Source organism: Molothrus aeneus, chromosome Z (genome assembly GCF_037042795.1).
Source record: "Molothrus aeneus isolate 106 chromosome Z, BPBGC_Maene_1.0, whole genome shotgun sequence".
In the NCBI taxonomy this organism is placed as follows: Eukaryota; Metazoa; Chordata; class Aves; order Passeriformes; family Icteridae; genus Molothrus; species Molothrus aeneus.
In genome coordinates, this window is record NC_089680.1 from 40231105 (window position 1) to 40519462 (window position 288358).

The 288358-nt window shown below is 37.2% G+C and overlaps 1 protein-coding gene across 1 annotated transcript; it reads left to right on the forward strand.

Moving 5' to 3' along the window:
• Positions 1-33003: 33003 nt before the first annotated feature.
• Positions 33004-227749, forward strand: HCN1 (hyperpolarization activated cyclic nucleotide gated potassium channel 1). The gene is made up of 8 exons (XM_066569615.1): positions 33004-33441; positions 56718-57141; positions 135350-135511; positions 158831-159049; positions 183551-183697; positions 204557-204797; positions 221846-222010; positions 223659-227749. Exons 1-8 carry the CDS (start codon positions 33068-33070, stop codon positions 224489-224491), a joined length of 2565 nt encoding a protein of 854 aa, XP_066425712.1. The 5' UTR covers positions 33004-33067; the 3' UTR covers positions 224492-227749.
• Positions 227750-288358: the final 60609 nt, after the last annotated feature.

Here is a 288358-nt window from a genome sequence, read left to right on the forward strand (position 1 = left end):
AACTTTGGTCTCAATTTTACACCTTAATCCCCTTTGCTGAGGAACATGCCATTAGCTACAGTACACTGAAAATATTCCTTATCATATGTTAGCTTACATAATACATGATTGCTGTGAATAAAATAAATGAAAAACCAACCTGTAATGAAAGTCAAAATTTAAGGAATAATATTTCTCTATTTTTAGCTGTAGTTACATAACAATTAATTTTAGTTCCATGAAACAAAGGAATGTCTATATGGTGTTGCAGATATCCCTTTGAACAAAAATCTCATCAATGTAGTTATCTTTAAAAATAATGAAGCATCTTTGCACACTTATAATTTTTTTTTTCTTTCTGCAATTCTCATTGGATGTGAGATTACATATAACTCTTTAGGATTTTGGTTTATTGTAAATTATACAGTTTCCTGAATCTACTTTAAAGATACTTGCAAAGATGTCAGAGACAATGTCTTGATAATGCCAGATGAGCTAAAAGAGGATGATGGGCACAAACTGTTGCTTGGAAAGCTCAGCTTGGGTATCAGAAAAACAAGTTTTTCACTAGGATGATAGCCTAAAAGGTAGAAAAGTGTACTCGAAGATTTCTGTAATTTCTGTCCCTTGGAGATTATCAAATCTCCCATGGGCAAGGCTTCAAGCAAGGTGATCCAGCTCTGAAGATAGTTCTGCTTGGATAAGTAAGGTCCAATATGCCCACATGTAATTTTCAATCAAATTTTATTTTATTTTAGGGATCCCTACATAAACAAAAATGCTGTATCTTCAATTTTCATTAGCAAGTGTCAAACAGGCACAGTGGTCTGGTTAATACCTCAAACCAATCCTTTTGGCTTAAATTGCAAGTGCTTCTCAGTGCATGGACCAGAAGATTGAAAAAGTTGTGAAGAAGATATTACTGCTATAATGCAAAAGAAATTGAGATTTGCAATTCAAAAGTGAAGAGTATGAAGGCCATGCCTGGAGGTCTGCAACCAAGACAGACAACCTGTTGTGAGTCGTATGGGAGGTGTAGGAGGTGTTCTTTGTACAGGTTATCTATCTTGGTTAGCATGACTGACTTTTTCTCTACCTGAATTCCAGGTCACCAGAAGCTGCATTGACTAGATATGTTGGGGATAATACTGATTATACTTTGGACCATGAGCAGCATTTATCTGCATAGTAGCAAAAGAAGAATTTCTCTTGCTTTCTGCAAGATGTAAATGGACTTCCTTGAAACTATTTTAAAAAGCCTGTTGTCATAGTGTAAGAGGGAGAGAAATGCAAAAGCTCTGCCAGCTTTTGGTAGTCAGTTTGATACTGTTGCTCATTTGAAAACAGCATCAAAAAGAAGTTGCACTAAATAATGTGTTTTGCCAGAAGCCATGGAACTGTCAGTTACTTTAAACCACTGAATCCAGAAACAAATTTAGCAAAATTATGACTTCTGTCTCTTGCCTGTACAGTGGCTGATGCTCCTTTAATAACACCTCTGGTGATGCTCATCCAGGATTTTCCTTCAAACACAGTTCTTATGCCAAAAAACTGAAAAGAAGATTTTTCTTTTTTTTTTTCCTCCCATGTTATTTAAGTAATCTGAGGAGCTTTTAAACTCCTTCATTACAGCAAGAATTGTCTACATCCACATGTTCACTTTGGAAAGAGAGGAAGCTTTTACCTTTTTTTTCCCCTTGCTGTTTTTCAAAGCCAAACATTGCATACATCACATGAACAAAACATTTTCTCCCTCATTTCTTATGTGCTGTTTAGAAGTTATCTAACACAGGAATCCAATAGGTTGATTTTATTTATACAGTATTTCTATAGCAGCTGATTTAAAGAACTTACTGTGAAGCAGTTCCTTATCTACTGTTTGTCTCTTTAAAACTGTTTTCTATGAAAAAATTGTAATTAGTACATTAAACTGTATCAAGAATTTCAATTCTGCTTTTCATGGATTTATGAGTTTACAGTCTGGGCAGAGTTTGTACTCTGTACTGGTCAGCAGCTTGATGCCGTCCTAAATATAATTTTGAAGCAGGCCAGCATTTTGGAAAAAGGAAAACCACCAGAAGCTAAGCTATTCTCTTCCACAGTAGCTGTGGGACTCCACCACAGGTCATTCTGTAGGTCATATTAACTAAGCATAGGATTATGGGATAGCTAGACATTGTGACTTTAACTCAAGTGGTCTTTTATTCACATGGTAACAGGTTTACATTATAATTTATCTTCTTAGTAGAGGTGGACTGTTACAGTCTCACAGCAGAGCAAAAGCTGTTAAACTGTATTGGGGTACTTCCAACTGTCTCACTTATCTCATTCACATTGCAACAAGGTCTGTAAGCCTTAGAAAAAAGCCTTCAGAAAAAGGTGGATTTGGAAGCTTTCATGTGGATTCTGAGTAATCACCACGCAAAACAGACTACTATACCTCCTTAATATAAAAATCCAGAAAAGTAACACTGTGAACCAGCAGAGAGAAATGTTCAAAATCAAAGTATTTATCCATTGGAAAGGACATTTAGCTATAAATTTGAAGTGGGGACTTTGTCTCTCCTTTCCTTTGTTGTCTACACAGTAGAGATGTAGTGTAAGCTGATTACCCAGACTCTCTTTGGAATGCGAACCAGAACATATCTAAGAGAACCTAGACAAACCAGAGATCCACTTAAAGGGTAAAAGAAGTGAAGAAAAATTCCATGAAGTGAAAAGGAGAAAGAAAACGAGGAGGATTGGAGATGATGATAAAGATCAGAGTTGTGCTTTGCAGGCGCTCTCCTAAGAAGAGATTTCACAGGCGCAATAATTTGTTAAGTTGTATAGACAGCTGGCAAGTATAACACCATGAATAATTATGAATACAATAATTTGCAAGTGCAACATGCCATCCATGGAAAGAATTCGTTTTTCAAAGTCAGACCTCTTCAGACAGCCTTGTACAACCTGCTGCAAGCAGAAGTGAACCAACCTCGAGGCTGTCATGGAAGGGCAGTTAATGTGATGCCAAGCTGGCTTGGCAGAAGGCATAAGTTGAAAGGTAAAATGAGCCAAGTACAAGTTGAATTAAGGGCATTCTGACCACAGCCTTACTGACCTACATCCCAACTACAGCAAAGCATAAAACTCTGGGGGAAAAATAGCCAACAGAACACATGAAAAAAAAAACAACAAAAAACAACGGATCAGAGTTCAAGCTATTGGTTCAAGCTATCTTGACTAGGGACCTGGAGGAGGAGTATTTCAGCATCTGCTTTTGTTTTTCTAGAAAGATGTAAAGATAATTCTAGATGTATCAAACTAAACTTCCCATTTGTATTTCTCCTTTTAGCAATACATAGTTTCCATGTATATGCGATATTTAAGTGACTTTTCCTTTTGGAATATTTAGAGTCTATTCATTAACTTTTGTTTCACAGTGAGGCTTTAAGTACACAATTAATTTTTTAACAAAGTAGCAAAGATACCCTTCTACCAGTCATACAGGCACCTCAAGGAATCAAGTACACAAATTATCTGTCCATTTTGTTATTAATGAGAAACGCCTTCAGCAAGCAAGCAAACAAACAAAAAGTACTAAAGCTCTAAAGTTCACATTAGGTTTTTTGTGGGTTTTTTGTTTGGTTTGGGTTTCTTTTTTTTTTTTTAAGATACTGGGATACTATATTTGAGTCACTAATAAATATTTGTGACTTGGTATAATTTTCTAAATTCACAGAAAAATGAAGATTTTCTTACAAGTCAGTTAAGAAATAGGAGTCTAATTCAGCTGCCTTGAAATAGAGTTCAAAGATTTACTATTAAGAAATTTAATTGCACTCCCAAGAATCAATGTAGAAACATAGTAACATTACTTTGGGAAGTGTCTTGCAGCTGCTTTCAATATCCTTGGTTTGCCAGAATTTTTAATGATACTGCAAACAGCTGCTCCTCTGGTACACAGCATGCCTGTCATCTGTCTATCAAATTATTTCATTTCATCATAAACAAGGAACAGTTTGGTTTCAAAAATAGGACATACAGCAGTCAGTAAAAGAGGATTCATGAAGCCTCTTCTCTGTAAAGAAGGATTTATTATTTCTGGCTCCTTTATCTGTAAATTTCTTTCCTGCAATAACTGTGTTTTGTGTTTACATCTGGAGTTACCTGTTCTCCATTGCAATTTGCAGCTGCAAATCATTGATACCAAGCGTTACATAAAGGTGGGGCTTTGGGCTGGTATGGGAGGAAAGGAGGAAATCTTCTCCCTCTAATCATGACTGACAGGCAGTTACTTGCTAAGGGATCATCAGAGAGCAGTACTGATTAAGGAAAAGGTTCTGAGCGTCACTGATCAATATCCAATTTACCATGATTGTACCATTTTCCCTGCCATTACTCTTTTAAGGGGTGGAGCTCTAACAGTCTCCCTGTTACAGCATGGCAAGGTAGTCCATTTAGTAAATAAGTGTATCACCAGGGACACAGTTTTTAAAAATTTATGTGTGTGCCATGGCAATGGCAAGCTAGGGTATGACCCAGTGATAGTTTATTAGATTGCTAAAACCACTCAGAAAATAATTTTTTGAATAATTAAAGGCTTACTAAAGAAAGTAATTTTATGAAGAGTTCATAAAGAAATCAGCTCAGTGTGCAGCAGAAGCGTAAAAGCAAAAAAAACCCGTTATGACTAATCAAGGAAGGAATAAAAAATAGAACAGAAAACATCATTATGGTATGATATAAATCTGCATAGCACCCGCAAACAGTGCCTGTGGATTGGTTCTTCTGTCTGAAGAATATTACAATAGAACAGAAAAACTTAGACAGAGAGGCAAAAAGGATGGTCAAAGAGAAGAAAAACCTTCCATAACAGGACTGGCTAAACAAAATAGGTCTCCATGACCTAAACTAACAAGAAGAAGTAAAGACAAGAGGTCTACCAAATCATCAGTGGCAAAAGTGAAGGACAAAACAAATTTAGGGGAGTGAGCATCTCTCTTAAAAGGAAAGGCTGAGAGAGTCCAGCCTGTTCAGCCTTGACAAGAGACAACTGAGAGGGGACCTCATCAGTGTCTACAAATAAGTAGTGCTGAGCAATAGGACAAGAGGCAACAGGCAGGAAGTGATGGACAGGCTGTTTCACCTGAATGTGAGGAAGAACTTTATTGTGCATTGACTGAGCTCTGGAACAGTTTGTCCAGTAAGGTTTGGAGTTTCCCTCATGAAGGATATTCAAGAACTGTCTGGACACAACCCTGTGCCATGTGCTCTGGGATGAGCAGGGAGGTTGGACAAGATGACCCACGGTGGTCCCTTCCAACCTTACCCATTGTGTGATTCTGTGAATTCAGCCTGACTCAGTGAGAGCACTGCATGGACGTCCCTGCTGGCCACCATCACCACAGTGCTTGACTGGAGACTCCGAACAAGAATCCCAGTGGTCACCTAAATGTAGAAGTCCAACACACCAGAAAGGAAAATACAATAAAACACAAAAGAAGGATTGCACTGAGGGCATGATCCTATTGTAGGCTGTATCTCTACGCATGGTATAAATGGTTTACATCTTCTGCCAATTTCTGCCTCAGCAAAAAATAATCCCATCAGGCTTAACACCTTTCATCTTTGTTGTTATGGTGTACTTCAGGGAAAGGTTGCCTCCAACTATAACTTAATGCATTTCTTAAGAGGTGTTTGCCATTTAATACTATTCACTTTTACTTTTTGGCATTTCAATATATACATCAGGTTGAAAGAAAAATGTTTTAATTATTTAAAGTTATGATCATAGATGTGATGGGAAGACATTGATTTGAAAATAAAAAATTAAACACAATGTATTACTTCAGGTAATTCATGTGCTTTTACCAGTTTTATGAGTTGTATTTTCACATTTTTACATTTATATTGTTATGACAGTCAGCATGGTAGGTACACTGAAATAGAGATGAGGGTTGAATAGGTATAAAATTGTTGGGAAGGATGAAAGTTTGAGAAGTCTCACAGATATGTATGCTTAGCAGAAAGACTTTTAAACGTAGAGTCTGATGAAGGAATAGAGATGGAAGCAAGTTTTGATATAGAAGAAAAGAATTGATGAGCCAGTCTTACTGGCTAACCAAGGAGGCAAAGGGTGTGTTAGTTAGAAGAGGTGTTTATGACTTAGAGCAAAGGCTAACCCCACCTCAAACAAGAAGATGTTTTTACCAAGCAGAAAGATAACACAGGCAAACAAGTCAGCAAATGTTGCAAGTAGAAAAAAGGTCTCAGAATTTTCCACTACAAGAAAACTGAAAAACAACTTCTGGCTTAAACTGTAATGTACTAACTTTTAGTGATTGGAGAATAGTATCATGAATATGGTAATTATAGTAGTTATGATAGGCTGTAGATAACAGTTAGGGTATAGATTGGTTCTACTGTATTAAGATGCTGAGCAAAGAAAAATATAATGCATTGTAACCAAAACCAAAGGGTCTCCAGGCCTGCCTGCAGCTGGAGCTGACAGCGGTAGGCACAGGCTCTGTCGCCCATGACCCTGGACTGCTGTAACCTCTTGGATGGAATAAACTGCATTTTGGAGAGCCACCTGGAGTCCTGCTTCCCTCATTTTGGCTCTTACATAAAATATATCTTTGTACAATATTAACAATGTAAGAACAGGATGATAACAATCAATCACTTGCATCTGTTTCCTCCACTCTAAAATAAAAAAGAAAAAAATCAGGTAGAAAAGGTTTGTATTTTAACTTCATTTATTTTAACTAGTTTCATTAGGCAACAATGATTGGGACAATTACACCAGAGTATGAGGAATTTCTAGCCTTATGTTTCAGGGCAGAATAGAAATGGGGAGATGTACTTGGGGAAATAGAAATGGCTTAAAAGTTATAGAAGTACTGAAGATACAAACTTCTTGCTCTACATTCACAAAGTATAAGAACTTAAAACTTACAATGATTTTACATAATTGGTATTTCAATTGAGTAGCAAAATATACTACTAATAGTAAATGAATTAATCCTCTATTTAAATGCATGAATCCCAGCTGCATGTCTATACTCTGATTTAGAATTACAGATCTAGAAATCAATACAGATACATTTAAATTAAGTTCCCAGCATCTAGAAGACAAAAAAAGTCTTAAGTTTTATCAAATATCCCCATTTGGGCACTGACCTCTAAGTCGTATTTGCAACTTTGAATTTTTTTGAATTTCACTGCTTTACACTTATTCTCACAAGGTCCGCATAAGGACCACGCTCAACAGTTTCATTCTGACAGCACAGTGAAATGCTAGAATTAAAGGCAGAACTTGTTTGTGTTTTCAAAGGATAATGCACTCCCACAGACTGCTCCATGACTACAGAGGAGAGGACCATGGGAACTACTGACTGTCACAAACCTCTCAATTTCCTTTTCCAACTGCAAAAATGTGCTCCCACAATCTGGCTTCCTATCAAATGAAATGACATATAGATCAATCAGATTGATATCTCTGTTTGTGCACATCAAGCATACATGAAAATACAGAAGACAGTTTCTAACTGCATGAGCTTCCTTCTCGGGGAAAAAAATGAAAGGATAAGCATGTAAGAGATGGTAATCAATTTCCTTAATGCATTACTTGAAGGCACTCAAGCTAAAGTGGTAAGAATAGCAAGAATGCATGAAGTCTGGATTAGCAGAGAAAGACATCAAAGCAAAAATTTTTAGGGATATTACTGTCTCACTGACACCTTCTCATAAGAATATTAATTTCTCTGAAATTGCCATTCTGTGTTCATGCAGTAAAAAAGTCTGTCCGTTGGTTTGTTCTTCCATAAGTTAATTTGGTTTTTTGTGCATTATTTCACTAATAGCATTTGTTTGATTCAGTGAAGTTTTGGATAAATGTTATACAAACAATCAAACATTCTCCTCAGTTCTAATGTTCAATGCTCAAGACCTTAATTTGCTTATTATTTTAGTCTACCATAATAGTTTCTGTGATTTGGATATGTTTTTATCCTCAAACTGTGAAATGTTGACTTGTCAGATGCTATTCCTGCATGTTTCAAGATATTTTTCATTGTTAATTAACGATCTTTTAAGAATATTAATGTCATGCACAATACGTTCCAAGCACAGAAGGCAGACAAGATTTTCCCTCTGGAAATTAGTATAAGCAAGTTCACAAATTATAAAAATCTGTGTGTTAGAAAGGGAAGAGGTATTATAACACAAATACTCAGCTCATGATATTATGTTGCATTTGAAGAATAATTATTCAATTAAAAGAGGCTGGTATTTACATATCTCATATACAGCTTCTAGTACAGAGAAAAGTGGCAGAAGGTGAACATACCATAATTCTCAAATGTTTTCAAGACTGCAACCTGGGCCTGAAAAAAATCAGGAAATACTATAGTTTTTTTCTCATTTATGTAATGTTCTACTTCTCATGTTTATTTTTTGAGTATCAGGCAGACACCCACCACAAAATTATTTACTGCAAGCACTGTAACTGCAATAGTAAGCACAAGCAGAAATAATTTAGTTTTTATTAGTTTTTAAGTTACTTTTATTAATTTATTATTTACTGAGCCTAAAAAACTATGTTCAGATATCTTGCTTTTATAGAGGCACCAAACTGAACCTGCCTGTGACAGTTTTAAATTGTATCTTTTAATCTGCCTTTGTAGCTTTCTGGACAAAAATCTTCAGACAAATAAAACCCCTCAAAAGCACAAAAAGAGGAAAAGAAAACAGAACAAACTGGGGTGGGGGGTGGGGATGGGCCCCAAATAAATCCAAGTTGGGCCCAAACAGAAGTTAGCTAACCATAGCTAAACAGGCCCAAACCTTAACTCAAGGCCACACTGGAAGTTGTCATGTAATCACTTTCTCATTCCAAAGGTGGAAATTAAAGGGACATTCAGAAAGAAGCATGGTACTAGAAGTAGTGCACAATAGAAGTAATTTATTGCTGTATCTCAAAGACTCATTTCAACTAAGCTAAATCCTGTATGTTTAGTATTCATAAAGTTGACAAAAAAAGCAAAGTGGAATTTTGTTTATCCACAGTAACAATTGATGCATTATTCCTGTGCTAAAATGATCAGCTGTGTGAGACAGGCTCGCTTATGCAACATTACATGTTAATACCAGGAATTGACTTGAGGCTAGGGAAATTTCTTGAGCATCCAGAAATTGCATTTCAACATCTCCTGAACACCGAAGTTTCAATAGTGTAATGAAAACGTTATTATGGCCACATCTGGATCTTTATGATCTAAAATAATTTTACATTGAACATGGACATTTCTGTTTATTTACAAATCACTAACACTTTTTCCTTCTGCATCTGGACATTCAGTTTCCACTGTGACAATGCAAATGGCAAGCACACTTTGATAAACATCCCAGTCCTTCTCCTAACATATTCTTTGCCTCTGTCTTCAACATGAATGATGGAACAGGGGGGGTCTCAGTGCCCTGAGGTGGAGGATCATGCCTGTGAGAATGATCAACTCCCAGTTGATACTGAAATTATGGAGAATCAGCTGCTGCAGCTGCTGCATCCCTACAAATCTATGGGTCCTGATATATGGGTCCTGATACAGCAGCTGCAGCTGTATCCCTGCAAATCTATGGGTCCCATCCTGATGGGATGCATCCAAGAATCCTCAAAGAACTGGCTGATGTCACTGCAAAACTTCTCTCAATGATTTTTGAAAGGAACTGTTGACTCCCTCAAGGGTAGAGAGGCCCTGCAGAGAAACCTCAACAAATTAGAGGAGTGGGGATTCACCAACTGTATGAAGTTCAACAAGGGCAATGGCTGGATTCTGCACCTGGCATGGGGCAGCCCTGGATGTACAGACAGACTGGGGGATGAGAGGCTGCACAGCAGTGCCATGGAAAGGGCTCTGGGGTCCATGGCAAGATGAACATGAGCCAGCAGTGCCCTGGCAGCCAGGAGGGCCAAGCGTGTCCTGGGGGCATCAGGGACAGCATCACCAGCCAGGCAAGGGAGGGGATTGTCCTGCTCTGCTCTACACTGGGGCAGCCTCACCTTGAATGAGGTGCTGGGGGCACTTCTGGGTGCCACAGTATAAAAAACGTATAAAGCTGTTAGAGATTGTCCAAAGGAGGGCAACAAAGAAGGTGAAGGGCCTTGAGAGGAAGCAATATGACAACAGCTGAGGTCTGTTCAGCCTGGAGAAGATTGAGGGGAGACTGTTGCAGTTACAACTTGGGAGAGGAAGAGGAGGGGCAGACACTGATCTCTTCTCTCTGGTGCCCAGTGACAGGACCCAAAGGAAGGGCCTGAAGCTGAGTTGGGGGAGGTTTAGGCTGGGCATCAGGAAAAGTCTTCCCCCAGAGGGTGTTTGGGCACTGGAACAGGCTCTCCAGGGCAGTGGTCACAGCACCAGCCTGACAGAGCTCAAGAAGTGTTTGTACAACACTCAGGCACCACATGTGACCCTTGGGGATGGTCCCTTTGAAGGAGCAGGAGTTGGATTTGGTGATCCCCTTGGGTCCCCAGAAACTCAGCTTATTCTGTGATTCTTTGAGTCAGTGAATACCTCCCAAGAATTTCTGAGAAGAAAAAAAGAATGGTGGGTGATCAAGTAGCTCCAAGTAATTAAAAGAGTCACTGGTTTCAACACTTCTAATTGCTTTCATGACCCTGAAGTCATTAAAATTTTCCAGTTTTCATGAGAGGTTGAAAGGCAGGTGAGGACTGGAGATGGAGAGCAAAATATAATTGCTGAATTTGAAGGCAATTTCCATTAAGCAAGTGGAAATAGACAGATTGCCTTTAGTTATTTGCATTTAAACAGATTGATATATTAATTTTTTAGTAATAGATCTTGCAATAAAGAAGTATTCCCACCTCCTTATCTTCAAGTCCTATCAACTACAGTAAAAATAAAAGTAGTGCTTTTATAAATATTATCAAATTAAAATAATTTGTTAGCCTTTGATTCTGAAGCATACCTTCATGTCAATGCTCATAAGTGAGACACTTCCCATTCCTAACCACTGGGAGGTAGCAGATGTACTATGCATTCATCATTTAGTGGTTTCTAGAACTGTACTTGGTACATCACCTAGTGTACCAATATATCCCTCTTGATTCATGCGGCTTAAGAATGTTTCTGTTTCTCTTTAGGTTTACTTAGTTTTGTTAAAAATGGTGCATCAGATGCAGCACAATTACAAAACCCAACCCCCCCCCCCAAAAAAAAATCTTAGATGTGGCAGTCAATATTCCTACAAGAAAGCTTTGAATAGCTACTCTGAAAATGTTAGTAAACAGTTGATTTTGAAATTTATTTACAACAATTTCTTTTTCAAAATGATTCAGTGGTGAGGATTCAACATAGGTTTATTTCTGCAATGTAGTAGCTGCTTTCTTTTCTTGCTTTTGTTTTGTATGAACTTCACTTTTTAGATGGGAAAGAATTCCTGGACAATGCATACCTTGTCATTTTCCCCGGTGAAATGTACAAAAACAATTAAAAATTATCTCCAATTCAAATGGTAGCCTGATAAAATATTTTTATTCATATTTTGGTTTTCTAGACAATAAAAAAAACCCCAAGACTGCTGTAACATTAAATAATTGTGTTCACTGGGTGACTAAACACCTTAATCAGAGAAATCAGCCTAAACTTATCACAAGAAAGGGCTACTGTACACATTTCAACACTTCTTTGTTGTTGTGCAAATGCCATGAGAATAGCTCTTTCTTTCATGTTGTTTATTAGAATGTAAAAAAAGCCCACTTGCACAAATGAATTATGGATAAGAATGGAAAAAATGTGTCATACCAAAAATGTAGCTGTATTTTGCTGTCCCTTGAATAAAATCCTGTGAGCAGCTCCATTGACTTAATCTACTCTATTTGGTAAGCATGGCAAGATGAACAAAAGATGCTACAACCAGACAGTATTTTAGGGTTATACCTGAGGTGGTAATGCCCAAGACTTGAATTGCACATTAATGTATGGGAATAAAGGGGAGTAACAAAAAAATAAAAGTGCAAGTGTCCTTCAACATGCTAATTTTTAGTAACTTAAAACAGAAACATAGTCTCTTTACAAATTCTCCTTTCCCCTTACAAAATCTGTAATTAGTTTCCATACTCAGTGCGTTTATTAAATAAATCTAAAGTTAATCACATGGTATATGTTACTATCCCTAACCAGTTCACATTATGTATTGCTTCCTAAAAACAAGGCTAAAGTGAAAGCAGCAAAATTTTAGAAGGATATTTCTTCCAGCTCAATTTTTATTCATATTCTATGATTTCAAACTGAGCTTAAACCAAAGTGGGTTCTACTTTAAAAACATGCTTTGAACTTCTGTTATCCTCATTCTTCTGAGCCTTTAGTGTGCTTCACATTGGACTCTGAACTATCACTTACATGTCAACAGTATAAGTGATATCACGATATGAAACTATAATTTTATTGTCTATAACTTTGATTTACAACAAAGTAATGATTCTTAGTTAAAATCTCTCTAGGAGTATGTTGATATTCAGCAATAAAGACCACAGTTCTCTGGATTCGCTCCAGCACCTCAATGTCACCTGAATGTCTGCAGTGAGGGCCCAGAGCTGGACCCAGCACTGGAGGTGTGGCCTCAGCAGGGCCCAGCACAGGGGGACAATCCCTGCCCTGGCCCTGCTGGCCACAGCATTGCTGATCCAGGCCAGGATGCCATTGGCCTTCTTGGCCACCTGGGCACAGGGATTCCCTACTCTCCAGCAGAATCAACAATGCTGCCCAACTTGGAGGTCACTCATGGATTTGCTAATAGTAAATTCAATACCCACGTCCATACAATCAATAAAGATATTGAACAGAATTGGCCCCAGCACAGACCCCTGAGGGACACCACTGTGACTGGCCACCAGCTGGGTGCAGCACCATTTACCACCACTCTCTGAGCCTGACCATCCAGCCAGTTCCTAACCCAGCAAAGAGTGCTCCTGCCCAAGCCGTGGGCTGCAGCTTTTCCAGGGGAATGCTGTGGGAGACAGTGTCAAAGGCCTTGCTGAAGTGCAGGTAGACAACATCCACAGCCTTTCCTGCATCCACCAGGTGGGTGACCTGATCCCCCCAGTGCCCTGCATCTGCTGTGTGATTGCACTCAAGGTGATCTGTTTCATAACCTTCCCCAGCACTGAGGTCAAGCTGTTCCCTGGATCCTACTTCTGGCCCTTTTTGTGGATGGATGTCACACCGGCCAACCTTCAGTCAATTGGGACCTCCTAGGTTAGCCAGGACTCATGACAAATTACAGACAGTGGCTTGGTAAGTTATTGTGCCAGCTCCCTCATTACCCTAGCATAAATCCTGTCTGGTCCCATAGGCTTGTGAGCACCTAAGGAGTTCAGAAGGTCACTAGCTTCCTTCTGGATTACAGAGGGTCCATTCTGCTCCTTGCCCCTGTCTACCAGCTCAAGAGGCCAATTGTCCTAAGGATCATCAGTCTTACAGCTGGAGACTGATGAAAAGGATTTAAGTACCTCAGCCTTTTACTTCATCTTCGGTATATATTTCCCCCCACATCCAACAATGAATAAAGTTTCCTTGCCCCCCTCAGTTTGTTATTAATGTATTTATAAAAACACATTACTTTTTACAGAAGTGGCCAGATTAAGTTGTAAGCTTTCGCTTCTCTAATTTTCTTTTTGCATGGCCACATCCTGAAATACTTCCCATACTGCCAGCTACTTTTTCCAAAGGAGATACACCCTTGTTTTTTACCTGTGTTCCTGTGCAGGGTTCCTGCTCAGCCAGGCTGGTCTTCCTCACTGGCTCATTTTCTGGCACGTAGGGACAGCCTGCTTCTGCACTATCAAGATTTCTTTCTTGAAATATGTCCAGCATTCAGTGGCCCTTTTGTTTTTAAAGGCTGCTCCACAAGGCACTTTCTGAGTCAGCATCCTGAGCAGGCCTCTGACTCAGGTATCTGACACACTACCTTCTCCCTGATCCTCACCCAGAAGCACTCAACCATATCATCACTATGCTCAAGCTCTATACTGCCAAAAGTCTCCCCAATATATCAAACCCCCACCACCTCTCCTTCCTTGCCTGCCCCTTCTGAAGAGCAAGTAGCCATCCATTGCACCACTCCAGTCATGTGAGTTATCTCACCACGTTTCTGTGATGGTGACTATGTCATAATTCTCCTGTTGCTCCTCCTGTTTGTTTCCCACACTTTGTGCGTTAATGTACATGCACTTCAGCTGGGCTGATGATTTCACCCCTGATTCTGGCATGCTATCCCTGAGACTGGTCTCATCTGCTTCCCCCTTCAAACACAATTTAAAACTCTCTCAAGCAGCCCTGCCAACTCATGGGCTAGAATCTTTTTTCCTTTGTTAGACAAGTGAACCCCATCTTGTCTCCAGCAGGCCTGGTGCCATATAAACTGCCCTCATGAACAAACCCTCAAAATTCAACTTGTGGCACCAGCCTTTAAGCCACTTATTGATCATGTGGGTTTTCCTGTTCTCTTTGGGGTTCATCCCTGCTATTGACAGAATTGAGGAGAAGACCACCTGTGCTCCTGTCCCTTCAAACAGGTGACCCACTGCCTTAAGGTCCTTTTTGATTACCCTGGTGCTTGGCTTATCAACTTCGTTACTGCTGACCTGGACAACCAGCAGTGAGTAGTAATCAGTGGACCATATTGGATTGGGGAGTCTCCTGGTAATATCACTTGTCCAGGCCCCAGGAAGCAGCAGACGTCCCTGTGGGATGGGTCTGGTCGGCATACAGGGCCCTGTGTCCCCCTCAGAAGTAAGTCCACCACTACAACCACCCTTCTTTCTATTTTAATAGAAATATAATTTCTTTTTAAAATTGTGTTCTGTCTGGTTGACTGTTTTGATCAGGTGGACTCTACAGATACACCTCCTTTTTCACTGTCATCTGTCTGAAGCTCAAGCTACAGGGCTTCATACCTGTTCTGTAAGGGCACCTGGGAAGCAGAGAGAGGCTTGGAGGGGATTCTTCTACCTCCCTTAGCAGGGACCCATTTCCATTCTCTACCATCTTTTAGATCTCCTTTTTCTTACTGAGGGGTGAGGTTCCTCCAATGCCTGCTGATTTTCCATCCAATGGGCTTGTCTCAGGGATGGAAGATTTTGACCCCAGCAGTCTACCTCCCTTTTGCACTCCATGATACTGCTCAGCCTGTCCACCTCCTCTTTAAGCTCTGACACAGACAGAGCAGATCATCAACCCGTTCACACTGCCTGCAGCTGTCTTTTCCTGTGTCTTCTAACAGCTCCTGGTACTAACACCAGGCTCAAGCACTCCCTACAGCCAGAGACCAGAAAGCTGTGTCGTTCTTGGGGAGCTTTGTCTGGGTTGTCATGCTCCTACCAGAAAGGCTTTCAACTGCGGGCAGTTCAAGGTGGGCAAGTTAGGAAAAAAAACCAAACACCCCACTCAGGAGCTTGGGAGGGTGGCTGTGGTTTTCCTGCTCCCCCTGCCTGTGTGAACTGCCGTGCACACTGCCATGTCCCATTCTTCTGTCACACCAAGTCCTATTTGCCAGCTCCTGTTCCTTGTGCTCCCTGGAGACATTTAAATCTCCCATGCTGCTCCAGGCAATGCTCCTTCTGTGCCTGACTGGCTGCAGAGGCTGGCCAGATTCTAAAAATACAGATCTGTCTAATAGATCTTAGCAGTTCTTGAATTCTACTCAGCTCAAGAGCTTCAACAGCATGTATTCATTCTTGGAAAGCAATCATGTTTCATCTTCCATCAACTAATTTTGTTTCTAGGTATAAATGGTCAGCAAATGGAGCCATGTCCACTTTTTATAATAACAGCAAATCTCAGTCAAATTATTTTTTTAGCCTGATGAGGTGTTTAACTCTATTAGATCTACTCCATGCCTGCAAAGGTGGATAGCAGCTCCTACTTTCCAAAAAAATTATTTAAGATTTATTAAGCTGGAAAGGAAGAAGCTGAAAGTCTCTGATTTGAGCTGTCATTCCAAGGGGAGAAAAATATATCTGTGTCCCATTATTATTCACAGAATTAGGCCCTTATTTCATACACTGACCTTCTAGTATTATACTTCCAAGAAGACCAGGCTAATTTTCCATTGAAGTGAAGATACTGAAGAGTGGAAGCTCAAGCCTTTCTTTTAATTAATTTAATCTCCATATTCTCGACTGTTTTATTACTAGCTTTCCTGTGGATTTTTACAACTCAATTAATTTCATACCTAGGAAATTCAAAAAGCTTTCTTGACGGTAGTCCAAGATAGCACAGAAATCACTTCCTCATCAAAGATCTCATCACAGGGTGTAGTCATCCTCAGTGAGGTAGTTCTGAAGAAAAAACCTTACTTAGAGAATGAAAAAGGAAGAGACTTTAATTTGGGAGAAAGGAAATCTTACTTCTGTTGGTGAACATCCATGATGGTGAATTCAACCCCTTCTCAAGAGGCATGTCTGGTGAAATGCAGATGACACTGCAATTTTCTTATGTTTCAAAAAAAATTTTTAAATATTGCAATTTTTAAAATTATGCAATCAATCTTGAATACCTCTGGCATAAGAAGAGTGCACACTTCATTGAAAAATAGTATACCTATAAGTTGTCTTTTTTTTTCTTAGACTTTAGAAAGGTGCTGCTGTTATTTTGTGTGAATTTTATGATTTGCTTAGATTTAGAAAGTAGTTATGACAAAAAGCCTTTGAAAACAACCATCAGCATTATTTCCTGATGGTATAATCTTCAAATAGGAAATACTGGCAAGGGAGGATAAAGCAAGTAAATGAGTAATTACTGTTATGTGGTGGACTTCTCTCACAGAGTTTCAGTGCTTAATTTGATTTATAATGTACTTTTTGTTTGGATCTGTGAGACATCAAACCCACTTACTTTGATCTATTGATTTTTCAAACAATATGTTACATTATTTAGCCTAATATACTGTGTTTGAGAGAGTTTGTCTCTCAGTTGTCTATAGAGTGTGACATGCTAATTTGAAATGTTTTCTGGCAGTTGATAAAACAGACTAGAAGATGTTAAAGAACACCAGGTAGCGTTTTATTCATTTCAGAATCTCAATGCCAACTGGCACATCAGCTTCCATTTATCCTCCAGAAAATACTTTGCCAGAGAGAGGCCTGGGAAAAGCTAAATGATTTATTCAGTCTATGAGAGACCTCAGCCATACAGCCCTGGTCCGTCATTCTGGAGGAGCTCATTCTCAAGGAAATGCCCTCAGCTACATCCAGTTTCATTATATCAAAGAACATACAAAATGCTGTGAACATACATAAGGCTATACCATGAGCCCTTCACTGATCCTATAGTAATCATTCATGTTCTGCTATCACTGATGTGAGGACAAGGAACCCACTGAACTGTGATTTGAGACTTATTGGATAAGACAGAAGAAAGATTTTAGGGGATTTTCTTCATAGTTTGGTATAATTTCAGTCAAGTAGGATTGAAAGTTGTAGGGCTTTTTTTCATCACAGGAGACTTCTATGTGGCAGCCTTAAAAGGAAGACCTATTAATGCTACTACAACTGAATGATGCAAATGTTATTATAATCCGTAAAACCAAAAATTCAGCAACACTTAAATTATCTACAGGAAAACAAAGAAACAAAAAAACCCCTTTCAATCTCATTAGTAAAGGCTAAAACTTAAAGACTTCAGTACTTCTCTGCAGAGTTTTTGAAGGGGTTATTCTGCCTAGATTAAATTTAATTTGCATGGAAGATTACTAGCGCAAATATTTTCATCCTCATAGTTTATTTATAGAATTTAGCACATAGTATTTACTAGCCACTTGAGTTTGACTCCCTACTTTTCAAAATGTAGGTGAGACACATGCCTCAGAGAAGAAATTGAAAATATAGAATTGAAATGACATGAAAATGTCAGAATTATATTCTGCAGCTATACGTATTAAAAATAGACCATTAATTCTATTACTTTTTAAATTTTAGAAAAAAAATTGCATGTTTAATACTATAAGCTGTGAAAGAAAAACTCTGGATTTGTGGTTCGTGCACTTAGCATAATCTTAAAATTTTACTGTTTAGTACATAATCATATGAAGCTTTCAGATCAGCCAGTGAGGTGTGCCAAATTAGTTGAGAATAGCGAAAATTTAAAATCTCAGCAGTGAATTCATCAATTGATTGCTATCAACAGCTTTGTCAGATTACTAGCTGCCATTAGGTTACCTGAGACAAGATATGTAAACTACATGAGTAGCCCTGTTCTGAAAAGGAAAAGTGCAGTCCTCATTTTCAAATATTTCTATCAATGCTCTTAAAAGTGGAATATTAATTTATATTAAAACTACAGTTTAGCACACTCTGAATGAAATTATGAAATTTTGGAAGGCATTTTTGGAAGGAATTTTGGAAAGCAGAAGACTGAAGAAAAGTCTGTACAATAGGGTATACAGACATGGGTTACTGTGATAAACAGGCAAAGCACTGTGTATGTATCTGAAATAAAACTCCGACTAAATTCAGAAAACTATCTCTTTTGTACTGGAAAAAGTACAAAAAAGTGAAATATTTTTCTGCCCATCATTGCACCTCTGAGGCTTTAGAAAACACCAATTTGGGGAACAGGAATGGCAAGATGAATCTTCTGAAAAAGAACTCCCTGGCATTGAATGTCCTGCTTAGATTTCACCATGTCTTGATGTGATTGTAATTTTCTGAAAAAGGGCTCCTGGTTTGATTTTCTTTTTTTTGTTGAATAGAAATTCTTACATTGCAGCTTTTTCACATAAAGTCACCCTAAGACATCTTTCTAAGATTGATCCTGTGGGGAAAGCTATGCCAAAGTGTCTGTGCTCAGAAGACTAACTCAAATCCAAGATACATAGGGATGGGTGCAACCCTCTAAGACTAATATTTGGATCTCAGTTCCCCAGTTAATGAGGTGTATATCAAATCCTGAAAATGTGCATGATCTCTGTGAAATGTACACAACTACATAAGCTTAATTATTTTGCTGAATCACACAGAAACACTGTAGGTAGGCAAATTAAGTATGTGATAGTCACCTAAAAGTTTCAGGAAAGTGCCTACCAGTGCAGATAGATTAGGCTTTAATCATTTATTAGGTTGCAAAAATTAGTTTTAAAATAACATGGTTAAAAGGGGCTCTATTGCTTATTCTAAATGTTACAGAAATAATCCTGCAAGCTCTGCAGTGTTACATGCTCCTGCAAGACGCCAGTATAATATCTTTAAAAGTATGACCACAGGCAGTGACCTCCCTCTGAGGTTGGAATTGATTATCTTCTATAAGCAGGGTAAATAATCTTGAGCAGTATGAGATTTTTTTTTATTTTTGTCACGGAATGCTTTGTTTGATTTATGACTGAAAGTGAGGTGACCTGCATGACTGCACTCTCTTTCAGAGTTTCACCAAAAAAAAAATCACTTTTTTATCTCAATGACCATGGATCAAGGCATCATATGATAAAAGCTGAAGAACATTTGCAGTACAAAAAGCACTATCAAACAGGTCAGTGGTCAAACAGCTGCCTTGATGCCCATTGCACCCCACAAAGGTGATTTACTTCTGATGTCTTTGTTCTGTTAGACTTGGGGTCAGAGAACCACACAGATTTTCTCAGAAAAGATTATGAGACCTATATAGAACACAGATGCAGTCCATCCTACAGAACTGAACTAGTGGGATCTCACTTAAACAGCGGAAATAAATGAAATTTATCAAAACAGAATTCTTAATGATGGGTAAAAATGTTGTCAAGTTATTTTCTGTCCTTAGATGACATGCAGACCTGCTCTAATTTTTACAGTCAACCATGTCTTTGCCTTTTTTCCAGGGATCACAGGATTGTGTGAGTAATACAAAAAAATGTCATCTCTAGTGCTCACAATACATAGTCTGCATGACTTCTGTATTAATAAGGTGCATCCTTGAGGATTATCAACTGCCTGTTTACCCATATTCACAACTTAAAATGACGAGTTTCTACTGTTTTCTGAGATACTATCTGTTCAGTCAGCATTTCTAAATACGTAGTCCTAAATCATACATGGCTCCCCGTAATCACAAATATACAAGTCTTGATGCAAACTGAATGGACCTACATTTTTAAAGACAGACTCTTTTAAAGGCATGATTATATAAATCCTTCAGTAATTAAAAGCAGAATTTCTAATCTGTTAGATTGTTTCCATAAACTAAATTTCAAACAGTGTATATATTATTTGAGCTCTAAAAGTCAGAGGAAAAGGGTAATGATATTTTTTCCCTGTGAATTTTTTTTCCATAGTTCTATGGGTATTACTAGAATTCCACCATTGCTTTTGTATATGCTTTTAGAGCCTCCTTATAAAAGCATATGTTCCATGTTTTTCCTCCTGTTTCCATGTGGTAGGCTAAGATATTCCATGACTCAAACAGCATTAGCAACTGAATAAGTCTTTGAGTGTACTGAGAAAAATGGAGAGATGTTAACAGCCACATTTCACAACAGCAGGAAAAATGCTTGTGTAGCATTCACTGTCATAGCCGAGCATATGCTCTCCATGGTTCTTTAGTCATCTGCTTGGAGTGGGCTGCACTGCTGAGGAAAAGACAATCTGTCTCTCTGTTAATGAAAAAGTATCTCTATAAAGTAGAGTTGATTAGGATAAGGGTAAATTCTTCAGTGACTTAGAAACTGAGAAACATGGGAAAAAATGCATGATCATTGTAAATAAATAATATCTTTTCTGCTTGCACAGCCCAGATACTTATAGTATATGAAACACAAATACTGTAAAGATTTTAATCTTTGAATACTTGAACACAGAAAGCAAGAAATTTAAAGTATTTTAACAAAACACATCTGAAAAATTTAGTAAATTGTAAATTTAGTTTGTCAAGTATAATAGCCTCTCCTTTGAAAGTATGACTAATACTTGATTAGTACAGGAGTGCATAAACCCCTTTTAAAAGAGATAGCAGAAACATTGGAAGGGTTCTAAAAGCATCAGTGCATAAGCTAATCAGCTCTCATTTCTCACCCGATTACCTTGACTCACATAGGGCTCCATGCTGCTGCTACCAGATTGCTTGATATAAACAAGCCCAACTGTGTGGATAGCTTGACTCCCTCTGTACTTCTCTGCTGGCTGCAGGGCAGGCATATTCCTTATATAGATCTGAAGCAGCAGGTGGCTGAGAAAATAAAAGTGGAGGTCCAACTTAGCACTGCTATCATGTTCCTTCTTACTTTTTCCTCTCACCAGAAAACATGCTGCTGGCCTTTTATCAGACAACAGTAGTGGCAACATAATCATGTTGCAAATGGGATTAACACCTCTTTCTTTTAATAAGATAGTCTAACAGTGAAATCCATTTGATTTGCTGAAAAAGGGGGGAAGAAATCTTGCCAGCTGCACAAACCCACGGATTTTAAATTTTATATTTTGCCTGTGCCAGGAATCTGCCTTAGGCTGAATTTTAACAGATGGACAAAATAGAAGAGTTTTTTTTTTAAGGGTTAGACAAAACAAAATATATTTCTCTTATATCAGGTAGGGATAATTTTTTTAATAAGTTCCAGAATATCCAAGATTTTAAGAAAAAAAATCACACTTGCTGAAGTACTTCTTGGCAAGAAAGAAGCCTGGGTCTTTCTTCCAAGTGCACATGCAAAATCTTTTAGTTAAAGAGTCCAGAGTCAGGAATGGGACCCACTAGTTCTGCTGCCAGGAAATATTTATTAAATCCATTAGCAAAATGCCTGTCCTCTTTGTCTAGCACCAGTTCTAAAGATGACAATGAGTTGAGTGGGTGTTGATCTGCTGGAGGGCAAGAAGTCCCTGCAGAGGGATCTGGGCAGGCTGGATCATGGGCTGAGGTCAATGGTGTGAGGTTCAACAAGGCCAAGTGCCAGGTCCTGCCCTTGGGTCACAACAGCCCCAGGCAGTGCCACAGGCTGGGCCAGAGTGGCTGGAAAGGACCTGGGGGTGCTGGTGAGAGCAGCTGAACATGAGCCAGGCTGTGCCCAGGTGGCCAAGAAGGCCAATGGCATCCTGGCCTGGATCAGCAATGCTGTGGCCAGCAGGGCCAGGGCAGGGATTGTCCCCCTGTGCTGGGCCCTGCTGAGGCCACACCTCCAGGGCTGGGTCCAGCTCTGGGCCCTCACTGCAGGAAAGGCACTGAGGGGCTGGAGAGAGTCCAGAGAAGGGCAATGGAGCTGGGGCAGGGTCTGGGGCACAAGTGCTGTGAGGAGCAGCTGAGGGAGCTGGGGGTGTTTATCCTGGAGAAAAGGAGGCTCAGGGGGGACCTTATCACTCTCTACAGCTGCCTGAAAGGAGGCTGTGGCCAGGTGGGGTTGGTCTCTTCTCCCAGGAAACCAGTGATAGAATAAGAAGACACAGCCTAAAGCTGGGAGGCTTAGATTGGACATTAGGAAATATTTCTACACAGAAATTGTTATTATGCATGGAAACAGGCTGCCTAGGGAAGTGGCAGAGTCGCCATCTCTGGAGGTATTTAACAGATGTGTAGACATAGCACTTGGGAACATGGCCTAGTGGGACTTGCCAATGTAAGGTTAAGAGTTAGAGTAAATGATCTTAAAGGCCTTTTCCAGCCTAAATGAGTCTATGATTCCAAGTCTGTCTGAGAGTTCCCTCCCCTCTGTTAGCTGAAGAGATTTGATGATGCACTATCTCTCTTAGAGATACAGATAAAGGTAAAGAGAGGAAAAGATACAGATGAGAGGCATGGAAAGGAAAAATATTTTATGGGAAATCATAGTAAAGAATATGCATGACTAAAAAACAAATGGCTTTGTCAACCTTGAATTTTAAAATTAGGAAAGCCTGATGCCTCCCATTGTCCTGTGGTTTTTTTTAGCAGGATGTGTGCCATAGTTTTCAAAATACAGAGAAAAAGGCCAGAGAACATAACTCCATCACTCCTTAACAAATCCTCACTTACAAATTCCTAGTAGAAAATTTACAGTTTTAAGATATTATCTCATGTGTACTTTGATCATAGAAAATTTTTGAAACATAAACATATACATATACATATACCTATACCAAACTCATGTCTACACTAACCACATCTCACAATGCACAACATACAAAGATTATAAATAATGGAATAGCTTATTTTAAAGCACTTAAAACTGCTTATTGTGACTTTCAGAAGCCACAGTTCTGGCAAACTGTATAATGCTCTTGAAAGCCTCTTTTTCATGCAAACATGGATAAGTACTTCAGTGATACATGGATTAAAAAATTCTATTAAGTTTATCATACTTAGAAGAATCAAACTCAAACTATAAAATATAAATTACCTCATGGTTTTCACTTGAGTGTTTCAGTGCATAGAAGGGACCCATCTCAAACATCAAATAATTTTTAGATGGAGAATTTTTAGATAGGGGTATGTACATTTTCGTGTTAAATAGGGAATATTCTCTACTGCTCCAATACAGCAGTATTAGCAGCAGAGAAGTAAAAGAATACTCCACAGTATGAGTGAAGTTAGTGAATAGCCAGTATGAATGAAGATAGATTATAAAGCTATCCAGGCTGGAAATACAGAATTCAAGAATAAAATCTGTGAAAACACTAACTTACAGAACATGAACTGATAAGTGATTCTTCACACAAGTGACATCCAGAGAATTTACTAAAAGATCACTTGTAAGATGGCAAAAGTGGTTGAATTATCATTTGATTAGAAATATTTAACATCATCAGTTTTGTAATTACACCAGAGTAAAAGCCTCTTACTTTGATGTACACAAAATAAGAACAGTATTAAAAGAATCTATTATGGTCTCTGCTCAGAGAGGCTGTAGTTCTCAAAGACAAGAAAAAAAGGTGAAACAAAATTTTCTCATGTTTAGGACGTTACAGGTCATCACAAGTAATTCATTCCCTTTGCAATTTGCCATCTAGTGTATAAAAACATTATTCAAGAGTTTCAGAAAAGCAAGTTTTAGATAGAGAGCTTTCCCAATCTCTTTTCTATTGCTACCACTGCCTCTTTCTGGTTGTATTACAGTCTTCTGCTTATCAGATTTGACTTTTCAGCTTGCCATATTGCACTCTGAAATTCCAATCTTTCTTACAAAAGGAATTGAGATAACTTTCTCACATCTAATATCAACACCATCTACTACCTGTTGAGCATTACTGTCAGAGAAGGCTGTTGTGCTTTTGAATGCCATTACAAAGAAAGTGAGATAGGAGAACTCCATTAATAAAGTACCAGATACCAATTTTCTCTGGTTATCTGTGATTGGTCCACATGACATGTACTTTCACACAAGCTTTGAAAGTATTTGAGGATATTCTTTGCCTTCAATTTATACTCCTTTTATATCAAGTAGAATCTTGCTTTACAACCACTTTGAAAGATTGCATTTTGTCCAGACTGCTATCCTTATTTTTCTGAAGATTTTTACAATTTTTCATCCTTTCTATAATATCTTGCTTCCACTGATGCTTAAATTTATCTGACTTTTTAATTGCTAAGTAACATCCAGAATTTTGGAGGTAAGTTTTGAAGACAAATATGGATTCTTTCTTATTTTCTTTCTCTTGAATCACATTATTTTCAAATAGAGATTGTTTGGTACTGAAGACCTGCCCTCTCATTTCCCTACAACCACTAAAAAATACCCCAAAAAATCAACTACGTCCTCTGAGTTTTGCTAAAATTAAATGCTTTAGAAAGACTGACCATTTACGGGGTTTTTTTTTTCTGGTTAACCTTTTGAGTCCAGTTCTTCCATCAGTCACAAAAATGAAGAACAACCCTTAGAAACATAAAATAATCTCCACTGTTCTATGTGTCAAACACCTTCTCCTGTCTCTGTGAATGTGTAGATACAAAGATGAATGGTTGCATGGCAATTCCATCTGTAAATGTTTGTGTTTATCCAGCTTCTATGCAAAGTAGCCTTTAGCAGTAATTGTAACAAAACTGAAAGTCACATGGAAGAATACAGTAATTAAAAAAATAAACCATTAGATAAAATAAAAATATATTAAAAGGCTATAGGAAATAATTATTGAAAGTGCCTTTGTTAATTGAAGTTTTAGGTATGCTTACCTTACTTTACTGCTGAGGATACCTACTATGCATATACTTTCAAAAAAGTTAAAGCTTGTATGCATTTCCCCCCCTTTTATTTTAAAATAAAGTCTTGATATCTTTTTCTAATACCACTTAGAGGGAATGTTTGCAATCCCTTAATTCTCTACAGTTGCCACTTCTAGTTCAGCAATACTTTAGTTTCATGAACATTGATAATTACTGCTAGCATTACAGTTCAAAGTCCTCTGAGATGGCTTGGGTGTTACTGGTTAAGGTCTCTTTATGCTTCATGTTCCTAATGCTTCCACTGTCACAGCCCTAGGGAGTAAATAACTTCAGTCAATAAAAGTTGTTTTTTTTCTAGTCAGTCTTACTTTTTCACAAGACATGAACTTGCCACAGACACACAAGATCCCTTACTTGTAAGGCTGCCATAGGCATGGACCAGACATCTGGCAATTCATTTACAGAGCACAATAACTACCCATGTCCCCTTTCCAATACATCTACCAGACACACAGGCACCTCTCAGCACCTCTCACAGTCCATTTCCCACCAGAAATCTAAATGTCTAATTTAAGGAAGTGTATATATAAGGTCATGTGTATTTTCACCCAGCAGTGGCCCATAGAGAAACCCCACTTTTTATTTTCCATTGTTTTTGCTAATGATTTGATTTTTTATTCATATTTGTCTTTAATAAAAGGACACCAACCCTATAATAGGAATGTCTCCATTATGGCAGTTACCATTTCCTCATGTATTGGTATCACAACTTGAAAGGGGAAAAATAATCTGAGAGGTAGAACTTCTTTATAATCACAAATTAATCTACATTCCAAGTAGAAGAAGGCAGTCTATGGGAACCTTATGCTTTCAAACTTAAACAGCTAGCGGTCCTGTCTTTTGTAGCAGCTTTTGCCTCCAAGTATTTATGGCAATTCGGGATGCTACATTTGTTCAGCTGTGCATGCTGTACTGTTTGCCTCTGCCAGCTGTGATAGCTTATTCCCCTCCCCTGCAACAGAGATTTCTTTAGCTGCAAGAAAGCTGCCCATGTGAACTGAGGAATGAAAGTCTGACAGCAAAAACTGGGGCAATCCTTACGGAGTTGTGTGTTCAATGTCACCATCTAGACATCATCTAGTGCAATCAACAGGGAATAGTGCTGTGTGTTCTTCTCATTATACATGCTAGTAATTGAAATGTGCCTACTGCCAGCACAGCTAGCTAGAAGTAACAAAAAGTACCTCTGAGCAATCAGAACACTTGCAGGTACCTTAAAGACAGTAAGTGAGATATAGCTCTGGATTACTGATTGTACCATCTCTGGACTCCTCCGGATCTCTTTTTATTTAGTGGTAGAACTGAATGTTTAGATCAACATTGATCTAAGGAGTTAGAACCTTCACACTGCTCTTCCAAAATAATTTATTAAAATACAAACACTTTTCCATAGTTGGAATTCTAAAAAACTATTCTGGCAAGTCGTAAAAAGCAGTGTAGTTTTAAAGAATTGTTTCAAAAGTCTTTGGTTTCAGTTTTTCTTCCTCATTGGTGGTTTAATGGGTGAAATTCCTTGGTAATAACTTGAAGACCTACCTATAATTTAGAAACAACTGGAACACTAAAGCAGTACACTCAATTTAATGAATATTATATCAAAGACACATATTAGTCCTCCAAGACATGGCTCTGCATAAGGAACTGTATAAGGAATTGAATAGATGACACAACTCAGGCATGTTGCTTGTTGATAGTGTCCGTATTCATTAAAATATGATTGTGATGTGAGGGATCTTAAGTACTTAAACTAAGTCAAGGAACACAGGGCAGCAACTTGTAGGATTTAATCTGCAATTTAATAATTCATTATTCACATTAACTAATGAACTAAGTCACCAAGATGGTGCTTTCCAGCTATCCCAAAAAGCATCCTACCAGTACTGATGACATGAGCAAAGTTAGGGTGGAAAGATCAAAAAGATGGTTGAGTTATGAAAAATCAGGGCCATGGAAAGACAATTGTTTAAAAGGTAGTGTAGGATCTGTCACAGAATCGTACAATGGTTTGGTTTCAAAGGGACCTTAAAGATCAGCTGGTTCCAATCCCCCTGCCATGGGCAGGAGCACCTTTCACTGGATCAGGTTGTTCAGAGCCCCATCCAGCCTGACCTTGAGCAATTCCCAAGGATGGGGCATCCACAGCTTCTCTGGACAATCTGTTCCAGTGCCTCACCATTCTCAAAGTAAAGAATTTTTTCCTAATGTCTAACCTAAACCTACTTTCTTTCAGCTTGAAGAAAGGGAAATGAGCCATTTTCCCTCATCCTGTAACTACATGCTCCTGTAAAAACTTCCTTTCCATCTTTCTTGTAAACTCCCTTTAGTTACTGGACGGTGGCAATTAGGTCATTCTGTTTAATGCTGATATTCACACATTATTGAAGTATACAAGTTTTGAAAAGCACTTATTTATTTTTCTCTGGAAGTTCCAGAAGGGAGAGATTTTTAAATCACAAGGACTTGCTTTTGTGGATTGATTATGCAATTATGTAGGAACACTGTGTCAACAGGAGAAAAAAGCTATTGCTAATGTCAAGTTACACTCCAGACCAATTAATGGTATTTACATTTTTATAGAAACTATATTTCTCTTGTATTACAGAGAAGGGGTACAAGGCTGCAAATACTTGAGCCTAGTATAGCATATAGCACTCTGAATAGTAACATGTGACCTTTCACATCTGTATGCACTAATTTTAGAAATGTTCACAGGATTAGGAATTGTATGAAACAAGTACTGTGATTTATAAAAAAATTACTCAGAAATGTCTACATATTTGTAGTGTCAAATCATAGTTCTTCAAAGCAATACAGTCATAAAATAGTTATTGTTAAGAATATGATTTTAAATATTCTTTTATTTGGGGTAAATTTGCATTTAAACTACAAGAAAAAATATTTTTAACATAGTAAAAATTTGAAGTGTCTTATCATAGCCACTTAGTCAGTCAGCTGAACATTTGTCAGAGAAAGCAATTTCTTAATAATTTCTATAGCACTTCAGGTACCCAACAATTCAGACATTAGCAAATAATAATAAACAATAATACACATACAACTAAAAAAAATTAAATTCGAATTTGTTTTTCATTTTTTATTTTTCTTTTGTTGCAATGATATCTCCATAGGGTTGAATAAAGATCTGGCAGCTTATTAAACAGATAATAAACACTGGCATTAAAGTATTTTTCTTCCAAAAAAGATAAGGCACTCAAAGCACACAAATATTCTATTAAATTTAGAAAGTAATTTGCATAAATAAAAGACACTTCAGAGAGAGGGTAAAAACCAGTAGGAATATTCTGTGATTTAATTTTACCCTCCTGTTCCAGAACTGATCCAGTTCTGAAGCACTGAGATGCTGCAGTAGGACTTCCAACACTCAGCACCAGGCCAGAACAGAAATCACCAAGATCATATTTACATATTTATCAGTACTCACTGGGGACATTCAAACTGTACTACAGAGTTAAAAAAAAAATCTAAAAAAACCTGAGTAACTATATGGACAGCTGCCAGGTAACATTCATGGTTGAAGTTCCAATTGCTGTGTGGTATGTTTTCTTCAAAGAACGCTAAGACTCTTCTTGCTTCATAAACACTGGATAATATTAATAAAAAAATCTGTATTATTGAAAACATTTATTGCCAATAAGTATGTGTGAGTAAATATGCATGGAAAGAACATAAGTAGGGTAGGATCAAATTAAAATTATTTAATTGCAAACCTCAAGCAAACAGGCATGGAATACAGCACATATTATGAATCTGGATAAATCCTCAATTAAGCTGGCAGACATAGTTATATAACTGTAAATATAACTATTTTCCTTCCTTGCTAACCTTGGTTTGCCATTTGACTTGACGGTGACCTTGTGTTGAGAAAGAATCTTAAAAATATCTCACATGGCTTGAAACCTTAACTTGAGAGACAACAGCTTTGTTCTGCAGTCAGGTGTACCTTACTGGGTCATCTCAAAGAAGTCTTGTTGCTTGGCTGTGCCCCAGTTTCTTCACTGAACAAATACATATGCCTCTGTACACAGGCTGCTACTTTTTTTTTTTTTGATTTCTACAGCCAAACTGGTCTGCGTATGTTCAAGTTATATGAAAATGAAAAAATAAAGAGAAGGAGGAATTTACTGTAGGTATAAAAAATTTACTATGTTTGGCAGAAGAGAATTAATTTTTTTAATATTAATCTTAGTATACATTAGCATTACAGAGTCGTATAAAGCACTGAAACTAATGATGTCACAGTACTTTGATGAAGTAGAATAAGTAATAAAAATAATTTAATACAGACAAGTAAAACAGCTTACTAAATTTTTAGTAGTGATCGATTAATCTAGGATGTAGCAAAGAGATGCAAAATCAATTTTTTGCCCCTTTTGTTCTGTTAGCACTGATTATATATTTCATGTATAAATTTCACTTTTCTGTGTATTTCTCCTGACATGGCCACAAAATCAAAATAAAACTTGACAGAGAACAAGCTATACCTTCAGCTAAAGTGACCTTTCAACCATTTTCATCCCTGGTGCAGTCTTCAGGACTATTCCCACACACCATCCTCTATTATTTCTTCTTATGTGAACCAAAATTCTCTCATCTAAGCATAGATAGTGGGTTTCAGGAGAGTTAAATTTCTGGGCTGAAAACAATGTTCAGTTATTTGGAAGAATCCATTCTCCCAAAGAAAAACTACAGATTATGAAAATGCTTTCTCATCATAACATCTCAGGATCGCTATTAAAAATTGCAAGATGTTGAGTTGTTAAGGTCAATTAGGCCATACTTAGGACACATACCACTCAGATGTGTACAAATAAGTATACATTTCTTCTATACAGAAAAAAAGTTACAAAAATCTTTGATCACGGGAAGCAGAAAATATCAAAATCTCAATTTTACCAAGAGATAAATACCTGTGTGGTTTATACACATGCTGTGTTTGAAAAGCATGCAAAAAATCAAATGTTACAGGTAATGCAAGTTCTTTCTTTAAGAACTTCTCCTAAGTTGTAGGGCATTGATGGAACAAACCCCTTTCATATCTATATAATGCCACCAAGGGAAATAGAACACTTCCAGATTCTTCTGTTGTAAAAAGAGGGAAAGATAGGCAGGGCTGGTCATTTTGGTAGGCCTGCAGTCCATGCTAAGTAAGGATAAATACTGGCAAATGAGACATTAAATACAAGTGAAAGCAAGTTTCATGAAGGAAGAAATTGAATGTTCTTGCTGTGCAAAATTTTCCTCATCCATAAATGAAGGATCATCACCATTAATCCAGTGCTCATTGCTTCTCCAATTAAAAAAATGTACATCTTTGTACAGATCTACAGAATCTGCTTACTGCAGCTGTAAATGTCTCCATTTCACTGTTCTGATTTACTCCACTACAGGTCTATTTTTGTCCTGTACATGACTAGCTGTTGCTGTCCTGGGTTATGCTGGCAAAGACCATTCAGGTCAAGGACTGAATGCAAAAGTCCTGTGGAATAAGTTGTGAAGAAGTAGCAGAAACCCTGAGGTTGCATCATTTATTCGACTGACATGGCAATTGTCAGTTCCACTGCCCATTATGTGGAATGCTGTCTGAGTGTGTGGAAAAGCACTGTGTGAGTTAGACTTTTCACCCCTTGCCTGTCTGGGTTGTTGTCAAATATGATGTGAGTTAATTCTTTAAGAAAGGTGCAAAACAGTAGTAGTTTCTTACTTTTTAATTATTGTATAGTGACAGACATTGGATGAGGGAAGGAGGGGGAATCATTTGGGGATAAAACACCAGGAGGTTTTTGTCTATCAGCAGCTGCATATGAACCATTAGCAGCTGTGCACACACTCTTCACTGTCTTAGGATAAAATCCTACAGAACAGTGTCACTCCAGGTGGGGAAGGTTTATGTGTGTCAGCCCTTGACCAGTCACTCTACAAGCATATTCCTTCCCATCCTTGTCGCTGCCCAGCCTTCAGCAATCCATCCTAGTACATCTGTACTTGTCATCTTCTTCCACACTGGCATGATGTTAACATCTTCCACACTAAAGTCATTAACATCAATGGAAAATGGTGTGTTTGAGTGCACTAGGCATAAACATTCTGTTAGAGCTGCAATTGCTGAGGAAAGCCCTCAGGTCCCACTTTGAAATACAGCCCCCCAATGCACCAGATTGACACTGTGCAAATGGTGGGGTGCAGATTTGCACATCTGTTTCTCTTCTAGATTGAAGCATCTGTTATGTAAAGGACAAAGCATGTAAAAATGAAGTGGAAAATGCTTCTGAAAATACAAGAGTCAAGCTTGTGAGGCTTTACTAATTGTTTTCTACTCTACTTTTAATGTGCAAAATGAAAAATGTGTCGGGAATGGGTGAAAAACAAACCTATGTCAAACCTATTCTAAATGGAGGGCCAGGACCTACATGTATATGCTGTAATATATGTTTTTGCAGGCAGACATAATGCTAGAGCTCTTCTAGTAATATCTGCAGATATTGATTCTCCATCATTCTGTAACCCAAAAAACCTCATAGCTTTTGGGATAAGTATCAGCATTTTTCATTTTTCAGACCAGAGACCAAGCTCCTCCTCGCTCATGGTTTATAAACAGCTTCTTATCATTTGCTCTCTCAGCTCCTACCTCACCCCAGAGCTCTCCAGTTACAACCTGCAATCACTAGGACAATATCTGTAGAGATACTGAAGGCAATATATACCCTATTTCCTTTGAGTGTATGTAGAGTACTGGAAGCTAGAAATACCCACTGTTTCCTTTCTGTCTGACAGCTTTTTTCGTCTTTTTAGGGGCCGAAGTTTTTTAGGGGCTTCTAAATTATAATATATGTACTTAAATGTCAAGGGGAGCAAACTAAATGTGGACTCCAGTTTCCTACTGACATGCAAACAAAGGCCAAATCACCTCTTGGCATACGTGAAAAGGTTGTGTACGCACTCGGGAGCACCTGCCATTTTACGCCTTTCAGGGAGAAACGGCAGGTGCCCATGGCAGCACAGCCCTCCCGACGGGAATGGCATCCCTGGGTGGTCCAGCCCTGCTCGCAGCATCTCTCACGTCGCGTGGCCCGTCTGCAGCCCGCTCCAGGCTAAAGGACAAGAAGGGCCGCTTGGCGGGGGTGTCTAACCGGACCGATGAGCTTCGTCTGTGAAAACGAATGCCACTCAACAGCCAAGGGCCTTCCCTGCTCCCTCACGGTGCCCCGATGTTCCCCTGTGCCGGACACACACCGCACCCTGAGCAGGACGAACCCACAAAGCCTCCGCGACTCCCAGTGCCACCCTCGACACCACGGCCAAGCAGACCCCCGCCTCTTGCCCTCTCCCAGTCCGCCTGCTGCACGAGGAGCAACAGAGGCTTCCCAGGGGACCACCGAGCCCGTGGAAACGCCTCACTGCATCACTCTCGGCCACTGTTTCTCGCTCGGGCTGCACAGGCACGCTACCCCCCCACGCCTTGCCCCTTGCTTTGCTCAGGGTGAAACATCCACCTACGCGTGTTCCTGTGCTCCTGCGGAGGCGCGGGCCGGGCGCTCGGGAGCCCCTGTCCCCTGCCCGCGCTCGGCCCCGGCCCCTCCCTCAGGCGCTGCCCGCTCGCCGCGCGGCCCCTCAAGGACTCGGCGCTCAATGTCAGGCGGAGCGGGGCTGCCGGCAGGGGGCGGGCGAGGGGCGGCGGTGCCCGCCCTGCGCGGAGCGCGCTCCGAGCCGGCGGCGCTGCTGAGGCCGGGCGGCGCGGCGGCGCGGAGCTCAGCCCAGCCCCAGCCCAGCCCTGCCCAGCCTTGCCCAGCCCAGCCCAGCCCAGCCCAGCCCAGCCCAGCTCAGGGCGGCACAGCCCAGCCGCGCCGCTGAAGGGCACCGGCGGCGGCGAGGCTTCCCCGCGCTCTCCCGCGGCTGGGGTGCGCCCGCCCCGCAGCATGGAGGCTGGGAAGCGCAGCTCCTCCGCCGGCAGCCGGGACGATGGCAGCGCTAACTCCTTCCCGGCCAAGCCGGCGGCCTCGGCGGAGAAAGCCCAGAGCAGCCCCGGCAGTGGCGGCGTGAAGGAGCATGGCAACTCGGTGTGCTTCAAAGTGGACGGCGGCGGGGGCGAGGAGCCCGTGGTGGGCTTCGAGGATGCCGAGGGACCCCGGCGGCAGTACGGCTTCATGCAGCGGCAGTTCACCTCCATGCTGCAGCCGGGGGTCAACAAATTCTCCCTCCGCATGTTCGGCAGCCAGAAAGCGGTGGAGAAGGAGCAGGAAAGGGTTAAAACTGCGGGGTTCTGGATCATCCACCCCTACAGCGACTTCAGGTTAGCGCGGGGCTCACGGCGGGCGGGAGAGGGGTGGCCCCGGCGCCTCGCACCTCGCCCGGCGCAAACTTCGGCGGGCGGCGGGGCCGGGGCTGCCGCGGGCTCGGCCCGGCGCTCTCCAGCGTGCTGCACCCGGGACGGCCCCGCAGGCCCCGCGCCGGCCGGGGCGCCGCCTGCAGCCCCCGAGGCAGGATGCTGAGCTCTGTGGCTCTCCGTCCCGCTGTCCCGGTCTGTCCGCGCCGCGGGGTCGCGGGCCGTCGGGCACGACTCTGCCCCGGGGGGATGAGGGCTCACCCGGGGGGTTACACAGCTGCATCGGCATCGGTAAAATCCCCGTGTCTGCGCACGCCTGCCCTTCCCTGAGCACCCGGTGTGTAAACACTTGTTCCAGGGGCTGCGAGAAGGAAGTGCGTCTCTGCCAGAGTTACAGTAAAATAAGTTTATCCAGGTGGTCTGTAGAAAACTATGTTTCCATAGGGAGACAGGTAAATGTGATGGCAGATTAGCATTGCTTTCACAGTAAGATGCATGGATGCAGGACTGGAATATTCATACAGAAAGCAGTGCAAAGAAATGCCCAAGAAGTTACAGTTCCCTTTAAAAATACATTTAAAGTGTAAGATTATTTCATTTCGTACTCTATGCCAGCTGGCTGTATGCCTTTATAAATGTAACACTCTCTGTGATATTTTCTGAGGAACTATCGATGTCGTTAAGCGTATTTAATCAACAGCTTGAATTGAACAACCTGCGTCTATATGATAAGTGAATTGCACCGGAGACTGCATTTGAAAACAGAAAATCCAGAATGTTCAGAAGTTACATGGATCTTCTAAGAAAACACGGGGTTAAACAGAACATTCTTTCAGTGAGGGCAGGAAGAAATACTTTGAAAGTCCAAGTTTCTGCGGGACTGCGTGGAGTGAGGTGTTTCACAATGAGCTTGCAGCTGAGTCTGAGAGCAGTACAGCTACAGGAGTGGAGGAGCACAGCACAGTCAGTTGTGACTTGAAATCATGCTTCAAGTCCCTACTTGTTTTCCTGGTTCCCTGAACTCAATAAACTGCACTCATTCTTTTCCTGGGGTACCTTTTCCAGCTCAGCTGCATTAGCAGGTGCATTAAGTGGGGAGAGAGAGCCAAGCGCCTACCCTCTCCCTTTCTACCTGCTAGAGAGGGATGTAGCAGGTTGCATCTGGTGTTGTGGTAGGATGCATAGGGCATGGGGGGGGGTCTGATAGCCTCTTCCTTATCTGTGTGTGTGCATGAGTAACTTTATTCACGTGAGGATTCTGCTGAAATGAATGAGGTTATTCTAGTGAATAATTTTCCTTGTTCTGTTGTAAGCTTGGTTTCTGAGTGAGGTGCACACTTGAATGGTGTATTGGGCAATAGGAGCTTGTCATATTTTGCAGCATGTAACTTTTTAAGCAGTTCTGTGAAATAGGTGATAAGCATGTTCATTCTGTTTCATTATAGAAATATCTTCTAATTCTGTCCTAATACTTCAAGTGGGACAGTTTAGAGATCGTAGCATATGTTTCCCATTTTTTTTTCAACAGAAGTAAACAGCACTGAATCCTTTTCAGTCCTGTTGTCTGCATATTCTTAAATTAATTGGTATTTTCAGGTGGGTTTTTTAAAGTTTTTATTTTATTAGAGTGTTTGGTTTTTAAATAAAGTTCATACTCTTTCATTAGTATTGGGATGGTGTGGCAGGTTCCAGATGTAATTTTTTAGCCCATAAGACTGTTTCAGTGAGAAATATGAGATGTGCGTGTTTTTTCTCCCGAAACAATTGCAGCTGTGTAGTGGTACCACTCTTTTTGGGTGGCAGTGCAAAATGCGTGAAGACGTTGTACTATACAGTATATTCACCTTATTTGGGAATTACAACAGCACTTTTAAGTGCAATCTAACAGTGGCTCTGTACCAGAGTGAATTCAGGTGTAAGGATGGAGTTGCTTTGATTTATTTTTGCAAGTTATTTGTAACAATGTAGTGCTTGTGTGCAGACAAACTTTAAAGCATCCAAAGAGACACAGGTATTCCCATGCTGCTGTTTCGATGTTCTTTTCATCAAGGGGAAAGAATTAAATTCTCTAATAAAACAACAAGAAAAAAGTAAAAAGCTGTGTATTTTATGGTATCCATATAAGGAGATGTATTATGCATTTGTAAATACAGTTCTTATTAGGGTAGCTGTGGCACCTATGAAGATAAACATCTTAGTAGACTTTAAATGTAGCCACACTTAGGAAAATACTGGGTTAACCATGTAAAATGTGGGAAAATTCTGGTATAGGCTTCTGCTCCCTCTTTTATTTTTTTTCTAGTTCTGCATGCTTGTATGTATTTCCTCGGATAATTTGATGTATTTCGCTTTATTCCTTGATTTCATTCTTATGTTTTTTGTAAAACAGTATATTAATCTACACCAAATGGCATTCTGTTGTGACATTTGGAGGAGTGGGTAGCATCTCGGTGCCCCCCTGCCCATTGTTTTGGTATGAACAGAACGTGGAAGCTGTCTCTAAACTCCGTGCTCTGTCAGTTGGTTACTTGCAGCCTTGTGGGGCTTGGTCTTTAGTTTTATGGCTCTCCATCTTGCATGTGTTTCAGGGAAAAATTGTCTCTTCTTTGGGCAGATACACCCTTGGAGGATTAAATTCAATAAGTATTACATAATTTTTCCACAAGAGGACCATTTTGATCCTGGTCGTCTTTTCCCAGTCTTCTGAGGTTAATGTGTAATTTGGAAGCTGTTATATAAACCCTCCACCTAATGCACATCAAACCCCAGCACAAGGCCTCTGTTTATCACTTTGCAGCTGTGAGTACTGTATCTCTAAAGCTCAACAACAATTCTGTGTAATTACTTAAGTAACAAAAGTGAATTTATCAGTCAGAGTTTGCTGAAGTCCTGTGTGTGTTCTGTGAGATACTGAGTGCCTCCAGCTGTCCATTCTCAAATGTGGAAGAATGAGCCTTCAGGAGAGCTTCACTGGTCCAGCCCTGTGGCCTTGCAGCCACAGGATGAGAGCAGGACGAAGCTGACAGGAGGTGGGAGCAACTGCACATGGTTCTGCTGCTGCCACACACATGTCAATTATTTCATAGGAGATAAGTGGTGGACATGGGCTTTGGATGACTTTTATATGTTAGGGCCTTCTGGTATTAATGGAAATGTACGTGACTGATTTTTAGATGATTAGTTACTCCACGTCCTTTGGCATGGAAGGAGTTTCTGTAATGTTCAGAGGGCTGGCATGCACATGCCTGGGCTGCTCATCCAGCCCTGTAGCATCTCCCTCCCTCCCCAAAGAGAAACTCACACTGTCAAGGAAATCTTGGGTTTATTACCACATTGGATAGGGCATCTGTAGTCAGCAATCTATAAAGAAAACAGAGTTGCTACAGAGTTGCAGAAATAGCAATGTATGAGACAGACTGAGTGGAAATAATGTGTGTATGCGTAAATGTAGCCTTCACACTCTGATGATTGCAGTCAGCTTGATGTTTGAGAGCAGCCTTTGTCTGGAAGTGGGGACAAAAATTTTAACTGGCTTCAAAACGAAGCCGGACTGTGATGTAGCATTGTCTGTCAGAGCAGCAGGTAAAGAGGTTCAGTGCAGGCAGAGCTCAAGGTCTTTTTCCCCTGTGTAAATAATACCAAGTATAAATTAATTTGGAACACTAGGAAAAAAAAAACCCAAAAACATAGGAATTTTATTTCTCTGGGTAACTTTTCATTTATCCAAGAAACTTAAAGCCTTATTTTAATGATAACAGTAAAGTAAAAGCAGAATTATTTCTAAAACTTGAACAGAAAATTTAAGTGAATAGTAAAAGTTTGCCAGATTTTTTTTTAGCTTGTGTGCCATTCCAATTTCAAAACCTTTTTGTATACACATTTAAGGCATCATGTAAATGTTTGAGGTTTATTGTGGAAATCTTTATAAATCATTGAAGGCTTCATTGGTAATACCTTGTAAGTAATTTAATGCCAGGTTTCAAAGAGTTTTAATCAGGCTGAAAGACACAATATTTGCATGTGTATGTCTGGGTAGTTACAGAAGAATTTGCTTCTGTTGCTGTTAAAAAACATTCTGTTATATTGTGCAGTTTTATGCAACCCATCCATGTTGTCATACACATGTACAGCTTTAATTTTCAAGTAAGTGTGTGCCAAACTGTAAGTCAAAATTGCCATGGTTTAGCATGCCTCATGTTTTTTTTTTTAATTATACTTTTTTAAAAACATTTGAACTTATATTTGCATTATGAATCAATTTTCTTTTTCATTTTCACCTATCTTGTGGACCTGTCTTTGACCGCCAGCAGTCGCCCTAACATGATAGACTGTGCATGTCATATGTGAAGCTCACAATCAGGTCTCTAAAATTCATGCATGCATTGTTTTAAAACCTGCCTTTTGGGACCAGTCTTCACTCTACATGTTATACCTATCTTAAGTTGTGTCTTAAGAAGCTTAGGATAAGCACTTTGTGCTTCTCTTTTGTCACATGTTTTGAATGTCTCTCTTGAAGCTAATGAGATTTATGTTTTTGTGAGCTGTTACAGACTTAGGTTTATATAGAGCAGTAGAGTTGGAAGGTAATGCTATATGCAATAAAGACAAAATGTATTGTATCAGACTTAAATGTAATTGATAGAGGTATATGTATTCAAAATGGAAGACATAAATCAAGTCTATATTGGTCTATATTAAATAGTTCAGGTATAAATTTGCGTGGGTTTTAATGGATACATTGTGTCGCTGGTAGTGTAGGAATATGAAATGGCCATAGTTTTGTATTCTCAAGGTAGTAATTTCTTGTTCAGGATTTGTCATGTGATTCTATTGCAGAATTGACACTTCTGAATTCACTAATAAAATCATTATCCTGTATTTATAATTGTGCTATATACAGTACATTCCTTGTGCAAGCAATTTTTAAAAAAAATATTTATATTTTTATGAATGAAGCACAGATTCATCTGGGGCTATCTTTCATGTATCATTTTCAAATACTATTGTTGTGACTGTAATTTTTAGTTCTACTATAGAAAAGCTTTGTACAGATAAACTATTCGTATTGCTAGATGTTCAGTCCTTACATTTGACTAAACATGGAGTTCCATTACTACTAAAAAGATTATTAATAGTAGTTGGGTTTTATTTGCAGCATTCCCAAAATTTTTGCCCTTTACTTCTGTAAATCCCTTAAAAAATAAAATGACAGAATTGTAGCATTAACCTAAATAATGCATTTATAATGTTTGAAAATTCTCTCTGACATCAAGTTATGTATGGCCTTCATAATAGCTCCCCAGGTAGAATGCAACTCTCATAAAGGCAGGCTGAAGAGAAATACAGTAATGGTTCTCAAATGCATAAACGGATGTTACCAAGAGGAAGGAAATTACATCTAAGTAATGGAGTGAAATTGCAGCAACAAGTATCTAAATTAGATGTTTAGGAGGCAGGACCAAAAATAAGCAACAAAATATTCTATTGGAAATGTTCTGATGTGAAATATAGGCCAGAAATGCATTAGGCTGTTTTTCATCTCCCATTCCTATTATTTTCTCTACTGAATAATTTTTCATCAGTAGTTATCATGGATTCATCTGTTACGAAATCTAGTTGACTGAAGCTAGCTACTGACTCTTCCTTTTGTACTTTGACTTTTCCTTTTCTACTTGTAAGCAGGGATGCGTGAGGGAAAACAGGGATAGAGAGGTGCATTTCGTGCTTTTGGACTCACGAGGGCTGTGTACTCTTGTCTGCCTTGAGATTTTCTTCAAGAGCTGCTAAAGCAAGGCAGTGGAGTCCACCCAAGGCTGGTGCAGCAGCCACCTGCCTTCCAGACCTCTAGGGCATGCGGGAAGCCGTATGCCCTTGTTTGTCCAGGCAAAGTGATTCATTTTATTAGTAAGACGTCCTTCTGTCTCTGGATATGTAGAATACTAATGCATAATTTGAGCTCACTTATATGTTGAACATTTGCCAGTTTTCATTATGTTCATTCTGGTCCTGGAATAACGGTCCATTCACTGCATTTTCTTTCACACTCTTGTCGTGTTATGTACTTGAACATTGAATGAAGTTTAGGGGAGAGAAATAGCTGAACAAGTGTAACTCAGTTCCTCAGTTCTCAGAGTTACTTTTAATTTAACTTGGGACATTTTGAAGATCACTGGCAGCTATGAATATGCACAAAAGTACATTTTTTTTCTGCAAGATGCTTTGTTTTACAGTGTTCACTTTCTAGACAATATATGTAAAGGCAAGTATGTTCATCATGATTTTGAGATAGGTTTAGAAAGAAAACACAACAAAATAAAATAAACTCAAATGTTACAGAATTCCCATTAATAATTCTGTTACATGTAAGTCAAAGATGATATGTTGGGGATGTTATATATGAGTCTTTAAAATTTAACTCAGGACAGTCCATATCATGAGAGTTCCTCTTCAGTTTTCTGATTTTTTTTCTGCTTTGACTGCAAGGAGGAAAAAATTGCTTGGTAAATATGATCTATATCCGTATCTCTGTATACGCATATCCAAAATTAGGTCTCATTGTGCTTGGGCCTGTGGGGAAAATGCACTGATTCTGGTATTCCAATTGATTGTTTTAGCACGGCAACACGTTTTTAAATGTGTCCTGTGACTCCATTTGTTAGCACATCAAAATAAGTGATGCTTGTAATTGAGTCAGTAAAAGTTTTTTCTTCATCCTAGGTTTCTCAGACTTGGGTATATGAAGGGAACTGTGAATTGGAATACTGTGTAAAAGCATCAAGTAATATACAAAGGTCTAGATTATGATTCGATTGGGTGTTTGGTGACTACAACAGCTAATTGAAAGATGCATAGGATTTGATATGTTGCTTTAGGCTTTCTTGTGTGTGTAGGGGGGGGTTTATATAATGAAATCAAAATTTGAGTGGCTCAGTTTCTGATTGTTCAGCCTGGAGTAGCAGAAATAGAGATGTATGAATGCAGAGGTCACCTAAAAAGTATGAGTCTTTAGTGCTGCACTTCTGCCTACCTATCTAAGATCAGTGTCACTGTAATATTTAATTAAACTTCGTCGGATTTTTTGAGAGGTTCAACTTGAAGCTGTAAGAGGCAAAAAACTATTTTTAGTGATGAGTATGTGTAGAATATGAAAAATTGAAAAGAAATTTACTTAATTTGATGATAAACAAGAAGTATCCATTCTCACCTTTGCTTTCACTCAACAGCATGAGAACTGTTTTCTATGTCAATATACATTTTTTTTGAGAGAGGAAACTTTTAACCTACTTTGCAATGTTTAATTTTTAACCTGACAGTACAGTTCTCGTTAATTGCTTGAAAGTCCTTTAGCTGTCTATTTCCTGATTCTTTCCCAGAGGCATGATTTAATTTTAAAAATCATAGTGTATTCAGCTCTAATTATTGGAGAGCTTGTTCTAGACACATAGTAAGGTATGTTAATGACCAAAAACTGTATCAGCTGGAGTCAATGTCAGTACTACCTCAAGGACACTGTCATTTAGCTTCTATAAAATCTCTACTAATATCTTTTAATCTGATGACAGATTCAGGCAAGCTGCATGGTATTTTTCAGTAATCTTATTGCCTTGCAATGCAAAGCAACTGGAATAAGTCTGGAATAAACTTATGTTCAGAAAATGTTCATTTAATTACAAAAGAGCTGCATACTGTTTCCATTAAATATTTGAAAAAACCAAAAACTAACCCCAAAGCCATTTTCATTTTTGCCAGTGAAGTACCCAAAACTTAAGTTACATTACATAGCTAAGAATAGGATTTTGTTTTTATGTGATTATCTTTGGTGTTGTTTATGTGTATATATTATCTAATTAAGCATGTCAATTATTAAATATTTTGATACACTATTGGAATTTAGTATGCTACTGCTATTAAGTTTTTATCTCTAAGCAAGTCATATTTATTAAAAATTCATATTAAGAGACTCTGTTTTCAGCTGAAAAAGCAGGGGTTGGTCTATGTTCACAATCAAAGCTATGTTGGTTCTGTTTTTTAAATATTTTTTGAGTGAGTTTATTTTTTAAAATTACTTTAAAATAACCAATAAACATTTAAATTTTTTTTTTAATTTGGGGAGGTTTTTATATGTTTTTAATACTGGGGAGAGATTTAAATGAAAGTACGCTTTTTCATCCAATTTTGCCTGAAAATCACTGAATCTTACATTTGCACTGAAGCTCCAGCATATAAAGAATGCCATAGAAATAAACTGTGCTCTCACAGTATCAATTCTATACATGTTGTACCCTGGTTACCTCCAGTTTTTTTGCCCTCTTATATCAGCAGACTAAGGTGTGGAAATAATGATGTTTCCTTAGCTGGTTCCATTGCATCTTGCACTAATTTACCAGATCCTCCAAGAAGCACCTCTCTTCATGGCATGACTGCAGCAATAGACAGTGTGGTGATGAAATGATCTGACCTTAATGCAGATATGTGGATCGCAGTAAATTTAGAGTAATATATAATGAGACCCCAATAATAAATAATAAATTGGTCTATCTTGTCCTAGGGAAAAGCTGTGGAAAATACACAGAAATTTATAAGATTCGCAGAGTAAGATCTATCCAGCTCTACCCAGGAGATGGAATAAAAACATGACTGCAAAACCATAGAGATGCAATCAAGCTTTCACACGGTTAGTTAGAGGTTTTCCATCAGGCTCTTAAGTGATTTCCATCTAGTTGTTCATTCCAGGAGGACTTATTATTTAGGTCTGGCAGAGAAACTGATATGAAACCTGTAGCAGGTGCTGCTACTCCCTAAACATCTTATTACTGCCTGGCAGTAGGTGCTTGCAAGCCTCTGGGTTCCCCAAACACATCCAGTGCTACAGGATCATTGGAATAGCTGCATATGGGCTTGTTTGCACTTGATTTTTCAGTGAAGGTAAGAGCCAAGCTTGTCTGCCACTCGGGTTCACCTTGCCTTTAGTACCAGACAAGCCCAGTGGTAGGAAAAGGAATTGCTTTTCCAGCTTGGGATTAGTCTGGTAGATTGAAACTTGGAAACAGAACAAAAGAAGCAAAATAAATCAAGTATATACCTCAAACTTCAGTTCTTAATTGGGTACCTTTCTCATATACCCACTTTACCAAGTGTTCTTAAGTGCTGTTTTTCAGAGCTGTGTATGCAGTGTTCATGGAAGGTCTTATCTAGATGACTGCTGAAATAATGAATCCTACTTTTTCTTTTGTTTATAGCATTTCTTATGGTTTAATTTTCAGTCTGTGAAATCATGCTACAGGGAATTTGCATTCAAAAGTTCCTAGGAGCGCATGGATATAGTCCCTGAAAGAGTATTTTTTGGAAACAGCTTCCTTTCCCCCCTCATTCTGTCCTCTCTTCATCCTCCTACATCTCTTTCTGAAGATATAATGCATTCCTTTAAATAAATGGAAACAATGCACTGATTTTATATTTTTACAATTTTTTGTTCTGCTGTGTAGTTTTCCATTCTTACTCAGTCTGTTAGCTAGAAGATACTGAGCTGTTTGTTCAAACTAGCAGGGAGAAGTCAGTTTAGTATTTTCATAGCCTCTTGCAGTTTGTAAAATGTCTTGTAGTAATTAAAAAAAAAACCAAAAAAACTTCACGTATATTTTCCATTTCCCTTGACTCGGACAGGTTAGCAGCCTTTTGTTGAGAATTGCACCGTGATGCAGTTGAACATATTGTTACCATACACTGCTACACAGGCGCTCGGCCGAAATTGTCCCTTCAGCTTTTATACTGCCAGCATGGGAATTCAAGTCTTGCATACATCTACCACATTAAAGATATAATTATCAGAAGCACAGTTTTGTAATGCAAAGGGAGTGTGGTACCAAGAGTAAGCACTGCCAGATGGTAGGCAATCTATCAGAGCGTTTAAAAAGGGTCAGAATTGAAAATGTCTGAAATCCGATGGCTTATTAAGCAGTAGATGTTGAATGTGTGGGAAAAGTGAGAGATGAGTAACCTAAGCATGAGGTGCCCACATGACCAAACAGACTTTTAACTGCATGCATTCTGCCAGTATTATATGTAATACTTGTTTTTGCTAAATTAAATGTGGCTTTGAAATTTGGAACAGAATATTAAATCCAGTGATATACTGCTGAGTGATGAAAAGTTCAGTAGGATTTGTACATGTTCTTACTGTTTATTTGTTGAAGTAATAAATTTATTAGCATGCTTCATCTCTCTGCAATGGAAAAAGAAGTCAAAAAACAATTTCAAGGTTTTTGTGTTGAAAATAATTAAATCCAGGATGTAATAATTTTATTATTTCATACACATATCATTTAGATAGATGTGAAATAAGTACAACATAAATTGTGACTGAATCCAATTAAATGTCTCTGGTTTTACATTGCTATTTAAAGGCACTAACTATAAGTTTAAAATTTCTTGTTTAACCTTAAACTATTCTCTATTCTTGTTTCCTAAAGTTAGATTTTCTGTAGTCTGCCTGTGTGTTGTGCTTCATTGTTCACAAGCATGCTAATTTTTTTTTTTTTTTTGTCGAGAGATGATTCTCATTAAGACAGGTCTGAGGAATACTCCGTCAGTATTATACAATCAGTCAGTGTTATTCAGCAATTTCCACCACCATCCCCCTCATTCCCCAGGCCTGTATGAGCACTGCTTGATGTGACTATGGCTGTTTCTGTAATTTCTAAGCTGCAGCCAACTTCTACATTCTCCACAGGCTAGACCAAATTTATCTTTCTGTGGAATGGATGGGAAAGCTGCAGTGAACTTCCACTCCCACACTTGTTCCTCATAGCATGACAGAGTTCAGATTTGCTTCGGGGAAGGAGAGCTAGCTGTGTAGCCTGGGAATGCAGGTACCATGGATCTGCCTAAAATGGTGGCAGATGTTCCTGCTGGGGCTGCTGACTCGTGATTCCGTGAAGTGTCACTGAATAGCAGTTTGTCTGCGTTGAATGTGCATGCTGATTTTGTGCCACTGGCAAAATGAGCAAATGGAATATGGTATTTAACTTGGTTTCGTGTTTCCAGCACAAATTTTTCCATTTCTGGAACAGCTTTGAAAGTGTCAGTTTTACCCAGTGCTCTACACAATGTGCAAATCTATAGGATGTTAGATGAAGATCTGAAATGGGAGTCAGGAGCCCATCTATCTTTGAATTCCAGGAGCTAGATACTTGTAATCATCTGGACTCCATGCCTGAACATCTTTCAGAATTCCAGTCATAAGGAGCCCAAAATGGTAAACCTGATTTTTAAAAAACGTCGCCCATGGGTGCTGTGTATTTTGCAGAACTAGTATGTCAGAATAATGCAAATATGTTTCAGCTTCCATTTTTGCTGTATTATATATTTTGATTTGAATTTACAGATCAATGTATATTCTAAGATTATGAAGAAAAGCTCTGTTAATTTTTCACTCTCAATTTCTTGCTGTTCTCCACCAATAAATTATTAATATCTATTTGGCAGTTCTAATTATTACACATCTTTAGTTTAAACACATTTGATTAGTTCATAACTCACTGTCCTCCAAAAAATGAAACATAAATATTTGGCTAAATTAGATTTTGTCTTTCTGAGGAATATTGGCTTGTGGCTAAAACCTCTTATGAGATCTCCAAAGTAAAATGTTTTCATTTGTTAAAAGGCAGAAACCTATTTATTATATTTAGGCAACTGCATTTTGAGTGAATATGGATGAAAGATAAGGATGGACATCTGGTGTTTTATTCACCACAGAAAGGGCAGCTCATTTTGCTTTGCTGTGTCAAAACAAGAGTCATCTATCAGTATGGAAGTAAAGAGCTTCCTTGGTATTCTTGTGGTTGTTTATAGTTCAGGTCATGGGTGCCTGACCAAAGTTTCTTTGAGTGCTTATTTTAGAGCTGCTTATCAGTGGCTACAATTAGAGGCAACTTTACTTGGGCGCAGACACTTCCCCCTGCAACCCCTAACCCGCAGTGGGTGTCTGATGTCAAGACCAGCCCATTGAAAGGAATTCAGACTGTTTTGTTTGAACCCGAAGACTGGAGAAAGAATTTTTGCATGAAGAGACTTCAAAGTCATCTGTCAAAGTCACTCTACCAAAATAAAAAGTGAAGAAGCAGATTATTAAATAATTCCCTTTTATATTTTTTCTGATAAATATTTATAGGTGAGGCATATAACAAAGCCTGTAGTTAAGTTTGAATAAATTTTCAAGTCTTAATATCTTTAGCAATCTTTCATTTTTCAGTCTGCAAACTGACATGCTATTCTGGTGCCGAAAGTGACTTGCTCTCTTACAAAAATGAATAAAGGCAGTGCAGAGGAAAAACTTTTATTTAGTGTATGTATTTTGTATAACAACTGCACTTTAGATGATTCTGTCTCAATGAAGATAGAACAGAATTTTAAATTAATCTAGGTCTTGGTAAAATGTATCTTCCAGTGGCTCAATAACCATTTCATATGACTAATTTAAAACAAAACACTTAACAAATGTATTTCAAGCAAATAATCTGCTGTAATTCAATAAACACTTTCTACATACAGTTTGTAAATTTAATACATACTGGTTTTAGGATGTCAGTTGTGTGTCATTATTTCATATATCTGTGATAAAATGTAATAAACCCTCATGTTTATTTGCAAGCAAGCAGTGGAAATTATCTCCTGTACTGCTGGCAAAGGTGTGCTAAAGGCATCTCCTGGTGCTTGATATTGTGGGCTATCTTCTGTTTTGCAAATCACAAAACCATTCAAATATTAAGTTCACATATGCTGCTTTGGGATTTTTGGAAGGAATTTGGTTGTTTCCTTTTTTGAGAATAACTGAAGTAATGTCATTGAAAAAAAACCCTCTTTCTTTCCTTATATTGGATTAAACAGCAAAAAGGCCATTCAGCAATTGCATTCCATTACACTGACCAATGTTCATAAATGTCAGAGATTTTGCATCCCCAGAAATTTAGTTTGTATTCCAAACCTCCAGCCTTGGCTGAGGTTGCAGCAGCAGCACATGAGGCTGTGCTCAGCTTGCACGGAGCTTTCTGGAGGGTGAACAGCACGAAAAGTCGAGGAGGGGAGCAGAGGCAGAGCTGACAAGGTCTATGTTACTTAGGCTGGTAACTAGAGCATCTCTGAGCATAATGTATGCTCTTTCTTGTTTACTTTGTTTGCTCTTCTGGGTTTTCCTTTTTGTTTTAAACAAGCGAATATCAGGTCTATCTGATCACTGCTCTGTCTGCGCTGATTTGTTTTGGCAATGCAGGCAGAGCGCTACGCTGTCAGAAGGATGGTAACACTGGGATGCGCAGTATGCAAATTGGGAAGTCTTAAAGAAATGTTAAAATTAACATTGTATCTGCGTAAATACTGTGGAAGGCAAATGGCTAGCAGAGATATATGAATACAAGCTGAGTAATTAGAAAAGTGGAGTGCATCCCCCCATAAAAAAGTGTTAATTAACATACATGGGGAAAGGTATAATCAAGCTTGTGAAAGATTACTCCTTTTATTTCTTACATGTTGTGCACACTGTATTTTCAATTGGTTGATGTTTTAGATAAGTCGATATTAATTTGGTTAATAAAATAATTAAAATAAAAATTCCATAATCTTAAAATTTTCAGTGTATTTGAGTGCATACCTAAATGTCTCCTTTATCTGCTTAGGAATTAAAATCATTCAGCATGGATGTTGAAACTGCAGAATAATTTTCTTCCTCTACTGGAGAGGATTTGAACCTGTGCATTGACTTTGCATCGCACCTCTGGTAGGGACACTTCCAATAACAAAATCACCTCTCAGATTTGTTCTGCTTTGGTGGAATGGGGAACTGAGAACGCCTCTCCTGTCTCATCATTGCCTTCCTTGGGAACAAGATTTTGTTCCTGCTCTAGTTTATATTTGTTTAGGGAGAGAGAACATGTCAGCAGCATACCTCACTTCAGGAGGCACCGTATGGCTTGGGGAAAGTGAGCTCTCTGAGGTGTGGGAGATCCTGAGCTCAGCTGCCCACAGATAGATGAGGAAATCCAATGGATGTTCACAGGTGTTGATGAAAGCTCTAGGTATTCAGTTGTTTTTTGAAAGGAGGATGCATGTGGCATGACCCTAATTACTTACCATGTTGCTCTGCCATAAATCTGATCTTTCTCCTTCCTTTGCTTCCCTAAAAATTGTCTGAAATATATTTGAATATTTTTCATCATAGTATAAGTTAATAAAATTATAATATAAATTTGAACATGCATACATAATTTTCTGATGTTATTTTCAGAACAAACAAATTATTATGTTTTTAACAGATATAAATTAGATTTATTACCATTTGAAGCAAATTATTTACTGCAGTGTGATATTCGTGGATTATATAAAAATAACTTACTGATTCTTAAGTGTGCTGTCATTGATTTTAAAGGGTTGAAATTTCAGTACTTATTTTTATAGTCAAGGAAACATAGGCTTTGTAGCCAAAAGTCAGCTATAAATAGTTGTAAAGGGGAATAATAATTAAATTTGATATATATATCTTGATTACCCGGTCCTGCATTAGAATCTTGCACATCTGTGTAGATACATAAGATGACTGTAAATATTCAGTTGTGAATATTTGTTTTCATTTATGATGTGGGAGTACATCAGCTTGTTTCATGTCTATCTATAGTTCTTTCACACTTTTTCACATCTCTAATTTTTCTCTTCATGAAATTTGAAGACTGGCTCTTTTTTTCCTGCGGTTTGAAAATAGGGCCCATTCTTGCCTTCAATGCACTTTGTCAAGAAATGATACACCAAGTCCTACTTGGTAGCTGCTCTTCCAAATGTACTGTATCATGTTACAGCTACACAAAAAGCCAGTTTTACCTCTGATTACCAGAATACAATTGTTATATATGTATATATGTCAAATCTAAGTTGGTGGTTCTAGCTTTGGTTTTCTTTTTTATTTTTTGGGTGTGTTTGCTGTTTTTTTGTTTGTTTTGGTTTTGGTTTTGTTGTTTTTTGTTTGTTTGTTTTTGTTTTTTGTTTTTGTTTTTTTGTTTGGTTGTTTTTTTTTAATTAAAGAAATTAATTTTCCTACATCATTTGGTGATCATGGCCAGTCTCCTCACCAAACCCTATGCCTGAGATCTATCAATAGCTATTGAATGACGTCTTCCCCATTGTCTCTTTCTCTGAAGTAGAGAAAATAGAATTTTCCCTGTCAGCAGAAACTTAAAGATTATACATGATTATCGTATATATATGGTAATTGAGATTTAATTGGTTAAAGAAAAAAATCTTATTTGATACTGATTGGCTTTCTAATTTTTGGAAGGGCATTAGGAAGTTACCTTCCTTTTCACTTGATTCTTTGTTGAGAAGAATTACAGAAGGCTTCTTCCAATTTAAGCCTCTGAATTTTTAGTATGGAGGCATCCTAAATGTCATGTTTCTGAATGGCACTCTTAAAATTACTGTCACTACAAAATTCTTAATTAATGCAAGTTTTTCAACACGAGATACAAGATTATTTTGCAGCTGAAATATTTTTAGATCTGTCTCTTTCAAACTTTTTTTCATGCCTTTAAAGTGGTCATTTCTAATTTGAGAATGTGAATGCATATTTTACAGTGATCCACTACAGAAATTTGCTGACACTTAGATAACCAATATGTGGCACTTTTCAGTTGGTTTAAGGGCTGATGATATCAAACTGAAACAAATCAGTTACAGCCCCTACACAAAATGTTGCCTGATTCTGAGAGCAGTGGTCTGATAACTTGTGTGAGGGGGGTGGATTGGAGGAAGCTGTAATGCTTGTGCTGTGACATGTGTTGATGCAGAAGCAGTCTTGATGATGTGATATATATCCATTTGATCAGATATGCAAAGACAGAATCAGCTATGAAAAAATGTATTTGTGAGCCCTGACTATTCATCAGCGCCTTTTTCTGGTCTGGTACCCACAGGGGCAGTACCCACATTTTCTTAATGAGGAGGGTGCTGAAGAATCTTGGAATCATAGAAGAGCCGGGCTTGGAAGGGACCTTGAAGCTCATGTTGCTCCAACCACCCTGGCATGGGTGGGGATGCAACCCACTAGATCAAGTTGCTCAGAAAGGAGGAGTTATATAAAAATGAGGGAGAGCAAAAGCATTATCAGAGCTTCACTGACAGTGATCCACTGTTCTTGCCCAAGGTGAAGTGGAAGTCAGGCTTTAATTCTTTCTACTGTAGTTTAATAAGTTTCTGTGGAGGAAAAGCAACTGCAAATATCAGTGGTATTCAAGCAGTTGTGTTAGGGGATTATTGGCTAAAAACTAAGAGTCTAATTTTTAAATAATATTGCTATATTATATAAATTTCTGTTTGTACTCTCTGTCCTTTCCTCTTGTAAGCAGTAAGTGCAGTTACTTCTCCTTACTGTACCTTTATTTCTCAGGAGTCTGAGACTGAGTTTGTTAATGCATGTAAAATACTATGAAAACTTCAGATGGAAGCTGCTGAATGCATAGCAAGAACCAATTTGTCTTTTGATGAAATCTCCACTGGTTGAATATTAATTGAAAATATACTGAAAAGGTACATGCATACACATATATATGAATAAATAAATATATGTAAGTTAACTAGTTTTGTAGTATCCTTCCATGGTCAGTACTGTGATTTTGTTTTCTAGTATTCAAAGCACTCAAGCTTTAAACCTAGCCAACTATGTAACCAAAGACTTTCCAAAGTAGTAAATTGCTGTTCATAGGCTTCACTGGGCTCTCTGATCAGGTCCCCTGAGAGCTGCATTTATCTAATCATCTGCCATGTGCGTAGAATCACAACTGAGCAACAAATTGCAAATTGCCACTGCTAAGTGGGTTTAAAGAGATAAAAATAATTAAATCTTCCTGAAATTGTGGAAGTTTGTAATTTTAGGTACATTCTGTGGTTGTATAGAAAAGAAGAGTCAGTATCACTGAACTTTAGTAATATCTTTTTGAGGTAGGAAATTAAAAAAAATTAAGTTAATTTAAAAATAAAGTAATTAATTTCATAAAATGAAATTAATTTAAAAATAATTAATTTAAAAATAAATAAAAAAATCAAACTGCAAGGGACATACATTGGATCTCTTAAGTATATATGGCTAACCTTGAAGTAATGGACTCCAGTATTATTCTGAAATCAAATTAAGATTTCTGGTGGTCTGAAAACTTCATTATTAGGTTATTTTTTAAATTGCTTTTAGTCTCCATGAGAATGAAACCATTAAGCTGGAAGATTCCCAAGTCCAGCACTGCTTGTATTTCAGCCAGGGAAACACAGTTTTCAGACCATCAGCCTCTGCCTTGTCCCAGACTGACCAGTCTCAGACAGGTAGAGAAAGCCTTTCTGCTGCTCTAGCAGGTTACCTTGCTATGTCGGTGAATATTCATTAAGCTAGTGATATGAATTGAAAAAGAATAGCAAATGCTGATGAAATTTTCACCTGAGAAAGTGTCAATCATATTTCTGCCCTTCAGTATCCCCATTGGGTGTGTAGGACACACGGTTAGAATTCTGTGTGTGCTTTGCAATCAAGAGAGGTGAGCCACAAAAGAGATTTTATTTCAGCCTTGCAACACGTCCTTGTTTGTGTTTCCTTAATATAAGCTTATAGTTGTCAAGGTGGAAATAGAGTAACCTAAAAAATCCAAATTGACAATTTCAGGAGAACAGTTTATTCTTTAAAAGCAAAACAAAATACCAACCCTGGAGGTTTGTCTTCCTAAAGCTTTGCAAAATGAGTTAAATGCAGATGGGGAAAGTTTTATCCATGCAGAAGCATGACAAAACTGTAGAAGTGACCTGTTTGCTTGTGCAAAACAGGCCATCAAAACATAGTGGCACTCCGCTAGTAATTTTAATGCCTTTGTATTAATATGGTCACAGAGATAGATTACAGTAAATTCTATGTTTTGAAATCTGAAAATAAAAAAAAATTGCTGCTGACCCAAAATCACTGAAGCAATCAAGTATGGATTGGCAACATTTAACAGAGTTTTCTCTATGGAGGATGTTGAATGCAGTATTTCTTGCTAAAATAGAACGAATTTAGTATTTAATTTGTATGCCTTTTTCCCAGAAGCAGCTTGTTTTCCTCTAGGTATGTGTATTTGTAAGAGAGAAACAGATGGGCAGAATGAAAGTGGATAGCTGGGCGGAAGGGGGTATCCTTGTTTTAAGGTTGTAAAAAAAAGTAGTGATAATTTTTCTGAAAGTTTTCAGGTACCTGTGCAATCATTAAAAGAGTTGGGTCCTCCGAAGAAAACACTCTCTTCTTCATTCTCCCGTTCTTCAGCACATCCCAGTAATTATCTGTGTTTTGCAGATGTTTTCAGGCATCCAGCTTTGTTCCCTCTTAGTAGAATAATAGACTTGCAGAACCAGAGAAAGATGACATATCCAATGAGAATGAAATTCTGATATGAATACTACCAAATTTAGTGTTCACTAACATATAGTACAACAAAATTTAAAATTACTGTTATTTCTGCTAAGATTGTTCTGTTTTATATAGGACATTGATTTCTCTGTTAGGTGAACCAGTGATCTATGAAAGCAAAGGAAATAAAGGTGTGTTTGAAGGTGCGATTAAAAAAAAATACAAAACAAAGCAAAGAGGAAAGTCAGTGTTCATTTCACTGAGCATCTGCTAGTCAATCATAATGTTTAGCTAAAGAAGAAGCAAGTTTTCTAGGGAAGCTTGTGAAATTTTTTTACAGTTCCTGATTCTTTGAATGTGCATAGTGAAATTGCATTGCATCTGAGATCAAAAAACCTAATCTGTGATGCATGAGGTTTTGCTTCAGAGATATTTTACAAGCAATCTGAGTTAGTATCTTATTCAATGGCCTTCCAGTTTGTAATGTAGATGAGTATTTATTTTCATTGTTCAGACTGAATTTCCTGAAGTTTTACTGCTATGACTTACTCCTTTTTAATAAAAGATCAGAGTTTTTACAGTCTTTCTTGAAACTGAGAAAATGTAAACTTAAGCAAAGCCCTGACTGGCCTGCAGCCTCCACTCACACCCTCAGTGCCTGAGAGATGCTGCTCACTCCGCTGTGCAGTTTGTGAGACCACTGACAGCTTCTGCTGGTGCAGTCTGGGTGTGCAGTAAGGATAATCATATCTCCAACTATGCTGATTCAGGGAAATTGAGACTCTGCTGTTGATGGGCAGAAAAAGGAAATAATAAGGCAAGCAAATCTGAATTTGTATGTACAGCAAATTATGCGGCGAATTAATTCAGAGATGAAATTTCCTTCCTTAAGACTCTGTTTTCTCTGGGTTAGGGATATAAGGTGGAAAATAAAATGGCTGTTAGAATTCATAGCGTCTTACATTATTAAGCCTAATACAAACAGTGATTAATTAATACTAAGTAAGTCTTTCTCACCGCTTGGGTAGACACTCATTTTGAACAGGCTGTTCATCCTATCCAGGGCAGCCTGTGGCAGTGAAGAAAACACCAACACTTCAGCACCATATTCCAGAGTCGAAAAAACACGGCTATTACTGTAATTTTTAAAAATATAGTAAATAAATTATGAGTGAAAAGATCATCAAAAGAGGCCTATTAATTCATTTTGAGAATTCCAAAATAGTAATTGTTGTTTTTTTGGGTTTTCCCCCAATATTTCTCTATAAAATAATTTTAAAAAATTTTGTAAAAATGTGCCTCAGGATTGGGGTTTGTATTTTAATACTTGAAGACTTTATTTTTTTGCCTAGAGGTATTATACCTCTGAGACATTTAGAAGCATTTAAAAAGTTTCAGGAATAGTTCAATGCAGTGCAGTGATCACCTCTGCACCCTCTGTTAATGGCATTTGGTAGTAGATTCATTGAGTTAACTTCAGCTGAGCAATAAGCTCTATGCTGTGGGGTCGAGATCAATCCTTGCTTCTCATTTTGAGCTTTGGAAGGTCTCATTACCCCCTAACTCCTGCTTTTTTTCCTGATTCTTGAAAATTTTCAATTATAAGCCTACCTCTTCCTTGCTCTCCACCAACATTTTATAATACCTTACATAAATGTGGAACTCTTGAGATTGTAAATTGTAGATTCATGACCATCCTCACTGGGGTAGGGGAAGTAGGAAAAAAAATTCTAATAGTAGTTTGAAACAAAGGACTGTCTCAGTGTGTCAATGGCAGCTCATTGCACTGTCTTGTGAGTCTTTACAGCTTCCTCTTTGTTAGATGAATAGTAGGATGTTCTGAACCGCAGGCGAGGAACTCAGTGTATTGCTTTCTCTGCACAGGTCAAGGAAGGGCAATATAGGCAGTTGCATCTAATTTTTCTCACCTGGAATAAAACATGGCCAACAGAATAGCATTTGGAAACATTTTCCTACAAGGAAATGTCCAAGTCATTTCTAAATGAAAAATAATAAGGCTTTTTCTTACTAACTAATCAGCTTATATTGTATTGTGGGCTAAAATACAAAAGTCCTTATCAGTCAATATTATTTTAGCCCTGATGCTACCACTTTTGCTGACATTCAGCATCAGGAGCACCAGTGTGTTTTGCATAATTGCAGTACGTGATGATCCTTTAAACCACGGATTACCGTAGGTTAGAAACACCTGGTCCTGTATTATCTCCTGTGTTGGCTGGGTGGCTGGTTGTTGTGTGGCTTTGGTTAGTCTTTGTTGCATAACTGTGCTAGAGAAATGTAAAGGTCAATCTGAAGTTAGCAATGCTTTGCTTAGGAGCGAGCCACAGATGCAAGGACACCTGTCGTAATTATTTCCTGTTTGTTTTCCACTAGTTTAAAGGATTTCTCAAAGATGTTTATTCTCCCAGAACACTTTTGTGAAGTACTTTGGTTGATAGCATTGTAAAAGTGTTTGTGGTAATTTTACTTGTAGATCACAGTGGTAGTGATGTATTGAATTCAGTGGTTCCTTGTGGTAATTCCAGATTACTGAAAAGGAATTCCAGATTGCTGAAAAGGAATCTAGCACAGTGAAAAGTATGACAGGAATTAAAAAAGACAGGAGAAATTGGGGAATTTTTACCCAATATGGTGAATAATATCATATGGTGAACAAAAATACATACAGCCTGAATGAAATTCATAAAATTCAACATTTTTAGCAGTCAGTGATCACATTTATTGCAAGACTGAAAATGTGTAAGACACAAATCACATTGTGGTACACAGGGAATAATTTTTATAGTCTGTTTCATAGAGTTTCTGAGTACCAGTTAGAGGTACATTGCCAACTTCTCTCTTCTCAAGTGATAGTTAAATCTAATTTCTCCAGGTGCCTCTTGGAATAAATAATTTTGAAACTGGGAATTCTCATGCTGTTCTCAATCCTATGCTGCTTTTCCTTTAGTGTGTTTTACAGTTACAGATAATAATTGATATTCTCTGATGAGCACTCTGTAAACTTAGGAGTATTCGCTTCCAAGGTAGACATGAAAAAAGGGAATTTATAAAAGCTAGATCTTTGTGATTTTTCAGCCTGGAGAAAGAAGGGTTTCAGTGTGACATAAGTGTGTCCTTTTAGTACCTGAAGGGAGTCTACAAGAAAGATGGATAGAGACTAATTTCAAGGACATGTAGTGACAGAACAAGGTGGAATGGCTTCAGACTGAAAGAGGTTTAGATTAGATATTAAAAAAATATTTTTATTGTTAAGTTGGTGAGGCTCTTGCACAGTTTGCCCAGAGAAGCTGTGTGGATGCCCCCATCCCTGGAAGTGGGGATCCACAGGCTGGGTGGAGCTCTGAGGAGCCTGGTCTAGTGAAAGATGTCCCCGCCTATGGCACAGGAGTTGTAAGTGGATGATCTTTAATGTCCCTTTCACCCCAAGCCAATCTATGATTTTATGATAATTTGGTAATACAAGAAGCAATCTCTGAAATCTAATGCAATCCCTATTCTCTGTGCGAGTCTAGCAAAAACTAGGTTCGCGATTCTGAAATATTTTGTGGCCAGTTAACTATTATTTTTGCTGATTGCCGTGAACCTTTACCAAGATGAGGGTGTGTTGCATGTCAGGAGGCTGGTATTAGTGTGATGGAAGTGGCCTGGAAGTCAGTGTTGAGGTGTTGTGCTGGTGGTGTGTCCATGCCATGTCCCCTGCACCAGGCCCCATTGTGACAGACAGAGAAGAGGGATAGCTGTGGAGCCACTGCTGCCTCTAGTCTTCTAGAAACTATGATGAGTCCATGGGTAACTGGTGTTGGTTGGTTTCTTTACCTCTCCAAATCAATTTTAGTTGACCAGATCATGTGCTTGAACAGAGTAAAAGATTATGCATTGGGTTCAGGCTTTTTTGAGTATCCATTTCAGTTCTTTTACTTCTTAAGAACAGCTTTCTTTGACTATTTAACATTTAGGATTTGTCATAATTTGCTTAAAATCTGGTATATATGGCTGTGCCCTGGAAATCTTCCATCAGGATAGATAGTCTATGTAATGGATGCATTTACTCAGCATTTTCATCACAAATACTAGAGTTATGAGTCCATCCTTCTACCACATTGTATCAAGCATGGTTAGTATTCTAACAGTGTTGGAGGGGAGCCTTTAGATCCTTCTGGAGCAAAAGTGGTGAAATGCAGTACCCCTTTCTATTACTATGCAAAATTGTAGCTATTTTTTCTAACATTTCTTAGTTAGCTCTGAAAGAATATAGACTGTGAGGTTGTAAAAATGCATGAAAGTTCAACTACGTGGCTGAAGGTTTTTATGTTATCTAATTATTGTTTCTATTTTTTGCTTCGGTGCTTTTTTCCTTTTCCTGTAATTTTATTCCAGCACAGTAATGGTATCAGTACATTTGAAAAGAGATACTGACATTTAATATATTTATTAAGTATTTGGCTTTCCATTTAGACAAAAATTTTAGGAAAACTGTTGCATTGATAAAGCAGTTCTGGTTGGCACAAGACATCGTTTTTATCTATATAAAAGCTCAAAAAGGTTTTGACAGGAGTCTGAATAAATCTGCTCAGTGCCACATATGCCCACCTTTCAGTGTGTGATATACCATGGACTGCTAGGCCATTGAGAAGGAAGGCACATAATGAAGTGTGTTGGTTACAGTGTCTTTACTAACTATGAACATGCTGAATGAGTTAAAGCAACAAGAATTTATTTAGGAATAACAAAATCTGGTGGTGAAGTTGGTGGCATGATGGAGACTGTTTTGTAATATTTTACCTCATTACATCAACCATTCTCTTTCTTCCTTTTTTCCTAGGTTTTACTGGGACTTAATCATGCTCATAATGATGGTTGGAAACCTTGTCATTATACCAGTCGGAATCACATTCTTCACAGAACAAACAACAACACCATGGATTATTTTCAATGTGGCATCAGACACTGTTTTTCTATTGGACTTGATAATGAATTTTAGAACTGGGACTGTAAATGAAGACAGCTCTGAAATAATACTGGACCCTAAAATCATTAAGATGAATTACTTAAAAAGCTGGTTTGTGGTTGACTTCATCTCATCAATACCAGTGGATTATATCTTTCTCATTGTAGAAAAAGGAATGGATTCAGAGGTTTACAAGACAGCAAGAGCACTTCGTATTGTGAGATTTACAAAAATCCTCAGCCTGTTACGTTTATTGCGCCTTTCAAGACTGATAAGATACATACACCAGTGGGAAGAGGTAAGATTTACATGGTCATAACATGATTCACTAAGATCTTATTGCTACCCAACATTAGTCAATCTCTGTGAAGAGCTGCACCAGAACAAGAATGTAACACAGCTTTCCCTCACTACCTGGTGTTATTACAAACACATGCTAGTGGCAAGGCCTTTTTGGACACAACCAGCAGAGTAACCATCTTCTCTCTATTAATGGCAGAGACCAAAATGTGTTTGGCATTGGTACAATTTGCATGGATGGACTCCTAATGATGTTACAAAATGTCCAAAATATCAGAATAAAGCACTAATTCTGATAAAGGAATAAGTAAAGGAATAAGTAAAGGAATACTAGAAATTTTGACAAGCACCTAAACCTGCACTAGAGTTTGATGACTAGCACTTAAATTTATTAATATTCTTGTAGTGACAGAGAACTTAAACTTGTTTATATTTTTCTATTTTATAAGAAATTGAAGCCATCTACCATTGAGTAGATTTCCTCAGAATGCTTATTGTTTGAAGGCTGTATGTAGGCTGAATATCATAAATACCGGCCATCTTTACAAAAAATGGGCAGTTCAAATTTTGAGTCACTGCCTTCTAAACTGTCAACTCCATTGATTCCAGGCATGATGTTATGCTGCCTTTCAATTTGGCATAGTGACTTTTCTAGGAAATTATGGCATTCCCCACTTTGGCATACTTTGGCTAGGAAATGTCAATGCATTGGCACGTACCACCATTTTGTTTCTTGCCTGTCCTCCTTTCTGTAGTTCTGAATATCATCATGTGTTTTAAAGAGAAGTGCTAAAGCCATAGGAAAAATAATTGCTTTTTTCTAAACCTTTCTTGCAGTAAGCATAGGGAGAATTATTTTGTAGAGCATGATCATGGAAGTAGTATTAAAATTGATTTCCATAAATTTATTTACCTCTGTGATAAAGATTTATTTAATTAAATGAATATTGAAGGATTATTTGATACTATTTTTGGTGCTTTTTCTGCTGGTTATCTCTAGTATAATATGCACTTTCTGGTTTAAGAAGAACCTAAAAGCAGTGCCATCTCAAATAAAGTCAGATTACAATTTAAAATGACATGATGCCGGATGATGCTAAATATCAAAAGTCTAAAAAATATATAGTAGTCTCTCAAAAAGTTCCTGAAATAGGTCATTATTTTTTATTACTCTGTTTGGTAAAGCTATTTCTTTTTGCCTCTCTGTAAATCACTGAATAGATGTTTTTGTACAGAAATAGAGCACTGTAGTTTTTGTACTCAATTCAACTAAGGCAAATGATTAAGCATATTTTGCAGTTCTACCATAAAGCTGTGCTTTTGTCTCCTCTGTGCTTCACAGAGAGACAACCTTCTGAAATGAATTCAATGACATTATTTTCTGGCAGCTTGAGTTAGTCACTTGCCACTGTAAAGGCCTACTAGGCAGAGAAATAAATTCCTTTTCCCCCCCACTTTCTGTCAGTTGTCAAATGGAAATCAGGTAATCTAAATAAAAATAGTTGAATTGGCCACTAAGTGGGATTAAAAGTGACCAGAGTATGTGGTCCAAATCAGCAGTAGCTGCTGTTTGGTCCATTTAGCTAATGGCTGCTTGATTGCAATTTTAGCTTTAATTCCACTTGTAAAATTTGTGAAATAGGTTCACAGGAAGGTAAAAGGGAATCTAAAGGTAGAGGGTTTTTTTTTTCTTTTTTGGGGGTTATTTTGAGCCTGTAATAAAGCAGCAAAAAGTTTGTTGGCTGATTTTGAAAAAAATAATCACATGTGAGAATAGAGAGAAATATATCAGTCTGAATCAGGCTTTGATAAACCCCAAAATGAAATGTGTGAAATAAAAAAAGGAGGTTTTTTTGTTTGTTTATTTGTTTTTATTTTTGTTTAGCATTTTACAGGCAGCAGAAATGCAGAAAGTCATGGATTTTCATATATGCCTTCCTGGAAAATGTGTGTTACAATATCTTAATGTTTTAAAAGAGACAGACAAAACAACTGGTAGGGATGACATTTGCTGAATTACTGGGAAACAATAACTGGATCATCCCATGGTGTAGTCAGCGAGACTGCTGCTGGATTTTATGTTCTCTGTATGTGTGTGTTTCCACATGGACAACAAGGAGCAACTGTTAACTAATTTTTATGGCATAGAACTGGAGCCTGTTTGTGTGTGGTTAAAAGTATTTAATAGTTTTTGTATAGTATGAGCTGACACGTTGGTTTTAAATGTGGTGCAGATAAATCTGTAATATATGTATTTGGTTCCAGAATAATAAGCATTATGTTAAAAATATTGAGGGGACGGCCAGCAAACTCAATCTTCATAATGTGCCAAGAGAATACTTGGGTAACTGTTATTCATGGATAACTGATGTATGAACAACCCAAGTTGTATGATAAGGCAGTTATCCCAGTATTTCTACATACTCAAATAAAAAAGGCAGACTGACATTGTTGGAGCTTTTCTTCACATATGTGAAGAGCTTTTCTTCATATCACATATGTGGAATCCAGGTGGTTGGTATCCTGAACCTTAAGATGAGCAAAAATTTAAGATTCTTACATGACACTGGTGAAACATGGTTCCTCTTTATTTATTTCCACATCATTTAAGTCAATTAAATTAAGATCAAGCTGCCAGCAGCCACCTAAAGTAATATTGATGTAAATAATGTATGCATTGCAGAAGCTTTCTCCTCATTAAGTGGTATGGAACAGCTATAGCCTGTGGTGGAATATATATGAAAACTGATTGATATATTCATATCAGTCTGATGTTAATTACTTACCCAAATGAATGGCTCAGTGGAAATGGGAAGAAACACTTCAAGAAAGGGACAGGAGATGTGTGGGCAGGAAATAAATATACTGAATATGCAAATTCACACTTCCCTGAAACTGTTTTTTAGCTACAAATTCTAATATTACAGTCCTTTAGACTTAGATATTGAAATAGATCATATGTTTACTTGAAATAAATTATATGCAAGAAAAAGATCTATATTTAAATTGGTGATTACAGAAATTATAATTTTGCAGTAATTTCTGACAGGGGGCTTGTTTTGGATTTTTTTAAAATTTACATTCCTAAAAGTACTGAGCTGGAGGTCCGCGACCTAATTCTTATTTCCTTTAAGTTTTATGAGACTACCCAAACTTCTGACTTTTTAATGTTGTTTTACATAGGCTTATATGCAACTAGTAGATTATTCTTAGTTAAATATGCTCATAGATCAGTGAACAATTAAAATAAAAGATAAAAACAATTAAAATAGATATATTGTTCCATGCCAAATGATTTGCCACTTTGCTTTACATTTGCCTATGATACTAGTTTACTGGTTCTTTAAAATTACAATGTTTTCTGAAAGCTGCATAAAACCCAGACTTCAATAGCTTTTCTTACAGCTATTCTAAACATAGACAAGACCTAGTAAATCTATGAGTAAGTAGAAGTCGTTCTTCCTAAAATGTGCCCTAAATCTTTTTTGTTCTGGGATGTTCTGATTATGTAGAACTAGAACCCTTTTTAAAGAGAATCAATGCTTATTGCAAGTTGTATAATAAAGGTTATATTCTGCAAAAAAAAATCACATGGCAAAATCTACAAAAATTGTGATTTGCAGCCATGTCTTATTTTTGTTCAACTTCTACTGAAATCTGGTTTTCAATTTGCCCAGACCTTTTTGTGTTTCATGAACCTACCTAAATATCAATGTCAACTCTAGTTGTTGATAAAGCTCTGGTGTTTAATGAAACACACTCCTGAGCACGTCACACCAACATGCCATATTCCAAATTTGTTGGTTTGTTTCTGATATTCACAGTAATGCAGGTTCAGAACAGTGCATAAGTAAAAGCTTGCTGGATTGCTAAGACTTACTAAAGTGCTCAAAAATTAAGAGTATGAGAGCTTTGCCGAATCCTGCATTAAAGATTTCATCTGTTGCTCCCATGCCACCAACCCTGATGATCAGAGACCACCACTAGGTGTCCTCTCCTTGTTGTTCTGTTTGTTGCCAGTGGTACAAAAACACACATTATGTGTCTCTGATGAACCATTATTATTTCCTAAATAAAATTATTGTAAAGGAAGACTTACCCAGACAACGGAAGAAAACTTCTACTTCAGTAGCCTGCTGTTTCTATGGTAGGTACACAGATGACTTTTGCCCTACAAGAAAACCAAGCAACTTTTTCTTTCATCTCAAGCCAGATGAGAATTCAAGGGTTTTTTTCTCTCCTCTTGATCACTGACTTTTTGTGTGGTAAGAGAGAGATGATGAATTAGGTGAGTACTTGGTAGTGTTGGTTGAAAACACTTATCTTTACTGACTGGATTATTAATTTATTTTTATTTTATTTTATTTTGTTGACTCTGTCAACAAGGCATGAGGCTTTCCTATCAATGATGATGTTTTACAGTTTAAATTTTTTTAATTAATAGCCTTGTGGAAATGGAAGGTGGCATATTTTACTTTCTTTTTATTCTATTTTAATGCCTGTTGTCCAGGGAGGTATTTAAAGTACATTTTCTAGGCCCCATATAGTTGTGTCAATTAGTTAGTTACTGCAAATAAGCACATCAGTACAGGTTGAGTGGCAATTTTGAAGTAGATTAGCTGAAAGTGGGACACTTTTTTATTGCCTTTTAGAGGTACATGAACCAAATACATGGTTCATGGTTGTCTGTCTCTTAAGGACTGAGGGGAGGATATTTGTTAAGTAACTTGAGGGAAAAGAGGCACAAAGTCTGTGAATTATGCAACGAAGCCTCTGTATTGATGCCTTCTGCCTGCCTACCATCAAAAAGATGAAAATAGGAGGTAGGAGAAAATCCCCAGTTCTAGAGGAAGCGAAACAGAAACACAAGCATTGTCCTTTTTTTTTGTGTAAATTAGTGAATTTGTGTTCTCCCACGTGAAGCCTATGACTGGGGCCACATCCAGGTTTGCTTGAGGGTTCCTCTTTGCTCTGCAGCATTCCCTATGAGATCATGATGACCAGCTGTGGTCAGTAAGTCCTTGGCATGTGCTGACCAGCACCATCTCTATTTAATCTACAGGGAAAAAAAACCCAAACATGCTGTTTGGTTGCATTTTGAATTGAAAAATCTAGGAGTGCTCCTTGCTCAGCGTTGCTGTAGCAGACAAGCTCTCCAGCTTTATCAGAGCACAGGGCTGCTCAGCCCTGTTCCACTGAGGGAATGTGTTGTGCTAGCTGTCAGTTCATTCCTGGGTGAGACTTGCAGTGCTGGTATTCCTCCCTAATTCCATTGGGATGTTGGCTCATGGATATTCTGTCTCAATGACAGCAAGGTCTTTTATCTTCACAGAGATAGAACCTGGACTGCTAGCCCTTTTTTCCCACTTAAAATTAGAGGGTGTAAAGGCATTTTCTTTGAGACTGTTGAGGCTATGTCTTGATAATGTAGTTCTGGTTTGCTAAATAGAATTTGCATGTGGATAGAACTGAAGGTAAGTTACATAAATAAGGAGGTAAGATACCTAAATTTTAACATAAAGTGTTATACAATATAAGTGAATGTGTGAATAAAATTTTTTTTCATCACTCTCATGAATATATGTAAGCCACAGTGCTTTTAATTTTTTTCTTCTTTGACATGTAACTTACAAGGCTCTTGTCTGTGTTTTGCTGAACAGAGCACCTAATATAATCATTACAAAACAGGTAGTGTTCCAAATGGGAAATTATGATGGATCTCATTTCATGTAAACCTTTTTGTTTACATGAAGTTATGCATATTTTAACATTAGGTGGATAAATTGTGTTCAGTTATGTAATATTTTATAAGGAAAAATTTCAAGTTAAATTATTTGTTTGAGAAATGTATGTACCACTGCAGATAAAGCATACATCCATAAACATCTCTGACAAAAACTCAATGGTTTTTTTTTCACTCTTTTGAATTCTGTGCAACTGTAGGGAAATACAAATAACAGATAGAGACAATTAAAAGGCGTTATTATCCATGGTGTCCTAATAATAGAATACTAACTGTTGAAAAAGAACAGCACATTTGTAGAGAGGGCAATTACTAAAATGCAAGGAAGACACTGAGTATTCTGGTTTTTAATTTCCTACTTTGTGGTCTAGGCATAATCACTTTCATAGAAAGAATAATCCATTCCCCTAGAGAGTAAATAGGAAGTGTAATGAGTGTAAAGTTTCTTGCTTCATCGTTCTACCCTCTTTTTAAGACTGTTCAAACTGAGCTGCCTTTCTTCTGTGCCTACGCCAGGAGAGTAATTGTGTGGCGGTGATGCTTTCCCTGGGAGATAAACCAGGGAAATGTAGAACATAGCCTGAGATAAATTTCCCTGAACTGTATGATAATGTTTTCTTCTTTATGCAAGTGTTTGCCTGGCTTCTATAGTAATGTTCTTGGGGGACTTGGCTGTAGACCCAAGAAAGTGGGCTCACCCTTGCAGTAACATTTATAGATAATGCCAGTCAATCAGTTTTGAAAATTATCAGAGTAGTGTCAGCATGTCTTTGACACTTAAGTCTAACACAGGTTTTTAGCAGATTAATTTTTTTAGTCTAACTCATAGTTCACTATTTTTAAGCCATTCTAGCAATAATGCTTTTTTTTTTTTTTGCATTTGCTAGAGCTTGCACACACTATCTGTGGCTGCAGATATATTAAAAAAAAAGTCTTGTTCTTCCATCTTAAGCTTTTAGCCGAAGCAGAAAACCCACTTAGCTTTGCAGGGTAATGGCCTGCTGGATACACCCCATTTCAGGCAAGGGGGGAGGTCAGGAATGTTCAGTCCTCTTGCAAGACAGAGCTGCTGGCTGCTCCCACGGTGTCCTGCTCCCTCCCTGGAGCTGAGGAGCTGTCGGAGGAGGTGCTGACAGCCAAAGAGCTTTTTGGGCAGCGCACGGTCGGGATCACGGTTCACCATTCGGACACTGCGATACTGGCAGGGTCCTTCCCACACTGAGTGCATGGATTACAAACTACCACATTGATTCCTGCAGTGGTGAGACAGAAAGGGAAGATGTGAATGGGATTTTTCAGTTCTTTTCAAATTTGATTTTAAAAAGTCAAAAATTGTACAAATTTCACAAGAATGACAATCGTAGTTTTGTTCCTTGCAGGCTAAACACAATTCATTCAGGTATTTGTATTAATAGTAACCAGTACAGAATTGCTGTTTAATTTAAATTATTTAGCAACAGTAATTGAACTAAAAGATATTCGCACCTTGTCACTAATGCCATGTAGAATCTTTTCCTTATTTTTTTTTCATAAAACCTATAGAACTTTGTGAGTAAAAAAGTCAGTTGTTCTCTTTATGCAGCTGCTAGGGAAGAAATAGTTAGGGATATTTTATGGTTATTTTATGCTGCCTTAAAATAATTAATTTTAAAATAAAATTTTGAAACACACATTTGAAGGCAGGTTGCTAGTCCACGTGGTAAAATATGGCCAGCTAACAGCTGAAATATAACCCACAGTAATAATTCCTAATACAGTATATATTGATGTGTCTATTAAAGAAAGCCAGAAGATGTCCTTACAGTGCATCATTACTATTTGAAATCTGAAAAATAAATTATATACTAAAAAATTAATTAGAAAAGTGTATGCATAGAAAGTGGATATGAAATACTTTAACATTTTCCTAAAATTTGCCTACAAAGGGGCACTTTAATTTTTAAATTAAGTAATCATTTATTAAAGGGTGAAAAGATAATTCATAAGATTTCAATTTAATATAATTCTATGTATATATTCTATTTAATATATTCTTCTTTGAGAAGAAAATTGTCAGTTGAAATGAACAGCTTTTTTAAAAAAATAACAAGCTGTATTCTCTTGGTTCTCTTATGCGTAGAACATTGTGCAGGTGAAATTTTGGGGGATTTTGTAGGAGAAGTCTGGTTATCTCAGAAAGGTCTGAGAGGTAGAAAATGGAGATGTTGGGCTTGTGTTGGGCTGTGCTGGTCAGACCATCCATACACTGCTGCTTTTATTTATTTATTCGCCCAGTGAGTCATATCCATGAGCTCATATGGGCATTCTATTGAACAAATTAGGACTGAAATGATACAGAATTCACTTCATGTCAATAGGTTGAGGATCATGTTCTGAATTTGATCAAATTTGACAACCTTCTAATACAGTAAAACACCTGTGACGTTACTCTTTTAAGTTCTGTTGTCATGGCTCCCATTGAGGACAGTGGAATGTACTTTAAGAGTTAACTGGGAAGAAGGGTCTGTTTTGAAAGGGTAAAATGGCCTAAATTTACCATTTAGAGAGTAAGATGCAAATGCATAAACCTATTTAGAGAGGGTTAGAGAGCTGAGATGGCAGTGTAGAGCCGTTTGGCTCGACCATTTGTATCTTATATTAAATGACTTATTTCTAACCTGAATCTCATGGAGTTTATTCCAAATAACAAGTATTATCCCACATGTGTATGATTGAAATGTAGGTGTGACCTGGAAAAAACAGGGAGATCACCTAATTCAGAGATTTTTAGAGCTCCTTGCTTCCAAGTAGAAATGAATGCTGTGGTTGAACTGTTAATCTCTCCTCACTAGACTGCATTGGAAAGATGCTCTATTTCTCACAATTTTCTCCTTTCTTAACCCAGGCAGGTGTTTTGCTGTGATCTTTCCATGTATTTAAGCTCATAGTATTTTGTTTGTTACTTTTTTATCTTCTTAAAGCACATCTTTTTTCCCCATCCTCTCTTTCAGAACCAATGGGCTTAACTACACATCTGCTTAACTTAGTACAGTGTCTTTTAGTTGCACTTCCTTTCTTTCCAGTGAATGTTCCAACTTGTTATTGATCTGGCAGAAGCTGCTGCCATGTGGTGTATTTGGTGTCATTTCTGTCTTGGGGTTTGTGACAAAATGGTATGCAATACCTGCAATCCTGCTTTGAATCCAAGTGGATCGTCCCAGATGAGCAGCTGTGGGAGTGGAGCCCTGTATATGCACGAGGGGAACCCATCTCTAAAAAAATGGAAGTGTCTGAAGGCTAATTATGATATAACTGCTGTAATCTTTGCCAGAACCATGGACCTTGTTCAGTTGAGCTACTTGTAGAACAGAGAAAGATGTGACTATCAACCCTCCCCCACCCAAAAAAAAACCAAACCCAACCAAAAACCAACCAAACAAAAACAAAATAGAGAAAACCCCAGGAAACAGCACAAATCCAGAACACGAGAGAACAATGGTAGTTGAGACAAGTGCGTATGTACATATTTCTGTGAATATGTCTTCAAGGGTGAAGGTTCCTAACCTTCACTGCACCTTTCAATAGGAACACTTCACTCAGTACCTCTGAAACGAAAATGAATCTGTCTACAATTTTTTATCTCTCTGGATCAATTCTCCTTGCATCATGTACTCAGTTTACCTGAAGTGACTGCCCATATTCAAAGATTCATGACAAACAGGCAGTCCTTTATCTCAACTAAAAAACTGTAAGTTTCACTGTTGAGTTAATACATCTGTTCATACTGTAAAGATAGTGCATACAAAATTTATGGCAAAACTTGAACCTGGAAAGCAAATATTGCTGTGCATAATTTATAATTAATGTCTTTTCAAGAGTACCTTCCTGTGGGATTTCCAAAGGACATTATTGAAAACCATATAGTAGTTCTCATCAGAATGATCGATTTTTCCCTTAACCAAAGACATGAATTATGTCTTCATCTGCCTCAAAAATAGCTAGGCATCCCACATGAGAATTGTTTCCCAGCTAGGGAAATATAATGTCAGATATGTTTTAAAAAGGAAATGGAAAAAAAATGCATCTTAAATTCAGTTTCAACAGGCAAGAGGTAACTTCTAGAAATCTGCCATGTTTTGATTACCTGCCTTCAAAACTCTGCCTTATTTTGATTAGAACTTCTAGCAGAAGTTTTAAAATACTGGACCCAAACAAGTAACTTGAATTTTTCTTGCAAGGACTTTCAAATTAATTAAGCAAAACACTGTTTTATCTCCAGCATCAGTCATTTAAACACTTTTTTTCCTATCACTTACTCATTTTGCCCAGGGCAAAATCAACCTCTACCACAAAGGTGTTTTTTTTCCTTTTCCTGTGTGTCAATTTTGATAACTTAATACACAGATTAGCCCACTTTGGGTATATATTTATGTTTCTGATAACATTTGCCTATCACAAATACGTATATTTCTTGGTCTTTTAAAATAATTTTAAAAATCTGTCTTTTTTGGAGCATTCTTGTTGGGTGTAGTAACGGCCACAAGAAATGAGGGTGTCAAAGGTTTGTATGGTTAGAATGAATATCAACACTGTAACCTTTTTCATTGAAGTAAATAATTGAAGAGATATCTTACTTATCTTATTTTAAAAACAATTGCAAAAGAAATTCCAATATAACTTCATGTACTTTCTTCCTTTTCATTTTACTTTCCCATTGTTACTCTTATGGGAGATGTCTATGGATACCTTTACAGTTTGTGCAAAGTGAGCATGGTTCTGAAAAAACAGCTGAAGACCATAAATCTGCGGCTAAATTGTAATTTTAAAACTACACGTCTGTGTTAACCTAGTTAGAGCTAAGAATTTAAAATTGTTATAACAGTATGTCAGGGCATTATTTATTATAGAGACAATATTTTTATTTAAGCTCTCAGCCTCAAGTAGTGAATTTCTCATAGGTTTGAACAGATAATGAAGAGAAAGATGGCCAGTTCAATATTTTGTCAGCACTGAAATATGAAAGGAAGCATATAGAGTTAAAGTTTTGCTTTCACTGTGAATTTATTTGAGTACTGAACTCTGTTTCTCTCCTTATTTAAAAAGGTCCACATGAGTCATGATCATGGTTCCATGGATTTCTTTCCTCTTCCTTTCAACATTTGGGTTTTTGTTGTTGCTTTCTTTGTTGATATTTTTCTCCTGACGTGATAAATAACATAATGGTCTTTAGAAGTAGAGATTATCAGCTCATTTAGAATTAGAAAATTTAGCCCAGTGGTGGATTTTCATCTGAGTAGTGCAAAAAAAATTCCTCACCAATTAAAAAACAGTAAATTTTTGCTGAGTCATAACAGAGGTATGGCTTGAGATATTTAAAGTTGGAATTGCAGGGTTGTTATACATACTTAAGGAGTCTTCCTTTACTTCATCTTTTTTGATCTTTTGACCTAAGGTTCTTGAAGCAGCAATGCACTTCTAGCTTTGTGCTCCAGTGCTAAATATACTTCAAAATTTTAATACTGTATTAACCCTTATGCATCTTACACCTTGGGAAGATGAGAGGACAGGGAAAACAGAAAAATCTGATAAGAGAGGGAAAATCATCTCATGCCCATTTTTCCTTTATAACTGGTGCTTTTTGTTACCTGCTGCTGTCTAGAAAACCAGTATCAAAATGTTCATCTGTCATACCTTCCATGACTACCACCTTTTATTTTAAGCTATATGAAAATTTGCAAGTGCTATGACTGGTGGTATCATGGACCTGATCAAATTTCTTCCGCTGCTCTGATACCCACTTTGTCACTGGAAACTGAATACTCCATTTGTTTCTCTCCTGACTGTGCTCTTGTCATTGAAAGTACTCAGCAGAATCAATGTGGTGAGAAAGAAACAAGACCGGTGGCACCTCACAAGAAAATATCTTTCTGAATGTCTAAGAGAGAAAATATGTTCAGGGTGATTTCTACTCAGTCTGTTGAATAGTGCTTTTGTTAATTTCATGAGTAAATATTTTTGTTTGACTATATTTTTATATTTGTTATTATGGAAACAATGGCAGATTTTTACAGAAATCTTATTTATGTCTGGGCAGCTTGGGCAGTTTAGTATAGTAAAGGAATTTTGATTGGAAATCACAATGTCTGATATTTTCTGCCATGAGTTTTTGATGGCTTTGTAGTCTTCACCTAACCTTAATTTTGTTTTCAGTTTGTTGGTTTGGTTTGGTATGATTTGGTTTTGGTTTTTTTTTTGGTTGTTTTTTTTTCCCATTTCCTTAACAGCCACCATCTTTTCATCTGTGTTTATGTTTTTGGGATTCCAGTTTTGACAGGCATCTCCAGGTTTCTGGTAGTATTATTATCAATTCAATTATGTAATAATTGAATAATTAGTAATAATTAGTAAAAATTAATATTCTTGCTGCTTATGAAGCCTGTTTAATTGCCTTGTTCTAGTTCTTGAGTGTTCATTAGTCTTTAGTTGTCTGGACTCCTCAGGACAGTTTGGGACATTTATAGAAGCAGGTTTCCAGCTACCTAGAGGACATCAGTAGGGTCAGATACACAGAGACCCTATCAGGCAGGAGTAAGAAGCAGCTGAGGTGGGCTGCTGTGATCACTACACTTGGGACAGAAATGTTGCAAAGAAGTACTTGCACCATTCCCCATCTCCATTTGCATGTATTTAACATTTGGCATGTGTAGTATTCAGTAGATTAGCAGGGCAGGGAGATGCAATTTTGTGGCCTGACATTTTTCTTTTCACTAAATGACTTATACTTAAAAATATGATTTAGGAATGCTGATATATAAACCTGTTACATATTTTTCAGCATTTTCACATTTCAGTTCTTTTACGTGGATAAAGTTTATCCAACTGCATTTTTAAATCGAGCTACAGATGTACTTGAATGACCTCCAGCTGAAAAATACACGCTCAGGCATTTGTCCCACAATATCTTTTCAGTCCTACACCTCTTCCTTTGTATTATTGTCTTGGTAAGACACAGAGCCTGTGCTCTGTGCTAATGGGCAGTGGCTCTGGGGTGTTAGAGCCTGCTACTGGATTAGTAGCTCTGTGTCCCTCAACTCTAACTGAAGATGGAAAACCTGAGAGGTTTTGGCGACAGGTTTTACTTAGGCTAGTACAAATAAGCATACCAAGAAGACTTATGCTCCAGATTTTTTCTTAAACTTGGAATCGAGAGAAAACTGGTTTTCTAATCTAGACTTGTGTTTGCTGAGTTAAATGAGGGGTTTTGCCAGCCATTCAAGATGAAAACTGCAGGATATAGAATTTTTCCACTCATTAAGTTTAATTCCTTGTTACAAATTTTCTCCTATAGTAGCAGCGCTTTATTTTTGAAAGGAAACAAACCCAAGGAAGTCCCCTGTATCATCTACTATTGTCTTGAAGAAGATTATCCCTTCCTTCCTTGGTCTGAAGGGCTTCAGGCAGGGTTGTCATGGGATGAAGTTGGCACTGGCACACTGCCCTACCTAACCTGATTTGATTCCTTGTGCCAGACTAAGCACCTAATGGAGCAGGTGGGAGCACTCATACTGATGGAGAGGCAGCAAGGCTGCATGTGGGTTGTGTGGAATGACTGTTCCATGACACAGAGAAAGGGCAACCCTGACATTTCCCATTGACTAGCTGTCAGCAGATACACATTCCCTGTTACGTCTCTTAGCAGCACCATCTGAAGTGTCCATCTCTTTCCAAAGATTGGGCAGACAGCACAAACAAACAGCCATTAATCACTGGAAAGCAAACACTTCAAAATCAGGACTTTCTTAGCCTTGGCTAATAGAGCTACTCTCAAACTCCTGGCCAGAGATAGCATTGAATTTACTTGTCTGCAGGAGAAATAAGGTGTATAACCTGGAGAGAATGGAAAGATGTAGCTCCTTTAGTTTTGCCTTTTAATATTTTGAATTCAGTGATCCCATCTCTGAGTTTAGCTCAGCTGAATTCAGTGAGGTGGCACCAGTGAAAATGTGAGAATTTTCTGTTTTACTGGTGGAAACTCTGGAGTCTCCTTAAGACTTGGTTTGGTGACCCATTTCATTCACATTCAAGTGGAAAAATAGATAGCTCTGCTGAAAAGATCTTTAAATGTGGAACAGAAGAATAGATCTGACCTTTAAAAATTTTTATTTTAAAGGTGCTGTTCATTTTAAGTGTAGAAATGTGTTCCATGATTGTGCTAGAGCTTTGCAGGAGTAATGCTAGCATTCAGTTACCTTAAATTGTATTCTCAGACTATTTCTAGAGTAGCAGGGAAAGACCGATTCTGACTCTTCACAATGTTTCCCATTGCAGATCAAGTATTTCTACATGAAAACCAGTTATGTATTCTTTGTTATGCTTTTTGAAAGAATTCTCATAGATTTGTTGAGTACTGGGAGAAACGTTCAGCTCACAATTGTTGATGAAAACCACTATGTAGGTAGAACAAAATCATTTACAGTAACTTTTAAATAGGTAGAGACACTTCAGAGGCATCAGATGCTTTGATCCATTACTAGAATCTCAATCTTCTACTTACTATGACTGTTTTAGAAAAAAAAATTCAAATGGAAAAAGGGCATTTTAATGAGCTTTTTATCCTTAACTGCTCATGGTGAAGTTTTACTACAGTGCATAAAAAAGGGCATGTTTCTGTAGCAGCTTGGTGATTTAATCTACTTACTGATTAAAAGTGTGATGAGATAAATTACTGGTAGCTGAAAAGATGATAAAAGGTGGTCTAACATTGACACAGATCTGCTGCACTTATATCTAATCAGTATAAGAAGAAACAGTGAGCCAAAATGGCTCAGGAAAATGGAACATGGCAGTAAAAAGGCTAGAGCAAAAAAAATTTGCATACCTTCAGAAAAATGCCTGACATGACATATCTTTTGTTTTATACTATTTTTCAAAATGTGTTTCTACCCTGAGTAACACCTTTGTAATTCATAGTACTGTCTTTGCTGGCATGTAAAGATATTGTACTCTAGCTTTTGGTCACGCTAAGTGCACCAGCATCAGTAAAGATTGCTATTCTACCTGTTGTAAGGTAATGTTTCTTTAAAAATTTAGAATTTCTTCAACTGAAATTCATTTTAAAGCCAGCATTGTGATTGTGCACATTTCCTGTCACACGGAATGTTTTTGCCTGTTCCATGAACCATCAACAACTTTTAAGAATTTTTCCCCCAAAGTAACATCTATTCAGAGTTCTTAAATTGCCACATTTTTCCCTCATTGCCTGAAGGAGTGGAGTATGAGTTATCTGTGGAATTCCAAATCTGAGATTTCTAAAATTACTAGGCAGCTGAAGATTCCCCTTTTACTTGTTTGCTATGGTGTCCTTGGCATATAAAAATGCAATGTAAAGTACAAGGTTATATTGTCCTGTCTCAGCTAAATTCTAGACAGTCAGCACTTTTTAAATTGGGAACCAGTTGTAGTTTGGCATTCTCAGGGTAATACAGATTGGCTTATAACCTTAACGTAGTTCACAGCAATTCAGAATATTAAATATATACCAGTGCTTACATTTAATTGTTGTCAGTGATTTCCCTGATGCTATAGCTCCATTCTTAACAAAGTGTTACAAATTCATTTTGTTCTATGCCTTTTTAGGTGTGCCATTGATAAGAGGTTGTGAGACTCAGCAGTCGCCAAAAAGGATCACTAAAATCTTCTTTCTCTTTGTAGTGCAGATTTGCTATCACAGATCCTGATCCACCAGTATTCACATGTCTTTATCCTTTTATCCTGTTTATTTCTGTAAGATCAATGGGGTTACAGCAACCTCTGTACCTACCAGGGTGCAGGTTTTTAAGAACTTGAATAGGCTCTCAGAGACAATCCCCTCTTGATGCTCCGCTGCTCTTGCTCCTTTGTGCCCACATCAAGCCCAGTGTTAAAAGTACCCCACATTTATATTGCTTTGAGACTGCTGCAGTTCTTAGGCAAGTAGATTTGTCCCCTGTTGCCTTTGCTTGCAGCTTTTAGGGAGCTGCTGTGTGCCTCAGATCATCTTTCTGTTATGTTTCTGTGAGCACTGTCTAATGCCAGCCAAGTCAATATTGTTTCATAAGTCTTAGTTCTGAAGCTCCTTAAAACTGATTTGTTTGATTTTTTTTTTTAATTTCAGAGTAGGTAGGATGTAGCATGAATTCTTTTATTCATAGATGAGGCTTCTTATTATTTGTTAAAGACTTTTTAAAGAAATGTAAGTTTTAATGAAGTTGTGAAATGTTCAGTTCTGCTGGTGAGCATCGTTGCTTTCTACAGTCTTCCTTTTGGAGAATTTTACAGACTTTAAGTTTCAAAGCTGAAACATGGCATACTTTGAAGATAGTTTGAAGGCTTGAATCTGAATAAATCAAACTCCAAATAGAAGATGGGCTTCAAGTGCTTTTAACAATCTGTATTTCTGGAGTGACATATCTCCTGCTATGTACTATTTCATAAAGAGCTTTCTCAGAGTTAAGTTTTGTTGGTCTGAGTAATTTTTCTTTTTTCATAATATCTCAAATTAATTGACTCTCTGTATTCAATATACAACTTTGAGGGAATCTCATTAATAAGTGTATAGGGAAGGAGGGGACACTGGGAAACTCCCAGAAGGTCTGTATACTGTAAATTTCCTTGGAGATGATTCATGATTAGCATTTTTCTTTTCAATTCCATGATTGATATAAAAATATCAAAAATAATGATATCAACTCAACAATAGTTACAAGGCTGGCAAGCTTCAGTTTTTGGAAAAACTTACTTAAAATTGGAAATGTTTTTTGTCTGTTGTGAATTTTTTGTTCCATATATGTAACTTGCTTAGGCTTGGATGTTATTGTGTCCACATATTTATTTTCTTTGGGAGAAGGTGGTAGTGAGGCAACCAATGAAGGGAAAATTCCACTCTTAGATGATTAAATATGTCTTATCCATTAGTAGGGATTTTCTTTTCTTGTTCTGCTATTTTTATGCACTGTAGATAATTCCAGTAACAGCAGTAGCAATGTCTGACCTTGTGTTATAACACACCCAAGTGGCATGCCAATCTTGCCTTCATTTTGGCAGTGATAAATTAAGACTCTAGGATAATTAGAGCTGGCATTTTCTGCAAATTGTGAGCTTTCACAGCCAATGACAATTCATGTTGCCAAAAATAATAATAATAATTTAAAAAAAATGAAAGAGTGATGCTACCAATGACAGCTCTTTAGTGTGGAAAAAATGCAGATCTGAATATTTTTCATCGATGTGAGGGGGAAAAGGGAAGGAGAGAGAGAGAGATGCCAAAAAGAATAATGTTCAGTAAATGAGATAACTCATCTTGAGCGCAGAAAAATCAGATAAAGTCCCTGCCTGGATACACTGCTATACCCCCTACTGAGTGGTCCAAATTATCAGATGACTACGTACTCACTATTTGATCTATTGAAGTGGTTCAATTTTGTTCTTAGGAAATAATTCATCTATTTCTTATCTCAGATAAGTGGTCTGGCCTTGAGGCTCCACAGGAGAAATGCCTCCATATTTGTTTTTTATTATATTGCAGAAATGTCTGGGACCTATTAACAGTGCACATAGAAATGTCTGTGTTTTGTTTGAAGCAGTAGAGGCTTTTGGGATGAGGACAACTTTCTGGCTCATTGCTAAAGATGGGCAGATGGTATGTCTAGATATAAATTTTTCCAAAATTTCCATATCAAATTGAAACTAATATGTTTATTAACTCTTCTGCCTTTTTTTCTTTTTAATCTTACAGACGTTGAAAATTAACTTTTCTCTATTTGCCTTCCTAAGCCTTGACAGTTGTCACATTACTCTAAGGTGTTTATAGCCACTGGTGACAGAATTGCTTTTAAAATGTCAGTGCTGGCAGCTCATGGAAAAGTTGTTATTAACAGCTGCTTTTTGTTGAGAAAATGGTCAATGCCAATACACTGTAATAATTCTATTTCTGTCTATTATTATTCAACTCTGTAAAGTGCTCATGATTTTTGATATGTGTTGCATGGAATGTTTGATTATCCCACATTCCTCATCCCATATAAAAGGCAATGTTATTTTGTTAGCTCAAAGCTAATTTTTGTCATTTATAAGCTCAAGGGCAAATTTGTTAGTTTGGAAAAATAAATTAGTGAAATCTATTTATGTATCCACAGGTAAAAGACATGTATGTATGTTAGATTCAGAGTGCAATCTAATCATGAGGAAAGTTGATACAGGAAGAAGTTATTTATGCCATTTCATAGTGATTGTTTCCTTAATGCAGATTTATGATTATTTATTATTTTAGTACACTCTAAATGAAGGTTTTGGGGTTTTTTATTCATTTAGAGAATGATGATAAAGACATTCTCAGTGAAGGAAGGAACACAGTTCAGCATGCAACTTTAAGAGACAGCAGCTAGGGTTGTGTGGCAGTCTTTTCTTGAGCAGTTCTGTTTTGTGAATGATTTAGTGATTTTGAAATATTTCTTTGCTTCAGTAAAGAACAAAGTACAATAACGTCATGTTTTCAAAAAAGAAGAATCAAAAAAGAATATTCTTCAATTAAGATAGACTATTTTAGTGTGACAAAATCAAAACATTTGATTTCACCTTTATTTTTCATTTTTTATATTTTGTATTTTTCATTTTATATATGCAGTTGTTACAATTTTAATTTCAATTTAGAGATGGGATATTTCAATATTGTCAAATCCTTAACTTCTTCCTTGCTCCTCCTTCTCCAAAAAATGTTGGAAGAAGTGGTGTTCTTTCATTTTGAAAGAAATGTGCTTCCCAATCTGAAATATATCTTTTTTTACATCATATATACTACTGAGTTACATAAAATCATAGCAGATTTTTGTGCAGACTAAGAGTGGCGACCGTGCATTTTCTGAAATAGAATGACTCATTTTCAGGAACAGATAAAGCCATTACACTGCCTGGAACACTCTTGATGCTGTCTGGCTTTTACTTTTCAATTACAGCATACATTATTTAGCAGTTTTTCTCTTCTTAAAGTCTTCATACCTTCTCTGCTTTTTCTAGTCTAAAAAGCTATCACATAAAAATTATCATGCAGGTAATATTTAGGGAAAACTTGTGATGCGTAATATTTATCTGTCAATTGTGCCAAGGATTTTTTTTCAAAACTGGATTCAAAGTCATTCTAAATGCTGTGCCCCCAAGTGTATTTGCCTTGAGCCAGATGTGGTTGGGTAGGCAATATAAAACATAGAGGCCAGAGAAGTGTGGGGTTTTCCTATTCATCATGGTCTGTAGCATGGTGACTCATATGTCCTGTGGGACAGTCTGAAATAGGGGTCCTCCTCCACCATCATGGAGTATCTAATTTCCTAAACAATTATATGGAACCTAATGATATTTCATTGGGGTGATTTCTTTGGGGTTGTCCTTTGCAGAGCCAGGAGTTGGGATTGATGATCATTTCCAGCTCGTGGTATTCTATGATCTGTGATTCTAAATCTGTGAGACTTTGATTCCTGGTGGTTTGCATTAGGATACTTTGACAAGACCTACCAGAGCAGTTTTCAGAGAATCAGGAGAAGAGGTAGATAGCATTTTTAAAAAATACTGGTTTAAGTAGAAAGTCAGAATAAAACTGTACGGACTGTCACAAAACCTTACATATCTTGATGTTTTATTATCACTTGCAAAGAACCTAAGGAGAAAGGCAGCAGCTTTAATAGGACTTCAGCCTTTATAAATTAATCCTGCAGTTTAGGCTTTATATGATCGTCATAACCATGCTGAATTTTATTTCATGTGAAGTGACAATATCACTTCTGGCCAGGGGATGATTGTGTGGTATTTTTGGAGCATGTTGGAGCATGCTCTCTACTCAGTTTTTAGTTTTGACTTGATGGCAAGTAACACTGAAAATGACACAAAGTTGAAAAACTGAATAGAGTAAATTTAGTTAAGGCTAAATGATGTATTTACTAATACACCATGCTTCAAATTCAGTCGATTTCTACTTTCTTGTGTTTTGCTTGACATTGGCTGTCATCTTCTTGGTATTATTTTACTTTGTCCTTTAGATTACATTTGAGTACACTTTGTTTGCATGGAGGTCACACTATTGTGTAGGTGAAGTATGGTAGTATGGGAACTAAACAGTCTGGGAAAAAAAACCACCAAAACTTTAGGAAATAAATAGTGCTTCAGACATTCCACAAGATCCAGGTCAGGTAAATGCTGTAGGTGTAGGTAATCCTACCTTCAGACAGTCTGATCTCTTGGAGTGCTTCCAGACCATGCTTCCAGGGACCTGCTGAGAATTGTGTCCTCAACCTGAATTTTTCTTTTATCTCTTTAACTCTGTTTGCTTGTTTGCTTTTAATGCAAGGTTGGTTTTGAGTCTTCATGCTCTTACTGTTTTAGATTTGTTTCATTATTACTGCAGAAATAAGACTTTTAATGGTTTTGTATAATTCTGGTTTTTCCTCCTATTTTCCTCTGTCCTCTCTGCTGCCTCATTCACTTTCACTGTGATGTCCATTGCACTGGAAGATAGGAGCTACTGCTGGCTCATTCCTTGGCTCCTTTTACCATGAGGCTGTGGGTGGAAGTATATGATCTTTTCCTTAAAACTGCTAAGAGTCAGTCGGAGAGGGTGAGCCTATTTGACTGTGACTAGAAAGAATTTTTGTAAAATGCATCAGTTTGTTACTGGTTGTAAGATTTTTTTTTTTAAGTTCTATCTTCATTTGACTTTGAGATCTATTCACTTCTCTGTTAAGCTACAAAACTAGTCCTGAACCGCAGTAAAAAAAAAAAATATCTAGCAAGAAAGATAGCAACATGAAAGTTTGGATAAAATATGTTGTCCTGATTTCTTCACAGTAAGCAGTTTGTTAGATACCTAATATTACAAGTTGAAATTTTGTCACATCTGTTACTTGAGTTGTGAGCTTCATCATTCATCAGTTTTCCAATAAATGAAGTAAATCAGTCTTGTGGAGGAGCAAGTGAAACGATCTTGTGGAGGAGCAAGCGAAATGGATATGAATAAACTGAAAATACTCATCAGTATTTTCATAGAAGTAACAAAAAAAGTTACTTTAGCTCAATAGGAGACATTGGAGAAAATAAAATTTAGGTTTAGTATTGTCTATTTCACATAGTTAAACAAAATCTAAGACCCCATTCACCCTGATGATGAATTCTAGTCTAATAATGGTTTTAAACACAGTATCACAAGACTGCAAGATGAAAAAAAGCCAATATCACAAGCAGGACATTAAAATTGCTAGTGCAGGCAACAAAGACTTGCTTCAGTTTTTGTATTAGAGACAGTAATGCAATCTCTGCCCTTGTCTCCACTAAGTAGGACAAAGATATTCACTTCTTATGCAATCTGTTGACAGATTCTTAAGAAATCTTGCATCAAATGATCTTCTGTATTCATTAATTGCACTGTAGTCCCTACCCGAAATTAGTTTATTCGATGTTGAAGTGTTCCCTCTCCCTCTTCCTCTTTCTTTTCTATTTCTTTCTCTCTCTGCCTCACAGCCATAGTTAGATAAAGTCCATATTGTTTACTCTGGCGTGTGGCCTTGTTTGCACCTTAATTCCCGCGGAGGCGTGTCTCGCTAAGCGGATCACGCGAGCCACGTTGGCCAGGTGCAGCAGCACTCTGCCAAGGGCTGCTACCTGCTAGAGAGGCAAGGCCAGGGCAGCCCTGTTCAGCTGTCCACTTCACTCCAAAGAGGTTCTTCAGTACGCCCAAAGTATTTCCCTAAGACACTTAGTTCTATTTTTAAATAGTATTACAAGCTAGACTGAGTTATCTGGCCTAAAAAAAAAATTACTAATTACAAGCAAGTTCAAGTAAACCAAGCATAATTATAAAGCAGTACAGAACAATTAGCAGAAAACAAATCTGAGTGTACCCGCAGCTGAAATACATGCATCCTAATAATTTTACTTGTAGAGTCAATGGAACGGCGCTGATAAGGTTTACAGCCTCTCAGTGAAAAAATAGGGAAATTATGTACTAATTGTATGTACTAATTGTATGCACATTTTTAATAAATTATAAGAAAAGCAAGGTTAGGTTCTGGCAACATCTTTGAAAGAGTAGCGCCAATAATTTACCCTGTGTCAGAGTTTTTTTTTTTACCAATATTTCTGACATTATCATGTCATAAAAATGTAGACTTCTGTTTTTCTTGACTAACAGCAAAAGAAACATAAGGAGTATGACTGCAACTGTTCACTTATTTTTAAGCCAGGAACTGCTGTGATTTTCTTAGAAGGCAGAGGAAAAGAAAAACGTAGGTTTCACTCTGTAGGCAAAAGTTTTGTTAAATAAGCCTGTCTAACACATATCTAATCTATGGAACATTTGAATTTACAAATTAAGTTTTTGTTATTTTGTGTAACTATTCAAATAGTATGGGTTCCATCCAGAATGCATAAGTACCTATATTTTATCTTAGAATATTTTATCTTAGAATACTGCTTAACACTTTCAATTTTTGTAATGTATGCCCTTTTATGTATGCTTTTATTAATCAAAATTTCAAAACACATGTGTACTCATAGTAATTTTTTTTTAATTTTGCACCTACCATATGAGCAACAAACACATGACTGAATTATACACTGTTCTATTCTGAGAAAAGAAACACAGTTTTATGTTTTTGAAAGTAGGCATAGGTAATTTTCTAAATAATGCTGGGTTTATCATTAAAAAAGATATGGAATAAGCTTGCTCATGTCAAGAGAGAAAGCTGCACAAGATGTAGAGAGAACCCTGTAGGGTGTCCATCTGCTTTCCTCTGTTCCTCTTCCAGCCATACTTAGGGATCTACACTGTCTTAGCAGTAACAGAATAGATTTTGAAGCTATAAAACTCTACAATAGTTTTCATGCCTACCGTTGTGTTGTTGCTGCATAGACTGTTATTACCGCAGATGCATTTTATTAGAAGCCCTCTCTTCATGTGGAATAATTCATGGGTTCTTTATGGCTCCCTCAACTAAATGTAGCTTTTTCTAGAAATACTAATTTCCCCATCTATAAATGAGACCAGAAATGCTAGTTTCCTTATTTAATGGCTGACTGGGCTTGGTTACACTGCAGTGCAAATTTGGAGTTAGCAAGATCCACAACTAGACAAAATGGAACCTGCTGCTATTTGGTCTTGTTACAGTGTAAGCATGTCTGCTTGCTTAAAGATCCTGACACACAGATTAGTCATTTTTTCCTTTGGATTAGTTTTAAGCAGTCAAAATTAATCAAAACTAATTTTATATGTTCACTATTTATATGGCATTTTCCCAAATACATTGACTAGAAACTGTTTTCTGGATGGTTTTTGAAAAAAAAAAAATCATCTGCTGGAACTGAAAGTAAAGCTGGTCTTCAAATTTCAGCTGATTTTTACTGAATAGATGTGTCACGTGCTCTTGTGTTTCCTGGCCAGAAAAAAATCAGTCATATTTCTGGTACAAGTACTCCCAGCTATAAATAACAATTCTGTTTTCTAGTGTTCTCTAGTATGAATTTAAAATGCCCTGTTCTGGCAAATTATTCCTGCAATGCAACGAGATGGCTGTGAATAGAAGTGCAAAGCATTTGACAGAAAAGCAAGGTTAATACTCCCTGAAATTATTTGTCAGTATTCACCTTCTTAAAGGCATAATGTTCTTCTTGCAGACATTCATCTGTACTTGTCTTTTTAGTCCCTGTGCTACCACTTCAATGTAGTCACTTTACCAACTTTTTCAGAATCACTTCAGTGTTTCAAACCATGAATAAAAACATAAAATCTGGTTGCAAATCCCTACAGTGATCCCCTTCCCTGTTTTCCCTTTGAGGAGGATATTTGGGGGATTCTGTCATAATCCGTACTTCTCCTGCTACAGCATCATACCCTGAACACATGCTGTAGTGCTGAGGAGGCTATTGCAAGGATTTCTTGAAGCAGCTGGGGAAAGATGAAGGCAATCTATATGTAGAAGTCTACTGGCACTACTGGAGAGCACCCAGGTTTTCAGGAATGGGGTAATTCCCATCTTTTTTTCGGTTTTGACTCCAGTACCCCAACAGTTTTTCTTCTTTCTGATCTCTTTATGGAGGTTGAAACATGAGTCTCCACACACTCTGCTAAAATTCATGTTTTATTGCTGACATCATTCTGGCTCACTTTTGATTCAACAAGTCTAGACTGATCATTGTTTCTGCTTTACTTAAATTTTCAGTCTTGAATTCTTCTAGAACAGTGGCTGTTTTCTTTGTCTGTCTGTAATATGCCAGCACAGTTGTGTAGTGGAGTTCAGATAGATTTTGCAGCAACTATCGTAATATAATTAATAACTGCTATTAATAATTTGATCTGCATTCCAGTAGCACACCCACTGAGATACCAGTGTAACCTCCAAGGTCATGACTATTTGTTTTCTATTTGTCTTAGTGCCTTGAGACTCAACACAACATCAAAATTGTATGGACACATGGAATAAAATTAATCTGAAGAAATGTAGATGTTTACTTCTGGAAAACCATCAGCCTTCTATAAAATTATCATGATAAAATGATTGAGATTTTGCTGTTTGTTGCTTGTCAAAATCAGTACTGTTCATCTACTGATTTTTTTTGTTTGTTTGGTTGGTTTTGGGTTTTTTTTTGGTAGGAGTAACTTCTATCTGCCCTTCATAAGGACATTCATTTTAATTCGGTTATTTCTGAAAGAAAACTAATGAAAGGTGCTATATGAAATGAAAACTGTAACTAATGTAATTACTGAGTGTTTAAGGTAAAGATATTAATTTTCAAAACAATTTTTTCATTGAGACTCTCATTTTTACTTTTTTTCCTGTTTTGCTAATAGCAGTCCAGTATCTTCTTTTCTAGGACTAACTCTTCTGATTATGAATAATAGTGGACAATGGGTATTAGGAACCAACTCTTTTTGCATCCTGAACACTCTGTCTGCAATTTAGGCAAAAATATTTAAGATGCAAGAAAGCTTCAGGTTATACCGCAGAACAGTAATCTTTGTTTTGGTCTCTATGTCTTTATTAATAAAGAAAAACACATTATAGACTTTTTTTGACCAGAGCTGAGCATTAGGCTGTTCCTTTCATTGGCAGAAAGTGACTTGGGGGTACTGGTAGGCTGAACATGACCCAGGGTGTGCCAAGAAGGCCAGAGGCATCCTGGCCCGAATCAGCAATAATGTGGCCAGCAGGACTAGGGAAGGGATCATCCCCCCCTGTACTCAGCATTGGTGGGATGCTCCTAGAGTACTGCACTCACTTTTGGGTTACTCACTTCCAGAAGGAGTTTGATGTGATGGACTGTGTCCAGAGAAGGGCAGTGGGACTGGGGAGGGGCCTAGAAAACATGTCTTATGGCTGAAGCAGCTGGGAGTGTTTAGTCTCAAGAGGAGTCTTGGGGGAGACTTCATCAGTCTCAACAACAACCTGAAGGGAGGGTGTAGTGAGTTGGGGGGCAAACTTTTCTACTGTGCCTACAGTGAGAGGAAAAGAGGAAATGGCCTTAAGCTGAGACAGGGGAGATTCAGATCAGATTAAAAAAAAGTACTTTCATGTTCAGCTGGTCAGTCATTGGAACAGGTGACCCAGGAGGTGGTGGAGTGACCATGCCTGGAGGTGTTCAAGAGGCTTCTGACTCTGGGTGATGTGATTTAGTGGTGTAGGGTTACAGGGGCAGTGCTGGGTGGGTAATTGGACTGGATGGTCAAGAAGGTCTTTTTAAATCTTGATGATTCTATGATTTTAGGACTACCATCACCCAAGATCTTATCTCTGTGCAATAGCTGGCTCAGTGTTTCATCATCTTGGATATAAAGCTAAGGAGTTTCTTTAATCTTGTATGTCACTTAAGACTGAAATAGAAATGATACTTTTATTTTCTAGCTCATTTCAATGTCCTTCCACAGTTCTTCATTATTATCAGAAAATATTCTTACACCCTTTCTAAACTGTTTATCATAGGGAAAAGTACAGTGCCAGCAGAGGTGGTGGCCTCTCTCCTGAGCTGAGCATTTCTCACAAGAAGGTGGTGGTGCTGGTGGTGGGCAAACCTCTCCCAAGCCCAGGACTGTGCTCAAAATTGTGCACATTGAATTATTTCAATTCAGTTTCAAGATGCTGAAACAAAAGCTGGGCATGCATGTTAAGCACTGGGTTATTTAGATGTTAGGTTTGGGCTTGATCCTGCAAGAACCTGTGTTGTTACAATAAGACCATATAGCACTTTGCACAACATAGCTAAATGTTTAAAATGTGGTGTCAATAGTTTTCTTTTCCGTACCTGTACGCTTTGTTTCCTGTTTAAATGTTAAACATGAAATCTGCAGACATAATCTGTGGTAGAATTTAGCAAGTGCATCTTGTTTTGCATAGGCAGATCTTGAGTATTGCTTAATTTTGATCTTATCTGTTCAGAGCACATTTAGATTTAGCCAGTAGCAGTTAGAATTAAGTCGCTGTTTATCAATCTTTTTTTACATTGCCTCAGGGTTTATGAAGAACATAATACTATAGTTACATATGCTTTAATGTTTTAAGAGGACAAGCCATTAATGGCATACTTATGAAAGTGCATTCTAAACCACAACCAATATTTTTACAGGACAAGTAAAGAGATTTGTTTAATCTGCCCTATTTTTAAAGTGATACTGCCATGTGACATAGGGTATTACTGATAGAGAACTAGATAAACATATTAGAGTAATTAACCTTCCTGGAAAGAGGGAGCTTCTGAAACTTAAACATAATTTTCTAAAAAATAGTCACTGTTGAATTATCTGAGGGATGAAGACTGATGATATCATTATAATTTCTTTTAAGAATATTGGGGTTATTTCGTTTGGAGAAAAGTGAATTGAAATCGAATGAAATCAAGGGATCTGAGTCAGTCTTTTTAAACTAAGACTGAATCTGGAACATCTTTTTCTCTCCTACGTTTCTTATTAGCTCCATTACAAAGCAATAGGCTTAAATTAACTGAGTATCAGAATTAAATCTTAGATTACTTAGCCAAAGGAGGACATTCTGCAGTTGTTTAATTTGTGATCTTATGCATGTGACATTTCTTTTTTTTTTTATTGACTGCAATAATATAGCTCTTTATGGCATTTTTCATTCAAGAAAACCTTGATGTGGAGTGGTTGACGTTTCCAAAGGGCTTCCCAGTCTGATTTCTCTTGGTATCATCATACTGACAAACTAGCAGGTCTTGGTTTAGTATTTTGATGTGTGATCGCAAAGTATTTAAAAACATTTGCTTTTCTGCTTAACTCTATGCTTTCATTTGTTTTCTCTTCTTCAAAGACTGCAATTGCTTCAATTCTCTTGCTGTTTTCAAACTGTTCCAGTGTCAGCTTTGCCCAAACTGATTGATTTGCAGCAATGTTGTTCTTGATGTCCTTAAAAAGAAAAAAAAAATATATCTTTCTAAATATCAGTGTGTTTATTTCTAATGTGAAATTGTAAGAAGTATTTCAGTAATTAGACCAAAGAATTTTCATGTGGTATTTTGAGCAGGCTGTATTTTGCAGGACTGGTACCAGTAAGGGTTTAAAGGATTCAGCACATACTCCAGTTCCTTAGAAAGTTGCTCAGGTGCTCCAGAGATTTTCCAGCTTTACTGTCTCATTAATATACATCTCCATCAAGACTAAATAAACTTCTGATGAGAACTGAACTTGAAACTTGCAAATGTGATCACGCTGCTGTTTGTCCGGGTGTGAGTGCCATTCTTCTGTTAAAACTGTTCCTGTAAAACTGGCTGAGTGGAAAGTAGCCCTCCAGTGAAAAGGAAAAAAGAGCTCAACATGAGGTAGCATATGACACTTTGAGATAGGACTTAAAAAAATAATTAAAGAAATTGTGTTTATTAATTCAGTTTTGGAGGGTTGTTTGGTATTATTTTTTAAGATGAAAAACAATACCATGACATTACCTGAAGCTTGAGGAGATTCTCTAGATACCATAGAGATAAAATACAATGATGTAGACTATTGATAAGCCAGAATAACCTTTTTTAACCTATCAGCACAGCAAGACAGCTATGTAATTTTTGAAACACATTAATATTAATTGCTAAAATTGCTTATAATTAGTGCAGATATCCTGAGGATTTTAGTATTGGAAACACCTGGTGAAATGTGTCATCATGAACCTGAAAGTTACCCAGAGTATACACAAACACACTTTTCTTACCAGAGATTTAAGTGGAAGATAAAGACTCAAAAGGAGTCAATTAAAAAAAAAAAGGAAAAGGTAATTCTTCCTGTCCAAATCACATGGCTAGAGAATTTGTTAATATTTTATTTTGCATATGCAAAGAGACTCAGTTAAATGAATAAAAATTTTAATCATTATTGGTCTGAATCTGTCAAATAAAGGACACCAAAAGCAAAATGACTACAAGAGTGTAATTGAAATTATTTTAGTATTGGCTAAATTACTTACAATAATAACAAACATGAGGAAGATCCTAACTAGGAGATCATGTATTTCTCAGCAGTGATAAGGATATCAAAGGCTTAGACTTAAAGGACATTCAAGATTGTGTTTACAGTTGATTCTTTTTAGCAAAAAGATGATATTAGACTCAGGCTTGACAGAAACATTTAAGATTTTTGATTTAATGTAATACACTCTGTTCTGCCTACTTTAACATGGAGAAAATAAATGCAGAAGGTAAACATTACTTCAGGCATATTTGGATGTAATTTTGCAATCCTTTGCTCAAAAAAATACTTTCAGAACTTTTTGTCAGAGTAAAAGGAGGATGTGGTTGTGTCTTTTTTTAGGTATGGTCAAGAGTAGTGCTTTAATACTTTCAGTCCAAACTTAAAATTAAGGTAGTTTTGTACCCAGTCCAATTCAAGGTGTCATTGTAAATGTATGGCAAACCATTGCTCTCTGGCAGTTTGCCTCTGAACATTATCTTGGAGACACACAACAAGCTCCAGAGGGTCATTTTCCTGCTGGGTCTCCTAACAGCTGGTACATTCTGAATAGTTAACACACAAGTGTTTTACAAATGTAAAAGCAATGGATGCCAGGAATAAAAAATGAACTCTCTCAATGTGTTCATTGCAGCAAACAAACCTGAAAACAATAAACCCTTAGCCATACTGCTGAGCCTCTTGCTCGTCAGGTTCTGCTCCCAGCCCAAAGCTGAGGACCTCAGCTGGCAGTCATAGCTTCAAGAACAGTGTTGTCTGTAAAAGGGATTAATTCAGCACAAATGTTAGCTCTGTTTTACTCTTGGAACTTGCTTCATTGGCTCATAGGAGTAAATATTTGCTCTCCAAATTTATTGATCTTTGCTTCACTTCTCTCCAAAAATACCTTCCTTTTCAGTTGGGTCTGTTCATAAGCTATGGTTACACCGCTAATATTGCCAGTGTTGATACAGTTCTGATCTTTCAACTGCTGAATCTGTTAATTTTGAAATGTGGTGCTCCTCTATTGACAGAGGGTTTATGCATTGCAAGATGTACTTAAGCTTCTCCCTCAGCTGTTTAATCTTGCCATTAGAAGACACAGGTGAACGCAGTGATATCTAGGTATTGCTAGGAAAAGTCCAAGCTGGGCACTGCCTGCTTGGGAGCAGCTCTGTGGGATGGCTGTCTGGGACACAGGAGCTGCAGAGGAGCCACCCTGGGACTGGCAGCAGTGAAAGCCTGCAGCATCTGGTGCTGTGGGGGCAAGGGCACAACAAGGAGATGGAGGGAAGTAATCCTTCTCCTCTGTTTGACATCACATCTAGGGTGCTTTGAGACCAAATCTAGGGTGCTGGGCCTAACTTTGGGTTCCCCAGTGCCAGACAAGACAGGTTTCGTACTGGAGGAAAGAGCAGAGTATGGGCATCAAATGCTTGAGGATCTGGGATAGAAGGGGTGAAAGAAGCAGCTGAGGCACCATTTAAGGCTTATTTAAGGCTTTGCAAGACCTGATTGCTGTCTACAGCTGCCTAACTTCTGTCAGTCTTTGGGAAGATGGAGTTAGGGTTTTCTCAGGTGCCAAATAAGAGGACATTTAGTGGACATGAACTGCAGTAACGAGCTTCGATCGCCTATAATAGAATCATAGTATCCCCTAGGCTAAAAAAGATCAAGTCCATCACTAAACCATAAACCTTTCTTTACGTGCAAGCTCAATTTCAGAAAAACTCCTATTTTCTCCAGGGAAAGAGAGTACAATGCTTTCAAAGATACAGGACAAATGCTTGCACAAAGTGTGGTATCCTGAGACCTAAAACACAAAGAAAAACCAGGTGCCCTTGTATTTGAATCCAAAGATTACAAAATACCAATGCTTACACTGTAGAGAGATTCATATCAAGAAGATTCATAGCAGAATGGAGGTACTTCTCAGAACTGATGGATTTATCTGAGATAAATCTATCTTTTCACTACGAGACTGGTGAAATACTGGAGCAGAATTCCACATTGTGGGCTTGCAGTATCTCAATTCCTGGAGATATTCAGAACTTCACTGAATGTGGACGTAAGCAACCTGATAAAAGGTGACCTTTCTTTGAGGAAATAGTTGGACCAGAAGGCCTCTCAAAGTACTTTCCAACTGATGTGATTTTATGAATTTTATTTTATGAACTTGTTTTTCATGCATGTGCTTCTGGAATATTCTCAGAATTTCACCTATTTGGTGTCTTAAAATCCAGTTAAGTTTGTCCTGGCAAGAGACTTGCTTATGCATCTTTGTCCAATTTAATTTTTTTTTTTTTTCTGTCAGACTAATAGCAATCCATCTTCCCTAATGCAACAGACAACATTATGGCAGATGATGAAATTTGGACTTCTTGTTCCTACATAGAAAATTCACAAAGTAATATTATTGTTCCATTTCCTATGTCTTTTCATGTCAGATAAGCATCATTTTTATATTGCGTTGGTCATCACAACTGTGTACGCAGTTGTGTGGTTTTGGACAGAATTCAGTAGTGGATTCCAGAGTCTTTTCTCTCTTATTCCTTTGGATTCTTTGAAATGTTATTTATGTCAGAACACTGCCCACACATCACAAGTCTCCCCTTCCCCAGTCCTTCAAAAATATGCTGGACTTGTTCACCTTTTTACTGATCCTTTATGTTCCCATTCCTTTTGCATTCTCCTTAAAGGAGTGTATTGATCATATTTTATATTTTATGCTGAGTGCAGTGTATTTCAAATGACTCTTTAGCTCTGTCTCTGTACAGCTTTATTTTGGTCTCTCTTCCTGAGTGAATTTAAAATTATGGTAAGCATTATTATGATCAGAAATGGCTACTGGCAAATATTTTTCTGTATGTCTCACGTGTTGCTGATCTCTGTTGCAGTTGCAATTTCAAAAAGAAATTTTTTTCATAATTTTTTGAAGTCAGTGTTGAAAATGGATGCAGCTCGAAATGGCTGACCAACCCAGTGTCCATCACAGCACCTACTGCCCTGTAGGACTCTTGAGCTGCACAGAGTCTGGTTTCTTTGTCATTTCAGGTACAAGACAGGTAGCAGTAGCATAATTAATGTGTCCTCAGTATGTGAAAGCATGAGACAAGGACAGTGTATTAAAAACAAAGTATATTTAAATAGGGCTATAAGGGAAGGATGCTGAAAACTCTTAGTTTGGTTTGCCAGTTCATCTCAGAACCAACTTGTCGACCAACCTACCAAGTGAATGACATGGACTCAAAATATTCCAGGCTTGTCTACTCCGTTTGGTTTTCTTTTCTTTTCTTTTCTATGTTTGTTATGATATTTGTTGTTGTTTTTCTACGCAAGGTGTAATAGCAATATAAAATCAAAGCATTCTTTTCAGACCTCAGCATTTCCTACTAAATGTAATATTCTTGGTCATTATTTCTGGACACACCAAATCTTTAGCTTTTAATAAATTTTCCTCACTTCTATTTATAAGAGGGTTGTACCAGTTCTGCATTCATGTACCTGTTCATGACTAATGAATTATAAACTTTTCATGTTCTCTTATTCAAAATGTTGTAAAAATGTTGGTTTTAGTAGTCTTAACGAACTTAACAATTTTATTTCTTGAAGTTTAGTTCTGTTATGTTACAAAGTGGTGTTCCTTGAGATAAATGGTAGTTACTGTTAGTAACACTGTTACTATTTCAACAGGCTTCAAAAAAAAAACCCCTCTAAATGCATCACATCCATAAGCAAGGAAAAGGTCTTTACCACTTGACTATATTTTATTTTTCCAGCTTTCAGAATTCTATTTGAAGGTGTTAGTATCATGACGGAAAGCAAGCTTCAAACTCAGGTGAAAGTTATTAATAAGCAGTCATGTGCATTAAGGAGAAGATTTTTTTTTTCCTCTGACCAGGATAAAAAATTTATTTGTGTGAGATTCATGTTGCAATAATGGATATACAACTACAAATAACTAGTTACTTGAGACCAGAACATGTGTTGCAAAGAAAAGGGTATATGGCATATGATATGTTCTTCTTTGCATATCCAGTGCTTGGATGCCTTCATTATGTTTCATTTTAAACTATGGCAAAGAGATAACCATTGTAAAGTGATACTTGTAAGATATTTCCACAACAGCAATTTAGCATTGGTATTCAGAACAGTCTGTAATGCCCTGAGCTCAGCTTTTGCACAAGTAGGACTTTGTTACCGTGGTGATGCCACAGCAATGCTTTTGACTAAAACCTGAACTGATTAGACTGCATTATATTACCATTCATATTTTACCACCATTGTGCAATATATTACGTGAATTTCAGCTGCCACAGATCTTGTTATGTAAGGGGACAAGTTCTTTATCAAGTTTGGTTGCAGAAAAAGGAAGCCAATCTGTTTGTGTCTTTCTTTGCTCTTCAGTTTGTGCTCATTTGGTATATTTTGAACTAATGCTTTTCTAAAATAATATTCCAGCGTTGTGGTCCTGCTCTTCAAGCAGATGTGCAGTTGTCTCCCTTATTGGCAGTATGTCTGCCCTCTGTCTCTCCTCCCCTGTCCTTTATTTCGCTACTGCCTTGCCTTACCCAAGCCCCAGCAATAGGAATTACTGTGTGTTCACTGAGTGCACAGAAGTGCACACCCACTGCATGTCCTTGGGCATTTCCCTGATGAGGAATGTCCTGCACATCCCACAGCAGGACATTCCTCATCAGGGAAAGGACGCTCTACCTTTCTTTCCATCTCTACCTCATCGGATCAGCCTAGGGATCAGCATTTCTTACCTGTGGTTACACGGGGCTTTAGGGAAGGAAAGATCTGCAGAATTTAGGTTTTCTCTAGCAAAAGACAGACCTGCTTAAGCTATCTCAGTATTTTTACACAGGTTTTATTTTTCAAGACCATTTCTAAACCACTTTAAACAAGATAGAAATTAAGCTTAATTATGATAGCAGCTATGAGATACTGGTTTACTGATGTAGAAAATTGGAGAATATAATAATGAAAAATTATCTCTAATCAAGATAATATTATTTTAATGGTTGATTAATATGAATAATATGGTTTTTAAAATTGATTTTGAATGTTACTTCATTTTCACTCTTCACACAATAATGCTTTGAGGATAAATAAGCATTAATTGTTTCAGAGACCTTATGTCTACTGCATTTTCTGTTAATACTCAGCTGTATTCTTTCGTATTTTTCATTGCACTTCACCATTTCAGAATTTTTAATTTATACACTGCATGCGTTTCTAAAATGAACTCCCTATTTTTTTATTATTTTACAAAACCTTTTTGAAAACTCCTGACACTACGTTGACCATTTCAAATTAAATTTATTAGAAATATGCACTAACCCTTCCAGTTGACAGTTGAAGGGAATATCTAAGCATCAAAGCAGTGCAGTTTTGAGATGGGGCTGCATTTAGAGAATCCTCTTTTCATACCTGTAACAGATACATTCCTATACTATAATCACTTAAATAGGTTCAGTACTTTTCTTCTCTGAGTGTGAAAAGCTCTGTTTATTTCATAATGAAAACATAAAATATAGAAGAATTGTGCTGAGAAATTGAGAATTATGACGGTCTTATGGAGAAAAGATTAATTATTAAAAAGTTATTCTTTCCATTTTGATGCTATGAGAAAATAAACTGTTCTAGCTCACATGAGTTAAACTGAGACAAATTTTAGGGTTTTCCTCTAATTTTGATGTTCCCAAATGTAATTGAATCCAAAAAAGTGAGCAGAATTTCATATTTGCTCCTGGAAAGAACACCTGTGTTTTCAAGCTATGAGCTTTATCTTTTGAGTATCAGGGTGAAATAGGATTGGGTGCTCAGCCTCAGTTAGGTGCAGAAATTGTATGTTTGGTTAAGGACTAGTGTCACATGAAATAACAAATAGAAATATCTGCCTTTAGCAGGATTTTTGAGAATAATGAAATTCCACTTCCCTTATCTGCTGTCCTAGGGAATAAATAACAGAGGACACAAGTGTTCACAACTGTTTTCCTTGCCTCTGGTGTGTGGCAGCTTTAGATATTTCTAAAGAAAATCTTCCTCCCCGTTATTTTCCTCTGCACTTGAGGGGTACCTGAGACAGGACACCATGAACAATTAGCTGATGCAACTCAGCAATGTGTTTGTATGAGATCAAAATATTCATTTGAATATTCAGGAATGTTCCCAGGTGGGCTCTTACACAGGGCAAAACATTCATGGATCTGTACGTTCTTCCAATTTTTGTTGCTTATTCAGCTTGAAGTATGGGTCAATAAATTAGTATCATTTTTTCCCTTCCTGCATCTCACTTCTTCTACATATCACAGAATATAAAACTCCTATAAAATATTGCTCAGGGGAAGGAGGGCTACTCTCTGTGTGAGCTAAAGCCTGAAGCAGCAGACTGTATTATCATACTGCTATTAAGATTCCAAACCATAGTTTCAGAATCTTAAAACATCTACATATCTCATTAAGATGTGGGAATCACCATTTAAATATCAAATACGTACTATTATATGTATTGGTACATTTTTGTAATATAATTATTAATGGTTTGCATTCTGACTTACTGCTGGTTTTGACTATGTTGTTTACCTGAATTCTGAAAATGAAATAACCAATGTAATTTATTCAACAAAGACAAAATAGCCCAGATACAGTACTTTCTTAATTTTCTGATGATTTTATGATCCTAAGCTTGCATTTCAAGTAAAATTGCATATAAAATGTGTCCTAACCGCAATGCAAAAAATAAAAGCTGAACAGTTGATTTTAATGGACTGAGAAGCAAACTGCATTGTTGTCTGAAGGTTAATAAGAGCAGAAAATCATAGGTTAGTCTTGACAGTAGAGCTCCTGCTACTTCCTTTTTATTTTAATATTTTTCTGTCTAGATCAGATATAGAATAAACAAGTTTGGGAAATTAGAATAATCGAGGTGTGGATGATCCCTCCTCAGTCTCTGAGACTACAGACATGAGACGAGATGCGTATCAGCTTGCAGACGGCATGGCACTTTCAGAGGGAATATGGATGTGACTGTGCTGCTGCTAGTCTTGACCGATAGCCTAGTGGGGCTGGAGATCCCATCTGGAATCAAGCAGATGTTACTTAAGGTCTGATGAGGGTCACGTTGGTGACTGTCACTTCTCAAAACAGTATTCTCCTAGCCTACCAAAGGATTGGACATGAAGTACAGTGTTATTAATTCCATCTAATGGTCAGTTGGATTTAATTTTATTGTGTGGTTCAGCTTTGGGAACTCAAATCCGAAATAATGATCTTCACAACTTCTGTTCTTGTTGCGTATTGCTGGATATATATTTACATTATAGGAAAACTGTTACTTTTATTTATAAAAAAATTAGTATGCAAGTTCTTTGAGACTTAATCTGGATTTTTATAACATCATTGACACCAAAGTATGTAGAGCTGTGTCTTCCTGTACAAAGTTGGGGGTGGCTTGGATTGGTATTTTTTTTTTCCTAAGGATCAGCTAATCCCTTCCACCATTGTTTTTTTGTTTTAAATATAGTAATTCAGCTTAATTAACTTCTTGGTTTGTTAATGCTTATGGCAGGACTGAACATACATCAGTATGCCATGAAATTTCTTCTTCGTCCTCTCATGAGTATCACTCTTACATTTGGAAGTGTTCCAGAATTGCAAAGCAGAAAATTTCACATTTTCTTGATGCTTGTACCCTGTTTTCCAGCCACGAGTAAGAGCAATATATTGTGCTTTTGAAATCCTCAGAGGTGATGCAAAATTGATCCAGTTCTTAAGTTAGGCAGTATAAAAATGTATGTATTTAGGATATCTGAGTCTTAAAACGCTTAAAAAGCTTTAAAATGTATATGAAAGCTGCTTGAAATGAAGGATAAAGGTGGTAAGCAAAATGAGCTGGGGATAGGCAGAGCTATTAGGAAATAATGAGCAAACAGTAGAATGACTGTTAAAGTGCCTTTTTATGTCTGCTTTATGATTTGTACATGATCTAACGTTTGTGCTAATTAGGACATCAAATTTCTGTGAAACAGAGGTGTCTCTGGTTAGGATAATACCTTTCACCATCCTCTGTCCCCATATTGCCAGAAAATACCTCAAGCCCATTGGTAATTACTTCTTTCCGATATAGAGTATTAATTTAAGCTCTTCTTATAAAAAGCTTTAAAAAGCATCCTCTTTTGAAAATACATCAAAAATAAGTAAGATGGGATTGGAAGACTAGCTGATCCTTGCTGATCCGATACAGATGTTGAAATATGTGAAAGCAGAGCTGACTTAAAACACTTTGTTATAAAACGCTCACTAATTTGTTAGCTGCATCCTTGCCAGCTGCCCCCTGTGATCTTCTGGTTTTGTATTTTGCTCATTATCCTTAGTACCTCCTTGACACCAGCACTCACAAGTTCTGTTAAAAATCCTGATTTTTAATTCCTATAAATGTTTCTCAAATTTGTTTGTTGCATGTTAAATGCTTTATTGCTCTTCAGGCTTCTGAAATGCCTGTCCTGCCTCTGCACAGAGCCAGCTTCTCCCCAGCAGCCTTCAAAGCCTTGCCCCCAGCCCTTCTTTCTTGAACTGTTTCCTGTGGCTGGCATGACACATCTCTATCATAGAAAACAGCATGCAATTTCAGTTTTTTTTGTTTGGCAAGCACAGCTGTGCTCATAAATGCATTTCAGCCATATGCCAGTGCCTGGTTCTTTATGGTTTGACCGCTACATTTTTCAGGAGTAAAGCTGCCTTTTAAATAAAAACATCTTCTAGTTATGGCTTTTTATTAGTTTTTTTTTTTAAATTTGTCTGTGAAGGATGCCATATAAAAGCTTAAAAATTGTACAACCACAAAATGTCATTGGTTATTGAGAATCTTGCCCCCCCAAACCTCTCCAGCTTGAGGACTGATTACTGTTTTGTAAAAGGCAACAACCCTCCTCTGAGTTTTGAAAGCTTTACATGCTAGGTCATCTGACAGGTTTAAGCTCATCAGTTCCAATATTTAAATGTGCTGAAAAATTATTTGTTCTCATATATTTGTATTTACAATAGTGAAAAAATGATGTCTCTTTTTCATATAATTTCTCTTCTCAGGTAATTTGACAGAGCATGGATATGCATGTACATGGCACAGAAAAGATCATACTTGGATAGCTTCACCTAATTACTTGCCTCACTGAGAATTTTGCTTCATTTTTTATCAGGTTGTCTACCTGTATTATAATATGCTGCTTAGAATGGAAAGCAGTACATGTATTTTGTTTTTAGAAACAAACACCTCAACAAACAAAGCTAATTTTTACCACTGCTCCCTTCCTTAACTAGAACCATTTGAAAATGAGAAGAAAATATATTAGGATATTATGTTTTTTGCCTTTACTGCTTATCTAAGCATGGTAGAATTGACCTAAGATTGCAGTGGGTCATAACTCCTCTAAAGTTGTTATGGTAGGTAAATGTAGTTGTCTTTATGTACTGGTGGTTTCTGCTAAAGAGTAAACTAGGAGAGGACTTACATTGCACATACCACTGAAGTGTCAATCACTGGATCTGAGAGAGTGAAAGCAGGAGCAGACAAAAGTGACGACTTACTAAGCCAGAACTGAGACTGTTCTGTCTGAAACTCCTCCGTGGTCGCTCATTTATAACAGAAAGCATGTTCAAAATCAAAAGAATCAAAATATTTTAATAGTTATAGTATTGTATGCATATATTGTACAAAGTATTACATGTGATTCCAATAAAACTGTTCTTCCAGAGGACTGAGGAGAGCAGTTTTCAGGTGAAGTGATACAAAACCCCTGCATCTTTCATCTCACTGAGGAAATTCTATAGTTCTTCAGTATGATGGGAAGGGCTCATGTGACTGCTTCAGAGCTCTTTCAGGGCTAACAATGCAAGTTTGGAAGACCTAACTGAGGATATTTTAGCAAGCAGTCCAGCATAGATCAAAGATCACTCAGGAGTGAAGTGGAAATGAGCAGTATTGCAGCAGTTGTAATATTTTCAAATGGCTAGAAAAATTACTTGAGATAAAAGCAAATATAGTGTAGCCTGAATTGGAAAATAAACTGATTTAAGCTTTAATGAAATTTAACTTTGTATGAGAATCCTGATGGAAAAAAACCCTAAGATATCCCCAGCTTTCATTTAGGCTGACCCTCAAATATATTTGGGAAATGAACAGCACAACTAGGACAGAGAGTCAGATACTAAAGTTACTTTATTGATAGGATCATGTCTAAAAGAAGAAAATTTTTATACTATGCATTATGTCTTGATACGATCATTCAATTTGCACTGGGAGCTCCAGTGTCTAATATTCAGCTGCCTCTAGATATGCTATTTATATGCTATTTCCTTCCCTTGTATTCTCAGTAGTGACTCCAAGCTGGACTACTCTTTGATCAATGTCTTGGCCAGGGCAGAAAACAGAAACAATCCTCAGAGCCATAATGTAGAAGGTATTGAATAGTTTATTTTAAATAGGAGATAAATCGAAAGCAGTTATAAAGGTACCCTAGATCCCACATATTCATACCCTTTTCTGCACTGTCCTTTATTTTCCAAAGACAGCCTAATAGTATCTTTAGGTGAATCTGCCCCTTGTTATTTGATACCAGACCATCCTTTGTTTCTTCTCTTTTGTTCCTTTCCCCAGACTAAATGTGTCTCATTTTTCTTTTTTTAAAATCAGGTTGGCTTTTTTATCTTTAGTACTTCCCGGGATTTTGAGAATACACATTAATTTTTTCCTTATGCTTTTTGCAGCATGCCATGCATGTACTGATTTTATGAGAGCTGAAAAATATCAAACAATTTTGATTCCTTTTTAGATTGTCATTCAGTCTTGAAGACTGTTGTTTTCTGACATGTACAAAGCTTATCAGTATCATTTGATTAGAAATTACTGAATTTTCTTTTAATTTGAAATATTGTTCTTGGTGTAAATTTTAATGGTTGTTTTAGATTTTTTTGTTAGGGATATATGCATACACATGCTCATAAGGAAAAAAAAATTGTGATAACCAACTGTTTACTTGAAACTCACTCTATTAAAAATCTCTATAAAGACTTCATAGTAGGGTTATTGAATTCTTTACTATTTCTTCCTTAGTGCTGACAGAATATAATTAACTACCTAAAGATCAAGCACTGTGAATCACTTTGCATATTCTGGGTTGGGGTTTTTTTGTTTGTTTACTTGTTTTTTTGGTTTTGTTCTTTTTTTTTTTTGTTTGGTTTTGGTTTTTGTAAAGTGAGATAGTTACAGTCTAAACTGAAGAATGTTGCCATTTTAGTCCTCACGTTTGAATGTCTCACGTTGCATGTCTCACGTCAAATTTAAATTTGTATTCCTATGGTGAAATTCTGGTCATATTGGAGTCAGTGGGTATTCTGCTAATTACGGATGAAGTCACAATGCAACCTCTTTTCTCCTCAGCTACTCTTCAGAAACCCCCCATCTCACAAAGCTACAAAATTATCTATTGTTAAATAATTTTTATATTTATTTACATAATGTTAACATAAATCCAGTTGCTGGATGCATGCAACTGTATAAAGATTTTTATGACTATGGCATTAACTGAAATACATTTATCAATTGATACATGCATTTTCATTTGAATCATTATTTATTGAAATGTCTTGAACAGACAGTGCTTGGAAAAAATTCCAGTTTAATGTCAAAATCCATCATCTAGCAATACTATAATGAGTTTTTTCAAAAATAATATTCATACTTCTTCCTGATGCCAGGTATTTGTTTGGATTTATTTTGTGAGATCTGTCAAAATTAGATAATACAAGGAAATTCTGACAGCATAATGTGTTTCATAGTCAGGACTGCCAGGATTTAAGGCCCTGATCCTGTCAGGCTGAGACATGTACAGCTTAAGCATGCAATTGGCTTTGTTTAGGTCCAACCTTTTTAGCTACAAAAGTGAAAATAAGAGCAGAAGCTTGCTGCTGAAGATGTGAAGTTGTCCCACAAATGAAACATACGCTTCCTAGTAGATTTAATGCAGCTTAATATGCAAACAAACATACTAACTTAGCAGTAACAACTAAACATGAAGAATAAAATCACAGCTCCTCAGACATTGCAAGTGACTTTGACAGTGATTTCAGTGAGGTCAGAATATAATTCAAGATTGAAAAGGCAGGTTAAACAAGCAGCATTTGAAAACATAAATTTACAGATTAAGAATTTACTCAAACAAGATTAAGGAAAGTTTATGTCCTATATTACTCAGAACCTCAAAGATAAGAAATCACCATAAAAAATATGCTGAAATAGCTCAAATATTTTCTGACTGAAAAACACCATCACCACCTCCCATATTTGCTCATTTTATTCTTGTGTGAATCATCTATAGTTTTTAGCTTTCTTCTCTAGAAGGTAGAAAAGTGAAGGAGACATCTTGGTACTCATGTCACAAGAGGGAAAGTGAAAACAGCACTTTCTCCTGCTTTGCACTGGAAGAGCAGTTGCATTGTCTCACAGAGTTTCTTGTCATTCACATCCTTTCATAGTTTGCTAACATAAATGATACAAAAATTAGAAATTTTGCATGCCTTGAAGAAATAAAATGGAATAATCCTTGTCACTCAAGTACAAATCCTTCCTTTAGACTGCCTAAAAATGTGAAGCTCTGAAGCAACAGGGGTCAAGATGGATCTTTTTGATCTAGCTGACCAATTCAAATAATGTTTTAGTCTAGTATTCAAGATTCTCAAGCTGTAAGATGACATAGCTAGAATTTTTTATGAGTGCAGTAGATATGAAGCAATAAGATACTGGTTTGGTGATTTACAGGAAGGTAATTGAGAGGCATTTCCAAAACCTTAAGTGATATTAAGTAATAATCTTTAAAGACAATTGTAGGGGTCAAAAATTACTAGTGTACCCTTTCTCTTACTTGAATGCTTTAGTGAGAACAAAATCACTCAATATTTTGATGATAAAGATGGTTTCATAACACATTTATATATAATTTCAGTTGTTGTTGGAATGCATTCCAAAACAAATTACTATTAGAAAATACTGAATCTGTGCTGGTGAGGTATCATGACAGATAACTTTTGGCTGAAATTTGCTGTAGACATGTTATGATAGGTATCTTTTGCCTGAGAGTTAGGTTTTTGTTTGGGGTTTAGTTTGTTTGGTTTAAATTTTTTGGCTTCTATACTGTTTAATGTATAGACCCCTAAATGTTGAATTTGGGCTTCTTGTGTACTGTCTTCCTCCTGCCTCAAACAAACAAAATTCTGAGGAGTCTAAACTTTTTTTATGTTTTTCAAATACAAATACTTCAAGATCAGGAATTTCCTGATCACTTGTTCAATCCAGAGTGAACCACACTATTTTTATCTCAAAGAACACAAAAAATGAGCTGTCAATGTAGCCACTTCAGTAAGAAATTTGAAAAATGCAAAGGCCTCTTTACCACTTCACAAGTTATTTTGGCTAACTTTGAAACAAATCTAGTACTGGTAGAGGACAATGAAGTTAGCCAAATGAGGCTGTTACTGACAGAATTTGAAAAGTTAGAGTGAAAGAAATCTATACCAAAACTTGGTTGTTAAAAGGGAAAAGGGAGTGGTAAGGGCAACAGAAGATTGAGTCTCAAGGGTCTGGTTTGTAATTCATATTCCTGAGGTTGTGAAATTCCTTATCAGACAAATTTTTCATTGTTGTGTACTACTGTTGATGATTTTGCTTGTCATCACAGCAGTAATACTTAGCTACACCAAGAAATAATGAAATAATGTCACAGATTGACAAATTGGAAAACTCTTTAGGTCTATTTGACTTTGAAATATGCAAGTCGAAACTACGAAAAGAAGATAAGGACAAATATTTCTGAAGACTGAACACCATCATAAATTTTGCTGAAAACTGCTAAAAAAATTCCATCAGTTGGCTGTAACTGGATTTTCTCTTTTCAAGGATACATGGCCTGACCATGCTGCCTTCTATCACTGTGATATACTCGCCAACTTCTGTAGGAAGGGATAAAGCACAAAGAGAAAAGAAGACAAAAGCAAAAAAAAGAGGCAAAGATTATCATTTTAGCCCAATGTCTGTAGAGCAGTGAAGAGCAGAAGAGATGCAGTTGGTAGAACAGAAGAAAGCTCTAAACCTTTTTTCCCGACACAGGGGCCAGAGGTGTGGTTTTATGTCTGGCTAAGCTGTGTGCTGACCTGTACACTATAGTAAAGCCTTTTCAGACCTGGGATTCTAGGTCAGTCTGCCTCCTGGAGATGGTGAGCAACACAGACAATAAAACCATGGAAGATTAAAGGACATCGAAAGTTTTAAACTTTGGGAATTTCAATCCAAAGCATGAATTCACTGCCAAAAGTACCTGACTACTTAAGAAATCTGAAGTTTCTTTTTTTATGCTATAGAACAGTACAGTTACTTTTGTGTCTGTAAAGTTAGCCTAATTATGTAAACATCATTTTTTCACTACTTTGTTCACAGAAAGGAAGACAGTATGTCAAGGTCAGCTTATAAAGCAAGTCATTGTTCCTTAAATACAAGATTATATATCTAAAACAACTTTTTTTTCCCCTGTACACACTGGTAACCATTTGGATGAACATATTCTCAAAGTGCTTGCATTTGTCAGTATAGGGAAATACAGAGGATATTTTTCAGTATATACTGTTGAAAAAGAAATTCCTCTCAAAATCAGTTAGGGTTCTGAAATGGTAAATTAATTAAACTATGCTCTATATAGTTTGTGCATAAAGAGAAATACTTTTGTTTACAAATACCTGGGACCAGCTCAGCTACTTTAAGGATGATGCCAAGAAGGAGAGTGATTTCTGTATCTGTGCTTTGTTCTTTCTGCTGACATTTGTAAACTGTTAAAAGGCAAATCAAGATGAACAATGCTATGGAACTGTTTGCATTAAATTCTGGTCTTGAAATGAAAAAAATTGCACTTTAGAGTTATTATCAGAGGCAAATAGCAAAAACATTGATGGCTTCTCCTTCTGCCTCTGTCTGGATAGTAAAATAGCAGTAAAAAAACCCATGTTGAACTTATGTTTCTTTCCAGAATGATTATGAGGCTTGTGGGGTATAGAAAGTACTTGGTGGGAGTACAGAATTCCTTGCCTACCACTGAACTTCTGCCTTGTGGCTGGAGAAGGGGAGTGATGTGGACATCATCCCTGGTTTTAAATTTGTCATGAATCCACATAATCAAAAAGAATTTGTTCTTAGGAGGCTCCTCTTAGTGCTAATGTTCTGAGTGATCTCTAGGTGTGAGACATAAAGCCCTGGTGTGAGACATAAGACTTGAGCTAGTAGACTTTTCCTGCAGAGAGACAAGTAAGTTTCATGAGTGAGGAGTCAAGCAAAATATAAAGTTCTGTGAACAATTTAAGAGCAGATCCAGAGAAAAATAGCTAACTGGGTCATGACATAATGGAGTTCTAGGGAAATGCCTGAAGTCAGAGGCTTTTTTCTTAGTAAACTGCTGTAAATGCCTACAGCGTCAGCATCCATGACAGACAAACATACCGAGAGGAATGTGTAACTGTAACTGCAAGTATTCTGTGCACTTCGAAAAGACTGGAGTAAGGGAGAGGTAGCTGATTTTTTTTTTGCTTCCTTACAGAACTAATGAACTGTTCAATGGAAGAGGTTGTTACAAAACACTTGGAAGCTTTTTGATGCTTAGAACAGAGCCATATGGAGAAGTAAAGTGGAAAGATCAATTACTGCTGCAGACTCTTTCATTACTAGTTTGTCATCAGATATAATAGTCTGTTCTTTTTCAGTCAGGAAATAGAAAATTGAGTATTCCTCTTTTTCCTCTAAGGTCTACACAAAAAGAGGATATAATTCTGTTTTAGAATAAGTCCTTATTTGTTCACTGCTGTTTCTGTGGAGGGAAAGCAGAAAGAAAGCAGCAGCATATTTTTAAGTGCGGAGCACAGAAGAATGCATTACAAAAAGACTGGTGACACAGCTACATCTATAAACTACTGAACAGAACTAAAATTGCATTTAAAAAATATTGCACATAAAATTGAACAGACAGGACAGCTGAATATATTAAAGTAAGCAAAGCAGCATCCTGATTTTAGAAGCAGTAACAAAATTTTACATCTGGTTACCTTGCATAAAAGTGAGAACATTAAGGGCAATAATAACTGGCTCATATTTCTTTATCTCTGTTTTAGAGAAATGTTATCAAAGGCTGAGTTTATAAATCCTTTTATAAATTATGAAAGTATCTCATGTAAGCCAATATGACTGCATGGTTCAAATTACAAAAGTATTGCCAGGAGTTGAAAATTCAGGAGTTATGTCCCTCAGAGATCACAGTCCTTTGCTTGAGAAAAAAAAAAGGTTGTGTTTAGATTTTTTTGACCAGTCTGAGACAAGTATTCTTCAAGGTTTTTCTAATCTCTATAGAAATTGCGAAACTAAAAATGAGATACTTCCTGGGTATCCTGTTAGGATATGAGAGTTAAAAAGTCAGGAATTGTTAGACTAACAGTGATTTTTTTTGATTTGCAATGCAAAGGTTCTTCAAGAGCAGGTTTGCAGAATCAGGCCCTTAACTAGCTTGATTAACTTCACTAGTCTTTATCATTATGTGCTGACAAGCAGTAAGCTGCTGAAGTACCATATTTTTAATATTAATATATTTAAACTTAAACTTTTAATAAAAAGATTTAAATGTAAACTTTGAATTAAAAAGTTCTGTGTTCTTCTAGAAACAGAGCTGATAGTAGAGACTTTTGGAATGGTTTAGGTTGGAAGATCATCTCGTTCCAATCCCCTGCCTTGAGCAGGAACACCTTCAACTAGACCAGGTTGCTCAAAGCCCCATTCAGCCTGGCCTTGGCCACTTCCAGGGATGGGACATCCACAGCTACTCTGGGCAGCTTGTTCCTGTACCTCACCACCCTCCCAGCAAAGAATTTATCCCTAGTATCTAGTCCAAATCGCTCCTCTTCAGTGTGAAGCCATTACTCCTTATCCAGTTACTGCATGAGTTTTTAAAAAGTACTTCTTCAGCTTTCTTTTAGGCCTGATTTAGGCACTGGGAGGTTCTGTAAGTTGTCCCAGGGGCCTGCTCTTCTCCAGGTAGAGCACCCCAACTCTCTCAGCCTGCTCCCATAGCAGAGGTGCTCCAGCCCTCTGTTCATCTTCATAGGCCTCTTCTGGACTTTCTTCAGCAGGTCCCTGTCCTTCTTGGGCTGAGCACCCCAGAGCTGGATGCAGTGCTCCAGGTGTGATCTCAGGAGGGCAGAGCAGACAGGTAGAATTGCCTTACCCTGCTGGTCACTCTGCTCTGCATGCAGCCCAGGATCCATCACAGCCAGGCTGGCTTCCTGGGACTGAAGTGCCCACTGCCAGCTTATGTTGATCTTGTCATCCACCCACCATACCCTTCAGTCTCTCATGGGGAGCACTAGCTATCCACAACTGCAATGCTTCTGTTGTCTGCAAGGTACAGTAGCAGATTTCAGAAAAAAGAGAGGAATTGTGCCACAGCTGGATGTAATAGACATGTCAGATTTAATAATGTGACTTTGCAGGCTGAGAATGTGGTAGATTTTGTGGAGGTTATTTATAGAATCTAGTCTCACTGACGCAGAGCTGGGACAGTTTTGGACTTACTTTCCTTGGCAAGCAAGTTTTCTTTTGCATAGGAAGACTGCTAAGACTGTAAGCCTCAGGAGTGACTAATTAAATTGAGGAGGAAATGTCAAAGAAAGGGGAATTAAACTCATAATGAATGTCTCCTTATTTGATTTGGTACTCACTTTTTTTCCTTGCAGTCTGCCTTCTAGCAACGTCACCTTCTTTATGGTTTTATACATTGTCACTTGACTAGTATTAGATTTGGGAAAAAGCATAGGGAAAATACAATTAGCAACTCTCCACATTAAATATTGGCTGCTTTGTGATTTGTTTCCATTTGAAATCTACAAGACAAACAGCTGTTAGCAAGCTTTTCAGTGCAAGCCCGAAGAGACTTTTGTTACAGCTTAAATCTGTCGTGGCCAACTTTCCTAATAATCTTTGAGTTACTGAATGAAAATATAATTGTCAATAATGTACATGATGGCAGAGAATTATGCCATCAGAGGAAAAGGAGTGTCCTTTAGTAATCAGGCTTAATGTTTCTTCATTTTGAAAGTACAAGTAAAATTTTTGATATTATTTTAACAGAAAAGAGTTAGGAGGCCTTGGTACACTTTTAAGGAGGGAGGTTTCAGTTTCTTGTTTTAATGGAAAATAAAAAATTATATTTGAAGCCTTGTAGGAAAGACATTTCATTACTACCTGTTACAGGCAATTGAGGGTACAGAGCATTAAACTCAAACACCTTCACTGACCAAGTCCAACACCAAAATCTAGAGCTTTAGTCTTACAATGTCAGTAGCAATTCCACATTATGTTCTAAAGATTATCACCTGTTGAACTGAGTAGATAGCTTTGAGTTATTTTTCACAACTACGGTTGGGAATGACAGTTCAAAAACTCAGGGGAGCAGCCCCTTGTCTTTGTATTCTCTGTCAAACTTTTTCTTTGGTTGGGATCCATCTCACCTGGGTTGATATTGTCTGGACTGCAATTCCATGCAAAGATGAAGTGTCCATAGCACTAAATTTTTTAATTTGATTTTTTTTTTTCCCCGAAGACCTGCTCTATACTACTCTAATCAAAACACCAAATTAAAATTCATCAGGAAAAAAATGTATTCTATCTCACTTTTAGCAAAAAAAAAGAAAAGTTCCACACATTGGGTGCTGCAGAGATTCATAATGCAGTAAGCTAGCTATCCCAGGTTCTGTAATTAGTTTGTGACTTTTAGAGTGGTTATCGGATTGCCCAGAAAGCCAATGGCCTTTTCATCATTGCAGATACAAAAAGCCTGACAGAAAAACAGCCCTGAGCAACTTCATGTAGGTGACTCAGCTTTTACCAAGGGGTGAGTTCGGTGATCTCCAGAGGTGCCATCCCACCTCAGCAGTTCTCTGATTAATTCAGAACCAAAAAAAAGCTTTTCAGAAGTTAGAATAACTTGTTTGAGACCAGAAAGGCCTGTGTGAAAAAGCTCAAATCCAGAATTGGATGTTGTTCAGAGCAGTGAATTATGGAAGTTGAAAACCATTCAGAAACTGTGCAGGTTGCACTGATTATCATTTAGCTGTATTTTCCATATGCAAATGAGATATTCAGAATTTAGATCTGTCTGAGACTGGCATTCCAAAATGCTCTAACTGTACGGAACAGGACTACGCATTGAAGTTAGATTGTCTTCAAATATAAAAAACTGCTCAAGGACATTCTCCTGATTGTCCAAAAATGTATAGATCCATATTTATTCAAGCTTGAATTGATCAGACACCACTCAGATGAAAAGATACAAAATCAGTGATACATACATATTTCTAGTAAGTACAGAAATAAAAACCCCAAAGGCATTGAATAATACCTGCCAAGTCAGGTAGCTAGGAACAGATGAAAAAGGCTAAGGAAAGCAAGTTTAATAGGCCTAAACATGCTAACTTCAAACTGCAAATTAAGAAAAAGAAAAACTAATATAACTCAGAAATTAACAGCTTTTTGGAAGAATCTGCTCATTGCCCAATTCCCTGTGGGGAATTATGAAATTATCATAATTTATCAGAAAACTTGAATGAAAACATAAAACCTTCGCTTGTAAAACTTCATTGTGACATAAAACTGATCAGTCATTTAAATGCAGCATTAAGGAATTAACAGTCCTTAAAACAGACAAAGAGCACAGGCTGTACCTCTACATTATGAAAGGACTTTTTTCTCAAAAGCTCTAGCTCAGACTGTAGTTCAGAGGATAAATATGCTTTGTCACAAAAGCTGAAGTGCCTGTCTTGACCTCTTTTATCTGAATTCACCCCTTTGGTTGCACTAGTGTGGGTGTTTGTCAGGTCTACTCTGTAAAGCAGATCAGGGAGAAGATCTAAGCTCAAAACCAAAACAGAATTTTTATCGTTATTTTTGTAACCCAGTCATTGCCCCAGTTCATTTTGTGGCAGTGCCTACTAGTTGTCTTGAAAGAAAATCAAGCCAGAAGAAACATGTAATTTTCTGTAAAAAAGCCCTCTACTTACATTGTACAGCCCAGTACTCCCTGAGTGTTGATAAGTCTTTGGTTAATAGTTTGTCTCTGCAGTTGTGTATGTCTTCCCTTCAAGTTTTCTGCTTAAATAAAAATCATTATGTTCAGGGTTCAGTGCATTCATAATATCCCTTTCTGACATATTTTTTTATTATCCTGGTCAGAAAACATTCACATCAAAAGAAGATATAAAGTCAATGATACATGTATAATAATGCTAAATATGTACATGATAGAAAAAAAAAAGGCTAGGCATTGAATAAAAACTTCAGATAGCTGGGAACTGATAAGAGTGTCTAAAGAAATTAGTTTTGATAGATGGGTATCTTGTTGGTATCAGCCTCAGTTGTAGATAGTTGCATCATCTGTAATTTTTTTTAATCCCATTATTTATGAACCACATTTCTTTCAGGATCAGCATCTTGTTTAATTGTTACATTTTTCCTCCTTAGACTTGGAAGATTAGAATAATGTGATCAAGACTTTCTCTCTGTATATATGCAATAACACAGAAATTATTTATAAGTAGAACAATCACAAAGGCAGCAATTTGTGCGAGTCGAAAGTGCAACAGAGCCTCAAAATAGAAACATGATGCCACAGCCCTTTTCTAAGAGTATGTGAAAGTGCTGTCAATTAGGTCTAACAAGGGAATATTTGTAGTTTAAAGTAGGTAAGAAAGAAAAACAGAATTTACATGGCCTATACATGGTCCATAAAAAATCCTAACTTCCTCCCATCTCCCAACAGCTGTTTGCCTGAATGGATTCACTGTTTTGTCTCAAGCTTCTGAAACTTACTCTTTTTTTTTTTTTTGGTGGCACAACACAAGGATATATATGTTTTGTACTCTTCTGGAAAGGTTTCTGTATGTTCATGGACGTTCACTTCTGCTCTGGTGGAAGACAACGAGCTGTCTCAGCAGTTTGTATTTCAGTCTCTCCTCAAAGTGGAACCAGGCTGCAGCTTCCCCAACACTCTTACTGCTTAAATTTTTTACACTTCAGCTTTTTGTGCTTATGTACAGCATGTTCTGCCTCTCAGTGAAATCTCTTTCCCTGTAACAGAGAGAAAGTATCCCTGGCACACTTTAACTTAGAATAAGAAATTACAGCATTACAAGCAGCAGTAGAGTCTCAGGTTGCAGAATCTCCCTCGCCCCTTTTAGAAGTGCCCATTACAGCATGAATTCAGTGAACAGGAGCAGATCAATTTACCATCACAGATGCCTGTTTTTCTCTCCCATTCATTCGCAATGAAGCTGCATCCAGCTTTTAGCCACTTCTTTAATGTATCATTGAGGTATAATGCCTTTCTGTGTTTTTAATGTAAACTTCCAAATCAATGTTCCAGGGTCAGAAGACAGCTTTTTCCCGTTGCTGCTTCTTTTGTCACCTTAGTGATGTGCATCCCAGAATACTCCCATGAAAGAGCTGCAGCATCCATGCTAGCTGCCAGCTTGAAACAAAACAGCCTCATTCCTGAACCCTGTCCTTTACCTCAATTTATAAGGCTTGTTTATTGCAAAGGCACTAAAATTACATGAGCTCATGGTAAGGAAAACAAATGTTACAAAAAAATTAATTTAACATATACATATATAACTGTCAAAAAGAGAATACACCTAAATATGAATGCCTTATAGTTAGGGAGAAAGAAGAGATTTGGTGCAAGCATGTTTCTAAAGTGGGGAGAGAGCAGTGATGAAGGACACCCATCAGAGTCTCTGAAGAGCAAAGGAGAGAATGCAGAATGCTCCATTGCTAGAGGTTAGAGGTGGTCCCTTAGGAGCTAAAGGCAGTAATTGGTAATTTCTGTGCTGGGAGAGTTTGTATTTACAAACCTACATGTTAAAGTGCTTGCTGTGAGCTCATCACTGGCAGCTATTTTCATACCCATCTCACCTATCCTGATTGCAAGACTATCAAATTGCAGAGTCGTGTTGGGAATAGATTTGCTGAGGACAGTGATGTAAAGGTTTCTGAGCTGGCTTTTCTTCTGCATCCCATGGAGGGTCCCATGCCCCCTTGGCAGTCAAAAGTATTGATAGTGTTCACTCAGCTTGGTGGTTTTCCTGCCTGGACACTGAGGCTGAGACTCTCCTGGGGGCAGCCCTGGGAGCAGTCTGCTACTATTTGGGTTATTTGGATTTTCCACCACTCCTCTCCTCCCTCCTCCCCATCCAGCCCTTGTCTCTCTGTGTTGCTTTGAGGTTGTGCAGCTTTTATCAGGTATCCTGACAAGGATGTATGAGGTTGGGTGCAGTATCATAAACATGCTTCCATAGGTAGGCTTCTGTATTTGCATAGCACAGCTCAGCATTCTGTGAATTCATTGTGCCTGAGTCAAGGCTGCTGTGGAGATCTTTGTCTCTTTTATTGAGGTTTGTAAAAGAACACCTTTAAAGAAACAGAAACTTTAAGGAGAGCAGTTTGCATCACCATATTTTATTTTTATGGTTTTTAAGGACAATCTGACATTTTCTGTGAAATGATAATGACAAATGTTGCTCATTTTGCTTCTCTGTCCGAGAAATTGCATATAAAATTCATTTGTGTGTGGTCTCTTAATATCCAGCAAATACAATGTTTAAAAATTAAGTTCATGCCTCTTGTTTATGCCATTTATACCCATTTTTTTCTTGAAGCTGTCTAGTTCTGTCAGATAAAGGAGCAAATGCCTTCCAGCTCAGCAAAGTGCATTTGCAACCTGCTGTCATTAAGCAGCTAAAGCTGAAATATCATGGGGACTTCGCTGTCCCAGTCCCTGTCACTATTCTCTTATTCTGCAGCTACAAAGAGCATGTTGTTACATAACTAACATAATTTTTAGTGTCACAGCAGGCAGCTAGTGAAATGGAAACTGAGAACTGGGTTATTTTAGTTGGGAAAGAAAATGAATATATGAGATTATTCAGATCCACTTTATTTACAAATTGAAAAGCTTTTTGAAGAGCTCTGAAGAATAGCTGATCAGCAGCAAAATTCTCACCAACTCCATTTAGGCAATAAGAAGTGTCACAGCTCAGATGCCTTTGTTTAAACTCTTGGGCTGTTGTGAATTAATTTAGAGATTGCAATGTTTATCTAAAAACTCCATGGTAGAATGTTTTGCTGTTGCTTTTAAACCGGGTGCTCAAAGCGCTTCTGGTATTTTCACATTCTTGGGCCTAAATAGAAGTGGCCTGATTTGCAGAGGTGTGATCAATTCTAGGTCCTATTGAAATCAATGGGAACTGATGAGTGCTCAGTTCTTTTGAAAACCAGGCCATTTATATATAGGTGCCTAAATATGGCACCCAATTTTGAAAAACCTGGCTCTAAGACCATATACCATCTTCCTCCTTTTGATATCTGGGTCCCTGCTGTAAGAAAGGGTAGGAAGGGTAATGAAGAAACAATTGTAATGAAAAAAAGCCAGAAATATTTCTGAGTACTTATTACTCTGTAACTATAAAAATATTTTTTAAAATCATTTAAGGCAGGTGTCCATTAGAGTGGAATTTCCTCTTCTGTATTTATTCTGTTTTGTACTAAGAAGACAAAGCAAAGCAAATATCTACTCCTGTGCATGTGCAAATGTAGTTACTGTCTGGGAATGAAAGTTGTAACAAAATAAAATTCAGATAGAAGATAATGGCACAAAAAAAACCCCTCACCCTTGATGCCAGAAAAAAAGATATTAGATTTATTTTTTCCTTCTCATTTCCAACAGAAAAATATATGCTGAAATGCATTAGTGGACAAATATTCCCTCACTGACTCTCCTACTTTCTACAATATCATGAAAGCAACTTTCCTTAGAATATATTTCTGTTTTACACCAATTTTTTACAGAATATATAGCAGTTTTACATTTTTTACTCAGTATGCTGCAAAGCAGAAAAGAATTGTGATCTGTTATCACAATAAAAGCTCTGCCAGATAATATGGTTAGAGGCTTTTGCAAAGCTCACAGCATCCAGAGGAACTCATTTCAGCAGTGCCATTAGCATCCTCCCAAGGAAAACATTCAGAGCCTTCAGAACAGATTTTATTGTATGAAAACTCATATAATTGATTCCAGCAACCAAATACAAGCTGAAGCATTAGAAATTATTATTTTTCATGTTGTGGCCGTAAGATTACACGAAGAAAACATTTGAGGCCTATGTCAGGTTTGCAAGCCCTCAGGTTCTTAATTTGTGAGCTTTTTGGGGCAATCATGAGAGTTAGTGACTTGTATTTTTGAGGTTGTAGACTGGGTATTGGTGGTATTTCCAATCTGTTTGTATATAACCTTGTTCTGTGTTGATCCTCCTATGTTTAATAAGGTGTAATCTCTGAACTTCTTTTGTGGTGAGGATTTCTCCTTATGGATCTGCTAGTATCTAATATTGTTTGAGCTTTGTGGCCTTATTTTTGGATGAGGAAAAGACATAGGAGCAAAAAGGTGATCTGTCTTCTCTTTCCAGCTGACTTATTTTCCTGAGTATAGAAAAACCTAGCCTGTGTTTCCTTCTGTTCGATGTTTAAAAGTGTGGGCACTATGAGATTCAGAGAGGAAAATACTTTTTTGTTGTTGTTGAAGAAAAAGCTGAGGTGAAATTTGATTATTATAGTATCACATAGTTCTATAGCTGATGTTTTGAGAAAAAATGTTAAAACTAGATGTAGTTTAGGGCAAGGATGGAAAATGATGCTTTTTAATTTTTAGCAGGAGGCAAATTTTGAGTCTGAATTGCAAATAATTTCTGAGCATAATTGGTACTTTCACTTTAAAGTTGAGATTACCAATAGGTCAGGTTAATGTGGGTTAACCTGTAAAAGTGGTGTTGGATCATTTAATCAATGTCTCTGAAGTGCACTCAGATTTCAAACAAAACAAAGCAACCCTTTGAAGTTGGGTGTAAAAGATAGCAGTGAGATTCACCTTAGTTTAAGGTGATGAGTACATTACTTTTGTCAGTGATTGTGTCATATTCATTAATGGAAATGCATTTTAACCATGGCATCCCTCCTTTGACTGATATAAGTTTGTGAACTTCAAAGAAATTCACTAGTTTAGAAGAAATTGAAGACATGGTTTATTGTACTTCAATATACTTTAGAGCACAGAAATATTCAGGCACTATTTTAGGTGTATGTAATGGGTTACATGTTTTAATGGGCAAAATACAGAATAATTTCTGGAGAAAGTAAAACCAAGAGGGATAATTACAATGTAAATTATGAATAATGGAACAATTAGGTGATCAATTTCAAATAACCTCCGTGAACTGTATTCTAGGACCTCAACATCTCCAAAGACTCTGGTTCCCAATACCTCAGGGTATTTGTGGAAGTTGGTGGGTCCTTACCCAATAATCTGAGAAAGAATGTTAACTCTTTGCTGGCTTGAGGTTCATTTGCCTTGCCTTCTTCCCAGACCTTGTGGAGATCAGCTGCTCCTTTCCTTGCCCAGAGCAGCAAGTGGCCTTTTCGTTTCTGTGACCTTTCCTGTACAGACCCACTAAGCAGCTCTCCTCGGGGATAGAGGCATAAGCCCTGCTCTGGAGGGAGCATCCCGATGGACACCACCCCTGGGAAGGCAACAGTGGGCAGCCTGGGAAATAAGAGGACATGGAATCAGAAGGGAGACTAGGAACTTTTGTACTTTTCATGTGACCTCACCTGCTACAATACACCTTCATATAAAAGAAAAGTTAAAATACTGGCAACCCAAATAGTTTTTTGTGGGGTTAGCTGAGAGGAAAGGAAATATCTGTACAGTTGAAAGACCCTGGCAGTTTAGATAAATCTTAGGACTTGTAAAGGACTTGTAACCATTTTTAGATTTAGTGATTGTCAATGAAGATCTGTTGTCATTTCACAAAATGCTTCCAGACCACATGGATACTTGGTTCCTTTGGCTTTCCTGCAGAAAATCTGTTCTCTGTGCTTAGCCTTCCTAAGCCTCTCTGTTGCTGTTGTCGTCAGCAGTATTACTGGTCCCCAAATGCAATTAGTTTCTGTGTCACATTGACAGCTTTATGTGTTTCTGGTATGTATTACCTGGAGAAACAGGTTTTCTGCGCAGATACGATTGTTTTATTAAGAATTACAAGGTCACGTAATGACAGAACCACATGTCCAAAACCTAGTGTCCCTTTCCAGCTGTTAGTCTGCAAGCCAAGCCTTATAATTCTTGTATCATCATGTAATGTAGCATAGTTACAACTACAGATCTATTAAACTCATTTAATTCCATTTGAGTACTGCCTGATAGCGTTTTGAGTAGCTGCATTTGTGTCAGTGATGTTTGTTAGAAGTTGCCAGATTCAGTAGCCCAAAAAAGTCAAGGCTGTTGCAGCTCCATGTTCCCAGGTCCAGCCAGCAGTGAGACTGAACCTGTTACCACTAGGTCACACATGCATGCATTTATATATACATATACATATATGTATAGAAGTGCATGCAAAGCCACACTGATCAAAATGGGCAGAAAACATGGTACTCACACAAAAGCAGGCAGCCCATTCCTATGTACTGCAAAACATCGATGTGTATAAATATCTACATATGGAACATGGATCCCACCAGCAGCTGGGATCTGGACACTCAGGAATTTTTGAGGAATTCCCAGCAGTAGTGGGAGAATCTTTACCTGCTTTCTCGGTTGGCCTTTTGGGAATCTGCAGGAATAAAATGTATTTGTCTAGCTCATTCACTTAACGTGGTCGTTGATAAGATGTGAGGAGGATGCTTCCTTTCTCATGTTTTACTCCTACAGATAACTTTTTCACAAATGCACAAATGTCAGCAAAATGTGCCTGCGTGTGTCCTCATTGTCACAGTGTCCTCTGCAGCTTTACCAAGGATGGTAATGAATGGGTGTCAGGAGGAATCTTCTTATCCTCTGCTCTAATAACTGAAAAGAGGAAGCAGGAGGTTGTGTAACTGAACTGAAAAATGTCAAATAGCCACACAGAAAAAAAAAACCCTTGGAATATTCAATTAATAACAATGTTAATATATTCAAAATTGGATTTTAGTAAATAATACTTTTAATGAATTATTGTAAAATTATTCATGCTGCTTTTCTGAGAAATTAGACTCCATTAGTCAGTACCTTAATGCCAGACATGAATAAATTACAGTCAAGTTTTAGTAAAAAATTATCTCTTCCATACAGAAAGATGATAGCAGTGTAATCATTCCGGTATCTTAACACGAGCTGACTGAGAGTTCAGAATAATGAGACATCAAAAAATAATAATTTTCAACTTTTGGAGGGGACTTAGAGGAAGTCTGAACAAAAAAATATCAGAAAGTCATTGTGCAAGTGAAAGTAATAGTAAAATTAACTGCAATGTAATCTTGGATGCCAGATAAGGAAAAACAAAATTAAATATGTTAAGTATTTTCATTTTCCTGAAAATCTTAATTTCTGTATATTGACATACAGATTCTCCTATCTTAGAACTAAACTTTACCCTGTAACTACAACTTCTGCTGTAGAAAATTTTAGTCTAAAAAGTACAGCAGATGTATAGAAATGTCTTATCCAATCCCCTCTCAAACTGATTTGCTCTGTCGTGTCAGATGCATGTGAGTTTGTTTAAAAGCCATTAGCCATTAGTCTGTTTCATAGCAAGACAGTTGGGAAAGGTAAGAAGTAAGTCCAACGCTAATTTTGTGCATCTCCCTGCCTGAGGAGCATTTCCTGTTGTCTAGCAGTTGTAGACACTGTGTGGGCAGGCACAGGCATGCACATGAACCCTGTGTTGTGAGCCCTGCCGTGTCTCAGGCAGTGTCAGCAGAGCTGCACCCATAGCTGGAGCACGAGTTACCTAAGGCTGCTGCTTGGAGGGCTCTCTGGTGCCTCCCCCAAGGCCCTCTGCTGCTCTCCCTCCCCTGGTCTGTCTGCTTATGAGGGAGCAGTGAACAGCAATGCTGTTGCATGACTTGAATGGGGATAATTTGGGGGATTCTCTTGCTGTTGCCTGTTTCCTTGCATAAGGATAAGAGAAGTTCTATATTTGTCTCTGTGCTCTGCTGTAAAGATATTATTTGCCCTGTCAAAGAGTAAACATTCTGAATCAGTTTATTCTGAGCAATGTGGGGCTCTGTGATAATTCAGATTATAATGGCATACTGTGTTGGTGAAACAGGCCGTTTGACATCTTGTTTTCCATATTACCAAAGGAATGACTGAAGTACATGATGAGCAACTTAGTGAGGTAATTTAGGTACCTTTTTGTGTTCTGTGCAAAGTGGTATGCTTCCAAGTGCACACTAAAAGCCTGTTTGAAAGATTTATGCTGGGGTTACAGTTGAGAAATATTCCTTTCTTTCTAGCAGTGTGTCTTGCAGCTGGATTTTGAATTGCTTGGAGACTACTAATCGGCTTTGCTAGTAGACCTGCTGAGAAAGCATTGCAATTGTCCATGTGGAGTGCAAGAAAGAAATGTAGGGATAAGATTTATGAATAATTTTTGGACACAGGCAGTATGAATTGGTGAGGAAAACTTCACAGGCTTCTTCACAGGCTAATTTAACTGTAGCAGTAATGAGCTAAAAACTCAAAGAAGTCAATTATTTTTCGTTTCACTTTTATTCTGAGATTTGTACTTTGTTAACTTTCTTAGCACTGAATAGGAGGATTCAGTACTGTTTTCCACCATCTGATCCCAAGGGTCAATGCGTTGTATTTGTATGCAATGATTTGTATTTTTTCTAAAACCTGCCAGTCTGCATAAATAGACTCCTCTCTGTATGTTCACATAAGTGCGTATGGGGTTGATCCATTAAAACCCTTAGATGACCTATGAGTGCAAATTCACATGTTAAAGCTGCAGTTAGATACTTTATTTGAAAACAGTTGATCCCAGAGCATTTGCCCAGGCTATGAAAATGAAAGAGAATTGCAGTTCACATCATATTTCAGATTTGGCTCTGAAGGTTCATAGAGGTGAAATGCTGGGTGCACTCCTGTTTCCACTCCACCTGGGAGAGGGTGAGCTGGTCACCCAGAGAGGAGCTGGAACTGTGCAAAAGGGACTCCTTATAACTGGCCAAGAGTGTACAAAGTATTTTTCTGCCTTGTGGCTGGCCAGGGGCAGCCTGGATCTCTGTGTGAGATGTAGAAAAGCAATATTTGGCTGAAACTTAGAGCTAGAGCTGTTATTTTGAACAGAGGACACTAGAACCGTTACAGCTAAATTCCTGAAATAGCAAAATAGATATTTAGCCACATATCAAACACAAGTATCTTTGCTTGCTGTGCATTGTGTCTCAGGAGGTTTTTAGGTACCTCAGGAGGTTTTTAGGTACCTCAGGAGGAGCATAGGTACACAGCAATCTAGATCTGAGATCTTGGATGGTGTTCAGGTATGATACCACATGCTCACTAACTCTTCGTGAGCTCTACAGGAAGAATTAAGAAAACCTGTTTTTACCTCTGTCCTGTTATACTCCCTTTCCCAATCAGAAAGTATACTAATATTGCTGAATGCCCTTGCCTACTATCACCAGTCTTTGAGATCTTATTTGAGTGAATTTTCTTGACTTCTAAGATATTTTACCCGATCCTGCCTTATTTAACTGGTTTTACTATGCTCTTTTGCAATGCCTACTTTTGTTCTCAATTTGGTCTGAGTGTGGTTCCCCTTGAGAGACATAAATGTTCATCTAAGTGAGCTCACCAAGCTTATAACAAAGTTTAGTGGTTTTTTTCCCTCTTTTTATGCAGAGGAATAAATCCCAGTTTGAGTTTCTTGTGTGATCAGTGCCGTGTGATCTCAGAGTACAGGCGATGAAGAACTAAACAAATAAATGCATAAGATGTCTCAAACAAGCATCAGAAAGGAAGGGGAGTTGGCTAAAAGCACTACTTTGGAACCCATTTCTTAGTTTGCATGTCACCTCTCCAGGGCAGAAGAAGAGGGGCAGACAGTGTATTAAGCTGATCTGTCACAGAACACAGATTTAACTGGGACCCTTGTAAAAGTTTCTTTCTCTGAAGAAAGAAAAATATAACAGATTGGGAATATGATGGAGATAAATTAGCCTTTGTTGTCCTTGACTCAAAAAAAATTAACTTTGGGTAAATAAAGGCAGTAATTTAAAAGAGACAAAACCCAATAACCTCTAACCACTTGTTAAAGTAAGAACAAGAAAGTCAATAATCTGTATATCAAGAAGAGGTTCTTGTTTGTTTTTGTATTTTTAGGCCTTCTTGTAACACAGAGAGATCATCTCAAAAAACACTTAGTTATTGAGCTTTATTTACATTTCACAATTTCCCTTTATCACTTAGAGTAATTTTAATTGTCCATAACTGTTCTCCTTCTGTGCAGCAGAACAGTAGCCTCAGAGAACATAGAAGAGAGGAGGGGTTATTTACAAGTAGATGACTAGAGCATCGCACTAGAAAACCAAATTAGATTGCAATGAAATGCAACTATAAAAATGCTATTACTTTGGTGAATTTTATGCAAAAACCCTCATGGAATGATGCAGTAGGATTTGCAGGATCTACATGCAGGAGCACTAACTTCAGAGAAAAAAAATGTAATTGAGGAGGCTCTCTGGTCTGCAGGATGTAAAGCAGACTCTTCAAATAAAATAGAGTGATTTTAAACCAGAATGAATCTACAGTTAGGTGAAAAGATAACTTGCTAGTGCATCAAGGCAACTGATAATAAGCTTAAAATAAGGTACTTGCTAAGTGCTTTCCTGGATTGGGACCATGGAATACACAGCATTTTGCAGGATTGTTCTCCCATAAAGTCTATGAAAAACCCTGTATTTCTAGGGACTAATCCCATATCTTCTATTTTTTCTTTTCTCTTTTTCTCACTATTGTGATTAAGTCTTACGGTATTACTATCATTGTATCCCCTGTTACCCAAGTGTTTACAAATTGAGTATGAATATTCCACAGCCCATATTTGCATTGACATTAGTACTTTTAGAGTTAAATCCTTTCTCTTGTGCTACTGTTGCTAGTTCTGCAGATTTTCAAGGGAAATACTGGACAATTTCTTTGGAAAAATCCATTATAATACAGTGTTTCTGAACAGTGCTTTCTAAATAATCCATACAATTTCACAGATTCTTCAAACCTTGCAGACATTCTGGTAACATCTTTGAATTACTTGAGTGTGGAGATGAGTGGGTGGGCTTGATAGAGGAGGAAGCTGTGAAAAAAACCCTGCTATGTGGAACAGAGACTGTTTGTTAAAAGACTTGTCTGGCTTTCTTATAGTTTGCACTGGATAGGCTACCACTTCTGCAGTTATGTGGGGTTCTTTAGGCTGTATCCAGCATGACAGAATTATTACTATGACAGTGTGATTCAATAATCTCAAAAATCAGGCAGATTGAAAATTGATGAAAAATCAATTCAAAATAATAAAACCAGCTCTTCTTGCTACTGTTGTATTTGTGAAAATTATATCAGGATATTTCATAGGGACAGAGGCAGATTGGATTGAGAGCAGTGCTCCTCTCTTTGGTGTCTGACAAAAGAGGCAGGGCAGGGAGAGAGACAAATAGCTCTGCTTTCCAGTGATGCCAACCTTCCTACACAAAGTTAAAATGATGGACAAAGCTCTGCTTGGCTGGTTGTTTTTTTCCTCCACTGGAACAAAGCACTTGCTCATGCCCTTAAAATAATGTGCTTGCTAAGTGCTTTCCTGGGTTAGGCAGAAAATGCTCATGCTGCATCACCTGCAAATGCATATTTGTTATTGAACAAACTAATGTATAAAGTTCTTGTTTGGTCAGGTGCTGGGATACTATTGCAAGGGAGGTGCATACCATTAGATGGAAGTCAGTGAGAAATTTGTATTGCTGAAGCAGCCTGATTGAAATATTTTCATGATTGTAGTCGGTTTGGTCATCTGAATTTGCCATGTAAAATAGAAAGGATAAGTTCTCTGCCAGTATATTTTATATTTGCTGTAGTATTTTCTATTAAAAAATCTTCTTGATAAATTTAGCAGCCCATATCTATAATCAGTATAGTGCATTAAAGGCTTGTGTTGGAAGCAGTGCACTTTTTATCAATGAACTGTGTCTGAAAGTGGCCTATGGTAGATTAATCCATTTTTCTATCAATAATCTCTCCAAAATAACACCAATATATCCCTGATTGACTCAAGCTATCAAACAAAGGGGAAAACAAAACAAAGGAAAACAAATCAATGCAAGAAATAAAAACTAAAGTGAGTAAATAGATGCTGTGGCTGATATGGCATTCGGCTTCATGCTGCTTGTGAAGAATCCTCCCCCTGGACCAGCTCATGCTGAACTGGAGGAAATCAAATGAAAACTCAAGCATGTGAAATGGAGTTTCACACATTTGAGACAGCCAATTAATGTGATTTTTAGTTTTCCACTAAGTTTTGGTAATGTGGGAGTTTTGAGTCAGGAGAAGGGGCTTTTTTTCACTTATTATTTATTTCTTTCTAGTATAAGGATTATTTCTTTTCCAATTTTCTGTGAGAGTTGTTTATTTTATTGCTAATAGCTGATGCAGAGAAGAAAAAATAAATTTCATGATGTTATTAGAATTAGCAAATGCCCTGTTGTCAGGCGAGCAAAACAAAACTTCCTTCTTTATTGCATATTTTTATTCCTAGGAATGCAGCTATGAAGAACCAGTCTAATCCAATATATTTGAGCTGTCAAAAATTCAAATTCATAAGCTTATGAATACCCCTAGGTGGCACTACGTGCTTTTTTGCTAAAAAATAATCAAACACTTTAAATGTAAATAAAAGCAAAATCATAATAGCTTAATATGCATAATATATAAAATACATTCTGTATTTTTGCCAATAAAGGTGGCTAACAAGCTTTTTTTTTTAACTGTCATGATTTAACCCCAGATGGCAACTAAGTACCACAGAGCTGCTCTCTCACTTCTCCTTCCCCCTCCTCTCATCAGTGGGATGGGGAGGAGATAAAGGAAAGAAAAGAAAATGGAACTCATGTGTTGACATAGGAACAGTCATAAGAACAGAAACAAAGTAGAAGATTATAATAATAACAACAACTACAATAATAATAGCAGCAACAACAATAAAAATCACAATAATTGCAATGCTAGTACTACTAATAATAATTGTAATAAAAAGGAGAGGGAGAGAGGGAGATAAACCCCAAGAAAGACTAGTGATGCAGAAAAAATTTCTCGCCACCCACTGACAGATGCCAAATCCTGTCCTTGAACCCTTATTGTCTTCTTTTCTGGTAATTCCCAGTGTTTGTGTGCTGGCCACATCAGTCTGTGTATGGCACATCCCTTTGGCCAGGTCAGTTCAGCTCTCCTGGCCATGCTCCCCCAGCCTCTGGGGCACCTGAGCAATGCAGAGCATGGGACACTGAAATGTCCTGGATTTAGGGTGAGCTCTGCTGAGCAACATCCCAAACATCTCTGTGCCACCAGCGTGATTCTCACACTGAATGTAAAGCACAGCAATGTACCAGCTAGTAAGAAAAAAAATCATTCTGTCCCATCTGAAACCAGTACAATAACTCATGGAATAAAATTTTTCTTGTCTGAGGATTGAGTGATTTACTACTAAAGGTCTTTTTAGAATTTTGTGAAAATACCTACAAAGACTTGAATACAGAATTTTCTTGAAGGAGGTATAAAACTTTCTAAAATATGCTTGTATTTTTACTTAGATTTTGACATGTTTGAATATTTCCTTGGTAAAGCCATGCCAACAGGAGCAGAGGGGACAAACAGGAGTGTACTAGGTCTGAGTGATTGACCTGTTTCATAAAACTAAAGACTCTCTTCTGTGAATTAATCCTTTTTGGTGACCAGTAAGTCTTGTTAGGATGTTAACTAATATGTTCTGCTTTTTCATCTGTTGGCTGCATATGGACATGACTGTTCCATGGGTTTGTGTGAAGACAGAAGATCCCCCACAAGATAGGGTCAGCTTTTCATGTGGTACAAACACAGGGCAATGCAGGACTGGGGCACAGCTGCATGAGTACTCAGGCATCACTCTCATCTTGGTTGTATAGGGTTTGGTTTTCAAAAGAGTCAGTCAAATGAGCAGAGGAGCTTCACCTGTTACCTCCTCCCTCTTCCTTCCCCAAACCAGGAAGAAAAGCCCTGGCAGTCAGCAGTTATGGTGACATTTGTGCCATTGCTGAAGTAGCACTGGGGATGATGGCTTCAGTCCTGTTGAAACAACACAACTGTTTCTGTGACGTCTGATGTAGAAGAACTGAAGTAAGCAAAGATGAAAAACACAAAAGAGCATTAAACTGTGTCCTAAATTAATATTAATCACAAGGCAGTTTTACAACTAAGGAAGTGTTGCCTAGAAGCCTACTGGATTAAAATGAGATAGACTGTGTATTGGAGGAGAACAAGATGATAGCATTGTACAGTCACAGAATTTCAAATTGGAAAGGACCCACAAGTCCTTTTTGATCACATGACTATTGAAAATAAACCACAGGATCAAGAGCATCCTTCAGATATTCCTTGAAAACTGAGAGGCTTGGTGCTGTAGGAAGCCCTTCCAGGGATTGACTATCTTCTCGTAAAGAACCTTTCCCTAATGTCAAATCTGAATTTCCCCAGTGCAGCTTCATTCCACTTCCTTGTGTCCTGGCACTGGTCACCAGGGAGAGATCAGCACCTCCCCTTCTCTGCCCCCAGGAGGAAATTGTACCTTGCTGCCAGGTCCCCCCTCAGCTTCTCCTGTCCAAGCTGTGCAAGCCAACTTAATTTGACACTCAGTGTTGCCCTTGAGACTCCTTACCTTCTTTATCCCTCTCTTCTGGACACACTCTAACAATTTGATACCCTTCTTCTATTGAGACACCCAAAACTGCAGATAGCATTTGAGATCCATACCAGTGCAGTGTAGAGTGGGACCATGTTCAGACATCCTGGTTTTCATTATATGCATTAAACGGCCTGGTATTTTTTCTGCATCCTCAGCCAGGATTAGCCATATCTAGGTGATGTTGTTTAGCAGGACAGGTTTTTTACCTTTTTTTAAAGCTGGTGTAAAATAAGTAATAGGAAAGCAAGGAAACTATATGGATTGTATGCATGTTCTCTGTCTTGAATTTCAGTGCTTGGTGACTTGCCTAGAGTTTATATTTATGTACCCAGATTTAACACAGAGTGGTGACTCTTTCCTGTCATCTTGCTGCTAAATAGTGTTTGAGGCTAAAAAACACATAAAGCAGTATCACAGTGTTTTCTCATGGGTCATCAGAGAAAGATAGAAGAGTAGTAAATGCCCACATGACGTTCTTCAGTTGGTTTTCATATGAGTCCTGTGTAAACTTCAAAATATGCAAAATCTAAAAATTGTTTGCATTTCAGAAAAGAGCATGTACATCAGCAAGGCCAATTTTACTGCGACAGATAGAAAAAAAATCAAAAACATTTAATACAGACTGTTACAACATGGCTGTTTGTTGATAACCAAGACATGCATGTTCTCAGTGCCAGGAGTATAGATATACAAATAAAACTTAAACTTACATACATTTTTATGTGGAGACATGTAAGGAAATGTTAATGGATCCTTTTGCTAATTCAGTCATAAAATTAAAATATGCAATATCTAGTAAAACAGAGATTAATACCTGAAATAAACTAAAATCCATATCAACAACAGCTCCTCTTTTTTGGCTATCCTTGCCAAACAGCTGTCTTTCTCTCGAAGGCATGCCTCCCCTCACCTTTCTCCTCTCGTGGCTGGGACAGACTGCCATTTAATTTAATTCAGCCCCAAAAGGATAGAGAAAATCAAGTGAAATGCTGCATCCACTGAAGACAATAGCAAACTCCTCCTGACTTTTGGGAAAAGGATTCCCCTGGGTACCTGAATGTATGTACATCCCTGAAAAGAGCTCTGTTACATTCTTAAGAAAAGATCTTTTTGAAATCAAAGGACATGGAGCAGGAAATTGCATGTTGAGTGGGGCATTTTTAGGAACTGCCTTTACACACAGAAATGACACTTTTGGTACTGAAACACTGTTGAGGGGTGTAGCCAGGGTAGATGATATCCCTTCTATGTTAGTACATTATATCCATTGTTAGAAAACAAATTGTACACTGTTTTCCCATTTTAACAGTTGTACTTTAATGAAGAGAAAAGAACTAACAGTACACTAATGGAATAACATTCTGCATGTAGCTAAGAGGGAAATACTGAGAGAGCAGATAATTGTTTTAGAACTGTGCTCCTTCAGAAAGGAGAAATCAATAATCACTGAAGTGGAAAGGGACAACCAATTGAAAGGAAAAATAAAAAGTTTGAAAGGAAAATCTAGGAGAGAGACCTGGCTCTGATTTAGTGAGGATTTAGTCTGTGATTACATAATCTTTTCCATCTTTTGAACATAGTGATGTACTTTCATTATTTGTTATGGTTTGACTTTCAGAGATAATGTTTGCTTTATTGTTACCATCGTGCAATGAAGTCCTTTGTTTTTGAGAAAAAAAGTAATTAATTATTTAGGGTTTTTTAACATGAATAATATTTATCATTGTTTCTCCTCATATAAAGAAACTGACTATTCCCACTCCATCATCCAAGGGGTGTAAAATGGATGAGCATTATTTGTTGAAACTATATGTGAGAAATTTGTGACCTCCATGTGCTGGGTGCAGAAGAAATAGGGTATCAGCCCCAGAAGAGTTCTCTGTCTTCTGCCATGTTTTATCCAGATTGCCAACAGAGAGCCAAGGATGAGCCATAGCATCCATGTCTCCTGCTTCTCAACATGAGCTGTTCTGCAGCTCGTGTTGTAAAGAAGAACAAATAGAGAAGAGCAGAATAAGTGCAGGACTTGTGCAGAACACAGTTTGAATATTTAACACGAGGCATGTTTAAAAAGTAAGACAACTTCTTTATTTATTTTTAATGTGTTTATTTCAGAAATAGAAATCAGATGGTAGCCAGTCAAACCACAAAGGATTTCCCAGAATGATCGTGACTGTGGGTTGGGATTTTTTTTTCAATTTTATTTAGCAATGGCATTTTAATGTCTAGAAAACATGTGGGTGACCTAGGAATGAATATTATTTTGTTTTTCACGTCATCAGAGGAGAAGGAGCTGTATTTGTCAGGTTGATTTATAAAAAAAAAGGTTGTTGTTTATTGCTGCTTCTAGGGCTGGGAATATTAGAGCAAGTTCCATGCAGGTGGACTCACCAAGTGACAGGGTCATTTAGGCAGGTGATAAATTGTCCAGAGTAATTTCAAAATTGTACTTCAGGGAATACAGCCTGGTAAAGAATTGAGTGAGTGCTATTCCACATCCAGCAGTCTCTCAGAAAGCTCCCTGCAGCCTTATTGTTTATAGAGCATCTCTACAGCACAGGAACTGTGTAGACAAATAGTTTTTGTAGCTCTGTAATACCATGACTTCTCCTGCTCTGTTTCCTTCCTAGAGTGATGCTACACACATGCATACCGCACAGGCACACAGCAGTTATGCAGCTGGAAAAGGATTTGGAGATGAAACATTATCTGTCTTGTGGGATGGGGTTGCTTGGAAACTCCTCATATTTTTTTTTCACCACCTCATTAGAAATAAGAGGGGCTGATAAATAAGAGGGTCTGCCAGCATGCCCACAAAATACTTCAGGACGCCCTGAGTCTATGAAGGGTTCAGCTTACATATGTGGTCATGGCACATGGGCCAACCTGGCCAACTGGAAATGTTGTAATCAACAACAGACAGTGTCAGTAGAGGCAGCAGGCCGGTGCTCCTCCTGGCACTCACCACTTCTGTTGCTCGGTGCTTCAGTGCTGCTTTTTCCATCCTTCTCAACCACGTGTGAGGTGCTGTCACGCAGTGCTCCTGATGGCACTGCCTGAACAATGCACAATCTTAGCCCATTTCCATGCATGATGAATTGGTTTTCACCGTATATTGGTTCTCCTCCCTCCTGCCACCTCTGTGTTCTCCACTGTTCACTTCCTGGGCTATTAGCTGTACTACAGCCTTTGGAAACACTTGAAGCATCTAGTGCTGGTGCTGCCAAATGCAATGATATAAATACCTCTCCATCCCACTGCCACTCTGCAATTGCGTAAATACTGTTCTTGCTGTTCACTCTCCGTCACAGCACAGTCACAGAAATGTAATCTGCAGCACAGGGAGCGCACAGGATAAATGGCTCCAGGATTTAGCCTTCTGGAAACAAAGGGTTCCTGTAATTTAGGATTAAGTTAGTAAAAGGGAGATGATTAAAATATCACTGAAAACTTGCAAACTCTTGCATTTTTATTGTAGGCCTTAAAATAATGTTTTTCTTTCTCTGTCCCATTTCCTGGAGTTGAGTGATTTTGTAAATATCTCAGATTTATTACTATTTTCTTTTTATTTTTCATAACTATTTTTAGCCATCAGTTTCTGAGGGAAGTTTGGTAGGCATGCAAATATGAACAACCCAAAGGATATTTTTAAGTGAATCACAGGTTTTACAGACTAACCTAAATTACAGTAGTACTGGCTCAGAGTTGGCAATATTGCTACAATGTGGTAGTTGAACTACTGACCTTTTCATGGTAGCCATTGGGTACAGTCATTCTAAAAAAAGGATGGAAGTGTTACTTATTCTGGACTTGAGACTCTTTTATGAATATCTGTTGATATAATACTCATGTCCTCTATTGGAGTATATAAAAGAAAAAGGAAGGTATGGCACAGGGACAGGATGTAGAAAAAGTAGAACATGGAATAGATGAACTGAAATTGTACTGCAGGGATGCTCTGGAAAACAAGAATAAGAGAAAGCACAGAAACTAGGGGGAAATTCTCATCTACTTATTGAAAGTAAATAGTTTCCCTCCAGATGTTTAGTAACAGAAGAGTCTGCCTTTCAAAATATAAAGTGAGCCAAAATCTCAGTACTAATTTGGAATTGCTTATAATTGGCAAAAGGGAAGTAAGAATACTCTTTTCTTAAAAATAATTATGTTCTATTTTTTTAGAAATCTTTCTTTTCTTTTAAATATAAGCAACCTAGAGAAACCAGAAAAGGAAAACATCAGTATGCTTAGAGCTGTAAAATAGGACTAGACAGAAACAGACTGATGGAGAAGGAAAAAGGTTGATTGCAGCCTGTATTGTAGAGGAATGTATTCAGCCAGCAACAAGAAAGTTCTTGCAATGTAAATGGAATCAAATATCCCAAGGAAATGTTCCAAAGTTTTCCTTCCGTTTGAGGAAGAATTAAAAAAGTTGGGACACATGGGATAATTCAAAGAAGAAGAGCATGTTTGCTTCAAGTTCTTAGTTTTGCTTCACCACATCTTTTCCATTGGCTGCCAGATTGCCACATATGAGTTATGCTGTTGCTCATGAGCCAGTTTGATTCCAGCTGTGCTTCGGGGACAAAGCAGAAGGAGGCCACTGCATAAAAGCTGTGTGAGGCTTAGCATGCTAATTCCCCTAAGAAACCAAAAAGTGAAATGCATTTGGTTAAAAAAAGTGTGAAATGAGAGATGTTTTTGCTTTGTGCTGTGCTCAGTGTTGCAGTATTTCAGCGCAGCATTGAACCCTGGTGTCAAAGAAGAGCTAACACAAGAACCAACCTGCACCAACCACCAACCATCCTGATGTGAAGGTGCTTTCAATGCTGGTGTGCTTGCAACAGGTTGGAACTGGAGATGGGGGATCAGAGAGTTAAAGGCTGCATGAATTGCTCTTGAAAGCAGATAAAATTCTGTCACTTTTATAAATTAGAAGCTGTAAGAAAGCAGCCTAAATTACTGAGCCTTCAGCATTGTGGTCTGGGTGGGATATTTACCAGAAAGAGCTCACTGTTGGCTGCTAAACCTGTGAGGTTTGCAGAACACAGGATGGAGCATGTACTTCAGTGGAGCAGCACACAGCTGATTTTTCTGGTGTCCGTGTGGATCCACTGGGAAAGGCTGCAGACAATCCCACAGACAGTCCCCAGCAGTAGATCAGTGCAAGAGTGCAAGGAATGAGTGCGCAGAGGGTTGTTCCTGTCACCAAGTGCAGGCTGGGTTTAAATATTGTCTGAATGAAATCTGGCAATAACATCTAGAAAAGATCAGCAGATATGTTGATACATGAAATCAAAACAGTTGAGAGGGCAGAAGTTTTCCTGGGAGAAGCAATGGGGTGTGTGGTCTACTACAACATGAATGGCCAGCTGAAAGCCATTAATTGTGCAAAAGATGTTTATTTGTGTAGTGTTCAACAGCAGATCTCTCAAGACTGGGCAGTCACATAAAATCTGACTGGAACGATGAAATGTTGAGACCAAATCTCTGCAGAGAGACCTCAGGTGGTCACCTGGGGTGACTCCAATGTCAGCAAGAGCTCTGGTAGGGAGCCAGAGTCAGCTTTTGGAATGTGCAGTCTAGTGGATCTATCTTTTTCCATTATTCCCATTAGGCATTGTGTTTCATGAGGTTAGCTAGTCAAAAAAGAAAAAAAAAGTTACCAAACGTAAACTTTGAGAGACTGTATTATAGTAAACTGTGAGAGGAACTTACACATTAGGCTTACTGTTCACTAACAGTTTTCTTTTTAAAGAAGTCTTATTTTTCAAAATACCTTTGCATAATAAAACAACCATGTTAAATTTTTTAATTATTTAATATTAATTTATTTTATCAAAAAACAATGGAAAAAATCTAGCCACAAGAGCCCCTCATCAGCTTGTTAAAATTGCTAGCATTAAAATGTAAAATCTAAGTTGATTCTCTATTGAATGCAGAACAATTTTAACCATCAGACACGAGTGTCAATTTAAAATAGATAGAAAATACATAAAAATCAAAAAACCCAAACAAGACCATGAAAGAACATTTGTTTCTTCTTACTATATTTCCTCTTTTCTAATACTACCTATACCTATATGTCTATTTTGTCTTTCAGATTTTTTTTCTCAGTCTCTCACTTTTTTAGGCTGACAGGCTATCTATAGAAAATTTGAGTATTAAGGGCTGTGAGCAAATCAAGTTTGTGTGCATGCAAACATGCTCTCACTTTTCCTAATAATGGTAGCCATGTATTTATCAGTTGTTGGACACAGAAAAATAGAATAATTCAGCATATGAATAATTCAGCTCAAGGTAGTTTTATGAACTAAACCAAATAAACATAGTATTTTTGAAAAGAGACTATCATTTTCAAATTTCCAAACATAACTTCTTTAAAATGTTGGTGGTTTTTTGGTTTGTTTGTTTGTGTTTGTTTTGTTTGTTAGTTTTTGTTTGTTGGTTTGGTTTGGTTTGGTTTGGTTCATTGGCTGTATGTTGCTCTTTATCATGCAACTGAATTCCTAAATTCTGCTGGTGATTTTTGAGGCAAGTTATTAAGATTTTGATTCTGGTGTGTTCTTTGTACCTGCCCAGCAATCTTTTTAATTAAAACTTTAAAACTCTAAAAGATGTCCTCCATGTGACTTTTAGTGTCACTTTTTACTTTAGGCAGTAAGATTTTACCTGTAAACTTTTTTTTTTGCACAATTTGTGCATTTTTGCATAATGATCTTCACTTCCTACAGAAAAGGTTCTGTATTATTTCATTCAATTAGCTATATAATTTTTAGGATAATTTGTCAATATTGTGAAACATTGACTTAGATCACAACTCACTGATTCATTACTGGAAGAGTTATTTATTCACATATGTACTTCTACATGTTATTTCCTGGATTTTTATGCCTTTGAGTTACTATGATATATGAGTGCCTATTGTAGGATTTTCATCAGAGCAAATGAATTTCATGTGTTTAGGGCCTTAAGCATTCAACTGTTGAACAGTTCCAAATTTCATGCAATACTGTGCCCTAATCAAATACCTTGAATTGTACTGATAGTGTTGGATTTTTTTTGTAACTATTGACTTATGAACTCTTCAATTAAATTACTAGCAAAAGCAAAATTCAGATTCCAATACAGTATGGAATTTTACATATTTCATTCACAGCTTAAATTTATTCTTAACAACTCAAATTTATAAACATTAAAACAATTGTGCAATAGAAAGCAACATTTCTTGGGCTTTTCAAAAGGAAGGTATTGCATGCTATTAAAAGAAAGCATTTAGAACCAGTTTCATCTCAGAACTTTTATTCCACAGGAAATTTAATGTAATTACTTTAATTTTCAATTCTTTGCCCATTATTTCCATGTTTGGAAGATTAACCTCATCAGCTTCAGAAAGACATTAGCTTAAATTCCCCAGAAGAAATATTCTTCATTATTTCTGTTGTTTTCAATGAGATCATTACACCGCCCTATTATAATTAGGACAATTGATTTGAAACTCAGCTATCTGGCAATGTGAGCTGGGGAGAAGGCATCACGTAAAAAGAACTGTGCTTAATGAACCATCCACTTAAATCTCAAAGTGATACTTTGAGGAGCAGTTAGGATCACAAAAGAGAAAACTTTCTGCTTTTCTACACTCAGTTTCCATTGCTTCCCAAATCTGCATCTACTGAGACACGTGATGTACAGATCTACTGAAAAATTTGTTTTACAGCATTAGTTTCAGATACAATTTTTGTAAACGTAAAAAATTCCAAGTTTCTGTGTACATCCAATCTTCTGGTACTTCACATACTATGAAAAAGTATCTGATTTCATTTTGTATTCATGGAGATGGGAAGATAAAAATATTACTACCTTAAAAAAAATTTGAAAAGGTCAGGAAAAAACTGAGATTGAAAGAAGTTGGTTACACGTGTCCCATTTGTACAGTGATGATTGTAAAAATATTTATAAATGCATAGAAAGCATTGTAGCTGCTTTGTATTTATTCATTTTGATTGAATTGCACCATTTGATCCAGGGGCCTGTGGACTGGATCATTTCCCACCCATTTCAATGTAAGGTACAGTCAGGGCACTGCTCTGTTCTCTCTCCTAAATACCTGTCTCTCTTAGGAAAAGACCTAGTGTGCTGAGGGTAGAGTGTAATTGCCACCAAAGTTATGCCTTAAAAATGAAAATAAAATTGGGTTCAGGGTTTGAGAGACTTGAATGATCAAAAATGTTGTAGAATATTTTAACAAGCGTGCATTTTTTGTGAAGAATTTGCTACTTCCTAAGGTTCTCCCTGCATTGGCTTTGCGTTTAGATATATTTCATTGGAGATTTCTTGGTAAATGTAAGTCTGGTGTTTATTGCTTGTTTCAGATCCACTAATGATGAAAACTGCTTGTATAAGTGTGTTAAAAATGGGGAATATAGACTTCAGAATCTGATACTAATTTCTAAAGATGCAGTCAGGTATCTGATATTTGAAAAGTTGTGGGCAGTGATATTTTTTAGGATTCACATTGCTTGTTCAACTGCCTTTTTAGCATAGTGGGAATCCCTGCCTTGGCAAAGACTGAAGGGGAATAACTTATTTCTTTTCTCTTGTTGCTGCCAAAGTACATCCTCACATTAATAAAAGAAATAGTTCCTCTTGCTCAGCTAGTAAGAAAAATCTAAAATAATATTTTGGACCATTTACAGACTGGCTATATCTCCTAGCTGCCTTCTTTTTAAGATCTAAATAATTATGAAAGAAAATAAATGTTCCTTTTAGCTCAGCTCCATGCTCGGAGGTCTCCAGCTGAGTTCAGTGATGCTGTCAGAGGAAATATTTGACCCATCAAGAAGCTTGAGCTGAAGCTCAGGTGATGCTGATGCTTGAAATAATGCTGAAGTGGGAACAGACCTACACTTCTAGCTGCCAAAACTATCAGTCTCTATGTTCATGTTCAAGTTCCAGTGTTATTTGCCATATGGTCACACTCAGTTTAGTACTATGACTTAAGAAGAGTTACAGCTGAACTTTGTCACAGAGGCAGGCTGTTTGTATTCTATGTTTATGTCTTTCTGACAGCTGTGAAATGTTTTTGGTTTGCTTTTACTTTGCTTCACTTGAGATAAATGCTTAGTCTATATAATAAGGTACTTTGTGTCATCAGTATAAGTGATGAATGAGACCTCCACCTCTGTAAAAACAAGTGAGAATTAGCACTGGTGATTTTATTTCAGAATGCTGAATCCTTTGTCATTTGCTTGCTTTTTTCTTGTAGAGATAAAGTGACTGCTACTATCTATTTAGATGTCAAGACAGGTCCCACACATTTATCACATGAGGATAACAAAACCACACATTCTAATAGTGAAGTCATGACCTCTGTGTGAGAGTTAATATTTAGTATAGCACTGGCCAATTTACAGTATTTTTATATAGTATTTGCAGAATATATAGATGGTAAATAAATATTGCAGAACTTAAATATCCTAAATAAATATTGCTTTTGTGGTTATATGTGACCTTTTCAAGTCTTGCCTAAATGGTCCTTCAGCAAAGTAGTTCTATTATGCTTCCAGGTTTAACCTGTCACATTTCTATTTTGTTGTTCTGTTCTTTTTGATCAGCAGAAGCTGGCTTCTATTTGTACATTTCCTTGAATTGGAATAAATGGGACTCCTATTATAAAACCTAATGTCAGACTGACTCCATCTAGAAAGTAACAAATTTTAAAGGTCACATAAAATAGGCCATTCTCAGCTATTTTTTTTTTCTGAATATGTTTGATTAAAAATAGTTTGCTCTGTTTATTAAATCACTGGTGTTTTCCCTTCAGGGCCAACTAAAGCAGAAGCAGATCTTGGCATTTGTCATCAGCTTAAGGTCACAAATACAATTGGATTAGATAATGCTATATACCTTTTCCCACTACTGAATTATCAATGATAAATTATTTATTATAAAATTAAGCACACATATCAGGAGTCAGTTGAGTGTAAAATGTTACCCTGAGGGCATAGCCAGGCATTTCAATCAATGCATGTTTACATCTGCTTGTGCAGATGTATTTTCAGTGTAGAGTGTGATAACCTGCAGTTCTCAAAGAAGTTGGCTTTGGTAGGAGTTGAATCAGACTGGTGGTATCCCAAGTGATATTTATGAAGAATATCTTTTGAAGTTGATTTGTCAAATATGAAATAGATAAAGAAAAAAAGCCTTTGTGGTTTAAAGAAGATTGAGAGATGAATGCTCAAAAAGAGGCATTTTGCTCTCCCTTTTATATTATTTTATTTCTGGGGAAGCTTTGTTGCAGCTACTATCTTAAAAGTAAACATTCAGCTCAGATAGGAGAATTCAGATCCTACTATTTATAATCTCTGTTTAGTTGGTGCTCTGAGGGATAAAACTAATAATTTTGGGCTGACTCAGAGACAGAATCCAAAAAACCCTTGTCACTTTCATAGCTGTTATTTTGCCCTGCAGTCTTGCTTGGAGTTTCACTGCTGGAAGTTCAGCTTTCAGCATGCCTTCCAGAGCTGCACTTGAGCAGCTCTCCCTTTTCCCCCCACCGTGGCTGTTTAACATTCCAGACTCCTCAGCTCACCTGGTGCAAGTGCCATTTCTTATTGTGCAAGGCAGGTTGCAGACCTCATTTGAAGACTAAACCTGAGGTAGCTTTGTGATGCTAAGCACCTTTAGTACTTCTGAGAAGTAGAAGAGGTATCTGCATTAACTCAATGAAGTGAGACTTGAATAAATTTTTCTAGGAAATTCCAAAGTTTTTTTTCCTTCATTTAATCAGAATTAAATTCTGATGATTTATAAAAATTAATTTTTATATAAACTGAACCTATAAATCAAAGACAGTGGAATAACTATCCCTGAAAGTGTTCAAGAAATGACCGGATATGGCACTTAGTGCCATGGACTAGTTGGAAGGGTAGTGTTCAGTCAAAAGTTGGACTTGCTAATCTTGGAGGTCTTTTCCATCTTTTCATGGTTCTATGATTGTGTCATTCTGAACTGAACTAAAAATCACAACTAAACAAATATTACATACCAATTATCAGAAGGCAGAAGAGGTAACCTGTGCATTCCACGACAGCAGTTCAACAGCTTTTGTGTTCACTTGGTTAAACTATACATGTGCTATTAATTTAATATGACAGCCCTAAAAGGCAATTAAGCACATGGGCTGGTAAGACTGGAAAGGTTTTTCCATCTCAGGCTCAGAAATTAAAGTTAGCAGGACCAATTTGATATATACACTCCATTATAAATGTGAGGAAGGAATAGTCTGCTTTCTGCTTCTTATGTGGGAATAAAAAGTGTCATTAATAAAGTGTGAGTGAAAACTGAGATAAAACATGTGAAGTCTGACTTCTTTAGCAATTTCTTATTCTCTGTGAGCAATATTGTGCCAAAAGACTGGAAACTGTTAATCTGTGGCTCCATTTCAGCCATTGTCAGATGCATTGTCAGTTATTCAGGAAAAAAAATTAAGGTTTCCAGGCTTTTGATAAAAGCCTGTAAAATTAATAAAGGAAGAAATTATGAGTTTATAGAAGTGAGTTCACAGGCTAGATTTTTTAAAATTTCAAGTATTTGGAACTATGAAAAATGACAGTACTATAGCCAAACACATACAGACAAACATAATACTAAAATGAAGTTGAGTAGTAATTAAAAAGGAGAAATATTTATGAAGTTTTTCCTATTATATGAAACAAAACTGTGGGAAAAGTTAGTTCTCAGGAGGATTTTAATTTTTTCTCATGAGCAGTAATCTTAAGTAATTCTAGTAATCTTTTTAGAAATATGTCATCCAAAATTTACTCTCTTTCTGGTTAAACTAAATATTTAGGTATGAAATTAGGAATCTAAATGAAGTGGCCAGATTTTCAAATGTATTTTGCGATTGTAATCTTCTCTTATTTGCATGGCATTTTTTATGGTAAATGTTTAATGATAACCAAGCATTTATATTTAACTACGTGAGTGAAGGGCTTAGGAGTTTAACTTTAGTTGCATGCAAATGTTTGAATTATTTTTGTTATGGATAGTTAAAATCTTGTTAAAAAACTTGTTGAATTTGAGAGATTTGAGCGCACATCTGCTCTTCAAAATCAAGATAAACTGATTTGTGGTCTTCTTGTATTTCTTTCTATCCCACTGGAGGACCAGCTGATGGACAAGCCACCATTTCCACAAATGAATGGCCTTAGTTTCCTGTCCTCCAGTTTATCTCTGAGAAGATTACATTTCACATATCTCCTAGGAGTTTTAATGAGGTTTAGCTCATTATACGAGAATTGTAATTTGTGATTACCAAAAAACAGCTATAAAAATATGGCTTCTTTTACTCCTCCTGCTTCATGGTATCACAATCAATTCCTGAATGGAAGAACGTGAAACATGCAGCATATGACTTCAGTCCAAAGGGCATTTTGGCTATAGTCTAAAAAAAATCAACACATCCCACCCCTCCCACCCACTAAGTGTAAATATGTCAATACAATACTATAGGCAAATATTATTGTTTACATTGAACAGTGCATGCTTGCAGTATTTAATTTTTTTTCCAGCCAAACACACATTTCCACAAGTTCCTTTTTGAAGAAAAACTGTCAGATACTATTTGCTGGAGAGTGGGTATGCAAAGATTTTTTTAAATGTTTTTCCAACGCTTGCCTAAGATTTTTCTGTTGGAGTAATCTTTTTTAGCACAGAGGCATCACACTTATTAGGATAGAACACACAAATATTAGACTATATAGCCAAAAGATAAGCAATAAAAGAATGGTATGTTTGAAATGCTGATAAAATATTACCACATTATGCAGTCTGGATAATATCCTGGATATGTTCAAGCATTTTTAACATTTTAACACTAAGCTTCACAGAAGCTACTTCTGGAGCAAAGTTTCAGAAATGATGGAAGTTTGCAGTGTTGTACACAGACTGTTGGCAGTCATTTCCTTCAATGGATTTGGTTTCATACAAAATTTCCAACCTTTTAGCATTCTAGCAGTATGTGGCCATTTTGGCAGAGGCACACTAATAATGCAAAGACTTTGAAGAACACAGTGACAAGATAAAACAGTCCTGGAAGAGCCCAAACTCAGCAGCACAATTCCTAAGCCCATAGATGCAGAGTCAGGATGAGGATTCAGAGCCTTGGGTATATATGATTGCTGGGTTTTGAACTCTGGAGAGTTTTGACAATCAGGTCTTTCCCTGGGTCTCTTACAGCAAAGCCTAATGGGAAACTTGAGGGAAAAAGTTCTGACACTTTTCATGTGATCAGGAATTACCTGCTCTTTGCAGTGGTAGTATAGAAACCATGTCAACAAAGTACAACCTGAATGAGAGATGGTGTTCCAAACCAGTAGTAATCCTTGCTATTCTTTCCAGTTCTTCGAAATAAAATGATTACAGTGCACACATCCACTATTTTGGTTCATAACAGCTACTGAAACTGAAGCTATTGAAATGGCTGTAACACAAATCCATTGCTTCACAAGAAAAATGCATAATAGTGACTTTTTATTTCCATTTCCTACTTCTAAATATCAGTGTTATCTTCTCAATTTTGACAGCAGCTAGATGGTATTTGGATAGGATTTATGTTACCAGCCTCTATTTCCAATGACTGTTGAATTGAAATTTGGAATGCATTCTCTGTAAATATTCTAAACTGAAAAACATGTTTTGTACATAGTGTTAGGGTCTGAAGTATGTTTCTAATATGCAGGTTTTGCATTCTGGGACTCAGAATATAAAATGCCATTTTCAAACAACAACCAAGTCCCATGAACAGAAAGTCAAAGATACCACAATGTGCTCTCCATATTTGTACTTGCACTCATTTGCAATGTGGATACTTTACCTTTGCTTTTAGTTTAGATATGTAAAATTTAGGACACAGATTTTCCCTCTTTTATGTGTGATTTTTTTTTTAAATTTAAAAATGCAAAATTTCATGTACCAATATGCCCATATATCTCTAGTCATCTGATGTTTTCAGTCCTAAATCCTCTGGTTTCTATGTCTAGCCACACTACTAAATAGTATTTTATACTTAAAATTCTATGCAACACCAACTGCACATTCTTTAGTTTCTAAATATAACTCCTGCATAGTGATAATTATGCATATTACAATGTTATATATTTATCTTCAGTTGGTTGAATTTTGTAAGAAGTATGAAGTATGTCTGTATTTATAGATTGGAAGTACATTAAAACCAATATAGCAGAGAAGTGCTAAATGCATTTTTTCATACTATTTCAACAGCTGAATGATGCTCCTTATGCAAATTCTGTCCAGCAAATTTACCCATGACAAACTTGAAAATGTCTCTGTTGTTTTTGAGAATTTTATGTGTGATCTACTGTAAGACACTTTTGAGATGTAAATTGTTTGTGTCTTAAGAATGGAGGAATACATTGAAATCCAACTTACTGTATTAAATTGATATGAATTTATCTACTGCAGTAGCCTATGTAGTAGCCATGGAATTATCAGCATTTTAGGAAAATGCTATTAAGAGCTATCAACTACCTTTTTGTCATTTTTGATTGGTGAACCTGTAGATACAAATGGGATTAAAAGTATAAAAGTAGAAGACAAAAAATGTAACACTTGTATTGTTTCCTCACTTAGAATTTTGTGCATTTTAGAAGGTAATAAATGCAAAAATGAATCTTCTGAAGGGGTCATTAAATCTCCCACAACTTTTGGGTATTTAAATACCAAACTCATAGGCAAGTAATGGTATCACTAGCTTTACCAGGTATTTTTTAATTTGTGAGTCTTGCTTCAATTGAAAGGAGTAGGAGGTTTTTAGAAAACACTTTAGTGGGTGACTTCTATCCAATATATGCCTTTTTCAGGAGCTTACATAACACTGGCATGCAGCCAAGAGTCAGGTGTGTCAGTATGGTTCTCTGCTAAAATTAATGTGCTCAAATTAATGATCCTGCCTTAGAAACCTCACCTTTTTTAGAAGTTCAGGATGACACTTCTTTTCCTTTAAGCTGCCTGATGAGAATTAAATGAGTTTGATTTCTGATTGGCAACATGTGCATCACCTGTAATTTTTGTCTGCAGATTTTCCACATGACATACGATCTGGCCAGTGCAGTGGTGAGAATCTTTAATCTGATTGGAATGATGCTCCTGCTGTGCCACTGGGATGGTTGTCTACAGTTTTTAGTACCGTTACTTCAGGATTTCCCACCAGATTGCTGGGTGTCCCTAAACGGTATGGTTGTAAGTATTGTTCATTTTTCATTGTGCTTTCTAAACATTATTTTTCTAAACAGTTAGCTTCAGAATTTAGTGTAAAAACACATGCCTAGTAATATGCTGCCCTGCAATATATTCAAGGTTACTTTCATATTTTGTTGGCTCACTTGCTAATGAACTAAAGTTTGTTTTATAGTCCTCATGGTCAATAAAATTATATTGACTCACTTTCAGTAAATGAGCCAGAAAATACTTTAAGTTTCAAAGTAATCCTAGTTTATTAACCCTTATTACCTAAAAAAATAAAAATAAATTCCCTAAAAAGAAATATGGAAACACTCAGTTCACCACTGCTTTCAGTTTAGGCCATAGTTTCAGAATGCTACTGAAAGTAGATTATTGGCATTAGTTTCATGTAATGTTATCCTCAGTTTGTAAACTTCTGAGTCATGTAATGATCCATTGTTCCAAACACACAGATCAAGATTTTTATAAGTAAAATAAGATAAATAGAGTCAGTTGTAGGATCGTTTTCTGTGTGGGAACAGAATGTTCAAGGACAGAATGTGACTGTGCGTTATTTATAAGGACGGGTAATGACTTTCTATTTAAAGGACAATGGCTGTGAAAAATACTTTTTTTTAATCAAGTCAGATAATGTGGCAGTATACAGAACATTTTTATAGGAGTTACAGTGAAATTGTTGGAATTGTTTGGTCTATAGCCAAAACAAAAGGCCTCAAGCAGCTCTCTCATTGGTGATCTGAAAGTATGTGTCTCTCCAGTTTTTGTAATCTTAGGATCCATAAACCATCACCTTTATTGTAGATGGGCATCTTGCTCAGTGTCACATATTCCTACTGTAAAACCATAACAGTATTTGTTCCTTTAGGAACATGATACTGCACATAATTGTGGGAGCTCCTTGACTAAGCCTGTCAGTCACACAGACAAGTATTTGCAGTCATCAGGCAACATCTTTAATGATAACCAGCATGTTTGCTGACATCTCATTGTCCCTGCTTTTCTAAAAAAATACTGACATATCTTCAAAAATGGGTTTGCTACAATAAAAGTAGGTCACCACAGTGCTGACTGGCACATCTTTCCATTCTGCTGTATTCTGTGTTCTGCTTTCTAACATCCTCCATTCATGTTTACAAAGCATAAATTTTCTACCAGCTTTTTAAAGATCTGGATGAAAATCATGCTAGTGAATGAAAGGAAGTCCTGGATTACACTTAATTGAAATATTTAACTTTTAGAAAACACTAAACTTTTAAATTCTCTCTGCTCCTTAAGAGCTGCATTCAATCTTAAGAAAACTGTACACATTATGCACATGCTCAGACCCTTTTTTCTGCCTACCCACATTCAGGGTTTTTTTTATGGAAACAATATTCTCTCTCTACTGTCTGCATAAACTTGGAAAGATCCTTTCTGAAAGTTGCAGCACTAATTTTTTTTTATCAGCAACTGCATTTGTTGTTTATGTTGAATGAACATTGGGGAGAAATTTGAATATAAAGTTCACAGCATAGGCAGTCTTTTACGCCAGGGGCAAGAGAAAGAGAGGTGGGATGCCAGCCTGGAATCAGAACCATATTTAAGACCAGTCTTAGGGAAAACATATAGACCTTTCTAGATGTGTCATGGTGTTACAAGACATTTCCTAGTTGTTTTCCAGGCTTTGGGGATGAATTCTTTAACACTAAAAAAAGACAGTGAAGCTGTCATGGGATATCGGTCCTCTAAAATGATAGTGGAAACAGGAGGAGGATGATGATGATGATGATGGTTATCTGCTTTTCTGGTGTGTTCAGAATCTAACTGACAGGGACCTTGTTTGAAAAGGTTTCACATTCCTGATACTGCAAGAGCTTTGGCAAGAGGGAAACTTTACTCTCCTGGTATACTGTAACATATAAAAATTTAATCTACTCTGAATTTTAACTTTTGATACTGAGATGAATGCACCTGGTAGTGGGGTTTGGATGCTAAGTAAAATTTTGAACTTAATAATTGTGATCACTGGCTTGAAGACTTATTTAAACCAATGTGAGCTCAGCCAGAAAAAAGTCAGTTTTTCCAAAATGTAAGTCAGTGGCAAGTCAAAGCTTTTGCAGATAATCTGTTAATAAAGGAAGTAAGGAAGTTGGAAGGATGACATGGTGTCTCCTCAACTGACACAGCCCAACCTACTCTTCCAGTCCATAGCTCCATTCTGTCTTGCACATTAGTTGCTTCAGGCTGCAGACTGAAAGGACGTTTAAAAGCCTTGTCTTGAAAGCTGTTTCATCTGTCTGAACTGATACACGAAAGTATCCAAATGCCTAAGGCATGCTCATGGTTTTAATTTATAAATACTGTAAAGGGAAGTAACATAGATTAAATTTAGTGTCATGGAGGAATAGGAAAATGAGCCCAGGTTGCAGGTTGCTTACTACCTCTTTGAACAATGTGACTGAATGAAATTAAAACAAAACAAATTAGTTGGATTTTTATCTTTGAAAGGTTACAGAAACTTCATAGTGCAACACAAAGGAGACTATAAAATGGAAAGCCCTCTCTGTAAAAGGGGATAAGATCACCCCTGGTTAACACTGTACCAACCTACAACCTAAGTAGTTCAACAAAATTGTTCAGATCACATTGCTATACTCTTTGCCATGATAATAATTATGAGCCCATATTGTATCTGTACTCTCAGCTTGAACCTCTTGGCAGTTCCTAACCTAGGCCCTCATCTTGCAATAAAATGACTGCCAGAGCTGACATCTTCCAGAATGTCAGAGTACTGGCCATTAAAAATAAGAACACTGGTAAATACAGTGTGAAAGTAAGTAGCAGCTGTTTCCCCCCCATTCCCTCCTCACTTTAAGTCACATTCCAGCCCATCCATTACAGACAAAATAAGGGTAAATTACTTGTAGGAGGGAATATAGCTCTTTGATGTAGTTTTAGTTTTTTTAAACACTAGGCTTTTTTAACTCCTAAAGAAGGTCTTTTCTGAAGAAGTTTCGCAGACTTTCTTAATGATGCTGCCTAATTTCTCCTTGGTTCAGAAAGCCTATTATCTGCAGCTCCCTGTGTAATTTATCCTCAGCTTTCTGATCTGCATTGCTTTAGACTAGTGTCCTTCCATAATGACTCATAGACTAAACATTTTTATCATGCCTCAGAGTTTGAGCCAGTAGTTCCTTAAAAAATTAAGACTAAAACTTTCAGATACACACAAATCACTAGGTAAACACAAAACCAGAAAACCACAGTGGTCCTCTGCCATAGTCAGTCTATGCAAACCAAGATTCTGCATTCAGTTTCAGGTGCAGTAATTGCAAAACCAATGTGTGGGTCCCAGCTGATGAACTCACCCAGTCATGTCTTATATGGGGAGGGTTTCTAGGCAAGTACAGATAAGAGATGACTCTTTTGCCACTGATGCCATCTGGCTATCTAAACATCAGAGCCTGTAATATAGCATACCTTGCAGCAGATCATTACTAACAATATCTGAAGATTCCCAACCTATACGTTCCTGCCTGTATTTGCAATAATTAGTTGTATGGTTAGGAAAACATATGGTCCCTTAAGCAAGATATTTACCTGGGCTTTACAGATCTTTTTATTTATAATGTTCCCTTTGTGAAATAAAAGTGTAGTTGGAGAGGTACAGAATTTAACTGGAATGGTGAGTTTTCTAAAAGCCAAAAGAGACTGTAAAGCTTTTGGAATGCCTTACTTTTCTGGCATTTCCTCTGGCAGTCAGCCAATGTTTGCTCAGCAAGAGCCCTTCAGGTACTCTGATTTATTTTGTTTTGTCTTTTCCTTTTTGTCCTTGCAGTTGGATTGTTTACAGCTCTTGGGGTGTTCTAGGATGGATTTAGTAACCTGGGATTTTGCATTGTATTGATGCCCATTTGTGTCTCATAACTTCCTCAGGGGCAATAGAAATCAGACCTTCTTCATCTCTGATGATATCAGCATTGCTAGTAAAAGAATTTGGGAATTTCTGCTGTAGAATCTGGAAGTCTCTCTCATTATAATACGAATTTCTTAATATTTGATAGGGAAATTCAGAAAGGCAGGAGATGGTTAGGATTTATAATGCCCTAAGAACTATACTAACATACATGTAATATATAAAAAAGCTCTTTAGTATACTACCCAAAAATATAATATAATTAATAATATAATTATAATTAATATAAACTATTATTTTAAATATCAGCATTTCTTACTAATGAGCACCATTTTCAATTGCACAATCACTTTTTTTTTCCAGTAAGATCTCTGCATTACTTATTGGAGCTCAAAGATTTCATTATAGTTATTTTGATATGTTATTCTTCATTGAGTTTTTTTCCTTTTTGATAATACATCAGCTTAGCACCTTCTTCCCTATAGCTGGCAATTAGGAAAGCTAGTTTTGTCATGAGATTTTTCCGCATTTGATCATTATGTGATAATCATCATTTAGAGCTTCGCAAATGTTTCTGGGTAAATTTTAATCTTATACTGGGTGCTTAAAAAGTATGGACCATATGGAAATCACCTGATTCCTAGAGGCACTGAGGATCTGATGTGGTATACTATTATTCTAATGTATTTTTTACTCATATATTTATATTAATGTGTGTCCATTTAGTTAGTGCAGTGCATCTTGGAACAGATAAAAGTGTGAAATTACAAATCAGAGATGGGCTGGGATCAAAATTAGTGGAATTGCTCAAGTCAGATACTCTGTTTACAACACAATTTGAAAATGCAGTCATATCAGTAACAACAATATGTAACTGACATCCTCAGGACTGAGACACACAGGTTTTTAAATCTACAGTGAGTATTTATATTGCAATGTGCAGCTGTTCGGAATTCAGTTGCTGGTCTCTCCTGCCCTCAGCACTGACCTAGTCACTGAGGTCAGTGTGCTTCCTCCTGCATTAAGATGATGAAGTAATGACCTGTTTCACTGGTCTGGCATGAAGTGATAGGAAAATACATTAATTTGTGTGATTTTTCTGTAACAGAAAATGCAGAGGAAAATCTGTGGCTGTGCAGTGCTAAACAACAAGGTAGGTTAAATGCAAACTGAGGACATGCATTAACTGCGATACCAAAATTTTATGCCAAGCTAGTGGGGGCTAGAGAAATAGGGTATCTGAGGACACTGTTGATTTAATTCAGAGTGTCGTGATCAATGAAGGGGAAAACAAATCAGGTTTTCATTTTTACCACAAGTGCTGAGAATCTAGGAAGCCCACATAGGTTTTCACTTATGCTTTATTCTGTTCTCTGACAGGTTAGCAGTTAGTCTGCTTTTGCAGGCCTAGAATGGCAAGTAGTAATAATTTTAATAATTTTTCTTTCCAAACTTGTTTCCTTCCAACCTCTTTGGTGTAATATTCTGTACATTTTTTGATGTCTCATATACTTTAGGCTGTATTTTTGACATTAGATTTCTGATGTGCTTAGATAAAAACAGTTATTAGATTTCCCCAGCCTTACAGTTACTGAGATTTCTTTTTTTTTTCCTGTATATTATTTCTGCCATTAATGTCTTCTCAGATTATAAATGTTACTTTATTGTCTTAAGGCCATGAGCTAATTCAGATGTAAAACCATAAGAACTGAAAAATAAAGGTATAAAATCAATTACAGGGAGGTTTAAAAATTTTTAGAAGCTTAAAAATAGGGAAAGTTGTATTTCAATATCTGGATTATAACTTCCTCAAAAGGGAAAATAGTCATTCAGAGAAGGTGTTCCCAGCTGTAATCACAGAACTCCACCAACTGTGAGAACTGTTCAGCATTGCAAACTCACTTATTGTCATAAGTCCTGCCACTTTATGTTAGTCTCACTAAAATGCTTAAAACTACTGCTGTAGTATTGATGTTATTATTTAAGGCTGCTGGTGATAGTTATTTTAGTAGATATTAGTGCCTAATGGAAGGATCTAAATTAGGACAGGTTTGTAAGTGTTGATTGTAGCACTGTGTTGCTGATGTGATAATAGGTGCTAAAGAGGATGACTTCTCTAATGAATTAGTTGTCTGCCTTGCATGCTTCTGTTTCTTTCAGATAGAAAGCTGGTCTTCCCTATATGGGATGAGAATAATGAAACAATCATTTAGAGGGAGCATAAAAAAGCAAGTTGGTACACTTAAAAGATTCTAACTTATTTCCACGCTTTTTCTGTGTTTTCAAAAGAGCTAGTAGAAATATGTCAAGGAGCAGATGCAAGGAAGAACTTGCTTTATTTGCCATCAAAATTTGGTTTCCATGTTTCTCTCTCAAGAATCAACACAACTCATAAATGCTAATGCTGAAGTATATTGTGATGGGATTTCTGGTAACTGTAAACTACAAAATATTTTATGTAAGCCTTACACCTGAAAGAATAGAAGAAATTGCACATAAAATTGTAAAGTCTTTTGTTGTGTTTGATAGACATTCAAGGGGAAAATAACAGACTTCATAAAGTGTGCTCTAAGCCATTTCTTTAGTAAAAAATGTGAACTAAAGTAAAAAATATAAATTGAGCCTATCATGTTTTAGAACCTTGTATCCCACATTTACCCTGGAGTAAATATTCAGAAGGTGTTATAAGCACCACATGGCCAAAAGCAGATTCTCTGTTGTAGAAGAGAGTGTTCCCTTTGTTCTGGGGGGGATCTAGATCAGTCTGCTTTGCTCTGTAAATTTAAAATGTTTATCTGCATGTAGTTGTACTCTGGATTGAACTGGAATATAAATGTGAAAAAATTACTTTGAAGTAGATTTCCCTGGGTGGCCTTTTCTCTTGTGATTGGAGTATCCAAAAACTGAACTCTTGGAATATTTATGCCAGACCAGGTTTTCCAGAATAAACCCAGTGTAGATATATCCAGATGAATACCATTCCTATACAGCTGTTTTTCTGCAAATCTTCGTCTTTTTAATTGAAAACCTTAATAAAAATGCACAGCCTAATTCATGATCTATATGATTTAAGGCTATACAAAAATGTGGTTTGCACAAGGTCCATATTTTTGTCAAAGGGTCATTATCAGAATCAGATTTTCTCAAGAGCACTGATTTTACTGCTTTTACCTGATGAGTTTTTTGATATCAAATCTGAATTTTCTACACATCACACATTCAACATCTGACTCATTCTAATATTTAAAATGCATCTGGAGAGAAGTCTCTACTGGGATGCAATTAGACATGAAAAAATGGCCATCTGAAATTGCGCATTTAGAATGCTTACATTTCACATTGGAAAAAAATCAAAGCAAGATACTTTGTTCTGATTCACATAATTTTAACCCAAGTCACTCTGATACATGAGAAACTTGAGATATAGGTCTGTGGCTACCAGACCTATGTCAATAGTCTGTAGGATCTGTAATCTAGAATCCCAAAATCCCAAATGAAGAAAAGAGGTGTTTATAATATTTCTTTCTAAAATCTGGTTATTTATGAACTTCTCTCTCCAAGAAAATTTTAATATTTCATATTTTCACTTTAATTTGAATTTGAATGAACTTAAAACCTTCCCTATAAAACTGGAGGTCTCAATTTACATTCACTTCTGGTTACCAAAACATAAGGAAAAGTAGGAAATACATGGCATGATATTTTCTTCCATTTGTTTTAGCCTACTAATTTTTCTTCATGTCTGAAATGGTTTTGCCCATACTGTTTATACATATAAACCAGGGATGTACACAGTTTATTTGGGTGTGAGCTGCATGTACTTTGTCTCTTTTAAAAATATAGGATAATTTTCTTTAAGATTGCTCTCATACATCTGTTTCCTGCTCTTCCTGCTTTCTGCACAATATACTCATTTGAGCATATTCAACCTGAACTAACTCAAATAGACACCTCAAACTTTGAGAAAATTGAATCTAATAGAAATTATGAATGAGATTTTGCATAGGAGAATCTTTATATTTTCTGAAGTATACAGCATCTTATTTATTATGTTTATTTATTAATTTTGTTGCTAATGAGTAAATTTTTAATATCTTCTAGATGTGTGTACAGATGTTCACATATTATTTGTAAAAGCAAGCAATGAATACTTTTAGTATCAATAGCTTAAAATATGGAATGCCCTTTATATATATTTTGCTTTCTTTCTGGTATCTGGATTTTTATATTTGTCCATTTATGCTTTAACAGATATTATTAATCTGTTAATATCTGTTAAACATAAGGAAAAGAACCAAGCCCTATGGTGAAACTTTCTCTGCCATGTGCCATGTTTAATAATTTTCACTGGGTTTCTTTTCCTCATGTGAGGGGAAAAGCAGTGTTATCATTAAAAAATTATTAGTATTTCTCAAAATAATGTACTCAGAAATAATGTACTCAGCTATCTAATTTAGCTGCAAAAGTAAAACCATTTGCCCTCAAATTTAAAAAAAAACATTATTGACATTGACTTAATATTTTCTCTTTGTTTTGAATCACTGATATTTACTACAAAACGTTCATGACAGCCTCCTGTGAAGTGGATTGGAGCAGAGAGAGATATGAAACCTTGAGCAGAGATACACTATGAGGTCTTGTTTATTAAGACAATATTCCCTGTATTTTGGGGTACTGCTAACATGAGAGAGCTGCTTTGAAACAATCTCTTTGAAAGCCAGCAGTTGGCATTTGAATGAGATAAGAAAACAATGCCCATATTCTTCACAAATGACTCATGTTCCCTTTCTAATCCATCACATCCATCATTTTAGTCACTGTGCTTGATCTTTTATATTCAGAAGACAATAAAGTTAGCTTGCAATTGAGGGTAGCACTTTGACAATAGTACATACAGTCAAAACAGGATTATCTACATTGTATAGATAGGGAGAGAATTAACATGACTGGTTTTGAACAGCTGTCTACTTAGGAGTGATGTTTTCAAGTGGAGTGCACTCAGACTGCTAGTTCAGTTTTACAAAGAGTAATTGGATACTGCTCAGGAATAAAGGCAGTGTACCACTAATTTGTCACTCTTTGCAGTAATATGTAATACCCCTCTCCTTATCTCTAATAGTAAAAGACTTAAATTTTTTCTCTTAGATACAGCTAAAAAATTATGGCAAACCTAAACTCAGCTAAATGTTGCTAGAACTACATTGACAGAAGAATATTTGAGGGAGTTTCCTGTCTATTTTAATAGCTTTTTCCAGGTGTTCAGAAATTAAGTTTATCATCCTTGATAAAAGCCTTTGCTGGGAGCAAAATAAAACTAAGATTTGTGTGGTAAGAAAATGCAAGAGCTCACCATGGAAATGTACATTTAGGAGAATGGGTAGGCATGCTGCATTTCCAGTAAGTAAGGACAGATTTGACCCTGGAATTTGTTGGACCTATGCAGATGCCTCTCTATGAGCTTTCATAGGCCATGCCATTCACCTAAATGCTGCCTGTCCTGTACCACCATCTCTCTATATGAAACACAGATGCAATACAGAATTTTTAAATGTGCTTTTACCTTCTTGTTACTCTCTAACACTGATTATCATGGCTTTACTCTTGCAGCTAGACTATCCTGCTGCTACATACACTTTTGTGCATATAAAACTTGAGATGAATGAATGAATTTTTGAGTTGTATGAATAAGCAAGGATGAGGTTCCCTTACGTTTTTGCATTCTGTATCTTGACAAAGAAGCTGTTAATGCAAACATATAAAGGCTGAGAGGAAGTGCCTTTAGATTTAATGGTGTATTGCTCCTAGGAAACATGCTTTGCAGATCAATAAAATATACTAAACCTAAGCAACTCTTGTTGCATTTTTGTGAGGGAAACCCTCCCACACACACAGAGTGACATGGGGAGCAGAAAGAAGGAATGCGACAGTTTAAATAGAAATAGAACATCTGAGGTAGAAGTTGCATTTTTTCTAAGCATGAGCCAGTGCGCTTAACCATTGCAACATGATCTGAGGAAACATAAAGTTGGCATGTGTACAGATAAATAAAAGATGAAGGGTTTCTAGGCTTTAAAAAAAAGATTTTTTTTTTTACTCTTTTGCTTTTAAAATCCTTCAGAGTTGGTATAAGAAAGTGCTCACTACTTACCCACACAGTAAAGACATAGACATCTGCCCAGAAACTATCTAGAACATACTCTAAAAACTTTTCTCATTAATAATGCTAGAGGCAAAAAAATGCCATTTAAATGCCATATTCACTTACAGTAGTAAAATTGAATGCAAAATCTGAATTAGAAACTAAATATGGTATCAATTAAAAAGACACATAAATGCAATATAATGTGTGTTTCTAATCAATAATGACTCTCAATTTTATTTTAAAAGATAGTAAAAAAAAAGCATGGTATTTTGCTGTTTTGAAGAATGAAAGCTGCCTTGATGTTTATCCTCTGATGACTTTCCCTCCACAGAGTGACCTTGTTCTTTTTCGCAGTTTTAACTATAAAGGTTGGATTTGAAAAATACTTTAGTATATTTTATTTTTTAACACAAATTTTGGGATTTTTGATGTAAATTTCAGAAGGAAGAAATAGCCATGTAATCTGAAATTAGATTCAGAGATTAGATTCAAGACCATTTGAAACCTAATTTAAATGAAACAGAAACTTCACTCTGTAATGTTTACAAGGGAATTACAAACTGTTTTTATCTGTAACTCAGCTTAAACTTGTCTGCCCTATTTGCTTGCAGGATCCAAATCATGGTTGCTATAAAAACAAATGATTGTTGTTTGTCACTGTTCAGAATAAGTGCCATAGATGTGCAGAGTGCTGTGGTTTGCTAGATTTATTAAAAGATTCAAACATTGCTGTGGTATTGGTTTCAAGACAAGTTTAACTGACCCTATCTGAAGTGAGTGGTTCTATTACTTTGTTTTGACAAACTAAGTAAAAAAAACTAAAAAAAAAGGCTCTTATTTTGATTCTACTTAACATTAAATAGATATGCTGTCGATTATCAGATTTTTAAAATCAATCTTGAAATGTGGCATGTTCCCAGTTAACATGAAGGTTCTAGCTAAGAAAGGTTTCCAACCATTTGCATGTTAGATAATGCAATTTTTGGGTAAATATATGCCATTTTCCTTAGAATCTGAGTCCTTTTAGATGTTTCCAGTTTAACATCCTTCCCAACCTTTTACAAGCAAGGTAAATGTCATACTTTCAATAAACAGATTTACAAATATGTGCCCTGAATCCAAGAACTCTTTTTGTCTCACTGCATGCTCTCTGCTGTATAACTTTATCTATATAAGTAAATAATTCTGGTGTTTGCATTCTAAGCATTCCTCTGTTCTCATTTGGGATCTTTTTTTGTCTTTCATCTGCTCCTATCTGTGGTTTATGATACCATCTCTCTGTAGTATGCTTACATTAAATCCGGTGTGCTAAAACAGAATTCACCAAGTCAAATCTGCAGCACCTCTTACAGACCCCCTCTGACTTTTGTCAGACTTGCAAGGGCAAACACATGTCCTGATCTGACTGCAAAGTTCAATTGCAAGAGAAAAAACACGGATCATAAAATAAAACCAGAACTTGAGAGAAGAGACTGTTCTAGGGAGTTTTATTTTCTCCTCTGGATTGGAGCTAGGAAGAAATGGGGTGTCAAGTCTATCCATGAAAACAGAGGTATGCCCAGTAGGGAAGCTCAGGAAGATAATGGATGCAGCTTTAGCTGAATAGGATCCTGGGCAGCTTATGGAAAGAGAAATTCTCCCCTGGAGGTGATAAAGAGCACCTGCATTAACATTCTACTCTGAATCACCATCTGCAGAAGTCAGATTTTTACTGACTGTGTAGGGAGCCTAGGGAGACCTGCCAACTCTCTTAGCTATCAAAGTGAAGTACCTGAAGTCAGCTGAAGTGAAATTTTGGGATGCCTTTCTCTCTTAGTGCTGGCTCTCACAAACAAATCTCAGGAGAAATACAGCCACTGGTCATTGCAAACATCCACATGTAAACAATAAAAAAGTGCAATGCACTTTTCCTGTTCATTGTCCATCGCTGAGGATTGTGGTGTTCCTGCTGTGCCTCCCTCCCTCAAGCATCAGAGCCAGACTTCCCATGTCTGGCCTCTCCCCAGGGTTTCTTCTCTGGCCTGGGCTGTCTGCCTTAGCCTTACCTGCTTCTGTCAGAGAATTTTATCCTCAGATCTACACTGAAGAACCTGAGTTCCAGGGAACTACTCACTGGGTGGATGCTTTAGCTCCTCTGCAGGATTATTTTGCAGGTCTTCCTGTAATCCATGCATGTAGTTTAACTCTTAATTGCAGCAAGAGAATTTCTTCCTTTTTATGTTGTCGATATGAAACTTTCCCATGGGCCTTCCAAGCATTTCTACATAGTTAAATGGCATTACCATTGTTCTGTGGATTAAACAGTTGTTTCATAAATACTTGCTATGGAACTGTGAGAGGGCAAGTTGGCTAAAGAAAAGTTAAACCTTCCACTAAACCAGATTGCTTAAAGCCCCATTCAACCTGGCCTTGATCACTTCAAGATGTGGAGGGACATCCACAACTTCTTGGGGCAACCTTTTCCAATGTCTCACCATCCTCCCAGTAAAGAATTTCTTTATATATATATATCTAATTCTAATCTAAAACCACTGTCTTTCAGTTTAAATCCATTTCTCCTTGTCTTATCACTACATGTCATTGTAAAAAGTTGCTCACCCTCTTTTTCATAAGCTCTCTCTTTGTACTGGTAGCCTGCTAAGAGGTCTTCCCAGAGGTGCTCCAGGCTGAACAATTCCAACTCTCTCAGCCTTCATCCCTTCATTCATCTTTGTAGGCCTCCTCTGGACTTGCTTAAACAGGTAGAAAGTTGGACAGGGAAACAAAAGTAGTATAAAGACAAACTGAATGTGTCCCAGTTAATGGTTGAGCTGTTGGGAGTTCATTCAGGTGGGACCAGCAGAATGTCTCCTTGCAGTTTCCCTGTTCCATTTCCAAGGATGGCAAGGGAAGATGCCCAGGAAAGATCAAACCACAGTAAGCATGGGGTGATGTTTCTTTCAGTTTTCAGAAATGTGCTGCTGAGCTTCTGAGCTGGTATCCAGGTGTTTAGCAGCTATCACTATGTGTTTCTTCTAGTAGTCTGCCCAGTCCTATTATGCACGACCATGCAAAAAAGTTCATATTTGTCCAGAAGCACAGGCATAGTGTCACAGGATCGTGACTCTGATGTGCTGTCATGTACTGTCAGTGTCAAGCTGGCCTTGATGGCTGTCCTTGACGCTGCACCTCGCACTGGGGTGACTGTACCTGAGGGAGCCCAGAGCAACCAAGTGGGCACTGTCTTTATAGCTGGAACTGGGACCTGTGTGCTCCACACCTCTTGGGTGAATGCTACAGGATCACTCAGGTGCTCCGTGAATTCCCTAAAGGATGATAAAAGAGGAGCATGTTCCCCCTTCTTCCTCTCAGAGTCCAAAGTTCAAACCCTCAAGGCCATGATATTCTTCTATGATTTAGATTAACCTCCCTCTGCTAGAAGAGGGAAATGAAATTTTTGTGAGTCACTAAGCCAGTCCTTTTTCTTATAATGCCTAGACATCATTTTGTGGGTGGTATTTAGGCTGCTAAATTATTTTTATTCATATTATATTACCTTGAAAGTCTTGCAGACTCTAGTAAGCACCTACAGTTTTAAGGCATCTGAGTTTAAGAAAAGGTCATCAGGAAACTCTGATGTATTCTCAGAAAAAAAAAAGCCTCTGACCTAGATTCAGCCTACTTGCTTTGACACTGAGGTTTGTTCTTTTCATAGAGCCAAAATAGGTTTTCAGCTGCAGAACTATTTTGCTTCCTGCTGTCACTGCCTAATAAAATAATGCACAGCTTTTTGTAGGATGTAGTATTTGATGAAGAATTGTGCTTTACCAAAAATGCAGATCAGCCTCTTGAGGGCTCAGATATTTAGTAAGGTAATTTTCTGAAGAACTGTAAACTAACGAGATGCAAGGTAGAGTCTCAAAGGCATCAGGTTAGGAAATTTATCGAAAGAAATGACAAGAAAAGTACCAGCTAACAGAAAAAAAAAGCTTAAAACCAGCACAGATCCTCTGCCTTAAAAAAATCATTACTTAAATAAAACATGATAAAAATTATATCCTTAGACTAAGCAGAACAGTACTTGAATTAGCCTATATGGTACCAAGAACCACTTTACTAGAGAAAAAACCTGTTTTTAAATCACTGGATTCAGTAACTCACAAATCCCAATCCTACCCTTATGCTGATTCTCTGTGTCAAAGTAGCATTCCTTCACCTTGATTCATTTTTAAGCAGATTAAAACATATTCAGACTCTTTGTGAGTAGATCAGTTTAGACCATTTTAATCTACTGTAATCTTTTTTTTTTTCCCCTCTAAGGACACATTCTTAAAAATATTTACAAGGGAAATGAATTTAACTGGAGTATGCCTATACATAAAACAAGGAGGAAGATAGTGGAAAATGTTTGAACATTTTGAAATATTTGTAGTGGGAAACCATTGAGATACTATTAATTTGTGCATATCTGTCTATGTACTTTCCAAATTATGTATCAAGTTTGCCTAGATATTTCCTAATGATAGCTTTTTCTGCCACTAGTGAGTTGTTTTCTGCCTTTTTTAATGTAGCTTTAAAATCCCTTTGATTCAAAGAGAATGGTGACAACACTCAGAAAGCTCAGTGTCCCCTTCCAAAACCATGTAATTTCCATTTGTCATCTTATTTGCGATTGGATGCTTCATATAATTTGCTGTCTAGTCTGAGTTGTTCACATAGTAGAGAGCTTGAGCTCCTTCTACCAAGTTCCCTTTCCTAAATTGCTTGCAAATATTGTCTGCGATGGCGTAGATTCTTCCTAGCAGTTTTCAGTGAAGCAGTGCACTATGGAGTCACGAGTCAGGTTTATGTCACTTCACTCCTTCTCCTGCTTCCCAGAACTGCTCTATATTAAGCCCACATTATCATCTGCCTATTCTTGACTATCTAGATAGCTACTGTTAAAAATGCAAAGCTTTTCTTGGTGATTGCATTGTAAAAGCATTTCATAACTGGTTTGATTCAATACTTGAAGCTTGTTAAGTAAACTGTTTTACATTATATCCAGCTCCTTTCCCCAAATGAAAGGAGCAGAGCAAAGAGATAAGTTGTCTTTAGTGCACACTGAATTCTTACCTCTCCTGAACAAAGCTATTTCATGAACAAAGTTGCTCATCAAAAATGCTGCCTTGTAAGATTTCTGTATTCTCTTATTAGATATGCCATTGTATTGGGTTTTTCTTCTTTTCCTGTAAGAAAATTAATTTTAAGATGCATTGTTTGCTCAGAAGAAACCTGTAGATACACTTGTAATCACTTACTGTGACCACATGATACTTACTGTGATTAGAACATATTTTCCCATTTGTAGGCAATGTATATCTGTTCCAGTCAGTCCCTTGTAAACAATGGCACTTAGTTTATTCTGGGATAAAAAATCATAGTTGTTTGAACATAATCAAAATCTGAGTGCATTATGACAAAGGAAAACAAAAGCCAACAGCCTTGATCAGATTTTTAATTTATTTGATAAATTTCAGTAAGGAACTTTGTTCACTGGAGAAGTATATTAGCAGATAAATCTTCAATATTTTCTGTATCAGGAAAAATAATCAAAATAAAAGGAAAGATCTGCCATGCTACATTGTCTTTGTTTGATGGGTAGTACCAAAGATGTAGCACCAAAAAATGATAACTAATGGTAACTAATCTGTTTCAGTGCTAAATGTTTGTAAAAACTATTTTTTGAAATATGTTATATGATAGTGAAGTTGATTTGAAATCAGGGGAGAGGGAATGCTCTCCAGAAGCAGTAATTTTTGCTAAAGATGATACCTTCTGGTCAGTTTGAAAACACACATATAAAAAAGAAATCATTACTGGTTGGCAAAGAGCTGCTTGACACCCCTCTTATAGAAGCAGTTCACATCCTGTGAGAGTTCTTTAAGGAACTGAAACACAAATCCTTTAAAAATGCCTGTCTGCTTCCCTGCACTCTGATTTTCTTTTCAAGAAGATGGGAAAGAGATGAAGTAACAGGTACAATTTGGAAGAATTCTTTCACCAGTATTCATCCCTTAGTTTGTAGCTGACTGACTGACAAGGGGGTTGTACTGATATTATAGATTAAATAGGCCCAGGTCTGGTTTTTATCCTGGAAGTCAGTTGCTTCCACAACCTGCTGCCATGCAACTGGATTTCCTAGTTACCAAAGCAAGGAGGCCTCAGGTCAACCCCTGCTAACTCTCAGGCTGGTTCAGGAGCTGTTCTGGAAGATATTAATTGGCTTGAGCCAAACCTAGTTTTCTGAAAAAGTATTTTCTATAGACTGTCAAATTCCATAGTAGGGGAATGTTTTCTAGCACTTTTAAATTTTCTTGTTGGAAAAATGTAGTTTGTACTTTTCATATTTTTCACTTTAAAATTTATAAAAGCTTTCTAACATCTTTGTAACCTGAAATTCCCTTAAAATTGTTATTAAAGTAGTCCTTTGCAATGGAATGTTATTTCTTCAGTCATCTGGGTTCAGTTAAGGGAGCACAATGGCCAGATAAGAGGATGAGTCATAGTGAGATGATTCACAGGCAAAAGAACAGAAGTATTTTTCACATAAGATTTAATTTATTATTTTGTAACTTTGTATTTATAGCTGTAAAAACTCACTACTGTATCTCTTAACTATGCACAGATACAAAGAATGAAGAACAATACCGAGCAGTGTATAGGGAATCCTCCCCTATAAAATTGTGAGCATATCTTCTCATCCCTCTGAATGAAATGGACCTATTTGTTTGAACATAACACCTCAAATATATGTGAAACACCAGACTGTGTACATAAACCAAATATCTGCCCTTCTTCTGCTGTTTATGAATTTTCCACACTTATTCTGCAATGAAAATTATTCATTCTTTACCTCAGAAAGGTGATCACAAGTAGACACTCTGGCTACTTGCTTTTAATGAGGGAGTGTATTAGCAGATAAATATTTGCTATTTTCTGCATCAGGAAAAATAATCAAAATAAAAAGAAAGATCTGCCATGATACATTGTTTTTGTTTGACAGCTAGTGCCAAAGACATAGCATCAAAAAATGGACAAGCTGTAATGACAGCAAAGTCATGTAACTCCTCTGAACAGAGTATATAATATTTAGTCATTGCTCCTCCAAACTTCTTTTCCTGTGGAATGCAATGCCAAACAATTTCTTATTTTTCTCCTGCTAGTACTGCTCCTGAAAGTATATGCTGAGTCACCTACACCATCTGCTATCTGTGCACGTATCAGCTGAGAGAAGTGTTCAGAAGTTTCTGAAGACATCTGCTTATTTCACTGAGCTTACCGATTCAGGGTTTTTCTGTTTTAAATCATACATACTTGCACACTTCCTAAAATAGGCTCTTCTTCCTTGCACTTCATAAGAATTTTAGAACACTGAGATTTTTAGTCTTCCAAGTCTGATCCCACCTTGCCTTTGTTTACTAGTTTTAGAAAACAAGATATTCATAGTCGTAATAGCTGTGATAAGATCTAGAGGTTTTACATGGTAGTGCATTCACCATTGCATGAGCTTTGAAACAGTAAATATTGGACATCTTTCACGTTGGCCTACTTGGTTATTCATTGTCAATTCAAACAACTTCTTTAAAAGCTGAAATGCTGAGATGATATTTAGCTCCAATTTCCTGTCTGAGGTTTTAACTAATGCATCACTCTAAGGTACTGAATGATACCAGATGCAGAAAATTATTCAGCTTCCTGATGGAAAAGCATGTAAAAGATAAATCTGTATATATGTAGATATATATATATGGATTACTGAGGAAATGATCGATTCAATACAGAGGCCCAGTTCTATTGTCATGTTACTTGCACATAACTAGATGACACAGGGAAAGAACCACACGGCATTTTTTCTAGCTATGTTAGACATACCTGGTAAAAAATTTTGCCCACATGCATCTGTAGGCTTTTTGTAGCATGCCTTTTTGATTAGTTAAATTATAAGTAACTCTTCAGTTTCTAGAAACAGTTGAAAATAATGACTTGCAAATAAGTAAACAGCTGACTTATATAACCATATATGGCTGTAAAATACTGTTTTTAAATACAGTTTAATTGAATTCCTGATGGATAAGACTAATTTTTACAGTAAATTTGACCAGCAGTAGCTCAAGTCCCCCAGAATTTATGCAGATTTTTCCTCAGGGCCATTCCTGTGTTACAGTCTCTGACACCATGCAGGCAAGGATACTTCATGCTTTCTTCAACTTCACTTCATGCTTTCTTCAACTTATTAAACCCTAACTTTGCATTCATTTTGTGCAATGGCTTCCCATGACAATGCTAAACCCAGAGGGCTTACTTATGGACTTCTAGATGCCTCCATGGTCACAAGTAAATTTTAGTGCCTAATTCTGATGGGCACTGGGGTGAGACTAGTTGTGGAGCTACCTACTATATCCACAGAAAAAATATTTTTTAAGTTTCAGCAGTGGACAAGCTCATGCCAGCAGCCTAGAAGGAAGGGTTCCACTCCTAGACCAGCTCCAAAGTACAACTGCTGACGCTTGCAGAGTGCTGTGGGGCCAGTGTTGGACCGTTTCTGAAAGTGAAACCACAGGAATCAACTTCTAGAGCTCGGAAATGCTAGAAATTATTCTTTTAAATTTACTGGGATAGAGACTAACTGTCTATGTCCTGTCAAGATCTTCCTTCAGATACTACTTACCTTCAAAACGACCTGAAGACAATGGTGAGCATAAAAGAAAGGGGTGTGAGTGATAAGACAAGTTCTTTCAGAGACGGAGAGCTACTTTCCTACTTCTGCTTCAGTTTTGAAGGGAGAAAGAGGATGAGTTCAAAATCCTTGTAGAAATTATTTCATTTAATAATTAAGCCAATCTTTACTCCATGATTGCAAAGCCTGCCCTTGTAAACTGACAGACCCATTTCTGTAACACCTGCAGTAATTGTGACGTGAAAGAAAAAAGGGACTGAGGCAAAAATGAGGAAACCATTGCTGTCTGTGCAATAGTCTCCTTGGTATGAGATTTCTAAATCAATTTATATCTCAGTGCAAGGATATGGCTAAAGGAAGATAAGCTGTGCCTGAGGGAATGACTACAATATGGGAATGGAATTGATTTGTCTTATGACAACAACATTTCCTGATGAAAACCTCCATAGATTATATAGTAAAATAGAAACATTTTTTTAATCCCCTTAGAAAAACAATTTGTCTTTTATTGTTGTCCATTAGAAAGTGTCATGTGATTTATTTCTTTTGAGGTAAAAAGTTAATACATAAAAAGATATTCGTAGAAGTCTTATGTGAAATTATGGGAGAAACCATAACATCCTTGGTGAAGGAAAAGTCTTGGACACAGATTTTTAAGGATCAGAAGTGCCCTGGAATTAATGTATTCTTCAGGATAACTGAGGAGTTAATGTATATAGTTACAGAACTAATTGAAAATGATCAGTCACCATTCCTGTCACAAATGTGAGGATTTCTTAATGTCATCAAGCTAGATTATGTAATCAATCCTTGGATAAACAGCTTTTCCCAAAATTACTGTCTTTAATAGTTTTTCCAAATTAATGTAATTTAATTTAAAACTTTTTAAACTGATTACTGCTAATCTGGAAACAGTGATCAACCCATTGTCAGCTAAGAAATTAAATGCCCTTTTTTATTAATTGGTAGGCGATTTTTTCAGCTTTTTTTGTTGTTGTTGTTGGGGTTTTTTAATCTATACCTTAAAAATAGAATATGGCTATTTGGGAAACATTTAATCTGTAATAATATAAATATTAGTAATTAACATTGTATTAAAGAAAGGATAAAATCCTGTATAAAACCAGGATTTTCTGTTTCATAGAATGGCCTTTAATTAACTCAGGGATATTATTTGTAAATGTGTTATGCAAAAATTTCATTATGCAGGTGAAAAATTACTTCTTATTAAAAAAAATACTGCTGTAGGCCAGCAGAGAAATGGTCATACCCTGCTTTTGAACAGCAAAGAGCAGCACATTGGAACAAGGTTTGGAAAATTTCAGCCCCTGACAATGAAACAAAATTAGTGTTATTCCTGCCAAACCCTTAGGTTATACAAGACTAATAGGAAAATAATTAAATAATTATTATTTCATTTAGTAACATTGGTTGTAACATACATGATATATAGGATTTGACATTATAATCAATGTTCTTTTTAAGTGGTTTATATATGGAATAAATCATTGAGCAACACAAGTAGCTGTACTGAAATCTGCACCCTTCACAATGGTATTTGCTAACCAGTATTTTAAAAAAATATCCCCATGCAAACTAAAAAGACCAATTTTTGCACACCTGATTTTACTAAAAACCTGTCATTAATAAAGAAAAGAAACAAAAACACATTGGCAAACTATTTTTGACAACAAAATCCTCAGAGAATTCCAAGCTGAATTCAGATGCTTTGTCAGTCTTTCCTTTTTTTTTATTCACTTTTTGTTAAAGCCTTTCTACCTGGTCTGGGGACCTGCTGCTCAGGACCATCCATTCACAAGTGCCTGAAATCTGCCTAGCCTGTAACATGGTCTATAACAAGCTACACGGTAAAAGCTGATGCTGTCTGTATTAAAAAATGGCCATGTGAGATGGCCATGACTTCCACTCTGGATTCAGGTTCAGCCGTGACTGTCTTAGGTGTTGGATCACACTTTGGTGCAGATATATCTATATATGTCTCTATAAACATACATATCTAAAAGGCTGATATATAGTTAAACGTATATTATTAACATTGTTTCTTACATTGTAAATTTTTATTTATGTCTCTTCTGTCATTACAGCTCTCTTATTCCTACTTATTCCCTTCTGGTAGTACTTCTTTAGTAGTATTCAATTTATTTTTCACTCACCCTGCTACCCTTTTAGCAAGAAACATTCTTTCTATTTTCTTGCTTATTGCTACTCCTCACTTCCATTTTCTTATTCTTTCTTAAAACAGTGGTATTTTACTTAAAATTGTGATTCACAGACCTGGAAAATATCTCAGTCAAGAAATAAAATCCATTGGTGTTCAGCTTAACTCAGAGACTGTGGTGTAAAAATGTAATTTTGTAGAAGGTATTTTAATTGGGATTTATCACACCAAGGATATGATAGCAAATATTCATAGACAGGATCAAAAATAGCTTTTATTTTAGTTTAATAATTATAATAGTTATGCTAATAAACTTAGGAGAAAGATCAACTTTATGGAGCCCTACAAGAACTGAAGGTTTTATGTTACAGCTTCATGAATGCTGTGGCTTTAATTACACGACTTGTAGCATTGAAAGACCCTGGGTATTTTTTATCCAGCATGCAGTTTATAGTTTTCTCAATTTAAACTATATAAAGCACAACTGCTAAAGAATTTGACACAGGTCTCTAAAAATTTCCTCATTAGTTATTTTTGCGCAAGGAGTTTGATGCCAGCTGGAGGGAAAGGTCTTCAAAATAAATGGTGCCTTAATATTTTTAAGTTTCTTTCCTGAGAAATAGGGAATTTGCATTAGAATATCTGCAGTGACCCCAACAGCAAGATGTTTCTGTGCTCAGACTGGATAGTTCAGTCCTGAACTGGAGATTTTTTGGGGAAGGTTCTTCTAGTCTCTCATTTTTTGAGTATATTTAAAAAGTCTGAAACAATATTCAGGGTCTGAAGGTCTGAAATAATATTCCTTATTAGTCACTGAAACCTACCTGGCTTCCAGCTATCTAAGACATTTTTTCCTTTTTTCTTTTTTTTTCTTTTTGAAGTGTAGACACTCAAAACCTATTCCTTAGCTGTTTTTATGACACAAAATTTTAACTTGTGAAAAAGCAACAGCTCATAAATCTAAAAAGATTTGACTTGCAACATGAAACAAGTGTTAAGTACAGAGAAACCATTAATTTTTAAATTATTACATTTAGTAAATAAGTACTAGCTATGTCATCTGCAATACAACAATTGGCAGCTTATCTTCTGGTACTAGTTATTTAGGCTAATAGGAGGTCTAGAAAAAGCATTTTAATAGATGTGAAGCACAAGGATAGTTAGTAACCTTGGCATTCAAATGGCAAGAGAACAAGCTTGCGGCTCTTTGAGAAATTAGAGCATTTGAGTACAGCTTGTATCAGCAGAAGAGAGACACAAATATTTTTATGTCATACATAAACTTTGTATATAAATGCTGCTGCTGATATGGAAATCTATGTTAACAAATTTGTTACTTTTGGTCCTGTATATTAAGACACTATGCTATATAATTGACTAATCTTTCTCCAGTCATCCCAGTTTCTCTTTCTTTACGTCTTCATTTTTGAATTTGTTCTTGGTTATTTTTGTGGTAAATACTGTGTTTTCTCATATGTGCGCTGTGTGCCTGCAAGCACTGTTTGTCTCCTTGTTTCATTCTTTTGGCTTGGAAAACAGAAAAATCTGACAAGGAGTCCCAGGGCTTTTTGGAATGTGTAAAGGTGTCTGCTTTTTGCTGGGAACATCCCCTTTGACTGTCTTTATGTAAAGGATACTGCCAACATCTTTGCAATTTTAAAAGCTTACGAGCCAGAAGTCATGTCCTTCTAATCTACCAGAGAGGCTGGGAGGGGTAGCTGCACATCAGAAATGCAGGACCTAGGCATCACCTTTTTTTTTGAGCTGACTTTCACAGACTGTGACTATGAACATAGGTTTGCGATGACGCAGAATAAACAGACTTCTTTTCAATTGATATTATTCCAGTAGAAACACAATATTACAAAAACAACAACAACAAAAAATCAGGATAAACAGATATTACAATAAATAATACTCTTTTTTTTCTGTCCTTGAAAAGTGAAAGGAATCTAGTAAGCTAAATATGGTTGTGTGTTAAAACTGACAATTCCAAAAAGAAAGAAAGAGGGCTTTAGGAGTATGTATACACATATTAAAACAAAATATCACCTTATTTGGCTTGATAAGTCTGAGTACTCAGCTTTTTCTAATCCATCTGCCATGGGTTGTAAAATAAAATTGACCTTTAGTCTCCTTGTAATAAGGATAGCACCCACATTTAAGAATGTAATCATGTATTAAAAATAGTCAATTTTATTTCATTTCACTGCGATAAGTATTATCTGTCAGAATCTCTGACACTTTAGTTAATTTAGAAGGAATATCTCTTCTCAAACATAGAGGATACATTACCCGACTCGTCTTTCAGAGGCAGCAATCTGTGATCCCACTAAACAGGTACAAATGTCATTTTCTTTCCAGCGGCTCGCAGGCTCAGTCACTTGTCTCTTTTCTTGCAGAACGATTCCTGGGGAAAGCAGTACTCATATGCACTCTTCAAAGCCATGAGCCACATGCTCTGCATTGGGTACGGGGCCCGTGCCCCCGTCAGCATGTCCGACCTCTGGATAACGATGCTGAGTATGATCGTGGGAGCCACTTGCTATGCCATGTTTGTTGGTCATGCCACTGCCCTCATCCAGTCCCTGGATTCATCACGACGACAATACCAAGAAAAGGTAACTCATTGTCTCACAACTCCTTGGGTTGTGGAATGGATTAATGGGATGTTTTAACTCTTTACATGAAATGGTCTCGTAGCGTGTGAAGCCTTTGGCAGATGTCATTGAACACAAAGGAGTTCAGAACACTCCATGAGTTCAGTATATTTTTGCAGGAACATACTTTGCTTAGAGAGCAGCTGGTTCTTGATGTTCAACTTCCTTTATACTCTTCTGTGAAAACTCTATCCCTTGCTTCAGACTTACTTTGTATCCCTTTTACGTTCTGTAGGTAGTTGAACTAGGTAGCTTCAACCATGGCCTTGACCTTGGTAACTTGGCCCTGTCTTTACAATTTCCTGTCATTCCTTTGGAGTGCAGTTCAGAGATGACCCTTGAACATGTCAAAAGAATGGCCTTTAAATGAGGACCAGACCAAATCAGTTAGTTTTGCTTGTAACTTCCTCAGAGGAGTGCTCAGAAGAGGTCTTCACTTGCTTAGTAACAGTATTGTTTACATGTGACTCCACGACCTGTAAGGTCCTCTCCAAGGTCAAAAATTATTTTGGCCAAAGGTGGAAAAGTAGAGAAAGGTTAGTGGAAGAGTGTTCACTATGAAGCAGGAATTAAAAGTTGTTCTATTCCGGTAAAAGATTGGAATGAAAAAGATATGAAGGGGTACAGGGTTGGATCTTCATGAAGTACTAATTAAAACTGTCAGTTGTGTAATAAAAATCAGAGATAGAGGTGGATCAAGGCATGCAACTGGAAGATATGGCTAGCAATGATGGCATAAGGAAGAAAGGATCAGAATGAACCTCAGGAAGGGACAAAAAGAACGTGCAGAATTAGAGGTGCTTAAAAGATGACAAAATTCATTATTATAGTAAATGGGGAACTGGAGGAGCCATAGCAGGGGAGAGGTCAGCTGAGCAAAGCAGTGAAATCAAAGTTTACATTGGCAAATAAGAAACACAGCCTGGGCAGTAGTATTTGGCATGTGTCCATAACAAGGTCCAGAAAGGCAAACTGGGCAGAAATCACAGTATGATGTAACACAAACCTGAGGGAGAAAACTGGCAGAGACTAAATAGCCAAGGGGATGACCCTGACATCTGCTGAGGATGAAGGGGAATGACCTGAATTTGCTGGGAAAGAAAGAGGGGGGAAAAAAAAGAGTTGGATGGATTGGGGGATTTTCTTTATAAGGAAGCAAAGAGGGAGGAAATGAGAAGGTGTGGGTGAAGAAGGGTTTATATACAGTTTTGTTAAGCTGAAATTGCATCCAGATCATGGGTTCAATATGTGAGAGACAGGAAGAGGGAAGATGAGCTGTAAGTCCAGTGACAGAAAAATTTGCTTGTGTCTGACAAAACAGCTCAAAAACAAGTTTGGAAGCAAAACAGTTCAAAACAAGTTTGGAAGCAAGAAATTTCACACACTGTAGTGTCATAAAATATAAGTTAGAAGAAGAGGTTTAGAAAGAGAGTAGAGATGATCATTAAAACCAAATGAGTTCTGTCAGTGACGAAACCCCCTTATTCATCTCACTATAATGTCAAAGGGCTAATCCTGGTGGGTTACCTATCTCAACTGGCTCTTTGGGTCTGTTCTTTGAAGAAGTAAAGTAATTTTATCTAAATGGGACATTTCTAGGAAGCTGTGGGACAGAAATCTCATAATCATGGACATGAAGTATGACTGCAGCATCATTACGGGCTAGGGTCAACATACATACACACATATACATAGATTAAGAAATGTCACTATTGACCTGAAATCTCATGTCAATCATTATCCTCAGACCTTGCTGGCTGCAGCAGTATATCACAATACTTTCAGCATCAGAAATATAGTACTGGTAAAGATATCCATGTATTTTAAACTGTGCTGAGTAAAGCCAGTGTCAATTGCACTTGTTTTGTAAATTAAAACTCAGCAACAATCAAGCAGTATTGCATTTCTCATCTTTTTGCAAAACAGCAAACAAAACTTTCTGTTTATTTGTTTGCTCTCTGATTTTATGCACACACATTGTTAAACATTAGCATGGAAATATCCAGCATTTTTCAGCTCCTGCCATTCTCAACACATTCATTTTTTTCTTTTTTTTTTTTCTTCTGACTTGTTTCCTGACTTCTGAGGTAAAGAATAGCATGGCAGTGACAATCAGAAATTTAAGAAATAAGCCAGAAATTGCATATTTACATGCTTTAGAAAAAAATTTTATTTTCTGGAATCTATTCTTATGCTGTTTATTAAGGGCTAAAAGGATGTCTTGAACAAAGAATATTTTTCTACTCATTTCTGAGAGCCTGGACCCTGATACAGTGGTAACAACTGTACAGACTTGTCTGTAGATTATTAATAATTTCTTTCTCATAGTTTCATCTAATTTTAAAATAAATCTTTGATTATAGCATAAGAATTATAAGTCATTATAATATCACTACAAATTCTTAAAGGGTATTCTATATTTGTCTTTACTCTGCAAACGACATAAATGGGCATTCAAGACCATTTTGTTGTACCCAACTTGTCATCGTATTGTCTAAAATACTGGCAGACAAAAATTTTTTATATTTGATGTATCTGACACTTTAGAAAAAGGTAGATGAAATTCCCACTACAGATTTCAGAGTTTTAATATATTCCATTATCTATTTCTGCATAGATAGTTTTTTTTCTCCCTTCTTAAATTTAAAAAAATGAGGGAGACTTCTTTGATTTTTTTGGACTTATGGGCCAGGATCAACTTCTTTTTTTAGACAAGTATATCTCGGGTTGTATATTTATTGACTCCATTTGTTTCCTTGTCATAATTACATAAAATAATGAAATTAATATGAATTTCTAGGCAACACAGAATGATAGTGGAGGTAAGAAAGAGGTTCTTATTTCATTCTTCTCTGAATAACATCATTAATATATCTGTGGAATGCAACCAATTAAAGGAAATTTCTGGTCCTTCTCACTCTGAAAGCAGCCAGAAATAAAATATTTGCTGAAATCTCCCTCATTCAGGTCCTTCCAAAGCTCAAGGTATGCAAAAGTAGAACAAACATTGTTCAAAATGGAAAAACTGCACACAGGAAAATGAGAACAATATTTCATTAAGCCAAATGTTGAGCTCTATCAAAGCATTTGATCTGTGCCAAGCACTGCATGCTGAGAGAAATCACAACATGTTAATGGAGCAAATATCGTTCCACAGGTTTACTCTTATGGGCCAAAACCAAAATGTATCAGAAAATTAAGAGTGATTATAAGCCATCAGATATAGGAGATGGACAGTAAACTTGTGCTCTGAGAAGTGGTACAAAAAAGAATGCATTGATACATTCTGTTCACTCTGCTGAAGTTCAGTCTTTTTTCTGCTGAAGTAATGGAACTGTTCTCACAGGAAAAAAAAAAGTCTCTCAGATTTAATACGTTCATCAGATCTTGGTATCAATTAGTGAAGGGCTTATACCTAAAAAAGGAGAGAGATGTCCAGTTCAGGTCTACTTAATCCATATTCTCTTTACAGTAATAAAGTTTGATGGACCATTCTACCTTAGAAAAGCACTGAATAAATCAACAATCAATGTCATCTTAACGCTCTCTCCTTCCTGACTTTGGTGTAAGTCAAAGAGGAATGCACTAATAACTAAAAGCAATATTCCAAGTGACAACACCTCTGACATTTTGTAATGTCTAGAAAGTCAGCACATCTCAAAGATTTTTGCCTTTTCAAAGACATTTATTTGAAAGAACCAGAAATGCATATGCTAAACTTGTTAACAATCTGGTGTGAAACAAAGAAGGCAAAATAAGCAGTCATTTGACAAGGAGGTGAGGATCATTAGTTAAATATTTCTTCCTTTAGATGTTGGCAGTTCCTAGTAGAAAGATGTTTGCCTAATGCTGTGAGTGTCAAAGAATTTTCATGATTGAAGATAGGTTAAAATTTCCTCTGTTACATTCTGTCATAGGCAAAAAGTATCAAGGAACAACAAGCTATTAGAGGCAAGATTTGTAGTGGCATGCAGATTGTCTCAGAGCATAAAGATTGTTAAATTGGTTTGATAAAATACCAGGTATGAGCTGGGGATGTTATTATTTAATTTTATTTTAGTTTTCCTTATGCTATCATTTTCCATTTTCCTTATGCTATCATTTTATATATATTGTTTATTGTCTAATAGAACTCAAACCACATAAGTTGTTGAAAAAAAGAAAAAAGGGTCAGACCATTTTTGCCAATTGCAAGCAATATGAGAGACATTAAAATGTTTAATTCAATTATATACAAATAGGAAGTGGAAAAAAATTACAACTGCCTTCAATGTCCCAAAGAACATCTTCTAACCCCATCTATTGCTTGTATTTTATCTCTTAATTTATGATCTTTGATCATGTCTTCAGGTAAATCAGTCTAGTTCAAAAGAAGAAAATAACTTAAATGTACTTTTTTACAGAGAAAAAGTAATAACTATATAAAAAGTTAATTTAAAAGCAACCAGTAAGTTGTAAGTAGTAAGCAACTACTACATAATTATATGATATTGTGCATTTTAATATAGCTAGCATTGGGATTTGGAGCTCAGATTGCCAATTTTTCATTTCTTAAGCATCAGAAGAAACATTTTAAAAGGAATAACCGAATTAGGGCAGCAGGGCAGGTTTAGATTTTGCAGCATGAGGCCTTGCCCCAGCTTTTCTGGTCTGTCTGTCGCACACACACACACAGAGGATATCTAAATTGCCCTTGCAGTCCGTGGGGAAATACCTGACATGCATTGCAAGAGGTAGCAGCACCTTGGGGTGCTTTGGGGGAGCTGTGGATGGGACATGTTCCGACTTCCCTGCCCCTCCAGGTGTGTGTACTCCCTCACCTTGGGCAGTGACACAGCTGAGGTCCTCCCTTCCAAAACTGGGGGCCACCTCTCCGATCTTCCTTCTCTGAGCAGTTGTTTTAGGGTGCAATGGAGGGGCTCTGCCACAGAGTTAATCAAAACTTGGTAGCTACTCATCCAGCCAGTGACACCTCTGCATTTTCCTAAAGAGGAATGGGAGACATCACTTCCATGTTTTCTTGAGTTTGAAGCAGTTGGTGGTTAAACTGAAAGTGGAGCAAGGTGAATACCAAGTTTTGGCATGTTCATTAGAACTACTTCAGTTCTTAGGAAATATTTCTGGAAAATTTTACATATTTGTAACTGTGTCATCTGTAAGTATCAGGGATTTGTGTTTATCCACATGAGTCTGGGAAATGGCTGCTGTGGTCATGATGGAAATTCATAGGAAAGGAAGAGCTGTGGCCAACTCAGGACCACATCACTATTTAGCTAGGCTTACACCAGCTTGTGGTCTATATATTTTATTAAACTAAATACAAATATCCATGCTGGACTAGAGTCAGATGAAATAGAGTGAAACTGATAAAGTTTCCAATGCCTAATATCATATGCCATTCATAAAATCTTTGAAAATTTTGGTTTATGGATTTTTTTTGGCTTAAATTGAACAGATGTTTAAATGGCAAATTGCAGAATCTGAATTTTAGACACACAGCTGAATTTGCAAGAGTGAAGTCACAGAATGTTATTACTGGATCTGGTGTGATCTGAGCAGCAAAGTACTCATTAAGTACTGATTTCTAAGTTCAGTAGCTTTTCATGGTTTACACATGGTTTTTAAAAATGGAAATAATGCTTTTCTGGGGCTGATAGTAGTTTTTAGAAAGTCTGACAATACTGTAACACAAAAATGTTCTGTGATTCTTTACTTAAAAATAGCCTGTTTTCATTTATAAAGCATAATTTTAGCAATAAGTCATGTCGTATCACTGCTGAAGAAGGTGAGCGACTTGGAAGATAAATCTAGTATTTTCTATGCAGCACAGCATACTTGGCACACCAAAGGAATTACTTATTTTGGAAAATGAGGGGTGGTTTCCTTTATCCTTGAATTTGACCTACTTGGAAAAAACACATAAACAAACAAACAAAAAACACCCCAAAATTAAACCAAAACAAAACCAAAAAAACCCAAACTAAAACAGGAAAATAAAGCAAACCCTTTTCTCAGCAGGGTTTCTCTACTTTTGCAGGTTTTTAGAAAATTCTCATCAGCTTACACAGACATATATCCTATTCAGCTTTGCCACAGTGCAGTATTTTAAATGGTAAAGAATTTTTAAGTGTTTTATCAAGTGATCAAGTACAAGAGTTGCTAACAGTTTTGTACAATGTTAGGACTTCAGTAGTAAGTATTCATTTTAACCAGAAGCCATATAGTCATCACAGTATTGTGAACAACAAAATTCATTATTCCCTAAATATTTAGGCATGACTGAGAGTCATTGCACACCATAGTATTTGTGGATTGTTTCTGGTAGTTATAATTCCTGGATTTGTGAGTTTATTTGGAAGTCCATGGTGTCTTATAGTTAGAAAAGGGTCTGTAAGTGTTGCCTTTAGGATTATTTCTGAATCATCTTATGCTTTTTTGGCATACATCATTATCACTGACTGCTAAATGTAGAGATGTAGTATTCCTGGCTTCTGTGAGCCTTATTGGTCCTTGTAGAAAGCAATGAGATTTATTAGAACAAAGCAAGCAATTAAAAGATACTTGGTATCACTCAAAATTCTGAAAGGGAAAACATTCTGAAAGGGAAAAAATAGCTGAATCTCAGAAAAATCTTTTCAGGTACTCTAGTTCACAGGATGCATCCTGTTATTTGATAGAACATGCACATAATAGAACTTGTAGGTACATTAATCCTTTTATTTATATGCATCTTTTAACTTGATGTGTAATTAAGGCCATCATGAAATCAACTGACATATAAATGAATATGTAAATTCTCAGCCATGAGAACTAGTGTGGGCTATGCAGGCAGAAGCTTATTCACTGAGCATGAAAATATTTGTTGTGTCATGATAAGGCCTTCACTGCCATCTCTTTTTTTCTCTTTCTCATCTTTATCAGTGTTTTATTTATAATAATTACCTGGATTTTTGCTGCACATACTTGTGATATTGACATTGGTCTTCACAATTTTTGAAACAGGAAAGAATGATAGATAGCATTGCAAAAAGTAAGGGAACAAAATATTTTCCCTCTCCCAATCAAAAATCAGAAATTACTCACCTTTAATGATACAACATTAAAAAAATCAACAATTCTTTTTCTCTCAAGTTGAACTGAATATGATGTTTAGTTTGAGAGCAAGAGTTTGGAGAGAAATATAAATTAGTCAGAACATTCTCAATAGACTGCTCTCCTCTTTTGTCCTGGTACTTCATTATTGTTTCATCTTCTCATTACCCCATTCTTGCTGGGGAAATCGGGCTGGTGATTTTTGCCTTTCCTCTGAGAAGGCGCTTGGTCCCTGCCGGCAGCAGGTACTGTGCAAGCCAAGTGCTCTCCACCCGGCTGCATCATACCTGTGCCAAAGTGTAATAGACTCCCACTGCTTCTAAAATGACAGATGGGACTGTCTTTGATTTATTGCTGTGTTGGGGGTAATTTACCTATAAAGTGTTCTGCTGTCTTGCATTATGGATTAGGTTTCTAGCAGTTTTCCATATGAAACTGCAGAGCAAGCTCATTACAATTGCAACCATGTTCATGATGACTATATAAAATTAGCTGTGAAGGCATGAAGTTATTCTAGAGTCAGATTTTACACACAATCTGCTTTCTTTCCACAGTAATTACCATAGGCTCCCACACTAAATAGATTTTTTTAAAAAAAAGAGAGAAACAAGAAACAAGGAACTAAGTTTTGGGCTTCAAACTTTCTGTTCAAACACAGCACGAGTTACAAATTTAGCAAGAGAAAACTGTGATTCACACCAGATAGCTATAGCAGGTAGCTATTATCCAAGTTGCACTAGAATAACTGTGCTTATGTCCTGTAGATGGATAGAAGGAAATAGAAGTCAATATTATCTAATATAATATTAGGAGTGAGAAAATAATCCTTTCTGTGAAAGATTATGGGGTTTTTTCTTTTACTTTGTTAGGGAAAAAGGGAAGAAAGAAGGATTGATTATTTTTATATTGATTTGTACATCGTAGTTCTTTCCCAACCTCACCCTGTTTCTCAATATTTGAGAAATTAACATATGTATACTCTGAGAAGAAAATAATTTGTATAAATAAGACATGCAGTATTTATAAATGCTTTGGAGTGCAGAGGATAGCAGAATAACCAAAGCATTTTCCCTTCAAATGAGTGTTTTAAAAACCCTTTTGTATTGTTTTGTGTGATAAATTAACAGTTTAATCCAAGTGGTTATTAACCTTGAAAAAATATTGTAACACTAATTCAAGAAAATTTATTAGAAAGGACAAGCACTAATAAATATAGAAGTAGAATGCTTTTAACTCCATTTGTTTTCATAAAATACACTAGACCTGCCTTTTACATCTTATGCTACCAAAGGAAAAAAAAAAACCTTCAGAAAACATTTTTCTAAATGCTAGTTACTTAAGCATAATAAAAGGGCTTTTAGAATAAAAATTCACAGTGCTATGTTTTCACAGGTTGGGGTTAGGAAACTGTAATTTTCAGAAAGATATCTATACAATCTCCTTCTAGACAAAATATTTGTTGGTCAGAATTTGATGTATATGTAAAAGTAATTTTATAAAGTTTTGAGGAAAACACTGAGAATTTTTTAAAATGAGAAGTGAAGTCTTCGGGTGTTTCTTGTTATGCATATGAAGGAGCTGGTAACTAGAATTTATGGAATTAATTCCCCTATTGTAAGATACCTCCCAATCCTTTTTAATTTTTCAACATTTTTTAAGGCATAGGCCTTTGCTTCCCCTGATTTAGTAGGGAATGTAAGTAAGAGAGGTGGGTGATCACCTGGCTGAAGAGTCCATCTGTCTTTGTTGCTGTTTTATTCCTGCACACTGTCTGATGTTGTTCAGCCCATGTTTGGGCATCATCAGGCAGCATCAGAGGATGGACGTGGCCCCACCTTAGCCAGGAGTACCACTGACACCAGAGGCAACCCAAAAGGATGACTCAAAGGAAAACTGAGGCAGAGAGCCTCAGAAGATGACTGGTCAGTGTAACAGAGATAGTGGAAAGGCATGTCTGGCTTTTTCCTATGGTATGCCTGCAAGGAAAACCAGTTTGAAATGACAGGAGCCAAAGAATATGTGAGAGGAAGTGAGGATGAAAGAAACAACAGGGACTGCACCGGGGGTAGAGGATGTTGACTTGTTTTAGAGAAGAACTGTGGTTGACAGAGGAGCTTGTATTGAGGGATTTGTTGATGGCTAAGCAGGAACCTCTCATTGGGCAGTACATGATGTCATCTGAAAGAATTTAGGAAGTCATTTGACACACACTCTGAATTTTTGGCAAAGAGATAGAGATGAACCTTCTATTTCCGCCTGAATATCCCCTCACTTTGAACAGCAGCTTCTGTGTGTGCACAGTGCAAATAAAAGAAGAGAACTGAAGTGAGGATGATCAATGGAATGATTACCTGGATTACTATATCACATTACCGAGTTCAGCCAGGTGGGAAGTTTTGGGTTGCATGAGCAGAGACAAGATAACATCTGATAATCCCTGCTCCATCAGATGCAGCTGTAAGGCATGAGCAGTATTTACTCTTTAAGCAGTGTTGCTAGGAAAAAAATCTGAAATCTGGTGTAAAAATGGAAAAAAGAGATTTAAAACTCTGATGAACTACATTGGTCCATTGATTTCAAAACAAAGCTATAACAGTCAGAAAGTAACTGCGTGAAAAATGATAGCACAGTAAAATCAACAGTATATGTAACTCAGTAAATGAAAAGATACTTTTTTTTATTGCTGAAAGATTGTGGTTTAGATTTGTTTGCAAAATATTTAAAAAACAGGCTCTTGCTCTGCAAAAGTTTATGATTTAAGATGGAGAACAGTATAACCTTGCAAAATAGTACCAAAACAAGATATTTTTTGGAACAGATATAAACCTTAGCTCTTCCTTGGTTTTACTTCAGCTTTATTTTCCTTCATAGTTTCTCAGTCTACCAGCACTGCCCCCAGTCCCCATGTCTCTTTCTAAGGCAGTCTCTGCATCTGGCAGAGACCATTTGTCCTCTTCTTCCTCAAAACCCTCCACAAAACCAGTCTATTTTGTGTGGTTTGGAGAAGACAGGGCATTCATCTAAACCTTGCACCATGCCTTCCATGGCAGGAAAAGAAAGCTTTCATTTTCCAAATGATTCAGTATCACTTAACATCAAGAAAGTTAGAGCTTCCTGGGGAGGGCCCAGTGATGTAACTACAGAGAATAATGTGAAAAAGGAGAAGAATGGGGGGAAAATGAATAATGAAAGCACTGTGCTGTGGTATATCCATTAATTTAGGTGTAAGCGCCATTGCATGTGGCTTTTAAATTTGCAGTACGGTTCTGATCAGAGGAGGGATCAATCAGGCAGGCTGAGAAAATGAGCTGTCTCTGTCTGCAGCAGCTGAAGGCAGCTCCTCAGAATGTTAGCCTGGATTTCTGCAGCACACCAGGGCTAAAGGCAGAAAATTTCTCAAAACAACGTTTTACACTATAACTTACATTATATGCTATTTCTGATATACTCTTCCTGGGTGGCAGAGAGAGCTTTTGTTTTAGCCATCAATTTGTGCTGTGAAAAACAGAAGGAAGTGCCAGCTTATACCTGAAGTGGTTGCTGCCTTAAAATTGTTAGGTTACCACCTAATTGTTAGGTAGTTTTTATCTGTAGTGAGGTTCTTACGTTACGCTGAAGTTTTAGTGGAAGCAATATTCCATTTCAGGAATTAGCATTGCAGACCCTTGTGCTATATTTGATTATGATTACTCAAAATTTCGTAGTCTGTACAGCTTCAAAATTTGATTTATTGGTAAGACATTCTGAATTCTTCCAGGTCTTGATTCAGATTCAGTTTAAAAACAAAATGCAAATGAAAAGGTTTTTCTTGCCTCAGCACCTCGTTACCTGTGGTTTTCACATAGCCCAGGTGTAGTTTTCTCTATTGGGGGTGCACTGCTGTTCTCTTTGCAAGGTTTCCCTTGTGATCTACATCAAATATCTCTGGAATAATGAAAAGATGATTTTTTATTTATCTATTTCATGCTTTAAAAACTGGACAAAAAAAAAGGCTCTTTTCAAAACCAATTTTTTTAACAAAACCAAGTGTTTTGCATTGCCTACCAGGAAGAGTCCTCCTTGCCAGGGCTATGCAGGTGCCTTCTCAGCTTCAGCAGGGGTCCTGCACTGCAGCCTTTCCATGAGACACCATTGTCAGTGCTGGTAATGGTGTTTGGGGAACTAGCTCAGAATAAAAGTGCATTATCCATTGGGCCTGAACAACAGTACACATGGCAGACTATCATAATCACAGCCAGTGGTACTGGAGTGCAAATTGCTTCTCTTGCTCTGGAAATAAAGGATCCTTTATTCAACTCTAAGGCAAATTTTCCTAAAATTTCAGGTGCTGAGTTGAGTGGTTCTAAAATACTTAAGATGGGAAGAAATAAATCTGTATTTCATAAACCATATTTCTTTAAGTGGAAGAAACTATGAGGAATCCTTAGGTCTTTAAAATTGTTTGTAGAATTGTTTAAGGACCCTTTATTAGCCTTTTACTCTTTTCATGTTTTTTCCATAGCACCTTACAGGTGTTTTGCCCATTTCCTCAAAGCACTCTCTATTTCTCCTTCTTGTTCTGAAAGAAGATGGAAAAGAAAATAAAGGTATTATTTCACAGAAGCTCAGTTCTTTTTCTTTAACAGTTACAGTCTATGGCTTCACTTTTGAATGAATCCAGCTATACTGAATAAAAGACTTCCCTAATGTTTCTGCAGAAATGATCAGCACAGAAGTACAGAATCAACATTAATTTGAGACTTAAATATCCATAGATATTTGGGAAGCAATCCGCTATTTCTAAGAACTTTTTGCATTGTTTTGGAGAATAAAAAGTAAGATCTACTCTTTATGTAAGATTTGATGCATTTGGATGATCAAGTGGTCAATGCATTGAATTATGTCTTCATAACCAGAACTATTACAGGAATCATTAGTCTATTTCTTTGAAGAATTGCCTTAAAATTTGTTCTTTGCAGAATGTTTCATTGGCTTTTCCATTCCTGATAGAGCCTGTAGTTCTCATATATACCTCATTTTTATTCTAATTAAAAAATTATCTTTAAGTCATTAAAAATTAAGGTTTTTTTTTCCTGTACCTAGTGAATAAGTTCCATAATTCTGGAATGTAAGAGAATACATCCTGTTGCTCAGTCATTCCTCTGGAACCATCAGGTCTATAATGATGCTTTTCAGGAGAGTACAAAAGGTTGCTTGGAATATTACTTTCCTGCCATGGCTGTCGTTTATCAGAGAAGCCTTCAGATGCCATAAATTTATTTCTCTGAGGATGTCTCTGAAGTGTGAATACTTCAAGACTATAAAAATGTAAGGTAAGAAAAAGAAGATTATGGGTAGTTTAGAAGAAGAAATAAAACAAAACAGCTGTGAATGTGAAGATGAAGAGCATTTTGTCAAGATGGCTGCAGGTATTGGTGAAGAATGCATGAATATTATGTGATACTGAGTGTGAAACTCAGTCTTCTAGGTGACACTGGAGACCTGAACAGTTCGAAAAAGAGTCTTAGATTATCTAAAAATAAGTTGTAGTCTTCAAGTCTCATTTTTAAGTGGAAGGGCTCTTTGTGTCATGCTAGAGTATCTAGCTGTATTCTCAAATAAAATATGCAAGGTTTCATACTGCAGATATTAAACAATAATTCGTAAAGTAATGATAGTATTAATGAGGTTACCTGTTCAGAGCAGAGGTTGTCTGGTCTCCTTTAAGCTCCTATGGGTCTTAAAAAATCTTAGTACTGCATTTGTCTTACATTGTCTCAGGTGTTTACATGTGAAATGCCTGCAGGGAGGTGGATGAATTGCAGCCAATGGCCCTGTGTAGGCTTTTCTTCCCCATGAGTAGCATCTGCATGAGATGACTCTTTGTGCTTCCCAGCACCCTAATTTTATATAAGTGATTATGCATTCTTGGAAAAGCATGGTGAAATGTGATCATCTACATCAATTTTTTTATCCCAACAAAGGACAAGAGAAGTTTCTGTCTTTATCTGATACACATGTAATAGACAATTAGAAAAGACACTGGGAGATGCCCTGCCCAGCCTTGATGAACCATTTCCCCATCATTAAGACATTTCTGTGAAATGAGGGAAAGCCAGTTTTGGGTCTCTGATCAGAGGTCAAGAAAAGCAATACATCCTTTAACAGAGCAACTTTACTTACTGAAGAATCTCTTTGTTTCTCCCTTTAGCTTTGAACACACCTTCCCATGTAAGATAAACTTACTGGCCTGCAAATATCTTGACATGGAAGTGAAAAATGTGAAAATGGGTGCATTAAAAAAGAAAGGTCTTTTTGATGAATTGGCATTTTTCTCTAATTAATACAAAAGGAACTGGGAAGCCATAATTAAGTTTTATCAGAGACAAAATTACCAGGATCAGCAGCTGTATTGTGCCAGTGTTCCTGTCTTGTGTGTGCTGGTGCTGCTGGTAGCATAGCTGTTGGCACAACACCAAGCAGATGTAACAATTACACTGTTAATAAAACTTACTTTCTTCTTCTTTTCATTGCAACTATTAAACAATAGATACAGAGTTACATAATTTCAACCTAATTAAACATTTTTCTATATTTCTTTTCTAAATTGCTACTTCAATTTGCTTCTTGAAATAACTGGATTTCCTGTGGGTGAGATGCTCCCAACTAAGCATGCCAGTTTAGCTAAAGGCATTGTGGGACACGCAGAATTTAGCATTATGCAATGCTTCTGTGCAGCAGGATGGTGGTTTGAGGTGAAGCCCATGCCAGAGGAAACCAGGGCTTCTGATAAACAGAATTAGCACAAATCTCCAAAAACCTTACATCGAAAAGAAAATAGGTGATTGACCAGTGTGCATTCAATGCCCAGGTCCAGATGTCCCCATCGTGGATCCTGGAGCTGCACAAAATCCTGCTCATGCCCAGAACTGAAGAAGTGACCCAGCAGAGATGGGCTGATCCCTTTTGCTTCCCTAGACTGCTTGTCAGGGGAATAACTCCTTTTGTCTCCCGCTCCTCCCCTCCAGGCACTTACTTGAATGTATATTCTTTCTTACTGGCCAAGTAAATTCAAAAAAGGGGAAGAAAAAAAAAAAAGAAAAAGAAACTCAACTTGTTTAAAAGATAAGGAAAATTATTGTACAAGATGACAGGATAGGTATTAAATTTCATGTTAAAACTGGCAACTCTAAGGAGGCCATTACAGCATATCTGATATTTTTAAATAAGTTGTCATCTTTACAGTTAAGAAAGAAAATCCTCTTGCCTTAGACTTGATACAGTTTCACCAAGCGTAGCACAGAGGAGAGATGTTTTTCTTCTCATGCCTTGGGGCTCTGATTGTTGTTTCATTAAATCAGAGTCCTGTCATTGCCTCTGTGAAGAGAGGAACCGATCCTGGTTTTCATGCTGTTTCACTCCCCTTTTTAAAGCAGTAAAAAGCAAATTTGTGAAAGATAAAGAACGGTCTAAGAAAACAAATCCTATTCAGAAATCTCCCTATAACTTAATTAATTTCTCAATTACACTAATTGAAAGGAACAATAATAAGAGATTGTGTATTTTGTGGCAACTGAAAGGAAATGTTTAATTACTGCTTGTAAGTAAAATGACAGTTTAAAGCATTCTTGTAAGCAACAGTACTCTTTGGGGGGTAATTAGTGAAAAATAGATGGTAAACAGATGATAGCTTTTAGGCTAAACAAATCACTTCTGTTCCATCTCATGATAAAGAATTATAAAATTGAACTTACCATTAACATGCCATTCAGTAGGAATACTTAAATTTTATTTTGATCTGTGTTTGATTATAAACTGTTTTTTTCTTTATGTGCAAATATCTGTATGTTAAGTAAAGTAGCAGTAAAGAAAGCAGATTGTAGAAATATCTCTTGAGCCCTGATAAATTCAGCTTTCAGTGACTGTGGGATGGACAGGTGAGCTTATTACTTTGCCACTACCAAAATATGATAACCAAATATTTGACTGCCATGTGCCCTGCTTAATGTTTATTCTGAACACAGACAGATCTCTGGTCATTTAAGAGCCATCTGACCTTACTCATTTTTGAGTTATCATCACAGGTAATCATCCTGTGAGTTAAAGTCAGTGCTAACTTCAGGTCTGACGAAGTATTTGGTTAGAGAGTGTCCTTTGGTGCCTTAGTGATCAGGTTAAAAATTCAGCTGGTTCATGATTAGCCGTTGCATGCCAGAGGACCACGCATAAACAGGAGGTGTTTCTGAAATGGAAATTGCTTGTTTTTCCAGTGTGGTTGGGGAAACATGCAAGAGAGGGACAGAAATTGGAGTCTTGTCCCCATTTGAAGCACGGAGATATTTCAACTTGCATTCCTAATAATACCAGTCAAAGAAAGGACAAAAAGGAGTATAAAAGAATGAACTATACAAACACCAGACTTAGAGTAACCCTTGCAATGGGCACAGCTGTGTTCCCTGATTCCTGGTTGAATTTCCATTGGAGAGCAATGGCCAAGAGCCTGAAAACTGGCTCTAGCACATATGAAGCAGTAGCCTAAAGAGATTATTTTTAATATTAGGACAGAATGAAGAAGTGAACTTCTGTAAAGGTGAAAAAACTGTTCTATGGAAGAGAATGAGCACTCCAAATAGGAAATGCATACTAGCAGCTACTGAAGATCATGCTTTTAAATGGCAGATGAAATTGAACAGACATTGAGCTTAAACACTTCAGGAGTATTCAGAAATCCTTCTAGCTTGGGAAGGTGTTGGCCTTTCCTTTCTGTCCTCCAGTAATTTAAAAATGATTCTGATTCTAACCCAAGGGCAGTAGGTCCTTGTGTTTACATAAATTAAGGTCCTTGCAGTAATAAGGAATCCTCATTAGTGAGGCAGGATTTCCTTATGGTAGAAGAGAGATGATCAGTGATTATGCTCTCCACTTTATTCTGGCTGCTGGTAGCTGAGCTCCAGGGCTAGAGTGATCAGCATAGCTAATAGAGAGCAGCAGACCCAGTCTGTTACTGTGTGGGTCTTTACCTGAGTCAAGGCACACAAACTGGTTTGGACTCTGCTGACAATGCAGAGTCAGATGACAGATGACAGGCTGACTAAATAGCATGGTTTGCAGTATCAGACAGAGACGAAGCATGTAACCATCCTGCAGTGGCTACATGCCCTGCTCAGATTCCCATAGTCAAACACTGGCAGGGCTGGAAATATGGGTGGCCCATCTTTTTTGAGTAGGAATACCAGTTTTACCTCATTTACACCACTATGTGTCAGGAATAAGGCTTGTAGCTGATGACAAGTTAAGGAGTTAAAGAAGAGAAAAATACCAGGGTCTCACAATAAATGTGACAAGAAAAATTGAAATTTTTTTTAAGTAGCCATTAATAAATATTAGCTATACAATTCTCATTCCTTTCCCATTAATCTACAACTTAATGTCTTTTAAAATTATTTTAACATAAAACCCACTTATAATGTTAGATTGGAAGTTCCTGCAGATGGAGAAAATGATAGCCTGGTGTCTATGATTGTCTAATATTATTTAAATTCTCCCTGGGAGAAACCTCAGGGATTTTTTTCCTAGACATTACTTTTACTTATACAGATTAGATTATTTGTTTAGCACACTGAAGCAATATCATGTGATATTCAGACATCCAACTGCCCACTGAGCTAGGTAGTCGGCACTATTGAATACTGGCTTGAGATAAAAGATTGTAAACAATCTATTATCTGCCTTTTCAAATGATTGAGTGAAAAAGTAAATTGATTCACTATTTTATATGAGAGAGAAAGATACCATAGAAAGGGGGATATGTATTGCATGAAACGACACATTCTTTTTGGGGGTAACAAGGTAATTTTTATGTACCATTTAAATAGCATTGCATAATAGAGTAGAATTTAATTTAAGTAATTTATAAAGTGTTTTAGCAAACTAGCTGCTCTTAAAATGCACATTTTATTTCAGAATAGTATCTTTAAATGGAAATTATTTCATTCTGGGATCTTTGTACAGTATTTTGCAAATCTTTTACCTGTGTTCATAAAAAGTATATTTTGCTGAAAGATTGTTTTTAAAAAGTGATATTACTTCTTTTTCATATGAAAAAACTGTTCTCCTTTATAATTTTTCAGTAGTCACTCATTGCATTTGCAGTTATCCTTCTGCGCAGAAAAAAAATTTCAACAAATGAAGTCTAGATAAAATGCTTAAAAGTTAATTGCTTGTGAATTTTTGATCAGATGAAACTTGCTTGTTTATTTTAAAAATTTCTTCCTCAATGTAATTTGAGTGAAAAGTCAACACTCAGCTGAATGCAAAATGTAAGTGTAGTAGACATTACTGTCAATTGTAAACCAGAATATTATTTTTATGCACTTAATGTTTCGCTAGAAATTGAAGCTTCCTGAATATTTCTTAGTTTGTGTAATTCCCTGATTGTTCGCTTTCCAAGCCCACCATGCATTAGAACAATTTTGAGAGAGAGGAGGAAAACCTCTCATGCCTTTAATATGACAAAGCTTCTCCCCTTCTGCAATTTGCAAATGTGTGGTCATCGTTCAGTTCTGTCCCTTCCATACAGCTCATGCTATCTCCAGGGCTGAGCATCACTGCAGCTTGAGAGGGAGGCAGATATTTTGAATAACAAGCATACTTTCCACAAAGCAAAATTTTCCATGAAAACCATTAGCTTTTATACACTTCAAGAAAGTTATTTTTCCATTAAAAAACAAATAAACAAACAAAAAGCCCGCAGCAAAACCCCCAACATAATGTTTTTTTACCTTACAACATTTTGCATTTTGTTTTGGGTAGCTTCAATATAACGCTGCATTTGGCTATACAGTTGTCGCAAGTGCTATCCCTCCTGTTCTGTATCACAGGATCCCTGTTGAACCTTCCCTCTTTTCTTCAAAATTCTTCTGCTTGGTACCTCCTGCAGAGAAAGGAGGGGCCTAAAACTCCATGTATATGCAAATTGTTAAACTGGGTGTTCATATGTTTTGAAACAATTTCCTGGGCCTCTTCCTCCATCTTCCCCCCAGTCTGTATGAAAATCAGAAAGATTTTCTCCCTTTTCTTCACTGAAAAGTAAATAAAAATCTGTAATCAGAAAACAAAACCTTGAGCTCAACAAAGTGAAGGACAAGAGGTGAGTCAAAGCTCCTCTGTTCCTTTAGTTTGTTTCAAGGCTTTACAGCACAATAGCAGAGAGAAAAAGGACTTTGATATCAATAATTTCTGAGGTGTAAAGCCAGTGAGCTTTCATAGCGATTAAAAAATACTGGAAAATAGTTTTTTAATGTTTTAAACTGTGTTTATAGAAACAAGCTACCACTAAAAAGCTATTTGAACGCTATAAAAGTATTTAGTTGTCCATTTTATTCTATGCTTGCTATTAAGATCAGCTGGTTTTTGAAATGCTTGGTAACTGTCAGTCAGCTGAATTCTGGGTTTAATCAGAACTAAACACTTCTTATGTGCATTTATGTATTGGGACATACAGGATGTTTCTGGAATCTCTTCTGTGTAGATATTTGCCACCTAGATCATAACATGTCACCTACACAAAACTGATTTGCTTTAGGCTATATAGACCTCATTCTTCTCTCATGAGCAAATCTGGTGAAGGACAGCAATTTTCTTTGCTGTCACATGTGCTACTGCCAGTCTACACCCCAGTTTGGTTATTTTGGCCCAATTGCAAGTTTTTGAGATACCAAGCTGGACTGAGAGGACATAGTCTCAACCTTTCCCAAGGGAGTCTCAGGTTAGCCTTTAGAGAGAAATTTTTTCATAGAAAAGATGATAAAACATTGAAATGGGCTGGTGCCCAAGGAAGGGGTGGAGTCACTTTCCCTGGAGGTGTTTAAGGATTTGGCACTCAGTGCCATGGTGTGGTTGACATTGTAGTGTTTAGTCACAGTTTGGAATTGATGATCCCAGAGGTCTTTTCCAACCTAATTGATTTGTGATTGTGTGGTAGAAAAATACCTAGAGGCATGATATTCCCACAAGGTTTGTGCTTAGCAATGGTTTGATAGGTATAAAGGTTGGTTAGGGTGGTATAAAGCTTCAGATGCTAGTATTGCAGAAAGATCAAAATAGAATGAACTGAGTTTTAAGAGATCAAGTAATAGTAATAAGATGAAATGCAGAAACTCAAAATATAGGGACTCAGGTACTAGTACAAGCTGCTGTTACAAACTGGGAGATGAAGAGAACAGCAACTGTAAGTGGCAAGGAGAAAATGAGAAGTCTGAGTGCTGAAGCTGCTCATAAAATGGCTGCAAACAACATTTTCAATGTGTCTTGGTTTTGCAATAGATGGGAAAGAAATCAGTCTGAACTACAAATTGGTGATACTTCTTCTAAAGTATTATGTACTATTCTAGTAATTGCAGTTGGATAGAAATGAACCCAAGCTAGAACAGATGAAAGAGAAGAGAGCCAGTTCTAAACAAAAATGCTGTGATCTGAACAAAAAGCAGAATCAACTACCTGCATGAGGCTGGGAAGAGACACAATTCACTATAAACACTCCAGAGAGATATACCAAGAGACAGTATCTTTTGAAACTGCTAGATAATTTTGTACTAACATTAGTTGATTTAAACTGCATCTGAATATATTTAGACTAAAATTTAAAATAAGGTTCAGAACTATATATGACCACTGAGCTTCTTGAAATAGCATGTTTGTTACTTAGAAAGGATTCATCTTAATCAAATTCCTCCTCTTATCTTTCTACTCCTTTTCAGTGAGTTAAATCTTCTGCATATTTTAATGCTGTGTAGATTCTTCCTTCATACATGATATGCAAGTATCTTCAAACCATTTTAAGACTACTGATGGATTTGTTGCATCTAAATTGTGGGACAGAACTTCCTTGATTCAGTAGAAGGATTTCACTAATGATCTTTGCTTTCTTTTACCTTTGCAATCAGTATATAGGATTTTTTTTCGCCACATATCATTAAACTTTGTATTTGTAAAGATACAGCTGGCTATAAATATATTTGACTGGCTATAAGTCTCAATAAAATGCTATTTATAGTTGCTTAGTTTTTTGGGGGAAACTTTCTTAAAAGTGAGGCTCTATTGCCAAGGACAAAATTATTGTAAGAAGTGCAAAAGGCCTATTGTTCAAGCTGGACTTTTAACTGATGGTACACAGACCTAGGTTCTTTGAAAAAATAGCCAGTTTGGAAGTTGCTGAGTGTTGACATTTTGAAAAAATCTGACTTTGGCACCTGTGCTTGAAAAGTATTCAGATAGTTTAGGTGGGAGCAGTTCCAGGCACATGAAGGTAATTAGTTTCATGTTTTTCAACTGATGCTATTCATGTCTTTCAAATATTTATGTCATTTATTGTATCAAGGACAGAATGCTGAGCTGTAAAGATTATTAGGACTCCGAGAAATTTTTCAGCTAAAAAGTCAATTCAACTAGTTAGTTACGAAAATTTGTGAAGAAAGGATCTGGTAGGCTCAACATATATGCTAAAATATCTTATGAAAGATCAACATTCAGGTTTCTGTTCTACTGGTTTCACTGGGATTTTTTTTTTTTGTATTGTGATTTAACATTATATTGTTAAAATATTTTCCCTGCCTCAGTTGCAAATTGTTATGCACAGTATGTCCTTCTTCTCCTTTGCCTTTTTCCATACCTATTTTTTTAAGATAACTGCACTTTCTTAACCCATTCTATTATGGACCCTATATAACTCATGTCATACTCTTCACCTTTTGCTGGAGGAGTCCAGTAGCAGAATTTTGCTACATACAGAGAGACCATGAATAAACTTATATCTGAAACAGCAAGATTCAAATACTACTGGGTGGTGGTTTGCATTAAAATATGTGGAATGTTACTTTGAAACTTTGAAATCCACTTAGCTGTTACCTATTTCAGCAATTTTGTAGCATGTATTGGCATTTTCATTTCAGTGATGAATAGAAAACATATATAAATTACTGAAATTATGACAGTGCAATATATAAATCTCGTTAATATACATAGCCATTTTAGGAGAGACAACTCAATATTCATTTAAAAAAATATATAGTTGTAGAGTGGTCTGCAACACAGTACTTACTCCATTCAATAGCATTGAAAAGACCAGGAATATATATTTGTAACAGTTATGGCACATCCCTTTAGATGTGCACATGTGAAGTCCTTATTAAATAGTCCTTCCTGGAAAATCAGGTGCTACCTGCTGGAGCAAGGATGGAAAGGTATTAGAAATTAAAAAGCAGGGGGCTACCAGAGTCTTTTGTATTTGAATGTAGTCTGGTGCCTCTCATATGTCATACGAAAAGCCAGAAATAAAAGAAAAAAAAAAAAGGAAGTCAGTCTTGAGGGGGCTTACTGTGGCTCTGAAAGTTTTTTTACACAAATGTAATAAACACCAGATGTGTTCTTATAAATGTGGGATTAAGGCATCTATTTTCTGAATAAACCAAAGCAAACAAGAAAAAAACCCCCAAAAAAGTAGCAAAAATCCCACCCCAAAACAAAAAAGCAAGTGCAAATCAAAATTTTAAGTCTAGAGGGGATAAGATAGAGGATGCAGTGTAATGAGAAGAGTCATTAGAAAGAAATTGTTTTTCTCACATATTAAAATGTAGTTTCAAATGTGGATAGGTTACAGCCATTTTAAATATGATTAAAAGATCGTTTTTAAACAAAATTTAACTTTATTGACAGTTTTTTCCACTTCAGATCTAAAATTATACTTAGAAAAATCAAAAAGCTACTGAATTATCATATTTTTAAGGGGTTCAAAACACTAATGAAAATTTTAAAATCTTTTTTACATCTTTTATCTCTTCCAGAAAATATTTCAGTTCTCTTAAAGCTATTTGCATTTTTGTAATGCATAAATACAGTCCCAGAAATAAAACACAGTATAATTACATTAAAGTGAAAAATACCTTTATTTCTAACCACTATTGATATCTATGGTCTTATACTGATATTTGATATCTGTATCCACAAAGAAAATACTCTCCAATATTAATTTAGACAAATTCCTGGTTTACTACATAAAATTAACAAGACCATATTAATCTTGCTCTCTTTGTGTCTTCATTTCAGCACGGTTTTTTTTGCAATTTTCATGTGACACACCACAGTGGCAACTAATCTGAAATACAGTATTGCCAGTAACATGTAGCAGGCTGACAATATGAACTTGCTTTTCTGAGGAATTGAAAAAGTAATTATTTCTTTTGCTGAGTTAATGAAAGATACCAGTTCCTGAACAAGAGGGCAAGTTAAAAGTTTTGTGGTAACACTACGCGTGAACAGAACGTCAAGAAGGGAGTAGTAGAACAGTGAATGATATAGAAAATGAGCCAAAATCACACACTGAGAAACATTAGGAAAATACTGATTAAAGAGCTAGTCATAGTATACTACCCACTCACAGACTCAGATATTTAGATATGAGAAGGGATCTTGATATTATATTAGATGATTAAAAACTTCTGGAAATTGGGGAAGGCTTTTCACTTCTTCATAGATTTTTAAAGAAAAGGATGCTAATATTCATCTGTGACTATTATTCTATATATTACTAATTTGAAAACACTTTTGAGACATGCCAGTGATAAGCATTACTTTCCTACTAGTTTTATTTTTTCTTTTTCCCTAAAAGTCTCATGTGAAAGCATAAATCTTGTTAAAGAAAATAGCGTGCTAGTGCAGGAGAAAGCCCCCATTCAAATAACAGCACTAATGAAAGGCAGCAGTGGAAATTGCTGCCCAAGCAATTTCCTTGTAGCTCGAATTTTCCCTATTTCAAGGTCATTCTGGCATAAAAATCTTCTGCAGCTTGCTTGCAATATACATCAGAATGAATGTATTTCTTTTATTAGCAAGGATTATTCATTATTAGTATTACTTAAGCCCATTGTGTGTGAATAAGATTGTGTGAGGGAGCAGCCTCTGTCCTAGGGGCCATAGTGATGATGTCTGATTTTAACCCACAATGTATGGATAAATTTCTTCATATCAGATCAGAAACCAATGTCAAGTATGCAAATTTAAATCTCACATCTTAAGGATGTGGGTGAAGAATTGTTACTGCAGAAGGGCAAAATGGCTGTGCAAGGGTTAAATCACTCTAACATATTCATTGTTAAATAGTCCCATGCAGAATTACTTTCCTTGTATTTTTGGAATGTATGTTGTACACATGGCCTTATCTAATCTTTTGCCACTTTGCAAAGCAAAAGCTAATTTCAGTTACAGAGGATAGAACAGTCTTCAATTATATAAGTTAAAGGATGGATGCTGCAGTTCACAAAAGAGGGCATGTACATTATACATTTGCTTAATTGTTCTACAGAGGTGCCAATCCTAATTAGGACTTCATTGGTTTTCTTGTTGGAAACAGTTTAGATTCCCTAATTAAGCATGAAATAACTAATAAAAAATAAATTAAGACTGTTTACATCTGTGAATCAAGTTTCTGCCAAGTTTTAACTCACCTTTCAGCCTGAGAAGGGATTTATCCTTCTCTGCCTCAGTGCCTTATCCTTTTCAGCTGAGACAAGGATGGGGGCTCTGAAGAGCAAAAATCTTATTCTGGTGGATTGGTCCATTTGTACTTTAGACAACTTGTCCTTTTTGTGGGTCTTACTATGAGTATGTTGATTTGGGACTTCATCTTCTGAAAATTATGCTATCCAAAAAAAGGCAAATCCCCAGAATATAGGACAGAGGACTAGTAAAAACTAAGAAACCAAATGTACAGGGTAAATGAAGTGAGCTCTTCTTGGTCTCCTGGATCCTGGTATCTTTTTCTTCCCTCATTTTCTGTTTCCTGATCCCACACCTATTTTTCTAGTTTACCTTTCTCTTCATCCCTCCTGAGGAATGTTTTCTATTTCATTTTCTCCACGGGTTTTAACTTCATAAGCATACACAACATTAATATGTTGCTTAGCAATACAGCATAGCCAGTTTCTAAAATTTCACAACTTCAGCTCTCCCCAAATGCAGTGCAACAGACTAAACACTGTGTGCAGCTTTCCTGTCTACTGCATGAGCTAAAAATTGTGTTGGTGTATTATTGCAGCTCCTGTACAGCTGGGAATTTAGGAAACATATGAGAAGTATGAGGGTTTGGCTTCCAAAACTTATATATTCATATGGATGCCAAAGGTAGTTTCTGTAATTTGTAGATATGCTGTCATGTGAGTAATTTTACATTAATTAATATTTGTGTGAGAGTTTTCTGATATGTGAAAAAATTGTTACCTTTATAAAATAGGTAGAGCTTAAGTGGACACATGAATGAATTTGTATTTTGTAGATACTTTTAGATAGCAAAAATTTGAGGCTTTTTTCTAATTCTCCTTCCTTTTTTTATCCTGACAGTACAAGCAAGTGGAACAGTACATGTCATTCCACAAGTTACCTGCTGAGATGCGCCAGAAGATCCATGATTACTATGAGCATCGCTACCAAGGCAAGATCTTTGATGAAGAAAATATTTTGAATGAGCTCAATGATCCTCTAAGGGAGGTAAGATTAAAGTATTTGAATAGCTCTTCATGCTAGGAAAAAACTTCTTATCTTTGCTGTTTCTGTGTTGAAATGCTCTTTACCTTCTATAGCATTTCAGCTTCTTTACCATAGTCAATGGATGACCAGGATAATTAAATTTATACTAGGTTGACACAAAGAAAGAAGATCTACACTCTATTCAGGACCAGTCTGTCAATCACTGCCACATGAGGATGCCAAAGGATAAAATCCTGCCAAAGAGTAAAACCACACCCTTATTGTTGACTGAAGTTCACATTTCTGCCACTTTTTGAAAAAGAGATCAGCTGGACTAAAATGGTCCTGGGTGAAATTCTTTTTCTACTCTCCCTACTTATCAGCCATACATCTATACAGATAAAACCACTGAGAGTCACCACCAAGGGAGGGTTGCCTTTTTTCATTTTCTAAAGTAGCATCGTTGGTAAAGGTGGTCTTTACTTGAGATGAGGAAGCTGGAATATTATATATAAAAGTCATTTAAAAAATCTCTTTTTTAGGGGTTATGCTTTGCTATGTTATGTGATGTGATGTGTGGAAGCAGTTGGAATTTTCTCTGCTGGTGTGGGATCTTGCAGTAGCAGAAGTAGCTTCTTAATGGGAATAGAAATCAGATGGTCTTCTGTTGGTCTGTGCTCATGCCTGACCTGGTCGAGGATGTTGGCTGATATCCTCTACTGAAAGAAGAGGAAAAATACCCAGAGAAGAAGCAAGTTAAAAAACTCAGAGGGAAGAGAGCATAAAAAGTGAAAAGAGAAAAGAAACAAGAAAATTAAGGGTGGAACAGTCTAGTATGTGAAACTTGTGTAATTTTCAGTGCTACCAATTTTCAGTGCTTCTAATATCCTCTGCTTTTGGAGGAGTGGTGCTGATTATGTGTCCATATGTGTGTGTATCTATACTTTTGGAAAGATAGATGAAGGTTGGTCAGGGTTTTTTTCAAGTTTTGAGGGGCAAAGAGAGAATCTTTGTCTGTGATGGATTTTCTGTACTACTGAATCCTGCACTTTGTTGGGAGGGGAGAACGTCATAATCCATTGCCAAATTCAATCAAGTTCCATATTTAAAACAGTCATAAAGAAACAAAACCTTGCCAAGTCACAGTTTATCCACACCTCTGTTGTGAAAGTCTCATAGCGTCCTTCCTACAAACTGCCAAGTGGTAATGGTGAGTGCTGACCAAAATTGTTGGTCTTTGCTAGATGCTTAAAGTCAAAATCAGGCCAAACCATGGTTGTTCTAACAATTTAATAACCCATGACTAAGTTCCAGATCCTTGACCTACTTAATTCCCTCACACAGGTGTAGACTGAGGCCTTCCTTTATATTTTGAGTTAGTGTTTTGGAGTGCAGGTAGAGGGCCCTGGCTTCTGCATTGCCACTGCCTATTTACACTATGGTTCTCCTCAGTAGCTTTTGAAATGCCAAGAGGAGAATGTACTGCAAGAATCTGCCGTGTGGGACAGGAGAAGTGTAGGAACCACCCCTAAACTACAGTGAGAGTAAAAACATGAATCTTGGCCAGTATGGAGCTTCTGTTTTGTTAAGAGAACAGAAGCATGTACAGACACTGACAGCAGAAACAGTTTCATCTGTTTCTACTTCTAAGAAAAGCATTTATTCAAAAGTAAAGCCTGATACCCTTCCATTGCAAAATACTATTTTACTATCAGCAATTTGCAATTGTGGCACCGTAATTACTTGTGTTTTCAGCTTTTCCTGCCTCCCTTTTTGTTTCCTTCCTTCCACTCTCCCTCCCCTAGCCCTGTCCCCTTCCCCTCCTTGTTTTCTAACAGCTTAGAAGCAGAAAGGCAAATTTGGTCAACCATAAAAAACAAAAAGCACTTCTGGTGAGAAATCAAGCATGTAAAATTTCAAAAATTAATGAGCCCCTAAAAACATGAAAGAATAATAGAATTTCATGGAAGGAGTGGCTTCTGATTTTGCTATGGTTATGCTATACTTAGCAGGTCTTTTTTGTTCTCTCTTTTATATAACAAAAAAATAACTACAATCAGGTTGCACATTGCCCTGCTGACAACACAGTAGAGTTCCAGAGAAAGGTCAAAAAAAAGAAAGAGAAAAATAATAACTGGCCACTGGCAGTGCCAGAACAGGTTTCTCAATGAATCTGTCCAAATTTTCAAGGCAGCTTATCAACTGTGGCCTGAAAACATCACTTAGGTACTTTGCTTAGTAAGAGTTTCAAATTCTGTTTTAGCTACCACTTCATTATGTGCAGTTTAGTAGTGCAGGTGGTGTCTTTTTGATGCAAATAATGGGTAATAAATTGGAGGCTGTTAAAGGTGGACTATAGTTATTCATATATTGGATGGGCTTTACCATGTTACATGCCATTAACTGCACAAGGCTATAATAGGTAATAGCAAAAATACCCTGGCTGCATCATTGAAAACTAAATATTTAGTGCATTTCTTGAGTTTTTAATTAATCCTACATTTGCTTGTACTTGGAATTTAGAGTAAACATTCAGAGTCTCCATAGGACATAGTTAGCTTGATAAAAGTAGTTTCTGATGAAGACATTAATCTGAAACCATTATTTCCTCACTTGGAGTAAGCAGAACAAAAGAAACTATACTAACTGCTGAGTAATTATAGCATCGTGAAATGTTATGAAAAAATTGCAGGGTTTTCACTACTTCTTGTTCTCAGCCATCCAAATTTACTGTATGGGCTGAAATTTTCCACAGCTATGCTTTCTTTAAGAGTGATGACCTTCTTTTTGGTCCATGTTTTAAAATTTTGGGGGTTTTTTAGCAAGAAAGTAATTATGCATGATATAAATATGATCATTCAACCATTAAAAATAGCTAAAGTACATAGAATTAGCAGCAAAAATCTAGTGTAAAAATAATTCTTACATGATCAATGCTAGTAATAAAGCTGTATATGCTTATAGAATCATAGAATCATAGAATCATAGAATATGCTGAGTTGGAAGGGACTCAGGGTCATTGAGTCCAACCCCTGGCCCTGCACAGCACCATCCATCCCCAGGAGTCACACCCTGTGCCTGAGAGTGTTCAAACACTTCTTGAGCTCTGTCAGGCTGCTGCTGTGACCACTGCCCTGGGGAGCCTGTTCCAGTGCCCAAACACCCTCTGGGGGAAAAATCTTTTTTAATAGGCAACCTTTTTCTAACCCTCCCCTGGCACAACTTCAAGCCATTCCCTTGGATCCTGTCACTGGGCACCGCAGAGCAGAGATCAGTGCCTGCCCCTTCTTTTCCCCTCACAAGGAGGTTGTAACTGCAGTGGGGTCTCCCCTCAGTCTCCCCCAGGCTGAACAGACCAGGTGACTTCAGCTGCTCCTATTCAGCTTCCCCTCAAGGCCCTTCACCATTCTTGTTACCCTCCACTAATAGTTCAATGTCCTTTTATACTCTGGCACCCAAAATGGCACACAGGACTCAAGGTGAGGTCACACCAGTGCAGAGCAGGACAATCATCTGCCTTGATAGCAGAGGTTAAGACTTTGTAAAAGAGGATGAATGTTCATTTTAATGAGCTTCTGAACAATATGTTTGGAACATTCATGGTGGATTGGATGATTAAAATAATGAAAATCTGAAAAAAGATTTGATGCATGTGTGTGAGTGCCTAGCTTGGTTGGATAATAGAAATAGAGTCATGCTTATTGTGGGCAATTAACAAGGCTTCATTAAAAAAAAGGGGAAAAGGAATCCTGAACCTTTTTAAACTGTACAAGGCTCTGTCTAAGTGCTTCAAAGTTGAGTAAAGCAACTGGTTCCTGACCTGTATCCTTCAAGAATAATCTAGTATTAACAAAGAGATTGCATTCAATGGCTGGGAACTAAGACAACATTTATGAGACTGAAAAGCTCTATATTCTCCCCTGTTTAGTTAATTGCACAATTTGGGTGTATTAGTCCACCAGTAACGTAATTAATTGGATACTCTCAGCTCTGCATGCTCAAACTGAATTAACCATAAATTGCAATATGCTATGTGCATATCTGCTTGTAAGCATACATGCTGTCTGTATGTATCGTGTACTCTCAAAAGTAAACGATAAGGGTTTCTTTTCATTAAATTCAGAAATTTCACTTGAATTGAAAGCAAATCCCCATTTCCACAGATAGACTTATCTGATAATACGTGTCCAGTCTTCTCAAGAACAGGATAATCAAGAGACTCCTGGCAGCTAGAATTTTGGTAGAGATGACAGATTTTAAATTTCTTCTTCGATGCCATGCAGCGTTGGATTCATCCAACCTATCTGTCGCTCCATACAAGTTCTGCAACAAGTCTAAGATAATAATCAGGCTCTCTCTGCACACACCACCCACACACACATGCTCTCACAGTAAAGAAAACATAGCTGACTAGCTTAGAAAAAAGACTGCATTTTCTAACAGCAATTGACATGTGAAATAAATTCTGTCTTTAATAGCAATTGCAGTTAACTGTCTCTCTCCCTCATTTCTTGACTCAGTGATTAGAAACAATTAGCTCGTTGTTGTTATATAAATATCATCTCTAGCTCTTCAGCAGGCTGAGCTATTAAACTTCACATTTTTTAACTTGTAATTCTTACCTTCTACAAGGCTTGAATATCCTTTGGCCTCAGAAGGCCTTAATCCCAAAGTGTTCTTTGTAATTGTCATTACATGAAATGGAGACTCTACAGACGAGAAGCTAAAAAAACCAAATGCTCCTAAGAGAAATATATTCCAAAAGAACACCTGAGTTATAAAAGTTGAAATACATATACATTGCTAGTTCCATCTTGTAACTGAGTATAAGTCAAAGTGACTCAGCTCTGGCCTTTGTTTAAGCCATCAGTCTTGCCAGCAGTGGCTGTGGGTGCATGCCCATGAAAGAACAAGAACAGGGAAAGTATGGTGACCCTTAATGACTGTCCTAGACTCTCAGTATTTTCAGGTGAAGGGTTTCAGTATTTTCACGTTCAGTACTGGGTAATCCTTAATACACATCTCTTCCAATTCCTTATTTGCATTCTTTAATTCTAAGTACTCTTTGCAGCTACACCATCCTTTGTCAAAGAGCACAGACCTGACCACTCCTGCATGAGAAACCACCATCTTCTTTTGGAATTGAAAATGGCTCCAAATGTTTTTTGGTTTGGATGGCCATTAATTCTTGTAGCAAAAATGATATAGTACAGTCAATTTTTACTGACTCTTTGCATGCCAGTTATGATTTTATAGTTTTGGGATAACATCCTTAAATATACTTTTTAAATGTTAATTCTTTCTTGCATGGAAGCTAGATCATTCTTCTTGCCATTTTCATTATTTTTTCCCTGGGTCTACTATAGCCTTTTAGAGGTGAAAGCATCAGTTCTGCAGCAAGATATATGCTATAATAATGAAAGTAATTCCTAATATTGATTTGCTTTTTAATCACTGCCAAGCATTGAGTTTACTTTTTCTTTTAAATTGTAATGGTAAAAACTAAGTGGTAACAAATACATAATTTCATGCATTTATTTAGGTGTATCACTTAATATTGCTCCCCACCAGTAACTTCCAACCAGACCATAAGAAGCTTCTTGTAGTTTCTTTTTGCAAGCTTCTCCACCTTTACATGGTGCTGTTTCTGGAACTGAGCAGACCTTTGTGAAGTCCTTGACTTCTGTTGTTCCCATGGGGATAGTGAATGCAGGTACATTGTGGTACCCACGACAGCCTAATGAGTCAGGTGTAGGGTTCCGAGAAGCCTCTTAGTGCTGCATTAGGAGTGGCATTTTGTGACAGTTCCTGTGAGAAAAGTACTCTCACAATAAAGTGAAGGAAAGCTTCATTACTCGATTTATAATTTATATTGTATCTGAGTGAAAATTGGACCCAAACCAGATGGTTTGGTACTTGTAAACAAATTAGGTATTTTTGTAGAGAAATATTTTGTGTGTTTAAAGTCAGTTTTAAAATTAGCAATTTGGTAACCTCAGTGTTCTTTCTTAATTGTTGACCTTCTCCTTTTCCCTATTAAAATTTATCTCTTTTTTAATATCTTTCTTTTATTTAGTAATTATCTTTAGAAATCACTAAGCAATGTATTCTTATTTAGACTATACTATAGTCCTGTGCACAAAAGATGAAGCATCTCCATAGTAATAATATAAGGCCAAAATGGGGTGTGATTGGACTTTCAAATATTAAAATAATGGTAGCTTTTTTTTAATTATAACACAATAAATTATCATAGAAATGTTTGAATTTGGAGATTTTGATTCCATTACAACTTATGTCCATAAATTTATCTCATAAAAACAGGTAACTAGTTCACTGCAATCCACTGTATTTTTCTGCATTTTAAAATGCAGTGATCCTTTGTACAAAGCTTAAAGAGAGGAACTAAAAAAATGTATCCTCATTATAGAGGTAGTCACATTGGAAGTCACTTATATATCTCCTTTTCTTTAATTAGTGAATTAAAGGGGGGTGTGGGTGTTTGTTTGTTTGTTTGTTTTTCTCAGAGGCTCAGGTAAAGTATAACTGTAGTCCATATTCTGGAGTACTGAATCATGAGTGAATTATGCAGCATGTCAGTCTTGCAGAATACATGCTGATATACCACAGCATGATTTATTTGGCTAATGCTGAAAAAGAAAATTGGTGGTTTTCAAATATCTGTGTAAATTATGTCTAAATTGCAGTCCAAGTATACAAGGCTGAAAGAAAAGTTCTTAGAAGGAACTATAATGAAGCTTTTAAAATTGGAAATAGTAGCAAATGGCCATTTTAATGTGGAAATGGGCAGAAAATCACCAGGTGGTGATTGGATTATTGTGTTTTAAGATGATTTTCCTCCGCAGGTGTGACATGGTAACAAACGGTGTGCACACTCAAGGCTGTTTTCCAGGGACCTAAGACAATGTGGTTTGATTTGCTGAGCTCTGGGGAGTGTTTGCCCTTTGATGTATGCACATTCACGGTGTACATGCTGCAGTGAAATTGTCAGCCACTTCCACTGCTGTTCCCCATGTTCAGGAAACTTTGATCACGGTCCTATTGGTGTTTGACATGCTTTATTAGCAAATCCATCCTGAGCTGAGACATGCTTTGACAAGTCCCAGATCTAATTGCTTCCGATAGCGCAGATAATAATACACCAGTACTTCTCAGTAGTTATGATTTTGAATAGTCATGTTACTGCACTTACAAGACTCCTTTGTTGTAATTGTTTAATAAATATTTCAGACATGACAGTTCTTTCATGAGTTCTTCAAATATACTAATCCAAATAAATGCCTGATTCTTAGTGCAGCAGTTGTCTTTCAAATAAAGCGAGGCAAGCTGTTTGATAAAAGTTCCAAACTATTTAGATGCAAACTGGATGCTGTGAGAGAGGTAAAATCCTGTTACAGAAAAGTAAATCCAGTCTGTGTGTGCTCCTGTGAGAAGTGCTGTTCAGGCATCTGAAGAGCAGAATCAGAAAGGTTTTTGTGGGCACCAGGTCCAGTGCAGTGCGAGAATAGCATCTGTCCTGCTGAGACTAAATTTACCCCCTGCCTTGTTCTGCCCAAGACCGTGCTTCCAAGTGTCGGTCACGTCTCAGTTTTTAACAGACCAAAGAATTGCTCAGCTGCTTGACACCAAGGTCGTGCTTGGGGCAGTGGATGGAAAGAGTCAAGCACTTTTTTTTAAATCTCCTTGCAGTTTCTGGGGAAAGCCAAGAGACATTGCCATAAATTGGTGCCTACCACAACATGTTCATTCCTATCAGATCTGAATATGCTATTGCAATTAGAGATAGCATTGCTGATTTTTAGGAGGTTCAAAATAGTAATAGTAACATACTTCAGATAACTCCTGAGTTAGGCCTTCTTTTGTAAACACATTCTTTTAATACTAAGCTTGCTTTGGCTTGAGAGGTGTCCTTTTTGGTAGGATGTGAGAAATTTTGCTTTATTTAGTCACCAAATGATCATTGTCCCTAATCCCTGATTTGTGACTACTAATTCATTACAGTAAAAGAGCAGAATTTAAAATATGTTCCTCTGAACTCTTTAGAGAATAACTGAACATAAATACTGAAAAACAAGTAAATTAAAATTCTTGATGCAGAGCTGGAAATTACATTGTTTCTCTTAATACAAGATTAGGATCTGGCACCCTGGTACTCCAGAGTTCTCCATTTCTTCTTCATTGACTTCTGAAAAAAAAAGTCACGGCATTCCATAATGAAAGCATGGGAAGATGAAAGGAGAAAACAGAGGGGCAGGATGCAGACAGGACTCCAATAGAAAACCTATTTCAAACAAGGCAGAGATGTACAGTACAGACATGCCCACATCCATCCCTCTCCTGTAAATCTCATTAATGGAGGTGGTTGAAAGTGAACATCTTTTCCTCGAGTTTTCATTGTGGAATTTAAATTCAGAAAGGAGGCTAAAGGCTTTTGAAGCACACTTGTGTGGAACCAGTAAAAATGGTGTGAGGGGCATTAAATACAAAAGGTTCGGTGTTGAGGGGGCACCCTTTTAATGTGCCACTGCCCATGAAAGTCACCACAAAGATCAGAGTTGTGACTCACCTCCAGCAAAAGGAAATAAATATGCCATGAACTGTTTGATGCAGAAGCAAATGCATGTGCCTATTTTTATGCACTCAGTTGCACATTATGGTAGTAACAGCATACAGAAGGGTACACAGCACTTCCCATGCATAAATCTGTAGTTGCCTTTTAAAAGCATGTGATCTCAAAGGCAAAGACAAGGAGAGCGAAAAACAACAGAGCACCAGATCTGTTCTGAAGGTACATTTATGAATTTAATTTCCTGTTGATGCACCAATGATTTAGGAAGGTTAACCTAGTTAAAGCTGTGGGAGATAATCCAAGTTAAATTTTGCACCTCAAGGCAATGCTAAATCCTTGTTTTACTTCCATCCTAGTGCTACTTGAGCAAAAAAAGATGTACATTACTTTGAAACCTACACAAAACTCTGCTTAATCTTTACTTTTGTATTGTAACTGTTATCTAGAAGATGCAATAAGCAAATGCTTAAAATCTTTTCTCCTGAAATTTTACTGCAGTAAAAGTTGAAACGCTGAATTGTTTTTGGTACGTGATGAAAATCTGGAGTCTCCTTTACAGCTCCAGAATAATCTTTTGAAAATCTAATCTCTTTTGATGGATAATTTCTATGTAAGGGATTAAATAGAAATGGAAATTGAATTAAAATTTTTGAAATTATTATAAATAGACAGATAATTAAATATAGCATAGATATGGATGCACAAGGTGTTGAATTACACTTGTTTCATTTAAAGTGTCTAACACTGATAGAACTTAATATGTGATACTTGTGATTAATGAGAGTCTCAGAGAGGAGTGAAATTAAAAGCTGGAGCAAAATGTGGAGTCTGACACTGTGAGTACAGGTACAGACTTCCTGGTAGCTCCTGGACTGAGTTCAAGGCAATATTTTTATCTGTCCCCACTGCCTTTTTCACAATACCTTTTCACAGTGCTGGCTCAGTAGTAGCACTGGATCCTAAGCCAGCCTTGGTAGTAGTAGAGCACTGACAGCAAGGAATTCCTTGAAAAGGATTTTTATCTCCTAGCTTGTTCTGTGAAGTCTATGTAAATTTTCTTCTCAATAAATCAATTTTTCTTTTCCCTCACTTGTGAAAAGCAAAAAAATTCCATGCTTGGTTGAAAGGATACAAATGAGGTACCCTAAAACATGAACAGTTGCAAATTTGTGAACTGATCATTGCATGTTTGTGCACTCGCTGAAGCAATGGGATGATTGCTACACGACTAAAATATTCTGTAGATAAAATAAACACCTGTGTGGTATCAATTTAAAGAAAAGCCACATTCTTTGTAATTAGCAGTTTTCACTTCAGCCTGTATGGCTGTCATTAGATCACTGTGCAACTGAAACTATTATTTTTGTAATCTCATTAAGATCCCTTACATGTATTAAAAAATTAAGTTTACTTCATAGTGAGAATTTTTTCTTTTACTAAGTTGAAAATCAGGAAGCAACAATGTATTTGTGTCTATTTAAAAAGTAAGAAAGGAGCAGAATTATTAAGAAACATTTGAAAAATTTGCATTATGCTATGGGAGTTGTAAGAGAGTATTTGGGAAATGCAGGTAGTACAGATATCCACAATCCCCAAAACAAAAATCCAGAAACTCGATGTACCAATCATTGCCACACGTTGAATAAACACTTGTGTATTTATGAAAATGCAAGTTTTCACTAAGAGTAGAAAGTCTCCCATCCTGCAGGGTTGGAAATGAAATAGTTCATGCTTTTTAACACCTGGCAGAAAACAGATTCACTACTTAGAGGAAGAGAAATGCTGTCAGTATTGTGTGCGGACAGCTTAATTTATATAAGCCCTTGAAGGGAATTAAGAAGCAAAGGCATCTGTAGTGGAGCAGAAATGGAGTGTATGTAGCTTGCTTTGTCATTCTCTAACACCAGATACGTTCTTCATAATATTGATACTTAGAGCAATGGGACAAACTTAGAATGTGAGAAAGAGGTTAATAACCTTCCTGAGCCATTATTTAAAGTTCATGGCTGGCCTATTTTTAGGCCACCATGTGAAAAGAAGTTAGCTGAAAATAGATACAGATCATGTGTCCTTGCAGAATATAGAACATCAGGACATTTCATTTCCAAAGAACATAATTGGGACTTGGAGCAGAATCTTCTTTCCCCTCACCTCTTTGCTTGGAGATTATAACTTGGGTTATACAAGCACACACTCTTACGTGAGTTGTATCAACCTCTAAATAAGATAACTAAATCTAATTTGAAATATAGTTTCTAATAGGACACATTAATTAGTTACACTTTGGTTTTTTTTTTTTCATTTAATGTAAAGGACATAGAGGTATGTCCAGTACACATATCAATACATGTGTGGGAGAACATATATATGCATATGTGTATATATGTATATACATGTTGATATATATATACACACACATACATGCACACATATATTTACACACCTATATACATATACTCTGACACATACATGCAAACACACGTACGGGATGTCTGTGTGAGAAGAATGCTGTGTCAAACTCTGTTGATACCTTTGCAAAGTACTAAGTGCATATATTGCATTAGGTACTCTGATATGGTCTCCCTTCTTCTGCTGTTGCCATATATCTCAGCACTAATTTCCTTATGCCACCAGACTATATTTATAATATATTACCTTAAAATTATTTGTAGTTACAAGGAGTTTAGGGGTCCTCCTATGATACAAAATCAATATAGAGAAATTTATTCATAAAGTAGAGATTAAGATATAGTCTAAAGATAATTTCAAGAACTTTCTGAATAAATTATAGGAATATATTTCTTATGGAAATAAACCTCAGCCTATCTTTAATTCACTAAGTGAGCAATTAAATTATACATATAAGTTAATTAAATGCTACTAATAGTTATATACATTTTAAACTTTGATCAAGCAGATGAACTGAAATTGTTTTGAAAAAGAATATTAAAATTACATAAAGAACAGCATACCATGGCTGCCTGGGCTCATGCACAGATGCTAATGGCAGATCCTGAGTGCCCTGCTGTCATCCGACCCCTTTGCTTTTAGTGTATGTCCAACCCTGTAGTAGAAGCACAAGCACAAGTATTTAAGGCCTCAGTGATGGCATTCAAAGAGCAAAGCAAAGAGTAAATGTAGACAGCGGAAGGCTGTAGGCATCTCCCCTGGTTTCTTTTTTATTATTTACATAGCTGCTTCTTCTCCATTTTCTATAGAATAAGAGTTTTCAGAATGTAAAAATGCTGAGGATGTCCTGGTGCATCCTTGATATGTCAAGTCATGACGGTGATTTGGCTCTTAGTTGTAAAGTGACTCTTACTCTGATGCCATGCCATTATTTAGTGTGTCTGCCTACACACTAAACACTGGACTTTTAAAGTCTGATGCATTACTTTTGCTCTAGCTGTTATTACTAATACACATTGACTTGTCTACTCCTGCCAGATTTCCTTCTCTTTGCTCCACATGATCTGCTATTGAGGCTGTTTCTGCTGTCACCATTTGCCCTCCTCAAATTTTTTCCACTCTTTACAACTCCCTTGCAATTTATTCATCTCTTTCCCCTGCAGCTACCAATATTAGCCAAAGTGGTACTCTCAAACAAATTCTTTCTTGAGGGCTGTCTGGCTGACACTCTACTAAATTATTCCCAGAAAATTCATCTCCATTTTTATGACCTGCTGATAACTTTTCTGGAGCCAGCTCTCTATGTCTCACCCTTACAAATGAGCATCATCCTCATGTTTCACTGTAAACCAGGGCTCTAAAATCAGCACTTTCAGTATTTTTCTGCTTCTGCATGCTTGAGCTCTGGTGCAGTGGCCTGAATGTGGGTCATGGACTTCTTACACCTGTATTGCAAGTTGCTACTCACAACATAAGATCACTGAGCCTTTGCACCTGATACCACTCCAGCATCCTTGCCAGTAGTTTCCTTTAGAAGGCAAATTCAAATGGTATTACAATTAGCTTGCCCCAGTTCACATTGCAAAGCAGTGACGAAGGCCGAGTTCAGAATTAGAAAGGGATTGTGCATCCTCCTTATCTTTCTTTTTATATCCTTCTGTTATATATAGCTGTGTACCTCTCTAGCTGGCATTGTAAATATTCTAGCACATATACATGCAGGCATTCAGGGTCCTGTCACACATTTACCTAAGAAACCTAAATAATTAAATTAATAAATAATAAATAATTCATTATAAAATCTCTTTTTCTCACTTTAAAATGTGGAATATACATGGTCTAACAAAGTCTAAATTTTGTGTGTTAGGTAGAGTTAAGAGTTTGATATTTCTTGCACATAATATAATGTAGGCCTTTACTGAGTAGTTACAAATCAAATTAGATGCAAACTGAAATGTACTTAAAAACACTAAACATAATTTCAGTGTGGATATTCCAAGTTCAGCTAACTGGGATTTATCCAGTATCATCAGTAAGATTTAATTTAAGCCACTTAATAAATTTATAGAGAGAGCCTTTGAACCAGTGGGCTTTAATTCATTATAAGAAGAGTATGTGTTAACCTAGCAATTAACAAGATAACAGTATTTCTCATCCAGAGCTGCTCAAGAGCTGTAAAATAACTCAGTGAACAAATCACCACTGATTTTTAAATAACTGTTTTCCTGGTTGTTGTTGCTACTGTGTCAACTAAACCATACACATAGGGTGTAGATAAAGAACCTTCTCTTGGGAACTGTGTTCTTGCTCACTTTTGGCCATCTGGGTTGCAGTACATGGAGAACAGAAGAAGGGAGGAGAGGACAAAGGGAGAGTTGGAATGGCAGAAGGAATTACTTGCCTGTTTCAGAGCACACATTAAACTTTCCATGGATGCATTCACAGCTTCTGTTTCTGATCTTGAACAAACAAGAGCAAATCAGAAATAACACAAAAAAATTGTACCCAAACCATAGCTTTCCATTTCTTTTAAGGCATGTTTATGTTTTCCCACCACCTAGTTCTTTGCTTCAAACTTTGCTTTAGCCCCTAGTCACCCCTGATAGCTTTAAACACAGATTTCTTCCTCCCTGCTTTCATCCACAAGTTATTCTATACATGGCATTCCTTTTCTCAAGTGAGAGAAACTCTTCAGGCTGTCCTGCATTCTAACTGTATGTTTTAAACAATAAAGCACCCCAATCAATATATTTTACCTAATAATTTACACAAATGTAACTCAGGCTGCCTTTGTGAAACTCCACTGTGTCCTCTTTTTCTTTCTCTCAAGCACAATTACTTTACCTTGCTATCAGGTGAATCAAGCACTGTCCTGAGAACAGCAGCACTCTTTCCAGCACTGTTCTAAAACAAACCCCCTTTTCTTGTGGTGATCAGGTAAAATCTTACTGACTTGGGTGGATACTGGAGGTAGTCTTCTTTGAGCAAAGCTGTAAGTAGCACTTGAACTAGTATTTTTTTGGAGCATTTTGGCGTAGTAGTGTAGTAGTTACTACTATTAAAAAGTGGTAGCTGCCACACAGATGACATAGAAGGTAAAGCACATACTGATTGGTGATGGCAAGTGGGGTTTCAGTACAAAGGCATAGCAGTGGAAATGGTTTCCAGTACCATTAAACCAGATCACCAGCTGGAGGAGGTGACTGGAGGCTCCAAAGACATGGAGAAGCAGTGCTGCAGTAGAGACTAACCAGTGAGCAAGCAAACTGGACAGAGTTTGACAGAGTTTTGTGATTATTAGCAAAACTTTCTCTTCTATCTTAATCACTAAAAGTGATGCTTAGGAAAACTGAAAGTTGCTTCATTCATTGTGAAGCAAACATGAAGTCTAACTTGTGCCACTTTTCCATGCACTAACACAAAATATGGATAATCATATAGATACCAACAGGATATTGGTGCTGATAGGAGTTTTTCAACTTCATATTCCTTAGTATTTCTTTTCTGCTGCAGTGTTACAGTACATGTGTTTAAATCTGTATTCTCATTGGCTTAATGGGCAACTTCAATATTTAAAATTCCTGATAAACAAAGATTTCAGCCTTAATTAGCACCCCCCCAAGATATTATTTTTTAAATACTGTATAGGATTAACAAGTACAACATTCCAGTGTACACACACACAAATGGGAATGAAGATATTTAGTTACTCGGGGGCAAAAAACTGAAATAGTGTTTGTGAAATACTTTTGAAAATTGTAGTTTATTTATTCAGTTAATAAGACAGCACAGTCTCTACAGCAACTGCTGTTATGGTACAGCACTAATTCCACATTACCTTCTTTAATAAATTGTGGGTGTTTTTTCCAAAAAACATACACAGAGAAAATTTGTTCGGCAGAATAGTTTAAAGGGTAAAACCTTCAAGAAGTAGAGACTGGTCAAATGGACCAAACTTTAAGTACTTATCTCAATTATCAGAACTTCTCAGGCTTTTGAAATTAGACTGGCTATCTCTCTTTTACAGGCTTCCTTAAAACACTGGCTGTATTGCTGCTCCCATTTTAAAGCCTCTCGTCCTTTTTCCAGCTGGAAAACAAACTTAAGCAGCATTTAGCATATCAGAACATTGAGGAAGATGAAAACTAAATTCCTTTTAAAAATAGTTAGAAAATGGATAAGCGGTGAATGAATGAAAGAGTGGATAGTGTCTTTTTTCTTTCTTTTTCTCTTTTCTAATCTTCTAAATATAATGGACAATCCAAAGAGGAGCTTGAAATGCACAGGACTGCTTTCTCTTAAGCTCCATTAAATCAATTAACAAGCTAGGAAAAAGATGGATATCTTTCATCAGAGTGCCTTTATTGGAGGTTTGGTTGAACCATATTGCCTCAAAAGGATTATTCTGTCTGCATTGGAATTTAATGCAATAATAATACTGAGGCATAAAAAATGCATATAAAGAGTTGAATAGAAAATTCTAATCAAGAAGGGAATGACAGAAAAGTATGCAGAAGGCCGACGTTTAATCAGCTAAGCGAAGAAAATATAATTGGTCAAATCTTTATCCCTCCTGATTGCAAATGCATAAAAAAGATTGCTTTCTGTTCGAAGACAGCAATACCAGCCACCATATGCTCTGTTTAGGGCTGACTTGTCTTAATCGGAGTTGAAAAGAGCTAGACAGAAAAAAAACCCCTGCTTTAACTCAGTCCTGTCAGTCTTGGTAGAATCAGAATTTCATTCATTGTTTTTCTGCAAAGCCTATGAATTCCTTCCTTCTTGTGCCTAAGTTTATATCACAGCTGGATGGCAAATTTTCTGCATTTGGATATGCTTTATCCAGGTATATACTGGGGGTCTTGGGAGCTGGAGGACTTTGAAAATGAAATAGACAGGCTGGTCACTGGTTTTCAAGGCAATTGAGATCCCATGGACTCTCTTTGCCTTAGAGATCAAAGGCTTTTTTCAGGTTTTGTGCTTTGTCTTTGGGTCAGATAAGTTGGTACCTCAGACCAGAGCATTCTTGGGCTTTAAAATATATAACCATAGGGGCTACACAGGCTTCTAAAACAGACACAAGGAATATCCAGTTCTATTGACAAAATGACAAAATACCAAATCCTGAAGGAAAAAGAATAGTGTTTCTTGACACAATTCTAGACATACTGGTGAAGAGTTACCATGTTTAAAAGTAAAATTTAAGCAGAGTCTCTATGTTGAAACTTATCAGTGTAATTGAAAAATGGAAAGTTGAGGCAATCCCATTCAAAGAGAAAAAAAATTTATGTAGTTGTTTTTACTTACATGAAAGGCCTCTGAGCAAAATTTATTTTTAAGTCATACACTCTGTAGAGATGATAAAACAGAATGTGTCAAAGCAATTTGAACAACTTCAGGTGCACCAGAAATGAAGAATATTGCATCCCATTGCCACATGTAGATTTTCTGGCATTTAACAAGTTGTTAGATAATGATGTAGTCATTCCCTCAGTGGGATACTAATCCTAGTCCTCCTGACTGCCTGCTGTCATAAAACCTGTGAGAACTTAGTATCAGTGAGATGCCTCCTTTCTGCCAAACTCAACTATAATTGACCAATGGGTTAAAAAATTACAGGAAATCATGAACACATAGAAAATATAGCTCCTTAGAACTGGCTTTAAATATATCTAACCTGCTCAAATTAACCCGAATCCCTAAGTATAATGCCTATGGTTCTCTCTTAATGATGGGTCAGTAATTTTTCATTTGCAAGGTATTTCTAAGGGAAAAATAGTTTTCTCAGTAAAGTGATTTTTTCCTTTCAATGATCAGGAAATAAAGACTGATTTAGTTTCACATCCTTTTAAAGCAGAATATAAAGGAACACTTGGGGAAAAAAGGTGCACTGTTACAGTTATACACTAGATTTTTGCAATAGTATGTAAAAGTCTCATAATTAAGCTAAACTAAGCCATTTTTCCAAATGGCCTACACATAGGGAGAACATAGTTTGTTGATGGAAGTAGTACCTTTTATTAGCTCAACTGGATTACTGAGAAAAAGTAAAGAACTTTCCAGGCATACAGATCTTTCAAGAACTTTTCCTTTTTTATGGCAACAGGATTTTCCAGTCAGTCTAACTACTATCCATCTAAAAATTTTCTGGAAAAGAGGTCCTAAAACTTCTAGAGATGCCATCAGACAACTGCAGTCACGGTTGGGACAGCCTTGTGACTGCTTCTGTAACATCTTGAGATGCTTCAGAGAAACCATCAAGAAATATTGAACCCACACAAAATGATAATATCTGATGCGTTAACATCAGTTTGAAAAAAATCCAGAAAGGTCAAGATGAGTAATAAATCCAATATAGTACAAAGGAGCAGAAGCCAGTGTAATTACCTAACCAATCTCTTATATAAAGCAGACAATTTCATCTCTTAATTATTGTGTAAGAGACCAGCAGTTGGGATAGATCAACACTTGCTCTATCTAGGTCTGATTCATTCTTGCTCTTTAACCATTTCAGCTATATAATGCATTCCTAATCCCTTCTTCAAGCTTCATTTGATATTGTCTTCCATGATCCTTTCCTCAGGCTTCATTTGGTATTTTCTTCAAGTAGAGGTGAGACAAAATCTCATTTAATGAAGATATAATATTGGGTACCATAGTCTGGTTCCAGTCTAGCTCCAAAGAATTAAAAGAAAAATAAGAGTGAAAGATTTTTCTCTATCCAAAATGTCAACTCTTAATTTGTCAGTTTGTTCTTTTGTTACCTCTCTTTTAAAACTCAGAACTTTTTCTCCTAGTACTTTCTGAGTTACATAAAACACTTTCATAATCTTTACTGTTTCTTTCTCCCCAGGATGATATTTAAAGTAATACACAAGAACCTGAAATTGCAGAACTGCCTGTGATTAAGATTCAGGGAAATGTATTTTACTGCTCTGAATGATCTCATATTTAAATAAAAGAACACTTTAAAGAAAAACAAAGCACTTAAAAATGACACATTTCTTTCTCCCTCGGTAATTTTCCACCTTCTAACATCTTAAATAAGGGAAGTTTGTACTTTAGTGCAAACTTTCACAGAAAACTAATCAACAAAATGAATGCATTACTAGGAATAACAGCTGAAATTACCTCAGCAGGGTGGTTTTGTAGCTATGTTGGTACCTTCATTAGGCAACTCAGGCTGAGCAGGATAATGTGTGTGCATACATGGGCATATCCAGATACAGGTTACATAATGTGACAGAAAAGTGGGCAGAAGATTGAGCCATAAGAGGACATGAGATTCCATGGGTGAAAATCCTCTTTCAAAGGTATGTGTTGTTGGGATTCCCAAGATGTGATGAATTCCCTTCTGGTGGGTAGGACTGGATCTGCACAGAGGATTCATCCAGGTCTGAATTCTCCCCTCTCTATACTGATAAAGATATGTTAGGGATAACTTCTTTTTTTTTTCCAATTTCCCTTTTGTTTACTTCATCTGCCCTACTTTTCAGCTTTCACTCCAGACACCAATTCTCCAGGTTTTGTGTTCCTGTGTTCTCACTTTTCTGCAATTTCCATTTCTCAACCTGTTTTTAAAGTCAAGATTCCTGCCTTCTTTTTTTTCTGTTTATTTTTTTTTCTAGGTCTTACTGTTCCTTCTTTGTGTTTCTTCCCATTCTCTCTTTCATAGTAGTACTCCACCTATTTTACTCTTTCTTTCTAATCTTGACTGGAGCTGAACTTTCTACTCTCCCAGCCTTTTCTGTGCTTCCCCACCAGCTTCTATATAATTTCCAGTCAATTTTTGCTTTCTTTAGTAATTTCCTTTCTCTGCCTCCTGGGCATGCAAGACAAGCTATTCACTTTCAGAAGCAGTAAACAAGCAGCAAGCCTACTGAAAAGTCCCTGAGCAAGACAAGACAAGTAATAGCTGTTGCCAGCATCAGTGGAGACGGCAGCAAGGCAGTCTCATGGGGAGCAGGGGGTGTAGTCTGGGGCTCCTCATGGGATGCCACCACATTGCTGGCAGTCAGAGAAGCAAATAACTTTCCTTTGGGAGGGAGATGATGGCTGAAGCATTACTAATAAATGTAGAGTTTAAACAAGAAGGAAAATAAGCTTGTCTCCATGCCTTAGAAAGACAGACAGTTGGAATCTCATTATGATACTTATTGCCTCATAAAAAATATACTTAGAGGGTATCTTGGCATTGCCCTTCTTGACCTCCTGACTCAGCAGTATTCACAGATTTGAATGTCACCGATATGGCAGTCCACATGCTGCTACTTGCAGTAATTTTTGGATTTAGGCAAACAGAAGACATCCTGCATCAAATTTACCATGGTTTTTTTACACAGGACACTAGTTTTTAGGGTGCTTAGTGAGACATTTTGTTCAAATTTACTTTTCTAAGTCCCACTAGATTTCTTTGGAAAGCATGTTGATTGCTCAGGGAAAGGTGGTTGTTTCTTCACTCTTCTCACTCTCAATGCACTTGCCTGTTAGTTGCTTCAGTAACAAATGTCTTCCCTTCAGAGGGGAATTCCCATATCTTTCCCAGATGCAAGGGAACTGATTTGAAGAACCCACTATGGGTTTGTTGCTTATAGTGTGAAATTAATTGAACTTCCCCAACATGCCTATAAGCAGGTTATTACATTGTGGGACAGGGAGAGGAAAAGAATTTGTGTGATCTCTGGACAATTATATCTGAGCTTCATGCTCAGGGTTGTCTGTGTGGCATATATGAGATATATGAGACAGCAGATGCATGGAGCCACTTCCAGCAGGAATGCAGTCATGGGAGTGAGAGCACTGGTAGGGGGAATTTGTCCTTTACATCAATCTTGAAGTATTAGTTTAAGAAATGCTAGGGGTACTCCACAGACAATAAAGGCATATTTTGTTTTGCAAGCAGTTAAGTGACTGCTGGCTGTATTTTTCTTTTATTTGCTCTGTCTTCATTTATATACAGATGATTATATTTGCTCTTCCTGTCATGTTGGGTTTGCTACCTCAGTAGATGTTGCCTGCCTGAGCCATTTTGGTGTGCAATACTGATTAGTCTCAGTTTTTCAATGCAATGTTAAATCTCTAATGGCAACTGACCATGTTATGTTCCCAAGACAATGTAAGGTCTGCAAGAATGAGCTTGAAAATATTTCATAAATTATTCGTATGGTTTTGTTTTCTTTTTATTTATTTAAAGCAAGTATGACATTATCAGCTTTTTTTGGTGCTAATCTTTTCATGCAGATGAGCTTACAGTGTGCTCTGTAAATATAAATGCAGTTTCTCCTTGGTAGGAGAAATCCTTAAGGCCCTAGGAGAATAGTAGTGCTTTCTACTTTATACACATCTCTTTAAAAGGCAGAAATGTATGTTTCTGTGTTTACAAAATTAATTAGAAACTGTGCAGGAAATTTTCCTGTTGATTTCAACTATGTAATGTAATATATATTTCTATTACCACTAGATATGTTCAAACAGAAAGATGGTGTAATTTTTGGAAACACAGTGCTTGCATCATTTTATCACTTAATATAGTTATTGCAACAGCCAATCTGGTTGTCAAGCAGTGTCATTCCTATTTAATTTTTACCTTTCTCTCACATTGTCCTCTTAAACTCCAATGGGAATAATAGATAACATGTGAAAAGTCACCAGAGGAAGGCAACCTTTAACCTTAGAAATAAAAGTCAGACTGCACTTTTGTTTCAATCACTTCTCTAGAAACACATGAAAATATGTTATAAAGTGAGCACAGAGACACAGAAAAGTCCAATATGGGCATAAAGAAATTCTTTATTAAGAAAGCAGAATGTCTTTTTTTCAAAGCCCATCATATTGAACATACTTACTGACCATTATTATCATGATGTTTCCTTCCCATTTAGGAGATTGTCAACTTCAACTGTCGGAAGCTGGTGGCTACAATGCCTCTTTTTGCTAATGCAGACCCAAATTTTGTGACTGCCATGCTAAGCAAACTGAGATTTGAGGTGTTCCAACCTGGAGATTATATTATCCGAGAAGGGGCCGTGGGTAAGAAGATGTATTTCATTCAACATGGTGTTGCTGGTGTCATCACCAAGTCCAACAAGGAGCTGAAGCTGACAGATGGCTCTTACTTTGGAGGTGAGTAGGAAAAAATGAATGATAACACTGGAGTGAATACACTAAACCAAAACACATACAGATAAACAAAATACATACAGATAACAGATTAAAAGAGACTTTTGATTAAGTTAACTAAGAGTCACTTGCCTAGACAATTCAAACCACAGTGAAGAGTGTGCAAAATATTTCTGAACAAAACATTCAGAGTCTGCTTACTGTTGTGAGGACAGCTGTTACAAATGCAAAATTACCTTCCAGAATTTTGAAGTTATTTTGAATTAAAATCGCTGTTATTTAACAGAAAATATTTAAATAAAAATATAATAATTTGCATAGTTATTTTATAGCTTTTCAAGGGTAAAATTGACAGGATTAATCTTTAAAAAATAATAAAATTTTTGAATCATAAATCTGATGGTAAAAATCATAGTAAGAATTGAAAAATTAACAATGAGTAGAAGAGCATTATTTACATGGGATATTTTGTAATTCATTCATATTTTAATATATTATTTGTGCTTTTTCCATGACTTTTAGCATACATCAGTGTTTATCCTGACAATATATACTAGGAGAAACTGGACTTCCTATTTGACTAGGTAGCTTTCTAACAGATGTATATTATTATTAAATAATATAAAAAATTAAATCAGGTATTACTTTTAATCCTAATTAAATTAATCTGGTAATCCTAATGAAAAATAGTTATTTACTTAGATGAAGGCATCTGAATATGTATATCTTGATGAAAGCAATTGCTTTTCTTACATATAATAATTGACAATACAAAATAGTTGTTCCCTGTGACTGTAAATTATCTTTATGCAATGGAATAGGTGTCTGCTTCCACAAGCAACCTGGTTTTCAGAAGCTGCTTGAATATTTGTGTGTGTACCACTGCTGCTCATGAGAGTTACAGTTAGCTGGTCATTGCTGCTGAATTCCATTAATGATGCCATAACTGCCCTTTCAGAAAATGCTCAATTGAAAGCCTAATCAGTGCCATTTAGTTGGTAAAGAGAGGGGGGAAGCTAAGAAAAGTGAATTGGGCTCAGCATTTCGATTGGGCTATAGAGTTACTTAACTAATCCCATTTTAGAATAATACGCTAAAGCAACTCCTACTGATCTGGCCTGAAGACCTTGTCACTTCGAAGTAGCCTCTGCAAGGTGATTTGTATCACCAGTATTTGTAGAAGCACTTTGGTAAAGAGGTCTTGAGCTTATCCCACAGGATTAAACTGTAGATGCTGAAGACAGGAGATTAAGTAGAAAGAAAAGGTAAATGCTGAGGATGAAGAAACAGAGCAACCTTGGTCTTGGTCTCCTCTATGCTTGGCAGTGCCCTAGTTTATGAAAATGTCTTTGCAAGAGCCTGCATGCTGAATCTGGCCATAATACTCCTCTGAACCAGCAGAGGATCAGAAGAGATTGCACATGAAAGTATTTTACATAACTGTCAGCCTGTTGTTGCAGTGCAAACAACTATTTAGCTCATCCTATTCAACTGCTACCCTTCTTAATAGGAATGCAGACAAAAAAATAAGCTACTTGCAATATCCAGACACTATAGGAACTTACTATACTGCATACCAAAGCACTTTTGCTCATCCAAACTGCAGCTGGGATGAGACAGGTGTTGCAAAAATGGGTGGTAATGCATCCAAAGCCTGCTGGGGCAAACAGAAGGAAATAGGTGCTGCTGTGGCATGGAGGGGTGAGGAGAGGTGAGAAAAGACAAGTGCACAGGGAGAGAGGAAATGCCCCAAGATCCAGAGTGATGTGGCTCAGACTTGTTGTAGAAAAACACCATATATTATGAATTTCTAGAAGTGTATTCCCAGCTGGGGAGAAGAAAGACCTATCTGGATCAGAGAAGCTGTGGATGCCCTATCCACAGATATGTTCAAGGCCAGTCTGGATTGGGCCCTGAGCAACCTGATCTAGTGAATGTCATCAATGGCAAAGGCATTGGAACTAGATGATCCTTAAGGTCCCTTATAACTCAAACCATTCTATGATTTTATAATTCTATGACTGCAGCTGAAAAGAGAGAAAACAAGCTGCAAATCAGATATATGTGAATTGAAAAGGTTGGGATTCTCAAAGGAGAAAATAAAAAACAGTTCTAAAATTGTCATCTCTCTGGAGAATACCCACTTTCCCTGAAGTGTGTATCAGAATCTGAGTAAAGCTTCCTGACCAAAGCAGACACAAGGAATATTGCATAGTGATAAAATAATAAACTGGAAGTCAAGGCTGCATTCAAATCCTATGACCAATAACCCCTTTTTTTGCTTAAAGGACACATGATAAATCCGAAGCTCACACTATGTTTAAAATGCTACTTGTAACAACTGATATGTATAGCTCCCAGGTCTGACACAATACATCAATATCAACACCTGAGCTCCAAAAGCAAGTAAAGGGCACACAAGTAACAGGGTGCCATACCTAAACAGATAATTTTTTAATTTTAAAATTTTTTAAATATCTTATGTTTTGAAACTTCCTTGTCGCAGCTCAGAGATGCTAACTTCTGTCTGCTGGGTATGTCCCAGAGCTGAGTTACCTGGGGACCTTGTCTCTAGAGAGATTTGCAGGCTCACTTCCAGAACAGTGGAGGGTTTCACCAGCATCCTGCCTTGGATTTGGAAAACCAAACTCTTAATATGTAAAATATTTCTGTGCTAATAACATTATATCAGGAAAACAATTTAGGTAAAAAAACTTACCAGTAAAAAAAACAACAACACTTAAGTTGTGGGAGAACTGGAGATAAGTGTGAAAGCCAAGATTTAAGAGGAACCAAGGCAGAATCACGAATATTTGGGAGTGACTTGAATGGAGACTGTTGGGAGAATGAAAGTTGAAATGAATGAAATTAATGAAACCAAAAGTTGCAGTAAAAAAAAGAGGAAATATCTTGAGGTTTGAGGACTAATGTTGAACATTTAAATTCTCTTGCCTGATCTTTGTTTTTAATTAAAAACAGGCTTACATCTGGTCTAATAGGAAACCAAATAAACCTTACAGTTAGTTGGTAATTCTTCTCAAAAAGAATATGCCTGGATAACCACCAGTGGAATAGATGAATCAGACTACACCTCTGCTGTACACTTCCTGTTCATTTTTGAGGGACTGTCCTGGTTTAGGGCACATTTGGGAGAAAACCTCCAAAAGGGGCCCCCCCAGAAAACCAACCCACAGGGCCCCTCCCCACAACCAGATCAGGAAAAGATTTCCTCAGAAAGAAGTGGGAAAAAATCTTTTTATTTAAACAGGCAAAGCACTCCCCAGCACACAAAATGAACAATACCAGATGACAAAACTCATCTTTGCTGCTCTGAAGAGATGACAAATTCAGAAATCCTCTCCTGGGTGATCTCTCTGTTATCCGTCCCTCTGGCGCTGGCAAAGGCTGCTGCCCAGAGCAGGCCCCCATAGGCCACAAAGTGCAAGCTCTCAGTGCTCCCCAGCTCCCAGAACAGGTTAGAACAGTTTCAAGAAAAGGGAAAAAGAAAACCAGTCCAGGGAACTTCTCTGCCTCAGCTAGCTAAACTAACTAAAAAGCAAAGGAGGGCCCTGTTCTGCCCTGTCTGTGCCCAGACACCACAGTTCTGTATTCAGCCATATGTAGAGGAGTAAGTGCAGTCTCTGATAACAAACTCCATGCTTCTTCTCCCCTCCTTTCCTCTCAGAGCCAGTCTTGAAGGCACAGAATATAACATCCAGCATAAACAGAACACATGATGGGGATACAAGCATCATAACGTTACCCTAGGACAGGGGCATGCAAAGTGGTGACAACAGAAAGATCTGGGCTTGACTACTGTCTGCCTCCTTCCTCATCTGTGCTCGCTGGTTTCTCCTTTGGGGAGGGAAGGAGTAAATACAATTCTGTAACCACAAAGATCTTGTGGTTTACTCCCTGGTATTTCTGTGGGAAGAGCTTTCTGTCCCTTGACCTTCATGTTTGTCCATAAATGTAATCTTCTTGAACTTTGTGTGCAGGAGCAATTTTTAGCTGAACATTTCATTTCATCCCCAGTAAGTGGGGTTTTTTTCAGACTGCTAGTTAAAGGACATTATCATCCTACATATCTCCTCCAAGTGCTAGCAGGAATTTGAAAGCTGTTTCTGGTGCTATCCTTTTCAATAGGCCATATTCCCCCTACCATATTCATCGTATGCTCATGTGAATTTTTATAAAAGGGACTGGAATTAGACAAGGAAGAATACATGAAACTACTTTTCACTATACTGTGCAGTTATATAGTTATTTCTACTTCAGTGAAATTATGTAAGCCACAGTTAACAGTGAAGAATCATGGGATTTTAATACTCTATAGTGGCTTTTATTGATTTATTTTTAAATTAACTTTGTTTTTTCCAAAACATCAGTGGATTTTTTTATGTCCTTAATTTTTTGTTCTCTGTTTGCTAACAGTTCCCCATTATTAGAAGTTTTGCTCCTTGTTCCCCATTATTAGAAATGGAATTGCCACTATCATAGCATAGATAGCAGTAGATGCATCTTTTCCTTGTACAAGTACAAGAGAAACTTCTCACACTGACACTGACAGAGTTTTCATATGGCAGGAAATAAGGTTGCCCTCAATTGAAATTACCATAGAAACATAGAAACATAAACTAGCTTGGGTTGAAAGGGATGTTTAACCTCATCTACTTCTGCTCCCCCCATCATGGTCAGGGACTCCTTTCACTAGACTGAGTTGCTAAAAGCCCCATCTGGGTGTTCATCCTTGAACACTCCAGGGACGGAGGCATCCACACCCTCTCTGGCTAAGCTGTCCCAGTGCCTGACCACTCTCACAGTAAAGAATTTTTTCTTAGAGTCTAATGTAAATCTATTCTGTTTCAGTTTGAAGCCATTTCCCATTGTCCTTTCACCACATGCTCTTGTAGAAAGACTCTGTCTGTCTTTCTTGGAGACTCCCTTCAGGTACCAGAGGATCTCAATCAGGTCATATCTAAACCTTCTCTTTTCCAGGCTGAAAAACTCAATTCTGTCAGCCTTGCCTTATAGGAGAGGTGCTCCAGCCTTCTTATCATCTTGGCCTCCTCTGGATTTGTTCCAATAGGTCCAAGTCCTTCCTGTCTTGGAGACCCCAGCTCTGGATGCAGTGCTCCAGGTGGGTCTCAGCAGAGCAGAGAAGAGCAGAGGGGCAGAATCCCCTCCCTGCCCTGCTGCCCACGGGGCTCTGGGTGCAGCCCAGGACACGTTTGGCTCTCTGGGCTGTGAGTGCCATGGCTGGGCCATGTGCAGCCTCTCACCCACAGCACCCCCAAGCCCTTCTGGGCAGGGCTGCTCTGGGCTGTTCATGCCCAGCCTGTGCTGGTACCAGGGTTGTCCCAGCCCAGGTGCAGCACCAGCACTTGGCCTTGTTAAACCTCATTATATTCTCAAATGAGGTTACTTCTCAAACTTGTCCAGGTCCTCTGGATGGCATCCCATCCTTCAGAAGTGTCAGCTGCACTGCTTAGTTTGGATTCATCACAAATTTGCTGAGAGTGCGCTCAATTGCTTAATTTATTTAATTAATGAAGACACTACACAAGACTGGTCCCAGTATGGATCCCTGAGGGACACCACTTGTCACTGATGTCCATCAGGACTCTGAGCCATTGACAAGTGCCCTCTGGATGTGACCATACAAACAATTCTTTATTCAAGGAATTATGATCTAGCTGCCTGTAGGGTTAGTGACATGTGACTGAAGGTCAGAAGAGAATGAATGGATGGTATGGACTCTGTTAACACATAGGACAAAACTGTAGGGAAGAGCGTGGGGAGTGATATAGATGTCAACAGAGAGAGAACTCTGTGGGTAGGAGTCAGGTTGTGAGTGGTGCAAATAAATGGGAGACAGAGCAGCTGACAGTGCAGGGGAACATCATGGGCATGAGACTGATGGGAAAGGGAGGAAAACGCAAGTGGCAAGCACAGTTTTGAACAACCTCCAGAAGCTGGAAAAGAGTGGGAAGGTGCTTACACCTATCCCTTTTGGATAGCAAGTTGGAAAACCTGACTGCACATGTGTTTGCAGTTAAGCTGAACTGAAAACTTGAGATTGACACACTTGAACTCAGCTTCCTCGAATGAAGAATAAAAATCAGGAGGCAGGTGAAAAATGTAAGCAATTGTATTTTGAGGATGTTGTGATTATGAAGTGGTTTAATTTTCTTGTCATCTTGTCCCTGGTCCTGAGTATCTACAGTTTACAATACTGAAAATACAAAGTACACAGCAGTGGATTATGACAGCTCCCCCATTTTTGCTTTCTCTGTCTCAGTGCATATTTGTCTTTCTCTTTAGTATCTTGGTAGTCCAAACTCATTTATGATATAATCCTAGTAATATATGGTAGGAAAGAAATTGCCAGGTTTCAATCCTGTTGAACCTTTTTCTCTCAGTACCAGGTGATTGGATTAGAAATTGCTCTTCTTGTGACAGGAGGAATTACTCAACAGATTGTGTATTAATTCTTCACTACACATACAAAATCGGCAAAATGCAAAGATTTTGACATCTTTTGAGATGAAGCACAAGAATATGAGTCTTTTGCTTATAGAAGAGATTAGTTCATCAGTTACAGCGGCTTTACAGAGCAGAATTATTAACATATCTAATGAGCCTGATACTAATCTAATTTACCTATACCAATACATATTGATAGAAACTGATGTACTACCTCTGCTGTGTGAATATTCTGATTTTTGCTGTGGTGAATTTTTTCAGAAACACTCCATAATAATATTATATAAGTTGGTAAATCAAAATCTCTGATGATTAATCTGACATTAATTATCAAACATGCAGTAGTGTAATAAACTAAAGAGATGTTTGCTTTAATACAATAAAGCCTTTCCAATTATCTCCTTCCTCTCAGATGTGAGGGTCTTAAGGGTACTTCAGTCATGACAGTAAGATCAAGCCCTGCAAATTCTCTTTCCCTTCTGGAAAGGCCTTCTGGTCCCTGATACCTTGTGACCCTCCACTTCTCTGCACATCCCTCACCCCAGACTCAGTCAGATGGTGTTCCCATGCCCGCACCTACACACAGCAGGATCCTGCCTGGAGAGCCAAGTGGAAAATCAGCTTTCAACCACTGATAACTTGCCTGAGATTGTTACCCCCGAAAACATAAAAAGTTTTAGCTCTCCCAAAGCTAGTGCAAAGGACTTTGATGAGCAGGAGTGGTTTCATGAGGTCCTATGCCCCGTCAGCTGCCAGCCCTGTCAGAATCAGAACCAGAGAAGTGACTAAGGACAGGTAGTCCTGGTTTAGATAAGCACTTGCTGAGCTGCCTCCATGAGCTGGTGTGTTAGAGGGGGGCTGACATGCCTACAGAGAGGAGAAGAAAGGAATAAATCCCACACTGCCCAACCAGTACAGCTCAGCACAGCTTACTCAAAGGAGGATTTCTGTGAACACATTCAGGACTCTGCTGTTACTTCATTTGCTTACTCACTGATGGACAGAGGCCTGATTGTTCACTGTGGTCTCATCCTGCTCTTTTCTGTAGTCACTGGCAAAATTCCTCTCAACCACAAAGGACACAAGATAAGACTGGTCTCCCTGCTATCTTTTCCTTTCTCCATCTGTTTTCCCACCTGTGTTTACACAGGCTTTCCTTCATGCAGCAGCCCAGACATATGTTCCTGGAAATTTAACCCCTTTTTTGCTGTTTTTAACAGATACTATGTTAGAGCTGAAGGAATGCTGACATTGCTAGGGAAATCCAAACTTAGTGTTTAGGAAGTGCAGAAATATTTTTATTAATTAGGTCTGGGGGCCCCATGGAGGTTTTGTTAGCTCACGGAGTTTCTAATTCCAGTAGGTAAGTCTTCAATAATTCACACAGCCCAATTTTTTCATGCATCCATTGCAGATCCAGCTCCCCATTGTTTTTTTCCCCCCACTGAAAATGCCACTGGTATCATGCCACTTGGAATCAGTAGATAAATCAGTTTTTAGAATAACTAAAACTCATACTGCTAATTTTTTTTTTCCTATCAAATTCCAGGTATGTTGAACATGAAGAAATGAATGTGATTTAAAAAAAAAATAATTATGAGCTGTATATATGAGAGTTACTGTGTGTGAATACGAAATTGTATTGGCCTATCTCTTGCATTGTAATAGGAGACAAATACATGTTTTATTTTACTTACTCAAAGGCAGATATCACTATCTGTGCTTCATGTCATCATTCATCTAACAAATCTATCTAGAAACCAGATTCTGATTGCCATCTTCCCAGACAATGTCCCAGAGACAAATTATAGCATCTTTTCTTTTTTGGTTTATTTTTTGTAACATGTAGTTCATGGAATACTTTCAATTTTAAATGTTTTATTTTGCTTCAATTATTTAATGCAGTTTTAACATTTACCCTTCTGCACTTAAAATTCTAATAAACTCTATTTTGCATTTACTTCAGCTTGTAGAAGGCCAATTAGACAGAACTTCTTTGACCTACCTATTATTTCTGGAACTTTTCCCCCTCTCAGAACAGTAACTGTCAGTATATTTTAGACCAGTGCAGTGGAAAATAATACCATGGGAAATGTTGAGTCACTTTAGATTATATTTTCCCACTTATTTTTTTCTGGTTACACTCTAGGTGCTTCCTTTTGATAGAATATTTTAAAAGATTTGCAGTATAATACTGATTTTAAATAGAAAAAAAATCTGTTGAAGTGCTTTACATATGGACATTATGATATGATATGATTTATAATTTTACATTTTGCAAAAATACTGCATATGGCTATTCGTTTCTCAAGGTAGTGGTAGATTAAGTCTTTCAATATTCATACTATAATCCAGATAGTTAATTATAAGTAGCCCCACTGAGGTGTGATTATTCGTATTCTTAATAGCAGGGACATAATTAAATGCTTTAAGGGAGCAGGATCTCCACATCTCCATGCCAACTCGTTTGTAAAACATTTTCCATCTGAACAGTATAGAACATTTTTCTAAAAATATTGTCTGCAAGAGGGCCTAAAAATTAAATATCTTTTTGGCACAGATTAATCTGCCATTTTGAGGCTACATAATATGCAATAGTCCTCATAATATTGTGTAATTTCTTGTTGACAATAAATGGTTGTGTTGTTCTTTTGGCACCACATTTTACATTGAAAATAATAATCAGTCAGAAGGACTTCTTGCTATTCAAACTCAATAATTTTTTTAAAATTACAGGAGAATTTTTAGGAAAATGGAATGAAAATAACTTACTCTTAATCAGAAGCTGATTTGGGTTTAGGAGTTTTATTAGGTAGCAAACATAAATATAAATTTAACAGTATTCATAATAATAACACAAGTAATATGTCTTGCAATCTAAAAGCATAAATAAATTATAATTATAATTCTACTAATTCATTAACAGCATATATTTTTAATTTAAACTTTATATAACTAGACACAAGTAAAATATGACATAACATGCCTTGGAAATCAAATGTGGTCAATACAGATAAAGCAGATGATTTTCCAAGCACCTTCAATTTCATACAGTAGAATTTTAACTAAATATTTGAGTTTAGATTAAATATTTAATCTAAATATTTAATTCAGAACCGACAGTCTCTGATAATTTTTTTAATAATTTAATGAAAAGTACAATATTTTTATAGTCAACTTTAATTTGAATAGTTTAAATTGTAACTGTTATTGTTTGCCAAACTCAAGATTACAAGAGCATACTACTGAATACATAAGGAATTAAGTGGTTTTTTTTCAATAGGCAGTAAGCATGTGTCAGAATAAAAGTAGGAGTAAATGAATTAGATAAAATCACTTTTGGCCTTTGACACAGTGAGTATGGAAACTAAATCTGTACTTAGGCATATTATCTTAGGATCTTAGCTTAATTATTAATTTTTTTAAAGCATATGGAATTCCTATCAGTAAAGTTGTGGGCTTTTAAAAGACAATAAATAGACTATCTTAATCACTCTTTTTAGAAAGAACGCTTTAATAAGTAAGAAGAAAAACATGTGGATGCTCTGTTATAAATAGCTTTGAAGACAAAATATGCACTTTTATTTCTGTTTTATAAAATGACCCTAAGCTTCTGTTCTGTCTTACAGACCTTTCTTAGAAGAATTTGATAGAACATGGGAAAATAGTCAGGATGTAAGAAATGTTCATAAGTCTAGATGTGGCACTGAGTGCCAGGGTCTGGCTGACAGGGTGGAGTTCAGTTGAAGGTCAGACTTGATGATCTTAGAGGTCTTTTCCAACCTCAGTGATTCTGTGTTTCTGCTACTGGCCTTTTCATTACTCTGCACTAGTATTGAAAACTTGGCCACAGCTATTTTCAGAACCTGCACATGGAAGAAAGCAAAGAGAGGTCAGGATGAAAAATAAGAAGTTCCTGCTCAGATAACTTGCCACATTTTATTAAGATGAGAAACTGGTTTCTCCTAGCTAAGTGGCATAAAATACACATTTGGAGCTAGGTAAAGAAAGGGACATACTCTCAGGGTTGTTGGCAAACCCTAAAATATTTTTTTTTATTTAATAAGTATTTGTCTATAAATTCTATCAAAGTTTGGGCCAATTAAATGTAGGCACTTTTTTTTTCCCCAAGTAATTTTTTGCTATCTGTTTTGCTATTTTTACATTAAATTAAATAAAATACTATTAACTAAACTATGAACATGTGGAGAGCTCAGGTCTCAGTCTTCAGAGACAGAAATTTCATACTACAAACAGACAGTAAAAATGTTAGCTAAACTAATGTATGTAGTTTTTGTTTGGGGAATTTTGGGGTTTTTTTGTTATTTGTTTGGTTGGATTTTTTAATAGGATGACTAATAAGGGCAACAGCTATCACAAATTACAAATAGATATATTTAAAATAAGTTCAAGTAAGTAGTTTAAAAAGTGATAAAAGACTGGAGATGGGATATTACAGAAGTTGCTTTTCATTCCAAACAGCCATTTTTAGCCCCTCTTCAAAACAATAACTTCTCAGTTATGTATCCAGGCTCCCCTCTCTCCAACTGATGAGTCCAGATATCTGAAAGCAACTCAAAAGACAATTATTGCTGTCATATTTTAAATGAAGAGGTCATGCAGGCTGTATCTCCTAACTCAAACTGACTTGTCTGCAATTCCATATTTAGTGTAAACATGGTGGCAAAAGTGGCAGTTTTTCCATAGCTTCCTTTTGGACAGTCCAGATTACAAATCTGGCTGTAAAAGGCAGGAATTATCTCCATTTTCTGTTCTCCTTAAGCTCTCTTCCTTGCTGCAGAAATGTTCCTCTTGAGCAGTGACTATATTTTAGGATTTCTTAAATGGAGGACTGAATTTTTTAGAACACAGATTACTGAAATTCTTTTAATTGCATCAACCTACATTCTGACTAATTGTAAGACATGGTGGTAGATATTTTAGTAACTATAAAAAAAAATAGCATCATATGTCTGACTTCACCATTGTGTACACTAGCAATAATACACTGAAATTTTGAACACATTAAAATGTGGAAAAAACATAGATAAATGTATTTCTAGAATTTTCCAGAGTTTATTAAAGAAAAAGAAAACAGAAGTGCAGATGCTTATGTAAAAGTAACATGTTATCATATGAAACAGCTTCTCCCTCTTTTCTATATGGGAGATGCTTAAGTCAACATGGAACTGGAAAATCACACAATTTCTGAAAGAATGGGATGCCTAGAAGCTTACTGATTTTTTTTTTTTTTTAACCTGCTTGAAGTTCATATAGTCCTTTCCTGAAGGGAAAAAGAACCCAACCATTCTCATACTAAGTGTTGTAAAGCTGAGAATTGAGTGTCCCATGCTGAATGTCCCTTGCTGTGAGTGGCACAGCAAGAAAGTGCCCATTAGCTAGTTTCTGCTCACTGGATAACTTCAGCTGCTTGAAAAAAGTAAAGAACTGTCAATCTTTGTAGCATGCCAAGGAGATGCTGTTAGGAAGAGCTGTTGGAAAATAAGGACAGCCATGGTGGTTCTGGGAAGCTTACTCTGAAGTCTTACAAGATGGGTGGATGGAAAGAGCACTTGGACATTTGTCTATGGCAGTTCAGTAACTCACTGCTCTCTATAAAATAAACTATATTCTAATCCACTGTCCTGTTCTTAAAAAACATTCCCAAGTCTGTTAGACTGACTGACCCAAGCTTTTGAATTGCTTTGACTTTCCATCTTTCTTCTGCTGCTGGAAGTAGTCAGCCTGAACAGCTGATAGCACGCACAGCAACCTATATGCCCATGACAAGAACAAGTTTGCTGTTGAGGAACTGAAGCAATAGTCAGCTGTCCTCAGTTGAAAGGACCTCTCACTAGATCCTGTAATGTTTAATCTAACAGATGATGAGAAATCACACAGATTTGGAAGGGGACAGAAATGTATAAAAACTGCTATTTGTTTTTAGTTGTTTTTAATATAGACACTATATAGCTGAAATACTATTGAATTCATTAATTCATTACTACACAAATTTAATTTCTACACCTAGTAAAGTGAACTTGTGTTCTTGCAAGACAAAGATGCACATACGGTAATTCATTGTAAGAATTTTCTGTTCATACAATCCTAAGCTAAGAAATATGGTCCATGGAGACACAACTGGTTTGGTGTCCTTCAGTAAACTTGCTAACTACTGGACTCATAGCTTACCTTTATCAACACACTTGGTGGGCACGTTTTTTCTGTAGATTTTCTCTAGTCAAATGTTAATGTGACATATGAGGTAATTACATCTGGAATATAACTGATGTAAAATGAATAGATGATGAATGGACAAGTTAACACTCACATAGAAACTGTACTGCTTCTCAGAGTAAAAAAGAAATTTTCTTATCTAAAAATTTTCTGTATAAAATGGAAACCAGAAGTTACTGCTAGGATGGCCAGTAGATACATACCCATCCAGCAAAGACTAAAGACGAGATCAATGTCATACATACTACTAATCATTAATCTGCCCCACATCCATATAGACAAATGTGGGGGAGATTGATACATAATACATTACATTTACATCCCCATAACCTTATTTTCTCAAAGAAAAAGGTGTTTAGGCATCATGTAGTACCAGAGGAGGGCTAAAAATTATCTCCTACAGTGGCATATCAGTACAGTCCATAAGAACAATGAAACTGGTCTCAGTTAGGATCAAAACTTGATCCTTACAAAAGACCTATTAATCCTATTCTTTAAAATTCATACTGTGGGCTATGTCACTCACCTTACCTCATTCAGATTTTCCTGAAATCAGCCTTCCTCATTGCTGTCTTTCAGATATGCAGAATTTCCCATGCAGAGTGTTCTGTCACATTAATGCAATAGTAAAACACAACCTTTGCATTCCCCGTTTTATGAGAAACTGATACAGGCAAGCTCCTTTAGAAATTCATAGTGTTTCAAAAATTGAATCTGATCCAGCTTTTGCTGAAATCCTGCCATAAAATCATAGAACCACTTAGGTTGAAAAGACCTTTGGATCATTGAGTACCACTGTCAACCCAGCACTAACAACTCCATCACACAGCCACATCCCATCAGTGTGCAATTGATTTGTTGGTGATCAATTTTGATTATTGCAACTTTCAGAACAAGTTAGCTTTAACCTATCATTGCACATTTCAGTTAGAGTCTTCACAGCAGAGAGTACACTGTATTTGAGCCCATTTCCATATTCTTTTGAGGGCTGTCTTTTTACATGGGAAACACCTGATCCTTGCAGACTGCAAATTATGATTTTCACAAATGAATTAATTAAATTTGCATTAAACATGGACTGTAAGAACAAATGAATGTTTTTAGCATCATTCTGTGTTTTCAGTCACTTTTCATTAGTTCAGTGATTGACAATTGTTTCACAATGTTCTAGGTAACAGCTGTCCACAGAGAGTAAATAATTAAAGTAGAATTTGCATTCAGAATTGAATTACGGGTTCATTGTACATAATTTTTAATTGGAACTTAAGATATTCTTTTGTTTGGAAAGGAAAGATAGTAATATTTCACACACTGAAAGTGTCAGCATGAAGGCAATGCACCATGCCAAATGCACATAGTAATATTAGTGAGTAATATGCTGCTGACACTTTATTTTAATGCTAATAGACCACCTTGTTTACCCAAGCTATTTAAAAATAGTCTATGCCTTTTGTGTTCCCCTATACACTCCTATGCTATTATTGTATCTCCCAGTCTATTTAAATCAATTGAACATCAAGGAGAGCATAATTGTTAAGGGCACCTGGTGTACTTGATGCCACTAAGGCTCATTTTAAATATGTCATGGCTGTTTTCATTACTTTATTATTTTCATGGAAAACAAACACTTTGGTTTATTTAAATGAACACAAGTGTTTAATGGGAACTCATTTCAGTATTCTGTGTTCCTCCTCTCTGGTCCTGGTAAGGAAGATTTCACATATTATTTTTTATTATGCTTGAGGGTCTGTCCAAACAAACAGCTGATAGATTAACACATGCAATTAGCAAACACTTTAGTCTTATGAACAGACTACAGGTGATGCTATTGATACATATTACAAGGCAATATAGATAATGTATCAGTGACTACAATACAGTTCTAATCAGACAAGAAATACCACGGGAAATGCAGTATGTGGGTATTCATTCACAGTATTTTTTCTGTAAGGAAACTCTAGTTCAGACCATTCAAGTGGAGTTGAGAACACAAAGCTGTCTTTGCTTTCTGAGCAGTCAGGCTCCACAGCAGCACTCCCTGACCATTTTCTGGGCACTGGGATATTAGTCATCTTTTCTGACCCGTTGTTTATTATATTATCTAACTAGTAGGATTACAGATATTAAAAGCCTTCCAGACTTACAGTCTTCAACCAGAAGTTGTGGGCTGACAGAGTCTGCACATCAGATTTCATTGATTTTTTTCCCTTCACCTTGACAAAAATAATAGAAGATGAAAGAAGCTGAAGAAAAAAAGGAATTATTTGTTCAGCAATATCCATGAATTCTCTGGTCCCATTGTCCTGTCATGAAGCCTAACATTGTCTCTTATGGTTTCTTCCCATTTTTCTTGTTTAAGTAATCTAAATACAGTAGTCAAGACTTAACGATGAAAACTGTACTTTCTCTAATTTTTTCTGCACTCTTCAGGATGATGGGGATTTAGGAGATGCTGGGTTTTTGGGGGTGGATTTGATGCTTTTTATACTCAAGTATTTGTTGAGAGTAGCAAAAGACACCTATTTATGTGTCTTTATTGTTTGCAGCAATTTTAATTGAAGAGAGCTGAAAATCAATAGGTGATCATTAGTCACACAGACTTTCCAGATGATTTTCTCTAAATTCAACCATGCATTGTAACACTTCATTATTTGTGAGACCTAAAGAATATCTTAGGAAATAAAACAGGTATTGTCTGCATTTAACTGCTCCCTTTGGGCAAAATGTCCTTCTCTTTTAACTAAAATGCAGTGGGTTCAATCTAAGGAGAAGAGGTCAGGCTAAGCTAGGAGTGAGAAAAGGAAAGGACTGACTTCTGTTATACCTGGCTGGTTCTTTACAGTAAACTGTCATTATTTCATGGGCATTGAGTTTTGTGAGGGACTTTAGGTCAAGTGTCTTACCAGCATTTTCTATAAATTCTGTATTTTACTCTCCCAATAGTCTCTATAAATTCTCCCCAAAGCTGTTGGGGTTTAAGTACATTCTGTACTAGTACTGGTCCAATGTTAATTTACTTTGATTTATCCACTGTAATTTAAGCATCTTATCCCCTAAGCCTTCAGGGTTAGATAGCATGTGGAAATTCCTCAAGAAGTATGTGACAAAAAAATCAAGGTTCTTCATATTCTAGATTAATAAAAAATATATTTCTTAAAAACATACAGCAAAAAGACCCCAAACCAAGAACTAGGTTGGTACTTTATAGAACTGAAGTCCCCAGAATTATTTATTAGTTTTCCACTTGAAAATTATAGTTTGATTGAAATTGAGCATGTAATGGACAAAAAAGAAAGGTAGGAGACAGTTTCCTACTTTTGTATTTAAATACAAAGTATGAACTCGCAGCCCTTGACTGCTGGAACTTACTAGGGAAACTGTCTCTCACTCTGCTTGAGCTCAAGAATTCTCAGTATTTTTAAGTGTGTTCTTAGTCTCCAGTTTGAAAATAGGATGAACTCAAACACTACTTTTTGCAAATGACTTTTTAATTTTCTCTATTTTAATCTAAATAACATGAATAAATATTTTACCCCAAGCGTTTTGCTGATACAAGCCTCAGACACCAACTTTGGCCTCTATGCAGTAACCCTGATACTGTGGGTTGAAGAATTAGAAGTCAGAAGTTTGCGGCTGTTTCGTAGCTTCAGTTTCCAGTGTTCCAGAACAATGAATTCCTGTTGGGGGCACTTGCAGAGAAAGGCATATGAATTCCACTTTTTAATCTAATGAGAAAAAAGTTCAAAAGTTGTAAGTTTTCTCTCCCCAAAATACCTAGGACATAAACATCAAGGAAACAGAAGGCATGTTCATGCTTCAAGTTATTTTTTTTCTCAGAACAGTTCTTATATTCAAATATCATTACATCATGATATCATGTATTGCATTAGTTTAGCAAATCTGATGAAAGATTAAAGGGTTTGGTCCTCTATGGCAGCTGTATATTAAAAAAAAAAAAAGCAATAGAATCACTTGGGTTAGTTCAGCACTTGGGTTAATCAAAGTCACCAAGCTGTGTTTGACAGCTGATGGATCATTTCTTAGAACTTGAAGCACTATTTTAAAAAGGCTTCATAAAATCAGAGTTCATACTGAGAAAACCTATAGGCAGGGCTCTTAAAGGACATGAATTATTTTTTCAGAGTAGCAAAAATAGAATCAAATACCTTCAGAATTGTCCCTGCAACCTTACGTAAGCAGAAATAGAAAAATTGCTGCTGAGTACTAAATTATAACTTGTTAGCACAGAGTCAATTTCTACCTTTAAAATTTCACATGGTTCAGTAACTTCTTTGTTTTCAGTGTGTGCTGAATTTTTCTCTCCCCAGAGATCTGCCTTTTAACCAAGGGCCGTCGAACTGCCAGTGTCCGAGCAGACACGTACTGTCGCCTGTACTCCCTCTCCGTGGACAACTTCAACGAGGTCCTGGAAGAGTACCCCATGATGAGAAGGGCCTTCGAAACCGTGGCAATTGACAGACTTGACAGGATAGGTATTTATTTCATTTTTTTGCGTATGATTAATTCTTAAAATCCTTCTTAAAATCCATTCTCTTTCCCTTGAGCTGCATGATAAAATAGCCATCTTTAAAAGTTTTTTTCTGTTATGCTGCAGTAAATGTTTTCTTGATCTCTAAATAACACATGTGCAGATAAGAATTTTGCAGTCTCACTTTTAAATAATAAAACCCACCGAGTTTTAGAAAGGTCTTGTACTCCTCTGAGGATTATTTTTCATACTTTAATTATCATTAGTATTATTTATTAATCCTGTAGATTTCTTTTGCTGCCTTCAGCACTTGATAGGATGTATGCTGTGTCACGAGCAGTAGATGACATTTTCCTAAATAAATTGCTTACGGATGACATCTATAATGCTGGGAAGAGCTGAAGCCTCTCAGCACTCACAAACCCGTTGTTTGTTGAAGTGAATTAATCCTCTGCAACAGGGCTCTCATTTTCCTCACAACATGGGCACTGCTAGCCTTGATGGCTGCACACTGGCACTGCTCAGATCTGCCTGCAATCAGAAAAGCAGTCCAATAATATGCAAGTGAAAGGGTATGGCAGATTATAAAATCAAGAGGTGTAAACCTGCTGTTCCAGTATTTGGGACCTCCCAACAGGACATACTAGGCAAAGCATAACATCTTCGGTCAGGAGAATTGCACTCTGATCATCATTACTGCCACTCATTTTAAAATACAGCTGTAAAAAAAAAAAAAAAAAGTCACTTGTCCTGTTTGGTGGTGTTTCCTCAACTTCACAAGAAATTTTCAGTCTGAGGACTTCTCCACATCAACTCAATGCATTAAACTTCTACAATTTGTCTTGCAAGACAATTTGTCTTGCAGTACAACTCTAAGTAATATGTGCTTGAAAAATATTAGCACTAAAGCTCCAGTCTGTTCTTGGAGTAGCAATCCCATTTGAAGTGCAGTTTTTTTATCGAAAAAAAAAAAAAGAGCAGTTGAGTGCCATTGTGTTCCCAAGCATCTGATGACTCAGAATAGCGTCTGCATCTTACAGACACTGTGAGCCATCATGCAGACATCAGGTCACAGTGTACAGCCGTCTTCACTGTGCAAGCGTCACATTATCCACGAGTTCATATTAGTTCACGAACACTTAAAAACACTGGTTACTACCGATGTTTAGTAACTAGTTCCCAGAAATGTGCTAGATGGCAGGTGTACTTTTAAAATATATAACTGTTTAGTGGAAATTCAGACAGTTTTGCAACGAGAAAGATGATGTAGGTGCAGAGCACGATGACTTTTTCTGACAGTTGTTCAGGAAATTACGGCTCTTACACGTAATTGCAGTAATAACAGTGAGCTGCAGGTGAAGGGGCAGAGCAAGGCCCGGTGTCGGAGCGCGGCGGTGCTCCGAAGGCCGCGGTGCGGAAGGGCCGGGGCGGGCTGCATGCGGAGCACAGCCGCGGGGAGCTGCGGCAGTGCCGGCGGGGCACAGCCCCTTCCTGCCCTGGGCTCGCCGGCCGAGCGATGCCCGCTCAGCCACCCGCTGCCTGCTGAGGCTTTTACAACACACAGTCCTCAGCCATGGGTGCTGAACACAAAGCCAGAGCGGGGCCCTGCCCCCGCACCTCGGGCTCACTAACTCTTCTGCCTCTCTGTGAAGGGAAGAAGAACTCGATCCTGCTGCAGAAGTTCCAGAAGGACCTCAACACCGGCGTCTTCAACAACCAGGAGAATGAGATCTTGAAGCAGATCGTGAAGCACGACAGGGAGATGGTGCAGACCATCGCCCCGGTGAGCCTGCAGCAGATGCCAGCCCTCAACTCCAGCACCTCGGCCTCGTCGTCGCGCGGCAGGACGCAGTCCCCTCCCGTGTACACCAGCAGCAGCCTCTCGCACACCAACCTGCACTCGCCCTCGCCCAGCACGCAGCCGCCACAGCAGGCTGTCATCCTGTCGCCCTGCTCCTACACTACGGCCGTCTGCAGCCCGCCGGTACAGAGCCCGCTGGCCGGCCGAACTTTCCAGTACGCCTCGCCGACCGCCTCGCAGCTCTCCCTCATGCAGCAGCAGCAGCAGCAACAGCAGCAGCAGCAGCCGCAGGCGGCGCAGCAGCCGCCGGGAGCCGCGCAGAAGAACGAGGTGCACAAGAGCACCCAGGCCCTCCACAACACCAACCTGACGCGGGAGGTGCGGCCGCTGTCCGCCTCGCAGCCCTCCTTGCCCCACGAGATCTCCACCCTGATCGCCAGGCCTCACCCTACCGTGGGGGAGTCCCTCGCCTCCCTCCCACAGCCCGCGCCGGGCCCCGGCGTGCCCCCGGCCGGCCGGGCCACCGTGCCCCAGCGGGTCTCGCTGTTCCGGCAGATGTCCTCGGGAGCCATCCCCCCGAACCGCGGGGCCGCGCCGCCCGCCGCCCCGCTGCAAAGGGATTCTTCCACAGTCTTAAGCACAGAGCCCGAGGGAGACAAACCGCGGTTCGCCTCAAACTTATGATCCCTGGTGACTGTGAGCAATAGACTTGCAACAAACCGAGCACCATCCCCCGAACTGTTTTAGCCTGTTTCCTAATGTGCCCCAGCAGTCTACTATCAGAAAAATAATTTAGACAGCTTTGCCCTATGTAACGAATGTAAAAGTTTTATATATATATATATCTAAATATATATATATAAAGGCAATTAAAAAAACTTGTTTGAGTTCACGTCTTCCTTTTTTGCAACCATTGCAGAAGATTAAAATTAGCGCTAATATTACTTATTTTTAATGTGTTGACTTTAAAATCAGCCTAACAGATTTCTCTGTTTATGAGATTGGCTGTTTTCATGGGGAAATTGTCAACACAACAACAAACAAGTATATTAAAAAAAAAGAAAAAAAAAAGGAAAGAAAACCATCAATTTAACTAACACATAGCACTGACTGAGTGATATTCTGAAACCTTTGTTACTTCATTTGTTGCATATACGTTGTTAATTTCTCGTGAAGAATTCAGTTGTTATTTCACATTGCATTTCATATGTTAGCACCATCCATTGGAATTTAGATTGGAAGAGAATTATATTACAAACACCTGCAGTGTAAAGGGAGGCACTAGCACTCCTCTGGATAGGTTGTAACTTCATGGCATGTCAACCCTTCTGTTGTCTAAGAGAATTGGGTGGACTTTGATCTTCACACTGCTAAAGACTTTTCAAAGACTAAATATATTTCCATTGTAAATAACTTTTTAGACCCAAGCAAAAATAGATGCTGTGTGGTGTACCATTGCAAGGTCTTTGTTTAGGAATTTAGGTTCCGCTTTTCACTTCAAAATTTACAGTTTTAAAATTTGTTAAAGCTAAGTGCAACACAACTGTTAAATTGTAATGCAATGGCTTAAAACCTACAGTGTTACTTTTACATGCAATGTTTTATGCAAAATTGTACGCTTGATCCTGCAAATCACTTGTACTTCACCAATACCATCACTTTTCTTCTTGCCCTCAATAGCATCTGAGAATATTCCATGCATGCTTTGGAAAAAAAAAAGACAATAAAAATAGGTTTGGTCAGTAGGAAAAGGCTTTACGGTATCTTAGAAAATAATAACCATTCATTAATTGTGTCTACCTTAAAATTCCTATAATGCTGACTTTGAATCTCTGGTTTAAGTCTAGAAGTGAGGTTTTTCATTTAAAGGATTATTTGTAAACCACAGCTTGATTTAGACTTTCAGGTGCTTTCTGTGTCTTCACTGTAGTTTTGTAGTTGACTGTGGTGTTAATTTACAAAAATAAATATAATATAGCATCAAGTCTGTCTGGAAATGCACGATTTGCTCTGTGTATATTGTAATTAAATGGTTAGTATATCCTAAGGCATGTAGTGTCAAACATAGCCCATAGGTATGAGGTTTATTATTTTTTATGTCTTCAAAACAGAAAGGAAATGGTGACAGAAAGCAGGGTTAAAGCATACTGTTTTGTGAACATTTTGTTTTGTTTGCTCAAACCTTCACATTATCTTATCCACAAAAAAAAAAGAAAAAAAAATTCGTAATTGTTTGTACCTGATTTGTCACATTAAATAGAGATTGAAACTAAATGTGTCATAATTTAACTCACTGAAAAATCAGCATTATGGATATGATACAAGCATATATTCTGTTCCTTAAAACCCAGCTGACTCTGTTAAGGAAATGAATGCAAAGGAGTTCTCCTCTTCCCATCAATGCTGAGTTTAACGATGCATGGAAAAATTAAATAACATCACAAACTACGTAATGCAGTGAATCCAGATGTACTTGAGAGCCAAATAAATTCTCTAAAGCTAACAGAGCTTGAACCCGTGCTGCCTGTTATACCTTTTACTAAAGTGGTACATCAAATAAAATTTTTTTAAATCGTCTATTTTTTTTGCTGACTCACGTTCACCAGTAAAGATCAATGTAATTAACCCACTAACATGCTGCTGCCATTAATTTAAGTGACCTGGAGTGGAAATGGGGAAATGATTGTTTAAAAAAGTGTCTCAAACATTATGGATACGCTGCAAGACCATTTATTTATGAGTACAATACCCCTTATATTATTTTAATGCTAACAAATTCTGTCAGTTAATTAAGATCATATACTGATCTTGAAAACTGTTTAAGGTTTACATTTAATAGGAGAAATGGGGTTAGTAGCAAAATATTTTTATATATATTTTTATTTTATTTTAAGCACTATGAAGAAATATTAATTCACATGGTCTTTCAGTGAAACCATAAATAATTTTTAATGACTTTGTAATAGAGTGGACAATATCTAGGATTTGTATGTTAATTAAAAAAAATGGTACAGGGTATAAAATTATATACGTATATATATATATGTATGTATGAATGTATATATACTTAGATTAAGAAACAAATGACTCACATTCCTGTAATATAAAGGTCCATTGCTAGTTTCAGAAGTGACCTATTTTCTCTGTACATAAGTAGGCCCATAAGTATGAAATCTCACATCTGTACAAGATGAAATGTATTAATGAAAAAGGTTGGATCTTACTGCTGCTGGGAAGAATATAGATCTGGTTCTTACAATAATTGTATGATCAGGGATGAGTTAGATTTTTTTTTGTCTTTGCTCAAAGCCATAAATAAACAAATATAAAAGATTATTAATAAATTGAAGAAAATATATAAAAAAATAAAACCATGATTTTTTTCCTTCCATTATCTGTGTAACTGAGCCAACTTTTGCTTTACCATAAAAGAAGAACTGTTTGCTTATCTCTTTTCTTTATTCTGTGCCCAAAAGTGATAGGCACTGAGTATGGGGAGGTGGAGAAAAAGCTGCCTGATTAATTCTGTGCCTTTCTGAAATAAGAAGGCTTAGAAATTCAAGGATACTATGTGATTTACACAAGCAGTTCCTAAGCTGTGTTTCCTCTGCAGATTAGAGAAATTTATTTTCCCAAAAAACTCTCATGTAAGCTATTACCATTTATCAGAAATATATCATGACTACAAATATTTGAAAGTTAAGCTTGTTTTTATATATTAAATATCCTGAGGAAGAATTGCAAATAGCTGTTAGTGTAACTTAAGGACAATGTATTCTATCATATTTCAATTTATCTTACTGTGTGTGCCAATCCCAGATGATGTACCTCTGAACTTGTGTATAAGAGTTGAGATTTTAAGGCACCATTGACATGGAAGTAATGTTCATTAATCGCATTTTAGGTCATTGTAAATTAAAAAGCACAGTCCGTTCAAATCAATAGCACATTGTGTGTTTTACATTACCTTCAGTAGGGTCAATAGAATCCTAAATTGATAAACTGATTTTAAGCAAGCATGGGTGGTTGTATTTTATTTTATTCTATTTTTTGTAATTTGCACTGTAAAGTGTATTGTGAATTCCTTTCACTAGTATTTATTCTTTTTTTTTACTTTGCATTGCTAAGATATAGCTCTGTTCCAATAATAGGCAGTGAAGTGATTTTCAAAAATACCAGCATTGAACCAGAAGAATTTTGTTAAGCAGCAAAATCCAGTTCTCTTGTCTGCATTTGACCACTTCACGAGTATACATTGCTGTCTGGTCCAGTCTTATTATAACATATATTTTTGTGTCCACATCCAAGCAAAACAAAGGGTTATTTTTAAGTGGTATTTTATATCACTATACAGGATATTGATGTGTATTTACACACTAATTTGTATATTTTTAGAATCTCTTAATCTCTTATATCTCTATCTACCTCAGCCTACTTCCTACCTTACCTTGGACTGGAACCAAAGTAAATTTTATTATGAATAGCAAACTTTCATGCCTTGGTGCATGTCAGTAAGAGGTAAACTTAATACTTCTGTTTTCAAAATTTGAGTTCTCACACTGACTTCAGTATTTCTATACCGATGCATTCTTTTCTACTGTGTAAGTGACATTCTTCAGTGAAGAAAAAAGCATTTTATTTGAAAAACAAGACGATAAACTTTTAAATTAATCTGAAATTCAGCTGCTCTGGGAATACTCAGTGACAGTCATTTCTGCTGTTCAAAATTCCTCTGTTCACAAAAAAAAAAAAATTTGCTACACTATAGGAACAGAAAATGTTTCTTTACAAATCGTAGGTCTGAGCTACAAGCATTATTTTAACACTCTATTAGAATTGGGTGTGCAAATTTATTTCTTTAGTGGTTTGGGCTTCTATTTTTTTAATTTAATCAAGGGACTGACTGTAAGAGCATTAATATTGTCCTAGACTATGTCCTAAGAGAAACACATGCCGTGAATTTTGAATTTATAGATTTTTCCGCAACAATCAGTACCCAGTGCTTGCATACTTAGCCGTGTGAATCATATTCTTGATCATCTTAACGTCACAAAATCTGCAGTATTCTGTGGGTGGTACATTGAATATGACCACTATTCATGCTTAAACACCTTCTCTTCAGAAAGCCAAATATGTGCAGTCTGTTTCCTGTTTTGTCACTGCAGTGTAGAGGTTTTAAGTAGAGATCTGGTTTTGAAGTTTAAAAAGTTCCTGTGTATCAGAGGACAATAACTGCAGATCTCAGTTTTCATGTGAGCTGTTAGGCATTTTGGGTTCCTAGGCCAGGCTGTTCTTGAATTGGATTTTTTATTTCTCTGCAAAGTCAACATTAATAATGGGTGTGCTGTGTTTGTTACACCAAATGTGCAGTCTCTATTTTTGAGGAGAGGCCTGCAGTTTTTTTATAGCGTTTAATTATTTCTAAGTGCTGGAAGATTTACATCCTATTCTATTCATTCCTCTACTCCAGCTAGAGGCACTGTGAGCAGTAACTGTTGCCCCCTGCTACAGGAAATCTAGGTAAAGCACAAAGATGGATAGCAGTATTAGATGTGGTCTTACAAAAACCAGAAATATCCCCAAAAATGAACCAGACTGATCAATTCACATCTGAGCCTTCTGTGATAAACTAGATTATATTGCAATTGCAGACTTTGCTTTTTTTAAAATCTGCTAGTCAATGCCCATTTTGTCTGTAATGTGTCTTCATCCTCTGCAACGTCGTCTTGGCAACAGAAATATGTACCAATATTTGTAGAGAGTGCATCGCAACTATATTTCCGTTTAGCTGATACCTGCATGTTAAATATCAAAAAAGATTAAGAAATCTGGGGTTTTAAAAAAAAAGCAAACAAAACAATGTCAAAAAACAACCAAACATGATAAAGGAAATGTATGTGTATGTTTTACCAACTGGTATTATGCTGGTGCCCCTCCATCAGGAAGGACTCAAGTACATTCACTGATGCACTTGAACCTTTGGTACTGTATCACAGATAATCACACTCTTGGCAGAAATGGTGAATGCCATGGAAAGATTCTAGAGAATGGTTTTGACATCTCCTTTGTTCTCTCCAATAGCAAGAAGTTCATCAGATCCACCAGATGAATAAGAATCAGATGGTGTGGTTCAAGGCTGTTGCTTTTGCTCATGTCTTTTTTGCAAGACAAAAAGATGTGGACACAATTCAGAGCTGCTAGTGAAAACTTTGACTGAGTTAATACACACAGAGAAATTATAGAGCTTATGCTAATCTTAGTACATAACATCAAAAAACAAGCTTTTAGACAACAAAAAAATTCATTTTTTCACCACATGGCTTAAGGTGGTATGTGTCCCTAAACACTCTGTAATCTGTCTTTGGGTAAGATCAAAGATAACCTCTGAGCCAGAAAGTGAGAAACTATGTCTTTACGCTTTTAATCTCCTATTTTGTTTGTACACATTTTAATGTCCCAGAATAAGAAATCCAAACACAAAAACAGCAACAAAAAGAGGACATTACAAATCCCTAAGGTTTTGATCCTCTATAAATAAGCATTCCATCTTGTTTCCTGTTTTCTGTAAGAGCTGCATTAATCATAATGAAAGTATCTCACATATGTCATCTCCTAGATTTGGAGTTTGGGAAGATGAATACTATATATCTGTTGTTTTCTTGCTCAGTTCTATGGCAGTGAAGTGTTCTGTGAGAGGAGTTATGTTTTTAACGGGTCTTCTGTCATTGTTTTAACAGCTTGCTAAGAAAAAGAAAGTTGGCATTGTTAATAAGTGGCAAAAACTGACATATCTGGGGTAAACTTCCATAGTGTAAGCAGTGTTATTACAGCAGACAACACTTAGCACAGAGCACCATATGTCATGGTCCTGGTTACACTGGCTGTTTCAAGTCCATGATTTTTAATGAGGTCATGTATTGTTTATTGCTGACTCTGCTTGGGTCACTTTTTGCTCTCTTATCCTGTCCCTAGTACTCCTGTGCAAGACAGACATGCGAATAGCTGGAACATACAAAAATTGTTCTAGAACAGTTTTTTCATCACTTCAGCCATGATAGGTGAAAAAATTCATTGCATCAGGTGGAATGATTGTTCTCTAGGGTTTTTTTTTTCTTTTTTTCTCATATGTTTGGAGAAGGTTCTCAGTAGTAATTGTGAAATACTGATGTCATTGCCCAAGCACAATGAAAAGAGCAAAAGTGACAATAACAATGAGTAGATGAAAGGAAAAGAGAATTGCCAGAGGCAGAAACAAATTATTTCCTTGAAATAAGGCGTTTGTGTCGAGATTCCCTGAAGGACCTGAAAAGGATAGGGGAGCAAAGAGGACAACATGTCATGTCCTATTTAAGGCTGCCAAGCGGCTCTGTCATGAGGGTAGCCATAAAGCTGGGGGAGCAGCAGAAATCAATCTCTCTTGTTTCTGCCACAAATACTGGACTTCTTTTATGTAATTTATGTTGTTTGAGTACTGAAAGTTGGTAGACCTACTTTGCTTGTTCCTTCTGTTGATGTCAGAGATGGGCCTGCTAGAAGAAGGATGTAAGAAAGATGATCAAGAACATCACAAAAGTAGTGGATATTTTGGGATTTTATGTTCACTGATAAATGAATCCTTGTAGCACCTTTTCTACATAGAAAAATGCTGTAATATTTTTTTTGTTACAATAGCATTGCACTCTGTGTCTAACAATTCCTTTTATAATTATTGGAAAATGTGCACAAGATTTGTCAGCATTGCTAATTAAACTTCAGCATAGGCTGAAAAAAGTTTAATGTGAATCAGTCCAAATAACTAAAATGAAAATCCCCAAAAAAATACTACTGGTCAGGGCCTGGTGGAGGCTGGGATGCCGCATAAATAGCATATGAGATTTCCAATGAAGTTTTTCCCAAAGATTCATTCTAATTTAAACCCTACACATCACCCTATCTTCCTTTTCTTTTTTTTTTCCCTTTTTTTTTTTTTTGCACATCCTGTAAGTCATTTGTTGGCTTCTGGGAGTGAAGCCAGAACATCACTGTAGTGATGGTGAAAGTCAACAAATCATGACAGTGCCCCAGAAAACTGTGATAAAACTGTCTTTGGCAGAGACTATAACCAGGAAAGGCTACTTTTTTGCTTCATAATATGTCTTGCAAAAATTAAAGAGAGCCATTCATTATTTTGAAATCCATCAAGAATAAAATAACTAGAATATTATTTAATTCTATTTATACATTAAGTTTTAACACTATAGTTGGGGAAAAGCAAGCTCATCACAGATAATAACATCAAATCTAGGATAAATGAATAGTGACTACACCTAAGACCCTACAACAAATGAGTTTTGGGAGGAAAAGAGACACCACTCATTTAACCATTAACATCTAAGAACACACATACAAACTGCATTTTTGATGGAACATCATATCTCAATAGGCCTCATGTAAATTAGTTGAAATTTTATTGGTACTAGCACTTTGAATACATGCCCTTACAGCAAAACGATGGAAAGCTATTCAGTAATGTATAAATGTGTAAATAAATCAAACCAAATTGAATAGAACAAAGCTGAAACTGTTATCTACATCTGTCTAAAGCTTGTGCATGGGTTTTTATGGAGATAGCAGCACAACCCAACCTTCTATACCTTGAATCCAAAGACAGCACCTTGTATATTAAGTTGTTTACAGCCATTTGTAGTCTCCAGCCATTGCTAAGCGCATGCAATACCATCAGTGGCTGAGGGGATGTTTTTTCAGCCAGCAGAATGTTGTAGTCAAAACTATTCCTTTTAAACTTTCAGTGCGGGAAATTTAGCTGAAAGTATTTCCTAATCTTAAACTGTTAACCATTTATAAAAATACTAAATATCATACTTAAGACATTTTATTTTAGATTTTTTTCAGCAAGTAGAACCGTCATTTAGATAATATATTAGATTTGTACTGTATACTAAGATTAAGGTTATGTCACAAGGAATAAGTTTTGATTATTACCTTAATTTCATATATTTTATTATATTGACATTAGAGAATAGTGTTGGCATACAAGAAAGAAACCCTAATGTAGTAGAACTGAACAGAGGAATTTCTGTAAGGGCTGGAGTAAAGAAATCTTACACAAAGCACTATGGACAAATGCTTCAGCTCTGTTCCCCCAGTCTCATGGCAGTACCAGCCCTTTAGCTTCAGTCTCTTTTGCTCAGGGTTATTCGTCTAACAGTTCATTCACTAACCTTTATTTTTCTAGTCTTCCCTAGTCCAGCTTGAATTTTTACTCCTTTTTTTCAGGACAAATAGACCATTTACCACCATTGCCTGTGTTTAAAGGCAGTTCAAATGATGTGTACAACCATTTGCATGGTATGGGTGCACAGTCCAGCTGACAAGTCAGTAATTAGCAGCATCCCTCTGGGACCACTGTTCTGGCCAGTAGCTTTATAACTCTGGTGGTGGGACAAAGTGCACTTTCTGCAAATTTACCAGCACTCCACAGCTGACACAGGGCAGCGTGGACAAGAAGTTCATAAGACAGAGGACAAGGGCATCCAATGGGTCCTCAGCAGGCTGGACAAATGGGCTGACATCTCATGAAGGTCAAAAAAGCAAATGGAAAGTCTTGCAGCTGGTATGGAATAATTCTATTCAGCATTACAGTCTGAGGGATGTTTATGTAGAAAACAGTTTTGCAGAAGAGCTGGGGACATGACAAGTCCTGCAGATGACAAGATGATCTTTAGTCAAGGTTGTGGTCTGGCAGCAAAGGCAGCACTTGACATGCTCAGCTGTATTAGCAAAGCAGCAGCCAGCAGGCTGAGGGAAGTGATCTTGTCCCTCAATGCAGCACTTGTGGGGCTAAACCAGGAGTATTGTATCCAGTTCAGGGCTCCCCAATGCAGGAAAACTATTGAGCAATGGAACAAGTCCAGGAAAGAATACGCAAGATATCCAGGGTGATGGACAAGGAGAGCTTGTTTAGCCCAAAGATGAAGTGGGTGGGCCTTGGGGAAGCCTTTTTCCTGTCTGTGAATACCTGATCAGAGGATACGGATGTGCTGCAGACACATCCACAGACTCTTCTTGCTGATGCAAGCAGCAGGTTGAAAGGTGATGAACATAAGTTGGAACAAATGAAGTTCCAGATCGATGTAAAGGAGAAATGTTTTTTCCTAATAGGGCACACAGTTACTGGAAAACCAGCTGAGTGAGGCTGTTGCATCACCATCCTTGTGGGTGTGCAAGACTAAACTGAGCACTGCCACAAGGAGCCTGCTCTAACTAGACCTGTCTCAAACAGGCTTGTACTGGATAGACTCCAGAGATCACTTCTAACTTAAATTTTTCTATGATTTTGTGATTGTAATGTGCCCACCACTCCTGCAATCTCAGCACCAGCCAGTTTGTCTGAACAAGCTTGCATCCTTATGTCACAAAGTCAAAGCCATTGCTACTTTGTTGTTAATATGGAGACCTTTTCTGGCTTGGGCATTGTAGAACAGCCCTTGTACAAGATGCCTTAGGAGAAGTGGAGCTCCCTGGAATCACTCCTCAAGTTAAAAGCAAGAGGGAAAGAGAAGAACACAGAGGAGTGGGGGAAAGCAATGAAATGTCCCAGGTAATACAGTGTCCTTCCTGCTGGAAAATTCTTAAGTAAAGTTGCCAGTTTTTTCCTCAGGCAATCTTATTTCTGCATATGCACTCAAACCTCTTCTGTTCACTCGGCTGACAAGTATTTTACTATCTCTTGCACTTAACACTATGGTGCCAGCAGGCTAGGCTGCATTCCCTTCTGTCTGTTGCTATAAACCAGAACAAAAACTGTCAGCAAACTTGTAGTTATACGTCCAAAACTCAGTCTTCATTTGTGGCAGAGGTGCAACAGGTAATACTAAATGTGATAGAAGCATCTTGCTTATGCTTCTATGTGGATTATAGCCCAGTGTCCCCATCTGTAATACAGAAACCAGGGTATATTTGTTTTGTATGTATTGTCTCCATACACAGGCTGAACATAGCCCTGCATGTTCACTCTGTATTGAAAGAAATTAAATATTCTATTTAACTACAAATCAAACTGATTTTGTGTGTGTGCAGTGATTTTTATGGACCAATAATGCTGCAAAAAATTGAAATAGGAAGAATTCATACCTGTAAAATCTGGTATGTGAGAAGACAGCCATTCATATGCTTCTTTCCAGACATGCTTGGATTGTGTGATAGCCATTGCTGTCATTCAAGAAGACATTTCAATTAGGCTTCAAAAAGATGGTTATCTATGTTGTTTCATTTTTGAGGTTAGAAGGTGCTTGCTTTCTGGTTGAAATCTGAGCAGTGCAGGGGCCTCTCTGTCTTTGTTGGCCGAGTGACATTCTAAAGGGTTCTACAAACCAAAGTTGGATGCTGAGATTGTTTTATTATTTCAGGTGACAGATTCCAAGCATTTTGAAACATCCCCTTCCTGTTCTCAGACCTGACATCTAGAAGTAAGCTAACAGCCCCAGAGAGGAGATACTGTTCAATGCACTTGAAGACTGCTCTTCATAGTATCTTATTTAATTTGGATTTTAAATGTTAGCATGAAGCAGGGGTATACTGCATATTGCTGCAAGTTTATTATTATTATTATTATCAAAGTTGGGGTAGGCCCTCTATGTGTGTCAAATGGATTTTTAGTCATTTTCAGGTATATGCTGCAAAATTCAAACCTTTGTGCTCAGTTAGTTACTGAGCAGATAACCATGGTAACCATATTACCATTTTAACTCTGATCATCAGTTAATTTAAGTAGCCAGGTGAGGTGCTCCACTACCATTCAGAGTCAGCTCTGAATCATTATGCTATAAGTAAAGTTTTCTGCAAGCAGTTGGTATTGCAAGAAGCTTCTGCTTTCCTTTTGGCTTACCTATCACACTCAGAAATATGTATTCAAATAAATCATCATCCCGAGGAGGAAGCATAATCCAAAAGGAACACAGCAGAATATTCTTATCCCAAAGGAAGACTTCTGGCCATATTTCTAGAAGTGAAAAAACCAAGTTCTGCTTTGAACAGATGTGATTTACAGCCTTTGAGACACATAAGATGCAGAGCCCTAAACAGCTGAGTTTTTACAGTCACTTTTTCAAGAATGATGTTTGTTCCCAGTTTGTTACATCTTGGATTGTGTGCAACCTGTATTTGTCATACAGCACTAAAAAATTGCATAAAAGTTGGAAAGTGCTGCATTGCACTATGTGCCCCCCCACAGACATTCCTGAATTTGTAGAATACACAATGGTCCTTTATTCCTTGCAGCAAAAAATTAAGGAAGTCTGAAAGTTCAAATAGCAATTTATGTATCTGCCCCTGCCACTCTCTTATTTAAAATTTCTTCTCCATGCTTTCTTGGCCTCTCGTCCTTGCATTCATTTCTGTCTCCATTATAAAAAATGTCATCTTTTATTAATTTTAATTACTTTTTTTTTAATCCCTGCTTTTTTATCAACTGCTTTTAACAGTTAATGGTGATTTACTTTACTTAATGCTAGCCTTACATCTAAAAGATATAAAGATAGTTTACAAGTATTTCTAATTAATTAAAGTATAAAGTCAATCTGGCAATTTTGTTTATTGCCGTAAGCTTTACTGATGCTACTTAGCCTTAAATACATTGCCAAATGACTGGTGCTGAAACCGAGACATCTTAATAGCTCTGCTGGCCCGTGTGCAGATGAGCAGTGTCTATACCTAAATCCCAGAGCAAAATCCAATTGTATTAACTGATGATGCACAGGAAGCATTTTTTCCTGTGACATGAGAGCTGTCTTGCAACTTTTGTTTCTTAGTTTCTGTCATGTGCAATGGGATGAAAGAAAATCCTATGGAACATACTGAAGTAGGGACTGAGACTGTTGACTGAAATGTAAATGTGGTTTCCCGGATAATGGCTCAAAATGGGAAGGTACAGTTTCAATCTATAGAGTCTGCAAAGTGCTCATCCAATGAAAGAAATGAACAACTCTGCTAACAGTAGAGTTTTGCTGATCAATGTTTTTGTCCAAGAGGGATCCTGCAGCTCAGGGACTCTGTGTATCTCTGTTGCAGCTGTGTCAGCAGAACACTGGAGTGCAAGCTCAAGAAACAACTTGTTATAGGCAACTTTAGTGACTTTATTAGAATTCACAGAGTCAACCATTTGAGCAAACTTTCCTGAGCTAATCTGTGATCCGAAGATGTGCTTAGTCTGTTTCCAAAACAAGTCAGGCTTTAATTTTCTTGGGCCTGGAAATCTTTGTTTTAAGAAACATATACTGCTTTGTAAAGAGAGAAAAATAACTATTTAAACCCATCTTGTAGTGTTTATGATCATGGCTGTGTTCATTCTAGGTGAAATAGAAGTCGGGCTGTATTAATGACGTATCAAGCACAGTTCATATCAGTGACAGAATAGTTCTCTGTTGGAAAGGTGGCATCAGCAAGGGCTTGTCATTGCAATGGAAACTGAGAAGTTGGGTGTGATTAGCTCTGAAAAGATTGCTGTCCTTTTTCTTAATTGCACTCTTTGTGAATTATAGATGGATTATATCTTCGAAGTTTTTTGTGATTTCATTAAAGTCTTGTTAGAGGAGCAAGTATGGGCATGGGTTTTAGTGATATGACAGACAGCATTTAGATTTGGGGTTTCTGAAATTGAAAAGACCTGTGCTTAAATGAAATACATAAACTTATTTTCAGTTCTTAGTAATTTTTTTTCTCCTTGAAATAGAAACATAAGAACAAAGTTGATTACTATCTCTGTATGAAATAAACGCATCTCTTCTAATATAATTTCCAATTTCCCTTACCCAAGAAAACTCGAGGAAGTGGCAAGAATTTTCTTTTATTCATACCAGAGCCCCTCCTTTTTCACAGCACATGTAGCTGCTGCTTTAGGGAGCTTACAATTGTGCCAAAACCATGCACTGTGATTTCTGCCAAACATTTCCTTATGTTGAGAAAATATTTTACTAGTTAGTTACCCTAAAATTAATCAGGATTCTTTTCAGCAATGTAGAATCAGCTGTCCTGAAATAAGTTTTTCTTAAAATGTGCAGTAAAGTATAAGGCATACTTTACACAGCCCTAGAAATTAAACATTTTTGAGATAGTCACATTTTTTTAAACACAAAGGAGTTGAAAGTTATCTTCCTTACCCATCAGATTTATTTTCTCCTGAGTCTCTTTACTGCTTAGCAAATGTATCCCTAAGTCATCCTATTGAAAGAACATTGTACAACATCACATATCTGATGATTTGAAAAAATGACTCCATCATACCATTATTCTTTCTAAATAGCTTGTATTTTGCTAACATCCTCTTTTATCTTGTGGGTAACACTTTTCCTGACTACTCAACATAATTTCCTGGCTAATTAATATAATTTCCTGGCTAGTCAATGTAACAAAGATATTAGCAATTTCTGAACAGTTTTTGGAATAACGTGGGAAACAAGGAAATTTTTTTTATCCTGAATTTACACACAAGGAACAGAGAAACAGGACTAGAAATCATTGCCAGAGTCAAGAGTCAAACAAGCCTTGCTTTTAAGCAGCCCTAAATTTCACTCTGCCCCAGACAGTACATGCAGCTTATAGATTCGGTCTCTCTAGCCCATTCATGCATCTTGTACTGTCAATCTCTCTAAACTGTATCATCACACATGTACTCTGGACTCAGGCTGTTCTTCAAAACAGAGTAAGTCCAAGTCATGTGGGTCCTGAATATTTTATTATCTGTTGCAGTAGTGGTACATGAAGCCCCAGAGATGCAAAATAAGAATCAAGTTGGATTCCTTAACAAAGAAGGAATTCCTTTAAGTAGAAAAGTAACACCTTAGCAAGCCACTTGAATTTGAAGTCACCAGGCTCTAATATAACACACTATAGGGAAAGGGAAAATAATTCAGTGCATGTGCAAATAATTTCCAGTGCTTGTTATAACATCTCTCCTTAAATCAGGAATGTGTCTTCATGGATGTGGCTGTACACACTTATTAAATTGAGGTTCAGGTAACTGGACTGGTTATATAAGAGAACTCAGGACTTTGATATCAGCTGGGTACTGCTCGTGCCCTGTATTTCGTGGTGTGTGAATTGACAGATGTAGGTAGCCAGGGAGACCAGCAGACCGCAGCCACAATGCAGAGCAGATTTTCATGGTTACCTTCCTAACAACATCAGGCAGCAGAGACACGGGGGGCACAGGCTCCTTCAGGCTCAGGTCATCCTAGTGGGCAGAGGCGCAGAGGGACACAGGCTCTGCCAGGCTCAGTTCACCCTGACAGACAGTGGGGGGCCCCACTGCCTGCCCCAGTGTAAAAAGGGCTTTGCACACACACTTTATCACGAGGCTGTGCTTTCACGTTCTCTCTCCTCCAGCAGGAGGCTCAAGCATGTCTGTGAGAGTGTCTCAACGCAGGAATTCTGCTGCTCAGAACAGGCAGGGCATGAATGCTAGGCATAATGAGTGGGGTTTTCCCACACTTATATTCCTAGTATTCCCAGCTGCAAGATGACTTTAAATGAAATTATTCACTACTCACCATATCTTCTGGTTCTAACCCTTTCCTCCCAACACATGGTATAATGCTTAGTGGTAGGAATATCTTCTAATGTTCTCACAGAATATGTGGGCCTACTAGAACAGTAAAATAAGCCTCCTCAGACACGCTCAAAATTTAGACACTTGATTCCAGTCAAAATCAGCTCAAAAGGCAGAAGAAAGAAAGAACTAGGAGATAGTATTTTGTTTTCTTTGACATTAGTTTGGCTGCTTGGCTGCTTGAACACCAAGGTCCATTTCCAGAGATTCCTTGTTAGCCAAATAATTCATGAACCCTTAAAATTAAGGTCTTGCATGAAAGGAAAGCATAAGAGCAAAGCACACAGAAAAGTCCTCCTTGCCTTTCAGCTGCTTGTGTCACTTCACACAACACTCTGCTGTGTCACTTGTCAGCTGTGTGCCTCTGCCATGGTGTTAGGCTATCTACGGAGAGTGCAGATGAAATACTCCCTCCTAGCTTTAAACCAATATGGCAAAAGTATCAACAGCATCCAGGCATATGTTGCTTCATTTCCATGTCTTGGTTTTACAGTTCTTATTTTAGGTTACACTCTGCAAGACTTTTATGTAAAATGGTTCAACAAGTTCAACAAGAGAGTAAATAGTTGCTCTGAAAGTGGTTACATAATTATTTTTAAAAACCTCTAATAACCAACAAACTTTTAGCCTGAGTCAAAACCTTTTCCTATCTCAAATTAGAGAATTAGTGCCAACTGAACATGCCTTGAGTTTATATCTAAATGGATCCCTTTTTGATTCAAACAATTTAGGAGAATGTAAAGCCCATAGTTAATGGAAGTTCTTATAAAAATTTTATGCTAACATCAATGCCCAGTGGTGTTTGCTACAGTCATCTTATTATGGTACAGTGTTACCAATTCTTACTAATTTACTGTGATCTTCTGCTCTTTCTTAGTTTTCATAGCAGCCCTAAAACTAGAATAATGAACATATCAGCATGTCAACTTCACTAAAAGAAAAATAAAGTAAATCTACCCAAGCTGAAAATATGTTCAGGATGTAAGATAAACAAGAAAAGGAGCAGAATTTCACTATTATTTAGCTCTAATGCATGATTTTTGAAAGCTAAAGTTTGTCACTGTCAGTCTTCCTTGAATGCAACAAAAGGAAAGACTGACAGGAAAGCCTGACAGATTGACACCCACTCGTTCCCTGGTGGCACTGCAACCAGTGCAAGTATGGGGGGAAGGACAAAAGGCATCTTGTTTTTCACTTTGCCACCTGATATCTTCAGTGGGGGCAGCAAGCCTGTCCCTATCATAGTGCATCCTAAGAATCTTTGCAGTGGGCTATTTTGCAATACTCCAGAGCGTTAATACTATTTGATTAATTACACTCTGTTCATGGAATACAAAAGGCAGGTCAAATTTTTATACTCTCTTGGGCTCAATATTCAAACAATTGCTACTTTTGCACTAATTTTATTAAATGTGAATCGTCACACTGACAGAAAATTCAATATTCTTGATGGATGGCACAAAACTCCCTAATTGCTTACTGTAACAAACCTGCAGCTGACAAGAATGTAAGTAGGCCATTTTAAATTGAAATAATTCTAACAATCTAAGGAAACATTTGTGAAAAGTAAAAATGGCTTTTAAAGACATTCAGTACATTAATTTGATTTGTATTTGCTTTTCAATGAGGTAAATTTGATCTTTAGTACCACCAGGGATTTGAATAGAAACCTAGTTTTCAGTGCTGTTATACACACGTTTGTATACATTATGAAACAATTTGAGTTTGTAAGCATGACTTATTATTTTCACATTCTTTCCTTGATTTTTTAAAGAAAAAAATCAATAACTTACAAGGCAACATTAAATACCTATTGATGGCTGTGTTCTCAACTTTTCATGCAAGGTAGGCCAGGCCTCTGAGTGCTGTGTTTTGCTGTGATATATGGATCTCATCAGGCATTTACTAAACTGGCAAGGTTCCCTGTGCACTAATTCAGAGAATTCTAATCTGAGTCTAAAAAACCAAAATATGTTTCTTTACAATACAGAAAGAACAAGGACTTACATGACCTGAATTTTATGAGCTTTGGGAAAAGATTAGTTATGCATTTGGACTTAGACACACGTATGTGTGCACACACATACGTATATATATATATGTATGTGTATGTATATGTATATAGCTGCCACCTGTCAATTTCTCTGGACTCTTATCTTGCTTCCCCTCAGAAACTACTTCCTGATTCCTAGAGACAAATGAGGTAAAGATAATAAGGAAAAAGTTATTTGTTCCCGAACATGTTTCAGACTAATTTTGTTACTGCATTTTCTTGGAGATAGAGAAAATTCTATCTCTGCTGTCTATGCTTTAGGCTGTGCCTACATTAGTATTTTGTGTCAGAGCAGTTGTGGTTTTCAAGCAATTTCCCTGATCATTCACCAGCTTGGTTATGATTGCAGAAGGGCTTGGTTACCTTTGCAGCCTTTGAGTTTGCAACCTTTTGGCCTCAGCACCAGCTCAACCCATTGATTTGTTGATATCATAGCAAATTACTTGTTTGGCCCTCCAAAGGCTTGTGTGGGGACAGGCCTGAGTGGCTTCTTTTGCCTTCTCAGTCTTTTGTCATGAAGTGTATTACATTTGGGTAGACTGGGATGAGTACTCCTGTTCTTTGGTCTTGGAAGTTAAATAGTTCTCAACTATCAAGGCATGTTTAGGATACAATCTAAAAGTAGAAAGGTTTGTAGAAAGGAGCAAGTCACAGTCACAGAATATCAGACTACAGAAATGAAAACTTACATTAAAAGGTGGTTTATTGTCACAAACCAGCTGCATTAATGAATGTGTATGAAGATGAATCATGTTGTAGAAGACCTGATCAAAGGCTAGATTTTTGCCACTGTCCCTTACTCATTTCATACTCTGCCTCTCCTTGAACATGAGCTACCTCCTCCCTCCAATACAGGGATGAATCCCATTTAGCATCTTCATTAATGGGTGATGAGAGAGAGTTTTCAGCTAGTTTTCAGATGATACAAAAGAGTACCTGATACAACAGTTGTTTCTGCCACCAGTTGTTTCTGCCACTATTCAAAATATATGTGTCAGCAGGAAACCCATTGAGTCAAACAGGAGCAAATGTGAAATCGTACACCTTGGGAGGAATAACCCCTGGCATGAGTAAATGCTGACTTAAAAAGCTGCTTTGCAGAGAAAAATCTGAGGGTCCCAGTAAATTATGACATGGCCATTAGCCAGTCATAGTCCTTAGTGTCAGAGAAGGCTAAAACCATCCTGGACTGCATTAGAACTGTTGGCAGCAGGTTGGGCAAGGTATCCAATCCCTCAGTACTGGTAAGACACAGCTGGAGTCACTTTCCCAGGACAATAAAGGTGTGGACATACTAGACAGCCTAACAAAGGGTCACTAAGATGATTGAGTCTGGGTTTAAAGTATCAGGCATACCATGAGAGACTGAGAGAGCTGAGAGGGTTTATCCCAGAGAAGGGAAATCTCAGGGGAAATCTTACCAATCTGGTAACTGCCTGATGATGGGAGGAAATAAAGGAGATGAAGTCATACCCTTCTCAGTGGTACCCAGTGAGAGGAAAAGAAGGAATAAGCAAAAGTTGCATTTCTACTTGGAATTATGAAGGTTGTTTTTTTTTACTTCTGTGCAGGTGATCAAACAATGGATCAGATTGCCCAAAAAAGTGTTGACTTTCTATCTTTGGGGGTATTCAAAACATTACTGGACATGGCTTTGAGCAATCTGCCACAGGTGACCCTGCTCTGAGAAAAGGGGACAGAAAAGTTGGTCTTTATAGGTGCCAACCACTCTCAGGTATTCTGTGAGTCTGTAATTTTCATGCGGAAAAGGTAATTCAGGTTTCCTCTCCTAGCTATGGGGCTGAGATGACATCCTTTAATGCTCACCTAGGCTAATACTTTAATGAGTACTTCATCAGGACCAGATACACTAAATCTATCTTCCCTTTCAGATTTTGCTCTGGTATTGCAACTATGAAAGAAAATACATTTCTGCCTGTACCTGACTCCCAATAAACTGTAATTTTACATCAACTTTTAGTTTCAAAATGTCCAGGTAGCAGCCATTTTCTGACTCAGAGCATACCTTTTGAGTTAAATGCTGTGAAACCTTTTTATTTCTGGATTTCTTCTCTGTGTGTTTACATTCTTCCCGTGATCTCATGAGATTCACAAATGCTTTTCTGCTCATCCATTTCTGAGGAGCTGCAGGGGAGTGCTGTGAGAGCTGCCTTCAGTTTGAGCAGATGACACGGTGGAGACAGACATGAGAGATGCTGTTCCTGCAGAGACAGAATAGGCTGTGGCCATTTAAAAAACAGCTGGTCACATTGCAAGTAACTGCCCTAATACTGGAGCACAGGCTGCTGCAGCATTCAAACCCTTATAAGACCTTTCTCTAAAGCATAATGGATTTTTCTTGATGGATTTTAAAAGCACTCTGTAGTAAATAAGTTATAGGATTACACTGACAAGCTGAGATCCTGCAAAGTGCCCCATTGTTCCTTGAAAGACAGACCAGCACCTCAGGGAGCCAGGAACTGTCACTGGTCACCAGAGAGAAGAGGTCACTGCCTGCCCCTCCACTTTCCCCCATGAGGAAGCTCCTCCTAGACTGCAGTGAGGTCTTCCCTCAGTCTTCTCCTCCCCAGGCTGAACAGACCAAGTGAACTCAGCTGCTCCTGACAGTTTCCCCTTCTGACCCTTCATTGTCCTTGTGACCCTCATTTGGATGATCTCCAATAATTTAAAATCTCTTATATTGTGGCACCTGACTGGGTTGAGAATTGACTGTCAGAGCTCAGAGGGCTGTGATCAGCAGTGCAGAGTGCAGTTGGAGGCCTGCAGTCAGCCGTGTTCCCCAGGGCTCAGTACTGGGTCCATCTTGTTCGGTCTGTTGATCAGTGACCTGGATGAAGGCACATGGCATGAAGGGACAAGTTTGAGGATGGCACAGGGCTGGGAGGAGTGGTTGATACTCAGGAAGCTGTGTGAGACCTGGACAGGCTGGAGAGTTGTGTGGAGAGGAACCTAATGAAGTTCCACAAAGGCAAATTTGCAGGGTCCTGCAGTAGGGGAAGAATAAACCCATGCACCAGTACAGGTGCATGTACTGCATGGGCCCTGGCCTGATGGAAAAGTGCTCTGCAGAAAAGAACCTGAGAGTCCTGGTGTGCCCTTGTAGCCAGAAAAGCCAATGGGTATCCTGCATTACAATGAGTGTAATGCCAGTAAAGGGAAGGGATCCTGGCCCCTCTACTTTACCCTGGTGAGGTTGTGTCTGGAGTAGTGTGTCCAGCCCCAGTTCAAGAGCTCCTGGAGAGGTTGCAGTAAAGGACGATGAGGCTAGGAAGATGACTGGAGGACTGCTCCATCTCTTGTATGAGGAAGATGGCCCCTTCAAACCCCTTCATTTTGACCAGAGGGACTGATGAGCCCACTTCCAGGGCTCTGTAATCCTTCTTGGTACTCTTCAGACTGCTCCTGTCTGTATCACTGCCACCCATGTGAAACAACAGCACTGAGTAATAAGTGATCTTTTAGGAGGCTTAGTAGTCTACAGCTGGCACCCCTGACGTGATCCCCCAATAAACAGCACATCTCTCTAGAGAGTGTGTCAAGTCAGCACAGGGGTGCCTCTCCTTCTGCCAGAAGAGTCCCCCACTACTCTCACCTGTCACCTTTTCCAAGCTGTGCTGCATATTATATGAGCAGATCAGGCTGCTTTGCTGGTGGTTGTACAGCAAGCAGACCAGGCTGCCTTACCCAGCCCCAGCATGTCTCCTGATGTGATGTGCCTTCAGTCTGCAGAGCAGGAAAATGGTACAGCAAGGGCACCTCATGCACTGGGTGAAGGATCAAGGACCTCCTGCTGGTCCTTGCATTGCAATCTTCTGTTCCTCTGCGTTATTGGCCTCCTCCCTTCTCTGTGTGCTGGTGGGGGAGCTTTGGGCTGTCTGGCTCTGGACTGTGGGCGCACTGCAGAGTGCATTCAGAGCCAGATATCTAATTCCATCTCAGCTTCCCTGATGTTATGCCACTGTTGCTTCCAGAGGCCATTACATGCTCCTCTCCTAACATTTGGAGACACTGACTATACTTGGCAGAGGGCTTCTAAAATTAATTTACATTTATTTCAGACATTTTTAGGTTAAAAATTGTTAATGCATGAATTTTTCCTCAGAAATACCTACATTTTAGGAAATTATTTGTGCCAAGACCACACTGTTTCTTTCAAGTCTGTTATCTTGCCTCAGGCAGTGCCATACTCTTCATTTTGCTAGCAGCTTTCAGCTCTGAGGTGGAAGATGTTCCTGAGGGCAGTTTTGAAAAGCAGAACACCTTCCCAAGTTCAGGGGATGGAAATCTGCAGTAAAGGCATCAGTAAGCTGTGTTGCCTCAATAGGCACAATTTAGCCTGTTTATGGACCCAAGTCTGCCCTTGGGCTCTGTCACACACAGCAGTGCAATCTCGTGGTGTAGGACCATCAACACTGCTGCAGCACAGACATGGCTACAAGCCACTGCAGTGGGTTAGGGCTGAACCTGCAGTGCCAGCAACTCCCTGCTAATTTACTCTCACCCTTGGTGAAGTCAAAAGGGCACATTTCACCTTTTCCTCTGTGAAAAATGTGGCGCTGTGTGTCCCCAGAGAGCAGGGGTGTGCTACAAGGCATCACTGAGGCAGTGCTGTTTCACATCTGCTCTCCACTCATGACATGGCATTTGTGTGCCTGTTTTCCATGTTGGCACTTGCACTGCACAGGCACACAGCCTAGACTGTCCTGATTGGTTTTATCATCTGGTCCATTTCTGTATGTGATTCTGTATCATTTTACCCAAATAAACACTTCCTAACATTTTAGTTACATATATTTTCACATGACTTGACTCTGCCAAATTTAACCAGGTCCTAGCTATCAGCATGCCTCAGTAGCTTTGGGAGTCCCAGGAAAGGGTCAAAAAAGGAATCGGGGACAGGAATTTCAATGTCTCTGTTTCTGTAATTCATATCTAAATGCATACACAGTGCTGCTATAATGAAATTAATACCAATTCAAATTTAACCTTTATTTATGACTGTCATATTAATAAGTAGCTTGGCAACTGTAAACCTGCTGTATACTTAGCAGCATTTCCTAATAAACTCAGAATGCTGAACTCTGAATTACTGAAAAAAATGAAGTGAAAAATTTTTTTTAAAAAATAAAAAAGAAAATACAAAAGGTCTTTCTTGGGTGGTGAAATAAATTTCTTTGAAAATCTAGCAAGGAATGCTCTTAAAATCTGATTCTTACTGTCAAGAGGACTGTGAGATATTATTTTACTAAGGTGAATTTATGTGTTTAAGCTAGAACAATAAAGGATATATGTCTACACCGGGATCTTAAGTAAGATTTCTGTGACTTTGACACATAATGGTTGTATAATAATATAATATATTACAATTGTCTCCATTTTTTTGCAATAGAGGTTCACTTTTCACTGCAGTAACAATGATTCTTTGATATCACTGGCTTTTGACATCGATGTGTTTTATGAGGAAAGGAATATAAATATTGATTTAATGGAAAGTTGATTAGAGGTCAAGAAATTATTCTAGGTGTTGGCAATAGGTGGACCTTTGGAATCCACCTAGATGTTTTCTGGGCAAAAATGAATTGTTAGTGAATATTATAAAATAAAATGTGGCTGCTTTAAAATTGTTCAAATTATAAACAAAACAACAAAAAAGAATGGCCTTCTTTAATAGTGAGATTGTAAAACTGGAGCAGACAAGAGACAGGGGACTGCTTTCAGGACACTGATGGAGGAAGGCAGTGGGAAGGTAGTGAGTTACCAGCATTCCTGGTGGCTGAGATGCTGCTTCCCTTGAGCTTGGTCCACAGTCAAAGGGAAATTTCCACTGATTTCAATAGACTGCACATCCGGTCCCCTTTTAACAAGCTATTGGGTTTTTTAATTTACCATATGTCTCTTAATAACCAGATCACTACTAATAAAGTTCAGAAATTATATTAGGAATTCAACCGTGAAATTAGATGCAACCAGCTAAGTCAGAAGTAGAACAACAATTAACAAAATATTGGTAAATGTAAATCTCAGAGAATCTTGTAATACCTTTATACACTGCCAAGAGCACAGGATCTTCATTTCTTTTATTAAATGCCTCTTGTGGTAAACAATTAAACAGCACTAGCAATTCCTTTACTCCTGTTGTCATTCTGATGATGAGAATGCTTGAGCACCTGACATCTAATTTCAGTGCCATCCAACTGTAAATAAATTGTTAAGCCTTTCTACATGTCTGGTAATATATAGTCATCTCTGTGTAGGCACATATGCAGATTGTGTGAGATTTGCCCCTAATTTAATATAGTTTCAGCTAGACAAGGATGAGTGTGGGGAAAAAGTAATTTGTGAGAAGTTTGAAATTATAGTTCAGGGTTTCTTTTTGGGGCAGTAATAACACTTAAAGTTCTGAGTGTCAGAGTGAGAATAAAAAAACTTATTCCCAGCATCAGGGCAGGGTTTTTTGCCTTTCCCCACCCCCATTTCACTCACACTTCCTTGAACAAGAGAGACAGATTGAAAAGCTTTGTCATATACAGATGCAAAACTACAGGTACAAGTTAAAATTTTCTGTATTAATTTCAAATGTTCATTTAAAGTTGCCTATTAATTTTGCATGAGGATTTGCTGAAGCTTCCATTGTCTTTGTTCCTTCCTCAGTCATTAACGTTCTCTATGTCAGTTAGAATTACAGGGTTTGAAACAAATGTTTGATTTCTATCACATGTGATTGTTACACAGCTACAACTCTAAGCTTTTCTGATCTCCAAGTGCTTGCCTACTTAAGAGATTCTGGTTGATGGGAATGACCTTCCCCTGAAGTCTAGAAGTTAAATTTAAGAACACAAATAAACAGAAGTCTAGGCAATGAAAGGTTATTTACAGGAGGTGAGGTGGTCACATTCAGACTTTGTGTTCCTATTGGAAATATTTCAAGCACACTTTTTTGATATGCGTTATTCTTATATACACTTGGAAACCATGCCGTGGATAGGCAGAGAAAATGGGATATTCATTGGCATTCATTTCATTTGCAATGTAAATCACTTTAAATGGCATATTTTGGCAGTGTCCCTTGAAAAATGCAGCTCATTAGCTGCGAAAGAAGCAAGCATTCTAGGACACACTGCACACTATCAAATTTTTAGGCTGTCCTTCACAGTATCCACCTTGATAGGGCTTCCTGGTACAGCACATGATGAGTTAGGTGCCCACAAAAATGCTGATGTCTAAGCAGGGGAAGGCCTGACTCAGAAGCAAAATTTCAAGGAGAACTGAGAGCCAAGAGAGCCAAAGCTGTCCTTGGAGGAAGGGATGCTGAGCCACATGCCTCTTTCTAGGCCAGAGAGAAGCAATTTCCTCCATTGAGGATTTGGGCTGAGAACATCATCTGGTACCTAAACAAAGCCAGGCCTTCCTTTCTGGCTGGGAGCTAGGTATTTTTGCCAGATAAATGAATAAATAATCATCTGGGGCTGAAGCTCAAATACCCACTTAAACTGGGCAGTGGTGTGACACAGATGTCCTGAGTACCTCTCTCACCAGAATATTGCATAGGGAGACTTTTCTTTACACTTCTAGGTAAAAATGCTCCAATGTATTTTTCTCACAGCCTGCTGGACATTTTCCAAGTAGGTGGAACTAAGCACCGCCTGAATTAAAATTTCAGTGCAAAGGAAGCAGAGACTCTTCACATGTCCCAGGTGTGCAGCCTCATTGCAGACCTTCCAGGGCTTTAGACTGAATTATACTCAGTGCAGCTGTTTAGTCACAGTTCATATTAGATATGGGTTTTTCCATCAGAAAGAATTCCTTCTTTCATTAGGTAGGTGAAGGAGCAGAGTATATTAGGTACCTGCTCAATAGCTGATGGGCTCATGGTGTAATTGCCAGAGCTGCTGGAAATACCGTCCAATTCTGTGTAGAATCTGCAGACCTCCTGTGCTCCCCTAAGGCACCTAACTGCATCTTCTTCTGTCACAGCTCAGAAGTCAAAATTAACTTTAACACATTCATTTTCTTCTGCTTAAATCATTGCCAGTTGCCATTTTATTGCCATTTTATTGCCATTTTATCCCTGTGCTTTTTTCATATCATCTCTGATCAACCATTTCCATCTATGTGTGGTGCAGCATCTCTTAGTAGATGCCAGACTCTTCAGTACTGAGATGGTTTTTTAGTTTTCCATTTTGGATGTCCCATTTTCTGTGTCAAGAATATATTTTGTTATAACCATGCTGGGAAAGCATAGATTCAAAATGACAGTTGTCAAAAATCAAGCATTTTTTTCTGATTCAGAAGCTTCAATTAAGGATATTAATGGAAAATGATTATTTCATCAGGCATCCAAAGATTTTACCCTCCTTGGCTATGTAAGACAATACTCTTTAATCAAGGCCTATAGTCTGTGTTTTATTATCCCATACCTGAGCCAACCATTGCTTGTCACTTTCTATTCATGACAATTTGCACACTTCAGTGATGAATAAGGTGCATCCTCACTGTTCATTTGTTTTGTTGTCTTGGTTTTTTTCTTTCATTCTTCATCTTTTTATGATTAGTCCTTGGTAATTTCCTGATCATTTACCATTTTCTGGATGTCTTCCTTACCTCTTTATGTTTTTTGGTCAGGTGCTGTGTGTGCTGCATGAACAGGCTTTCCATAGAAGGTTTTAATAGCTCTAAATATGCAGCATTACATTTTGATTGCTGTGTGTTATCACATTGTTAACATTTGAGACCTCTGAAATTATAAAATCCAACATTTTCTGTAACATATATCTATTTCCAGTTCAGGTACAGAATTTGTTTCTCTTCAGTTGCTATTTTGCAGAGTGCCTTGGGGTGAAAGCATTTTTTTCAGTAGCCCTCATTTAACTAGTCATCAAAATAAGGCAAACTGCCTGGGAGAAGAAAGAATGCACATTCCATTTCTGTCCTTGACTGGTTTGATTGTTTCTTTTCACTGTGTGACTAGCAAGTGTATGGCTATCTCATGAGTTTGCAGTGTTTAGCTCATCAGTATCCACTTCCCAAAGTTTTTGGGGACCAAAACCTGGGGTGATTCTGTGTTCCTTGCTCCGTTATGCATATGAACAGTAGCTATTTATCTTCCAAGCATTTTCCAGGTCTTGAGGAAATATTAGCACTTATATGATGCTTTATGGCATTAATTCTTAAATAACATGTTCTAATTCCCATCTATTTTCTGCAGCCTCATTTTTTTGTTTTATCATTCCTGCATAAACATATATCACATTTCCTCTCTCACATATCTGAATAGATGGCAAGTATTTACTAGAAAACTGAAATAGTTAACAAAGAGTCACGTTTTCTTTTTATGATGAAGTTACTTTTGAATTTCCTTGCATTTTCCTTGTGTCTCTTTCCAGAATTTTTACTGATTTACTACCAGTAGAACTGATGAGATCAAGGCCATCTAACATAGCTTTAACTTTCTGACAGGTGGTGCCTGTTTTCAGTCCACATGAAATTAAAAGGAACACTGCAGGTCCTAACACAGTTTTAAAGTTGACTGAGGAAGTAATGTCAACACAAGAAATTAAAGAGCTATACTTATATACTTTTATTCCTCATTTGCAATCTTGGGAATATAACTTTTTTGTTTACATGATTTTGAATTGAGTAAGAATTGTGTACCTTAAGCAGGACAGCACCAAATAATTCTAATTGAGACACTTGTCCTGGGAATATTAAAAAGGGTCATCATCCATATTTCCTTATATAGTAACATGTCATGTCATGAAACTGTTAACAGTTAATGACAAAAGTAATTGGAATAGTGAAATGAGTAAATGTTACTCCTACCTTGAAAAGGGCAAGAAGGATCCTGGGAACTTCAGGTGCCTCAGTCTCACCTTGACACCTAGGGACAGTGATGGAGCAGCTAATCCTGCAAACTCCTGCCAGGCACAGGTAGGACAATAAAGGTTTCAGGAGTGATTAACAAGGAATCACAAATGGGACATCATGCTTGACCAACCCAATAACCTACACTGAATTTACTGACTTGGGGAGAGCAATGGCTTCTGCCTTCCTGGATGCCCAGAGTACCAACACAGGGTGAACACATATATTTTCACAATGGTTTATAACAATAAACTCTTAGCAGTGGGCATTTATAAAACCAAGTTACAGTTCTTTAGAGTGAGATTAAAAGTAAGAATGCAATTTGGATGTTTTTTCCAGAGGAAAAAGACACCTAACTTTTCAATTCAATTTCTGAACATGTGATGGTTCATATACAGTCCTAAAAAGCCACATAAGATTAGCAGTTTTCAGAAAAATTCCTAGTCAAGAAAATTCCCCTAACTTTATTTCAAATTATTCATCAGAATTTTAATTATTAATTGAATAGGTTATCTCATTAAAAATTGCATCTCTGTCTCACCCAGCAAGAGGCTTTAGATAAAATTGAACCTGAAGTAGGATCTAAGTGAAGTTAAAACATAATTTCATCTTCAGAAGTAAAATGCCTGAAAACTATCTCATAAGTTCTTTCCTTACCTGAATTAATGAAGAATTATGGCAGAGATATTGTGCATAATTCTATGAGAAGTGAAAAATGATCAGGAAATGGGGAAACTGTGCTTCCACAATGTTTTTTGGAATCTTTGCCATTAATAGTATTTTTCTTCTCAGGATTATTTTCAACTGAACATAAACTATTGTTTTGCAAGCTCTGCACTTTTCTTGGGTGTATTCTTTACATACAACATATATAGGACAATGCAATCTATCACTCTGACAGAAACTAGAGAAGATACATTTTCTTCAATGTGTGAGATATTTTTTCTTTTGTTCATGTCCTTGTCTGTCAGCTAAACTACAATAAAATCATGTGGAAAGCAATCGTGAAAATAGAAGGGTTGTATTCATTGTTAGGATTGTCCTGCCTATTGAAATGTCTACTCCTGCTTAGGAATATACATAAGAACCCAAAAGTGCCTGTCCTTAGTAAAATCTAAAAATATAATTTGCTTTTAATGATTTGATGGTTTTATTGATACAAATAATATTTTATATATGTCTGTTTATGTAGTGTTAAATGCAGTTAGAAGATTCTAAAATTTATAAGTATTGAAATAATGTGATTTTATACTTCAGTTATACAATATTTTATTTCTATCTCATTTCATGTGTGTCTCTTTATTTCTAAGTCTTTCCAGGTTATCAATTTCCAAACATTTCTCTTTTGGCCATGTTTTTGTGGCATTTGTTTGTTTGGTTTTTGTGTTTGTTTGTGTGTTTAGTTGGTTGTGTTTGGGGTTTTTCAGTTTGGGAGTTTTTTGGGGGTTTTTGGGGAGGCTGCAAATTCTTTTCACTTCTTTGAGTGTAATTTACCTTTGCATCTATTCAGGCAAGATAATTATTTGTGTTTATGCATATCCCTGCATTGAAGAGCACAGAACTGGGAAAACTGCTTTTTGCAGTGGAACCTGTGCTTCCTTTGATTTTTGGTGCATTGGTGTAATGCTGGGCAAGGCAGCCAGAAACTGCAGAGTCCATCAGTGCAGGGTGGGACCTGCTGTCTCCAGGCAAACACAAGTCTCAAAGAAAACACAGCAGAACCTGGCAACTCTTGGGCTCATCAACACAGGAGGGATTTCACACGGAGGTGGGACGAATGTGTGCCCACAAACGTTGCTTGCTAGCTAAATCAAGGTTTGAGGAGGGCTACTGGGGTCATGGCTTTTTCCCTGTTTGTGCTTTGTTTACTAGAAATGTGTTTGTTTCCCAGAAATGTGTTTGTTTCCCCCTGTTTGCTCCCACTCTGTGTCCCATTGTGGAGCTAAACTGTGGGCAGAGGGAAGCAGCCTGGTGAATCCCTCCTTAGGAACATGTTTACAGCTCTGGTGGAAGTCATTTGGTGTCAGTGTTATTATAAGTACTAATGCCCTCTCCCCCCTGTTGTTTTTATTACATCTCTCCCTGCCAACAGCTTCCAGCAGCTTTAGGAATTTATCATATAAGAGAATTAGGATGAATTGGAGCCAAGCATGTGTCGGGGGGAGTGGAAAGGAGGGAAAAGGAAAGTTACCACAAAGGCTGATATAACAGTAAAGATTTCCTCAATTTGTTCTCATTATTACAGAGATGAATTTTTTTAATGACCAGGGACTTTGTAGAAGAGTGATGTCTAAATACCTACAACAGAAACCTATTCTGTGTCTTTATGTTTTGGTATTGCCAAATACTTTTTTAAAAGTCATACAAACTGTCTGTGGTGAAGACATAAACAGCTCAGCTGATTTTCAGTCTCTCTGAAGACATTCCTGTAACTTGATTTAGCCACACTTAGGTTTTTTTCCTTAAAATAGAAAAAAATTAATAATTTAATAACTAGTGGTTCTTATCTGGAAGTGCTCAGAAACAGGAACAGTTTTAGTGTGAGTGCTTAAAGAGATTCAGGCTAAACCCTGAACATTTTTTTCATATCAGATGATCTGGCACATCTGAAAAGTGTGCTAAAATAGTAATAGTATTGAGAACTAGGTCTGGCTGGGTAATTACTTCTATTTTCCTCTAAGAATTTACAAAGAGTGTGTCCTCCCCATCCCCTGCAGTGATGGGCATTAACAAAAAGCTCCAGAAACATGTGGCAGCTTTCACAACACAATCCAGCCCTCAAATCTGCCACCTAAATAGTCTTTTCCTGAGCATCTGGTTCATCCCTAAGATTAACAAAATAGTAAAATTTGTTTGAACAAGTGACTCCCTGGAATTTTACTAAAACAACTTCAACACTGAGCCTTTGCATTTTTCATCCCTGTAGCCTATGAAGTATTGAAATTGTTTATAGATTTACACAAAAAAATTATAAAAAGGCAATGGGGTAGTTAAAAAAAAATTAACAATTTTTTATCCAAATCCTGCACGCACCTGCCTTTGATATTGTGCTAAGAGTCAGCAGAACAAAACCTGCAACACTGCAAATGTATTTTAGCATGCAGAACGACACATCTGGGACAGCACACACCACTGTAAAGTATTAAATGCTGTGAGACTCCTAAAAAGCAGTACTTGCAAAACTAGAAATAGAAATAGGCTGAGATCATTAAGAAGCAAAATTCTCTTAAAATAGTTATGCAAGTAGGGAAATATTACTTTTTTTGCTCACTGGGCACTTATTCCTTAGTTTATTATATTTTTTTTCAAGTACATTCATTAAGGTTTTAGTAATATTTCTGGGAATTGGTTTGGTTTTGTTTTGTCTCTGAATTGATAATTGCTCTTGTTAGGGGAAAAAAAAGGCAAAATATAGTGTTTTTTTTTTAATTTCTAGAATTAAATCATTCTTAATCATTCTTAAATTTTACTGTGCACTTTGACCTTGCAAGTATGACCCTTTCCTGGTGACACATATGACCCACAGGGATGTTCAGTTATTAGGTGGTGAAATGTGGCATTGAAAAACATCAACCTTTTTACTAGAGGTTGTACTATGTATTTAATCCATGCAAAATCCAGCTAGGATTAGCACTTTTTCTAATTAATTGAAATTAAATGCACAGATGTAAGGAAAGATTCACGCTGCTTAAACACATGGTAACACAGATATGTTCATGGACTGAGAAAAGCATACAGATTACTGATTACCTTCAGTTTTAGAAGGTCATGATGCATTGCGCTCTCTGTCAGGACCCAGGACATCCCTCTGGCTGTTCTGAGCAGCCAAGACCCTGCCAGGGGGCTCAGGGACCCTGGCACAGAGCCCAAGATGCCGGTGGGTTTGATTATGACCCATGGAGCAAGTTACCAACCTTAGATGAAGATCTGCAGGCCACGACAGTTAAGTAAAATAATAGTGAATTTATCATTGAGCGAAAAAGTAGATTTTGGGGTTTCTAGAATGGAGGTTCAGGGGGCAAGATGGAGGGATCTGGGTGCATCCAGCCTTTCTTCTTCCTTCTTCTTGGCCTCCATCTTCTGCTGTGATGTTGGCACTTTTAGATTGGTTTAGAGTAGAAGCTCACTGTCTAACATAGGTGATAGGTATTGGAAAGTAATTATAAACATTGTGTACGTAGTTTTTAGTATAAAGACATAACACCACCCCGGGGGCAGGCAGAGTGCCTCTCACTGTCGTGGTGAGTGGACCTCGGACAGGAGAAAGAATTTCATAGGTAAGATACAATAAACAATCTTGAGACCAAGAAATGAAGAGCTCTGACTCCTTCTTCAAGTTCCGAGCTGGGAAAAGAGACTTTCCAATTTTTCTCGGGGTCACAGTGACCAGCGAGAGACCCCGACAGCTCTCCTGCTCCATGATAGTCCAAGCTAAGTGGGAGTGAAAACTGGTGTGTTTTAACTTCCCCAAGGTGCCATGCAGGGAACACCAGTCCCCTGGCAGGTGCAGCATTCTGCTGTGAAGAAAATCCTCCACAGAGACAAGACCTGACCAGATACACAATCTTGTTTTTTGGATAGTGCTCAGTATAGCCATTGGGATATAGCTGTGGTAACAGCTGCAGGTTTGTTGGTCCAGCAGTCACTTCAGAGGGCTACAAGAATAACTGTCCATTTGTGTCTCCCATATTCTCTGGTAGCTACAGTGGGGTAGTTCAAGGAGAGAATCTGCATACCTGACCCTCTCTCCATTTCCAGAAATACTTTCAGTAAGCCACTAATAGCATATCATCTACAAGCAAAGTCACCTAGCACTCAAATCTTACCAATAAAAAAAAATAAAATAAGCTTAAAATAAGGCTCTGTATTACTATGAGGTTCACAAAAAGAAATAGTTCCTCTGTCCATAAGCTGTGATCAGATTCTGCGCATTCTCATGGAGGATTAGTCAGTTGTGTTTCAAAGTGCTTGGGGTATTGAACATGTAGTGGGTATATGAACACTGGCCTGCTCCACCTGGTCTGAGATTTGCTAGCCTGCCTGCTTGTGCAATATACTTGAGCTGTAGATGGATTACTCCATTCACTTGGTTAACTGTTCCACTGAAAATTTTACAAAAAACAAACATGAAATCCCTTGCAGGGGAGCTCAGATTTCCACAGATATACAGCAGCTCATCCCAGGTTATGTACAGATCAAAAAATAGTTTATCCATTTACATCCAGACCAATAAATAGTTTATCCATTTATATCCCAATGGAGAAATAGTTTATCATCTCATGCATTTTCCAAAACAACATTTTTCAGAAGGATTTACATTGAGTGTATTTAACACAACTCTGCAGCCTTTGTAACAGACTACTCTTAGAGAGATTGCTTTCTCAGTTGTTCAAAAGTCTCTGCTTTGCCTATAGTGCCTTGTTCCTGGTTTCATTCTCTGCTACTTGGATAGGACTTTACTTGTACAGTTTCACCATGATTCTGCATCTGAGGCAAACCTACAAGCAAGTTTATAAAGCAATAATGGATCTGTAGCCAAGCAGTATTGGAAGAGCCCGTTTGCTCCAGACTGCTAAAGTAAAGGAGAAAACTCTCTTCTTGTATTTCATTTGTCTTTACTGACAAATTCTGTGTTGTGTCACTTATACTAGAGCAAGCAAATGTCTTGAACTGTTAAAAATTTACTCTGTTTAGTAAATATCTGCAGGTGTCTTGATCTGGTCTCCTTCTCCAAGACAAGATCAGCTATTCCTAAAGCAGCCCCCACAGAGATTTATTTTAACAGGGTCTTTTTAAAACCATCTGGAACAGGGTTTCCCCAGCCTCTGTCTGCCAAGAGGTCATTTTCCAGTCCTATCTAACTCACCCTGCTATTTTGTAGTTTGCAAGCTAAACTTTCCTTGGTTAATTGTCCTATTAACAGTTAAAGTACTTTTCTATTTGCCGAAAATGCCCATATCTCCCTTAGTTTCATTTTTACCTTTGTTTAATAATTTATTTTCCTCCCAAATTACTCCACCATCTTCTATCTTGTATTGCAGGTGACCTGTAAAATATTTTACTCTTCTTTTGTAGAAGTATGGTCCTTGTGTAGCCAGTGTATTGTCAGTGTAAATAGACTATTTTGTGTTATATGTCCACATCAATATTTTCTCCTAATATATCTGAAGGACCAGCTGTTACTGTTCTCTTTACAAACCTTGCTTGCTCTTTTTGCCCTTGAACCAACATTTTCCCTTAGCCAACAATTTCTAAAGGCTGTGGTCCATGGTGAATTTGGTATTAGTCACAACAGTGACTAACAGCAAAGTATGTGACACAAGAGAGTGAGTACATATTCACAACTCTAAAACCTTCTTGGGTCCAATGCAAGTCAATGCACAGCTCAGACTGTTTTCTGCTCATACTGGGAGAGATGGAGGAACTGAAAAGTATCAGTCATGTATTGATTTTACAGTGCAGTTGTTCAATACCAAACCTGTTCTCCAGTTCAGAGAAATTTGGGTATCACCTAATCCTTTGGTTGCTTTTTAAATTTTTATGAAAGTTCCAGATTTTTTTTATCTGACTCTCAGTGTAAGACTCCCATGTGATTGTCAGTGGGTTGACCCTGATAAAATAGAAAAAACAGACACCAAGAAGAAAGAAGCTTTTTATATTTTCCTCGAAATCCTTAGCACAGTAAAGATTATAATAGATTGCACTGTTTTATCTGTTCTGTGTGTATAGATGAAAATATTACTAAGTAAACAGTGGTGAGAGTTTTTAATCAGCTGTTCCACATTACTGGGCTGTGTTCCATGCCTTCTTTTTGTTTCCTCCCACTCAATAAATGAGAACTAGGATACCTGGCATTTGGTGAGGCTACACATGCATGTGTACTTACCAGGTGCTGCATGGATTTAATGCTGTACCTTTGCCAGTAATTTGTAATTCTTATTGCAGTTGCATTCAGCAATTGATCCCTCATCCTTTTGAGCAAACAGATGTACATCCTTGAGTCCTGGCCTTGACCACGAGTGAACTGCAATTACACATCTTCTTGTGATTCTCTCAAGCCAGTCTGGATGATATTCAGGCAGTTTCAAAACATGTTTTCCTTTGGAGCATTAAAAGTAATCTCTGATTAAACTGTTTAGTTATCTATCATAATAAATTGGTGCGTATGAGACTGCTTTGGAAGCCTGTAGCCTTTCTATCACTGGAGGATTTTAAGGACAAGTTAGAGAAACATCTGTCAGGATTGGTTAGGTATAGTTGATGCAACCCAAAGATAAAATAGGTGACCTTTTCAGTCCATTTTTTCATCTTTTTTTCTGTGATTTTGTAATTGGTCACTGAAAATACAGTTGGAAAGTCAGCGACTTTATTCTTGAGTGTGAATTCTTCTTCCCAAACTAAACTAAAATGCCATTGTTCATTTGTTTTTCATTATAGGTAATTTGGAGTGTCAGGATATTTTTTTTCTGTAGTTTTCAAGCGAGAACTTCACCTGCAATTTTTTTGGCACAGGCAACCTTTTCCAAGGTTTCATCCAGCCCTCATGAAATATGGTCACAGAGAGTTTCTGCCTATTATTTCTTTGGAAAACATTACAAGAAAAGGAGAGTGTTTCCTTTGCTTCTACATTACTCTGCTGAACCACTTCAATATTAAAAATTAAAGAAAATTAGAAGAAAGAGAACAATTAAAGCAAACTGAAGTCTAGCTCAGAGCAGACTTAGTACTAAAGCAGAAAGCAAATAACCTGAAGTAAAAATTACTGCTATATTTGATACACCAAAGAGAGTTAATTTTTATGTATGCAAACTTAAGTTGCTGTGTGCACCAGCTTTAGGGTTATCTGAGATCAAAGAAATGTGTAACTTAAGGAGACTTCGCTGTCCTTTCTTCAAACCTATGTCTATAAAAAAACATAGAACAAGGAAGAAGACTATCCCTTGGTGAGGATTTCAGAACTGGAAAAACGTGCATTGAGTATTTGACTGGGTGCTATGTAGGACCTTTTAAATTAAGAGAAGCCTATTGCTTGTTTTATTCATACCACAACAACATTCAGGAACATTCAGTAAGTTTCTTCCCAGAAGAGACCCAAATGCTCTGATCATCCGACTCATATGTGAAAATACCTTCAGCTACCATTCATAAAGCAGTTCTTTATATTAGGAACTGTAAGGACCTGGCATCTTGTTACTACAAACAAATTTATGTGACTATAGCTGAGGATTTTAAAGATTGTTTTGCCCTTTTTGCTAAGTCCTTAGCTTATTTTTTCCCTTTAACTGAACACTTTGAAACCAGAAATTGTTTTCAGTCTCTTGAAGTAAGAACTTTCTAGTGCATTTATGAATGTCACTTTTGAAATGGAGATAACGATGTCTTCCTGCTAAAAAGACTTACAACAAAAAATTTCAAAACAAATCTCTGTCTCCTCTCTGTCCCTTTTCCCTTAATGTTAGCCCAGTGCCATTCCATGGCTTCTTGGACTACCGGAAATTGCACATTTCTTTTTGGATCACTAGAGACAGGTGGGATATGGAGTGTTTCTCTTTTGTTTTGTATTGTGGGTTTTTTTCTTCCTCTCTTCCCAGAAGCTCTCAGATTCATGATCTCCTGCAGCTCAGGCTGACTCAAAGCAGACTCAGCTCTCCCCAGCACCAAACCACTTCCCCTGGGTTCTGCCCTTCTCCTGACATGCAGCCCTTGGGAGCAGCTGAACAGACAGCCTTTATTTTTTTACCTGGAATTTTTACTTCTATTCCCACTTATCTATGTCCTCATATTTCAAAACAGAAGGTGAGAAAGATGCTGATCCTTAAAGAACAATACAGGTTCTCCTTAAAGGTGAATCAGGAATTATTTGCAGTGTGTGCTTTCCAATCCAACAAAACATTTCTAGTTTAAAGAAAAACATAAATTCATTCTGCAGAAGTATTTTTAAAGGATCATTTGTTCTTCATAGGAAAATTATAATTTCCTATAATACAATTATGATAAACTGTTGGAAATGTTATGGGTTTCGTACTAAAAAGTGCATCAAGTATGGAGTTAAAAATCAGAAGAAAATCTCAACACTGGAAGTTTTTGTGTGTCTATTCTGACCAGATCAAGTGGTCTTTCATTCCAGTGTTATCCAAAGAAAAACCTTTAATAATCTGACCAAATTTCATACAATTTTATCCTACTTTATGTAATCTAATTCATGCCAATTAAAAATTTAACTCCTGATGGCCTTGATAGACTTTTATCTAATAGAACTAAAAAATCTGTCTTAAGTAAGAAAAATAAGCATCTCCAGCATCTTGCTAAGATGCCTAAAATAGATAGGATGACTCACTGCTTGGACATGAATGTTTTTTCCGTTGATCAGGCACAGAGCTCAAAGCAATTGCACAGATCTAGACATCTTTAGATGTTTTGTGTTAGTTGAGAACAATCTTCTTCTGTATGTTCCCTCCAAGCAAAGATACAGTTTCAGGTTTGATTTTCTGGGTGAAATGCTACTGTTCTTCACCCACTGGTGGCTGAAGTGGATGACTGACAGACCAGAGCAAAGCTGCCATTTAACACGAAGGAGAAAACAAGCCCATAACAAAAATATTACTATTTTATTTACAGAACCATGATTTTCAGATAGGAAGAAAGTGTGAAAGTGTACTATGTGAAACAAAGGATGGAAAACATAGACAGAGGTTCTAGGTTCATGCACTTCCTCTCTAGCTTGCCTTGATTCATTTTATATGTGATACTTCCACAAATTGAAGGAGACATCAAAACAAATCTGAAAACCAAATAAAATTTGAACAAAATATGAGCTAAACACAGGCTCAAAATATGATGCCACAGGATACAGTAGGAGATATGAAACTTACGGATTCAAGTTTTGGGCAGGATAAACTGGCAATTAGGAAAAATATTCTGGGATCCTGGGATGACATCTTAATATCAGTTTTGGTTGCTGGAATTTTTTAGCATTCACAGGTCAAGCACTTAGAGTTCAGTCCAGTGTGCTTGCTATTGATCTTGGAAAAATCTGGCCAATTAGCAAGAATCTTTGTGGAAGCATATTTTAATACATTCTCAACATTAGTATCCTTGCCCCTAGGCAGGGAAGCAGATATAAGAACCACCAGAGGCAAGGGTAGATCAAGGTCAGCATTTATAACTTCTTTAATGAATTCTGGACCTTGTACCCAGAAATCTTTAACCAAGAGGCAATCATAAATTAAGGGAGTTAAAATTGACCATAACTTTTGTCCAACAAAAAGGCTCTTTATAACTTGATTCATCTTAAGGGAAGACAGAAATTGTTACATAACAGCAGACTAAGATGTTAAAAGGAAATTTTCATGAACCAATTGTCTTATAGTCTAGCAATCTGATAACTTTGATTCCAGTCATCAGTCTAAAACTCCCCTTATAAATGGGCATAATTTATAGGCCATTGAGCTGTATGTGAGTAGGGAACTTTGACAAAACTGTATGAGTCAAGTGTTGCATTTTTTTTTACTTCAGGGAAAAAAAATAAAAAGAAAGCCAAACAAACTTTTCAGATGTATTCTTATTGATATTGAGAGAATAACAAAAGAAATTTGAGGAGGGTTTCTGACTAAGGGAACACACTATTACAGGATTTGAGGCAGAACATTCAGAAAGATACAGAATCTGCCTTTGACAAAGTAATTAAATCTGGCAAGCCAGGGAATTTGCTTCATCCAGTCTGATGTTTATAGGGATGGATAGTGGCTCTCCAGTTTGGACATGAGAGAGAATGTAAAATGAGAAGGAAAAGAGACCTGGGGGAGAAAGCTGTGTACTGTTCAAACTCAGAATCAACAAAATCAGTACCAGAAGTTGTTCATGGTGCAGCATAAAATGCAAGATAAATGATGCCCAGAAGCACCACAAAATACAATGATTTGTCTACTACTGTACTTGCTAAAACCATTTATTCAAATGGAGAACTAGACTTTAGTCCTTGGGCACTGACATAAATAAATTTCATGCCTTTGAAGGAGGTCAATATCAGCTAAGTAAGCAATATTAGATAAGTAAGAAATATTTATCCTTGTAGCTGAGAAAGGTTTAACCAAGAAAGAAAACCTGCCAAGGAATTTAATTCTTGCTTGTTTTCAGATGCAATTGCACAATTTACAGATTGGATACAAACCTAGGTAAGACTTTTTTTTAAATACATTTTCTGGAGCTTCTGGCAAATAAAAAGTGATACAAAGTCAAAGGATTGCATTTGTGATGGGGAAAAGATCACGTTTGCTCCCAGTGTTTTCTCTGGCTGCTGGGTAGGACAGGCAGAGAGCAAGAGATCCCCCAAGCCACTGCTCAGACATTTGGTTACAGGCCAGGAGGAGTTCCCAGCAAGATGTGGAGCAGTTGCATTGTCAAGTGCCAGCCAAGAGGGAAAGGAGGGATCTCAAGGGGTCCACAGGGAACACACCGATTTTTCTGAACTACCAGTGGCTCTGAAGGAAGGGACTTTTCTCTGCAAAAAATCCTGTCATTTTCATCTATTTAACCCTGGATGGTTTGTGTTTCCCATTGAAGGCATTAGTTATTCTAGAGTGACTTGTGAAAAAACCCTAGATTTATTGATTCAAAAATCTTTTGAAGTTTGGGGGGTATATTCTCATAGAGAAATATATGCAGGCAGATCTGTCTGCACAACATGCCAATCAGTTGAAAAAACACAAACCAAACCTGCCTTTCCAATAGTATGGGAAAAGCTGATTGTGATTGCCCAAGCTGCTATGAGAATGAGTATGTGACTCTGTGTCCCAACTGTTCCTTTTTCTCTTTTCTGTCAAAAATTTATAAGACCTGCCAGTACCACTGTCACCTAATAAGAGTTCCACTGAGTACTTGCTAATATAAATGAAAACTGAGAAATGTTCTTATTTATTATCTAAATATGACATAGCTTCCTAAAGAGATTGTGATGGGCAAAAATGTCACAAGCCCTGGTGATAATGAAAGCAAAAACCTTTCTTTCCACATAGAAAAGAGAGACAAATAGAAAAGGGGACAACATCTACTCTCTGTGCAATAATAACAGAACACAGAGAGGCCTGAGCTGCCTTTTGACTGCCAAGGTAGAAGATAGAAGCAGCTCCAGCACCTTGAAATAGCTGAGCCTCAGGAAATGCCATCACAAGTGTTGGTGGCCCTCATGCTCCCAAACAGCTGATGTGCTGCCTGCCTTGCAGTGCCTTGCTGTGCAAGAGCAGGGGCACTCACTAAGTACTCCCACTGCTCATACCCATGAAGTTATTAATGGGTACCCAACTTTAAATTTTGTACTTCACTATGTTTTTTGTAAACTGGGAAAACTTGATAAAGGAAAGAGCATATTTGGGAAGTTTTGGTATGAGCTATTTGTCACTGTGTTCATGAAAAGCACAGAATAAACATCCCTTGTTTTTAAAAACCTCTGAAAGACATTCTGATATTTGTATATATCATTGGTATCTTATATGTTTCATATCACCTAACTGACATTGTGGAAATGTAGATGCCATTCAGAACTGTTGAAGTAAATTCCCCAAGCATGTGCTGAAACAACTTGTGTCAGCACAGATGCCCTTGTGAGATAATTAGATAGGATACAGTAGTTTGCAGATTCAACAGAGCCTGGTCAATGGTCCAAGCTCTGGCCTCCACTTATCCATTTTCCTTTATAGTCTGGATGAGGGAACAGATCAGGCTGTTCTCATTAGTCAGTGCAGGTGGGGATGTCTGTATAGCAGACGTTGTGCTAGGACGCACAGTCTTAGGCTGGTCACATCACCTGATGAGTTCATTTGTCTTCTATGTACTCTCCCCATGAGTACACAACCACAAGATTACTGCTAAAATTTTGATCTACCATTCTGAAAAGCTTTGTAGCTCTCCAAATGGACGTTGGTGCCGGATGCTGCCTGGTTGCAACCTTTGCCATCCAGGATCTTCTTTCTTTCCACAGACGTGTAGCAACTAATTAATTAGGACTCATCTCATGCTCTTTTATCTACACATATTGACCCCATCAATTCTCCCTGTCTCATCCGATTTATCCTATCATTTTTGTTATCATAATGAGTCAATGATGACCACTCTTAGATTGCATGTGTTAACTGCCAGAAAAATACTTAAGTAATTTTACTAATGAGCTTCTTGTTTCGAGGCCAGGGTAACTATGAAAGTGAAAGCTTCGCCAAAACACACTCTAAAGCTACAATATTAAACAATGGTGATAAAGCATTAATGGAATTATTTTAAATTATGATGATGATCATCTACTTTGTTCAACACATTTATTAGAATTGCTGTTCAACCATTAACTAGCTGAATCTCTTGAACAGAAAGATAAAGATTCATTTAAACATTTAAGTGTTGGAGTGAGGCCAACTACTTCTATAATGACTGAGGGGAAGCAAAATCCTATACCTTCTCAAACCATGGTAATGAGAAATACCTGAACCCACATGGTTATTAAGGCCTAGAATCGGTGATTGTTTTTCAGCTGGTTTTTTTTTTATTTCTTGTGCATCAATGAAGATACTTAATATTTATCTTTATTCATGATGTTCAGGGGCAATCATCTGGAAATAGTAATTTTTTCCTTGGATTGTTCACTAAATTTTAAGTCATTAGAATGTAATGTAGATTTATATTTTCCCTCCAATTTCCTGCTCAGTACCATGTACTAGGTAGCAGAGGATATAATTATTACTAGAGAGTGCTTGAATGACTTCTGGTAATTGGAATTTCAGTAAACCTTGACAGGTCATCTAGCAATATTAAGGAGATATCTGAGTCATTGGTCTCTTGACAATCAGCTGACTTGTTTCAGATGACAAACTCTCTAGATGAATTTGTGTGTTTTTTCATGCAGTGGCAAGAATATCTTATTTGAAATGCTTAAGGTGCTTGCTGTTTCATGTTCCTATCACTGTTAATGAATACAAAAACCAAATAAACCCTATGGGATGCTTCAAAATATTTGGTTATTTCCACCTTACATATCTTCTCTGGAGACTTTTCTTTTACAGTGTAAAAGAAGCCTTTATAAAACATAGTTTCCAAGACAAACAACTGTTCAGGGTTGCAATGAAAACAAGCAAAACCCCTTCCATTTGTGACCTAAGGGATCCTAAGAGGGGTGTTATGTAGCTCCCTGTTGGTGTGGCCTGCTCTCAGCTCTGTTAGACTCTTTTATGGCTCGTGCCTTGCCGTGGGTGGTGGTACCTCAGGCTCCCTTCCCTGGCTCGCTCCCATGGTGCTGACATCACACATCTCCCTCCAGCCATTCTTCCACTTGACTGTTTGCTGAGATACCCAGGCCCATGGGAAACTGGAACTGGAACAAAGCTGTAGCTTTCTTACAGCGGGATCATTATTTCATCAATCAAGGTTAAAATTAGCACTACTATTTTAACTCAGTTTAAATACCATAGTCTCCTCTTCATTTTGTGACCTACAAAAGAGGAAAGAAAAGGTCTCTGTGCCATTCATTCATAGCTAAAATTAATTCAAATTAGTATTTTCAGTTATTATCATTCCCTTTTAGCTTTATCAAAAGTGCAATGGCAATTAGAAAAAGAAAAGATATTTGAAAAGGAAAAGCTTGAAACATATATTTTAGTTTCCACATTGTGCTGCTGCAGCCAGAGAGTGCACCTCTAGACTTTTTGCTTCCAGTCACTTAACTCAACCATCCTGTGGATGTGGGCTAAGTAAATCCACACTGGTAAGTGTTTCAGCCATACAGAAATCACAGGGATCTCCCCTACTAGAGAAACCTCAAGTTTAAGGTATTATCCATTTTTTGATGATACTGTTTATATGCTGAGTATGTATCCCATTATGCTTGTGTGCATCCCATTCATGCAGTATGTCAAAATGTGTCAAAGGTAACAATGCATAAATTCTAACACAAATATATAGCACTTCTCTATACTATACAAATATGGGTGATAGATATATAGATAGATTATATTGATAGATAGAGATTAGATTATATAGATATATAGAGATATTACTATGGGGATATGGATATTAATATACAGATATAGATATAGATAGATATATACATATATATACACACCAGTCTGTATATGGACTGGTATATATGGATTTTGATATGTATGAATGGTATATATGGATAGATCTATATAGGATGTCTGTAACAAACACAGAAAGAAGGGATAATTTAATTTTTAATATTTCCTGCCAATGGAAGTATTTTGTTAAAATCCCTGCAATCTCAGGGTGACTAGATATGGTTTAGCTTTTTGGTTTTTTTCAGTTAAGCCAGTTATGTTTGAAGGTAATTGACTATTGCACCTAAATTCTTGTTTTAGCATTTCTCTGCAGCTCATTTCAGCTGGTTGGCATAACAGGAGTATATTGGTCAACAAAATATATAGGCCTATTATAGCTTACAAAACATATCTGTTCCACTTTGGAAGCATTTTTTTTTCCTTATTTTGTTGCATAGATAGGAAATGATTACTTATCACTGCATTTGGCAGTATGAGGGAGAAAATCTTAAGATTTGATCTCTGTCTTCTGAGCGATTTGCTTCCCTCTTCCCTCTCCTCAGTTCTTTGCTTTCATAAGACAGCTTTACAGCAAGACTGGAAAGTCCTACTAGCACTAGAGAGCAAACTGTAATGAAAAGAATTTAGAGAGGTTTGGTTGACTTCAGCTCAAAGGAATACCTTGTGTACTTCAGCATTTACCTGAAGTGCCTGGCCTGTGCAGGAGCCAGCTAAATGAGCAAGGCAGCTCCCATTCCTTGGTCCTAAACCTGCCTCTACATTTGCCTTGCTGGAAATGGCAAAAATAGAGGGCTCTAAACTAATGTTTAACTTAGCTCTGATCCCATAGGAGCCTTTAGGGTGGACCTGGAGCACAGCAGCACCTGGCTGGCAGGAGTCTGTGAGGGAATAGGTGTGTGTTGAGCTGACAGTGACCTCCTGGGACGTGGGAGTCCCTAACAGCACACTTCTGGCTGCCCAGGGCTGCATGGTAATACACAAGGAACACTAATGTGAGGTTACTTGCTTGATTTAAAATCATGACTGCTCTCTGATGTATTTGTCCCAAATTTTTAATCCTCTAGTCATGCAATGTCTCTTTTGGATGTAGGAGGCGAGCTCTGTCCCAGCATTGTTTGGCTTTTGCTTTGTGGGAAGGGCAAAGGAATTTTTATTCATTGCAAGCATCCTTAGTTGGAAGAACGATGGAAGCAGTGAGACCTGGCTGAGATACAAATATGCTATGGAACAAAAACTTCTTTTATTAGGTTTTAGATGCAATAGATAATTGCATAGGAAAGTTCCATAAAACCAGAAAAAAAAATATCATTGTGAAGTATTTGTGATGTTTTAATTTAAGAACTTAAATGATGAAAACAATTTAAAAGAAAATTTTGACAGTAAGCTTGAAAAAAATTTAAAAATTAATGTTGTGTATTAATTAAATAAAAATACAGTGCAAAGATTCCAGCAGCAGATTAGGAAAAAAAAATATACATGCTTAAGGGAAAAAAAATCTTCTTTGTGCTTTAAGTATACACCATAACATGACACTCGAGTAGTAGTAATAGTTAAGTTGTTGAAAGGAAAGTAGTTAAGTTTTTATTGTTCATAAGTTTCACCAGTTGGTTTTAGTCCATTGGAAATATTCTCTTGGATAGCACTTATGGCACTTCAGGAAGCTGAATGGTAATCTTAGTATCTAAGATTTCTATTAATTATATGCAATAGTATTTGAAGATTTTGTAACATTGAAAAATCACAGTAAGACTTTTCTGACAGGAGATTTGAGATGTTTTCCATAGCTAGGTATACCTGTACCTTGCCCCCGGCCTTCCAACCAGCATGGGCATGCCAAGAGTACAGCACCTTCCCCACAATACCTTTATTAGCTTATCCTACTTCTATGGTTTTGCTCCAGATAATGTCATGAGGCAAGTGTGGTGAGATAGGGGGGTTTCTGTCCTCTGGAAACCCTGCTTTGGGATGGGCACTGGCAGAGCCAGGTGCCAGGCTTAGATTTAGGAGACATGCTGTGAGGAAGCAGCTGTTCCTGACGCCATGAGAATGTGAGTGGCTTCAAAGATGCTCCAAAGGCTTGCGGGGTGGCTTTGGACACCCACCTTTGTACTGTGCTCTTCTGAGCCACCAAACAGAGCAGCAGAAGGGCAGTCTCACAGGGTGACTTATTTGTGAAACAGGAACTGTCTGCTTAGGTCCACCAATTTGCCAATCCTCATTACAAAGGATTTAATGAAAGGCAGACTGTGCTCTTGTTCATAGTAGGGATTTTAGTCATTATGGCCCTGGAATCACAGGTCTTGATGTCTTTGGATCAAGTCTTCAACCAGCTGATTAAAGCCAGATGCTGCAAATGTGTGAGAATTTAAGCACTGGGCCCCAGTAAATATTGTGGCTGTTCTATGAAGGAAAAATGCTTGTTTCCAGAGCTATTTTTTAAGCCACATCCTTTCCTTAAGGCACTGAAATCCAAACTATTTAGACTGAGTTGCTGCGAAGACTTAGTCCTTAAATTTCCTACCCCCACATAATATGCTCAACTGGAAATGAAGCAGGCCCTGGAAAGAGCTGGAACTAACCATTCATTCAGGAGCTTATGTTACCAAAAATCAAATCCAGAGGGAAAATTAAGAGGAATATCTTCCTCTCTCAGCCAGGTCATTATTCTTGCTGCATGAGCTATGTCAGCCTGAACTTTCACCATGTTTTCAGGCACAAATTACAGGATGATGTGGAGGATATATAGGCAGGCACAGGATATGCCTGTGTTTATCTCTTGCTGGAATTTATGCCTATAATGTCACATGTTTCAATCTCAGACTCCCAACTTATGACTTTTGTGAGAGTGCGAGGCTTAGTATTTAATACAACACAAGCTAAATGATGGATGTTCATATTTACTTTGCATCAGGTGTTCAGTCCAGTTCATGCCATAACAGCACAAATGCAAATGTCACACAGAGGCAGAATATAGCTCAGAAAAACAGTGGGAAGGTGCACCAATTAAATCCTGTATTGGTGCCAAGGACTTGTTCAAGAAATAGAGTGCTGACAAGGGCCATATCTGGTCTGTGCTTGCAGTTCATTTTCCAGTGCTCACCGATAGAAATAGAGAATATAACTGTACCAGGAATCCAACATGAGAGGTTAAGTAGCATAGACATTTATTTTTTACAGAAACATTCATAGCTGAGTTTGTCTGAATTCAAAGTGAACATTAAGGCAAAACTAATGGAAATGCCTAGACATATTCCCAAGTATCTGATATACATGTCACTGCATGGCTCTTCTCATACCAGAAAAATGGTAATTCTAATTATCTTTTTATCACTATGGGTCATCACCTCATTGCTAGGTTTCATTTGACTACTTATATTTAAATTAAATCCTGATGTATTGAAGTTACTTTGTGATGGCTAATACCTGCTGTTGAAGCAGTGGTAGAGCAGCAAGAGAAGACAAGTTTTCTAGTCTTGAAAAATTCTTTATGCCACAAACAGAAGTAATAAGGTTCAAACCAAGAAGAGAATGAGAAAAATTTAGTTTAGAATGTTATTTACTTGTATTTATTTACTTGTTCAGAATTTAAGCAGAACTTTGCTTGTGAGCATGCAGCTGAGTTTTTGCAAAGCTGCAAGTAAGAACATGGCCCTGTGGCCACACACCTCAGATAATTTTGTTTCTCAGGGATGCACAGCAAATGCTATCCATGGCACCGTTAAAATTACAGTATTTGACTATACAGCTGTAAATGACCCTATATATGCAAAGATGTTGTGTGGATATGTGTTATAGGATCCCAGATATGTTGGCAAACTTCAAGGACTTATGTTGTAGCCACTTAAACCTATTTATAGCATTTTAATCCTAATTAAATAACAGGCAGTTGAAGTCATGGAGCAAGAAAATTTAAAGCATTTAACAAAAATACTCCATTGATATATCATAAAACATTTTGTATTATAAATGTCTCTTCTGGATCTATCTCAAGAAAACTATCTGAATTTGATTGTAGCTGATAATACTTTGTAAGTAATGAAGCAGGAATTCTTCAACAGCTACCTGCAAAAAACAGTTTTCTATGAGCTTCATTGTTCAGAATGAGAAAACTGTATCAGTTGAATAATAATCTTAGCAGGCACATGGAAAATGAGGCATTAAGGTCATTTTTTTATCAGGTGATGTGTCTACAAACTATGATGTTTTCAAGCCAAACCGCTTTAGTACACTGCAGTAGATGTACTAATTAATAGCCATAACACTGTTGAACATTCAAAACACTGTTTTTCAGAACAGGTTTCAGGCAAATTTTCAGTTTTCTTCTGTTCCCTACCCTGGCTTAGGACCATTCTCCCCGTACCTGGAACAGCTCTGCGAATGCAGGCAGGGCAGATGAGCATAAACACTGAAGAGTACATTGTGCCCCAAAGAAGTAAGAGCCTAAATCTTTAAAGAAATTGTCACTTTTCTAGCACCAAATTTGCCATGCTCTGTTAGACTACTTAGAACAGAAACAGCACACCTTATGTGATAAATCTATGAAATACGAAATGGGATCTTTAATGCACAATCCTGACCTTTCCAAAATATGTTAGAAAACTAACAGTGCTCTAAGATAGGATAAAGAGATGTGATCTGTGGGGAAAATAAGCCTGTAAATCTGCTAGATTTATTTTTCTTCCTCTCCCTTGCAACTTTTAAAAGAATAAACAGCAGGTGTTTAGAAAGTGCTGACAGCTATTGAAAGGATATATTCTCCTGGATATGGTATGGTGAAATGCACAGAGGTGTAGGGCAGAAATGAAAGGATCCTTACTGAGTTGAAAGCTTCTGAAAGTTAGATTCTGCCTGGTGCACATCAGCCAAAGTCCAGTGTCTTCAGCACAGCTCTTGTAGTTACTGTCAGCCTCTTACTAGCAATTAATGTTACTTGTAATGTTTACAAATACAAACCATGGAGATTAAAAAAGAAAGATAAAACACTCACACACTCATCTCAGATTCTACTACGGATCTAATAAAATATTTCTCTATGGCCCTGCAGCAAATTTGCATTTAAAAAACTGCACAACCCTGGGTCAAACCAGCTTTCACTGCCCTACAGAAGTCTAGCACTCTTTTCCACAACACTTTTGTTTTTCATAGGACTGAGTGGGATATTATTTTCAGTGAGGTTAATTAAATCAATATTAATATTTAGGGATTTCTTTTTTAGTAGGCTGATGTCATAAGCATCAAAATGAGTAGAAAACAGATAGCAATCTCTTCTATTGGTATATGAGGTATCATGCAGAATTAACAGGAAAACTGAAGCCAGGGATTCAGGTAAGAGCAAACATAGTATGAGAGCATTGAGTGATAGACATTTATCTTTGGAACAGTGAGAAAGCACACACACATCACTGACTTCTCATTTCTGCCTCTATCTCACATAGGAGTTGATCAAACTCTATGAAACATAATGAAGACCTGAATTTGTAGTGTTATTGCTAATGATACTTTCATAACAATTGTGAAGAATGACTTCACACTTCACAAATAATATTTGTGACCCAGCCCAATATTCTTAAAGGTTTTTATCAGACTGTCAGGAAGACTACCTTATCTTGCCTTCTCCTTTCTAGCAGTCCATGGGTATTTCCTGAAGTATAGGTGGGTAGATGGACTGTCCTTTTCCTTTCTCTAACTCAGTACTTCTGTTTAGTCATAAGGCATTGACATTTTCCTAGTACAAATTTAATATAGTTTAAATCTCTGAATAATGCAGGCTTACTTAAGTGAGATGAAGCTTTGTCTGTCCATCTTACTTAGTTTAACATCAGCCAGGACTCAAAATATTGTTTCCAGAAGACTGAATACATGCCAGCATTACTGAGGTTGCTTGCCCAGGAACAAGCTGTATTTGACATAAGAATCCCCACTTGTGCAATGAAAACTAGCTTTGCACCTAGCAAAATAGGTGATTGTCACTGTTATAAACACATAGTCTTCATGGAGAACACAGAGGAACAAGGAGTCCTGGAAATCCTCCACAGATTAAAACAGATACAGGTGTTGGGTCTCACTTTCTTCTTAATAAGAAACTCCTTGCTATGTTGCAAGCAGACCTGAAAAGATGCCCTTAGCTGATTGGCTGTATCTCTAAGTATTCCATACCAATGGAGTTTTGCCTTTCACTCACATGTAATGGATGTAAATAATTTTAACTCTTGCTAGATTTTCTCCTTTTGGCTGTGGCCTTATTCTGGCAAATTTGTTAAGTGTAATAAGAGTCTAAACATTTAAGTAAAAATTCTGGTCTAAGTTTCTCTATGTTTGACTCTAATAAACCTGTGGTCTTGGAGAATTAATTTCCTATGAGATAACCAGTGGAAAAACGGAGTAAGGCACCAGATACAGAAAAAACAGGGCTTACATACTGCTTTTTGTCCTTTAGGAAAGAAATAAAAATGGGTTTTATCTTCAACAGCTTTCCTTCCATCTAAATGAAAGTATAAATGTTACAATGTCTTATTAGGAAAGTATGTATCTCTTAAGAAATACAGCTACGACTTGCTCAAGCCCAGAGCTGCACAGAGCTTTAGCATTACAAGCAGAATAGAAGGGCTGGTCACATCTCCAGAATACTGCCTTTTAGTCCATCAGTTCTATTCTGCAAGAAGGCAGAGATATGCTGCAGTGAAACGTTTGTTTGCTTTACCCACAAGCAGTAGAATTATTTTTTTTAATTTTATTCTGCTTTTATTTTTTAGTGAGTAAGACATACAGATATTAGTATCATTGTGCCAGAAGGCTGTGCTTGCATGTTAGCTCACACGATGTTGCATCCCAAAAAAAGGAGACAGCATTTTGAATATTCAGGTCAAGAGACCTCATGCACAGCAGGTATTTTTTTTTTTAATACATCTTTTAAAAACTAGCAAAAGCTAGGAATACAAAGTCGTTTGGAGCACAGGTAAACATACAAGTAGAAAGAGGTAAACATGCAAGGAGCAAGAGGAAAACATACAAGGAGCAAGAGGAAAACATGCAAGGAGCAAGATGGAGCATTTCTTCCCTCAACTGCTTCAAAAATCCAGGAATCCTGAGTTTGCAAACTCACCTCTCTTGTAGATCTGCTTGTCTGGAAATTGTCTTGATGTAAAGATGGCGTTTGCCCAGTGAATGTAGAACTCAGTCACTAAATTGGATATGTGGTGTGTGTCCTGTTAATTTTGCTCTCTCAGGTCAAGTGGTCTGTGGTAAAAGGCTGTGTTTCTTTATGCAGACCTGTCACAGCTACAAGTCATGTGTGAATGAATGGCTCTGCAAACATCAAGAACTGTAAGATGCTGAGAATATGTATGTAAGTTTATTACCTATGTTTAGGAACAATGTTGAAAGCATTTCCTAAAAACTTGATAGGGTCATCAAGCAGATATGAAGGCCTTGTTGCTCCAAAATGTGGTAAACAGGGACGGCTTTGAAACATCAGGGTGCCTAGTGATGCTGCAGGCTTAAATGGCAATACTTGCGTGAGCAGCCACCCAGAAATCCATTACAAGATACTGACTGTACTCTTTGAGACTCAGCTTTCCTCAGTCTTCAAACATGGTCAGGAAAAAAGTGTAACTCTTTAGGTCCTGATCTCAGAAAACATATTCCTCTTCCTCCAACACCACAGGTTAAACACCACAGACTCCTGGAATTTCATTATTAGACCTAATATGCACTCAGAGGCTACACCAAAGGGCACGGAGCTCGGTTTTGCAGCTGAGTGGTCACAGCCCCCGTCTTAAATCCCACTCAAGCCTTGATTGTGTCTTAAACAACCAGTAAAACTCAAAAGTCAGCACAAAGCCTTTAAATTTCTTGATTAAAGGAGGTCAACAACCTTGCTTAACAAAACGTATAGAGTTATAAATATTTGTGTGCATATGTGTGTTCTTCCAAACAGCCCATGAATCATTCAGTAATTACAAAAGGCCAGGCATAACCAGTGGCATGTAAAAATGCAATATTTAGAATAATGATTTGTTAAAAACCTCCAATTCGTTCAGAAGATACGTGGGGTTTATGAGTCGCCAAGCTAATGGGAGGCTCTGGGAAATATACTGAAGGAGCTTAGAGTCTAGATGGAGAATTAGTGTCTTTCTCAGTATGTCTGTGAAAAAATAGCAATATATTTGTATGAAAACAGAGATTTATTTTTTTTTACCTTTTATTTCATGATCTAGATGAACTAGACCTGCAATTAGCTACCAAGTGAGGTAAGCTCTTTGCTTTGCACAATAGAACAAAATTCCTAAAAATTCTTGTAGTGATGAGCTAAGATTGATCAGAAATTGCCCCAGATTCTTCTAAACTTCTCTGAGAGTAAAAAAATCTTCTTGGCTTATTTCCACGTGTTTTCAGTTTTTGATAATAACATGCCTCTCCATATTCACCCAAATCTCCAAGGGCAATTTCAGCATGTCTGTAAGATTAAACAAAAAATGTCAACTAACATCTGTTCCTGTATGAACTCATAAACACAAAGATAATCAATAGCCAGGTACACAGAGTTATAAATGTCACTGCTCCATACTCACGGCTCTCAGATTCCAGGTGGGGCAGCTTGCAAAGATCAAACCTTTTCATGCTCCAAACAGCTGGCATTATACTGCCTGTATTGCCAAGAATATGAAACAAACAGGCAATTCCAGTGTTGTTGTAAGAGGCTTTCATTCATTTGTCAATTTATTGTTTGTTAATGAACTGGTGGTTAAAAAATGAATAAACAACTCTAGATACTTTTCCTTGAAAATACTAATGAAATTTAAGCTGTTCCCAGAAGGAGTACCTACTGAAGGCTTTCTGCAATTAGCAATTAGGTAGTATGCTAGACTGCATTAATAGGAATAAACTTGTAAAATTACTAAATCCACACAGCTTCCTCTTTATTTTTTTTTTTAAGTAATGGAAATGCCAAGATTGGAACAATGCTGGGTTTACCATAGCACAAGAGGATGATCCTATTGGTCAGACAAGTGAAGTTTGTCACCAACAGAATAAACAGAAGAGCTGGTAGGGGATTCATTTAATAAAGAATTAAAGGTGAAGGGTGTGATTAATGTAAATTAAGATAATAAAAAACCAGGTAGCTTACAGATCTTGGAAGGTAATTGTTAATAAAAACAAGAAACAAAATGTAATATTTCTAAAAGAATTTGTCAGCAATCAGAAGTCTCTGCCAGAAAATAGTTTTCTCATAATGCAAGAAAAAATATGGCACTAAAATTGTTTTAATTCTGCCTTTGAAATTCTGTGTTAAAAAGGCAATTACCATCAACAGGATAAAGTAACCTCTTTAGCTTCACATAACTGCAGGTCTCAAGTAAGCTAAACCTGATACAAGTAAATTCAAATAAAAAATAAGATGCTTTCAGGAGAGCAAATGAACAAATATTAACTCAACCAGTGAAGAAAAGGAACATTTTTTAAACCACAACAAAAAACACACCCAATAAAGAAGAAGTAATTATAAACAAGAAAAAAAACCCTATACAGAAAGCCAGGCTAACATCAAATGATCCTTTTAGTTTCAGAATCCCTAACTCTAGTCACCTGTTTTCTGTCTATATACAGAGGCAGTTTTCTTTTAGTAGGCCAAATTTTTATTTTCCTTTTTTTCCTCCCAGTCTGGAAGTGAAACTTCTGGAAGACTTCCTGTAAGGTATTGGAGACCAGTTTTTTACCCATTTGAAAGATGGGGGAAGAGTGATGTCTCATTTTGCAGACTCAAGGTAACAGAGTGTATAAAAAGGTACATAATGGTATTGGTTTCATTCAGTAGCAGTGGAATTCATGGCACATATGGCCATGTAATCACCATTCTTTTTCTCACAAAACTGAAATATTTTCAATGTTTTCCAACCTCAATTCAACTCTGCTATTGATTACACTTCATATAATGTGTATCTCACTGTTTCCAGAAAAATTCAAAAGCTATAACAATAAAAGAGAAAAAAAATCACATTAATTGGAACAGCTGCTCTTTAGTTCTAGAAAAAGAAAACATGAATAAAGCTACTACAAAGTGTATTTTACTCATGGATTATTTGATCTTTTATGATCAATTGCTGTCTACTTCCCTGTGATAATGAATACCTAGTCTACTTTTGCTGCTCAGAGAAATTGCAAGTAAATTTTGAGAAAGTTGAGAAATAACTTGTTATCCCTATTTGACTTTTCTTGTAGAGGGCTCCACTGTGACAGTTCGTGCCTGTAATAATATTTATGTCGGTGTGGAGCAATTCAGGATCAAGGTCCCTGAAGAGCTTATGCATATAACTATTGCAAAGTCAGTACAACCCTTTGTAAGTCTGCCAGGAAAAGCTACATGCATATATTAGAGTTTCTTCCAATATGCCTTCCCTTACTTCCTTCTTTTCATTACCATTATTAATACATAAATTATATAACATACAAATTTTATATCTTCTATTTAAGAGAAGTATTTATATGCACACATCCAGTACATTTTAATACAAGGTTTTTGCTGTCTATCTAAGTTATTGTAATTGTATGTATGCCTTTCATTTACTAAGGGTACTGTTTGTTTTTCTGTAAATAGATAGATACTATTGGCAGGAAATAGAAAACAGTAATGCCAGAGGTTTTCTGGGGTGGAATTAATTTCTTCTTCCCTGTATGTAGTGTTTTCAGACTAGACAGGAACTGAAGGGCTCTGGAGCATCATTTTCTCAGTTGGCTGGACACAGAAAGCTGAAAAATTAATTTAATGTCTTTTAGTTGCAAGCCACTTAGAGTGCTGTGAGCCACAAATACAAAATATTTATGTTATTTATGATCAAAAAACATTCCCCCACATAACCCCCACACCAAAAGCTGCATATTTTAGATCACCTGAAACAGCTTAAGTAATAAGTAGCAAACAACCCAGAAAATAGATTACCATTGCTTAATCAGTTTCATTATGGCAAAGCTGTCTTTCTATGGCCTACACATTTTACGATGACATTTCTTGCCTTCAGCTATTCAGAACACATTCTCCTAAAAAAAAAGAATAAAGCATGTTATCCTGAGCCATGGTCTCCCACTGCTGACTCAGGAGACCCTGGACTGCCTCTCTTACTGCCAGTGACCAGTATTGAATCTTATGGGTTAGCATCCACCACGAATATATGGAGCACCTGTGGAAAAATCATAGTAGACAGAGCAAAATATTGTGTCCAGCTGAAAGTTCAGCTAAGGATCAGGACTAATTTTGATCAGACCTGAACAGTTAGCTAACACAATCTCTGTAAATCACTTTTGTGAAAAGCCTTTCTTATCTGTCCCCCTCTAGACATAAGTGCAGCTGTTTTACTGTCTAAAATATACTTTCTGCTTTTGGCAGTCTGAGATGACTTGTAATGTCCTTTTCTCCAGACATACTGTGATGACCAGTGAATGATGTCCTTTCTTTATGAAAGAGATCTTAAAAAATACTACTTAAACTATTAGGGTATCTGTTGCCATTTGGACCTGAAATATCTGATCTATTCCATCCTAGGTATTTTCTCCCAAAGACTTTTGTAAATGGTATATGATTGAAATAGGCTGATAAATGGGAAATTTAAGTCTGTGACTGAAGTTTAGTAAAAAAGGAACAATAATATACTAAGATAAAATTAACATTTTTTAAGACTATTATTAAAATTAATTTTATTATAAATATGTGTCAATATGAAAATTAATTTAGATTTTTCAGGATCAGCCTTAGGTTTGGAACTGAAGAGAAATGCTACTCACAACTTCTCAGGAAGGGTGAAAATTTCATGGATAACATAATTTAAAGCAACATGAAACTGCTCTAAGAGTATGAGCTGATTAATCCAGTATTAACTACATCTGCAACTAACATACTCATCATAATAAACAGAAAAAGAGTTTTTCATCTCCATCACCCTCTGCCCCACCACTATGCTCATCACACAGACGTTTTGATGCCTGCACTGCTACCCTAAGCCCTTTTACAAGTAACAAATTGTTTCTGTAGCCTAAAGCGAAATTTTAAAAAGTAAACCCACCTTTTTTAGTTTTGCACTGTTCAGCCTTAGGATGCATCTCAGGGCCCAGGGACTTCAGAAAGGAGATATTCAGCAAGAATGGACCCTGTAGTGAAGAACAAGAAACATGGAGGAAAGGTTCTATTTTGAAATCCCATCTCCATGGAGCTGGATTTCTCGATCCAGAGCTATCAGGATGTGCCTCTACCTTTTTGGGAGCCCCTAGCCTACAGATTTATGCTAAAGCTGTAATCTTGAACCATTCTTTTTGAAGAACAGAGCCAATATTTTTTTTTAAAATCTGTATGAAGGTGGCTGCCTGCCTTCTTGCACCATGCCATAATGGATTAGATGATTACCTGCAGAGGAAGGAACTGTATCAACCAGAGGGTGGCTAAACCCACGGCTCAGATCAGGTGAAGGAATATCCTGCAGTGACTGGCTTCTCTGAAAATTGTGCTTTCCTGAAAAAGCAGGATAATTCAAAATTCACAGGAACAGAGAAAGGGAAAACAAGGAAAACCATAATGTCTCTGGAGCCTGATGGCCAGTATATTCAACTAGAGGACACATTGCATTTCTGTAGAATATTAACATATAGAGCAGAAACATTACAAAACTTATCTCTCAAAAGAAAGAAATCTATGTTTCAAAAGCAGAGGTCTTATTTTAACAATACTAATAGTTCTGTATATAATTTTTGATCTTAAAACTTTGCATTTTAAGATGAAGAGCAGTGTGTTTAAATTCCCATTCAGAAATAAAAATATAGTGATATAATAGTTGAAGCAGTACAATGAAAATGCAAAGTTACGGGTTTAGGTTCACACCTTCATTTTCACTACTTTAGTCAGGAAACACTGTCAGCTGGACTATTATTTATGTAAGATCTACCAGTACAGATTAAATCAAATATCTGGGAAAAGGAAGCTATAAATATTGTTAGCTCAATTGAAAGTCACAGCTCTTCACTCCAGTGGTTTTAGTTGGTTGCGTTTGCTGTGCTTCAGACAAACCAGTGTTCATTATTTTATATCAGTGAGCTGTTGAGCAGCCCATGTGTTTTCTTGCTACAAGCAGGCGTGATTCAACAGCAGGAAAGAAACATAAAGTGAAAACTCGATTAGGCAAAGGAAAGTTATCTGTTACCACTGAAGTTTTAAACTTAGGAGGGTTGTATTTTGGCACTTAGATTTTGAGACAAACAAGCTGGCTTGTGGTAGAATAGTATGAGCTCATGTCGGGCTTTTGTTGTATCTTCTACAAAAGGCAAAATCCTAGAATTTCCTCTCTTAATGTTTATGTCAAAATGATCACAAAGCAGGGGTGCATAGCATGGGCTTCAGAATAGTAAACCTCCATGTCTCAGGTATCATATATTAGTTGAATGTGTTTTCTTTATGTTAAAAACCATAATCCTAAAGGCTAGTTACTTTTGGTTTTAACCTGTCATCAGCCTGAGAGGTGTGCTCCTCTGGGGGTTAGATACTTTCTCACATAAACATAACCCCAGCTTCTGTTTTTATGGGAGGATGAGAAGATTTATTAGTAAAATAGTCCTCCATGCAGGACTTTGAAAATATAAATATATGTTTAAATGTCCAATATTTCAATTGGTCAAAACAGCTACAGTCTCCTTTTCAAATTAAATGTTGCTCCTGTTCTTCATATCCAGCCAACATCCAATATCGATTTGCTGCAAGTGCATCAAGATGCACAAGAGATGTAAGATATGCAGTATGTGAGTAGGAAAACATGATGTAGATCTAAGTCTACATCCAGTAGATGACTATTTGGATCTATTTATATTTCCAAGTGGGTGCATTATTTTGTCAGGTAAGGATATCCTTGTCCTTCATATTAATATCTTAGCCTTAAGCATTTTGTCTGAATGAAAAATGTTCATTTACAAATGAATTTCAGAGGAGCCATGGTATTTGCATATTAAAAAACACCCACAATCCTTTTTTCTCCAGCTAACAGGATGACTACACATTGTAGGATGAGATTAATTAATGTGTCCTTGAATTACCTGCTAATGCTTAGTAGAAACAAATAAAATCCAGTTTTAAAACTGTTAAAACCCAAACTTCATAAAAATGCAGAAAAAAATCCCCAAATCCCCTCCCCCAAATTAATTTTTTAAAAACTACAAGTTCTAAAGTAAGTATTTTAAGTAACTAATCCTTTACACTTAATACACTAATACACTTAAAAGAACTTCACCAGATGTCTATTAATATTAAGACACAACTTTGCCACCATTTAAAGTGAAACTTGCTTTATATGCTTATTACTGATACCAGTAGAAATACTGAAATTTAGAGGTACATAATTCACTTGCAAATGTGAATTCATAAAATTCATTTATACAGTTATGATGGTGCTCTCCCATCAAGCTTGCTGCTGTCTTCATTATACATATCTTTTTCTTTAACGTTAAGTGGAATGGAAAATGTACTTTCAGAATTGCAAAAAAAAAGAAGAAAGTAGCAGGAGAATCATACTTTCTGTACCTTAATGCAAAATCTATTTTCCTAGAAATTGATCACTTTTCACAGTTTTTCATACAGAACAGTTTTCCAACTAATTTGAAAGGTTGATATTGAATAATTAGTAAGGAGTATCTAACATAGTCCTTTTCTGATATTCTCTTAATCTCATAGCTTTTGATGGTGGGATTTCTTCATCCATCCATGCTGTGGAGACAGAATTAATTTTCTGTAATCCATGTTGAACATCTCTGTACAACCATTCCATAGATTTTGCACCATATTGTGAAATTTATTCTAGTGATGGTGGGACTCTCACTTGCATATCTGCCCTTTCAGGTTTTTCTACTAACAGAAATGGTTCAGTGTTTAAAACATTTAAAACTGCTTTTAAAATCAGGATCAATAACTTTTTGGGGAAGGAATTGCTTCTTCATCTCAAATTCCAGTACAAGAAATGTTCCTGAGAATTTCACTCAAATAATTCATGACAGCTCTGACAAGAAGATTCACAGTTATTACCTGTATCACAAGAACAATAGAAACAGGTTTGATCACCTCACTTTTGTTCTATTGTTCATCTATCACATATATCTATTTTATTTGCAGCTGACAAGGGGGAAAAACCCTCCCAAAACATGAGTAACTTTGAGTTTCTAAGAGAAAAGGAGGATGAAACAAAACTGCTGTCTTAGTAGTCCTATGGTCACAGCCTTTTCAGAACATATATGAGGCAAAATCAAACCTCTCAGCATTGCAAAAGAAGAAGCAGTAAGGTTAGGTGTTTAATGAGTGAGGTAAAAGGAAGCAGTGCAGGTGGTGAGAGACACTGGGGGAGCCATTAAACAGATGGAATCATAAGACGGGTGAATACAATTCTACAACACTTTAGAAAAGATTCTCTGCTGCACTCTGTGATTTTCAGTTTTTGAAACCAGGAAATGAAAGGCTAAGAAGGGATGTATCTATAAATACACCAGGACTGTTATTACTGGGGAGGATAAAGAGCTATTGCAGTTAAAAGGCAACACTGGCACAGTTAAGAATGGTTATAAACTTGAGCTGAATACATCTAGTCTGAGAATTAGAATACTTTCTTAACCATCAGGGTAGTGGAACAACTTCTTAGTGCAAGCACCGGAAACACAAGCCTGAGCTAGATTTTACAAGAAGCTCTACTAAATGTGTTTCTGGGATTATAACCCTGAAAGAGGATTTTACTTGATGATGTGAGGAGCACCCTTTGAATCCTTAACTTTTAATTCCATGAGAAATAATGGAGATACTCCATATGACCACATGAGTAGAACTGTGCATAGGAAAATTCTGTGGAAAAGTTGCAGGAAAAAATTTATTCTGTTCTTTTCCAGCTAAATCCTGGAAGATTTTAAATGTATGCCATTGCTATTAATTCAAGTAGATTCTTAAAATTCAAGTCTGCTGGAATCCTGTAATCCTTTCAGAGTGCTAAATTACCATCTCCAGTGCCTGTTGCACCATGTGACAGCAGAGTACTCTTGTGGTGGCAAAGGTTATCCACTTTTGTGGTTGAGCTGTGAAAGTGAGGTCAGCAGGTAACTTGTAAGGAGATGCAGGTGGAGGAGAGGGAATCTCAGTGCAGCCTTCCTAGTTCTGGGGGAAATTACTGGGAAAGCAGAGGCAAACTCGTCTCCAGGATGCAGAGCAATAGGGCAGGCAGCAGCCAAAGGTCGCAAACAAGGTAAGAAAGTCAGTTTCATTAAGCAATGAAAAAGGTTTCTCACAGAGACTGGAATCTCCATCATTAGAGATTTTCAAAATGAAGCTGAATAAGGCCATGAACAAACATCTGTAATTTTGGAATTATCTCCACTCAGATTAGGAGTTAGAGGTTCCTTTCAGATGACTTTTTTTTTTTTTGATTGACACTGAGAATTGTTCACAAATTAATTTCTACTATGATTTTTCCAGATAGACGTGCACTTTAGATGCCTAACTTAAAACATGTAAAGATATTTCTAAATGCATATTTAAAATGCCACTTTTGCTAAGCTTGCCTTCTGCCCATTAGGTCTATCTGCTAAGTAAACATCTTCCTGCAGATAATTCAGCTAAGAGGCATGCATTAATACTTTCTGGCTGACTTTACCAAGATTACACAAAATAAGCTTCTTGGTGACTTTAAGATTTGTTTATCTTCTCAGAATGCATTTAAAAGGTGCAGAAATGCTCAGTCTCCACATTACCAGTTGGATGCAAGATAGGTATTGAAATACTTGAAAAACTAATATCCTATTTTAGAGTCTGTTAACTCATTTCAGTGTTAGATATTATGATATGTGATAAAACCTCTGCAAAACCAAATCCACAAGAATCTTAGTTTTTAAGAAAAAAGCTAGTTGGTTTCTTTTTAATGAAAGGAGGTTATAACACTAACAACTGTTTTTCAAGGAGTACCTTGCCAAAAAGTCGTTCATTTTCCTTCCTCTGACTCCATGCTTCTCATATCATGGCAAGCCCACTTTAATGACCTACTGTCTCATAATGATAGTTCTAAATCCATACTTTTTTTGGTTTGAAGTTTAGGATTGTGCAAAATGATAGTTATAAATAATGAAGTGTGAAAAAGGAATATATCCAGATTCTCCAAAACATTGTCACTACTTGTCATTACCAAGTTATTTGTACTGTAAGTACTTAAAGTGTGTCGCAATAACTTACATTACCCCTCCTACCCCCCAGAAAAATCTGTGACCTAGTGACATTAATCACCCATTAACTTTTGTGGAAGTTAAAATCAGATTTTGAATGTGGTGAGTACCATATTTCAGTGATTTCACATTTGATTTGCACTTCCTTGGACACAAATTAGTTGGAATTGTCTCATAATGGTTTATCAGTTACTTTTCTCTTCCTAACCACTCTAAACAGCTCAAACCTGGCTAATGGGTACATTGTTGCACATGGTGCGATTTCTTTTCTCTACTACTTAACTCTGGAAATGCAAAGTGCTCCCTCAAATAAAGTCATTCTACTTTATTCACGGTCAAAGCACACAGTGCACTAGGTCTATTGCCTTTTCAAAGTGGTTTCTTCACAATTTCAATAAAGTTACTAGACTGAAAAGGCTAATATATAAAATATATATAAAAAATCCAAGAAACTTATGTGCACTTATCCCTCCTTCAGAAGGAAAATCTGCTGCCTGCATAAAGTCAGTATTAATCTTCAGAAATTGTTGCAAGCAAAACTTTCCTTGCCACTTCCTAAGGATTAGAATCCATGTCATTTAGCCTGATATTGTCCAAAACTTGACATTGCTCTTACTTTGTAGGTATGAAATTTTGTGTATGTTTGAAGAAATTAAATTAAGGAATGTATTATTAAATTATACTGAATGTTTCTGAGAGTATCTCAATGAGATCAAAGAACATTGAAAGTAGGTTTGATCATTTCTCTGTATGACAGGATCAGTAATGGAAACTAAAGGAGTAAATGGATTAAGGTATTGGAAATGAGATGACATAATTTTCTGAGCTCAGCAACCTGGTTCTGCTTTCAGCATCCAGGTGTATATTTTCTGAGCCTTCAATCAGTTCACTTTGGAGTGTGCAGAATTTGGATTTCACCATGCTCTTCTACACTTGGCTTGGATGTTAAGATGCACTTAAATGCCAAAAGGCATTTCACATGACTTGTAGAATGGAAAAAATAAACCCTCTAATAATTGCAATGATGGGAAAAATTCTGCTAATTTGAAGCCAAAATATCTAAACATATTCAACATATGCCTTGTGTTTCAATTTTGTTTTTCCATGTTAAAATTTCCAAGAAAACTAATAGCATGGTGCTTGCATATTAACTATAAAGTTCTATGACTATTTTTTACAGAATCATAAATCATAGAATCATTTATATTGGAAATGATCACCAAGAGATCACCAAGTCCAACCCTTAACTCGGCCAAGTCCACCATTAAACCATTAAACCAGTGTCATTTCTGCATGTCTTCCAAGTAGCTCCAGGAATGGTAACACAACCATTTTTCTGGGCAGCCTTCTCCAGTGCCTGACAACCCTTTCTGTGAATAAATTTTTCTTAATATCTAATATAAACCTTCTCTGGTGCAAGTGAAGCAACTTTTTACTTGGGAGAAGAGGCTAAGCCTTGATCAAAGATTTTTTTCCTATTTCAGACACATGTACCCCACCTGTTGCCAATGGGCCTGGTGCCATGAAAACTGAATTGTGATCAAAAAAATGTCAATACAATAGGTCTCAGCTAAGCTTGACTATATATATTGCAATAAAGTTACTGTATGGATTAAATGTCTCTCCAATTTTCTTCAATCCCACTGATAGAAATTCATCTTGTGGTTTGCCAAAATAAAATGTTAAATACAACCTCTAACTGAAAAGTGTCAGCATGCACACTGTCACAGTGATTTGCTCTTATCTATTGGTGGTTCCACCACCTGAACTACTGGGAACAGTGGCAGAGCCTCTCACAGCCTGATCCATAAAAATGCTTCCGTGCACATGTGGGTTACCTGCACATAAGAGTTAGATTAACATTCATGAGAGTTACTTGGATTAACATTCATGAAGACATTCATTCCAGCAGAGAGACAACAATGTCCTTGCTAACTGCAAGAGAACTGTGTTATCTTAGGAATATATCCATAGTCCCTCTCCTTGGTCAAAGCGATATTTAATTATGTGTGAAGGAGTATGTAACCATACAAGGTGCTTTACTGATAAATAACCTGAGAGACTTAAGCTCTTAAGAGTTGTCTAATGGCTGAAAAGTATGGAACACAAGTGGTACAGACCTTAACCACTAATGTACCAGTAATTTTACTCTTTGCCTGTGCAGTCGTTGGCACTGGGGCACCTTTGAAAAATGTCATTACCTAATTGCTCCTTAGGTACTTAAACCTCTTACTAAATCTGGGCCCCCAGGCTCCCATCATGACCAAAAATCCATCAGGAGCTGGGCATATAAATGTTACTATTGCTTAATCTTGTTTTTGTTATAAGGAGACTTAACATATCTTTAAAAATGAGCATAAATTTTACTTTTATTGATATTCTATGAAATTTGTGTAATATGCACTTGTGATATGAATCTTCATTTTTTGTCATCACACACTTCACTGTTTCCAGTTAGCTTGATGGACATGAATTTGAGGCTTCAGCAAGATTTTATTTAACACATGAATAAAAGGAGTAGGTTCACTTGAGATTCGCTCTCTTTCTAGTGGAGTTATTAATAGATTATTGTGCAATAAGGAGAATGAGTTCAGTCTTGACTATTCAACAATTTTAATAATGCACACATTACTCTATGCAAAGAAAAAGAATGAAATAAAAATTATTCTAAAATAAAAGTAATTGAATCATGTAGTTGGAGGAACAAAATGGAAAAGCAGCCAAAGGAAAGCATTAATAATACTTTTTTAATCAACAAATGAAATTGAAAAATAAATACTACATTCTTATTGACTAAGAATCTAACTCAGAATTTCATTTTTCTTAGTAAATTCCCAAAGTATTAGAAAATTAATGTACAAAATTAAGCTTATATTGAACAAAGGAACTGCAGAAGAAGTACTGTATGGAACATCTATTTTTTTAAAAGACCCAAAACCCAACCAAAAACAAGACCAAGAAAACAGCATTGGTACCAAAAAAAAGTACATATTATTCCCTGAATAATCCATATAAAACTTAATCCACTAATTCAAGATGTTTCCCAGTCATTTTACCACACCTCCTATCTGTACTAACCTTGTCTGTTCAATTCCAACTCAGTGCCTCTGTCTGCTCCTGATCCTTCCTGGGGAAGGACTGTGCTCTGAACAACATGAGGAGATCCACCCAGGCTATCACCATCCCCATGCCATGTGGGTACATCACTCTCAGTCTGATTTGAATTCCTAGGAAGATTTTATAGCTTCAGAATCATTGTGGTGCCTCCAGGTTGTTCAGACCCTCCATCTGTGCATCAGACTCACGTGCCCAGCATCAAGGAATTTCTGCCTTCTCCACCAACCAACATGCTAAATTTATGATGCCACCACTTGGAAGGCACCCAGCTTCACTGATCTTTGTGTTGCAGTCTTGTTTTCCAGAATTAATTTTTCTGACTTTAGATCTTAAACCCCCAAATTAGAAAGCCTATTACCCATAAGGTGAATACCTTTACTGAAACAGCAAAAGGATTTTAGAAAGCTATCAAGGTTTTCATGTCCTACAAACAACAGCTTAGTATTTTACCATACTCAAGATTCATTCACCATGAAAATCAAATCTGTCAACACACACTGAAGTTTTAACTTGGTTAACTGAACCAAGAATGAACTCCTGCTTTGCAAAGATCAGATCTGTACCTGTGGTGGTCAGTCACAATTCAATACACTTAGGATGTACCCTAATTTTCCATTTGATTACTCAAGAACATCCGAGTTAACCTGTTCAGATTTTGACAGCTCAGTATGCAATGTCACATCTAATCACATATCAATTCTTCCAGCCTGTTTTATAAATCAGATTGTGGGATTATTAAGGACAAATAGAAAATACTGCACTGAATACAGAAAGCTATGAATTTATTGCTAGTATAAATGAAATCTTAAAAATATAATCAGAAAGATATTATTAGAGATTATGTATTTTAATGAAAAAAGAAATCAAACACTGTTACAGAAAAGAAGTTCCAAAATAATGAAATTAAAATTCATATAAATTTTTTTCCTGATGTCTATGCCCTTTTTTCATTTTGTCCAAACCCCTTCATTGCCTCTTAGATTCCTAATGTTGACAGCAACCATTTGATGGTACTAATGAAATGCACAGCTGGTCATCACCATCTTATGTCCTTTGCCATGTGCTGTTGATATTGATGGTCTCCTGTCCCTTGCTAGATGACCCGCCTTAGGAAATTATTAAATTTGCTCAAATGTTTTTTACGATTTGATTTCTCTTCATTTTTTTGTAAGTTCATGCTATTTCCATTATACTATGTGTGGTGGTTTTCATGTGGCTGCTCATATTCACTCTTTGTTCCCTTTGTCCTAACCCCATCCTGAGCCCTGTAAGATAGTGAAGAGGTCTCCAGTGCCAGCTTGTGACCTGCCTGTGTATCAGGTCCTCTGATCCCATTTCTCAAGGCCTCACCTGTGGTACCACAACTCTCTTTGTCCACAGTTTATACTGTCCTCATAAATCTCTTATTCTGTGAAGACTATATTGTTTTATACTACCTATATAATAACAGAGCTACACCATATGAAGAAAAGTAAAAGAAATTACATATAGGCATTAGAAAAGTTGCTGTTAAACTAAAGTAAGAATGAATGAGGCTCCAGCCAGGCCAAGGCAAGTTCATGTGAAGCAAGCATTACAAGCCCCAATGCTGAGGCTTTGCAGACTCAGTACAAAGCTTTTTGTTT

Excerpts from the sequence above, each read along its gene's own strand:
- HCN1 (XM_066569615.1), top strand. The coding sequence starts at position 33,068 with ATGGAGGCTGGGAAGCGCAGCTCCTCCGCCGGCAGCCGGGACGATGGC. Across the intron at positions 33,442-56,717 it reads CACCCCTACAGCGACTTCAG|GTTTTACTGGGACTTAATCA; the intron begins GTTAGCGCGGGG and ends CTTTTTTCCTAG. Across the intron at positions 204,798-221,845 it reads AGATGGCTCTTACTTTGGAG|AGATCTGCCTTTTAACCAAG; the intron begins GTGAGTAGGAAA and ends TTCTCTCCCCAG.